The sequence below is a fragment of the Urocitellus parryii genome, chromosome 8 (genome assembly GCF_045843805.1).
Source record: "Urocitellus parryii isolate mUroPar1 chromosome 8, mUroPar1.hap1, whole genome shotgun sequence".
Lineage (NCBI taxonomy): Eukaryota > Metazoa > Chordata > Mammalia > Rodentia > Sciuridae > Urocitellus > Urocitellus parryii.
In genome coordinates this window covers 114,679,146-114,922,524 of record NC_135538.1, presented here as the reverse complement: position 1 = coordinate 114,922,524, position 243,379 = coordinate 114,679,146, and the positions used below count along the sequence as shown (strand labels likewise).

The window sequence follows — 243,379 nt, the reverse complement described above, 5'->3', positions numbered from 1 at the left end:
TATTTCTCTTAAAAAAAAAAAAAAAAGAACAAGGGCTGGGGCTGGGGCTCAGTGGGAGGGCGCTCACCTACCACGTGTGAGGCCCTGGGTTCCAGCCTCAGCACCACAGAAAAATAAATAAATAAAATAAAGGTACTGTGTCCAAATACAACTAAAAAAATAAAAATAAGAACAAGGATTTGCAAGTATATAATATATGATTTCCAGAAGCACGTGTATGATTGTGCCTATATTGGGGTGTAAACCTAATTTTTTTTTTTCTGATAGGGGACATGTCTTTCTTAGAGAGTTGGAGTCCAGGGATAGTATTGGTGAGATTAATGTCGTGGGAGAGGTTTGGTTAAGTGCGGAGAAAGCTGAGGAGGGGCCCAATCAAAGGTCCCAGAAATTTTCTGAAGACTAATTAAAAAGGGGGGGGCGGGGAGGGCTGGGATTGTGGCTCAGTGGTGCAGCACTTGCCTGGAGTGCGAGGCCCTGGGTTCGAGCCTCAGCACCACATAAAAATAAATAAACAAAATAAAGGGATTTTTTAAAAGTATAAAGTATATATTTTTAAAACATCGACCAGGAAAGGGTACAGCAAGACACAGACTGTGTCTATATGACTGAGGAATAACTGTGTGTGCTTAAAGGTGTAGGTAGCCATAGGGGGAGGCAGCCATCTCAGGCATGGGTAAGTGCTGAGCCCAAGCTCTGAGCCCTGCCCCTGAAAAGCTGAGCATCCTTGGGTGAGATACTTGGCTTCCCTGAGTCTCCATTTCCTCCTTTGTAAGTGGATTTTCTAGTACCAGCCTGGTAGTGAAATTGTGTAGATAAGGTGAAATAACAGGTGGAAAGCTGCATACAGTAAGCATTCAATAATTGGTGCGTGCAGAGCACTTCTACTTCATCTCTATCTCATAGCATATATCACACAACTTGACCAGGGCTCAATATTTTAATGAGTGTCTTCTTTTGTTCATGTGATTCTCATGGGAGTCCTGTGAGGTGGGTAGGGTAGAAATGATCCTGGTGGAGACCCTGAGGCTCAGGGAGGTGAACTGTGCTCAGTGTCAGCTAGAGAGTTAGGTTGCTGGATTTGAATGGATCCTAATCTAGATCTGTGTCCTGTGGGAGCTTTTGCTTCTAACCCGTGCATATAATCACAGGGATCAGAGATGGATTTTGAATGAAAAGCTGATGCTTTTTCACTTCTTAGTTCACTTGATTTGCCTCATCTTTCTAAGATACTACTTCTTCCTTTGATTCCTTTTCTTTATAATTATAATTATTATTATTTTTAAGGTGGACACAATGCCTTCATTTTATTTATTTATTTTTTTATTTATTTATTTTTTTTTGTTTTTTAGTTATAAAATTTTATTATTTTAGCAACAATAATGTGTATTCATTTTAGGAATATGGAAAATACAAACAAGCAGAAGATTGTATTCATAATCTCATCACTGAAACTGAACTTTTTTTTTTTTTTTTTTTTTTGCAGCACTGAGAATTTAACAAAGGAGTTCAATTCTCCACTAAGCTACATCCCCAGCCTTTTTTATTTTATGGCCAGGGTCTTGCTAAGTTGCAGAAGCGGGTGTTGAACTTGTGGTCCTCCTCTCCTGCCTCAGCCTCACAAATTGCTAGGATTATAGGCCTGTGCCACCATGCCCAGCTTGCCTTAACTTTTTTGTCTCTTATTCTTCCCAAGTTTTAATGAGCATATATGTAATATACAAATGTACTTTTACCTTATTCAAAAATATGATATTCACATATTATTTAGTAACCTTCCCCCCATTTTATATGCTAACAGGAACCTCTTTTTTACAGTGAGTAAATCTTTCTTATTCAAAGACAGAGACTTGTAGATAGGTTCAAAATACAATAAACAATGAGATGCAGATAACAAGAGCTATATCTAAAACCACTAATAGCAACTGGTTAAAAGTAGAAAGATGGGCAAAGATATATCAGGAAAAATGCTAATAAAACGAAAGCTACATAGCAATGTTAATGTCAGATAAAACAGAAATCAAGGTAAACTACATCAAATAAGGGTAAGGATGGTTTCTATTGACCTTCCAACGCATCACTATAAGTTTGTTTCTTACTCTCCTTATCTCATCTACTTCATCCACTTCCCTAAACATATCCTCATTGCTCAAATGCCTGTTATGTATATCTTCTTTAAAATCCTGGAGAGATTGAATCAGCCTTTCTCTAAAAGTTTCTTCTGCGTTTTCCTCCTCCTCTGGTTCATCCTCTTCCTCTGGCTTTTCCTCAGGCTTTGGCTCTTCCTCCAGCTTTGGTTCATTCTCATTGTCTGGTTTTTCTTCAATTTTCTGACAGGGTTTCATCTTGTGCCTCTTTTTCTTCTTTCCTGCTTATTCCTCTTTGAATGCAATTACTGGTATTGATCCGGTCTGCTGCTTTCTCCTACTTTTATAGCCTCGGAAGGTTCTAACAGACCTGCAAAATTCCAGCAAGTTGAATCCTTCCACTGGCCTCCGGCGCTGCCGCCAGCACTGCCGAAGGGAGCTGGTACCCAGACGGGAACAAGGACCAGACTACCCTTCATTTTATTTTTATGTGGTGCTGAGGATCAAACCTGCTACCACTTGAGCCACATCCCCAGGCCCATTGATTCCTTTTCTTAAAATCATTCTTTGGCTTCCTACTTCCCAAGGACCAAATTTAAATGTGTTTAAGTGACATTCAGGACTCTTCCAGAGCTCACGTCACTCCCTTTTTAAATTTCTATTTTGAGACAAAGTCTTGCTAATCGACTGAGGCTGGCCTTGAACTTGTGATCTTCCTGCCTCAGCTCCCAAGTCGCTGGGATCATAGGGTTGCACCACTGTGCCCAGCTCTCATTCTGCCTTTCTGACTCCCTGGATATTCCCCCACCCTACTCTTGATCCAGACTCACAGTTTTCTTACTGCCTTGGCATTTACTCTCCTCCATGGCTTTGTGCCGCTGTCCCCTCCTGGAATGCCCACCTGTGACATGAACCCAATCTGACACTAAACAACCTCCAATCCCCTCCTCCAGGAGTCCTGTCTTCATCTACTTCTGGATATATAATAATAATAGCATTAATTGACCACCTATTATGTCTCAGGACCCTTGCTCCCCACCTCTCTTCAACTTCACAGTAATATTTATGAGGAGAACATTAATAATCCGATGTTAAAGGTAAGGAAACTTGTATCTGAAAGTCAGTCAACATGTATTTCCTGAGCACTTACTTTGTTCTCTATGACAAGCAGTGGGTCATATAATGATGAACTAAAGAATTCAGTCCCTGTCCTCATGGAGCTTATAATCATGTGAGAAAAACAGGAAGTAAAGGCATAAACATACAAATAGATTATAATGATCTCATCATTATTTATTTGTTTTGTTTATTTTTGCAGCTTTGAGGGATTGAACCTAGGAGTTATCTACCTCTGAGCTATATGCTTTTTAAATTTTTTTATTTTGGGCTGGGGATGTGGCTCAAGGGGTAGCGCGATCGCCTGGCATGTGTGCGGCCCGGGTTCGATCCCCAGCACCACATACCAACAAAGATGTTGTGTCCGCCGAGAACTAAAAAATAAATATTAAAAATTCTCTCTCCCCTCTCTCACTCTCTCTTAAAAAAAAAAAAAATTTATTTTGAAGCCTGAGGTGATGGCACAGGCCTGTAATCCCAGTGACTCAGGAGGCTGAGACAGAAGGACTGTAAGATCAAAGCCAGCCTCAGCAATTTAAGGAAGCTCTAAGCAACTTAGCGAGACCCTGACTCTTAAAAAAAAAAAAAAAAAAAAAAAAAAAAAAAAGGCTGGGGATGTGGCTTAGTGGTTAAGTGCCCCTGGGTTCAATATCCAGTACCAAAAAAAAAATTGAGACAAATTCTGGCTGAGTTGTCCGGGTTGGCCTTGAACTTATTGTCTTCCTCAGGCTCCCTAGTGGCTGGGTTACAGGTGTGTGCCACTATACCTAGCCCATCATGCCAACAAGTGGAAAGAATTACATTTCAGGAGAACAGCAGGTAGAATCCTGTCTGGATTTAGACAGGGCTCTCTGAAGAGGGCATTTTCAAAATGGGCCCTGGGAGATTTCTTTTTTTTTTTTTTTAATGTACTTCTTTATTTTTATTTTTTAAAAAGAAAGAGAGAGAGAGAGAGAGAGAGAGAGAGAGAGAATTTTAATATTTAGTCATTTATTTTTTAGTTATTGGTGGACACAACATCTTTGTTGGTATGTGGTGCTGAGGATCAAACCCGGGCCGCACGCATGCCAGGCGAGCGCGCTACCGCTTGAGCCACATCCCCAGCTCCCCTGAAGGATTTCAAAGACTAGCAAAGAGAATGCTCAAGGCACAAGGCACAGCAAGTGTGGACTGTTTGCAGGCAGCAAGAAACTTGGTGCCTTGGAGCAGTACCTTCCTGAACACAGCAAGAGCAGCCCTGCCTGAGACCCACCCTTCAGAGAGCTCCTGAGGAAATCAAATTCCAAGCAAGTTATTTGTAGGAGCTCTGCTTTATCTGTTATTTCACTTTCTGTGGTTGCAGTCAACCAACATCAACTGCAGTCCAAAATATTAAGTAGAAAATTCCAGAAACAATTCATAAGTTTAAAATTGCACACGGTTCCGAGATTTCCGATAAAATCCCACCTGGGATGAGAACTAGCCCTTTGTCCGGTGTGTCCACACTGTGTATGCTACTTGGCATTTAGTCCCTTACTGTCTCAGTTATCACATCACCTGTTACAGAATCACAAAGCTTGTGTTCAACTATGGTCACATGGTAGCCTCCTGCTGTGTCACAGGGCCCACATCCTTTACCTCATCCCTCTTATCCCCTAGGCATTACATCATCTCACACCATCAACAAAAGGCTGAGCAAGTACAAGGTATTTCAAGAGCCAGGCCCCAACCACAGAACTTCTATGACAGACTATTGTTATAATTGTTTTCTTATGAGTTATTGTTCGTGTCTGACTGTGTCTAATTTATCAATTAAACTTTATCATAGGTATGTACATACAGGAAAACAGTGTAGGTAGGATATGGTTCTATCGGAAGCTTCAAGCCTTCACTGGGGGTCTTGGAATGTATCCCCTGTAAAGAAGAGGAGCTACTCTCCTAAGCACCACAGGGCATGTGTCTCACTAGGGGCTGGGGCTCAGCACTGTCTGCAGGACTGTAAACCCCAATATTCATGTTCTGACACGGCTCGGACCTCAGGGACCCTCCTTCTCCCCATCTCTAGCCTCCTGTTCTCAAAACCAATAGGGCCTGCACCCAAATCTGGGACGGCTGTTGGGCTGAGCTGTGCCCCAATGTCAGAGATGGAAACTACTTGGGAATGCGGGGAGAGTGAGCAGCAGATCTTAGATGAAAGGAAAGATAATTTCTCAGATCTTTCCTCTCAGTATCAGGGCTGTGGTAGGGATGTGGCTCAAGCTTGCGTGCGGCCAGGGTTCGATCCTCAGCACCACATACAAACAAAGACGTTATGTCCGCCAAAAACTGAAAAATAGATATTAATAATAATAATATTAATAATAATAATAATAATAATAATAATAAATGTTGGGAGGTTGCACGTGGCAGCCAAGGAACATCCCACTTTACCGTTGAATTTGTATATATGTAGGTCTATTTATTTATTTTTGGTACTAGGGATTTAACCCAGGGGTATTTTACCACTGAGCTACCCCCCAGGCCTTTTTATGTTTTATTTTGAGACAGGGTCTCACTAAGTTGCTTAGCTCCTCCCTAAATTGCTGAGGCTGCCTTGAACTTGTGCTCCTTCTGCCTTGGGCTCCCCAGTTGCTGATATTACAGGCATGCTCCACTGCACCTGGCTGTATGTAGGTGTCCATATAATATGTGGAGCGTGGTAACAAAATTATTATTATTTTTTTGAGATAGGGTCTCACTATGTTGCCCAGGTTGGTCTTCAGCTCCCAGGTTCAAGGAATCCTCCTGCTTCTGCCTCCTAAGTAGTTGGGACTATAGGCACATGGCTTGTAATTCTTTATATCAGCAACTAGTAGGACATTAAATGCTATTTTGCAAACAGTTCTGTATATAATAAGATAGAATTAAAATTTTAGAAAGTTGCATGTGTTTGATTACTTTTTTTTTCTCAGTTCTGGGGGTGAAACCAGGGTCACATATGCTAGGTAAGCAAAATCTACCACTGAGCTACACCCCAGCCTATGTGTAATTAATTTTTTTTGAGAGAATTTTTTAATATTTATTTTTTAGTTTTCGGCAGACCCAACATCTTTGTTTGTATGTGGTGCTGAGGATCGAACCCGGGCCCCACAAATGCCAGGCGAGCGCGCTACTGCTTGAGCCACATCCCCAGCCCCTAATTAAATTTTTAAATATTTTTTCATTACTCATTTTTGTCTTTTAATTTTTAAATTATTTTTTAGTTGTAGTTGGACATAATACCTTTATGTTATTCATTTATTTTTATGTGGTGCTGAGGATCAAACCCAGCACCACACGTGCAAGCAAGCGCTCTACCGCTGAGCCACAACCCCAGCCCCTTGTCTTTTAATTTAATTAATTAATTAATTAATTTGTTTATTGCTACTGGGGATTGAACTCAGGGCCACTCGACCACTGAGCCACATCCCCAACCCTATTTTGTATTATATTTAGAGACAGGGTCTCACTGAGTTGCTTAGCGCCTCCGTTTTGCTGAGGATGACTTTGAACTCGTGATCCTCCTGCCTCAGCCTCCCAAGCCGCTGGAATTACAGGCAGGCGACTTTTTAATTTAAAACATAATTTTGAATATTTTAGAAGTGACTTTTGAAAATGTGACAATAATTTTAATTTTCTATACTTAAAACCTTTGTATTCATCACTTTTGAAAAGAATGTCTTTGAATTTTGTATGCTCTTGAATGCAATTCCTTTTATTTCCATCCCTTGAGAATTCTTGTGGGTCTAGAGCAGGACAGAAACAGAAATTTCCAATAAATAAGTAAAACCCCAGAAATTTCCACAGTGGAACTCCGACAGGAATAAAGAGAAACTTGAGAGTGGTGGTGAGGCTGGAGTGACAAGAGAGGTCAGGGGCAGTAAAAATGTTCAGATTTGGGTCAAGGGCAATTTTGGGATCAGGAGTCAAGATTTTGGTTAAAATGTGAGTTCAGTTTAGGGATAAGATTCAGATCAGGAGCATAGATAATCTCTCAGGACCTTTTGATCTGACTCCTGCACTCCAGGCTTCAAGAAAAACAGGCTCCAGGCCCTATAATTACACCTTGTTTTGGACTAAAAATGACATTTCTCAACTTGATCACTGGCATGAGTCACCAGGACTCAATTCCACACGAATTTAGCTTCTTCCTAAAATTAAGTTCACTTTCAGAAGACGAAGCTTTGCTACCAGCAATAAAGATAATGCTGATAAATAATGGGTCCTACCCTGAACCCCAGTTTTTTTGGTACCTGGGATTGAGCCCAGGGGTATTTAACCACTGAACCACATCTCCAGCCCCTCCCCTTTTAAAAATATATTTTATTTAGAGACAGGGTATCATCAAGTTGCTTAGGGCCTTGCTAAGTTGCTGCAGCTGGCTTTGGACTAGAAATCCTCCTGCCTCAGCCTCCCCAGCCACTGGGATTACACGCCTTTGCCACCTCCCTGGCCCCCATGCTCTTAATTCATCCCCACAACATACTCTCCTGTCTGTGGCTCAGAAGTTAAGGAACTTGCTCAAGGTCACACAGCTGGTGCTTAGTGGAGCTACACCATGAATGAAGCACCTACTATGTGCCTGGTTATTACTTGTGTTATTTCTAGTTTCTATGGAAACTTTGAAAGAATGTGGACACTTGACTTTGCCTCTCTGCACCTGTTTTCCAGTGCTGTAAAGTGGTTACCGTGATTGCACCGGTCTTTCCAGAAGTTGTGAGAATGAGATGGTTTGATACAAGCGCAGTGCTTGGCACGACGCCGGCCACAAAGCAAGTTAGTGGCTAGGTTTACCTTCCTTTCCTAGATAAGGCAACTGAGGACTCCAGATCATGCCTCACTGACTCGGCCCACGTGACCTGGAGGTGGAGGACGGGGCTGCAAGTCTGCTGCTCCATGTCCCCACTGGGTGACAAGCGCCCGTCTGCCGGAGCCTCCCCTCTGAACAGCAGTTTCTTAACCCGGCAAGTTCCACTCGCCCTGGGAAAGCGCGGCTGCTGAGCTTCAGCCCTCGGTGTGGCTGGAGGGGCAGCCGGGCCCTGCTGAGATGCCCTCCAGGTCTGCGCCTGGAAGAGTCCCATTTCTGGGCCTCCATCTTATTGAGTCTGTGCTGTCGAATGGCATGGCCCCCGGCAGACGGTCTGAACCCCAGGCTCCAGTGCAGGGCCCTGACCTCAGCCTCTCCTCTCAGGGAGGTTAAGTCACTGTGCCCACTCTCAGGAGACCCAGGCCTGGCTCTTATTCCGTGGGCCTGGCCTCGGCCCCGCAGTGGCCCACAGGGGGCTTCTCCGTGGCTGGTGGAACAGAGCCCTGGGCAGCTGCGGGGTGCTGGTTTTGGGGGATCATTCCGTTTTTGTCCCCCCTGGAGCTCAGCCTGGGAGATGAGAGCTGGTTATGGGTGTTCAGAGGACAAAACAATGACATTCACCCTCCTCTAGAGACTAGTCACAGGTGCTGCTGCTGGGGACTCCATGACTTTTCACAGAAAGGGGGTGGATCTGAGCCGGCCTCCAGCAGCCAGGTCCCCCTTAGGCAGGAGGCCCGCCTCTGCCCACACTTGTCCAGGCACCGGCCACTCACGACCTTCTGAAGTCATCATGCTACACACAGACAGTGGCAAGGGGAGCCCCTCTGCACAAGAGGCCACTCCTGTGGTCCATGGGGCCCTCGGCAGGGGGACAAGCACAGCCTCAGTTGACCCAGAGTGGCCTCTACCCCCCAAGTTCCCAAGGATCCGGGGTTGGAAAGAACAGCCCCCTCCAGGGCCCTAGCTCCAACACCTGGGTCCAGGACAAGGGAGTGGGGACCAGAGCTGTTTCTATCCAGTTACCTGGAGAGGGACACAGGGGTACCTGAGGGCTGGAGCCAGAGGAGCCACGGGCGGGGCAGGCAGGCTGAGAGGCCCCCAGGAAGGCGGCCAGGTACTTCCAGGCACCTAACGCACAGCCAGGACCAGAGTGGACTAAAGTCCCTGACCTCGTGCCACTCTCATTCTAAGTGACCAGGCAGTTTGTTAAGAGGTGATAACATCTATGCAGAAAATAAACGCAGTGAAGAATGAACCAGTTTCAGGTATGAGAAGGGAGAAGGTTGCGTGCTGCAACAGGGAACGGAACGGCCTCCCTGTGACCCGATATTTCTGCTAGGATCTGAAGAGGTGAGGGGTGAGCTGCATCAGTATCTCGGGGAGGAACATTCCAGGCAGAGAGAACAAGTGCAAAGGCCCTGAGGCAGGAGTGCTCTCCGCCACAGTTATTTAAGGTCTAGCCTGGGGCCAGCGCAGCAGAGTTCGGAGGGGAGGGTCAGGCAAGGTCAGAGAGGGAAGAGGTCTGACCAGGGCTGGACACAGGGGCTGGTGAGAGCTGGGAACACTGGAGGTTCCCCCTCCCCATATTTTTAAATTGGTGCATCATCATTTTAAATGACAGTGGGATTCAGGCACACAATATAACAATGTACTTTGCCCAGTATCATTCCCAAGTATTTTCTCTTCCCCTCTGCCTGCCACTGGTCCCTTTCCTCTATGCCACTGATTTCCTTGCAGGACTTTGAGCAGAGATAGGACGTAGCAAGTTCTAACAAGATCACCCAGAATCCTATGTGGAACACAGATCCACAGCAGCAGGGGAGGCAGGGAGGCCTGGGAGGAGGCTATGGTGGTCCTCCGGGCAGTAGCTGGGTGAGGAGGTGGTGAGATAGCAGGTTCTGCAGGGCCTGGGGTGTGGGGGCAGTCTGGGGGACACCAGGGTCCTGGTCTGAGTACCTGCAGGCATGACGGTTACATCAAGGGAATGGGAGGCCTGAGGAGTGAGGCAGGGGTCAGGAGTCTAGTGCAGGGCATGGCAGTTTGAAGTACCGAGGGGACTCCGTGTGGAGATGTCGCATGGACACTTGGACATAAGGAGTTATAGAGTTAGGAGAGAGCAGCCCCCCAATAGTTGTGAAAACCCAATACCTGACTGAAATCTGGTGGGAATGAATGAAGTGGGAGCAGAGGAGGCAAGGACGGGTCTAGAGTTAGGGGTCCTGGGAGACAGGGAAGGAGCAACCCGGGAGGTAGGAAGAGGCCCAGAGTGCAGGAGTGGGCAGCAGTCAGCTGCTGGAAGACGGGATGGTGGCACAGTTATCCAAACCCTGCACCTGTCGGCTCTTGTGGTTTGTTTTTTTTTTTTTTGTACCAGGGATTGAACTCAGGGTCACTTAACCACTGGGCCACATCCCCATGCCTTTTTATTTATTTATTTTTTATTTTGAGACAGGATCTTGCTAAGTTGTTTAGGGCCTTCCTTAGTTGCTGAGGCTGGCCTGGAACTTGTGATCCTCCTGCCTCAGCCTCCCTAGTTGCTGGGGTTACAGGAAGGCGTCACCACGTCCAGCCCCTGCTGGCTCTTCTGATGGGATGGGCCCAGTTAGAGGAGCCAGGAAGTTGGTTGCTGGCTCAGTACCACAGAGGCCACTGGTGACACAGATATGAGCAGGTTTTGGAGGAGTGGGGTAGTGGTGACACCCGTGTGGAGTGAGTCAGGAGAGCAGGGAAGGAGAGGAATGTGGAGGAGCAGAGTGGACCCAAGGTGTCCTGCTCCGGGGAGTGCAGAGAGAGGAAGGGCTTTGAGTTTTGTTTCTGTTTTTATAAGTTGGGAAAAATAACAAAGGGGCAGGGAAAGACAGATCAGTTGGGCTGGGGATGTGGCTCAAGTGGTAGCGCGCTCGCCTGGCATGCGTGCGGCCCGGGTTCGATCCTCAGCACCACATACCAACAAAGATGTTGTGTCCGCCGAGAACTAAAACATAAATATTAAAAATTAAAAAAAAAAAAGAAAGACAGATCAGTGGACGTCATTGCTGGGGAGGGTGGAGGGGGTGGGAGCTGGGGAGGGAGAGAATGAGTCAGAAAGAGAGGTGGCCAGAGCCTGGGAGGGATGAATCGGACCTTCTGGGGGTCAGTTATAAAACAAGTCATGCTGAAAGCTAGTGACAGAGGGGAGGTGGGGGACGTGAGGACACAGAGAGAGAGGCGGCCAAGGAACTGAGGTGCCGGTGCTGGGAAGGGTTACTAGGACATGGAAATCACCGGAAGTTACGCTAGGGATGAGTAGAGCATGAAGGAGGGTGCCCAGAGCAGCAGCAGCAGAGCACCTGGGAATATGAAGAACTGTGTCTCCCTGGGAGCTCTGGGCGGCCAGCTGCAGCACGTTAGCATATCCTCCAGGCGTTCTGCAAACCCCTGCAGGAAACCATGGTCTCCAGGGGCCCCCAGGCCCAAAGACCCCGGGGGTAGTTCTCAGCTCCTCTGAAGGATGGAGCTATGTCCTGTCCCATGAGCTGGGGATGGAGAGTGGCAGGAGGACAGGGACGTTGTGCCTCCTGTTCGTAAATGTATCTCCAGGGCCTGGCCCTGCTGGTGACACAGAGACAGAGAATGAGAGAGGGCAAGAGAAGGGGAGAGAGGGGAGGACAGATAACTTTATCAGGTCCTCATATCACCCTATTTCAGCCCCCCCCCCCGAATGTGACGGCCTGCCTCTTCACCCAGTGCTAGGTGCAGAAGACAGGGACTCTGCCAAAGTGAATTTGGGGGCCTCCCCTGTGAATGTGGGGGGGTGAAGACACAGTCAAGTTACTAGATTGTGTTTCTTTTTGCTTTTTATCTTCAAACACTTTACTTTCATATTGACACATACGTTGCAAGAACAGAACTCTGGAATTTTTCAAACTGCCCCACAGTGTCCTACAGGGACAGGACCAGCTTGGCATTGGTTTCTGTCCCCCTGGTCCCTTCCCATGAGGGTCGGTCAAGGCTGATGTTTTCACTCACGGCCAGTTAAGGTCATTGGCACACTGCCTGCAGCACCCAGCCTCTAGGTCAGTAGCTGCTCTCTGGGCATCATCTCTGCTGAATCCACAGTGGCCCTGGGGAAGCAGGCCTGACACTGCTGATGGCAGGTGACAGAAGTCCAGTGCAAACTAGCAGAAGCTCAAGAGGGAGCTGATTGGCCCTTCCCTCCGATGGCTAGAAGCCTTCTCACCCCAGCTATAGCTGTACACCCGGGCTCAAAATATGCACCTCAGCATCTCTGCTTTCTTCTGCGTTGGTCACCCCTGTCGATCCCCCCAAGAGGGGCCTGGCTGGATTTATTTGGGTCACTCAGAGGGGTCTTTGGCCAAGGGTATTCCAGAATTCCTTTTACTATTCTTGCAACTTATGTAACAGTTTGAAAGTGTTTTAAAACAACTGGGAGCAGTGGTCCATGCCTGTAATCCCAGCTATGTTAGAAGCTGAGGTAGGAAGATCCCAAGTTCAAGGTCAACATTGGAAATTTAGGAAGATCCTGTCTCAAAATAAGAAAAGAAAAAGGGTTGGGACATAGCCCATGGTAGAGAGCACCTGCATTCAGTCCCCAGTACTGCAAAGAAGAAAAAATCTTATAAATTGTCTATTAAAATCTTGTGCAGTGCCTGTCAGGTAGTGTCCCCACCACCACAGTCACATTGGGGGCCCACAGATGCACTTGGAACAGTGCCAGGGGCTGATGCTCTTGTGGTGGAATGAGTTCCTATCTTTTCCACTCATCTAGGTGCAGAGGGTGGTTTTGTGGGTTTAGGACGTGAGTATAGGATACTCTGATGGGCCAGCCTGGGTCACGTGTCCCATTCTATAGGAGAGTGGGGTTCTAAAAGGGAAAGAGGGATTTTTTCTGAGAGTCTGCTAGTAGTCCAGGTGGGGAGTGGCTGACAGCATCCAGAGTAGTCTCAGCCGGAACTGATGCTAACAGTGAATGTAACTTTGTAACATTTATGGAGAGCTTGCTGGTTCCGGCACTCAGCGCTCTATCTGTATTAGCGCCCTTAATACCCAACAGGTGCGGTCACTTAGCCGAGGCCCCGAAGCCAGGATGCAGCGCAATCCAGGTTTCCACGCCGGGGGGTGCCCCTGCTGGGGAGTAATGCTCGCCCTCGGGTACAGCTCAAGGGACAGGGTGGACGGCCTCAGCCGGATCAGGTTGTTATCACGCCCAGTTCATAGGGCAGAGCCCCAAGGGACAGGAAACAGGACCAGCAAGTTCACAGCAGGGGTTCTCACCCTGAGCGCCCATTAGAGGCCCTTTCGAAACCCCTGGATTGGTTCATCGGAGTCTCTGGGTGGGGCCCAGGCATCAGGATTCCTTTGGGCTCCCCAGGTGAATTCTGTCCATCTAAAGTGGAAACTACCGGGACAGAGGCCTATGGCTTGGAAGAGCTAGATCCACCTAGGTGGGAGACTTGCCTCCATCATTCCAAGATGAGTGACTTGGTGCAGGTTACCTAACTTCTCTGAGGTTCCAGATTTAGGTGAGTGAGAGTCTATAAAAGAGTCTATAAAAGGCCCCAGCACAGAGCTGACACGGGGTCCAGCCAGATCAAACCAGGGCCCCAGGGTGGAATCTAGCAGAGCTACCCAGGGAGGCCCAGCGGCGCCAACTCGCCATCTTTGGGATGCGGCAGTAGAATGTAGGCTGCTAGGATCCCCAGGCACCAGGCCTTCCCACTCTGGGCTTCTGCCCTCTTCAGGGGCTGAAGCCTCTCGGAGGGCCCAGGCTTGAGGCGGGATAGGCAGAGACGATGTGGGTGCACCGACCCAGCCTCACCACCAGGTGGCGGCACCAACCCACCTACGAGGAGGACCCCGGCCTGGCCCGGGGAGAGGGCAGGGTATAGAGCGCTCCTTCCAGTCCTCCCTTCCTTCTGGCACTAGGTGTGTGCTAAAGTCTTATTTTCTTTCATTTCTATTTATTTCATGCAACAGCCCAAGGGGGCCCGTCCCCCTTTGGTGGTGAAGACACTGGGTCGGTGTTGATAACTGGAAACTACAGTGAGCCAGTCTGAGGCTGTTAACCACCAAGGTCACAGAAGGTCAGAGCTGGAAGCCCTGTGATCCCTCAACCTGTTAGGTGATAAAAGTCAGCCGGGTGCCAGGCCAGGCGCTGAATTAGAATCATCTAGGAAATGGGGCCTGGGGATGTGTGTAGTTGCCAAGAGCCCATTTTAGAAACCTGGGTCGGTTCCCAAAGAGGGAATGTGACCAGCTTAAGGACCCACAGCTAATACCCTCCAAGCTCCTAATAATTCTCTGATTCAAGAGCCAGGCCATGGTGACGCAGTGGCATACGCCTGTAATGACAGCGGCTTGGGAGGCTGAAGCAGGAGGATCAGGAGTTCAAAGCCAGCCTCAGCAAAAGCAAGGCACTAACAAACTCAATGAGACTCTGTCTCTAAATGAAATACAAAATAAGGCTGGGGATGTGGCTCAGTGGTCGAGTGCCCCTGAGTTCTATCATCCCTACCCTCACCCCCAGAAAAAAAAAGACAGGCTATTCTCAACCATAGGACCAGAGGTTCCACTCCTGAGTCCATATCTGAAGTTGAAAGTGGGGTCTTGAAGAGATATTTATCCACTTGATGTTCATAGCAGCTTCATCCCCAATAGCCTAAATGTGGAAGCAACCTGTGTGCATTGAAAGATGAATGGAGGGTTGGGGATGTGGCTCAAGCAGTAGCGCGATCGCCTGGCATGCGTGCACCCCGGGTTCGATCCTCAACACTACATACAAAGAAAGATGTTGTGTCCGCTGAAAACTAAAAAATAAATATTAAAAAAGAAAGAAAGAAAGATGAATTGATACACAAAATGTGATATATACACACGATGTAACATTCAGTTTTTAAAATTTTATTTATTTATTTATTTATTCATTCTAATTAGGTATATATGACAGCAGAATGCATTTCCATTTACTGTACACAATTGCAACACAACTTCATTTCTCTGTACACTATATAGCAATGTAGCATTGCATCACATGTGCAGTCATATATGTACTTAGGGTAATGATGTCCATCTCATTCCACCATTCCTGCCCCCATACCCTCTCCTCCCTTCCTTTTGCCCAATCAAATTTTCTCCATGCCCCACCCCCATTATGGGTTAGCATCCACTTATCAGAGAAAACATTTGGCCTTTGTGTTTTTGGGATTGGCTTACTTTGGTTAGTATGATATTCTCCAGCTCCATCCATTTACCTGCAAATGCCATAATTTTATTCTTTTTAAAAAAATATTTTTTAGTTATAGATGGATGCAATATCTTTATTTTGTTCATTCATTTTTATGTGGTGCTGAGGATCGAAGCCACTGAGCCAGAACCCCAGCCCCAATTTTATTCTCTTTAATGCTGAGAATATTCCATTGTGTGTATATACCACAGTTTCATTATCTAAGGGCATCTAGGTTGCTTCCACAGTTTAGCTACTGTGAATTGAGCTGCTGTAAACATTGGTGTGGCTGTGTCCTTGAAGTATGCTGATTTTAAGTCCCTTAGGTATAGACTGAGGAGTGGGATAGCTGAGTCAAATGATGGTTCCATTCGAAGCTTTCTAAGGAATCTCTATACTGCTTTCCAGATTGGTTGCACCAATTTGCAGTCCCACCAGCAATGTAAGAGTGTGCCTTTCCCCCCACATCCTCGTATTCAGTTTTAAGAGGGAAATTCTAACACGTGCTACAACACAGATGAACCTTGAGGACATTAGGCTAAGTGAAATCAGCTGGTCGGAAAAAGACAAATACTACCCACCTCACTTACATGAAGCACATAATCAAATTCATGGGGATGGACAGTAGAATGGTGGCTTCCAGGGACTGAGGAGGCAGGCATGGAGATTGTTTAGTGGATGCAGAGTTTCAGTTCTGCAAGATGAAAAGATTTCTGGAGGTAGAAGGTGGTGACTGTTGCACAGCAATGTAAGTGAACTTGAACTGCACTCCACTGAACCGCACTTAAAGGTGATTAAGGAGGTAAATTTCATGTTATTATGTAGTTGAGTACAAGAAAAAGAATGGAAGGAAGGAAGGAAGGAAGGAAGAGAGGGAGGGAGGGAGGGAGGGAAGAAGGAAGGGAGGGAGGGAAGGAGAGAAGGAGGGAAGGAGGGAGGGAGGGAGGAAGGAAGGAAGGAAGGAAGGACGGACAGGCACATCTGCACCCAGTTGGAGGATGGTAGGTGAGAAATAAGGAATATGTTTTTTTTTTTCCTTTTCAATGATGAATATTGCTTTCATCTCTCCTCCCAGGAAGGATTGTCCTAATAATGCATGAATATACCTTTTTCCCAATAACTTCACCAGCTTTGTGTTTTATTATTTTACTTTCCCCCTATTTAATGGGTGAGAGATAGTTCTTCATTACTGATGAATTTGCCTTAACACTTCTGAGATCTAATGTGGAAGAACTGGATTTTACTAATGGCACTGGCAGCCTCAGAATGATTTCCCCAAAATGTTAATTCCCAATTTATGACACTAAATAGCATGAATCCACAGTATTGTTAACGGAGCTACCAGCCCTGTTAGTGAAGGAGGAAATAACTTCTGCCTCCACTGTTCCTCTTTGGTCAGCATGTTCCACTTCTCAAATGGAGATCTCAAGACAAGGTGATGGTGTTGGGGACCACATCTGTAAACATTGAGACCAGCCCCTGGTCTCCCTGGTGACTGGTATTATGCCACTCCTAGGTCACCCTCCTTCTACAAAGACAAAAATAGTCCAGGACAGGCCAGGCAGACTGCCCCCTGCTTCTGGGCCCACTGGAGTCCCATAACCGTTAGTCCAATTTCCCCTCCATCTCTCTTCCCTTCCTAAGGACGACTGAGTCTCTCGTATAGAAAAAGTGGACACATGGAGGTGGGTCTGGAAGTGGGAATGGTTTAAATTGGTGCATTATAGTTATCCCAAATAGTGGGATTTATTGTGACATACATGTACCTGCACATAACATAATTTGTTCAGTTTCATTTCTTAGCATCTACGCTTTCCTTCTCCTCTTATATAAACCCAGCATAAATTAAAAAGATCATAAGCCAAAATTCACTTAAGACACTACCCTAGTGGACATCACAGCTTGTCTGCACAGTCCCCTGGAGCACTGGTTGTTCACAGGATCTGGTAGCTGTGGGTTCGCAGCCTGGGAAAGACCAAAATTCAAAATGCCAAGCACAGGTTCTACGGAATGCACATTCCTTTCATACCACATTCTAAGTAGGGGACCATCTGTGTGTGACTCCCTTTAAAGTCCTTTGAGAGGTGTGGCTCAGGAAGGAACTTGCTTCTCCTTACTTTAGACTGCCTCCTTGTATTTCTTGAGTCAGATTCTATTCTGAGGCTGAGTCCCGTGGTCTGAGCTTATTAGGACTCCACCCTAATGAAGACCTGGCACGTGGCTCTCCAGCCTTCAGCACCTTGGTGTCCTGGCTTCTTGACAACCTAGCCACCCACTGCCCTGGCCTCGCCCTGGACCCTGTCATCATCCGAAACTGCTCCACCTCTGAGATTACACTTCACCACCCCATTCAGGGCAGCCTCGCCCCTCCGCCTTACTCCAGCTCCTCCCCCGCGCCTCTCCCTTCACCCATCTCGACTTCCCATCCACTGGTCCCAGGGCGGCCCATGCAACTGTCGCTTCCCTCCCGTAAGGGCACCCACTTTTTCCCCTGAGAAGAATTCATTTTTCCTCCATGCAGACAATACATACAATGAGGCTGCGGCCAACTCCATCCTCCCCAGCTCCAGACCGTGACCCAGATCTAGTCAATCATATTTTGGGCTCCTGCCAAAGCAATTGGTCAAGGATGGGATGCTGTCAGTTTTGGGAGAGCCACCTCTAGGACCATTTTCTTTCTGCTCCGATGCCTCTGGTGGCTCTGGTGTCCCTGGTGGAAGGACGTAGCCTGGCCTCCTGGGGACCTGTAGGTCAATGAGAAAAGCTGAGCAGAGACAAGAAGGAGATTCCTGCTATCCTGTTGGAGTCTCTGGATTCAGCCTGCTATGGCTTGGACGTGTTTTGCCCCCAAGCCCCAGCCAGAGGGTTATATGTTGGAGGCTTGGTTCTCTGTGTGAGAGCATTGAGGCAGTGGGCCCTTTAAGAGGTGGGGCTTAGTGAGAGGTCTTTAGGTTACCAGCAGCACTACCCTTGGAAGAGATGATGGGGTTCCCTCTCTCTGGCTTCCTGTCTGGCCTAAGGTCTTTTCCTTCTTTGTGTGTTCCTGCCATGGTGTCATCACCAAAGGCCCAACCAATGGGGCTGCCTGATATCAGACATTCAGCCTCTAAAACTGAGCAAAATAAATCCTTTTTCTTTATAAAGTTACCTAGTTGCAAGTATTTTGTTGTGGTAATGAAAACAGACTAATCCTCAGCCATTTCTGAAACAACCCTGGGATTTTCAAATGTATGAATCAGTATTTGAGATTCATGAGACAGAATTAGTTTCTGTCACTTGAAAAAGACCTGTGACAGTATCTGTCCCTAAAATGTGGGTACTCCTCGGAATCAAGTGAGAAGTCTTTTTGTTTTGTTTTGTTTTTAAAACCTTTATGTAGCCAGGCACCTTGGCACATGCGTATAATCCCAGAGTCTCGGGAGGCTGAGGCAGAAGGATAAAAAATTCCAGACCAGCCTCACAACTCAGTGAGACCCTGTTTCAAAATAAAAGATAAGAAGAGCTGCGGATATAGCTCCATGGTAGAGTTCCCCTGCAGTCAATCCCCAGGACAGACAAAACAAACAGACAAAACAAAACAGAAACCTTTATGTGAAGTATAGCATTCATACAAAAAGTTCACAGAACATAAATGTACAAATGAATGCCTTTGATACAGCCAACTCCCACATAACCTTTAGATCATGGAATGGAGCATTGTGAGACTAAAGATGTGTCCCCCTCCTCCCCTTCACAGGGACACTATCCTGATATCTGTTGCTCTTTTTCTTCCTTACTTTCTTTGATACTTTGCTTGCCTAAATCTTTGGATTCATTTTGCCTGTTTTGGAGTGTTATGTAAATGAAATTATGTATTAATCTCTCTCTCTCTTTTCCTTTGGACTTTTCTTTACTTTTTTTTTTTTTTAATGTACTAGGATTGAACCCTAGTACATTGCTTTACCACTGAACTACATTTCCAGCCCCTTTTATTTATTGATTGATTTTTAAATTTTTGTAGCTGTAGATGGACAGCATGTCTTTATTTCATTTGTTTGATTTTTATGTGGTGCTAAAGATCAAACCCAGTGCCTCACATGTGCTAGGCAAGCACGCCACTGAGTTACAACCCTAGCCTCTTTTTATTTTTTATTTTGAGGCAGGGTCTCACTAAGTTTCCAGGCTGACCTTGAACTTGGAATCCTCCTGCCTCAGCCTCCCAAGTAGCTGGCATTAGGGCATTCACCTCCCACCAGCTTGTATTAATCTTTTTTTTTTTTTTGTCAGGGGACGGGTTACCAGGGATTGAACTCAGGGGTACTTGACTACTGAGCCACATCTCCAGTCTTATTTTGTATTTTATTTAGAGACAGGGTCTCACTGAGTTGCTTAGCACCTCGCTTTTTCTGAGGCTGGCTTTGAACTTGTGATCCTCCAGCCTCAGCCTCCTGAACCTCTGGGATTACAGGCGTGTGCCAGGGCACCAATGAGACTTTTCATTTTTAAAGTTAGTGCTTTGGGTCATGAAAAGAAATCTTCCACCAGCTTTAGGTCTTTTATTCTTATTTTTTTTTCACTTGCTTTTTTTATTTTTTAATAAGCTTTATTGTTCTATCTTCAGATTCAGGACTTAGCGAGACCTGTCTCACCTTTAAGCCACTTCATCTGCTGGTGCGATGGTCGGCTCCACTTCTCTCCTATATGAACACTAAATTCAATTATTGAAAATGGCTGTACTTTCCCTGTGCTCTTTAGCGCCACTTAGATTATAACCCCTGTCCACAGCGCCTTCAGTTTGTCCCACACTCTCTACTGCGTTTGACTGTCTTGCGCAAAAAGAGCCCAGCTCTCTGAGCTTTCCGGGCTCCCTGGGCTGGTGGCCTTTCCCCATGCTGTTCAGCTCCCCTCGCTCTCAAAGCTTCTCCCCTAAGCCTGTGCGCAGGCTTGTGTTGAAATGAACCTTCCCACGCCCGTCCACATCCTTCCACCTCCTTTCTCTCCCATTCACAGTCACACTTTTAAGGGGATGTGCATACCTGTGATTTCGAATGTTTATGCTTGCGTACTCCTTTATTTTATTTTAAAAATTTCTTTTTTGTGATGCTGGAGATTAAACCCAAGGGTCTTCAACCACTGGGCTACATCCTCAGCCCTTTTATTTAGATACTGGATCTCTCTAAGTTGCTGAGGCTGGCTTTGGCCTGGGATCCTCCTGCCTCAGCCTCCCCGGGTGCTGCGATTTCAGGCATGCGCCCCCGCGCTTCTTTAAATAAATGAAGACCCTTGCAGCCCCTCAGATGTTTTAAATGACATCTGACTCAAACCATCCTTGCCACCCTGTGTCCTCTGGCCTAGCACACACGCTCTTTGCCCCACATTGTAGACCCCAAGTCTTTGCAAAATATGTCACTAAATAGCGGGGACCTTTTGGTTTTGGCCTCTCCTTCGGCATTGAAGGCTCTTGCCCTCCGGAGGTCCTCTCCCTGGGTGCCCATGACGTCACACTCTCCTGGGCCCCACCTGACATGCTACTCAGGGACTGTGATGAGCAGGTGAAGGAGCAAACAGGGGAAGGGTGGTGGCTGTGGGGATGCAGAGCGCTTGGCGCTCTCTTTGGCCCCACCGTCCTCTCCGTAGTGACCACATCCCGGGACCCACACTCAGGCCCTCCTCACTTTGCACACAACGGGGGGGGGGCGGGGAGGGAAGCCCATCACTGTAAAAATTTAAGCATGTTGAAAAGAAGATGAAGGAAAAGGAAAACACCCCCTGGTTTTCCAGTTTGGTTTGTTCTGCTTTTGGCCACCGTGACTCCTGCAGCAGTGAACGCTGTCACAACTCTCCATCCTCACGTGCTCTTGCTTGGATTTTTGTGGGGACTGATTCTCAGGTGTGATTAAAGGATGTGTATTTCAATTTCAGGAGCTATTTCCAAAAAGGCTGTCAGAAAAGAGATTTTCTTTCTTTTGTACTGGGAATTGAACTCAGGCATGCTTTACCACTGAGCTAAGTCCCCAGTCCTTTTTTCACTTTTTATTTGGCCACAGGGTCTCGATAAACTGCTGAGGCTGGCCTCGAACTTGTGATCCTCCAGCCTTAGCCTCCTGAGTCCCTGGGATTGCAGGCATTCACCACGGCGCCCGGCATGAAATGCATTTTGCCAGCAATAAATGAGATTGGCACAATTTCTGCAGCCCCCACGATGCAAGCAGCAGGTTTCATTTACGTTTTTATTTTTTGTTGATCTCTGGGTGCTTCGTGATAGCACACAACTACTTTAGTTTACATTTTCCTTATAACTAGTAAGGCCTTGTCAGGTTGCTGAGGCTGACTTTGTACTTGAGGTCTATTCAAAAGCTTAATACTTAGCTTTGCTCATCTGTGAACTCTTTCCTCTTTCTTTCTCCCCCCCCCCCAGGAATTGTCTTTTTCTTGTCAATTTGTAGGAGCTCTTTATATAATATAGATATTAACTTGTCATCTGTCACATGAATTTCAAATGGTTTCCCATTTTGTTAATTCCTTTTTGATTTTGATTTAAGCGTCTTTTGCCATATACAATTTAAACTTTTTTTTTTTAAGAGAAAGTGAGAGACAGAGAGAGAGAGAGAGAGAGAATTTTTAATCTTTACTTTTTAGTTTTCCGCGAGCACAACATCTTTGTTGGTATGTGGTGCTGAGGATCGAACCCGGGCCGCACGCATGCCAGGCAAGCGCGCTACCGCTTGAGCCACATCCCCAGCCCCCAATTTAAACTTTTTTAAAAAAAATTTATTCTTAAGTTATAGGTGGACACAATATCTTCATTTTACATTTATATGGTGCTGAGGATCGAACCCGGGCCGCACGCATGCCATGCCAGGCGAGCGCGCTACCGCTTGAGCCACATCCCCAGCCCCTTTATTTTTTATTTAGAGACAATGTCTTGCTAAGTTGCTTGGGGCCTTGTCAAGTTGCTGAGGCTGACTTTGTACTTGAGATCCTCCTACATCAGCCTGGCTAAGATTGTCTACACCCATGTGTTCTCCATGGCTATGGTGAGAAGCAGGGGTTCTACTTCATGTTCCTCCTGGGGGGATCCCTAGCTAGGTCCCCAGCACGTACTAGATAAAGCGCTCTCCTTCTCTGACCAAACGGAAGCCCCCCCCTTGTTACACACTACATCAAGTCTGCACTGAGGCTGTTCCTGGATTCTTTCCTGTTTCAGTGGCTTCTTTGTCATTTTTTCTGACCCTTCGTGGAAAAATGTTGGCAGAGGTCAGAGTTCTAGAAAAGTCCATCCCTCCTCAGTCCTTGGGCTGGATTTGAAGGGTGGGCAGCTCAGATGACGGGATGCCCCTGGAAAGACCCCCTCCTGCACCCAGGGATTGTTTCTGCATCTCATGGGCATAGCCGCCTCCTGGCACCCTGTGTCGCCCTGTGTCACCCTGCCAGCCCTCAGCTCACCAAGGCTCTGCTGCAGACACCAGGACTAATCTCATTACACCCTTCATCCCTGCTTACACAGGTTACTATAAGAAGCCCACACTCCTTCTGCCTGCAACCTAATCCCCATCTGGCCTCTCTCCTCCCCTCCCCCAACCCCTGGTACCCTGCATCACACCCCAAGAGCTCAGACATGGAAGGACCCTAGGACTTGTCTTTCTGGAACATGTTGGCTGTCCAGCTCTCCCAGGGACCCTACCTCCTTTACAGCTAGTTCAGGCGGTGGCTGTTATTTCTTCTTCCCTCCTCCTGCCACCAGACCAAGAGGTGGGGGCTGCGCCTTCCTTGCTCCACCTCTAGAACATGACTTTCCCTATTCTCCCCAGACTCCTGGCTTTGAATCGTGCTATTTGACAAAATTGTCACTGCCGACACATGATGACCCCTGGCCGACTCCTCATCAGCCCCGACTCCTGCCCTTCCCCCAACATCACTGCTGCCAAAATTCCCCACGTGCTCAGGGTCCACAGAGGTGCCCCTCCCTTTCCCAGGTCCTCAGGCCCTTGACTTCTCTCCACTGGTGGCCTTGCCTGATCCTGACCTTGGACTCTTCCTGTGGTCAGACCTGAGGATTTGCTGGGGCTCCTATAGGCCCCTCACCCTTGGGACTGCTCTGCTGGCTCACCCAAGATCCCAGCTGCAGGTGTCCTTTCCCGCTGATGCCCCTCATCATTTCTTGGTCTCCATTGCTCTGGGCACCGGCTTCACCCATTTTGTACCTTGGAGTTTCAGCTATCTCCAGATTTCATTCAAATGGCCTTTCCGTTATTGTACTAGGTCACAGTCAAGCGCTCTTCTGCTAGGGCCAAGGGAGATGCTCCAGTTATCTCTTGCTCTATAGCTCGGTGGCATAAATGACCACCATTTTATTTGCTTGTGATTCTGTGGTTCATTATTTGGCTTGGCCCAGTTGGGCAATGGCTCTGCTGATCTTATGTCACTTATGTGGTGGCATCAGCTGGTAGCTGGACTGGGGCTGGATGAATGGGGTGGTCTCTCATCCTGCGGTCAGCCCAGGCCTCCTTGCCTGCAGTTCTTAGGACATCAAGAGCCTGAGAGTGGAAGCTGACGGGCCATGGGGCTCAGGCTCAGAATGCTCTCAGAGTCACTTCTGCCAGGTTCTGTGGGTCACAGCTTGTCTGTCACCAGGTCAACCTGGATTCAAGTCCGTGGAGAAGCAAGACCTCACCGACCTCACCTGTCGATGGCAGGGGCAGCAAGTCACAGTGCGCAGGGACATGCAAGGAGAGGGGAGGGGTCCTGGCCATCTTCTCTTGTCTTCCATCATCACAGTGTGTGAGTTTGTCCAGCAGGGAGAGGACCGAGAGGTTGGCTTGGCCGGTTGACTATAAGTTGAATCTAAGAATGGCCTGCATGCAGCCAAGTTGAGATGGCAGCCCTCCCCTGGGATAATGTAGAAGAAGGGATCCAAAAGTGCAGGAAGAGAGAAATGTGAAGTGGATTTGTCACCTGCACATTCCCTGCTCGTGGTACACCCACACTCTAGTGTTAGGAGTATGAGTGGAGGGACAGCATTATTACGCACCTGTGCTGCCAGGTGTAATGGGGGAGATGCTCACCATCGAGATGGGCTCCCATGTATTACAGGGAAGAAAGCTGGAGTCCTGGAGTGTCCACCTTAAGTCACGAGAGACATCAGGGGCCTTGGAAGAATGGTAATTGGAATATTTTGTCCTGCATGGATTTGACTGTGGCTAATTGACCATGATATCCCTAGGAATCAAATAGAAGGCAGCCCACCAAAATATTATGTGATCTATAGAACAGAAAAACTCCAGGTCTGGTGGCCAGAAACCTGACTTGGTTCTCACAATAATGGTCACAGACTCTCACCCACTTTGGCGACCTAAAGCAGTTCATAGAGCTCTTTGATTGAATTGTGGCCAAGGTTCCTTTGAGGCAGAATCTTGCAAAATTTCATAAGTAAGTACTAGAAACCTTCTCCAAAGCTTCCTCAAAGGTCCCTGCAGCCATTTACCTGTGCCCTGGGGGAAGAAACATTCTCAGATCTTCTGGAGATTACTAGATAATAACAAGAACTTTAGATTCCTTAGGCCCAAGCAAGTCAGAGGATGGGGGATGCTGGTCCATCTCAATTAACACAACATTCTAGAGCAACAGACTCATCATTATTGGGGTAGAGAGCTCTGCTGGGCCGATGGAGTCATTCTGCCCCAGAGCAGGGCTGGCCACATTATCGTCCTTGGGCCAAATTGGGCTTGCCAGCTGCTTTTTCTTTCTTTTACTTTTAACTTACTGAATGGGTATTAGGGTATTATGTTATGGTCTACATATGTGGTGTCCCCAAAAAAACTCATATGTGAGGGCTGGGGATGTGGCTCAAGTGGTAGAGCGCTCGCCTCACATACGTGAGACACTGGGTTCGATACTCAGCACCACATAAAAATAAATAAGTGAAGTAAAGGCATGCTGTCCATCTACAACTAAAAAACAAATATAAAAAACCTCATCTGTGGGACAGTGCAAGAATATTCAGAGGTGAAATGATTACATTATGAGAGCTGTAGCCTTATCGTGGATGAATCCTCTGGTATGAATTAACTGGGTGTTGACTATAGCAGGTAGAGTGTGGCTAGAGGAAGTAGGTCCCTGGGGATGTGCCTTTGGGGTGTATATTTGGTCCCTGGTGAGCAGAGCTCTCTCTTGGCTTCCTGGTTGCTGTGTCCTCAGCAGCTTTCCTCCACCATGTCCTTCCACCATGATGTTTTGCCTCACCTCGGGCCCAGAGCTATGGGGTGGGCCAACCGTGAACTAAACTTCTGAAACCATGAACCTAAATACTGCAAGATTTTTAACCATTGAGCCTCATCCCCCATCTTTTATTTTATTTTATTTTTATTTTTCACTTAGAGACAGGGTCTTGTATAGGTCCTCACTAAGTTGCTGAGGTTAGCTTTGAACTTGTAATCCTCCTGCCTCAGCTTCCTATGCTGCTGGGATTACAGGCATGCACCATCACCAGCCAGCTGAGAGGAGGTTTTAACAGTTTAGAGATGCAAACTGGAAAAGCCTTAGAATGTTGTAAGCAGAGCTTAAGGGGCAATTTTGGTGGGAGCTTAGAAGACCAGAATGCTGACAGGACTGCAGACAATAAAGACTGGGCTCAGAGGAACCCAATTGGACTAGAGGCCATTTGTGTTATACTTTGGCAAAGAAGTTTTCTCCATGCCCTGAGACTTTCTGTGAGGCTGAATTTAAAAGTGATGGATTAATTAATCCAACAAGAAATTTCAAGACAGTATAGCATTCAAGTGGTGGCATGAATACTGCTGGCAGTTTTTAGCCAAATTTAATGCCATAATCTGAAGGAGAAAACAGCAGAAAAAATGTGAAAACTTACAATTTGTCCAGAAAAGTGCAAGTAAAACTGGGGCTAAGAAGGTGTGGTTGCCTAAGAGATTATCAACACTAAAGAGGTGCCAAATACTTTCCCCAGAAACAAGAGGAAAGATGGGTGCATATCAGGAATTGGCAAGACCACACCCATCTCAGGCTTAAGGATGTGAAATAAAAATTCCTTTGAAAGAGACCATGGGGCACGTTGCTTGCACAGGGGGATCTAGGAAGTGGTTTCACTGTGTTCAGCCACCCAGACACTCAGGGGCTGCTGCATTCTTGGTCCCAGGAGGATTGAGAGGGTGCTTGAGAGGGTGGCACACCTTGGCATCAGCCACATGGTGATGATTCTGTAGGAATGCAGCGTGCTGGAGTTGGGGGGTCATGGAGGTTTCCACTAAGATTTCAAAGAAAGGCCTGGGAGGTAGGCAAGGCAAAGCAGGGTTGGAATCCCTGCAGGCTGCCTCTGAGAGGGTGATGCGTGAAGATGTGAAAAGGGAGCCACAGCTGCAGTGGAGACCCTCAAAATTAAGGATGCCAGTAATGTGGGACACATGCTGAGGAAAGCTGGCGAAACTGAGCAGAGACAGGCCAAAGGTGAGGTCATGTGGGCTGCAACCAGCAGTGCCATAGAGGTGGCGCTACACAACAACATGATGCCATGTGATCCAGATGCTAGACATGGAGCTACAGGATTTGTTTGCTCAGCTAGATTTCAGTCTTGTTTTGGTCTCCTCCCTTACTCTTATGCCCCTATTTATTTCTCCTTTATTTTATTTTTTGAACCAGAGCTTGAACCAAGGGATGCTTAACCACTAAGCCACATCCCCAGCCCTTTTTATTTTTTATTTTGAGACAAGGTCTTGCTAAGTTGATTAGGGCCTTGCTAAGTTGCTGAGTCTGGCCTCCAACTTGCAATCCTCCTGCCTCAGCCTCCCAAGTCTCTGTGACTACGCACATGTGCCACCATGCCTGACTCCTATTTCTCCCTTTTGGAGTGGAAAATTTTTTTTTTTTTTTGCAAGGGGGCATTATCAGGGATTGAACTCAACTCAGGGCACTCAACCACTGAGCCACATACCCAGCCCTTTTTATTTTTTATTTTGAGACAGGGTCTTGCTAGGTTGCTGAGTCTGGCCTCCAATTTGCAATCCTCCTGCCTCAGCCTCCCAAGTCTCTGTGACAACACGCAGGTGCCACCAGGCCTGACTCCTATTTCTCCCTTTTGGAATGGATTTTTTTTTCCAAGGGGGAGTACCAGGGATTGAACTCAGTGGCACTCAACCACTGAGCCACATCTCCAGTCCTAGAAAAAATCGTTTGTATTTTATTAGCTTTGAATTCATGATCCTCCTGTCTCAGCCCCCAGGGCCACTGGAATTACAGGCATGTGGCACTGCACCCTTCTATATTGAATATATGTAATTTGCTTTTGATCTTTACATGGGAAAAGAGCTAAGAATTTGCTTTGAGTCTCAGAAGAGATTTGGACTTAATGTTTAAGACCATGGGGACTCTTGGAAAATAGACTAAATATATTTTGAATTGTGAGATTGGTATGAACCAAGTTGGGGGCCAGGGGAGGGATGCTATACTTTGCATGTGTGGTGTCCCCCAAAAGCATATGTGAGACAATGCAAGAACATTCAGAGGTGAAGATTAGATTATGAGAGCTGTAACCTAACAGCAGGTTAATACACTGATATGCATTAACTAAGTGCTGATTCTAGGTGGGTAGGGTGTAGCTAGAGGAGGTAGGTCACTGGGGGTGTGCCTTTGGGGTATACATTTGTCCCTGGTGAGCAGAGCTGTTCTTTGTTGCTTCCCTCCACATGCCCTTCCACCATGATGTTCTGCTCATCTTAGGCCAAAGCTATAAAGTAGGCCAACCATGGACTGAACCTCTGAAATCATGAGCCAAAATAAACTTTTTCTCCTCTATGTTGTTCTTGTCAGGTCTTTTAGTCGCAGTGACAAAAAGTTCACTAAAACTTTATATGCACACAGTAGAACTCTCAAAAAATAAAAATGAATATGCAGTTGAAGGTAACTCCTTCTTCCCAACCCCTAGCTACCCAGCGCTCCTCCTCAGATGTACCCACTCTCAACAGATTCTTGTTTCCTTCCCGAGATGCTGAGATTCTCTCCAGGGAGTGTGCTTCTTGCCTAATTCGGGGTCATGAAGATTTCCTCCTATGAGTTCCTTCTAAATAACATAGTAGTTTTAGGCCTCACATTTATGTCTCTGATCCATTTGGAGTCAATATCGCACGTGATGTGAAATAGGCATTCATGTTTGTTCTTTTTGCCTGGGGACACCCAGTCATTCCAGCACTCTTTTTGGTAAAGATTATTCTTTTCCCCATTGAGAATGGTCTTGGAATTCTTATCAAGTTCAGTTGGCCTCAGATATATAGGTTTGTTTCTGGACTCTGTTCTATTTGATTGATATATCTATTCTTTTTTTGAAGAGAGAGAGAGAGAGAGAGAGAGAGAATTTTAAAAAAATATTTATTTTCTTTTTAGTTCTCGGCGGACACAACATCTTTGTTGGTATGTGGTGCTGAGGATCGAACCCGGGCCGCACGCATGACAGGTGAGCGCGCTACCGCTTGAGCCACATCCCCAGCCCCAATATATCTATTCTTATATCAGCACCATAGTCAGGATTACTGTAGTTTTATAAGTTTTTTTTTTTTTTTTTTGACCAGGGAGTTAGTTCTGGGGCACTCAACCACTGAGTCACATCCCCAGCCCTTTTGGATTTTATTTAGAGACAAGATATCATTGAGTTCCTTAGATTCTCCCTAAGTTGCTGAGGCTGGCTTTGAACTCATGATCCTCCTTCCTCAGCCTCCTAAACTGCTGGGATTACAGGCATGAGCCACCATGCTTGGCACTGTCGACCCTTTTTATTTTGAGACAGCCTTACCAAGTTGTCCAGGCTGGCCTCAGACTTGTAATCCTCCTGCCTCATCCTCAGTTTCTGGGATTAAGGCTTGCACCACTGTGCCCTGCCACTTTGTAAGTTTTGAAAGTAGAAGTTTGATTTCTGCAACTTTGTTTTTCATTTTACATGATTGTTTTGGCTATTCTGGGTCCTTGTGTTTTCACGTAAATTTTAGGATCAGCTTATTCATTTCTATACACAAAAAAAGCAGTTGATATTTTGATAGCCATCACATTGAATAGTAGACTAATTTGGAGAGTATTAATATTATTAATATTAACATTAACATGAATATTAATGTTAAGTAATATTATTAACATTGTTTTCTAGAAGGTGCCATTTATTTATTTCCATTTATTTAGGTTTTCTAAATAAATGGATGACATTTTATAGTTTTCAGTGCACATTCTTATTCTTCTTTGTTAAACCTGTTCCTATTTTATCCTTTTGATGCTATTGTGAATGGAAGTTTTTTCCTTAATTTTTCACTTCGAATTGTCCATTGCTAGTGTGTAGAAATGCAACCGAATTTTTGTAGATTGATCTTTCCAGCAACTTTGCTGAACTTATTTATTAACCCTTGTTGTTTGCTTGTTTTTGTGACTTTTGATAGGCACACGGCTTCTCATGGTATAGACTACCCTCCTAGCTTCCCTTGCAACTTAGTATAACCAAAGGGTTAAGTTCTGGCCACTGAATGTGAACGGAAGCCATAGGACAAATCCGATTTGTGCTGGCCCCATTCTCCTTTTCCCTCTCCCTTTTGACTGGAATAGAGTCAGCCGTCGTCTTGATTTGTCTTGCCAAGACCTGCCATCTGTTTTTGTGGATAACTTTAGTGCAATATAGACAGACACATTCACTGACGTGCTGTCTGTGGATGCTTTCACGCTACGATGCTGAGTGCGGAGTAATTGCAACAGAGACCCTCTTAGGCCTGCACAGCTTGAAATATTCACCACTCGGCTTTTTATAGGAGAATATTTGCTGACTCCTAGCTCAGAGGACCTTTCTGCAGGAGCATTTCATGATCCTGTCTTTCCTGGAATGGGTTTTACAGGGCCTGGTGTTTGAAGCATCACCATCTTAGGTTTCATCTGGTTAGCTTTTGTCCAAGGTTGGCGGCAGTAACAGCCCACCTTTGGCCATGGACTCTCAGGTCATGAAGAACAATCTAGGTTTTATTCAACTGACTTTGCTCTCCTCCTCCTGCAATTCATCTTTCTGAGCTAAAATTCTCTGTTTAGTTTTTTTTTTCTTTTCTTGTTTCCTCTGCAGCTCAGAGTTTCTGCTGTCTGCTCTCTTTGACTCATTCATCTCTCTCTTTTCTAGTATTGGGGATGGAATCCAGGGGTGCTGTGTGAGTTGGATACAATAAAACATACGGAGATTAAGTGTTCCATCTGATGACTGACAGTCAGATAATCTGGGTAATCACTGCTCCAAACAAGGGAGAAAGCTTTTCCATCTCATGATCTTCCCAGCTACTTCCCACCTCCACACCCCAGAGGCAAGGGCTCCTGTGATGTCACCATCAGGTTACGCCCCTGCTCACTTCACGCCACCCGAATCACCCAGAATGGACCATTCTTCTGCCTGTTCTTTTCTACTCAGCAATGTTTTCTGAGGTGTGTACTTGATGCCTGTAGCAGATCGTTCTTTGTAATTGTGGGTGGATGTTGCACAGCTTGGTTACCCGTCTCCTGTTAATGGACTTATTTTTCCCCTGTCAAATATATATATATACATACATATATAGATAATTCCCCAGGTCATATGTGTATAAAACATATCATACCTATGTATTATCATATATACATATATGATATATACACAGGTATGTTATATGTTTACATATAGTATGTAATATATATTACATATATCTATGTATATAGTAAAAAATATATATTACATATATCTATATTACACATATATTACATATATCTATGTATATAGTAAAACTTTTAAGTGTGTTTGTGTGTATATGTATATATATATATATATATATAATTATTATTATTATTATTTAACCAGAATTTTGTTCATGAGCCTTTTTGTTTGTATTCTGGTGCTGAGGAGTAAACCGAGGGGCACTCTACCACTGAGCTACATCCCCAGTCCTTTTTTGGTGGGGTACTGGGATTCAACTCAGGGGCACTCGACCACTGAGCAGCGTCCCCAGCCCCACTTTGCATGTTATTTAGAGACAGGGTGTCACTGAGTTGCCTAGAGCCTTACAGTTGCTGAGGTTGGCTTTGAACTCAGGATCCTCCTGCTTCAGCCTCCAGAGCCACTGGGATTCCAGGCGTGCACCACTGCGCCCAGGTCCCCAGTCCTTTTTATTTTTTATTTATTTATTTTTTAAATTTTTATTTTTTTTAAATCAACTGATTAGAAAACTTTATTTTAAAGCCAGATTGTCTTGGGGTTCACCTCCTTGTTCTGATTTTATTTTTATTTTTTATTATAAGACAGGGTCTGGCCAAGTTGCCCAGGTTGACCTCACACTCGCCATCCTCTTGACCCTGCCCATGCACCCTGCCCAGTGAGATTTTTTTTTCTTTTCCCCTTCCCTTTCTTTCCCTCCTTCTTTCCTCTCCCTCCTTCTCTTTCAGATGTCAATCCTAGCTGTGCATTAGAATTGGGGAGTGGGCTGGGGTTGTGGCTCACTGGTAGAACTCTTGCCTTGCATGTGTGAAGCACTGGGTTTGATCTTCAGCACCACATAAAAATAAATTAATTAAATAAAGGTACCGTGTCTGTGTACAACTAAAAAAAACAAACAAACAAAAAAAAAAAACTGGGGAGCTTTCACACTGCCAGCTATCGGGCTACACCTCTACCTTAGATGTAGACCTCTGGGTGGGGCCTGGCATCAGTGGTTTTTAAGGGTCCCAGGGCTGCCAGCATGTGCCCAGGGAGGCAAGCCAGAGATCCCACAGGAAGTCTTCTGGAGACGCAGGGAGGCTTCTGACTTGTTCCCGTAGTAACTTAAGTCTGGTATTTTTTGTTCTCTTGGGTCCTCTGCCTACTTGGTTTTGTTTTATTACGGACTTTTCCTTTTTTCAAGTTTTATTAAATCTATTACACTTATCATCTTCTCATAAAGTACCAGTTTTCCACATCTTTCCATTCTTTCTTAATTCCCCCAAATCACATGTGGATTTGATTCAAATCCTTCTGATTGAATTTCTTCAGAAGATTGAATTTCTTCCTTTGGTAGGTTGGTTTCTTCAAGATAAATCATAGCCACTTTGCTCTTCTGTTCATAAACTGACATCTTTTAGATAACTTATTTTATTATTTAGAAAAAGATTTCTGCACAGCCTGTTGTTCAATCACATGAGAACTTCTCTTTTGGGGAAGGACAGGTCCCTGGAAGAAAATGGTAAACGTACCAACCCCCAGCAAGGTGCAATCATGCCAGGTTCCCAGGGTGCCCCAGGAGAGCCAGGGGTGATGTCCACAGTAGCCGGGCCACCCTTGGCTGTCAGGCCAGAGCTCCCGGGTTCTCTCAGCTACCTTCTGAAGCACTGACGTCCCGCAGTGACAGGAAACCCGCATCGCAGCAGGTGGGATCTCTCCATCCTTGTCCATCGAAGGTCTGCTTCTTCTAGTGGCCTCTTGTCATTTCCCTGCTGGGTCATGACCCTTATGTCCTCATTCATGGTTGTCTTCAGTTCCTGTGTCTTCTGGGCTTTGTTGCTTGTTCCTGGGTGGTTCTCAGGTTGGCCTATGAGAGTGTAGGTTGGTGTTTGTCTGGTTGGTACCTGACCTGGAGGGTATGACTTTCAAGAAGATGTGCCCATGTGAACTGTCACCTAAAGAACTGGAGTGGTAATACTAGTGTCAGAAAAATAGATTTTTTTTTCTAAAGAGAGAGTGAGAGAGAGAGAGAGGGGGACAGAGAGAGAGAGAATTTTAACATTTATTTATTTATTTATTCTTAGTTCTCGGCGGACACAACATCTTCATTTGTATATGGTGCTGAGGATCGAACCTGGGCCGCACGCACGCTAGGCGAGCGCGCTACCGCTTGAGCCACATTCCCAGCCCAGAAAAATAGATTTTAAGATAAGTATTTACTACATAAGACAAAGAAGGGCATTTCATAATGATAAAAAGGATCAACCCATCAGAAATAATTAAAAGTATATACAACTATATAAAAATTATAGATCCAAAATATAGGAAACAAAAACTGACAGAATTGAAGGGAGAAATAGATAATTCAACAATAATAGTTGGAGACATCAAAGATCACATATTCAATGTTGAATAGAAAGATAGAAGATCGGGGCTGGGGTTGTGGCTCAGGGGTAGAGCATTCACCTAGCACGGGAGAGGCCCTGTGTTTGACCCTCAGCACCACATAAAAACAAGTAAATAAAATAAAGGTAATCTGTCCAACTACAACTAAAAAATAAATATTAAAGAAAAAAAGAAAAGACAGAAGATCAACGACAACAATAACAAAATAAACTTGAACAACACTATAAACCCAGACCTCACCAGGCACAGTGGCACATGCTTGTAATCCCAGTGGCTTGGGAGGCTGAGGCATGAGGAAGGATTAGGAGTTCAAAGCCAGCTTCAGCCACTTAGTGAGGCCCTAAGAAACTCAGCAAGACCCTGTCTCTAAATAAAATATAAAAAAGGGCTGGAGATGTGGCTCAGTGTTAAGTGTCCTTGGGTTCAATCCCCGACAAAGATAAATAAATAAACCCCGTAGACAAAACTCCACCCAAGGGCTGGGGTTGTGGCTCAGTGGTAGAGCACTTGCCTAGCATGTGTGAGGCACTGGGTTCAACTCACAGCACTGCACATAAATATATAAAATCAAGTCCATTGACAACTAAGAAATTTTTAAGAAGGCAAAAGTTTAAAAAACAAAAAACTCCACTAACAACAGCGTGCATGTATTCTTCTTAAGAGCACATGGAACATTTTCCAGTGTAGACCATATGTTAGACCATAAAACTCTGAAAATATTTAAAAGGGCTTATATCATGCAAAGAATCGTACAAAATATGTTCTCCAACCACAATGGAATGAAATCAGAAATTAATAACAGAAGGGAGGAAATTTGGAAAGTTTACAAATATGTGGAAATTAAACAACACACTCCTAAATAACCCTATGGGTCAAAGAAGAAATCCCAGAGAAATTAGAAAATACTTTGAGATGAATGAAGGCAAAAATGCATAATCCCCCCAATGCAGGGTGGGGTGGGGTCAGGGCAGTGCTGACAGGGGAGTTCAGGGTGCTGAGCGCCTGTGTTAAAGAAGAAAAATCTCAAATCTACAACTTCAAGAAACTAAAGCCAAGGCAAGCGAAAGGAATGAAATAATAAAGATTAGAGTGGACATAAATAGAGAGTGGAAAATCAACAGCAAAAACCAAGGAAACCAAAATGTGCGTTTTGAAAGTCAATGAAGTTGATGATTCAGAACTCCTCCTCTCCCATCACAGCAGGGTCTGGTTTCTGGAATATGGTTTCCCAATAAACCACCCCAAAACTTAGTGGCTTGACACAGCAGGTAGCCACTTATTTGCTCAAAATTCTATATTTTACGCAGGGCCCAGTGAGCTATAACTCAACTCTGCCCCACCTGGTGGCGCCTGGGATTTAGACATGGAAACTGCCCCAAGAAGGGAATGGATGTGGCTGGGAATGTGGCTCCGTGGTGGAGACCTGGCCTCGCAGGTGCGAGGACTGGGTTCAATCCCCAGCCCGGCAATAAGGATATCAGAAAAGAAAGGAACGAAAGAACTCCCACCCTTGAATAGGATGAGCAGTTAAAATAAAGCAACTCATATATCCATTTGAATCTAAAAAATGAAAATGTTAAATTACAAAAGCATGTAACAAAATCTCTCCTTTCAGTGGTTCTGGACAGTGACAGTGGAGGCTGACTCTGGTCCTATGGCCTCTGCCACCTGGAAGCTCTTTTCACAACTGCTCCTGCCTGGGGCAGCTCCTGCTTCTGGGCAATGCCAAGTTAGGGGGAGAAGATCTGGTTGGCAGAGTTGAGGTCACGTGCCTGTCCCCGGTGGGAAGGGCAGGTGGGAAACTCTGTGGTAGAATGGGGCTCTATAGGCGCAGTGACGCACACCTGTGATCCCAGCGGCTCAGGAGGCTGAGGCAGGAGGATGATGAGCTCTAAGCCAGCCTCAGCAATTTAGCAAGACTTTAAGCAACTCAGCAAGATCCTCCTGCTAAATAAAATATAAAAAAGAGCTGGTTAAGCATCCCTGATTCAATCCCCAACACACACACACACACACACAAAAAAAAAAAAGGTAGGGGGAGGGACTCTAGACACTGAGCAAAGGAATGGCAAATGGCTACATAGCTATCATTTTTGTAAAACTTAAAAATACCCAAAGCAATAGATAGTTGTGGTTAAATATCCAGGTAATAAAAGCACAAAATCATTCATGAGTATGATACCCACTAATTCCAGGAAAGTGGGTACCTCTGAGGAGGAAGGGTAGAGGAGACTTGGACTTCAGCTGTATCTGTAACATTTTTATTTTAAATTGAAACCTCTGAAGCAAAAATGGCAAACACGTTAACACCTTCTTATGCTTGCTGGTGGGCACGTGAGTATCATTATTTTCTAAGCTTCTCTCTTCCTATATCTGCGTATTAGAACCATTTCCCAATTTCAGAGGAGATGGAGGAGGAGGAGGAGAAAAAGAAGAAAACCACTTCAACAAATCAAAAGTATGTGCCAGGTAATTCAGGTCTCTGCAAGCGTTGCCTTAAATAACTATTGAAATGTAACTCAATCCGGTGCCCTCAAAGGGAAATGGAGAGCTTTGCTTGCTAGCACCACTTCTCTTTCCAACCTTTTCCAATTGTGTGCAGTCTCTGTCTCCATCAACTGAAGAGTTGGCAAGAGCCTTCGGCTGAAATTGCGTCTGAGTAACACTTGGCTTGGTGTTGCTTCCTGGGAAGGGGTGATTCATTTCATTACTGAAATCCTAAGCCCCTTAATATGCCTCCCAAGAAGTTATCTGGCTTGGAAAATCAGAGACAAAAACTGGAGAACACGAAACTCAGAATAAGTGGGAAAGATTTTGTCTGTCAGAAGGTTTTGTTCAGACATTGACTCACTCACTGTGGACAATAGAAGTGAATTAGTGAGTCTGTTTCTCTCTATTTTAATAACAGGAAATCAGTTTCTCCCTGTCCACTCCCATCCTATAAATGTGTAGTAAATATTTAAAAAGGTCGGGTGTGAAGGGCTACCAAACTATCAATTTATCAGGTGTATTGCATGTCTCAGTTTGATTCTGAGCATGCTTTCTGGGATACAATGTAAGTTGAAAAGATCCTAGCTATTATTACTCAGTGACAAAAAGAAGAAGATGGGTAAAGGACTTGAATTGACATTTCTCCAGAAATGATACACAGTTAACAAGCATTTAAAAAGATGCTCAATAGCCCCACATGGTGGCGCACACGTGTAATCCCAGAGGCTCAGGAGGCTGAGGCAGGAGGATCTCGAGTTCAGTCAGCCTCAGCAAAAGCAAGGGGCTAAGCAACTCAGTGAGATCCTATCTTTAAATCAAATACAAAAAAATAGGGCTGGAGATGTGGCTCAGTGGTTAAGAGCCCCTGGGTTCAATCCCCGGTACCAAGAAAAAAAAAAAAAAAACAGAATCATGTGATCCAGCAATTTCACTTGTGTGTGTATGTCCAAAATATCTGAGAAGGGGACCTTGAAGAGATATTTGTACACTTATGTTCACACAGCTTTTATTCACAGTAGCTAAAAGGTGGAAGCAACCCAAGTATCCAACAACAGATGAATGTATAAACAAAATTTGATATATACAACAGATTATTCGGCCTTAAAAAGGAAATCCTGACACATGCTATATAATATGAAACCTCAAGGGCATTATGCTAAGAGAAACAATCCAGTCACAAAAAGACAAATACTGTACGATTCCACTTAATTCAAGGTGTCTACAGTAGTTAAATTCATGGAGACGTAGCATGGTGGTTACCAGCAGCTGGTGGGAGGGGGAGTGAGGAGTTGTTGTTCAAGGAGTCTAGTTTCAGTTTTGCAAGATGAAAAAATTTTGGAGATTGGTTGCACAAAATGTCAATATATTTAATACTGCGTTATACATATAAAAATGAAATTAACATGAACCTGGTGCAATAGTGTGCGCCTGTAGTTCCATCTCTTTGGGAGACTGAGATGGAGGATCACTCAAGTCCATGAGTTTGAGGCCAGCCTGGACAACATAGTGATTCCTTCCCTCAAAAAAAAAAAAAAAAAAAAGTAAGATGGTACAAAAAATTTTCTTTACACAATTAAAAATTTACTGCCCGGGTGCAGTGGCGCACAACCATAATCCCAGTGTTAGGGAGGCTGAGGCAGGAGGATCATGAGTTCAAAGTCAGCCTCAGCAATGGGTGAGGTGCTAAGCAACTCAGTGAGACCCTGTCTTGAAATAAAATACAAAAATGGGCTTGGGATGTGGCTCAGTGGTCGAGTGCCCCTGAGTTCAATCCCTGGTACAATATATATATATATGAACTCTACTATTTTTTTATAGGTGAAGAAACTGAAGTTCAAGAGGAAGTGATTTGACCAAAACCACTTCCTATAAACACAGAATTGGACTTGATCTAGTGCTCATGCCAAACATCAGAGGCTTTTGGGGTCCTCTGAGGAACCCCTGGAGGACCTTCTGAGGGCCCCATTTTGGAGATGGCACCAGAAAGTCACACTACAGAAATGTGGAGTGCTGACTTTGGCAAGTCTGCTCTTGACCATCTCTAGCCAACTCAGGTTGTCCCACAGTAACTTGGTTCAGAGGCTCAGACTCCCAGCCTGAAAGTGGCAGTTTGTTGATCTATTCTCAAGTTTGATAACTGAAAGGTGCCAACCGGTGCAGTCTTATTACCACCTGCCCCTTGTCAACAGATACAGCTGGGTTCAGAGAGAGCTCAGAAACCCAGCACGACTGTGTGTCTCCACACTTGTGTGTGTGTGTGTGTGTGTCAGATGTCAGAGAGAGAGAGAGAGAGAGAGAGAGAGAGAGAGAGAGAGAGAGAGAGAGAGAAAGGGGAGAGGGAGAGGTGTGGGAGAGAACACTGACTAGCCCACTCAGCTGTTTTTTACTGCATGTGGGAGAGTAAATAGTCAGGAAGTGACACTTTTCTAAGGGAGGTTGTTCTAATTAAGACATGAAAAACATTTCTTTGAAACTCGATACTTCCCAGTGACCCTGTGATCAACAGCATTGGGCTTGATGTACCTGCTATTTGCTTTGTAATTAAAGGAAATGATATTTTCAGTGGCCATCCACTGGCCAGATAAGTGAAAAATGGACTTGAGGGAGTGGCTCCCTGTGTCCCAGACTTCTGCTTGGGTTGCCTTGGAAGAGCAGGCTCTGTTCCAAGGACATTAAGATTTTGCAACTAGGAGAAACCACCCAGGCTGGGTCCAGGGTAAGAGGCTCGAGATAGGGCTGGGAGTATTTCACATCAGGGCACCTTTTGCAGCCCAGATGCCAGGAGGGAGTATGGAGTGGGAGGTGTCACGGGGGCTGGCAGGGCATGCTCTGGATAGGCTGGCACAGCATAGCCCATCTGGAGTGAGCTGTGGGTGGGTTCTGGCTGCAGTAAGACTGAATGAGCAGGAAAACTGGAGAGGCTGAAGTGAGTTTCTTGCTCTGGTCCCTAATTTTGTAGGTATCACTAGCAGATGGCAGATGCTCCAGGGCACAGCCCTCTGCACACCTCATTGTTTACTATTTGTGATCTCAAGCACAAGAGGCCCTAGCCTTAACCTCGTAAAACAGTGCCTACTTCACAACAGATGGGCTATAACATGTTTGGGGACTAGCTGGCTAGGTTGCTGAGACCAAGGAAAACACCCAGCGATTGTGAACAAAACATGAACTTTATTGAAAAAATGCTTACGGGGAAGGTCCAGTGGCAACAACTCCACCCCTCACAATGCCACACCTCTCCTGGCAGCTGGATGACTGGCACTTTCCTCCCTACAAAGTCCTCAGTTCTGCTCCAGTTACCACGGGGAGAAGGACTTATAAGTTAGGCTACAGAAGCAGTGACATTAGGTCCTTTTGTCTCACTGTATGACAACATCCCAAGGAACTTGGTGTGCATGCAAAGCAGCTTTCTAGAGATAACACGAACTTGCCCTAATTCCCATCATGCATGAGAGAGCCTGTGTCCTTTGAGATAATATTTATCTGGACATTCTGGCCCAGACTTGCTCTCACTGTTCCCTTAGCTTGGCTAGGTTCTCAAAAACAGAGGAGCGTTTCAGGGACATGATAAACACCATGTGAAATACTGTCATCCTTTTCTCCAAAGATGACACAACTCTCCACTTTATATTTGATCTGCTTAGTCTTATAAACTGTTATCAGTTGTGCCTGGAAATAGATTTAAGATCCATGTAGCCCGAAGACCATGGGCACATTTTGTAGTTACGGTTCTCCCAAAGTCAAGTTGCTATGGGTATATTACTTGGAAAGGAATTCAAGACACAAAATCAGGCTGCAGGGACAACTAGAATATGCTGTGATTCTGACCTCCACATCTCAAGAAAAGTGATAGTAATGAAGGGCCACTGAAAGACAAGAGGCTACCTTATCAGGAAGCCAAGTCACTGAGTATCTACTAGATTAGGATGGTGAGGGGGTGAGTTGGGCGCTGGGGATGGCGATGAGTGAAGCAATGAATGAATTCCTGGATCCCTCAGGGAGGTGAGTCACATTTTATTAACTACATGCACAGGCTAGTGTCTTCTTTGGGAAGACATTGGTACCTACAGAGTATACATGTAGGTTTAACTTTTTAGACTGAAAACCAAAAAATCAGGAGTCCTCAGGGTGAAAACATGGTTGTGAGCAGATAATACAAGATCATCAAATCAGTTGGCAAGATTAAAAATAAATAAAATAAATCTATCATGTCCATCTACAACTTAAAAAAAATCCAAAACTTATTTATTTTTTAAAGACAGAGTCTTGCTATATTGCCCAGGCTGGCCTCAAACTTGTGATCTTCCTGCCTCAGCTTCCCAAGTAGCTAGGATCACAGGTGTGCACCATGCTTGGCTATGGGAAATAACAAGGAGTTATCTTAGGAAAACACAGACTCAGGCCAGAAATATTTAATGCCTCAAGGAAAGCTTAGATGATTGGTACATTTGTAATGTAGAAACTTAGCTAAGTTGGAAAGACATCCCCCAGAATTCCTTCCCCGCAGAGTTAATGTTAGGATAACTCATGCCCTTGTGTGAGACTCAGAAACTATGAAATGACACAGCAGCCACATTCTTAATATTTGGAAGGTCATTGGAAAGAGGATTTAAATACCTGGCACACAGGAGACATCAGTAAGTGGCAGTTATGACCAGTTTGTATGTGGCCACCTGGTGGCTTTTCTTATCAAAGAGCTGGCTGGGAGGTCCTGGTAGGGGCGTGCTACTTGCCACCCATATACCCTTGACTGAAGAAGGTTCTTCCTCTATCAGGGAAGATCATTCTCATTGACCAAGTGCACATCTTTGGTTGGGATGCACATGGAGCAGTGAGGAAGGGGACACCTGCTTAGCCAGCCAGATCAGCCAAACCAACCCTGGGGATCAACTGGTGACAGATATTGCCGTCATGTCACCCTCATGTCCCTATGCACTTCTCTTAGTAAATGACCTGCCATACCCTGGTCATCATTAAGTGGCACAGTACCGAGCGCTTAAGTTCTTACTACTCACCACCATGCCTGGCTCCTAAGACTCTTTTTCCCAGAGAAATCTCTTACTACTTGCCCCTGAATTTAAGAAAAAGTGAGTTCCCTCCAAGAATGAACATTTAACTGCCTGCTTAAAATTTGCAGAGAGCAGAGGAAAACTTTGTCTCTTTTTGCTCTTCCCAGGTTCCAAGGTGGTGGGTGATAGGATCAAAAGAGCAAAGGGTCTAAAGATAAGCACCCACACACCCATGTTCTGTAACTCAACACAGATCCTGCTCTAAGAAGCAGGGAAGATGTCTCTTCTTAACACACGGCTGAGTTCCTCACTTCAGCTTTATTCCAAAGTAGAATGGGGCTTCTGGCTTTGCTTCACTCCATGTCCACCAAATGCCTGTGAATTCTGAGAGTGCCATAGACATATAAACCCTGACCATATAAAGGACAGGTGATCTGACTGTGGGCTGCTTGCATCACTACTTCAGGTCCCAGGTCAACCTCCCTTTTCTTGGGTAGAGGGGCTCTACCACTGAGCTACATCCCCAGCCCTCCATGTTTTATTCTGAAATAAAATAAAGGGTCTTGCTAAATTCCCGAGGCTGGCCTCGAATTTGTGATCCTCCTGCTGCAGTTTCCTGAGTCACTGGGATTACAGAAGCGCATCACTGTGCTGTGCCTGGCCTACCCTTTCTTGATTCCCTCATTCCAAGACAAATACTCTCTTGGGCTATGCTCAAGTTGTCCCATTGGCAGTTACCTGCAATAGGATGCTATCAAAGATCTTTTTAGGAACTATATTCTGTGATGTCCCTTTCTTGCAGAATATTATTAAGGTTACATATATAGGTTATCAGCAATTCTAGACTGACAGAGAATTTGTGCAAATAGCTGTGTCCACATTGTTTCTCTTCTCTTTATTTTTGGTACCCTGGATCAAACTCAGGGGTGCTTAACCCCTGAGCCACATCCCTGTCCCTTTTTAAAGTTTTGAACAGGGTCTTACTAACTTACCTATGACCTCACTAAATTGCCGAGGTTGGCCTTGGATTTACAATCCTCCTGTCTCAGCCTCTGGAGCTAATCTGCTGAGATTACAAGTGTGCGCCACCATGCCTGGCTCTTTATATCTTTCTTCCACTTCCCACAGAAGTCTATCAGACCTGCAAGGATAAAAAACATGAAGGGAAGCTCTGAGGGCCTCCTGAGCCTTTTCAAGTCAGGATATTGACTAATGGTTCAATTTCAATGCATTCTGTCACCAATGTTGGTGACAATCTTAAGAAAATACAGGGTCTAATAATGTACCACCCTAAAAGGGAGTTCAAAGTGCTAAGGTGGCCAAGAAACTTTGGTCAAAACTCTTCACTTACTCCTCATGCTTTGGAGGTTGTGTACGGGCTGCTTCTGAATAACTTTGGTCACAAATTTAGAGAGGAAACTTGCTCTGGCTCATGCTGAAGATCTTAGTATGGATTATTTGCATAGGGAACAAATCATGCAGATAAAGGAAATTGTTTCATTATCAAATAATTTGACATCAACTGGGAGGAGTATAATACAAATCTGGAGATAAGGCAAATAATTCAAGAGAGAATAAAGGGTGCCTGGAGCCTGCCTTGGCCTTGAAGTTCCTACTGCTACCCCAGCACCACACCACCTTCTGCAGGAGTACACCACCAGCTCTTTAAGCCTTCAGAGTATGTAAGGATGAGTACCCAACACAATTTGCTACTTGAGAAAGGAAAAACATGCTCAACAGAGACCACCCTAGTATGTTTCACATATTTATTAAAGGTCACAATTAAATTTCATTTTTCCAAATGGAACCTACTGTAAAAATCAGTTAAAAGGTGGAATAGCCAATAGTTAATGGAAAAAAAAACTGTTATTTTTCCAATTACTTGGTTCATTTTAACAAGGATGCATTATTTCACTGCCTTCAGTCCAATGTTATTTCAGGTGAGAGGACACAGCAATATTGTCTCTGAAGTCTCGTTTCTTCAAGTTGGCCCCCACCATAGTTTCCAACCAGAGTTTTCCCTGAAGACTAAGTAAAACTAAGAACAATGGGAAACATTTTTAAAAATTTATTTAAGGAACACAAAAGTGCATCTAAGTAATTTTTAAAATACTTTTATTTTATTTATTGTATGTGGTGCTAAGAATTGAACCCAGGGCCTTGCATGTGCTAGGCAAGCACTCTACCACTGAGCCACAAACCCAGCCCTCTAAGTAATTTTTTAAAAAGCCAATTTTAAAAATTCATCCTATGCAGCCTCACCATTCCAGATACAGTCTGAAAGGTGATTGATTCCAAGACATCTTCTGGTTTCTACACACTTTAAGGTTACTGAGTTTGATACAAGAATACGTGAAGTCTCACACAGCCCCTTGTCATCTAATTGGAACTATCTGTGCCCCACCTCTCTCTCCACACACTGGCCAGTTCCCCTGCTGGCACACAGCACAATGGGGACACAGCTGGCTGGGGTCATCTGAGTTTTGGAGTAGTTTTCTTATTTGTTACCTATAAAAAGCTAGGCTCAAATTTTAGTCTTGGCCTCATTAATTTCATGCTCTAGTCAACAGAGCTACAAATATTAAGCAGTTAAGCAAATACACAAAATTGACTTTTGCTTTTCATATTTCCTAGGTAAGACTGGGGCTTTTAAAAGAAATATTACATAAAAAAAGACAAAAGCCTAAATGAGGAATTAGAGGGGTTTTACTTACTATTAAAAGCAAAACCTCACAATTTATTTCTATTTGTTTCAGGGAAAATAAAAGAAAATGACCTGATTTTTTAGGTCTTAAGGTCCTAACCTAATAATGAAAGTGTTAAAACCAGCATAAAAAGAATAACTAATTCAAAATGTAACTAACAGCCAGTGTTCTTTAAGATTTAAGGAAGTGAGATGTTCTAGATTTAGGCAAATGATTCTTTAGGTTGCCAAATGCATTCCCATGAGTGTTTATTTATTTACCCAAAAGAACTAAAATGCTACTACATGTATATATTTGTCTTAAGACTTGCTCTAATTTAATGCCCAAGTACTGGAGATTTAGGCTAGATGTACCTCTTAGTGGGAAGCTGTTCAACTCTTTTACAGCTTACACCAGAAGGAAGAAGCTACCAGTGCAGGAGGATAGAAGCATCTGCCTGGTGAACCTGCCAGTAAAACCCTTAATGTAGAAGAGCAACAACTACTTATTTTTTTCAACCCCATAATTTTTTTTTTTTAAATTAAGGTACTAAGTAGTAAAAAGTCAACTTTTTTTTTTTTTGCATAATAGGAGTGTAAAGTTTCATAAGCCAGTATACATATGTTTATGAGCAATTAAAAAAAAAGACAAAAAAGCTGCATTATACTGAATGGATATGTAAAAAAATCCACTCCAGGTCAAGCTATTACAAGTATTAAATTCTTAATGGCAAGGCTTTGAAAGGGAACAGAAGCTGAATGTTAGTAATGCTGCAGAAAGTAAGGTGTACTAACAATGTTTCCTCAAAGGAATGGGGAGGGAAAAAAAAGCACAATTTTGATGGCTTTTTTCACATTTCAGCATCTCAAAAACTTCATCCAAAACAGGGAAAGCAAATCCAGAAGCTTCTGTCTGCTCATTATCATTGATGAAGGGTGTTGTGGGAATGAATGACAAAATGACTCGCCCAGGGCAGGCTGGGTGTGGCAGAAAGCCACACTCACATGAGGCTGGCAGAGGAAGGAGCTTGGGAAGCTGCAAAGTCAGCAAAGCTCATAGCCTCCCAGGTTCTTGCTCTCAAGTATGTGATGCTGCTCTAGAACTGAAGGATTCCAGACCTCTTGCCTTTGGGTTCTGTTGGTTACAAATGCAATAGGTTGTATTTGCAGCACTTTAGTCATTTAAAAAAAAAAAAAAAAAAAAAAAAAAAACCAGCTCACCCTCCTTCCCTCGACCTACCCACCTATAGGAAAGGAGAAATTGATTAAGCATATTTAAAAAGGTTTCTGCAGTGCTATTAAAATTCAAATGTAAAATCTAACAGCCCCAAATCATTAGGATTATCTTCAGGGACCCTGTGATGGATATGAAGGTTGACAAACTGAAACGAGATGGACTCAGCTGTTGGCTCAATCTCTTGGCGACAACAGCCTTTCTGTTCTGTTCTACCTGGAGTGGTCCCACGCCACCCACTCAATGACCCACTGGGCAGCAGCAGGGTGGTTGTTTTGGGGGAAGCTACTGGTTTTGCCATTTGCTTCCAGAATCACATAGACTATAACAAACTTTACACTAAACACTGTTTAGTCCTGAGCTGGGTAAAAGCCCAATGAGGAGGGGCTGAGTTCATTAGGACTCTCTTCCCTCCTTGGCGTGGCGTCATACATGGCCTTCAGTTTTTTCTTCTTCCATTGCTTGATTTTCTGTTCCTTTTTCATTGGTGACGCCCTCTAAAGTCTTCTTGTTTATTGCTTTACTGGCCTCTTCCTGAGGAAGAAGTAAGAAATCATGAGGGTTAGAGAATAAAGAAATGTAAATTTCTGGCTCCTCTGGACTGCTCACCAGGTCCACAGTAAGAGTGTATTATAATGACTTTATTTAGTTGCCCAGTTGAGTAAGTCAGGGTTCTGCTACCAACAGCTGGAGTTGGAGCTTTCCCTTTTCTTTCACTGAGTAGGCTGCTGCAGGTAGCAGTTCTTGATAATTTAGCTCATGTGGTGGTGGTGGGGCTGGGGAGCGGAAGATGAAATTAAGAGAATAACTATGGTGTAGGGGAGGCAAACCTCTCTCCCAATAGATCTATAATAACCATTTCCTCTGAACATTGGAAGTCTCAGCAAGGAAGTGTTACTTGGGGGAAAAAAAACCTGATGGGTTTTTAGTATGTCTCAAGGGAATTTATTTTCCTCATTTCTTGCATGAAATGAGGGTATGGATATGCCAAGAACCTCACAATCATTGCCTTTGGTGAGCGGAATAGTCCTCCTTGCCTCTGGATACAAACCAGCCTCAGATCAGAATGGAAGTAATTTCTCCTCTCCGTGTGCTTCCCAGGTAGGCTATCTGAACCTGTCCCTTACACTTAAGCTTCTTAGAAGAAAATCCAAAGGGGCAAGGTCAGTTCTTGATGTACTTGAAGGCAAGTGGGTTCTGCACACACCTTTGCATCCTGCTCTGCAAACTTCTTGAACATGTTGGCGTATATCCTACGGTCCCGCTCGTTGTGCTCCTTTGCTTTTTTCTGACACATGGAGATCTGCAGTCTTGCAGCCTTGTTCTGGGGATTTACTTCCAACACTTTCTCAAAATCACCCTTTGCTGACTCAAACTCATTCATAAGCAGCTGGGCTTCACCCCTCCTGTATAAGCCTTTCTCATTGGTACTGTCAAGTCCAAGGGCCTAGAAACAGATGGTCTATATTTTAGAATGGATGAATGTAACCCTTCTTACTTGTGGGGATTTTAAGAAGAAGAAATTCAATAAATAGCTTACTAAAGCCCTCTGATCAAGGGAAATGGAAAAGGTATACTGAAAAAATGGAGCTCAAGACAATTATAGAATGATCAAATTAATATACTACTCAAATTAATTTCTGTATTTAATGTAATTTCTAGAATTATCCCAAGGACATTTGGGAAGAGGCCCTGGAAAAGTTAATTTTAAGGTCATTAGAATATATGAATGTCCAAGAAGGGCTGAAAAACTTTTGGGGAAAAAAGAAAATAAAAATGACTTATCTGACAAGCAGAAAGGATATACTATAAAACTACTGAAATTAAAAATTTGGGGCAGGCCATGCTGGGCGCAGTGGCACATGCCTGTAATTCCAGCGGATTGGGAGGCTGAGGCACTAAGCAATTTAGTGAGACTCTGTCTCTAAATAAAATAAAAAATAGGGCTGGAGATGTGGCTCAGTGGTTGAGTGACCCGAGTTCAATTCCCAGTACCAAAAAAAAAAAAAAAAAAAAAGTTTGGTTATTAGTACATGGACAAAGTGTTCAGTGAAACATAACAAAGCATTTAAAAAACAGATTCATTTAAAAATGATATATATCAATGAGGAAAGGATTAACTTTATAATGAGTGGGGGTGGGACAGTGGCCACCTACATAGAAAAGAATTAAATACTTACCTTACATCATGAACCCCCAAATTAATCCCAGAACAATTATATTTACATACAAAAAACCCACATAAAAATGAGCTACTTTTATAATGTTAAGGTGGGGAAGACTATCTCCCTAGAAAGGAAATGATAGATTTGATTGTGTAAGTATTAAAACTTTATAAAACTATAATTAACAAAATTATAAGACAAGTGAGAACAAAGCGTTAACAGTGTTACTCAGTGATACTACTCAATTGCTTCAATCAAGATTGCTTCAAAGGGGCTAGGGGCTGGGGATGTGGCTCAAGCAGTAACGCGCTCACCTGGCATGTTCGGGGCCCTGGGTTCGATCCTCAGCACCACATAAAAAAAATAAAATGTTGGGGCTGGGGATGTGGCTCAAGCAGTAGCGCGCTTGCCTGGCATGGGTGTGGCCTGGGTTTGATCCTCAGCACCACATACAAACAAAGATGTTGTGTCTGCCGAAAACTAAAATGTAAATAAAATATTAAAAAAAAAAAAGATTGCTTCAGAAAATCTAGTCAAAAGACATGAATGGTGGGCTGGGGTTGTGGCTCAGCGGTAGAGCGCTCGCCTAGGGTGTGCGAGACCCTGGGTTTGATCCTCAGTACCACATGAAAAAATAAATAAAATTAAAGGTATTGACAACTAAAAAAAAAAAAAAATGAATGGGCAACTCCCAGAAGAAATACAAATGGCCAATAAATAAAATTTTTGTTGCCACTAATATTGACAAAAAACAATTATGCAAAGAGAAGCTGTATAATTTATATCAAAAACCTGGAAATCTTCCAAAGGGGATTGGTTAAATAAACTATGATGGACATACAACATATCTTTAAAAGATCCATTTTTGATATTAAAAATAATAAGGGAGAGCTCTATGATGGACTAACTAAATATAGAAAGATGTTTTTGTTTCATAAAACTATGTCTCAATCTGAAGTATGTCATGCTAAGTGAAATAAGCCAATTCCCAAACACTAAAGGTTCAAATCTTCTCTTTGATATGCAGATGCTAACTCACAATAAGGGGGGTGGGTAGAGAATGATAGTTAGAATAATAGAATAATAGATAATAATAATAATAATTAGAATAATAGTTTGGAATAGACAAAGGAGAATGAAGGGAAGGGAGGGGGAATGGGAATAGGAAAGATAGTAGAAGAAATCAGGTATTGCTATCCTATGTGCATACATAATTATATGACCAATGTTATTCTACATCTTCTTTCAGAAGACCATGTACAGACACAGAGAAAAAGAACTGGACTATCTAAAGTCCATCTCACAGACACCTTACCTTGTCACAGCACTCCACAACTTTGGCGTATTCTCTAAGTTTCAGGTAGCACATAGCCAGGTTCAGAAATGCAGCGAGCAGAAATGACTCAGAAGCTTTTGATTCCTTTTCTGATAGACCGTATTCCATCTCTAACCAGGATACTATCTTTCCATACTGAATCACTGCTTGCATGTACTTGCCTCCCTAAGAGAAAAAAGCAAGTGATTACTTGTATTTCATTCTGGAGAGGATACAAAGGAGGTGTGAGCACAATCCTGCCTCAGAGAGCCAAACCCTCGCAGCAGAACCACTTACACCTGAACCCTGGTCTTCTTTTCTTAGGTACCTTCCCACTCCTGTGGAAGCCCAGCAACCTTCAAGGTGGCCCAGACACGGCACTAGCACGATGCAGTGCTGTTTTCCTGGTATTTGATCCATCCTGTCAGAAGATGGCATCCCAGTTTCTGGGTTATATTCTTTGGTGCTAATATTCATCAGTCTTTCAAAGGACAGTGAGCGGTTTAGTTTACTGAAAGGGAAATTACTTTTCCATTTTCTCCTGACATTTTGCAGTGCATAGTAAATACTGCAATATGGTAAGTACTGGTCCAAACACAGCAAATCTAAGCTACTTAAACCAGACATTATTGTAAATACTCAATGCTGTCACCTGTAGTGCCAAAGCAGTTCTTTACATTTACATTACAACATATATGTAAATGGATGGGTCAAGTCCTAGTAAAATTTTACTAATACAGGAAATGGTCAGAGCTGGCCCATAGCTGGCTCTAGTTGTTGCTGGCAATGGGCCTATAGGCTAGCAGCCTCCAGTATAAATAACTATAAAACAACATAGGTGTCAACTATGTGAGAAAAATCTCCTACTAATTTTTGCTCTTATTTGATAAGAATTCTAATAACTGTAAATAATCAAAACAAAAGAGTGGAAAAATACATATGTATATTCTCTATGCAAGAAACTGAGGGTATGAGTCAGTGGGTGTGAGATTGTGCTTACTGTCACTGTAAGACAAATGAAATGGAATGCTAGCTGGTAAATACACAAATGAAAATCAGTATAGGTAAGGGCTCTCCTTTTGCAGGAGATGATTATAAGCTTGGAAACAGATGAGGGCTGGGGATGTGGCTCAAGCGGTAGCGCGCTCGCCTGGCATGCGTGCAGCCCGGGTTCGATCCTCAGCACCACATACCAACAAAGATGTTGTGTCCGCCGAGAACCAAAAATTAAATGTTAAAAATTCTCTCTCTCTCTCTCTCCTCTCTCACTCTCTCTTTAAAAACAACAACAACAACAACAACAACAAAAAAAAACAGATGATATATCCTATCAGATGTTGGAAGAGCAGCCAGATTCATTAGGACATTAAATCCAATGAACAGTGTGAAGACTTTCACCAGGACCCACCACACTTTAAAGCAGCAAGTTGTCTCTCCCCATATGTACTCTAACCTTCAACTAAAGACTAAGAAGAGGAAAATGACAAAGCAGGTCTAAGAGAATGTTCCTGTTATAAAGGACTTCAAGTGTGTGGCATAAGAAAGGAGCTCACCTTAGAAAGGAACGCTTGATGTTGATTTTCTGGTGATGATGATGAGGTAGACCAGTTCCACCTGAGGGGCCTGGGTCTGAATGGGGACTCTGCTACATTCCACAAACACCTCCCACTAGTCACTTATTTAGAAAAGGAAAAACTCAGAGCTCATCAGTTTTACTGTAAGATGACCATGCAAAAGGATGCTGAGATACTAGGCAGGAGAAGGGCACAGAAATCAGTCTGTTATTCTCTCTGCTGTGATGCAGTTTATTTATATGAATAAAATATTTATATGAAACCAAATTTTTTTCATGGTAAGTGCTGAAGTTCTTGATATGAAATTACACCTGATATGGACTAAACTGTGTTTCCCACTCCAAGTTCACAGTGTGATGGTGTTTGGAGATGGGGACTCTGGGAAATAATTAGGCTTGAAGAGGTCTTGAGGGTGGGGCCCCCCAGAATGGGATTAGTGCCCTCTGAAGAAGAGACAGAATTCACATCCTCCCTCTTCCCACCCATACACAGGTGAGGAAAGGCTATGCGAAGACACAGCAAGGAGGAGGTCATTAGCAATCCAAGAAAGGGCCCTCACCACTGACCCTGGCGGCACCTTGATCTTGGGCTCCCAGTCTCCACAACTGGGAGAAGTAAATTTCTGTTGTTTAGCCATCTAAGCTATGCTATTTTGTTATGGCAATCAAGTTAAGACAATATTTATCTTTTGTCATAGCCTTAGGCCTCCTACTTTTTTGGGCAATACAAACACAATAATATGAATGAGAATAAAGCTCTCACTAGTCTCAGTGATTGGCTTTTTTTTTTTTTTTTCTTTTCTTTTCTGGCACAGCCTTTTCTCTTGCTGGGTTATGAGCTCTTTGAGGACAGGCAGCATGTGTCCTATCTTTTTTGGAATATCCAGAGTTTAGCACAAAAAGGCCCTTTATAAAGGTTTACTGAGTATACTTTAAAGTCAAAGAAATATAACTGAAAAACTTTTTCTATCATTGGGAGCAAAAATGGTGGTATGAGTAGAAAAGAAAGCTGTCATTTCATCCAGGTTAGTGAGGCTAGACATTTCCTTGTCATGCCTGGTTTCTTCTTCCTCCTTCATCTTTACTATACTTACTAACTTTTTGATTATTTCCTAATATATTATTATAGGAAAGAAAGCCAAGAAGGACAAACACATCAATCTTATCACTTCAATAGGTTCTGAATCATCAGAATGGTGGAAGTTATGGTTTCTATAAAAACAAACAATACTTTTTTTTTTTTTTAAAGAGAGAGTGAGAGAATTTTTTAATATTTATTTTTTAGTTCTTGGCGGACTCAACATCTTTGTATGTGGTGCTGAGGATCAAACCCGGGCTGCACGCATGCCAGGCGAGCGAGCTACTGCTTGAGCCACATCCCCAGCCCCAAACAATACTTTTTTAAAAAAAATCTTTTTAACTGGCAGCCATTATGAAGTCGAACAACAATAAGTGCTGGCGAGGTTGTGGGGAAAAGGGTACACTTGTACATTGTTGGTGGGACTGCAAATTGGTGCAGCCAATTTGGAAAGCGGTATGGAGATTTCTTGGAAAGCTGGGAATGGAACCACCATTTGACCCAGCCATTCCCCTTCTCGGTCTATTCCCTAAAGACCTAAAAAGAGCATGCTACAGGGACACTGCTACATCGATGTTCATAGCAGCACAATTCACAATAGCAAGACTGTGGAATCAACCTAGATGCCCTTCAATAGACGAATGGATAAAAAAAATGTGGCATTTATACACAATGGAGTATTACTCTGCAGTAAAAAATGACAAAATCATAGAATTTGGTGGGAAATGGATGGCATTAGAGCAGATTATGCTAAGCGAAGCTAGCCAAGCCCTAAAAAACAAATGCCAAATGTCTCCTTTGATATAAGGAGAGTAACTAAGAACAGACTAGGGAAGAGGAGCACGAGAAGAAGACCAACATTAAACAAGGATGAGAGGTGGGAGGGAAAGGGAGAGAGAAGGGAAATTGCATGGAAATGGAAGGAGACCCTCAGGGTTATACAAAATTACATACAAGAGGAAGTGAGGGGAAAGGGAAAAACAGTACAAGGGGGAGGAATGAATTACAGTAGTGGGGGTAGAGAGAGAAGAGGGGAGGGGAGGGGAGGGGAGGGGGGATAGTAGAGGATAGGAAAGGCAGCAGAATACAACAGACATGAGTTTATCAATATGTAAAGCAATGAAGTGTAACTGATGTGATTCTGCAAGCTGTATACGGGGTAAAATGGGAGCTCATAACCCGCTTGAATCAAAATGTGAAATATGATATATCAAGAACTATGTAATGTTTTGAACAACCAACATTAAAAAAATAAATTAAAAAAAATCTTTTTAGTCAGATAATAGAGTTCTTACTAGTTCCTTTACATTTAGAGCTTTTAAAGTTTTTGGAACCTCTTTCATATATTCAACTTCTAATTAGTCTAGTCTTTGTTTTACAGAATTCCTCCTCCCAAGGTACTATAATATGGTTCTTCACTGGGGGTGATTTTTGCCTCCCTCCCCCCTTTTACATCTGCGGATGTCTGGAGATATATTAGTTGTCACAACTTCATGGTGGGGGGGATGCCTTTGGCATTGAGTGGGCAGAGGCCAGAGAGGATGTTCAACATCCTAGAATGTACAGGACAGCCCCTGCCCCAAAGAAAGGTTTTGGGGTTGGAATTATCCAACCCAAAGTATCAACAGTGATGAGGTTTAAAAATCCTGCACTAATTGGGGCTGGGGTTTTGGCTCAGAGGTAGATCACTTGCCTAGCACATGTGGGACCCTGGGTTCAATCCTCAGCACTGCATATAAATCAATAAAATAAAGGTACTGTGTCCAACTACTATATATATATATATAAAATTAAATCTTGCACTAAGAGTTAAGGAGACAAACTCAGTAAGGGTGGTCAAAAGCTAGCAGAGTTTTGTTTGCCTGAAAAAGGTTCACAAGTTGAATAGTGATCCTTTATTAGTTTGCTTTAGAAATGCTTTCTTCTCAAGGCTCACAAGAGGGCGCAAGAACCCCATGTCACTGCAATGTCCTCAAACTTCTTACTCTGCCACCAAGTTAGAAAAATACTAAGCAGGTAAGACAGTTAATGCTCTTTCTTGTCCAACAGTTACTGTCATCTATGAGAACAAAATCATGTTTGTTGAACTGGCTTGCATGATGTCTGGCAAAATCATGTTATCTATGCTTAATAATTATTTTCAGAGCCAAATGAAGAGCCCTCCCCTTTTTCTTTTCATTACTGTTCACAGGTTGAAATGAGATTCTACAATATAATTAGCACGATCATTCCCATTTAAAAGCTGGAAACAGTTCAACCCTACTAAGTTATAAACCAACTGTTTCCAGCTTTTAAATGGGAATGATTTACCCTCTAAGTTATAAACCAAACTGACAGGTCAATGGAAACAGAGCTCCAATGTGCAGAGGGCATGAAATTCAGAGCCCATCTCTGCTCAAACCCACACATCTGATCTCTGCATGTACACAAAACATGCCAAGTTGAATACCCTGGTAAGATGAGACCCAGGAGGGCAGTATGGCAGACTGAAACCTGCCCTGAAACTTGAAAAGGAAAGGGATTGTATACAGGAAACTATCTACCAACAATTTTGAAGCCTTACAACTAAAACTAGAGTCACTACTGGGATCTTTACCTATAATTAAGAAGGTGCCTTCAGGGAAGTTTCTAGTGGTACAAAATGTTCAGAGACATTCTGGGAGAAAAGTCTTAGGTCAGTGGTTTTGAATCTTTCATTAATGTTTCCCTAATGGACTAATGTTTTGAAAGATCTTGTCTATCAAAGTGCATGTTAAAAGTAATATGTTCCATATGTGTGACTGCTGATCCAGATTTTATCCAAAGATCAGTAATTTTAAGAAGGTTCATAATATTATGAAACATAAATATATATACAGTTGTAGTTGTGATGCTCCCAAGCAGCAGATTTAAATAATCATACAGATACTTAAGTACTGCTTTCTACTACTGATCATGAATTTTAGCCATCCCCTATATATATTCAGGTTAAAGTTATATGACACATGACTTCATGACATCATTTTATTACCAAAAATGTTGTTCCAAGTTATCTGTCATCAGCAACCAATTAGAGCTTCTGATTACTATGCTTAGTAATATATTACTAAGCTGTTTACTATGCTGGTAGATATAATTCTAGTCAAATGCCCAAAGCCTCAAAGCTCTTGGATTATTAGAAGTTTGGAAAAATACATAAAATTCAGCCAAACACACTTAATGATGGGGATACATTCTGAGAAATGAGTGATCAGGTCATTTCATCACTGAGAGAACATCACAGAATATACTATATAAAACCTATGTGGTATAGCCCACCATGCACTAGGCTATATGGCATGCCACTGTATTGGATACCACAGGCAACTGTGACATGATGGTAGTAAGCATTTCTGTATCTAAACACACAAAAGATACAGTAAAAATACAATATAAAAGATTAAAAAATGGCACATCTGTATCGGGCCTATCACATGAGTGAAGCTTACAGAACTGAAAGTTGCTCTGAGTGAGTGGAGTAAATATGCAGGCTGAAGACATTTTACTATCAACTACTGCAGACTTTATCAGTATGGTACACTTGCTATACTAAATTTATTAAAAATGTTTTTCTTTCTTCATTAATAAATTAACCTTAGCTTACTGTAACATTTTTTACTTTATAAACTTAAAACATTGACTCTTTTGAAATAACACTTAGCTTAAAACACAAAAAGATTGAAAAGATACACAAAAATATTTTGCCTTAATCTTTAAGGTTTTTCCTATTAAAACAATATTTTTTTTTAACTTTTAAAACTTTTTGTTAAAATGATTTGAAGTCAAAAGGGGCTGGGGTTGTAGTTTACTGGTAGAGTACTTGCCTAGCATGTGTAAGGCACTAGGTTCAATCCTCAGCACCACATAAAAATAAATAAGTAAAATAAAATTATTGTATAAAACAAATAAAACAAACAAAACTGAAGTCACAAATGCAGATGTTAGCTTAGTCCTACATACAGTCAGGATTATCAGTATCACTGTCTTCCATCTTGTCATCTTGTCCCACTGAAAGGTATTCAGGGGCAATGACATGCATGGAGCTGTCATATCCTATGATAGATAACAAAGCTTTTGGAATCTCTCCAGAGGGACCTGCCAAGGCTGTTCTATAGTTAACTTTTTTTTTTTCTTTTTAAATATGTGAAAGCAGTACTCTCTAAAATAATGATAATAAATATATAGACAAAGAACATAGTCATTTATTATCAAGACTTATATACTGTACATAATTGTGTGTGCTATACTTTACTTTCATACCCCTGGTAGAGCAGATTTGTTTACACCAGTATCACCACAAACACATGGGTAATGTGTGGGCTATGATGTTATGACAGCTATGACATAAATAGGCAATAGGAACTTTTTAGCTCCATTATAATCTTATGGGACCATTATCATAAGCAATTTGTCATTAACTGAAATGATATGTGGTACAGGACTGCATAATAAGGACTTTTATGGACTCTAGAATATAGGAATCACCACCCAGGTCTTAAGGGATTTTATAGAAATCTTTCTATTTTACTCTTGTATATTATCTATTTGGGTATAAAATAATCCATTTGGAATCTTGGTTGAATAATGTACAAGTAGCTGATATTCCTCAATCAGAAATAAAAAAAAAACTCACTCTCATGAATTTTAAAATAAAACCCACAAAAATTCATACTGGAGGGCTGGGGTTGTAGCTCAGCGGTATAGTACTCGCCTAGCACACGCAAGGCCTTGGGTTTGATCCTCAGCACCACATAAAATAAATAAAATAAAGGTATCATGTCCAACTACAATTAAAAAATAAATATTTTTTAAAAACTTACACAACTGGAAAGAAACTTGGGGATTAAATAATGTTCCTCCCTCATTTTTCACGTGCAAATAAAATCTCTTTGGACCTTAAATGACTTTAAATCATTTGAAGAACAATAAAGCCTAGTTTTCCAAATTTCCAGTTCAGATCTCATTCCACCACATACCAATGCTTTCTGGTGATCCATGCATCATTTTAGTATATGTAGTAATTATAAGTAAATATATGTATTATTTAAATATCTGGACTTCAAATTTGATTACATCCCACAGTAAGAACTGTTTTATATTACAACCCACTGGCCACTTAAAAAAATAAGTTTCATGTAATGAATCTTAAATTCTGTTGTACCTTTCTACTAAGTTGATTTCATAACCCAAGCTCAAAGTTTGAAAAACAGAAACAATACATGTTGCCTTCTGACTGTTTTTCTTTTGTGTTGATTGTACATTCTTAGAAAATTCTGTTTCATTTGGTTTAACATTGACTCTATTATCTTCAGAGAAGGTTATAAACCTAATAGCATGTCTTTTTGAGAGAGAGAATTTTTTAAATATTTATTTATTTATTTTTTTAGTTATCGGCGGACACAACATCTTTGTTTGTATGTGGTGCTGAGGATCGAACCCGGGCCAAGTATTATTACATAAAGTCAAGTATTATTACATAAAATAAGAACACTGAGAAAAAAAAATCTATGCATGTTCTTTTTCCTTTCCTTTTGTCTTATGTTCTAATTACTTTATTAAGAGAGGAAAAAGGAAAATGACAAAATTCACTCCTGTGAATTCTATTCATTATGGAAGGTTATAATCTAATTATGATGTGTACAAGAGTTGGGTTTTTTTTTTCCATATTAATTCATTATTTTTCACCATTCTTTATACTGAAAATGGCAGACTTGTGAAAATTCAGGCTTATTCTTACCAAGAAGGATGTTGAAAGAATTCATAGTAGGAAATATCAACACAACTCAATGATTCTTGAGTGAATTCTTTGACCTAGAAAGGATAGTACAGAAGCTCACACACCTTGAAGTATACCGTTCCCTTCTCTTTGACAATGGCAGCCTGCTCCAGTTTTTCTTTGGTGTCCATCTCCCAGGATTCTTTGGCCTGTGTATAGATTTGTGGCAGTGGTTAGAAGAGTATAGGAGGAAAAGCATCAGCTGATGCCCTGAAGAACAATCAGCAGCTACTTCTAGAGGATACCCAAACTCAAAATACGCTGGCTGTTAAAGTTGCGTGCCATTGCCAGTTCACTGTGAGGCTAGTGCTCTCTTTGTGTTGCTTTAAGAACTCACTTTCCATGAGGATCAGATTGTGGCTTAACGCATGTTGCTCAAGAGGGTCGAGCAGGCAAAACACAGGAACATAAATTGCTGAGCACTGTGAGAGAATGCACATTTAGAATGATAAGGTGAGGCCATCCAATAAAGGCGAGGGCTCCTTATATTCCTCCTATAAACATTTCCTCTAAACTGTTATAATTTTTTCAAGTTGTTTCCCTCAAGTCTTAGTTTTTCATCTCTAAAATGGGAATTAAGTCAGAGTAGTATATTCATACTGAATTTTCAAAATTCCAGGGCAAGCAGTTTTCTCGTCATTGTAAAATAAAATAACCAGATATACAACAGCCTCCAAAGTTATATATCTAGCTTGTAAATATATAGTTGGGGAATTTCAAGAAAACATAACTGGGAGGGTAAAGCTCACACAAAAAAATCACTTCAGAGCACATGAGTTCATCATCTGCTAGTTTATATTGTGTGTATCCTTTACTCTCCACCATTAAGACACAAATCAAGAAACCACTTTCCAAACCAACAACTGGATTTAGGCTCATAAAAGTCACTAGAAAAGTTGTTGGGATCTTTAAGGGAAATTGGTAATAGAAGTGTTATTTAGCGCATATGAATTGTGAAGTTTAAGTGGCTAACTGTAAAATTCTATTTAAAAGATAATTAATGTGTTCCTGGTGTCACAGCTGCTCCCTGTTCCTACTTTAAGTGAATGAGAGGGATACTAATTTTTTTGGCAACTCATGTTGCCTCCCAATCGTTTAGCTGTTATTTAAAAGCCTCATTAACAAGGGTCCTGTGCATTTTTCATATTGGCTTCAGTTTTTATGGAGTATAAATACAGCCTTAACACAAGGCAGAGAATGAAATCACATTACTCCCAACAGCACCAAATGCCTTCCTGTGTGTCAATACACCTGGCAATGTTGCACAAATACACTGAAGGAGTACAGAGAGCAGAGGTTCTTTGTGGCAGGCCACAGTAAGAAGGTTCCAAATAAGCACAGGAGGGAAGAGGAATGGGCTTCCTCTATAAAAAGGGAAATAGGAAAGCTGAAGGTCTAAATGACCATGTGTGAAAGGTTATTTTCTCCTTCCTTAACAAAAACCACAAGGTGATATGGGACAGCACTGGAAGATCAGTGCTGAGTTAGCAGGCCTTCCAAAAATGCTACTCAATAAATGATGGTGTGACAAGAGCATGTGTTTGTTTTGAGGAAAACAAAATAGGAGGGGCATGATTAGGGACATCACTGATAGGGGAGAAACCCAAACCAGTCCTCCCCTTACTTTCCTAGCCCAAAGTTATAGGCCCACAGGACAATTTCCTTTCCAAGTCTGATAAATTACAAATAGTCACATTTCTAGCTCAAAGCTTAATGTATAGAAAAAGGAGGTGGTGGTACTGTGGGTGAATAAGCCAAGAATACAAAGGCAGTCCCTGAGGAGCTCCAGGAAGGGTGGGGCACTGGTCACATGGGGGTGTGGGGTGTGGGGGGGTGCACACTGCTGAGAATGACAACACACCTAGCTTAGGTATGACTTTGTCTGTTCTGTTAATATGCTGCTAAAGAGCCTCCTAGGTTGGAAATTATGTCAAACAAGACACACCTTTCTGGAATCCAAGGCAATTGACAAATACTCTCATTTCTACTTTGACAGATATGAAAAAAGGGTCTAGGGTTAGCAGGTTTCTTTCCTGTGTCTGGTCAGACAGACAGATGGCCCCCAAGGCCTGGTAATTGGGATAATAACTTAGAGTGACAGTCAGGTCTATTTGTGACTCCTGTGAAAGGTACAATTCTTTCAGCCCTGGAAAGCTGCACCCATACCTCTAAGGAGCTTCTTGGCAGTACGTGAAACTTTTTGTCCTCAACCCAAGAAAAAAGTACAAAAAGAACAAGTCTAGGAACAAATAAAGGAACAAGTCTTGGATTCTACCCAAAAAAGTTTAAAAAAAAGGCTGACACATAGAACAAAATAAGAACACTGAGGTCCTTGGTTGTATATCAGCTGTGCTATGTCAGATGTCCCACACTCTAGTAGCAGTGTGGGAGACGAGACAAACTTGAAAATGAACAGCACAACACAGAAATAAACACCAGCTATCTATACCACCTAGTAATAAAGTAAATAAAAAGTGGATGGAGAAGAAATTTATGGTGATTTTAGAGAAATTGGTATTTTCTCACCTTTTCGAAGCTCTTAAGCGTAACTTCATATATAAGCTCAGCATTAGGTTCAATGCCAAATTTAGGCTTCCCTGCCTCTCCAAAACCATATCTGAAATGGAGAGTAAAAAATAAAACTTTAAAAGAATTGGTGTATTTCCAGACACTTTCTTTGGTACTTTGAGGTATCATATTAGCATAGTGCTATCATTTGCAAGTTACACACAGTGACCCTGAAGACAAAAGATGTTGATCAGAAGATATAGTGCCAAATATCCCTACTGTAGTTTTCTTAGAAACTGGGCTAGATTCAGCTTTCTTCTGCTTTGCATACACATGTAATGCAACATCTATACTACTTGGGACAGCTTGCTTAATGTGATTGCAAATGTTATTGCCTTTTTTTCCCTACTTGTTTTTACAATTAGCTTTCTGGCATTAGGCTCTTCTCCTTAAGCTTTATCAGCAGGAAAGACAAAGGAGATATAGTCACTGTAATTGTTGTAGTGGTGCTTTTTAAAGTTTTAATGAGCTTTGAGTTTTAAAGTGTTATTGTCAAATAGTTCTGGGAACATCTACCCTGACTTTCTGATAGTACCACTTCTAGTCAGATAAATGAGGGGAAAGACTCACATATTAGGAAAGAAATATGTTCTCTCAGTATTTAATATTTTTAAAAAGAATACTAGGAAATACACATAATATACACATAAATTAAAAGTAGCAGCTCTAGCACCTCATAGAGACACTCTCTTACAGTTTTGTAACTATCCTATTATAAAATGCTATACCTTTTAGCCAAATCTTACTGAATAAAAAGGTGGGGATATGTAAATTTGTATTTAGAATCATTTAAGATCTTTAACAAATTAAACATATTCAAGAAGCACGCAACTGCTAGAATGGAAGTTCTAGTGGAGCTGTCTGGCTGGTTCAGTTGGTACCCAACATTTAGAACAAGGTCAAGCATATCAAGACAGTATTCAATGGAATATACTCTCTTCCCATAAGCCAAGCTATTCTTGGTACATGAAATGGTATTATAAAAAACTTAGTAAACTCAAACTTTCAGGTTATAGGTTGAAAGATGTCAAAATGGGGTTGATAATACCTCTAGTTTCCTTCAGGACTGAAGAAGTACAATGGGCCTGTCCTATGATCTTTACCCCTTGCCTGAATTTTCCAGGAAAAAAAAAAAAAAACTGCTTACTCACTCACCTCCATGGTTACACAAGAAGGTGCAACCGGAACAGAGAGAGGCATAGACATACAATGAGAGCTGGTAGGATGGGGGTGTGGTGGCTTTAACAGCAGGGCAAAGGGTATCTTCAGCAAAGAAATAAAAAGAATGTAATTATCAGTAGCCAATTTTAGGGAGTGGTGCCCACTTTTCTAACTTGCTGGGAATGAGGTAAACAGGGGAATACTTACTGAAAGCCTATTTACTGAGAGCATGTTATGATCGAGTCCTGTGCTAATACTCGGGGACAAATGCAACAGATGATCTGGCATTTGCCTTAGACTGATGGCCCTTAATTTTAATCCTCCCTTTCCCAGGGCAAAGTCTAGAAATATTCTGAGGTTTTTACAACTGGAGGGGTGCTGCTGGTTTCTCTTATGCAGAGGTCAGGAACGCTGCTGAACATTCGACAATGCTCAGGACAGCTTCTATAACAAAGAATTATCTGGCCAAAAATGTCAATAGAGCTGAGGGTAAGAAAACCTACCTCAGAGGAACTCACAAATAGGGTCCATGTGGTGGGAAGTATGAGGACTGGGTAGAGGGAGGCATCAGAGAATCCTGCCTATTATCAAAGGGGTTAAAGAAGACTAAAGAAGGAGATTATTTCTATAACTCTCTCTTGGCTTAAAATGAAATGATTCTATCAAGTGTAGGTAGAGCACAGCAACCTGAAGAGGCAGAAGCTCACACCAAATAGTTCTGGGAACATCTACCCTGACGCCTGTATTATATAGAAATTTGGCTGATTATGCTAGTTCAGTCCAAGCAAAGAAGGACCCAGGGCATACAATTCATCTGACTGAAAATTAAAATACCACAAATGGAATTCCAGGACTTAAACAAAAAATAAGGTGAGCTACAGTAACAGAAGGAATTCATTATTCCTGTCCTTGGATTAATGGTTGCTTCCAGAGAGCAGAGATATAAATGACTTCTAGTGACTATTAGGCTTTTGTACACATACAAGAACTACTCACATTACCCTTGTTACCAACTGCTTCTTTTTCTTTTTAAGGTCTATTTTGGTTCACTTTTTTAAAAGTTGTCAATGGACCATTTATCTATCTATCTATCTATTTATATTTGGTGCCGAGAATCAAACCCAATGCCTCACACATGCTAGGCAAGCTTTCTACCACCGAGCCACAACCCCAACCCCTGCATCCTTTTTATAGATGAAGAAACTGAGGCTCAAAGAGAAGTGCTTTTTGAGTGGTCTCAAAGAGGCAGTGGAAGAGCCAGGATTTAAGTGTGGCCTGAAGAAACTTTAGTTTTTTGACCCATGCAGCCTCATTATTGGACTATAACTCTTGGCAGCCTGTGTTTTTGTTTGGGATTGTTTTAAGACAAAAACATAAGGAAAGGAAGGAAAGAGAAAAAGTTAAAAATTATTCACACTTGGACCTAAAATAAGAGGAAAAAATGGGTTCTTTGGAAGTGTTTCATGAATTTCTTATTATGAAAATATTTTGCCAAGAAGTCTATCAAAGTCAAAGAGAAAGGGTGCCTTGGATATTTTATGGAGATTAAAATAGAAATGACATTAAGAGCATAAATTTGCAACAGCCATATTTACGACACTCAGTATAATGTTATATAAGTGGGAATCTGAATAAGACAAGTAAATTTGTTACATGCAAACAGAACAGGTTTGGTGTGTAAGGATTTTCTACATACATGAATAGTATTATGCAATGCATATGCAGAGATTACACTTTGCACACCATCACTTTGAACAGAAAATAACATTTTCCTTCCAATTATGCAAATCATAGCCATAAAACATATAAAAAAAACTTTTTAAAAAAATTTGTTCTAATTAGTTATACATGACAGTGCATTTTGACACGCTGCATACAAATGGAGCACAATTTCTCATTCCTCTAGCTACACATGGTAAAGAGTCACACCAGTAGTATAATCATACATGTAATGAAAAAACTTTTATACCAAAAAATTTATGAAAAACTTGTCTGCTACTTTTATGCCTGAAAACATCAGGAAAACCTACCACGTGTTAAAACAGAATCTCCTTTTTCTGGTGGCCTAAGGGTAAAATGGAAGAGAAAGCCACCACAAAAGTAGTGACAGCTGATACACCAAGGGTTTGAATGTGCCAGGCAATTTGCTAAGTGCTGTATCTGCCTGACTTCATTTAGTCCTTTGCAACTTTATAAGGTAGACACGGTTATCCCTACTTATAGAAGGGGAGATAAGTGACTTGTTCAAGTGCACATAGTTGGTAAGCTGCAGAGCAGGGTTTAACAATTAATGATATATACAGCAAACAGTTTAAACCTGCAAGGAACTATTTGCATTTATAAATAAAGACAATTTCCTTTTCTTTTTGCCACTAATCAGCTAGGTTAAAATGTAATGAACTGATTCATATATTATATGCTCACAATATATATAGAACTTATCCTCAAGGAGCTTAAATATGTAAACATACATTAAATATAAATCCTATCTTCTAGCGAGTTTACTATAATTTTGGAATACTAGATTAAAAGTAATTAGAGCCAGGCATGGTATTATACATCTGTAACCCCAGCAATTTGGGAGGTTGAGACAGGAGGATCACAAGTTCAAGGCCAGCCTTGGTATTTTAGTGAGGCCCTTGGCAAGTTAGTGAGACACTATCTCAAAATAAAAAATAAAATGGGCTGAGGATGTGGCTCAGTGGTAACATGTCCCTGGATTTAATTCCTACTACAAAAAAAAAAAAGTAATAAAGAATTATTACTGCCTCAATAAAGGCTTTGAAGAGTTCATGGTGGAACATCTTGGAAGGATTCTCAAGTGGGTAGTGCCATGACCAAAACATCACCTGAGAAATATGATTATGGATCAAGTGCTAGGACAAAGGTAAATAAGCCACTGTGTTACTACAGAGGCTACACAAAGGCAACAGTACAAAAGGCATGATATTACCTATTGGCAGGGGAGGTCATCAAGAGTCTTATTAACTCAAAATCCTACCAATGAAAGTCCTTGGAGCCCAGGGAAAACACATTATTAGATAAGCAGATGCACTTTCATGTAAACAGAATCAAAACACACTGGTTTCTCTCAGGGGTTCATTTCTCAAGATAGAAGGCTTGGATTCATGGTATAATTTTCGATCTAAAAATAATACCAAACATGTTTTCACAAGAGAGACTGTCAGTGTCTGATAGTTCTAAGCTTGGAAGTGCTAATGGATATCCTTATAATGGGAAAAATTTAGGCAAAAATGAGTCATCTCCTCTGTCTTTAGATCCAGGAAGAACAGGCTTTTTTTTTTTGGAAGGGGGGGGTAGAGGAGAAGATGCCTCTATAAGAACATGTGGCACAAATTCAAGTGGTAATAAATCATCCAAATGCTTCAACTCCCAATGCCTTCTGCCCAATTTAGAGAAAAAGAGAACAGGGGCAAGAGAATTACATATGAGGACTGATAACTGCCTGACTTGGCTACATGGCTGGTAATACTATCCTTAACATGCATCAACCAAATAAACATACTTGCAAACCTTTGTATACTATAAGGCCCATTAATTTACTTGATGACTAACTATGACCTGACTCAATGAATGTTTCCACTGTTGTATTAACATCACTGAAAATATCAAAATGCTGAATGAAAAAGTAAGCATATCCCTGTTCTTTGGATACCTTCTCAGTGTGCTGAACTGGTATGCTGCTTACCGTGGTCCAAGATACAAAATACATTGTTCTTCCCGCTGCATTTTCTCCAGGGCTTTGTCAATTCCAATTGGAATGTCATGGTCTTCTCCTTCACCAACAGTGAATACCACATCTCTGCAATCAAACATCCTTCCACCACAGCAGCCTTCCAGGTGGACTGAGGGTGAGACAGGACAATCAACAAACTGGCTCCTTAGGACTCAGTAATTCAGTGAAGTGAAGAGTGAGTGGCCACCAATGTAGCAAATACCATTTCCCCTCTCTCATTTCATTAAGAAACATAGTGCTACATCTCATCTCAGTTTCGCCTACCCAGCAATCATATTTCTGTTTTAAGCTAAACATAAAATTGCTGATAACCTTATCAATAAGAGGCTTAGTGGGTAATAAAACCAACTAGAAGCTGGGCTCAGTGGTGCATGCCTGAAATCCCAGCAGCTTAGAAGGCTGAGACAGGAGGATCACAAGTTCAAAGTGAGACCCTGTCTGAAAACTAAAATTTAAAACATAGGACTGGGGATGTGGCTTGATGTTTAAATACCCCTGGGTTCAATCCTTGACACAAACAAACAAAACCCCCAAAACCAAAAAACAAACCCCCCCCAAACGAAAAATCCAACTAGAACATAGGTTTAATCTAAGCCTATGACCGTTTCCTTACTTGTAACACAGGGTCAAGACAGATTACATAAAAGATAATTATTAAAATGCCACAAACTTAATATCAAATATATAATGACCTTCTATAACTGTATCTTGACTTCAGATTCTTGGGCAAGAACCCAACTGAGTGGTTATTTCCTTAATAATATACCAAGGTTAACTGAAGCTCTTTCCTCTTTAAGGGTCCTAATCACATTCACAAATATATATGAATAAAAATGAAAAATCCAAAGGAAACACATAAGTAACTAAGCTGTTTTCCTTAGTGGAAGTAATAAATTTTAAGTGTGAAGGAATCAATAGTATTACTATAACTTTACAAGTTAAATTATTATTAACAACCTCTTTTGAAATGTAAAGTGAAAAGGTCAATTTCTTGGGATCTAAGTCCCCAGGCCACCCAAATTCATTGAGCTTATTCCTAGGGTTATTTCATATTAGATAAGAGGCTTTCATATTAATACAAAATAGAAAAAATACATATACACATTGTTTTTCCTTGATAGGTTAGATTCATTTTTCTAGGAAAAACAATTCTCTGAAACCTTCTAACTACTGTTAACATTACGAATATTTATGCCTTCCAGTCTTTGACTCAGTAAGAAAAACAGATGGCTTATAAGCTAGGGTAACATTCACCAGGGAATATAATAATTTGTCTTTCATGAGAAAATTCGTTATTCTTACTTCTGTAATATAATAGCCTATATTCAAATCTATGGCAGTTTCCTAAAACACTTCTTTTCTAATACTGGATAATCAACTTTGGATCAATAACTTGCTTTAGAGAAACTAAAAATCACTCTTCTCTTAAACATATCCCACATTATAAGATAACTATTATTTTCCAAAATAGTTGTGATTTTCAATTACAACTTACTATACATTTGAACTACATGACCTCAAATGTCCCTCAAAGCTCTAAAATTCTATGATTCCATGACCCAGAGAATTGAATAATATAACTCAACATAGGCCTGAAACCAGCTTCAAAGCTAACTACTATAGCTAGTCATTTGATGGGTTTATCTTTAGCTTAGGCCTGAGAAATGAGATAAAGTATGAAGAGTAAACAGTGGTGGTTAGTATACATACTAAAAACCCAAATATTGCCTGGATATATACGCTTTAAAGCTCTCTACCCTTTTTTAACTCACTAGGATTAATACAGGTAGTATTAATGATTTGCTCCCATTGCAAATATACGATGGAATCCAAAAAGCTTGGAGTAAACTAGAGAGGCCTGGATCTTGAGTCAGTTCCTTCAAGTGACAGCAGGAGCTAGACTGGCTTTCAGGATGGGGTTGGTATATGGTATTTTTTTTTTATATCCCATACTCATAAATGCAATGTTTCCCTGTAAATTATATTCATTTTTGGAATGCTCTAGATAAAACATTCAACCTGCAACAAATTGAAGGTCATTCTGAATTGGAATTATTTAAAAAATAAATTCAATTTACTATTTTCAATTCCATCCAAATTAGGTTCTGCAGGAGGGAGTCTAAGGCTTAAGATATTTTTACTGGAGTAAAAGTTGATTTTCTAAAGGGGTTGAGAGTTCTTAGAAGTTTGCATACCTAAATTTCCTTAAATCTTCCCAAGAAATTTAATTTACACTAATGAATGATACTTTCATGAAAAAGATTGCTGAGCAAAATGAATTTTAGCTCATGTATTATGTAATGCTTCAAGTATTGGGATGTTAACAGATTTTTTTGGTCTGAGGGTTATTGTTAAAAGTATTACCTCCCCCTATCCCCATCCCAAAAGGATAGCACATTTAGTAGGGGAGGAAATTATCAGTATATTTGTTGTGGCTTTTGGTTGATCAAGTTTGAATGTGTTTTCAAAACAGGAAACCCAGACCCTGCAAAGGATTTCTGCCTGTGTGTCAGTTTCCTAGCCTGGCTTTCAGCTTGTATGTACTTGAAATCATACAAATAATTTCAGGGTTCTCTTTACATGTGATAACCCATCATTAGAGGGATAAAAAGACTGCCTACTAATAAACATGTTGGGAAAGATAAGTGAAGTAAGCAAAACAAACAAAAAATAAAAAACAAAGCTAAGTAAAACTATAAAAAAAGGCATAATTAAGAAAACAAAACATTCATTGTAACTAGTCTGTCTGAAAGAGACAATAAATGATGGAACCAGTAGTGTCTGTAACTGTCTAATATGAAGGGAAACTTTTTTATGCTTGCTCCCATAAATACTTATTATCTTATATACAGGCTACTTTTTTTTCTTCTGGTATATCTAATTCTTCAAAATTAGACCTGAACAGTCACTACCTATTAGAGTACCATAAAATCTTATTCTGATACAGACCCACACATGAACAGCAGTTTATATTTGTATACATAAAACTACCACCATGTAATATTGATGTTATCTGCAATATCAGACCAAGAGGCGGTATCATTGCCTCAGGGATATACAGTCCATTGATTCTTTATATCTACAAGTAGCAAAGGCTATCTTTGCTGGGTTAACTGGTTTCTAAACTTGGAATATGAGTGACAAGTTCTATAAGATTGCTAACAATAATTCACATACCACTTGGAGCACAGGAAGATTGCCATTGCCATAATGAGGGCTCCCCTCTCTAGGTGATAGATACAGATGATATGCCTAGTTCCTACAGATCCAGTTATTTTCTTGTATATTGTCTTAACAACTGCTACCAAAGAAAACCATGGCAGCTCTGGCTGTGGAAGACCTGTGGTTGCTTTTGACCTTATATCTCTTAGTGCAAATACTCACTTAATAAATATTTAATAAAAAGCAGCATGACTCACTTGGGAGCTTAGTCTCTAGGGCTCAAGATGTCTGTCGCTAATCTCAACCAAGATGATTTATGGGAAGTAAACGATCTATGATGTTCCAAAGAGAATAAAAGTACATACAGGATGCTTCTACTTAAGGCTTTTTTGGTAGAGAAAGAAATAAACAAGTTAAAAAGAGACAATATTTTCTCTTGACTCAAAGTCTACATAACTTAAAGGGAGGAAGGTCCTCTAAGTCCCACAAAGTTAAACCAAACCAAATTATCCAAGCTTAGCTGCGCAATCCGAGTGTAACCACATCAAGTGAGCCCAGTCTGCTGCAAAACATCATTTAAACTGGAGCTCTGACTTATTGTTCTCTTACTGCCCTAGAGCAATTTTGTTTTGAAGAGCACAGAACACCCTGTTCTGAATGTGGCTGGCACATGAACTCGATGTGCTGACAGCAATTTGTACTTCGATTAAAATAGGGGGAAAAAGGAAAGAGAGAGTGCACAGCAGTAACAAAAACTGGAATGCAAGAACCCCTAAACTGTACAATTGGTATTTTAGGAAGTGAAATTGAGAAAGAGGCTTCATAACTTTAAAAAATAAAAAAAAAAAAGGCACTGTAAACACTCCAGCCTAAAGACTTTAGCTCTGGTAAGTGTCTGTTTTCTCCTTTTCGTTTTCTCCTTTTCTAATTATAGTAGTTGGTGTCTGATAGCTTTGCACTCATTCCCAAAACAATTGCTGGGTCATGGGGATCTGAATGGGAATATAATGGCATTACTACTAACTAAACAAGACTGGTCATTTGGCCAGAGAAAATCAGGTTGTGACAGGTTACTCCCACTCAGCAAGGGTTTTCTCTGCTGCCTAATTCATACCAAATGAGTTTCTCCTGCCTAACAGAGCAGGGCATCTGACAGAGTGGAATCTTAATAATTGCTCTATAAAGGCAAGCAGAGATGAATTTTTAAAAGACATATTAATCACTGATTACAAGGAAATGGCTTTCATCAGGCATAGTGGTCAAATTTCCCCTAACTGCCTCCCGCCCCCCATACCGTTCTGTATTATTTGAGGTGAATGAACACTATTGGGAGATTGCTTATGGAACTCAGGACAGATACTAACAGAGGGCAGGCATGGGACCTGGCCACTGCAATGATGTTACATTTATGCAAATGATTTCTTCTTCCTTAGGCTAAATAGGAAGCATACACCCAGCAAATAACTTAATCAACACAAACTCGACACTCTTCATTCCATACCAGTAGAGCACTGAGCCAGACCTGGATGCCAGTGCCATTTTGCAACTTAACAATTGTGGTTTGGGAACACAATTTAAATTATTGGGACCTCAGTCTTTTCATCTATAGAATAGGGATAATAATACTAGTTAACTCATAGATGCTAAGAATTAAATTAGGTATTGAATTAAAGCTTTAGCACAGTACCTGGTATTCATTAATTCATACACTGTGGTGTCTACCATGTGAAGACAGTATTACATTTGAATATAGAGATGAACTCAATGAATGCTAGCTGTCATTATTTTCCTATAATTAGTCATAAATTACACCAGATTAAATATGTCTTAGAAATCTGTATATGAAAATTTTAATGGAGCCACAGACAGCTGTCCAAGTATAAGTCAAGTAAAATTCCTAATAGGCAAATGCACTGTATTATACTTCTTTTGTATTTCAGCACACAGTTCAGGGCCAGGAAGTAAATGTTTATTTAATGACTAATCTGAAAATGGGCATTAAGAAAAGGATGGTAATTTTCACTAATTAATAGAAATTTTCTTTTTGAATCCATTAGTCACTACTCCTATTTTAATAAATTCTAGGAGGCTATTCAAATTTATTAACAATATGGAGTTTTTGTTTTGTAATTACTCTAAAATAAATGATCCATTGGTTGGTTGGGTCTTTTTTTTTTTAACCAATAAAAGAATATTTTCTACTATGATTATATACTACCTGAAGACTTGGAGATAGAATACAAATCCAAAACTTCTGACAGAATTAACACTGTTCACTTTAGACCAAGATACACTATGTTATTTTGTGAAAACATAATAAAATAGTTTCAAGAACTTGCTTTCTCTTAGACTTATTTTCCAGGACATTCATAAGTACTTCAAAAGCATGTGAACAATGACCATCACCACCAAAACAAAAAGCCTCAGCTCTACAAGATCTCAACATGGTCTATTTAAAACAACAACAACAACAAAAACCAATTTGGGGTGGGGGAGGTACCAGAGATTGAACCCAGGGGTGCTATACCATTGAAGTACATTCCCAGTTCTTTTTGTTTTATTATTATTGAGACGGGGTCTCACTAGTTTTCTTAGGGTCTAAATTACTGAGGATGGCCTCCAATTTGTAATCCTCCTGCCTCAGCCTCCCAAGTCAGTGGGATTATAGGCATGCACTATCATGCCCAGTTTATCTTCAATTTTTGGTGCCTTGTTTTTGTGATTTCAGTTATAAATAACAGATAGATTTTGTTATAACTGTCACATCTTCACTTTATGAGGCTTTCTATCTTTAATAGGAGACTTTAACTCATCCATATTTTTTGCAATCACTGATGAGCAGTTTTATTCTTATTTTAGATTTCTTATACAACAGTTTCCTTATTATTTTTGCTGAATTGATTTTTTTTTTTTTTGGTTCCTCTAGTTCCCCACTCCGACTGGATGCTTTGGTAGTTCTAAGTGCTATTTTTACTAATACTTTCCATTAAATTTTTCACAAATTGTATAAATCAGCACAGGCCAGGCGCAGAGGTATAAGCCTATAATCCCAGATACTCCAGAGGCTAAGGCAGGAGGATCTGCAAGTTTGAGGTCAGCTAAATTTTCACAATTTAGCAAAACTCTGTTACAAAATAGAAAAGGCTTATCTCAAAATAAAAGAGGTTGGAGATGTAGCTCAGTGGTAAGGCACTTGCCTAGCATGTGCAAGGCTCCAGGTTCAATCCCCAGTACTGCCAAAGACCACAAAACAGCATGATTTTCTCTGGAATAAGAAAATTATTTTGGACAATTGGGCCTCCTGTCTCCATTTCTTCCACATACCACACTGTTAAAATGACCCAGAACAGACAGGATGTGGAGAAAAAGAAATAACTTTTACCCTGTTGGTAGGTTAATAATTTAGTACAACCACTATGGTAATCAGTATGAAGATTCCTCAAAGACTACACATGGAACCACCATGTGACCAAAATATACTACTTCTAGGTATTTATCTTGAAGAATTAAAGTCATTATGCTACAGTGATACATACATATCCTCGTGTCCATCAACGAATGAATGGATAAAGAAACCATTAAACACACACAATGGAGTTTTTTTCAGCCATAAAGAAAAATGAGGTGCTGGGGATAGAGCTCAGTTGGTAGAGTGCTTGCCTTGCATGCACAAGGCCCTGGGTTCAATCCCCAGCACCACACACACACACAAAAAGTAAAACTCAGAAGGTCAAGAGTCATATTTTTGTATGCAGAAGCTAGTGGAAAAAGGAAAAGAAAGGTGGGAACGAATTTCAAGAAAATCAGAGGGAGAGGCTTGTAGCTCAGTGATGGAGCACTTGACTGGCACCTATGAGGCACTGGGTTCCATCCTCAGTACCACATAAAAAGTAAATTTAAAAAAGTTATTATGTCCATCCACAACTTAAAAAAAAAAAATCAAAGAGAGCTCAAGAAAGGATGAAAGGGTAGGAAGGGGGCAGGGAGAAGGGAAATGCTGATGAGTGATATTGACCAAATTATATTGTTATATCATATGCATGTAAGAATATGTTAATAACAAATCCCATCATTATGTACAACTACAATGCATGAATTAAAAAAATGTGTGTGTGTAGGGAAAGACCCAGAACCTCAGTTTAGATTGTTTATTTTTTTTTAATTTATTATTTTTTAGTTGTAGGTGGACACAATACTTTCGTTTGACTTATTTATTTTTATTGGTGCTGAGGATCGAACCCAGGGCCTCACATATGCTGGGCAAGCACTCTGCCTCTGAGCTACAATCCTAGCCCCTTGGTTCAGATTGTTAAACTTAAATTATCAATATTACTTTTAATATTATAGCTCTACCATTTCAAGGCTCTTTCCAGGTAAAAAAATATTCAATACAAAAATTGTTGTTTTGTTCACTAGTATTTTATTCCTTGTTATTTCTTTTTATGTTTTACCACAACCTACAGTATTTGTTTGAAAAAGGGTATCAATCTGCATATTCTAAAGTTAATTTTGTTCTCCTACTTAAATGATAGATTGTGGACAGAATTCTAGATTCAAAATTCAGAAAATAATAATGGTCAAAGCTCCCATCTTTGTATTTAGTATCACCAATAAGACCCCCCTCGTTCCTTTGCACATACCTTGTTCCTCTCTGGAAGAATTCAGAACTTTCTTTTAAGCTAGGGAATTCAGAAATTTCACTAGGCTATATCTAGATGAAAACAGTGGAAAACTTCTTTTTCTTGTCTGCCTGTCAACTGACCCTGATATTCTTAAGACTCTTTCCTTCCTCCTCTAGGAAATTTTCTATTACATGTCTGATTAGATGCTCATTGTCTCTCCTGGATTTTTCATCTATTTTTTGTTCACCTTTTATACATCTTTTCCTGTGTTTTGAGATATCCTTGACTATGATTCAGATCACCAATTCAGATTTCAGGGACCATTTGTTTCGCTCTTTGTCCTTCCTCGAGTTTCAATTTTGATAAACATACTCTTAATTTTCAGAAACTTTCTTGTCTTCCCTTTCCTTCAGAAAACTTGGTTTTTTGACTTATGAACCTAATATCTTTTCAACTATCTCTGAAGATAGTAATCAGTATTTTAAAGTTCTATTTCTTCTGTTAGTTTACCTTGGTGCTCCCCGCCCCTGTGATATTTGCTGATGCTGCTGCTGTCTGGTCAATTTTATAAAAAAAAAAAAAGGAATTCAGAATGATCAAATGATCTGGCACTGTTTTTCTAAGCAGTCGAATGTATTTTCATGGCAATGTATTTTCCCAAAAGGGTAAGCTGATTTGGGGGCAGGGGGGTTATGGATGACAATTTCACAAACACTTACTGAGCAGTAACTTTTGGTATATGGTACTGGAGATTGAACCCAGGAGTGTTTTACCGCTGAACTAAAATCTCCAGTTCTTTTTATTTTTTTAGACAGGATCTTGCTAACTTGCTGAGGTTGTCTTAACTTGTAATCCTCCTGCATCAGCCTCCAGAATAGCTGGGATTACAGATGTGTGCCACCATGCCCAGATTTTATTGAGCAGTTACTACAGGCTGAGCGTGTGTGCAGAGTAAGGTTGGAAACACCATTTCCCATTGCTGATGTTATGGAAAAGATTTACTCCAGAAGTGGAACTCTGAAATTATTTGCTATTATAGCAAGCTGCCTTTTCAGTTTTTTTCCCCCTTTAAGTCTATTTTAAAACTTCAAAGACACTTTATAGTCTCTTTCTCTAGTTCAAGATTAACACCTGCAGTCTTCTGAGGCAGATTGCCAGTTTACTTTAGAACCTGGCCGTAACCTTGGATTTAGCTTTGGAGCAAAAGCCACAGTCAGACAGACCCTAAGGTAATAGTTTTCAGCTCTTGGCTACAAACTAGAATTACTTATTGGGTTTTTAAAAATAATTGTTCCATTCTTTGGGATTTTCATTTAATTGGTCTAAGGCACAGGCATCAGGATTTTTAAAGGACCACCAGAGAATTCTAAATTCAGCCAAAGCTAGGAACTACTGCAGAAGAGGTTACTAGCCCAGCTGTTCCATATTGTTTTATAACAATCCTGATGATTGCCCCATAGCCTGTTCTGGCTTCCTAGCACCAACTGATTGTGAGCTTGGAGTTCTGCCCTAGCCTGTTGAGAAGAACAGTATGTACCTCTGCAGAGGTCTTCTCTACACCTGTTTTGGGTTGAATTTGCTGAATCTAGTTTCCACCAGTCCAATTTCATCTGCTTTACATATTCCAACACTTCTTCATAATTTCTGGCCCACTTTTTATATTCTGCTATTTTCCAGTACCGTTATTATTTTTTTCTTTTTTGAAAGTCTCTCCCCAACCCACCCACTTATCATTTCAGTGGCTAAAGGGGGCATTCTAACAACTTGAACCTACAGATCACTTTGTCAAAATGTTCTCATTTGGAAATACTGCCGATTGTGCATTTTCTGCATTCAAATGTGACTGAAAGTACTGAGGCAAGAGACCCGACACTAGGCCAGCCTTTTGATGAGCCTGCTCCAACCACTGAAATTGAAATATCAGAAGATGTGAGAGACTAGGAGTTGAGGGAAGAGGAACTGGAAATATTTAGAGCCTTGTCAGTTACACTGGATTTTTTAAAAAAATATTTATTTATTTTTTAGGTGTAGATGGACACAACATAATGCCTTTATTTTTATGTGATGCTGAGGACGGAACCCGGGTCCCGCCCGTGCTAGGTGAGCACTCTACCGCTGAGCCACAATCCCAACTCCTACACTGGATTTTCTAGGAAAGCAAAGCTTAAAAGTGGCGATATAACCACTACTGTCAATTTAACTAAAATAAATGACTAAAGTATCAGTCTTAATCATATCAATTAGGGTACCTTTTTTTTTTATAATGGAAAAATTACAAGACAGTCATCTTAACTGACACAAGAAAAAGCACAGGGGCTGGGGATGTGGCTCAAGCGGTAGCACGCTCGCCTGGTATGCGTGTGACCAGGGTTCGATCCTCAGCACCACATACCAACAAAGATGTTGTGTCCGCCGAGAACTAAAAAATAAATATTAAAAATTCTCTCTCTCTCTCTCTCCTCTCTCACTCTCTCTTTAAAAAAAAAAAAAAGAAAAAGAAAAAGCACAGTGGAACAGATCCAAAAATTGGTTTGCTAACATTAGGATCCCGACATAGAGTAAAAACAAAAAATTCTTTGAGAAAGAATAAATCTTGTCAAACTAACATAAGCTCTCTCTTCCACGTAGAGACAAATTATGAAAAGGAAGCAAAAGATTACAATTCAGAAAGACTTAAAAAAAAAAATGAACCTGGAATACCATCCTCAAAGTGGAACCAGGTCATGTTATTTATTTTATTTTATTTTATTTTGTTCTTTCCCTAAGTTGCTGAGGCTGGCCTTGAACTTGTGATCCTCCTGCCTCAGCCTTCCAAGTTGCCAGAACTACAGGCATGCAGCCTTGTGCCCGGTGCCAAGGATAACTTTTATTTTATTTTATTTTTTAGTTTTTTGTTTTAGGTGGAAACAACATCTTTATTTTTTTATTTTTATGTGGTGCTGAGAATCGAACCCAGTGCCTCATGCAAGCTAGGTGAGCATGCTACCACTTGAGCCACACCCCAGCCCCATGTTATTTATTTAAAAAAATTTTTTTTTTATTTTAGTTGTGAATGAACAAAATGCCTCTATTTGTTTATTTTTACATGGTGCTAAGGATTGAACCCTGTGCCTCACAAATGCTAGGCAAGCAGTCTGCCACTGAATGCCTCTCTGCTCCAGCCCGTCCGTAAAAGCCTTTTGATTTGGTCCACATTACTCTTCAAAAGAAAAAAATTCTACAGAAATATGATACATATCTGATAACTATTAAAAAGATATAAAATTAATTTACTGTTACTAGAGACAAATTAACCATGAGTTCTAGGTCAACCCTGGCATAGCCTAAAGGATTTGCTAATGGACTAGATGTAAGAAATAAGGGAAATCAAGGGTTTCTTTCCATAAGTCATTTTTTTTTTGTAGTTGTAATTGGATAGAATGCCTTTTATTCTATTTGTTTATGTGGTGCTGAAGATTGAACCCAGTGCTTCACACATGCCAGGCAAGTGCTCTGCCACTAAGCTATAGCCCTAGCCCTCCATAAATTCATTTGAAGGAAACAAAACAAATTATATAAAGGGTATATATAAGATTGGAAAAAAGAAATTAAGTATCCATCATATGCTAGATTATCTTTCTTCATAACTATCACAATAAACTGTAGGAGTAAACAATTATTCCCATTTTCTAGCCGATAAACCTGGATACCTGAGGTGGGTAAGTAATTTATTTAAAGTCCTAAAAATATCAAGTAATACTCCCAACACTCAAAACTCAAGTCCATGACTTCAAATTGTGTGTGTCCCCTATGCAGAACTACTTTATTGGATCTTTATGCAAAATTACAGAAACTTAATAACTCTTACATAACAACATAAGGTAATGGGTGAGTGATCATGGTCTATTCTTTCACTGTAGAGATAGCTTTAGTTCTAGGATTTATAACTGGGTTTGAAACTCAAAGTTTGGGTGATGCTATAAAGAAAAGGCAAACCAGTAAGAACTGAGAAGACTTCAAAAGGAACAAGGTAATCCTGGTTTGAAACAGAGACCACATTTAAGGCAATCTCTGTTTTCGCCCTTACGTGGCTAATGTGCTTAAAAAAGGCAGGCAGGCCAGGCATAGTAGTGCATGCCTGTAATCCCAAGGACTCCAGCAGCTGAGGCAGGAGGACCACAAGTTCAAGGTCAACCTCAGAAAATTAGCAAGGCCCTGTCTCAAAATAAAAATTAAAAAAAAAAAATTGGGGGGGATGTAGCTCAGGGTAAAAGCATTCCTGGGGTTAATCCCCAGAACAACAAGAGAGAGAGAGAGAGAGAGAGAGAGAGAGAGAGAGAGAGAGAGAGAGAGAGAGAGAGAGAGAGAAGAAAAATAAACAAAAACACCGGGCAGAAAGTAAAAAACGATTTACTCAAATTTCCCAGGGAAGTACCTTCTAATAAGATGAGAAACAAAAGATTAGTCATTGCCTTTACTCTTAAAATATTTGGAAACAGGAAAAAGTAATAGGATTATTCATAAAAAATTCTTCAAAAAAAAAGTTCTATCCATAGTATTCTATACTATACTTTATGGAAAAAATAAGGGGGTATATGAAAAAAACAAACATGCATCTGCTCATCTCTGCAAAAGAAATATGGGAACCAAACTGTACTACAAATGAATAAAAACTACACTAAAGGGAGTGAGAAAGAAAAAATTTTCCTAAATTAAAAACCCTAGATAAGGTCTGGGGTTGTGGCTCAGCAGTAGAATGCTGGCTTCACATGTGTGAGACCCTGGGTTTGATCCTCAGCACCACATAAAAATTAACAAGTGAAATAAAGGTATTGTGTCCAACTACAACTAAAAAACAAATATAAAAAAAAATTAAAACCCTAGATAATTATTTCCTGCTTAGGAAATGTGTTTTTCATGGGGCCATGGGTTAGTAATGCTAAGACTACTTCATAAACATTCTAGGGTAGCACAGATAAGAAAAAAGTTTCAAATGAGCAAAGGGAGAACAAATCTGTGGCAGTGAACTGAAACTGTCAGCATGTACTCAAGAGTTTTTTTTTTTTTTTTTAAGAGAGAGAGAAGAGGGCTGGGGATGTGGCTCAAGCGGTAGCGCGCTCGCCTGCCATGCGTGCGGCCCGGGTTGGATCCTCAGCACCATGTACAAACAAAGATGTTGTGTCCACTGAAAACTAAAAAAATAAATAAATAAATATTTAAAAAAAATTTAAAAAAAAAAAGAGAGAGAGAAGAGAGAGAATTTTTAAATATTTATTTTTCAGTTTTTGGTGGACACAATATCTTTATTTTATTTTATATGGTGCTGAGGATCGAACCCAGCGCCCCGCACATGCCAGGCAAGCGTGTTACCGCTTGAGCCACATCCCCAGCCCCTCAGAGTTCTTTTAATTGTTTTTGGTACCAGGGATTGAACCCAGGGGCACTTAATCACTGAACCACATTCCCAGCCCTCTTTATATTTTATTTATAGACAGGTTCTTTTTGATTTGCTTAGGACCTTACTAAATTGCTGAGGCTAGCTTTGAACTCACAATCCACCTGCTTCAGACTCCGAAGCTACTGTGATTACAGGCATATGCCACCATGCCCAGTTTACTCATGATTCTTAATACATATGAAGATTGAAAAAGAAATACATAGAGCGCACACACACACACACACACACACACACACACACATTTCCTGCCTCTGTCTGCTAAGACATTCTAGAAGCAGTCCTACAGTGCAAGCACACCTAGCACCCAGATCTTGGTTTCTAAATACCTCTCTCTAATAAAAGTGGTCTTTGGAGGCAAGGCTGATTCTAGGCCTGGAGCAAAGAAATTTTAAGATGAGCCTAGAGCATCAGAAAATAGGGAAGTGCAAAAACAAAAACAATGCCCCCAAATAAAACAAAACAAAAAACCCAATGGGATATGTTGAAAAAATAAAAAAGCCAACTTAAAGAAGTTTTCAATGGCCAAATCTGGAATAATCTGAGCAACAAAATAAGAATAGCAATGAAAAATGACTAAGAGAAGAAAATAAATACCCACAGATACATAATGATATAAACAATATATACATATGGGAGAAAAGGCTGCTTTTCCTGACAGTAGAATTTCAGTTAATAAATTTGGAAAGAACAATGGAAATAGAAAAATTGACATTAGTCAAATACCACAGTAATCATTATTTTATCCAAAAATCATTAATCATTAATGGATGAGCATATGATAATGCTAATCATTAATGATAATAAGCATATTAAGGTGTGATGTGAACCAACTTGCACAGTGTCAGCATTTTTCTTAATGAAATACTTAGTAATTACAAAGTGCAAAATAGTAACTTTAATAGAAGAGAAACAAGGCAGATTCCACCTTAAATAAGAGATCTAAGTTATCAGCAGTAATGAGACATCAAAACCATGTACCTCTTGATAATGATGAACCCACAAGGGCACAACATCACTCTTTTTTTTTTTTTTTTAAATATTTATTTTTTAGTTTTCAGCGGACACAACATCTTTGTTGGTATGTGGTGCTGAGGATCGAACCTGGGCCGCACGCATGCCAGGCGAGCGCGCTACCGCTTGATCCACATCCCCAGCCCACAACATCACTCTTATGATATTTTTCAAAAATGCATAACCTCAACATCAGAGGAAACTAAACTGAAAGATATTCTACACAAAGGCCAGTCATCTTCAAAAGTGCCAGAGTCATGAAAAACAAAGCCTGAAGACCTATCACACTGGAGGGGAATTATAGGGACATGACAACTAAATATACTACTAGATCCTGAATTTGATCCTAGATCAGAAAGGGACATTATTGTGGTAATTGGTTAGATTAAAGTAAGATCTGTAGACAGTTAACAGTATTGTTATCAACGTTAATTTCCTGATTTTGATAAATGTCCTGTGGTTAGGTAAGATCTTAACATTAGGGGAAGCTGGGTGAAGCACATAAGGGAACTTTTTGTAAGAGTTTTGCAACTTTTCTGTAAGTCTAAAATTATTTCAAAACAGTTAAATATGACTCCCATTGAAAGTATTACCAAAAATAAGATCTAATTTCGACTATTCCAAAGTCATCTCTATAGTGGCAGTTTTGTGATCTTGTCTATAATTGTCTGACAAAAATCTACAGTTTAAAAACACATTATGAGTTCAACAACTCATAATGTGTTTTTAATCTGAGGAGTTTCTGTATCATAGGAAAAAAGCTGTTGTATATGCATTTGAAACTTTTTATAATAAAAAATTAAACAAATGATATAAATAAATTTAAGTGTCTATTAAAATAGTGAAGACAATTTTTGATCATTCCCATAGCTTTCATAAACCTTTAGAATTCTATCACAGATTTTTAGGACTGGTAGAACCTTAGAAACCAGAGGTCCAACCCCTACTTCAATGTCTAAAAAGGAGTCAAAAGACCAGAAGTGAGGTCTAGCTACACCTGGAACCCTACCTCCTGATTTCTGGCCTGGGTTCTTTCTCTGACATACATCTGATGACCTCTTCATTTAGTGTAAAACTTACCACAAATGACAATGTTCTAAACACTTCAACTACAATATTTCGTTGAATATTTACAACTCCTTTCAATAAAAAGACAACTAAATTTGATGTAACATAGACTTCGGAAATGAAATACAGTTCCAAAGTAGTATCTACACTATTAAAAATAAGAACATCGGGGCTGGAGTTGTGGCTCAGTGGTAGGGCACTTGCCTAGCATGTGTGACGCACTGGGTTCAATTCTCAGCACCACATACAAATGAATAAAATAAAGGTCCATAACAACTAAAAATGTTTAAAAAAAAAACAAGAACATCAACTATTTTGGTTAACTGTTTTAAATAATAGGGATTGAACCCAGGGCACTCAACCACTGAGCCACATCCCCAGCTCTTTTTTTAAAATGTATTTAGAGACAGGGTCTCGCTATATTGCTTAGAGCAGGTGGATTGCAAATTCAAAGCTAGCCTCTGCCTCCCAAATCATTGGGATTACAGGCTGTAATCCCAGCGTGTGTGACTGTGCCCAGCTCCTGCCTTTTAAAAAAATTTTTGAGACAGGGTCTAGCTAAGTTATCCAGACTTCAGTGCCTTGAATTTATGATCCTCTTGCCTCAGCCTTCCAAGTTGTTGAGATTGCCAATACATTTGGTAACTCTTTATTTTAAATAACCCTTTTATACTAATAGTTCATGTTATTTAGTGATTTGGGTTTTTTCTTTTTCATTTTTTAAAATGTTATTTATTTATTCTAATTTGTTATACACGACAGAACGCATTTCAATTCAAAGTACACATATAGAGCACAATGAGCTATGTTGCTCAGGTTGGTCTTGAACTGTCAGACTCCAGAAATTCTCCTGTCTCAGATTGCCAAGTAGTCAGGACTACAGGTGCATACCACTGCACCTGGCTTTTGAAATTTTCTTTTTCTTTCTTTTTTAAATATTTATTTATTTTTAGTTGTTGGTGGACCTTTAGGCTTTTGAATTTTCCTTTTTCTTTCTTTTTAAATATTTATTTATTTATTTATTCTTAGTTGTTGGTGGACCTTTATTTTATTTATTTGTATGTGGTGCTGAGAATCGAACCCAGTGCCTCACAGATGCTAGGCAAGAGCACTACCACTGACCCACAACCCCAGCCTTGAGTTTTTTTTAATGCAAGTATTTCTTTATGTTTCTCTTTTGAAGGATTCAAATCAATAATGGTATGTTTTAAACATTTATACATGTAGAAAGTTTTACTAAATACCAAATATGTGAAGCAAATGCTGAAAATAAAAAGATAAAGAAAGATGCTCGTTTTCAAATGCTCACTAAATACTTGGGGAAAGAGGCAAATACTCATTGTAATATAAAGTGATGTCCTGGGCTGGGGATGTGGCTCAAGTGGTAGCGCGCTTGCCTGGCATGCGCAGGGCACTGGGTTCGATCCTCAGCACCACATAAAAATAAAATAATGATATTGTGTCCACCTAAAACTAAAAAATAAATATTGAAATATTGAAAGAAAGAAAGATAGAAAGATGTCCTACACAGGGTGGTATATACAATGTGTTCTGGGAGGGAAGAAGAATAATCAGTTATCATAGGGAGATGGGTTTGAGAGTCCTAAAAGGGATTACAATCCAGTGTTCTGTTTAGTAACTTTGTAAGCTTGGGCAATTTTTATACATCCCTGAACTCACTTTTTTCTCCTGGGGATAATAAATCTTATCTCATAAGGTTATTGTGAGACACAAATTAATAAATATGTGAGATTATTAATATGTTGTTGGGACCCCCAAAGAGTCCTGACTGAGAATTCCTTGATGGATGGAATTGCCTTTTATTCATTTTGGAGTTTGTAGAGACTGGCAGGGTGCCTGGCATGCACACGTTAAATTAATACTTACTAAATGAAGTCATTTAAATAAATGTTGAATCTAAAACTATTCTTGAGGTATATTAAATGTTTATTTCTATAAATAGAGTTTTTAAAACAATTTCCATTTCATCCACTAAATAGAACCCAAGTTTTATACTTACTTTCTACAGTTGCTCCTTCATTTGGGTTTGAATATCCCTCTCCTTTCCGTTTGATTCTCCTGATAATGCCTGCATCTTCAAATAAATCCTCTCCTTTGAAATCCAGGAGCTCAATCTAGAAAGGAAAAAAGATTTAGCTGAGAAAGGATCAAACAAAGCCAATTTAACATATGTAAAGGCAACTGATTTTTCTTTCATTTTACAAATAAAACTTTTAAAAAACTTTGTTATTGGAAAAATAGGGGAAAAAAAACACACTGTACTTTTCAATACTTGGAAAGAACTTTGTGTAATGATAATGTCTAGGACTATATCCTGTGGGGCTGCAGTGCAAAGACAGACAGGAAATACTAGGAAAACTGCCTTGTGGGCAAAAAGCCAGAGTGACAAGGTGCTGGCACAGAACTTGATGTCTGACTCTGAGGCCACCACTTTTCTACCCCAAAGTTATGAAGTTCCATTTTCAAAATATAAGAATAAATCCTAGGAATCTGGCCTACAACTGACTGAAAGTGTATATCACCCAGTTAGGACAGTTCTTAATATTAGGTTTTTACAAACATGTATAGTTAATTCAAAATAGGAAAAACAGCATATCACAACCTGCTGCTTCTAATAAAGAGAGATCTATGACATTTATAAAACTTTATGATGTGAAAATAACTTAAAACTGGGTATAGGGATATTTCAACATTTATCTCCACCACTTTCATCCTTGTACTTCTAAGTATGTCAGACTTACACTTCTGTCCAGAACCTTTATTTTTAAGTCTAGTGTCTTTTGTTTATTTGGATATGCCCTTTCTGTGCCAGAGACACGTTTCTAAGAAAGCACTGGCACACATCCCTATAGTTTGTGGGAAATAATTCAAGAAGCCAAGCTCCAAAATAAATAAGTTGGATCTGATTCTCAATAGCAAGCTCAGCTCCTTGTTCCATTCATTGACTGCTGCTTCAAAGGCAACCCTATAGCAGAACAGATGTTGACAAGGCTCAGAGATATACTTGCCTCAAAAAAAAGAGTAGCATTCGAGGGAATTTTAGGGAGGCTGCCTGCTGAGCCATACGCATATTCTGGTTTGCAAAGCAAATGGCAGATCTCTCCTTTCTTCATGGTAGCCACCCCAATGTCCCATGCCTTGATAACTTGGCCTAAGAGAAAAGAAAAGGTATAGGTCATATTTAAAAAGATGTGACTTTCACAAAACAAGAGCTCAAACAAATTTCCAATTTTTCACACTGTGTACTTGGCTAGAAATTATGGGTTGTAAGACAGAACTAAGTAAAAGCTACATGCAAAGAAATAAATTATGATTTTTTTGGAAGACTATCAGAGAAGATTCCCTGCTGAGGAGGATGAAAGTGGTATCAAAGATCAAGTCTTTGAAAAGTAGTGGTAACATAATCCATGAAATGTGGCTGTGCTGCAACTGTTCCTTTCAGCCATAATAATAAGTGCATGTTTTCTAGGCAGAGATGGAACAAAAATAGTATGGAAAAAGGAGTTTGTCCTAAGGAAGCTTATAATTTAGTTGGGGAGAAAAAAAACAAAATCACAAAACAACTAAAAAAGTATAAATTGTATAAAAGGGTCCAAGAAACAAATTTTTCTAAAAATTTAGAATCAGAAAAAACTGTTTCTTCAGACAAAAAAGTGTGTGTCCTCTTATCAAATAATAATAATTCATAATACTGCTGGGTATGCTGGCAAACGCCTGTAATCCCAGCAGTGTGGGAGGCTGAAGCAGGAAGATCACAAGTTCAAAGCTAGTCTCAGCAAACTTAGCAAGGCCCTAAACAACTAAGCAAGACCCTGTCTCTAAATAAAATATAAAAAAGGGCTGAGGATATGGCTCAGTGGTTAAATGCCCCTGGGCCTCAATCCCTAGTAGTATACATGCATACAAACACACACACAAAAATCAAAATCCTTTACTTTTTTGCAATTTCAGGAAACTTAAAAGTTAAATGTAGAACTCTGCTAAGACTACATAATTGTAATCTCAATATTTACAGTTTTATCATGTACATTTATAACTATCTTACTGTAAGCAGTCTCAAACTCTTTGGGGAAAATGAAAGTAATTTAAAAGAATAAAAATTTATACTTGTGCTATGTGAATCAAACACTCAAAGTAGGATAAGATAAGCTATGAACTGCAGAAGTGAATTTGGAAGTTAACTGTTATCTTGGATTGAGAGCTGAAGGTAGGTCATTAGAATAAGGAGAACCCAACATAAAGTTATGTAAGTAGGAATGAACAAAGCACTTATTGGTTGATTTCAGCTTAGTCTTCATTAAATACTAGAATTTTTTGAAATGTTACCTCCACTTACTTTAGTTAAAATTTTACATAAGTAATACATATCTGCTATCAAAACACAAAAGAAAAAAATACATATATTGGTAAAAGGTCATTTATCTCTTCTTGTAAAAAGCTTCTGTTGTGTTTACTTCCAGTGTGTGCTATCACTTTTTTAAAAATTAAAAACATATGATAGTATACTATACATTCAATACTGAACTGCTTTTCTCCCTCCCCATCCTAAACTGCTTTTCACTTAATATATTCTTCTCCATCAGTAGAGTGGACAACATGCATTTTAGCGATTAAAAGTGCTAGACTGAATATCAGGTCTGCCCTTTACTAGCTGTTGTGCAAGTTATTTAATCTCTGTGGGGTCAGTTTCCTCATTTGCAAAACAGGTGACCGTTTCTTCCATATGGTTGTAATAAGAATTACTAGATAAAACATGTCAAATGAATGGCACACAGCCTGGCATATGATGCTTATTTTTATTTCTGTTCTTGTTAGAGATAGAATCTTGCTATGTTGTCAAGGCTAGTTTTGAACTCGGGCTCAAGTGATCCTCCTGCCTCAGCCTCTCGTAGCTGGGACTATAGGTGCACACCACCACAACTGGCTATAATATGTATTTTAATAAAGAAAAGCCAGGGTCGTCATCGTTTTCACCCCCATCACAGATATAATCTCATTTGCTAATATTCTGTGTAACATTACAATCTCCTACTCAGAAACATATTACAAACAATAGCCTCTAATGAGTATTGCCCATGACTATTTATGAAAAGTGTATTTAGAGGCTAAATTCCTACAAATGCAAAGGTGACATGCATTTTATATTTGACAGATATTGCTCAAGTGCCTTTCCAAAATAGCCACATCAATTTATATGCTCACCACATGTAGTTCTGTTGTGAAAACAATCCACAATCCTCAGAAGAAACTCAAAGTCTGCTGTTGATAGGCTGCTTTCCTTTCACTGATACTCTTCACTGTGCTGTGGTTTAGCACTGAAAACCTCTGCTCTTCTAAATTATAACTGATATGTTAAGACAAATTCCTTATATGCTCCTTCGGGAAATTTGCACATTGGAGGAGGTACTATTGTGTATTTGCTCAAGACACTTGGCCAATTACTGAGAAGCAAAGGTCTGTGTTTTGTACTAAGAATACAAAGATAGGTCATTCCCTTCTTCCTTTCAGGGAACATGCAATGTAGTATGGCTGGGGTGGGGGGAAGATACATATGTGCATTGTTTTTTTGGTTTTTGTTTTTTAACAAAACATGGAAAGCACTAAAATAAGAGTATTAACACAGGCACAGAGAAGGGGTGATTAATTCTGCCTGGTCAGGTGAGGGCAGGCAAAAAAGGCCTTATCCATATTAGACCTTAGAAGTTTGAAACACCAGCCTGTCAATTAAACCCAAAGGAGCCCCACACTAAAGAAATCATGCCAGTACTTTTTGCTCTTCTTCTTTGGAACATTAAAGAACACTGGCAACCTTAATAGTTCTTTTACACAAAGCTTCAGAAATGGACGAAACACACTGAGCAAAGAGTCAGACTCATAGTAACACAAGTACATTTCTAAAACCCACAAACAGGGGCTGGGGATGTGGCTCAAGCGGTAGCGCGCTCGCCTGGCATGCGTGCGGCCCGGGTTCGATCCTCAGCACCACATACCAACAAAGATGTTGTGTCCGCAGAGAACTAACTAAATAAATAAATATTAAAAAAAAAACTAAAAAAAATAAATAAAAAAAACCCACAAACATTGGGGCTCTTAAAGAACATTTCCCCCTGGTTTTTGAAAAATAATACATACTTACAGACTATCAGGAAAGCACAGAAGATACAATTAAAAACCCTCTGAAATTCTAGCATCTGGGGAAACTTCTATCAATTCCTGGATTCATTTCCTTTTAATTATATATGTATACTTTGCATATTAAATATTTAGATGCCCATTCTTAAAGCTGCAGTCATAATTTTACATGGTTTTATAGCCCACTCTTCATATTTCAGATTATATGAGCATTTTTCTTATAATAAATATCTAAAAACACGACTTAATAACTATATACTATTCTATCTTTTGAAAATACCATATTGTCTTTATCTTTAACAATTATCAAATTCCAATGAAAATTTTACACCTAAATTGCTACATAAATTTCTTTGTATAGTAAAAGCCTCTGACTTGACACAATCAGGAATGGTTGTAGGTTAATTTAAAATATTGCTTTAAGCAAGGAACCATACAAACTTTTAAAATTTAAAACATATAAAGTGGATCAATTCATGTGTATGTTAAAGGCCAAGGATGTCTTTAAGGCTCTTTAAGAACAAGAGTTCCATATCATCTTTTTTTTTTTTTTAACTTTTCTTTTTTTAATTATAGAGGGACACAATATCTTTTTATTTATTTTTATGTGGTGTTGAGGATTGAACCCAGTGTCTCACATGTGCAAGGTAAGTCCTCTACCACTGAGCCAGAACCCCAGCCCCCATATCATCTTTACTATATAAATCACACTTATAATATATCACTTGCAATTTAAAATTTAAGTTTCTTTAATATCCCAATTATTTACCTGCTTTTTATCCTGAAGAAGAAAAAAAATAATCTAAGGAGAATAAAGATTTTGTTTTGATTGGTCTCAGATGCCTTTCTTTTTGTACTGTATTTTGGATTGAATTAAAACTTGGGAAGTGAATAAATTTCACTTGTTACAATGCGAGTTTCTCTAAGGTGAAGCAAGACTCAGAAGATAGTATGTCTGGGGCTGGGGATGTGGCTCAAGCGGTAGCGCGCTCGCCTGGCATGCGTGGGCCCGGGTTCGATCCTCAGCACCACATACAAACAAAGATGTTGTGTCCCCCGAAAACTAAACAATAAATATTTAAAAAATTCTCTCTCTCTCTTAAAAAAAAAAAAAAAGAAGATAGTATGTAAAGTAATCGACATGTAGGATCCGTCTGGTTAACAACAAATTCTGAAAGGCCATTTTGCCTGCCCATCCCTAATTCAACAGCCATTTAAAAAAACACTTTTAGCATTTTTTAACATGTATTTCTAGCTGTTGGTAGGCTTTATTTTATTCATTTATTTATATGTAGTGCTGAAAATCGAACCTAGTGCTTCACACATGCTGGGCAAACACCCTAACACTGAGCCAAAACCCCAGCCCCACACTTTTAGCATTTTGCCTTACTAAATCTTTCTAAAACATTCAACCTGGTTTTTGTAGATAATTCTTTTCTTTTTATAATAATTCCAGTGTTCTATATACTATTTAATGAAACTATATAAATTACTGAAAGTACTATAGGTATAAACAGATTTCAAGTGATTCTTAATGAGTCTGAGAAGGCAAAAAAGCAGTCCCTGACATCTGGAAACTGCTCAGACATCCAGCTGTAGGCCTTAGTATTATTCAAAGCTGGCATGGGAGGCCGTATTACTCTCCTATTGGACATGAACAATGTGACAAAACATCACTATCAGACAAGTTCACTCAGATACAAAGGTAAATTGAGACAAAACACTTCTAAACTTTGTCTAAGCCCGGACAAAAAAAAATAAGGTCACCCTGCACCCTACAAAATGCCAAACACCCCCCTCTCCTGGCTAATATGAGTGACTGCTGTTTCTTTACCAGTCAGAATTTTAAGCTTTCCTCTACTCCAGCCCAACCTCTTTTAATAAAATTTATTAAGACACTTAAACATAGAATCATCCTATATCCTAACAGTGTCCAATACAAAACAAAGCCCTGCTTCCTTAGAATTCCCCAAACTTTTTAAAAATTTCTTTTCTTCATACTTAGACATGCTGCTGTTTCCCATGGTATACTGTCCTCCCTGGTAAGTAATGAACTAAACTTGTTCAACTACGATGTGGCTGCAGGGCATGGACAAGGTCCACACAACTGGTGGGAGCAGAATGTGGGACCACACCGCAGAGTGGGTAACCAGCTGTATTACTCAGGATATTTGCAAAATAATGAAAGCATTAGTAAGTGTGGAGTTGATTAAGCAGCTTCTACTATATTACCTAGGCTAAACTCTTAGAAACAGAATTGCCAGGACAGAAGCATAAACCTTTTGAAGATTTTTATCTTTAGGATTTAGCTGTTGGTAAAATACACCAAAAATACACAAACACAATTTATTCTTACAATTGATCTGGACTTCAATTTTACTAGCTCAAACACAATTTACTTTATCAATTTTAAAAGTCCTATTCCATTTGTAAAAGAATATGAAATAGGCCCAGGTCGTGGCTCAAGTGGTAGCGCACTCGCCTGGCATGTGTGCTGCCTGGGTTCGATCCTCAGTACCACATACAAACAAAGATGTTGTGTCCGCCAAAAACTAAAAAATAAATATTAAATATTCTCTCTCTCTCTCTCTCTTAAAAAAAAAAAGAGAGTCTTTATTTGAAAAAAAAAGAATATGAAATAAGATACATAAATGTAAAATGTAGCTATCCCCTAAGTTTACATACTTTTTAATGTCTATATAACTACTGACAATTTAAAAAGTTTAAAAGTTGTCAGTGGATTGGTACATTCCTGTAACCCTGAATAATGCAGGATTTCAAATTCAAAGCCTGCCCAGGCAACTTAACTATCTCAAAAAATTATATCTTAAAATGCTTTGGGTGTGACTTTACTTCATGCACAACCAGAAGTGAAAAATTCTGCTCCATTTGTATACAATGAATCGAAGAGCTTTCTACTGTCAAGTGTAGCCGATTAGAACTAGTAAATTAATTAATTTTTAAAAAACCGTTTTGGGCATATAGCTCAACAGCCCCTGGGTTCAATCCCCAGTACCAGGAGTGGGCGGGGGGGTGGGGAAGCAGGGGAGTTTAAAAGTACACAAAATGCAGTATAAAAGCAATGCACTAGACGGGCACAGTGGTACACACCTGTAATCCCAGTGGCTTGGGAGGTGGAGGCAGGAAGATGAAGAGTTCAAAGCCAACATCGGCACCACCGAGGCACTAAGCAACTCAGTGAGACCTTGTCTCTAAATACAAATTAGGGCTGGGGATGTGGCTCAGTGGTTGAGCACACCTGAGTTTACTTCCCGATCTCACTCACTCCCCACAAAAAAAGCAATGCACTAGGGGCTGGGGATATAGCTTAGCTGATAAGAGTGCTTGCCTCACATGTACAAGGCCCTGGGTTCAATCCCCAGCACCATTATTAAAAAAAAAAAAAAGCAATCCACTATATTTTTGCTTTCTTCTACAGTACTGTATAATATATTCCATTAGCCTGGTATTCTAATATAGTCCATTATATATTCTGATTTTAAAAAATCATACCCCTCCAAACATTTTAATTTAATCACCCAACACTTTCACTCATAATAAAGACCAGAGTGACTAGGACATTTTGACTATATAACTATTTTCTTTATTGACTAAAAAAGGTTTAATCATGATAAAAATTTATTATCCTAATCTGAAAAGTTTTTCCCCAGTGGATGCTTATTAGTTATTTTTAGTTATGGATCTTTTTTTTTTTTTTTTTTTTGTACTGGGGATTGAACCCAGGGCACTTAACCATTTAGCCACATCCCCAACCCTTTTTTATTTATTAATTATTATATTACTATTGGTACAAGGAATTGAACCTAGAGGGGCTTAACCACTGAGTCACATCCCCGGCCCTTTTTATTTTAAGACAGGGTCTCATTAAGTTGCTCAAGGATTCACAAAGTTGTTGAGGTTGGCACTGAATTGTGATCCTCCTGCCTCAGCCTCTGGAGTTGCTGGGATTACAGGTATGCACCAGTGCACCCAGCTCCACATTAGTATTCATTTTGACATAATTATAAAAGCATGAAACATAATTTGGTATAATTCAGTCCATAGTACTTCCCCTTTCCCTCCCTTCCTTGTTTTCTTTACAGTTCTGCTATTTACTTATTTTTAGTTGTAGTTTTTTAAAAAAATCAGTACCTTGTAGATATATATAAAGGAGAGATTAACTGTGGTATATTCATATATGTCTATAGGAAAGTTAGATCAGGTTCATTTCACTGTTCTTCCCTTAACCTGTCCCCCTATATTCCCTTCCTCTACTCCACTGATCTTTCTTCTATTTTCATGGAATTCCTCCCTGCTCTTTTCTTTTCTCTTTATTTTGGATTGGCTTCCACATATTAAAAAAATTTTTTTTTGACCTTTGACTTTCTGAGTCTGGCTTATTTTCAATAGCATGATGGTCTCCAGATCCATTAATTTACTGGCAAATGCCATAATTTTTTTTATGGCTGAGTAATACTCCATTGGGTATACAGACCATATTTTCTTTATCCATTTAGCTGTTGACAGACATGAAGTTGGTTCCATAGCTTGGTTATCGTGAATTATCTTGCTATAAACACGAATGTGGCTGCATCCCTATAGTATGCTGATTCTATCTTTTAAATACATAACAAGGAGTGGTATAGTTAGGTTTTAGGGTAACCACCTACATTTCTTTTTTTTTCTTTCTTTCTTTTTTTAGGAATCTCCATACTGCTTTCTAGAGTGGTTGCACTAATTTGCAATCCCACCAACAATGTATGAGTGTATCTTTTCTCCCACATCCTTTCCAACATTTATTACTTATATTCTTGATAACTGCCATTCTGACGGGAGAGAGATGAAATCTATGTAGTTTTTTTTAAATTTTTCTTAATTATAGATGGACACAATACCTTTATTTTATTTATTTCTATGTAATGCTGAGGAGTGAACCCAGTGCCTCACACATACAAGTGTGCTGCCACTGAGCTACAACACCAGCCCTCTGTGTAACGTGATTTGCATTTCCCTAATTGCTAGTGACGTTGAACGTTTTTTTTTATATGTGTTGGCCATTTGTATTTCTTCTTTTGAGAAGTATCTGTTTAGCTATTTCCCCATTTATTAAATGGGTAATTAGGGTTTTTTGTTTTTATGTTAAGTTTTGAGTCCTTTATATTTTCTGGATATGAATGCTCTGAGAAGCAGGAGGCAAAGATCTGCTCCCATTCAGTAGGCTCTCTCTTTATGATCTTGTTTCCTTTGCTGTGCAGACACTTTTATTTGATCCCATACCACTTATAAGCAAATTCGAAATTTTATACCCATTAAACAATTCCCCATTTCCTCCTTCCATTAATCATTGGCAATCACCATTATATTTTCTGTTTTTATGAATCTGACTACTCTAGATACCTCATATAAATGGAATCACAGTATTTGTCTTTTGTGTCTGGCTTATTATTTCACTTGCCCTAATGTCCACGAGATTCATCCATGCTGTTGCATGTGTCACTATCTCCTATTTTAAGACTGAATAATATTACATGTATGTATATATCATATTTTGTCCATCCATTCATCTGACAATGGACACTTGAGTTGCTTCCACCTTTTAACTGTTGTGAATAATGCTACCGTGAACATAAGTGTACAAATATCTCTTCAAGACCCTATTTTTAATTTTTTTGTGTGTGTGGGGGGAGAAATGCTGCACTATTTTTCATAGAGGCTGTACTCTTTTTACATTTCCAACAACAGTGTAGAAAGGTTTAAAGGATTCTATTTCTCCATATCCTTACCAGCTTTCATTTATTTATTAGTTTATTCATTCATTCACTTACCCTTATACTTACTTTAGTATCCATCCTAATAAGATTTGCATTGTGATTGTACTAAATTTCCCTTATGATGGTGAATCTTTTGAATAACCCTTTTGGAGAAATGTCTACTCTATTCCTTTGTCCATGTTTTTAGTGTTTATTTAAATTCTTTTTTTTTTTGAGGGGCGGGGTTACTGAAGATTGAACCTTGGGCCTTAAAACATGCTAGGTAAGCATTTTATCACTGAGAAGTATCCCAATACTTTTCATTTTTTATTTTCAGATAGGGTCTCACTAAGTTGGCTAGACTGGCCTCAAACTTTCCATCCTCCTGCCTCAGCCTTTTAAAGTAGCTAGGACTACAATTGTGTGCCACTGCACCCAGCTAACCATTTTTTTAATTAAAAAAAAAATGAGTTGTAAAACTTCTTCATGTATTTTGGATATTAACCCCTTATCAGATATATGGTTTATAAACATTTCTCTCCCATTCTGTAGGTTGCCTTTCATTCTGTTGTATTCTTTGACACACAGAAATTTAAAATTCTAAAGTAGCCCAATTTATCTATTTTAAAACAGATTTTTGTTGTTTCTGCTTTTGTTGTCATTTCCAAGAAACTACTGCTAAATCCAATATCATAAAGCTTTCCCTGTTTTCTTTTGGGAGTTTTATACTTCTAGGTCTTACACTTGGTCTTTGAACCATTTTTAGTTAATTTTTGCATATCAAGTAAGGTAGGGATCAAATCATTCTTCTTTGATTGTAAAGAATCAGGTAAAACCAATGAAAATACTTTTTTAAGGTTTACTATCTGACTTAAACTTTTTTTTAAATATTTATTTTTTGTAGTTGGACACAATACTTTATTTATTTATTTTTATGTAGTATTGAAGACTGAACCCAGCACTAGGTGAGCATTCTACCACTGAGCCACAACTACCACCTTACACTTTTGAGGAGGGTTAGAAAAGTTAAATATAAGTTAAATTAAGTTTCCTCTGCATCATTTGTTGAAAAGACTGTCCTTTCTCCCAAAATGGTCCTGGCACCCTTGTTGAAAAGTATGGATTATTAAACATATGTTTACACTTGAAATATAAGAAAATTTAAAACACTGTATAATGAAAATTATATAGTATTAAACAGAGAAAAGTTTAATTTTTCATAAAGGGTTAGAAAAGGAGAACAGGAAAGAAATATTTTTATTATAAAATATTTTCTATCAAAAAACAAAAGTTGGTAAACTCAAAGTTAATTCTTAGTAAGTTTCAAGTAATTAAAAATGCTAGTTAGGAGACCTGCGATGTAGCTCAGTGGCGGAGCGCTCGCCTAGCATGTACGAGGCCCTGAGTTCGATCCTCAGCACCACATAGAAATAAATAAATAAAGGTATTGTGTCCAACGACGACTAAAAAATAAATATTTAAAAAAAAATGCTAGTCAGGTGTTGTGGCACACGCCTGTAATCCCAGCAGCTCAGGAGGCTAGGCAGGACGAGCTCAAAGCCAGTTTCAGCAACTTAGCAAGGCTCTAAGCAACTCAGTGAGACCCTGTCTCTCAATAAAATACAAAATAGGGCTAGGGATGAGGCTCAGTGGTCAAGTGCCCCTGAGTTCAATTCCCAGTATCCCCCCACCAAAAGCATCTGATTCATTCCTGCTTCTCTTTCACTGATGGATTTCTAGGACTGAGCATCAACATCAGATTTCTATTTTAACTATCTGTGTATTTTACTAGTATTTTGTACATTGAAAACAGAAAATTTTGGATCACCGATAAAATTGACATTGTCTTTTTTCTGTTTGCAATAAATAAAGCAAATTATTTTTTCCTGTATATTTTTCCTCTTATAAATTTTATTTGGTCTTCTTCTAAAATAGCAAAGGATTCTGACAATCATCCCCATTCCCTACCAAAAGTACCCGATCACAAATTGAACAAATTAATTTATGAACACTTTTAAAGTGCTCATAATTTCTAATACCACATCCTATTTTTGCCATTTCTCTAATTCTAAGAAACTGATCACAGGATGACTTCTCTCTATCCTCACAGCTTATAATTTAAAACAAACAGGGGAAAAAAATGTATATGATGGCATTATCTGTTCCAGGACAGCCATAGCATCAACTCTGCCAGGGTGAACTATTAAATGCTTGCTTGAAGGCAAAGGTCCTATTTTGATCACTTTTATTTCCCAAAGAACTACAACACAAGATTGTACACAATAAAGAAATGTAATCATGATGCAATACTGAACGTAAATAGAGTTAGAAGTTTCCTTAGCTTCTCTCAGTCTACTAGTTCTGTCTGCTTAATTTGGCTTTTCCCTGGTATCAACTTAGCAACAGAAATAGGAATCATGCTTCCTCAAAGTGTAAAGTACCAGGTAAAACCAAAGAAAGTAATTTTTTTAAGTATATTATCTTTTTCTGGTTCAAATTTTTTTTGGGGTTAGAAAAATTAAATATTTTTCCTTAAAATCTTTCCTTACAAATCCTGCATTTCCCTAAACTGAATGTAAAGTCAATTTATTAAGAATATTTTTATGTGGGAGTAAGAATAGCAATGGAAACTTAAAGGGAGCACCTGGCTGAACCACAAATAACTCAGTGTGGGGTTAGCCTCATGGTTATTCATTACTAATACATGAATTTTCATAGTTGTATAATGTTATCAAGACTTAAAAGTATATGAGAAAAAAAATACTTCAGCTGGTGCAGTGATGCATGTCTGTAATCCTAGCTACTAGGAGCCTGAGGCAGGAAGATCACAAGTTTGAGACAATCCTGGTCAATTTAGCAAAACTTTTTAAAGGAGAGGGCCAGTGCTGGGAATATATCTTAGAGGCAGAGCTCTCCTGGGTTCAATCCCTAGTACCACAAAAACTAAAAACAAAGCTTTAATTATAAATAAAACTTTAAGATAGGAATTAGGCCCATAATATCAAGCATACTACAGCACTAATTTTGCTTTTGATAAACTTCATTAACTATGATGTATCATTCTTATAAAATGTCTGGTATATAGCAGCCACTTAGCACATTCTGTTGACTAGGACCTCCTTTGTTCTTGAACCTGGCTTGGCTTATATTTTAAATCTTAAGATCTAATATAATTTCAGAGAAACTGGGTTTGAATCCTGGCTTTGACGCTGTCTCTCTATGGGCAAATTCCTTAACACCTCTGTATATCAGTCTTCTCATATATAAACAAAAACCCAGAAGAAACCAAAACAAAAATGGTTGTAGTAGGTACCCAAACAATAAAAGAAAAAATTTGACAAGCTAGACTTCATCCAAATAACTACTGTTTCTTGAAAAACCAATTAAGAAAAAGAGAAGGCTGAAAAGAGACCAAGAGAATATGCTTGCCAAATACATATCTGTCAAAGTTCTTGTCTTGTTAGTACAACTCAGTAGGACAAACAACTGATTCTTTTAAATAGGGCAAAAGTTTGGATAAACATTTCAGAAAAGAAAATATACAAACATTTACAAGAAAAGATACCTTCTAATTACCAAGGAAATGTGAACAAGAAACAAATGAAATATCACTTCATACCTACTAAAATGGCTAAAATTAAAAAGAACTGACAATACTAAGTGCGATGAGGATGTAAAAAACTGAAATTCACGCATTCTGGTTATGATAGTCACTTTGAAAATTAACATGTCAGTGTCTCATAAAAACACACACTTATTATATGACCAGCAAGGCTACTCCCAGATATTTATTTACCCAAATAAATGAAAATATAAATCTACACAAAGATACACATGTGAATGTTCATAACATTATTTATAATAGCCCCAAACTGGAAACAAACAAAATGTCCAACTTTTGAATGGATACACAGTGACATTTCTTTACTGTGAAACACGACTTAGCAATTCAACATGAATGAATCTTAAAATCATTGTTAAAGAAGTCAAATACCAACAACAACATATAATTCTATTTATGTTAAATTCTACAAAATGCAAAATTATAACAGAAATCAGATTACTGATTGCCTAGGGTCTAAGGTTAAGGAAGTCAAATGACTGCAAAAGGATATAAGAACATGTTTAGTGTTGAAGAAATTGATTATGGTGGTAGTTATAGATTAACAAAATTCAGTAATTGCTTAAAAAGATAAATTTTAACATCTATAAATAATGTCAATAAAATATTTCAAAGAGGCTTAAACACAAATGCTAATATAACTGTCACCTAAACTACATTAGATAAGTTGAATAGAGAATCTAAAAAAATAACAGAATTAGAACAAGGATTAAATGAAATAATACATGTATGTATAAGGCCTTTGGCCTATACTGCAAGTACTTAAAAAAAATATTTACTTCATTTTGGTTTAATCTCAATAATAAAAGGGAACTATAGGTATGTGAAAAATCTAAAATTGTTGGTTTATTTCTTTTAGTTCTCAGATCTGAGTGGAAAATATAATTTTTTTAATAATTTTCTTTTTTAGTTGTAGATGGACACAATACCTTTATTTTATTTATTTTTATGTTGTACTGAGGCTGGAACCCAGTACCTCAAACACGCTAAGCAAGTGCTCTACCACTGAGCTACAACCCCAATCCCCATAACAGGATTTTTATCTTCACGTTAGTCATATAACAAAAGCATAAAAAACAACTTCAATGAAGCAGCTATCAGAAGAGAATCTATTTTTCAGCTAGAGATTTAGGTCAGTTGGTAAAGTGCTTGTTTCATATACACAAGGCCCTGGGTTCCATCCCCAGCACCCCCCCCAAAAAAAAATAAAGCAATACTATTAGAAATAGAATCCATTTTTTCCACACCTTTTTAGGGGTGAGCACGGAGGCAGTAAGACTTTAGTGTTCCTGGATTTATTTATAAAGAATATGAATAGAATAACTCATCTCCAAAATCTATCTATCTCCTTCATTTTAATGAAATTTTTCTGGCAAGAGGGGGGAGGATGGGAGAAAACAAAACTCCTTTTTTAGAAGTACATATGAAAACCTAGGCCATTTTAACTTTTTTTTTTCTTGGTACGGGATTGAACCAGGGGCACTTTAACTACAGAGTTACATCCCTAGCTGTCCCCCATCCCAGCCCTTTTAAATGTTTTTCATTTTTATTTGAGACAAGGTCTTGCTAAGTTGCTGAGGCTGGCTTTGAATTTGCAATCATCCTGACTCAGCCTCCCAAGCCTCTGGGATTACAGTCATGCACCACTACACCCAGCTCATTTTAACTCCTTTTTAACTGAATTATGGATATAGTTCAAGGAATTCACAACATGTAAAATTCAGTCAAGAAAACTCAGTGATCCATCTCCTCACCTTAATCTCTGTAACATATTCCTTGGTAATAATATCCAGTTCATTTTTTTATCTTTCCTAATGTTCTGGGAGTAAAAAAGCTGGCTAAGCATTGTTTCAAAATGCCTGTATGCATGCATAATAAATAGAGTTAGGACCCAAACTGCTATAACACAGTTCTTACCAGTCAAGAACCCAAACAGTGACAATATTAATAAATACCTGAGTGCTTACTTACTATGTGTTAGGCTGAATGCTAAGCAATGATATGTATTATCTTACTTAATCTCAACATCATAAGGTAACATTATATTTAATAGTATGTAATAACAGTATACACAATTATTATCCTCACTTTAGATGAGGAAAATAAAAGTTTAAAAGATGTTACAGAAAAAGTAACAGAAATGTACTATGTGTCAGTATAGCTCAGATTTGTGTATCGACCTATAATGGTGTGGATCTGGAACACCTTCTAAAGACTCATGTGTAGGCTTGTTCCTCAATGCAGTAGTGTTCAGAGGTAGGGTTTTGGGGAAGTGACTGGATCATGAGGGCTCTTATCTATTAATGGATTCATTAATAGATTCATCTAGTAATGGATTAGAAGGTAGGTCCTGGAAGAGTATTTCTATTTCTTATCCTTGGTACATGCACACTCCTCCCCTCCCCTGCCCAGTTTCCCAGCCACCATGAGGTGAACAGCTTTTCTCTGCCATGCCCTCCTGCCATAATGCTTTGCCTCATCTCAGGCTCAAAGCAGTGGAGTCAGCCAACCATAAATTAAACGTTCTGAAACTATGAGTCAAAACAAGTTTTCCTTTAAGTTGTTTATGTCAGGCATTTTGGTCACAGTAACAAACAGCTGATTAGCACAGTACCTTATCTTTTTTTTTCATTTTTTTTAAATTATTTTTTAGTTTTAATTAGACCCAATACATTTATTTTAATATGGTGTTAAGGATCGAACCCAGGGCCCCACACGTGCCAGGCGAGCACTCTACCGATGAGCCACAACCCCAGCCCCTTTTTTCATTTTTTAAAAAAAATTTTGTGGGCTGGGAATGTGGCTCAGGCGGTAGCGCGCTCGCCTGGCATGCGTGCAGCCCGGGTTTGATCCTCAGCACCACATACCAACAAAGATGTTGTGTCCGCCGAGAACTAAAAAATAAATATTAAAAATTCTCTCCCTCTCTCTCTCTCTCTCTCTCTCTCTCTCTCTCTCTCTCCTCTCTCTCACTCTCTCTTTAAAAAAAATAAAAAATAAAAAAATAAATAAAAATAAAAAAATTTTTGTTAGCTGTATAAAACAAGTTTTTAAAAATTATGTTATTTTTTATTTTTATGTGGTGCTGAGGACCAAACCCAGTGCCTCACACATGCTAGGCAAGCACTTTACCACTGAACTACAGCCTCAGCCCCTGATATGTATTTTTCTTAAATGTGACTTTTACAGACCGGCTCTTATAATTCTATTTAAAACACTGAAGTCATACAGAATCCCAAAATTATCATAGAACAGCTTCTGAAATATTTTTTTATGTATTTCTTTTGGAGATGTAAACTACAAGGGGTCAAGAGAATTCAATAGACAGTATTTATGCTATATTCTATATTATTTTTTCATTTTGTTTAAGTGGCTACTGGTACATGTGTGAATTAAACTACCTAACTAATGCTTGTTGTTTTTTTTTTTTAAACTATTTTATCTTTTAAAAAAAATATTTTTTTAGTTGTAGATAGACACATGTGGTGCTAAGGATGGAACCCAATGCCTTACACATGCTAGGCAAGTGCTCTACCACTGAGCCAAAACCCCAGACCCTGCTTGTTGTTTTATAGACAAACACATTGTGTTACAAAGGGTTTAGGATATACATTGTTCTTTCCTAATATTTCTAATTAGGATAGATAGGCCACTTTACAGTTGTCTTTAAAGGTCTGTTACTGTGTTGGTGTTTGTCTTTATGACTTTGTACCTGCATTCTTTACAAAAGCTGTTGGAATGGAACTCTTAAAATGCTCTACAGATTCTTATTTATAGGAGCAGGGAAGGTTAGGTGGTTTACTCATGCTTGCTACCACAGGAAACAAAGAAGACAGGAACCCCAACTTCCTAACACCCAGCTCTATGTTCCTCCCATAAAACCATACTGTCTCTACACAGGTGTATCATAGGTACGAAATCAACTGAAAGTTGCCTATTTTTTTCTTTCAACTTGTATTTTTAAAAAAGAACTCAGGAAATCTTTTCATTCTGTTCAAAATTCTAGGAAACATCAAAGACTCATTCTCTAAAGTATTTTACTGAGAAAATCTGGACAGAGATGGTGGCAGCATAAATTCTCAGCAATTCTTAACTCTACTTGCCAAGACAACTGCTGAGAGATGACCTGTTATCTTAAATCTTCAATTTCCTCAAGACAGAAATTTTAAAGGTAGAGTAATCATTTGGGGGACAGTAAGAACAAGGAGATCTAATGAGGCTGGTCACTCTGAGATTATCCAAATTAAATAATGATGCCATAGCCATTCTGGTAGCACAGAAGGGTTCACTTCTCTAAATCATCAAAAGAAAAGAAAAAAAAAAACCTAAAAAATAACTGTCATAATTATCTGCTATGTCAGAGAAAGACCATTTTTTATTTTGATTGCTATCTTATTCAAACACAAATTATTATCACAGCCATTAACTCACTAAAGACCTAAAGGAGAAGGGGGATAGTGGCACAGCTAGCACAAAAGCCTGGAAAGAGCACAGGTGGGCAGGAAACACATGTCACCATGACACACGAACACATGTCACCAGGGAAGGCGGAATGATAGTGATGTACAAAGACTTTATTGCTTACTGGTTCCTTTTCCAGATCTATGTTTGGTTAGCAATTCAACTATCAACAGAATCAGAAAGAGAAAGGAATTATAGTCAACCCTGAACCATGGATGGTAGATAGGGGGAATTAATAGTTTTAACATCTCACACTTAATCTAGAAATGAATTAGACCTGCCTATAGCAAACAAAAAGACAAGACATTATAATTCAGCCACTAGCATCCAACAAGTCAAATGGTCCACAAAATTAAATTTTATGTATAAACTCTTATTCTTACAAGATTAAAGGAAATAAGAATACCAAAACAAATGACATTTTAAAATACTTGAAAAGAAATAGGTAAAAAAATCATATTTAACTCTTAAAAACAGAAGTTCTCAACCTTTTCTTCCTCATATTGAAAACTGAGAATTACTACTGGGGTGGCAGGTATAATAGCTCAGTAGTAGAAATGTAGAAGGGCCCTAGATTCTATCCCTATACTAAAATAAATAAATAGATAAGTTAAGGACTAAAAAGAGCTTTTATTTACATGGTACATCCATTGATTAATATTAAAACTAAAAGTTATTTAATAATTCATTGTAAAACAACCCCATATTAACGTAAATCACTTAATTTTATAAAAATAACTATTTTCCAAAACAAAAAAAGAAAAGAATAGCATTGTTTTCTAACTTTACAAATGTAAAATGTATCTGACTTAAGAACTGAATTCTCATATCTACTTCTGTATTCATCTGTTCTAATTTTAGTTGAAGTACATGAAAAAAAGTTCAAACCTACAAAGAGATAGTTGAAAAGGTAGAAGTACTTTAATAGCAGATAACTGTGAATATAACCATCTGACACTGTGTCAAAAGTATATTAATGGTTAGTCACATTGTGAAATCTAAAAGCATACCAGTGAACTTTTCATATTGTCTTACATCAAAATCCACTGGTTTAGCTTGTACTTTAAATCAATTATTTATCTACACATGACCTTATACATCCTGCATTGATCACTGAGAAAATTTTAATGAGTTATATATACATAATTCTTTCAAATTATAATACATTTCATTGTATAAAGTAAAAAATATCATATTCATGAACACTCACTGATCTCATCAGAACTGTCTTAAATTTTGGGAAGCTATTAAGCTCACAATAGTAAACACAAATTTTTCAAAACAATAATTCAATGGCAACAAGCATTGTCAGTTCTTTTCCTCGAAGTGACAGGCTCACTTCATTCATTTTCAGGAAAATATCTGCCAAAATACTGAATAATCAAGTTTGAATAACCACAGTATGCCCTTTCAAGTAAAAATGATATTTCATAAAAGTCAGTTAGCGGGGCTGAGGCTGTAGCTCAGTGGTGGAGTACTTATCCTAGCACGTGTGAGGCACTGGGTTGGATCCTCAGCACCACATAAAAATAAACAAATAAAATAAATGTATGCTGTCTATCTACAACTACAAAAATTTAAAAAAAAAAAGTCAGCTGGGGGTGCTGCGGTTGTGGCTCAGTGATAGAGGGCTTGCCTAGCAAATGTGAGAAGCTGGGTTCAATCCTCAACATCACATAAAAAATAAACAAGGGGGCATTGGGTTATAAATGATGGTGGAATGTGATGATGATTATTATCCAAAGTACACGAATTGGTATGAATATACTTTGTATAAAAAAAAAATCAAAAAAAAAAACAACAAACAACAAATAAAATAAAGATATTGGGGCTGGAGTTGTGGCTTAGCAGTAGTCACCCAGCACATGCGAGGCCCGAGTTCAATTCTCAATACCACATAAAAGTAAACAAGCAAAATAAAGGTATTGTGTCCAACTACAACTAAAAACTAAATACTGAAAAAAAAATTTAAATAAAGGTATTGTGTCCATTTATAAAAAAAAAAAAAAGTTCAGAAAGCTCACAAGTGCTCTTCTTTTAGACCATGAGAGTCTTCAATGGCAGCAGTGCTCTGTGCTTCTTCCCTATCACAGAGTAGTAAACCAAGAGAAGCCCCTTGAATTTTAGAAAAATTAGTAATTCTTCCTGATTTATCAAAGACATTCCAATATTGAAAATTAGCTTTTTTTCCACTATGTAAATGGTGAATGAGAGGTAGTAAAAATACCATAATTATTGCCAATCCCTCGATTCACATTAAGACACCAGCAATCTTTACCACTGCAGTGCATATGTCAACACATTTAAAAGGCAAATAACATTTTAGCATTGTTATGAAAATAATCATCATTATGTAATAACCCCTGAAAAGGACCTCAGAGACAATCAGAAATCCATGGGTAATATTACTATTCTAAAGTATCTTCTTTTGGCAAGGACAGGTTCCACTGCTCCTATTTAGTACAAACAGTAATAAATCTAACCAAAATACAACTTAGAAAACACCATCTTACCTTTGCCAAGACTAAAAACAAATGGTTCATTTCTATCATGACTGGAATCAAACTTCTTTCCATTGGACAATTTTCCTTTGTAGTGGACATAAACTTTGTCACCAATCATTGGTGTTTCCTCACTATTCCCCACTCTTTTGACAATCTAGGGGAAAAAAAGAAAATTGAGAAACAGAAAGATTTTACTTATAATTAGAGAATTAAAAAGGTAACAATCTACTCCAAGCCACTCAGGCATATTTATAAATCTACTCTATCTGTTCAGCGTTCTTTCAATAACTGTCCCTATTAGAAAACTATCTTTTGTAAGGACATGATCTTTTATGTAATATTCTATTTTATTGCTGATTACACTATTTATTTCTTCAAAAGAATTAACCAATAAATCTTGCTTAAAGCCCTATACTGTTTACCTTTAAATCTCTTAAAACATTAGATAGTCCATATACAAACTAAATTAGACCAAAATGACTCAAAAACAATCAATAAAAAGTCTAAAACAAAGATTCAAAGGTGTGATTTCATTTACTTTCCTCTTTGGCTAAAAACATTAGCTTCTTATTAGATTCTGTTAGTTTGGTTTAATTTCAGAAAGCCCAACATCCTGATGTAACAGGCTACACTTCTCATTATTTGAAAAGTATTTAGGGCTGGGGATGTGGCTCAAGCGGTAGGGCGCTCGCCTGGCATGCGTGCATCCCGGGTTCGATACTCAGCACCACATACAAACAAAGATGTTGTGTCTGCCGAAAACTAAAAAATAAATATTAAAAAAACTCTCTCTCTCTTTAAAAAAAAAAAAGAAAAATATTTAATCTGTAAAAAACATCAGTTATCATTGCACAGTTTGACATGATACTGAATAATTTGTTTTCTAGTAAGGGAAATGCCAAAAAAAGCTCCAAGATAAAAAATATTTAGTTATCATAAAATCCAGTATATTTATTTTGTTATTGTCAGAGCAACCTCCTAATGCAGTTGGTCAGATCTTGGAAAGGGAAATCTTATTTTATTTAGGCAAGTGGTGGTGTAATTTATTCTGTCAATCATCTAGATAAATTAACCATTTTTAGGAGATAACAGAGGCTAATAGCTAACAATACATAAACATCTTTTGTAGAAGAGTTTTTGTTTACCGAACTATATTATTTGCTTTTAAATTGTTTGAGGTGTATCCTCTGAACCCTGCCCCACATAAACACTGTGAACTTCTTTTCTATAACTTTTCTTAGCTCAAATGTCCAAACAGTCTTTAAAGGAAAAAAAAAAAAAATACTGCCCTTCTAGGACTTCGAAAGAAAAAAAAAGTTTAAAAAAATTGATCTAAAAGAAACCACATGATATTCTTAAAGTACTCATGTTCATGAACTGCATATGGAATCTAGGAGCCTACAATCAGTTATCAGTTGGAATTTACATTCAAAGGACTAAAAAGAAACAACTGGGCATATGGGATGAATGCCTACCAGGGAGGCAGATGGTCATTCTTACTGACAAGTGATACTACGGTCTCACTTTAGGTTTCTGCAGCCAACTAAACTTGTGCCTAAGTCTGGAGTTAAATTCATGTAAAAAAAAAAATGTAAACCTAATTTTTATCTTCCAGACGGTTGCTGACTTTCTAAATTTGCCCTGGTACTTTATTTGAAATCATATAATAATAAGAAAGATTACTATAAAAGCTAAGTGTTTTTCCTTATCCTGATAACTCTACAAGATTGGTGGTATTATTCAGAAGTCTCATAGTGAACCTGAGGCTGTGACAAGTAACACAATTTATGGAATTCCCAATCACAAATATTTCTTAAAAACTTTAAAATCCTGTTATTAGATTTATTCCCCAGAACAAAGCATGTTTGAATATGATTTGTCCTCTCTGAAATTTGTAATTGTAGTGATATTGGGGTGTGGGACCTTCAAAAGGCAATTAGGTAGTTCAGTGGAATTAATGCCTTTCTTGTGTAAATTCTAGATCTAGAGGGACTGGATTAATTATAGCAAGTCCACCCCTTGTGCTGTCTTTTTCACATGTGCCTACCTACCCTTCTGCTATCTACTGTGAAGTGAGCTTGCTAGATGCCAAGCAGATGCAGATACCATGTTCTTTGACTTCCCAGACTCTAGAACTGTGAGCCAAAATAAATCTCTACACTTTACAAATTACCCAATCTCAGGTATTGGGTTATAACAAGAAAAAACACAGTAAGACCCAGAGTCTCAGGCAAGTTGGGGACTCTGGAAATGAGGACTAAATAGATGAGGTAGAAGATTCTGCTGAGGACAGCCTAAAGAATCTCCACTAGGGGCTGGGGATGTGGCTCAAGCGGTAGCGTGCTGGCCTGGCATGCACGCGGCCCGGTTCGATCCTCAGCACCACATACAAACAAAGATGTTGTGTCCGCCGAGAACTAAAAAATAAATATTAAAAAAATTCTCTCTCTCTAAAAAATAAAAAAAAAATTAAAAAAAATAAAGCCCTTATTCCACAGGTGCCAATTCCCCAAATTTGGCTTGGCACAAAGCAACCTAATAGGAATATGTGTATATTCTGAAGAGACCTAGGCATAGAAGAAAGGCTTTCACATATTCAAGATTAAACAACCTCAAAAATTCTGATTTGCTACTGCAGACATGAGAGGGTTTTAAAATTTCAGTGTAGTAGTAATAATTAGAATGTGTTAAATAATCTTTTTTGGAAAAAAACGAAAACTATACAAAACCTATATGTATTACCAGTGTACAAGAAATAACTACTTGATTAAAGCCATCTGATTTCTCTCAGCTTCAGTTAATTGACTTATAAAATGAAAAAATCAAGAGGTGCTGATTTTCTCACACCATTGTAAAATATAAATGTAAAAATGATTAACTCTAGAGTGATATTCACATATATTATTTTATTAAGTAGGAAAGCTAATTCAAAAGTTAAGATATATTCTCTGATAAAACTCCCCCCAAAAATCTTCATTGTACCCAGAAACATTTTCATGTTAAAAATAAATCTTGAGAATGCTAGCAACTAGGGAGGCTGAGACAGGAGGACTGCAAGTTTGAGGCCAGTCTGAGCAACTTAGAAAGACTCTGTCTCAAAAAATGGAAAGATCTGGGAATACAGTTGTGGTAGAGCATCCCTTTGTTCACACACACATTTTGAAGTACCCCCTCCTTTCTCTCTCTCTCTCTCTCTCTCTCTCTCTCTCTCTCTCTCACACACACACACACACACACACACACACACACACACACTCTGAAGTTAAGGGGACATAGCATTTTGGTATCTGATATAACTTGGAGCTGAACCCCAGGATCTCCAGGATATTGAGGCAAGTTAATTTACCTACCTGGGCCTCAGTTTCACCATATACAATCTGAGATTAAAAATAAAAATCTCAGAGTTATGAAGATGAAATAAGAATCTATTTAAGTTGTAGGTGGATACAATATCTTTATTTCATTTTTATGTGGTGCTGAGGATCGAACCCAGTGCCTCACGTGTGCGAGGCGAGCACTCTACCACTTAGTCACAACCTCAGCCCCCCCCAAAAAAGGTTTTATAAACAATCTTTCCAGATAGCAGATTTCCCTGTGTTACTCATCTTTGTAGCCTCACCTTTAATACTCCTCTGTCTTTTTTGGAGGTAATATCTTCTCCTTGTTCTGCAACAGTGGATGCTGGGCTTTCTCCATTGTTCTTGGCACCTTCATCAGTAGTCATATTGTCTTTTGTAAGCAGGAACCCTGCCAAGAAGAAATATATTTTAGATAGGGGAAAAATTACTTCTTTATGCATCTTAAATGTCCCTGGGAACTGAGACTTAGTAGACTTAAGGTTTACTTAGGGCCAATAAGTAAATCTTAAGTCTACTAAGATTTTCCCCGCTACTTGTGTAATTAGATTTAAAATATTCACTTTCATAGGGTGACCTGAATTAGTGATGACAAAAACAAAAACATTTGCTATCAGCATGTATTGCTGTCAAAAACATGGAAATAAAACATCATCCAATTCTTTAATTTCCCATCTAGCTCTGGTCCCAAATTAAAGAGTGGTACAAATCAGGTTTGGTGGTGATTATATATATTCTCAGAATTTTGAAAATATTCTTTTCCTACAGCTACATTATTGACAGAAAATTAAGAACTTCTCTGGTGATTTGATAAAAGAAGTGACAATGTACTAAGGTGGCAAACAGAATAGGCTTTACAATCTGATAGAGTTTTAATGCAGCTCCAGCTGTTGACACTTGTAATATACTTAATCCTGCTGAGTCCCTAGTTTCCCATCTGTAAAATGGAGACAGTACACAGTTTTGGGTGTTAAAATAAATTTTAAAAAAGGTACATCTTGGTCCGGGGATGTGGCTCAAGCAGTAGCGCGCTTGCCTGGCATGCCCCGTTCGATCCTCAGCACCATATACAAAACAAAGATGTTGTGTCCGCCGAAAACTAAAAAAATAATAAATATTAAAAAATTCTCTCTCTTAAAAAAAAGGTACATAAATAACTAAAAAAATATTTTTTTTAAAAAAGTGTAAGCATTTATCATCATTATGGGGTCTTTTATAGGGCATTTTCCCTCTCCTGCTCAAACTACCTACAGAATTAAGTTTTCCCTGTGGCACTCAAAGCACTTCACAATCCAACCCTAATGTATCTTTCAAGTCTAGCATTCACTACTTTCATACAACTCATGCTTTAGTCAAACTAGACCAATTCCTCTCCTATAATAAGTCCTGTGTGCTTCCACATCCATGTTTTTGTTACTTTCTTTTTCCCCATCAAATGCTACCTCCATCATACCAACCTTGACTAAGTGGGGGTCATTTTTTCCTTTTCTATACTTCCTTACTCTTCCCATGCCTTACTGTTTATATTTATTAGAGGATACATCTGCTGGATTTAAAAGGTTCTTGAGAGCAAAAGTCATGCTTTGTTCACATTTAGATTCCCTAGAATGCCTTACCTTTTAGAATGATAAAAGCAAGGAACTTGTTTTCTTCCTGTTTCTTACAAACAGGTATATATTGACTACTTTAACTTTTCTAAGCCTTTCCCCACTACTTGTATAATTAGATTTAAAATATTCACTTTCATAGGGTGACCTGAATTAGTGGTGTATTTACACTTTTAAAATATACCATTTGCCGGGCATGGTGGCACATGCCTGAAATCCCAGCAACTCAGGAGACTGAGATAGGAAGACTACGAGGTCAGCCTTGGCAATTTAGGGAGGACTTCAGCAACCTAGTGAGACCCTGTCTCAAAAAACATAAAAAGAGCTGGGGGTGTCGCTTAGTGATTAAGTGCCTCTGGGTTCAATCCCCAGTACCAAAGGAAAAAAAAAGAAATATACTACTCAAATATCACCTGGTGGACAATTTTTTCACGCAAGGCAAACCAATGTTACCAATCAGCTAATCAATAGGCTAAACAAAACTCACCTGGCCACTCCCATGATTAATTCCACACTGCTCCCTGGTTACCAAATCAAGAATCAAAGACTTCTGAATCTATTCCACATTATGCTAATGATAGGCTTAAGGGTCCTTTAAGTCACCTCTTAGACCCTTGTCTACACAATCAAAAAGAGCTATTTTACCTTGTGAAAAATATCTTACTGGTATAATATAACTAAAACATGTATTGTAATGTTTTAACTCATTTCCAAATGATCTAAGTTTACTTCAGTGACAACAAAGACACAAATCATATTGCTATGCCCAAAAATCTTCAAAGAGAACACCAAAATCCAGGGGCTAAGGCCCTTTGCTTTATTTTTTAGCACAGTTTATACCAAACATAAAAGATCCAAATGTTTGGCTCAGGATAAGTAAAAGGCTAGAACAAATCGTTCTCAAACAAACAACCAAAATTAAGTACCTAGCTCTATATAATGCTGGGCTGGATAATCAGAAAAATGAGATGAACAGGGTTGCTTCTCAGTTTCCAGAAATCCACTGTTTATAACACTTTTTCTAATGTCTAAACTTATAGAAGGCACCTCAACAACAGAAGGAAAAGAACTTCTAAATATTTCAAAGTTCATGCCTGTATCCCTGAGAAAATACATGCATGTAAAAAAAGTTCCTAGGGTCTTATAGATACAGTGACATCCATCAGTAGACCCCCGGGAAGCCATGGTTTAAAGTATTGAACAAATTAAAAACACCAGGTGAAAATTTATTGGAAAAAGAGCCACACAGTCTCAAAGTGTCAATCCACGGATTACTTATTTAAAAAAGGAAAAAGACCTTTCTGTAAAGTGATTTGCATCATAACCAAACTCTACAACACTAATAGTGAAATAAGCTCATATTAATGTGACTGTTGATATGATGCAGTAGGAAATATATATCACCTAGGTGGTGTTCTATCAAAATATTAAACTCAAAACTAATCAAGAAGAAAAGACAAGAGTTTGGGTTTTGGATCAGCGGTAGAATGCTTGCCTAGCATGTGGGAGGCCCTGGGTTCAATCCTTAGCACCACATAAAAATAAATTAATAAAGATATTGTATCCAACTAAAAAATAAATATTAAAAAAAGAAGAAAGGACAAAATCAGATTGTGAAGCATTCTACAAGACAAGTGGACTAGACTCCTAAAAAATGTTAATATCATAAAGGACCACCATTATCATCCCACTGCCAAAGAAAGACAGATAGAAGGCTTGTTCTAAACTAAAGGAGATGACAGAGCTATGACAGCCAAGTGTAATAGGTAATCATTAACTGGATCCTAGATTAGGGGGACAAAAGGATATTTTGGGGAGAATCTGAAAAATTTGGAAAACCACAGTGAACTTCTTAGGGGTGTAAGATGTTAATTTTCTAGGATATGCAATAGTATTGCGATTTCATTTAGAATAATATTCTTGTTCTTAGGAGACACATGCTTAAGTATTTAGGGGTGAGTTGTCATCACATCTGCCACTTTTTAAAATTCATTTTTTAACTGATACATAAAATTGTTGTTCTGAGAATCACTGAAAGAGAGAGAAAGCTCCAAAGTACAAATGTTGCCAAAAAAAAGTATAATAAAACATTAAGTAAGGATGACTACAACACATCCAAACAACGCAATGCTTTCTTCTGAATGCTCATCATTTGGAGTTCAGCAAAAACTATGAATGAAAATACTGTCAGTCAAGAAACATTTTCTTAATCTGACATGCCTGTAACCCCAGCAACTCTGGAGACTAAAGTAAGAGGACTGCAAGTTCAAGGCCAGCCTTAGCAACTTAGCAGGAACCTCAGCAATTTTTTAAGACCCTGACTCAAAATTTAAAAAATAAAAAATAAAAAGGACTTGGGGTATATCTCAGTGGTAAAGTGCCCCTAAATTCAATTCCGATTACCCCCCACCCCAGAGAGCAAAAAAATAAGAAACAAACTAACTAACTAAACCAAATAGTTTCTTTTGGCTCTAGCCTTGCTTTCTTGGAAACAATGGTTTACTTAAATTCAAATAAAAAGTATTTCCCCTTAATTCCAGTTAGGCCATTAGTAGTATAGATTTTCATAAGCCAAAAATAAATAGATTCTTTTTTACTTTATCGAGTTATTATCTGAAAAAGGACAGACAATCCCCCCCCCCCAAAAAAAAAAACTTTAGGACAGTTTTACTGTATTTACAATACAGACTTTTCTTCCTTTCCCCCATCCTAGGTTTATTCTGGATTAAAAATCACTATGTAGCTATGGATATTAATCTATGATAAAGCCTACTGTGCTGAACTGTTCAAAGGGGGGAAATTGCTACCCAGAACACCAGAAAGGGAACACACAGTTCGTTCTGTTATGGACATGCCAGATAAGCATGCACTCTCCAAAGCGCTAGTCAGCAAACACCTGGGACATAGCAGAAAAATGAGAATACGCTTAATATTTCATCAACAGTGTACTGGAAACTTCACTTAACACAAATAATTATTAGAGGCCCCCAAATAAGATTTTTATTTTTAAAGCCTTTCCCACTAATTTCCCACGTATATTACTTACTGCTGTTGTTCTCTTTGATAAAATATAGATATCTTGTATCAGACCATTGTACTGTGTAACAGGAATGTGCAGAAAGACAAAAAAGAATATAGGAACTGGCTACTTTGATAGAAGTACTCAAAATTATAGCAGCATTCTTTCTAAGCACTACAGATGTCTAGGTCATACTGGCTTTCAGCTTCCTATAGCTAAAACATTAAATAAAGAAAAGACACAGGAAGGAGGTATAGCCAGGACTTGTAACAGAATGCAACATAAGTGGATCTTAATTTTAAAAATTTCTATGAAGATGGACTAACAAGCAATCAAGCAAATTCAACCTCAGCACTTTCTCAAAACACTCTACTCCAATAAACAGGAGTTTATTATCTATTTGTAGACAAGACATACATCTAAAAAAGAAACAAGATCATAAATAGACTATATATCTACATGAAACTGTATATCTATATGTACTTTCCCTCAGGAAATTTCTTTCCTCCACATTGGTGTGGGGTCAGGGAAATGAATACTAATATTCCTATGCATATTCATACACGTTTCTTTCCCTCCCTCCCCTCTCTCTCTCTCTCTCTCTCTCTCTCTCTCTCTCTCTCTCTCTCTCTCTCTCTCTCTCTCTCGAGCTGGAGATCGAACCCAGGCCTTCCATATGCCAGACAAGTGCTCCTCCACTGAGCTACATCCTCAGCCTACATTTTTCTTTTTTAAAAAAGTAAACTGTAATAAGATATATAATATCCAGTAAGCAAATAAGATGCTTACCTTCATTAGTGACTGGGGAAATGCAAAAACCACAATGAAATAATATTTCATACCCATTAGTATGGCTGTTATTAAAAGGGGGGCAATGAGGAATAAAATATTTGGTGATGATAAAGAAAAATGGAAACCCCTGTACATTGCTGGTAGAAATGTAAAATGGTATAGCCTCTGTGGAAAACAGTTTGGTCATTTCTCAAAGTGATAAATTCAGAATTACCATTCAATCCAACAATTTTACTCCCAGGCATACATATACTCAGAACTGAAAGCAGGGACCTAAACAGATGCTTGTACACCACTATTCATAGCATCACTATTCCCAACAACCAAAAGGTGAAAACAACTCAAGTAACCATTATCAGATAGATGGATTTAAAAAATATGTGTATTAAAAAATATATATGTATGTGCCTATGTGCTTATGTTACATAATATTATCTAGCCATAAAAAGGAAATTCTGATACATGTTGCAACACAGAATCTTGAAAACATTATCCTGAAAGTGAAATAAGCCACAAACAAATGAACAAGGGAGCTTAGAATAGCCAAATTTGGAGTCGGAAGGTAGAATAAAGATTTCCAGAACCTGCAAGAAGGAGGGAATGGGGAGTTGTTTAAAGAGAACTTTCTGTTTGGGATGATGCAAAAGTTCTGGAAATGGATAGTGGTGATGGTTGTTCAACATTATGAATGTACTTAATGACACTAAATTGTACACTTAAGATGGTTAAAATAATAGATTTTATGTATATTTTATGCAAATTTAAAAAGAAACAAACCTGTGGTCAGAACAAAAATAACAGAAAGTCAGAATTAATTTCTCCTTCCTTTTTCTCTTCCTTTTTTTGGGGGTGGTGTTGGGGATTGAATCCAGGGCCTTTTGCGTGCAAGGCAAGCACTCTACCAACTGAGTTATATCTCCAGCCCTTCCTTTTTCTCTTCTTAATCCTCCTTTCTCTCACCTATCTAGTAAGTACTTTCCCAAGCCGTAAATCAGACTTCTGTCTGTGATTACAACATCAGTTCTTCATGGGCCAAAACCTCTGAGATGTTCAGTCAGGAAGACAGGTGAGAAAAAAGAGAATCCTAAATGGAAGCTGTATCTACAACTACAAATTATTTCTCCCTTTATTTTATGTCTTAAATACATAAGGAGGGAAAGAAATGCTTTGGTAAACTTACTTTTCTCACTACCAGTAATTATTGCTTTGTCTTTGACCGCTTAGTTGGATGAATTATCATTTTTAAATAAGTAGGAGGCAAAGGATATTAATAGGAAAAAAAACTAGAAAATATTAGAATATCCAAATGTAAATAGTATACAATAAAGAATGAACAAGAGGAAAAATGATCTAATTCCTGTTTAGAGTGTAGAACAGTGACTGGAACATGATAACCACCTGATAATGTTATTGGTTGTTGTTGTTATTAGTAGTAGTAGTATTCCTTTGCTGGTAGGCTTAGGAAAGACTCCATTCAAAAATAAAATAAAGTTCATCTGAATTTTTAAAAAGAAAAAAAAATTAACCAGAATACAATATTTTCCCTCTTAATTTGGTTGTGCCCAATTTAGCCTCAAAAAGATTAAAAGACAAGTCCTCAACTTTCTCTCTCCAAGATGGATACTGAAAAAAGTTTTTGAAGTTTACAGAACTCTCAGATGAAAAACAAAACTATGTATGACTGCACTAGAACTTTGGGGAAATTCCTAGAAGCTAGAAAGCATGAGATCAGATTGAAGGAGAGAAGAGAAGCAAGTTGTCTTCCCAACAGCAAGAGCAGCTCTTTCCAAGGGATCCTGGAGAAGCTCTGGGTCTGGAGTTGGCACCATAAAGCACAGAAGTAGGCTGAAGAGTTCAGTGGAGAACATCTGGTAATGAGAGCAGGAGCTGGATTTGGATCAGGGAGCCAGTCAGGTTTCTTTCCCTCTAGAACTCAGTGTATCTCATTTTTTCCCCCTCTAGAAGACATAATAATGTTCTTTATTCTTGGAGTTCAAGTATATCACAGGGATATGTCTAGGTATTTGTCTTTCTCTTTCATTTCTGCAGAGGTCTTAATATCCTGGCCCTTTGCTAAAGACAAGTTTTGGGGAATCTCCAGAAAATTTTCTACTATTCTTTCTTTTCCTTCAGTGTCTCTGTCCTCTACTTTTAGAAGTCATTTTAGACAGACTTTGGACACTTTGGGTCTTCAGGTTTCTTAAGCATCTTTCTAAATCTGGGCTAAACATTAGAATCATCTGTGAAGCTTTAAAAAGCCACTGATATTGTACTCCATCCCCAAAGGGTCTGGATTTAATTGGCCTATGGTGGGGCAAGGGCAAAAGTGTTTCAAACAGCATGTAAGAATATTCTACTATGCAGCCAGATATGGCTGAGAATCATTGGGCTTTTTTCTGGTTTTTCATCTTTGACTTTCTGTTTTATATTGTAAGATATTTTTTCCTGATGGAAACTTTAGATTACAATCAGTTATGTTCATTATTTTGTTTAGTTCACTATTTTGTTCAAGGAATTTTTTTAAAATTGGTAATGATGTATTTCATTTCTACACACTCATTGTTTTTATTATTAGATTATTTCTTAGCACTTTATGTGTTCGTGAATGTAATTTTCACTCAGTCTTTCTAAGGATACTACACAGAATAAAATGGGATGTTTTCTTTGAATAAGTATTTAACTAAAATTTTTTTAGTTTGTTTTTTAAGGGAAAAAATGCCAGTTTTGTGTATTTCCTAGCACTTCCCTAGGGCCCTAGACAATGGTAAAGGTTGAGAAAGTAATCACTGGAAATATGAGAAAAGTAGTATGTTTTGAGTATAAAAGTTAAGCAGAAGGAGGATATATAAAGATGCAAAAATGAGAAGTGAGACATCTGATACTAGCACCAGGGAAAAAGGGGTAAAATGAAATGCTTTGGGTTGACAGGGACGTGGAGAGCAAAGGTTTAAGAGCAAAGAACTAGACATGCTTTAAGTAAGGGAAAGAGTCCAGGTTGGAAACAAAACAAAAAAAAAGTAGTGATTCAAGAAAAGGAAAAGCATAGTCATAGATTTGCTCATCAATGAAACTTGATTGCTTAAGTTAAAGCTGAATTAACTGTTATGACTAAACAAAAGTATTTCAAAGTTTTTCCTCAAGAGGATGATCGTGAGAATTTTGAAATAAAATTGGGCAAATGCATAATTTAAAAAGACTATGTGGTCTTTGAAAAGGGTAAGTTTAGAATCATTTAGCTAAGAGCCTAAGCATTAAAAAAATCCAAACAACTGAATTGGGAAAGAATTTTATAAATGTTCATTCATTAAAAAAGAATGATTGTAATAAATGAAGTGTGTTATTATGGTGCATGTTGCCCAGTCATAATTTGGTCTTCTAGAGCAATTAAAAAAAAAAATGTCGGGCTGGGGATGTGGCTCAAGCGGTAGCGCGCTAGCCTGGCATGCGTGCGGCCCGGGTTCGATCCTCAGCACCACATACCAACAAAGATGTTGTGTCCGCCAAGAACTAAGGAAAAAATAAATAAATGTTAAAATTCTCTCTCTCTCTCTGTCCCCCTCACTCTCTCTAAAAATAAATAAATAAATAAATAAATAAATAAATAAATTTTTAAAAAAATGTCAATTGATGTCAATGGGATTATATATTCAATACAAACAGCATGGTATATTTTAAATTTTTGCAGAAAACAACCATGATTCTCAGATGTTTGTAGATTTCAGTGGGTGTAATCATTTTAGAGCACTGAATTACAATTATACAATATTACATATCATATGCCAAAATGTCTTTTTCATCATTCGTGTCCCTCGGAGTTAAGACAGCTAAACTATGAAAATTGATGAATACAGAACAAGTTAGGCCTTAGCCATTCCAAATAAATAATCATCTAACACTGACATGAATGAAATGGAAAGATATCCAAGATTTACTATTAAGTGAATGATAAGCTGTAGAATAATTTGTAATATGATCCTATTTTAGAAGGTAAGATGCATATGTGTATACATATTTGCCTATATGTAGTACAAGAAATTTGCAAAGATACTTATCAAATGCCCACTATCAAAATGGTGTTTCCTTTGGATAATGAGATTTGTGAAGAGTAGGGATAAGAGGGAAATTTCACTTCTTCAATTTTATTTTTGTATTATTTAAATGGTTTAACACTGCTCTATTACTTTCATGATCTTTTCAAACTTAGAGGAAAAAGATGAAACACTTCACTTAAGTCATTCATTAGGTCTTTTTACTTTTCTCTCTTTAGTTCCACATTTTGGACTGCTTTCTAAGGAAAGCAAGAGAACTCTAGCTGGAGCCTGTGGTACAAGGGGTCCTTGCAAGATGTCCAGAAGGCAATCAAAGAGGGGGCCAAGCTTAAGAGGGAAGATTGGGTGATAGTGATATACTGGGGTGTCAGAAGATTCTACATAATAATAATCAAGATAAAAGTATTGTTTGCTATTACTACTAAGCAAACGAACCAAAGGCTCACAAACCTTTAATGTACAAGTCTCACTTCTGATTACTAGTTCTTTGGCAGCACAGCTGAATAGTTTTAAAATTCAAACTCTGTCACGAAAGAAGTTAGCAACATTACCATGTTAGATTAAAAAGATTATAGCAATTTGGAAAGCAACTGAAGTCACCGCACTATTCCTCTCATTGTCCTTCAATACCATACCATGGTTCAAATAAAACTCTTTCCTGCTTTTCTACCTCCTGAGGCAACAATCTGAACCTTCTCTGGTATTTTTCTTATCTCTCAAAAGCTGTATAAGGCTAAGTCATGAAACAGCTTGGCTCAAAGGTACATCTGACAGACATCACTATTAAAGTTGTGACAGAGGCAGCTAGAAATTTTCAATATTCCTTTCTCTAACTCCCTTAATAATAAAACATCCACTTTTTAAAAATATTTATTTTTTAGTTGCAGTTGGACACAATACCTTTATTTTATTTAATTTTTATGTGGTGCTGAGGATCAAACCCAGGGCAAGCGCTCTACCACTGAGCCACAACCCCAGCCCCCCCCCCCCAAACATCTACTTTTTAACTGAATAGAAAGCTCTCCAAAATAAAGCCCCAGTTTCCTCCCCTGCAGCAAAATGTAGCCATGTGACAAAATTCTGGACAATGGGATGTAAGCCAAAAAATATCCTTAAGGGAGGAAGTGGCCATCTCAGGAAAAAGAAGACTCTAAGAAGGGACACAAACAAAAGCGGAGGATAAGTAGGGACCATTCACCTATTTACTCAACAAATACCCAAGGGGCACCTACTCCTCTATTCGAGAGGAGATATAAACAACAGAAAATTTTCTGTCTCCATGGAACTTATTTTGGTAAGAGTAAATAACCAAACTAACTCCTGTATTCTTCTATTATTTGTCCATGCTTTTGATAGAAAAATCAAAATTTCTACCTATGCCACAGTGGTAGACTAACTTGAGCTGATTTCTTAAGGCCAGTTTAGTTCCAAATATGCTGGTGATTTCTAGTAACAGGCCAACAAGGTAACATATGACAAGTCTGCCACACTATACAGTGGAGAATGTGTCCTATTCATTTTTTGCTTCCACCATCTAGTTTAAGCAAATGGCATATAAGCAGCACTCAATAAAAGGTGAAATTAACTGTGATTTTCAAAAGTATTCAAAGCAAAGTTGGTAAGACAGCAGCTGGTAAGAGTTCATGCCGAAATATCATTGAATTGATTATATTATTTTTCTAAATTTTAATCTGAAGAATCTAATGAATAAAATTACACTGTGTGTCAACTATAAAAGTAAAAATAGGGCTGGGATGTGGCTCAAGCGGTAGCGCGCTGGCCTGGCATGCGTGCAGCCCAGGTTCGATCCTCAACACCACATACAAACAAAGATGTTGTGTCCGCCGAAAACTAAAAAATAAGTATTAAAATTCTTTCTCTCTCTCTAAAAATAAATAAATAAATAAGGTGAAAATAATATTGGGTTCTAATCAAGAATGCTAAGAAATCCAAGCATAATTAAAATCTATCGCTGTCTATGCATATAACAACAACACATATTTATTTTATTTTATTTTGCTAGTTTGTTGTAAACATGGATAATCAAGAACAGAGGATCACATCTTACCGTCAATCTGAGTATATACTAACTAGCAACAGGAAGAAAAGATGTTTGAGAGAGTTGAGATGCAGTGGGAAGAACTCTAGGATAAAAGTATATATAACATTGTATCCTCTTATAACAGTATTTTCTCGGGGCTGGGGATGTGGCTCAAGCGGTAGCGCGCTCGCCTGGCATGTGTGCGACCCGGGTTCGATCCTCAGCACCACATACCAACAAAGATGTTGTGTCCGCCGAGAACTAAAAAATAAATATTAAAAATTCTCTCTCTCTCTCTCTCTCCCCCCGCCTCAAAAAAAAAACAGTATTTTCTCATTAAAGCACTACAATACATATTAAGCAGGTTTAAAATATGACTTTGCTAGTGGTAAGTGCCTGCAGTCCCAGCTACAGGGGAGTCTGAGGCAGCAGGATCACTTGAGTCCAGAATTCAAGACCATAAAAACAAAAACAAGGCCGGCGTGGTAGTATACACCTGTAGTCCCAGTGGCTAGAAAGGTTAGGGCAGAAGGATCTCAAGTTCAAAGCCAGCCTCAGCAACTCAGTGAGGCCCCAAGCAACTCAGTGAGACCCTGTCTCTAATAAAGTATAGAAAAGGGGCTGGAGATGTGGCGTGGTGGTTAAGCGTCCCTGGGTTCAATTCCTGGTACCAAAAAACAACACAGAACTTCATTATATGTTTCCCAAAGCCCATTGGGGGAAAAAAAAAACTATACAAGGATAGTATTTGTAACAAAAAGAGTTGAAGACACAGAATAATCATTTCCTTAAAGCATTTAAAAATATATTAAAGATTAACTTTTGAGGGCTATGGATATAGCTCACTGGTAAATCACTTGCCTGGCATGCACAAGATCCTGTTCTCATCCCCTAGTATCATACTAGTAATAATAATTAAAAATTTTAATTATTTCTAAAAATAAACTTCCTGTACTTAAAGCAAAAACTAATGTGTAACATCTGTTTGTGGTTGTATACCTTTGTAATTCTGGATCTGGAATGATTTGAAGGTTTGTGAGCACATGGAATCAATCAATATAAATGAAAAAATATCATCTTAGTCTGTGAACAAATCCTTACGTACAAAGAACAAAACTATGGCCACCTTAAATCCCCACCATTAAAGTGTGGAAGTGCCAGGAAACTCAGATCTACTGGTAACTAGTTGTGGAATCTTTGATTCCTGCTCAGTTTCTCTATCTGTAAATTTCAGAGGGTTAGACTAAAATGATACTTCAGTTCTAATATTTTCTATTTAGAATTACTTTTCAATAAATAAACACATGCTTTACTTTATGGGACAATGAGGTTTGACAGGTGGCAGGGAAAATAAGTTCTAAAGAATGGAAAAACTTATTTCAGTATTACAAAGTTAGCATTCCACTGCAACTCCCCCTGGGAGTAGGAGGCGGATATTAATTCTGAGCTTTACCCCCCTTACATACATCAGTTTTCTGTGACTGACATAACAAATTACCACAAATTTAGGGGCTGAAACAATACAAATTTATTATCCTATTATTCTGTAATAATGATTCCCAATGGGCTAAAATCAAGGGTTAGCAGGGCTGCATTCCTTCTGGAGGCCCTAGGAGGGAACCCAGTTCCTGGCCTTTTCCAAGATTTCAGAGCCTGTTCACATTTCTTGGCTGGTGTTCCCTTTCTCCATCATCAAAGTCAACAATGTTGCAATTCTTCAATCATTCTTTTGCAGTCACCTCTCCCCTTAATCACAACAGGAAAAGTTTCTCCATTTTAGGAGAACCCTTGTGATTAAATCAGACCCACCCATCTGAATAATCCAGGATAATCTCTCACTTCAAAGTCTTAAATCTGCAAAGTCTCTTCTTCCCTGTAAGATGACAGATTTACAAATTCCATGTATTAGAATAGAGGCATTTTGGGGGGGGTCATTATTCTACCTATGGTAGGTACCTACCAAATTCTCAAGGTCATGAGAATTTCTCCCAAATCTAGTAGAAATCTATTGACTTCCTCCATTTTGTACTTAAGGCTCTTATAACATTCTTTCTCTTTATATTTATCATTCAGTAGGGTAACAATGTTTTAATCTGACGGTAAAATAAAATCTAACATTTGATATTATTCTGAAAATTCCTTCAGAATTTCAGAAAACACAAATTGGATCACTGGCTTCTCAATTTTGTAGTAAGTTAAAATTATGTTTGACCACCATATCAAGTTCAATTATTAATTTTATTTATTTTTATTTTTTTAAGAGAGAGAGAATTTTTTTTAATATTTATTTTTTAGTTTTCGGCCGACACAACATCTTTGTATGTGGTGCTGAGGATCGAACCCGGGCCGCACGCATGCCAGGCAAGCGCACTACCGCTTGAGCCACATCCCCAGCCCTACTAATTATATTTAAAATTAGTGAGTCCCTTATGTACTTCTGAAATTTCAGTAGCATGCTATAAATGTTGAAGAAGTATCTTTTTATAGATTTCATCAGAAATAATTAACTTACAATAATTTGTATGTATTTAAGTAAGTTCTAAAATATGTATGCATAATAATGAAGCCATCACCACAATCAAGATAAGGAACATATATGTCACCAACAAAAATTTCCTTGTCTCTTTAAAATTCATCTCTCTCTGGCACAGTTCTCCAGGCAATCTCTGATCCACTATCCAAATATTTGTATTTTACAGAACTTTATATACATGGAATATGTAATGTTGATTTCATTTTTTTCCGGCTTTGTTCTCTTACCACAATTATACTGAGAATCAATTATGTTGTGTATATCAATAGATCAATCCTTTTTGTTGCTGAATAGTATCCCTTTGTATGACTGTACCACACACATTTGTCTGTTGATACACAATTATGAAGACAGCTGATTTGTGTACAAATCTCTATATGGTCATGTGCATTAATTTTTCTTGGATAAATGCCTGCAGGTGGAATGGCTAGGTCACATAAGAGGTATGTTTTAAGTCCTTAAGAAAATGCTGTTTTCCAAAGTTGTACCACTTTGACATTCTCACCAAAAATATATTGGAGATTCAGCTGCTCCTCATCCTCACCAATACTCGGTTCTGCTGGTCTTTTTGCACTGAAGATATCTAACACGCATGTAGTGGTATCTTCTTGTGATGTTACAATTTTCCTAGTGACTAATAATGTTGATCATATTTTCATGTGCTTATTTGCCACCAATCTATCTTCTTTGATGAAGCTGTTCAAAACTTCTGCCTGTTTTTTACTAGGTTATTTTCTTATTACTGAGTTTTGAGAGTTTTTTACATATTCTGAAAACAAGACTTTATCAGATAAGCAAGTTGCAAATATTTTCTCCCAGTCTGTGGCTTGTCCTTTCATTATCTTAAAAGTTGCTTTTGAAGAGTCTGAATACTGATAAGTCCAATTTATAAAATTTTTGTTTTGTAAGTCATGCTTTTTGCATTGGACCTTAAAACCTTTTTACCAAATTCTAAATCACAAAAGATTTTCTCCCACCATTTTTAAAGATTTGGGCTTTACTTTTAGGTCTCAGGTCAATTTTGAGTTAACTTTAATTAAGTATGATGTAAGGTATGGATCAAGTTGTTATTTAAAAATCAAGATCAAGTTGCTTCAAAACTTCTAAGATTTTTTTTGAAAAATCTTTTTTTCTATTTAGCTTTCTTTTTTTTTTAATATACTAAAATGGACAGTTACATAGGAAAGGTCTGAAGAAAATTCACAGGATCAACTAAACTTTAGGTAAGATTTCCTTATATTACTAATTTTTTTTAAAGCGAGACAGAGACAGAGAGAAAGACAGAAAGGGTGGGGGAGGTTTATTTATTTATTTATTTTTTAGTTCTTGGCGGACACAACATCTTTGTATGTGGTGCTGAGGATCAAACCCGGGCTGCACGCATGGCAAGCGAGCGTGCTACCGCTTGAGCCACATCCCTAGCCCTATTTAGCTTTTTTGGCATGATCAAAAATTGATATTTTTTTCTGAACTTTTCCTATTTCATGAAACTATTATCTTTGTACCAATTAACATCAATACCATATTTTGATTACTGTAGCTATAATACATTCTGAAAATCTGTTAACTCCTTTTCTTTATTCTTCTTTATCAAAATTATTTTGGCTTTTATTCTAGGTCCTTTGCATTTCCATATAATTTTTTAAAATGTTTTTAGTTGTTGATGGACCTTTATTTTATTCATTTATTTATATGCAGTGCTGAGAACAGAACCCACTGCCTCACACATGCTAAAGTAAGCACTCTACCACTGAGCCACAACCGCAGCCCTCCATATAAATTTTAAAATCGGTTTGTCACTTTCTACAAACTGCCTGCTAAGATTTTTTTTTTAATTAGGATAACAATGAATCTCTATCTTTGAGGAAAACTAACAATATCGAGTCTTCTAATCCTTGAACACAGTATCTTTCCACTTTATTTAGGTCTTCTTTAATTTCTCTCAGCAGTGTTTTATAACTTTCAGTGTAGTAGTCTATCTTTTATGAAATCCATCCTTAAACCCTTGATATTTTTATTTACTGTAAGTAGTATTTCTTTTTAAATTTCCACTTGATGGTTCATTTGTTAGTATCTATAAAATAAAATTGACTTTTCCACATCAATCTTGTATCCTGCAATTTTGCTAAGCACACTTAATTGTTTTAGTAGTATTTTTGTAGAAATCGTAAGCAATCATGTCATCTGTGAATCAGGAGAGCTTTATTTTTTCTTTCCCAATCTGAATGACTTATTTTTCTTGTCTTAGTACACTGCCAGAACCTCCAGTATAATGCTGAATAGAAATGGTGACAGTGTATATCTTGTTTTGTTCTTGATCTTGGAAAGCAACTGGTTTTTCAGCAGTAAGTATAATTTCACATATTGGTTTCTTATAGATGCTCTTTATCAGATTGAAGTTCCCTTCTTATTCTAGTTTGCCGAGTTTTTATCAAGAAGTCATGTTATATTTTATATGCTTCTCGTATATCTACTGAATTGAATGGTTCTCTCTTCTACTTTGTTAACGAGGCACATGGCATTGGCTTTCAATCTTGCATCTCTGGGATAAGCCACATTTGTTTATCACATCTATCATTTTACTTACTAGATTCAATTTGCTAAAAGAAAATTTTAAGAATTTTGCAACTACATTTATAAGGGATACTGCCCTGTAATTTTCTTTCCTTGCAATGCATTTTTCTGGTTTTTGTATCAGGGTGATACCAGTGTCAAAGAATGAGTTAAAAAATATATTCCCTCCTCATTAATTTTATAGGAAATATGTGTAGAACTAATGTCATGACTTCCTAAAACATTTCATAGATCTTCAGGGAAACTATGCAGACCTAGAATTTTATTTGAGGGAATTCAATTTCTTCGACAAAGTACTTTTCAGGTTATTCATTTCTTCTCCAGAGAGTTTGGTATTTTGTAATCTTTCAAGAAATTTGCCTATGTTATCCAGGTTTTCAGTACATTAACATAAAGTAACTCAAATTATTCTTATTTACCCTCCCCCACTTTTTTTAGTACTAGAGATTGAACCAGTGGTGCTTCACCACTGAGCCACATCCCCAGTGCTTTTTATTTTGAGACAGGGTCTCACTAAGTTGCTTAGGGTATAAGTTGTTGAGGCTGGCCTTGATTCTGAGATCCTCTTGCCTCAGGTTCCTGAGTTGCTAGGATTACACACATGCACCACTACATCCAGCCTTTTGTCCTTTTAATAATTATGGGATCTGTAGCTATGTTACCTCTTTCATTCCCGATAGTTTTTCTCTTTTATTTTCCTGCACAGACAGGCCAGAGACTTATCAATTTTACTGGACTTCTCAAAGAGCCAGCTTTTTATTCCATTGACATTCTCTACTGTTTTTGTTTTCTATTTCATTGACATAGTTTTTAACTTTACCCTATTTCTTCTGTTTACTTTGGGTTTGATTTTTTTCTTCTTTTTCTGGTTTCTTAAGGTGGAAGCTGGAAACACTGATTTGTAACTTCTTTTCCAATACAGGCATTTGTTGCTATGAATTTTACTTTGAGCACTGCATTAACTACAACCCACAAATTTCAATGTGATTTTCATTAACAAAATACTTTCCAAATTCATTTTTTTCCTTTAGCCCAAGGGTTTCTTAGAAATGTGTTAACTTATAAATATTTAGGATTTTTCCAGATATCTGTCATTGATTTTTAATTTATTTCCCTTTCATCAAAGCATATTCTTTATAATTCAAGTCACTTTACTGACAGTTTTTTACTGGCCAAAATTTGGTCTACCTTAGTAAATGTCCTATGTGCAACTGAAATAATGTGTATTTGGCTTGTATCGGGTAGAGTATTATATAAATATCAATTAGTTCAGTTGGTTGATAGTATTGTTCAAGTCTTTTAAATCATTTATGGATTTTTGTTTTGTCTATTTGTTCTATCAAAAACTTAAAGGTAAGATATTGCAGTTTCCCACTATCATTGTAAAATCTATTTCTCTTTTCAGTCTTATCATTTCTGATTTATGCATTTTTAAGCTGTTATTAGGTGCTTTATCTATTTAGTACTATTAGTTACACCTGATTAACTGACACCTTTAACCTACACTAGCTATTCCAGCTTTCTTTTGATTAGTATCTAGTATGGCCTATCCTTTCACGAACTTTCACTTTAACCTACTTTTATCTTTATGTGTATAGCAGGTTTCTTATAGGCAGTATTCAGTGGGTCTTGATTTTCTATCCAACTTACTATGTACTTTGTTTTTTCTTTTTTGGTACCAGGGATTGAACCCAGGGACGTTCAACCACTGAGCCACACTCCCAGTCCTTTTTGTTTTGTTTTGTTTTTTATTTTGAGATAGGGTCTCACTAAATTGCATAGGGCCTCCAATTTAGTGGAGGCTGACTTTGAATTAGTGATCCTCCTTCTCAGCTTCTTGAGCTACTAGGATTACAGGCATATGCCACCGCCTTATGCTCTGGTTTTTAATTGGGATCTTAGACCATCTACATTTAATGTGATTACTGATATGGGAGTATGTAAATCTGGCATCTTGGTAATTGTTTTCTATTAATTACATCTGTTCTTCATTCCTTTTTCCCTTGTTTTCTTGGATTGCTGGGTTCGGATTTATAATTAATAAAATTTAGAAATGTCTTGACTATTTTTTCTTCAAAAGTTTTTTTTCCAGGGGCTGGTATTATGGCTCAGCAGTAGAGTGCTTACCTAGCAAGTGCAAGGTCCTGGGTTCAATCCTCAGCACCACATAAAAATAAATAAATTAAATAAAGGTATTTTTTTAAATTTTTTTTTTCCATGCTGGGCATAGTTACACACACCTGTAATTCCAGTAACTTGGGAGGGTGGGACAAAATCACAAGTTCAAGGTCAGCCTCAGCAACTAAGAAAGGCCCTAAGCAACTTAGCAAGACCCTATCTCAAAATAGAAAATAAACAAGGCTAGGGATGTGGCTTAGTGGTTAAATGTTCCTGGGTTTAATCTCTAGTTCCAAAAAAATATTTTTTCTGTAACCCCTCTATTATCATATATATGTGTATATATATGGATGTGTGTACATTCACATACATACATATATATATAAATTGTGTGCATGTGTGTGTGTGTGTGTATATATATATTTACCTTCATACATATAATTTGTAAAAAACTGAAGTCCCACAGCTCACTGATTCTTATTCATTTTTTTCCAGGCTTCCATAACCTGTATACTGTAACTCTGTCCTGGCAGTATGCTAGTGTAATTGCAGGCCTTACCTGTTTATTTTCCGCATTCTCAAAACGCAGAATGTCTTGTGCTCCCTGTGGTTCAGGATTTTAAACTGTTACTTCATATATTTTGTCTGGAGTCTTTGTTTGTTTGTTTTGTGATTATGGCCAGAAGGGTAAATCTAACTTCTGTTCACTCCATCTTGGCCAGAAGCATAAGTTCATGAGTATATTTTAAGCCTCAAAAAGGGAGACACAATAGGGCCAGGATTGTGGCTCAGCAGTAGAGCACTCGCTTAGCACTTGTGAGGCCCTGGGTTAGAGCCTCAGTACCACATTAAAAATAAATAAATAAAATACAGGTACTGTGTCCAATTACAACTAAAAAACATTTTTTTTAAAGGGAAACAATAAAAAGTAAAAAACAAATGAAGTTTCAATAGGGAAAAAAATTACCTTTTAAAATAAACACTGCACAAAATTTGACAGTCTGAAATTTGAAGGGTACAGTTTTTCCATGATGGTACAGAAGTCAAAGGCTGTGAATTATAATAAAAATTCTCCTAAAATGACAGGTATTCTGCTGGGGTTATAGCTCAGTGGTAGAGCACTTGCCTAGCACATGTGAGGAACTGGGTTAGGTCTCTCAGCATCACATAAAAATTAATAAAACAAAGGTATTGTGTCCATCTACTAAAAAAAGTTTTGAAAAAAAATGTCAAGTATTCTAAAGTACCAGTCAAAATTATGGTTTTGTGCATATTTCTGGAAATTTTGATATCTGTAACATCATATATTTCTTCTTTAATTTACATAAGAAATGGTGATTTTAAACTTGGAAAGAATAATGAAATTTGTGATTTTATATCCCAAAAGATCGTAAATAATGACTATCAATTTAAAAGTCTACATGTGATCTTAATCAAAAGGTTGAAAAGTGATTCAATTAAAAAATCTGAATTAAAAATCTTTTTTCACTTTCTTTTAATTAATTCAACTGAAAAGACAGATTTGATTGTTTTTGTTTTAAATGGTACTAGGGATTGAACCTGGGGCTTCCTTCATTGGCAAGCACTTTACCAATGAAATACACCCTGACTTTTTTTTAAAAGACAGTTCCTCACTAAGGCACTCAGGCTGGCCTCAAACATGCAATCCTCCTGCCTCAGTCTCCTAAGCAGCTGAGATTACAGGAGTAAGCCAAACACCTGGCAAAACTCATCCTAATACTTCAAAGTCATGCTGCTGCTGCTCCAAACGTTGGCTTTGGTTGATGTTGGTATTAATAGACTTTAGCAGGTCTTTAATTTTTTTTGTTTGGAAACTAACCTCAAATGTTCACCCATTAAACGTAAAATCTATAGAGCATTTCAATATGAGATTTTTAACAATCTCTCAACTAGAAAGAAAGCCTCCAAACTATCTACAACATACCCTGAAGTGGCCCAATTAATGACAGTCTGTCACAAAGATTGCTTCTCTGTGTACCTAACTTTTAACCAGGCATAGCACCATATGCAGGCCTCTGCCCTTAAGAAACACATAACTTCATAAGAAAACAATATATACAAATGCAAAGAAACTGACAGGATTTACATACAGGCAGAGAAGGCAACAAAGAACTCCACTTGGATGACTCTCTTTCCCCTTCTCAAAATCACTTTCCATCACAAGCAGCTTCTGTGGCTCAAACTATGTTGTCTGGCTCCTTGCTTCAAACTCCTCTGCCACCATTCATTCTACTTAGCAATGGCAATTATACAAACTAGCCAGATTCCTAAAGTTTCATATAAAGGCCCTGAGGAAGTCCTAAGCTAGGGTCTGAAGTAGAGGTTTTTTATGGAGAATGAGAAGGCAGAGATGAAACTAATTAGACAAAGAAAGGAGAAATCAAGAAGCTGAGTGTTAAATCTGAGACTGTCTCATTTTAACCATACCCTGTATCCTAACCTCCTTACTTTCATACATTCCTCCTGGAAAGTTTGGTAATTATGGTTTATCTACAGAGATATAGGTTGCATCTTGAGTTAAGAAATTATCCTATTAGCCAAAATTTATAGAAATAATTTTTAGAGCATTTTAGGTTCACAGCAAAAATAAGCAGAGTAACAGAAAACTCCCAAATACCTGATGTTTGACTCCTGAGCACCAGAGTGGTAAGATGAACCTTCACCAACAATCATTACAATCAATGCACCTACATCATTATCATCCAAAGTCCACAGTTTACATTGGCATTCACTCTTAGTGTTTGTTGTACCAATGTACAACATGGGTTTGGGCAAATGTATGATGATGTGTATCTACCTTTATAGCAGCATATACCAAGTAATTTTGCTGACCTAAAAATCCTCAGTGCTCTGCTGAGGATAAATACTCTCATCCAACCACTCTTTTCACTGTCTACATAGTTTTTCCTTTTCCAGAATGTCACATCATATGCCATACAGCATGTAATCTTTCAGATAGTTTCTTTCACTTAGTAATATGCATTTTTTCCTCCATGTTTTTTGATGACTTCGTAGCTCATTTTTTTTTAGCACTGAATTTAATGTCTGCATTTCATTGTCTAGATATACCATAGCTTAATTATCCCTTAACCTGTTGATGGAGATATTGGTTGCTTCTAAGTTTTGGCACTTATCCTCCCATTATAAACATCTGTGTGTATTTTTTGTGTAGATATGCGTTTTCAATTCATCTGGATAAATACCAAGGAGCATGGCTGCTGGATTATATGGCAAGAGCATGTTTAGTTTTATAAGAAACTGCTGAACTATCTTCAAAAGTGTCTATATCATTTTGTATTTTTACCAGAAACAATTAAAGATCCTACTGATTCACATCCTCATCAGCATTGATATTGTTTTTAGACTTTAGCCATTCTATTAAGTGTGTAGTGGTATCTCTGTTTTAATTTGCAATTTCCTAATGGCATATATCATTGAGAATCTTTTCATATGCCTGTTTGCCATCTATACATCATCTTTGGTGAGGTGTGTGCTCAGATTTTTTAACCCATGTTCAATTGGTTTATGTTCTTATTGCTGAATTTTAAGAGTTATTTGTATATTTTGGATAATATTCCTTGTCTTCTGTAAATACTCCCTCCAAGTCTGGTTTATCTTCTCATTCTCTCGATAAGAATTCTTTTTTGACAGAATTTTTTCCAATGTATCTTTCATACAGATGGGATCATAGTATACAAATTTTATATTGTTTCTTCTAACTTAACATTATGTTTTTTTCAAATGTTTCTGTTGTCCTCATAACTATAGTTTCAAATTATTATATTCTATTGAATGCTCCGCAAACTGACCAATGAAATCCCTGCCAAAAGTTGAACTTACTTTGTTACAGAAATTAACAACTGATCCTAAAATTCATATGGATATTATGGGACTCAAAATAGCCAAAGCTACCTTCTAAAGAACAAAATTGTAGGACTTACAGTTCATGGTTTCAAAACTTACTACACAACTACAGTAATCAAGAGTGTGTGATACCAGCACACACAGAGAAACAGATAAGATGGAATAGACCCAAGAGTCAAGAAATAAACTCTTGGGCTGGAAATGTGGCTCAGCGGTAGCGCGCTCGCCTGGCATGCGTGCGGCCCGGGTTCGATCCTCAGCACCACATACCAACAAAGATGTTGTGTCCGCCGAGAACTAAAAAATTAAAAAAAAAAAAAAAGAAAAGAAACTCTTGGGGGCTAGGGCTGTTGCTCAGTGGCAGAGCGCTTGCCTAGGCATGCGTGAAGCACTGGATTTAATCCTCAGCACCACATAAAAATAAACAAGTAAAATAAAGGGATTCTGTCATCTATAACTACAATTAAAAAAAAAAAGAAAGAAACTCTTGGACTGGGGCTGTAGCTCTGTGGTAGAGCACTTGCTTAGCACATATGTGAGGCACTGGGTTTGATCCTCAGCACCACATAAAAGTAAATAAATAAAATAAAGGTATTGTGTCCTTCTACAACTAAAATAAATAAATAAACTCTTATATTTATACTCAACTAATTTTCAAAAAGTGTGCCGGGATAACTGAAGGGGGGAAAGAATAGTCTTTTTCAACAAATGGTGCTAGGACAACTAGATCTCCAATTGTAAAACATTATAATACTGGATACCCTGCCTCACATCATATACAAAAAAAAAAATAATAACTCAAAGTGGATCAAAGACCTAAATATAAAATACAGGACTATAAAATTCTTAGAAGAAAACACAGAGTAAATCTTTGCTATTCTTGATTTAGATAATGAATTCTTATGGGAAACTGAAGGCACAAGCAATAAAAGAAACAATTTATAAATTGAATTTCCTCAGAATTAAAACTTGAATACTATCAAGAAACTGAAAAGAAAGCTCATGTGGTGGCATGCACTTGTAATCCCAGGCTGAGGAAGGAAGGCCATTTGAATTCAGCAGTTTGAGGCCAGCCTGGGCAACATAGTAAGACAGGAAGAAAGGAAGGGAGGGAAAGATAAGAGTATAAATGAAAGAAATTTTTATAAATTATACATCTGGTAATGGAATTTATACCTAGAATATATTAAGAACTCCTGGAATTCAATAAAAAGACAAATAATGCAGTTTTTAAAATAGGTGGTGGAATGTGATGGACATTATTATCCACACATTATTATATGTATGAAGACACGAATTGGTGTGAATATACTCTGCATACAACCAGAGATATGAAAAATTGTGCTCTATATGTGTAAGAAGAATTGTAATGCATTCCACTGTCATATATAAATTTTAAAAATTAATTAAAAAATAAAAATAATAGGCAAGGATTTAAACAGACATTTATTCAAACATGTAGAGTCATAAACCCATGTCATAAACCCATGAAAAGATGCTTAAAATCATTAATCATTAAAGAAATGCAAATCAAAGTCAAAATAAGATACCACCCACCACACAACTACTAGGGTAGCTATTATTTAAAAAGGCAGTAATGTCTTAACAAAAATGTAGACATGGTAGAACTCTCATTCATTGCTAGTGGGAATGTAAAATGGCCCAAGTACTTTAAATAACAGCCTGACACTTCTTCAAAAATCCAACTTAGTTACCATTTGATGCAACAATTTCACTCCTTGGTAGGTGCCCAAGAAAAATGAAATCATGTCCACAAAGAAACCTATACATAATGTTCATAAGAACATTACAGTCAAAGAGTGGAAACCATTCAAATTTGCCTCAACTGATAAATGGATATACCAAATATATCTATACAGTGGAATATTATTCAGCAATAGTACTAATAACATGAGTGAATCTTGAAAACATTATGCAAAGGAAAGAAGTCAGTCATGAAAAGCCACATATTATACAAGTTCATTCATATGAAAGGCCCAGAATAAGCAAATCTAGAGATAGCAGATTAGGAATTGTCTAGGATTGGGGAGGGAGGCAGGAGAGGAAATGAAGAGTGATTGCTGATGGGTAAAGTGTTCTTTTGGGGCTAATAAAATGTTCTGAGCTGGGATATAAATGATAGTTGCACGTTACTGTGAATATATTAGCAATCTCTGAATTATACACTTTTAAAAGGGTGAATATTATGATATAGAAATTTTATCTCAATAAAATAAAGTCATTATAAAAATTATCACATTGAATGGATGGACCATAATTCATGATATACACTGATCCCTATTTATTTATTACAAAACACTGCTGTGCCTATGTTTTTATCATATTATGTGAGAGTTCCTGTCTGTGTGTTAATCTGAGCTCGACAACATAGCACTGTTTGACCTTGAACAAGTCACTCAACTACTTTTTGCTTCAGTTTCTCCAACTAGAACATGAGATTTAACATTATTAACATCTCTTGGGATGCTGAAAAGATAAAATAAGTAATAAATAAAGAGCTTTGCATGGTGTCTCTCACACAGTAAGCTTTCAACATTTAGTAGTAGCTTTACAATTGTCATTTGAATTTGTATTACTTTCTTTATATGACTTCAGAAGTGATAAGATTGGCTCATAATACTGTTATGATTTGGATCTTAAACATCTCCCAAAGACCCACACATTAAAGGCTTGGCCTCTAGACCGTGTTGCTATAGGGAGGTATGGAACCTTCAGAAAGTGAGACCTAGTGGAAGGAAGCTGGGTCGATATGGTGTGTCCTTGAAAGAGATATTGGGATCCAGTCTCTTCCTCTCCTCTCTCTTTGCTTTCCAGCTGCCACAAGAAAGCAGTTTCCCCTTCTCCATGTTCCCTGCCATGATGTTCTGCTTCATCACAAGCCCAAAAGCAATGGAGTCAACTGATCATGTACTGAAACCTCTGAAGCTGTGAGCTAAAACAAAGTTTTTCTTCTCATAAGTTGATTATCTCTGGTTCTTTGTCACAGCATCAGAAAGCTAATACAAATATTTGTGTCTGAATACATACATTTCACCAACCTACATCTCAAAATGGGTACACTAATTTCTGGTACTAAGTATATGAAAGAGTGAACAAAACCATGCCATCAACGTTATGTACAGTAAATTTGTTGTGTTAATATAATAGCATCCATTTTGCTTATTCATTTTTACTGCTTTTAGCATTGAATTCCAAATAATGTCTTAATTAATTTTCCGTTGATCCTGCACAACATGAATACCTACTGAATGTGAAATGTGCACAAGACTGTATATGGGGCTACAAAGGAAACTGAAATAAGTTAAGCAAGAGTTTTTTTTGTGAAATAAGGCAAACACTTTAATTTAAAATAACTATAATGAGATATAAGGGAGCTATGAAGTGTTTATAAGGGTCCAAATGAGGATGAAAATGGCAGCGTCCAAGTTGGTATTTTGAAGACAGGCACAATTTAAACTAGCAAAGTATGGCAAGAGTAAAATCAAGAGTGGTAAAAGAACAGCACATTCCAAGACTGTGACATGGGAGGGAATGGCAAGAGAATAAAAGAACAGAGAAGACCCTCTAAAACTGAGCCGGTGATCATGTCAGCTAAATGGGAAGGTTTCTCACAGGATAAACAATGTGCAGAAAGACATGAAGACATGAATCACCATGACCCATCCAGGAAACTGCTTGTGTTCCAATTTGGCTACAGTGAAGGGTACATGTGGGAAAGAGTCAGATGATGCTAAATAAAAAGGCCTGTCAGTGAAGGACCTTGTATACCAGAATAAAGCATCTGAACTTTATTCCAAAGAAATTAAGGAACTGAAACATTAAAAAAAAAAAAAGTGACAATCAGACTGACTTAAAAAAAAATTACTTTGGCAATACTCCAATGGCTTCCCATCTACCACTTCCCATCTACAAAGTCGTCCTCATGCTTAAAGTCTACATGCTGATCACAGGCCATCTCTGAAATGGTTTATCACTATCCATTCACTCTCTCTGCTTTAGCTACACTGGCATTTTTACTATACCCTCCAACATGGTCCTTCTCAGGGCCTTTGCACTTACTATTCTACCTGAAACCGTTCCCAATAGCTGCACAGCTTGTTCCCTAGTTCCTTTTGGATCTCTCTGTTCTAATACTTTCCCTATTATTTGATATAAAAAAAATCAAAAAGCTAATATAATCAGCCCTATCATTTTCCCTCTACTCACCAACTGGCACAGGTATTTATATATTGCCTCTCTCCATGCTAGAATATAGGCTCCCTGATGGATTCTCTCAATACCTTTACAACACTGGAAGTGTTAATGTCACTTCCAGAGTGTGAAACTAAGGATTAGAGAATGTCAGTGATTTGCTAGTAAACAGTGGAACCAATAGACTCCTAAGTTTGCACTCCAACCATTTCACATACTGACTCTCTAGCTACTGCTATCACAAGTCCCCGACTCTATTGACAAAATAATAAGTGTTATGTGGTTATCGGAAAATAACACTTCATATCCTTGGTGGAAGTAAAAATCAGTATATTTTCAAAGGTCAGTATCTATAAAAAGTTTAAATTGCCAATATCTATGAAAAGTTTAAATTCCTTTAGCCCTGAAACACCACTTCCAGAAAATTACCTGTAGATATTCTCATGGAAGCAAGCAAAAAATATACAGTAAAGGCTAATAAACACAACCCTTTCATAACTGAAAGAAAAAGTGGGAAATTTCCTTAGAGGACTATTATGACATATATTTAAAAGAAATATTATGCAGCAATTAAAAATAAAGAAGCAGCTGTACATGAATTGATATGGGAAAATACTTAATAGCATGAAGGTAAACAAAGCTATTTATTGAACATAATGTAAATAATTCTACCTGTATAATGAATGCATATGCATTTGAAAATGTAGAGAAAATGTCTAAAGAAATACATTAAACCATTAATTCTGGTGCATAGCAGTTGGGAAAAGAAGGGATTTTTACTTTCTGTTTTGTGTTGTATAATACACACCTTTTCAAAATAATCGGCTTATTAAATTTTCGTTAATAAAAAAAAGGCTGAACACAGACACTTAATATAAGATGAACATAACTGATCCTGATTATCCACAGTGCAGGAAATATGAGGTACTAAAAGTACTTTTATGAGAAACTGGTCCATTCATTCAGCAACTATTTAGAGAACACTTACTATGTGTCAAGCATTGTGCTTAATAATACTAACATAATAGAGAACAGGAAAGACCTAGTCCCTGTTCCCAAAGAGCTTACAGAAAAGCCTTTTGGTTTCCATTTTTCCTGTTTCCCTTATAGGAACCACTTGAACTTATTAGTCTATTTTCATTATGCCAATTATACCTATGGCACCTCATAAAATAGATACCAATGAACAGAATCATATCAAACAAAAAAGGCTTTAAAAAATAACCCCTACTTCTTTCATAATTAATTTTTTAAAGTATTAGAAGCATATTGTAGGGCTGAGGATGTGGCTCAAGCGGTAGCATGCTGGCCTGGCATGTGTGCAGCCCAGGTTCAATCCTCAGCACCACATACAAAGATGTTGTGTTCGCCAAAAACTAAAAATAAATATTAAAATTCTTTCTCTCTCTCTAAAAAAAAAAGAAAAGAAAAAGAAAAGAAGAAGCATATTGTAGCAAAAAAAAAAAATCAATAAGCACCCTTTCAAATAAATGAAAAAGGAGATAACCTAGATGCTAAATAAAGTTTAAGGGAAATCAGGTAAGAACATTCAAAAAGGAACAAGAAAGTTATAGGAAAACTTTACTTTTTTCACTGATTTATGCTGCCTAAAATTTTCTATACTAAACATAAGAAAGCAAGAGAGGGGCTGGGGCTAGGGCTCAGCGATAAGAGTGCTCACCTCGCATGTGCGAAACCCTGAGTTTGATCCTCAGCACCCCATAAAAAAAAATAAATAAAAAACAAGTGAAATAAGTTGTGTCCAACTACAACTAAAAAATTAAAATTAAAAAAAAGAAAGCAAGAGTTACTTTTAAAATAGCTAATATTTTAAAACATTATATTCATACATGGTATCTAGGTTCCTTTTGACATAACTACATACAAGGAATCTCATTTCAATCCCCATTCACTTACCCCCTCTCATTTCAATCCCCATTCACTTACCCCCTCTTTACCTCCCCCTTTTCTAATTTTTTAAAAATATTTATTTTTTAGTTGTAGTTGGACACAATACCTTTTATTTCACTTATTTATTTATTTTTAATGTGGTGCTGAGGATGGAACACAGGGTTCCGCACAGGCGAGGTGGGAGCTCTACCGCTGAGCCACAACCCCAGCCCCGCCCCCTTTTCAAATTTACTGATCTCCATTTCACACTTTTATTCATTTATTCCTGGTTGCTACTTTCTACATATAAAGGAGAAATTCCCTTTGGTACATTTATATACATATATAACATGACTCTGTTAGATTCATACCACATTTCTTTCCTTACCCCTTCTTTCCTCCCTCCTCATTATCCTATTTCTGCTCCATAAATCTTCCCTATATCTTTGTGATATCTGATCCCCTCCATACTTTCTTCTTTCTCGTAATACTGCTTTAGCTTCCACATATGAGAGAAAACACTGACCCTTGATTTTCTCAGTCTGGCTTATTTCACCTAGCATGATTTTCTCCATTTCTTGGAGAGACTTCCACTGCAAAAACAGCATGACAAAAAGTCCAAGATTTCTGCTATACCAGCTCCCTTCTGGTCTGTACTTGTTGAGATTCCCTGCCCTTGTCAACCAGAGTCCATGTCCGTTTCTTCTGGGAAACCAGTGTTCTTAATCTCCTGGGCTGGGACCAGTCTTTGCCAGTCAGGGCCCTGGCTACTTTAACAGTTCAGAGATGAACACATGACCCTAAGAGATCCAAACCAAAATCAACCTTGATAACAGACTAATGAAATTATTTAAATTATCATAATTACTAACATATAATATAGATAAAATTCCTAAAAAGAACTTTGTAATAAGGAGACTTTTCAGTTAATGTGGTCCCTAAATATTTTATGCAATTAAAATTTTAAATCACAAAACCTGCACTTATATAGTCACAAATTACTTCTTTTTGTTAAAATATACAACAATGAAACAGCAACAAAATATGTAATATTGGAAATTTTCCATTTCAAAGAAGCTGATAAAACTTCATGTTTGTCTCGAAGAATAGGAATGTTAAATCCATATAAATCATATCCTATTAAAATAGTTAAGTATAGAAATAATAAGAAAATACAAGTCTGGTAGGCATATACATTCATCACATTTTCTTTAATAGAAATTATTTTATAACTTCAAGAATAAAGACTCCTATAGGTAGTTTCTTATGAGGTTTCTAAAATGCTATAACACCTAAGAAAATATGTGAGATACATTTAACTTTTTAAAATAATTTTGATCAATTAATAATTCTCTTAAAGAAAATTACAGAGCATATTAATAAATCGCAACAAAAGTTCAATTCAACATAAGAAAACAAAATTTAACTACCAGAATTTTCTAAGAATGAAATGGACTACCTTGTAAGACATGGACCTCCCCATCTTTGGAACTAAACTAAAACTCTCTAATTCTCTGAAAATAAAACATCCTTGAAGAATTCCACTGATGTGCTAGCTGTTTTACTTCTTGAAAGAGTATAGTGAAACATATAATAATCTGTTGCATCTTTTTTTCTAGCATTGCACAATGTCCCTGGCCTACAATGCACATACTGTATCTATTATCATATTTAAACATCTGACAGCATTGTTACAAGAATCCTTAATATTCCTCTCTAAATATACAAATAAAATTCTCAGTCTTGAAACGCTCATGATTTCAGTAGTTAAGTATCATATATGTTTTTTTTCCACACAGTCAAAATACATTTCCTGAACTTTTAGCTTTCAGTTTCCTGTTCGTCAATGGCTACAACTCTAGAGGCAATGCATAAACACACCCCAGTCATGGTATTTCCACTTTTGACAACAGTGGATGTGAACTTAATATGACCAAATATAATTACAGTGCATATAATAGCACAAAGCAGCTAAAACAGCAACAGCAGAAATTAATAATTTATCAAAATGGAAATTATTCTTATATAAGAATTCACATAATAGGGGCTGAGGCTGCAGCTCAGTGGTAAAGTGCTTGCCTCGTACGTGTGAGGCACTGGGTTCAATCCTCAGCACCACATAAAAATAAAGATACTGTGTGTTCTTCTACAACTAAATAAATATTTTTAAAAAAGAATTCACACAACAAATTTCTTGTATAACTCAGGATTCAGAAAAATTTTTTCTTTTGTGAAAATGATAAGCTTTCTTTATCAGACAATAACTATGAATCCCATCCTGTTTCCTTTTTTCTCTTGCTTGCCAGGAAGCTCGGAGCTAAATTTAATGTTCAAACACAGAAATTATCTTACCTCAGATTATTGGTGTAAAGATTTCTTCCCTCTCCCTCATCCTGCTCATTATTTCTCAAGTGGCTTATGTTTGTTTTCTGACTTTTTAATGGTTCTTATGTTCTGTTTTAATTATAAATTATGAAAATCTTCCCAATGAATAGGCTAATATAAATCATAAATTAGAAGAAATGTATTATAACAAATTAATATTTCCAAATCACTACATAACATTTTAGTGCAATTTGTATAAATCATAGGTTCTTTTTTTTTTTTTTTTTAGATCTTTATTTTATTTATTTATATGTGGTGCTGAGACTGGAACCCAGTGCCTCACACATGCCAGGAGAGTGCGCTACCGCTGAGCCCCAGCCCCAACCCCTAAAATATAGGTTCTAAAATGAAAATTATCTCTTCCTAATTTTTCACAAAATTATGATTCACTTTTGTAAAAGCCGGTGACAATATTTTCAAAATAAAATAATAATAAAATGACAAAAGGACCATAACTTAAATTACTAAACTGGGGACACTAGATTAAGAGGATTAGAAAATTTACAAATAAAATTGCTCTGGCAAAGTTGAACTTTTGTAAAAAGTTAACTCTTATAAAGTGTATTTATTTCTCACATACTGTTATCAACATCTTCAGGTGCAAAATAGACAAAATAGTGGCTCAGCGGTAGCGCGCTCGCCTGGCATGCGTGCGGCCCGGGTTCGATCCTCAGCACCACATACCAACGAAGATGTTGTGTCCGCCGAGAACTAAAAAAATAAATATTAAAAATTCTCTCTCTCTCTCTCTCTCTCTCTCTCTCTCTCTCATTAAAAAAAAAGGGGGGGGGAAACTCAATTACACTAATTTAGAAATTATAAACATATATATGACGATGTTTAGTATATTAAAATGCAAAACAGTTTGTTAAATGGATATGTGAAATATTAATGAACAACAACAACAAAAAAAGGAAAATAATCCAAACTGACAAATCTAGCCAAAAACTAAATAAAAATGTATCGTGAATTAAATAAAGAAGATCTAGAATAAAGTCATTTAAAAATGTAAAAGAGAAATGAAAACATTTTATAACAGACAATAGTCTATAAGAATGTATAACAGGCTGGGGGGTATAGCCCAGAGCTGGAGTGCCAGCCTAACATGTATAATACCTGGGTTTGATTCCCAACACCACACACATAAAAGAAGAATGCATAACATAATGTTAAATTTTCCCACTTTTAAAAGATACAAATAAAAACTAGAAAATCATAAATAATGAGAGGTGCCAGGTAGCAAAATAATATATATAAAATGAAAATGAGAAGTACAGGGTTAATACCTAAAGAGGTTAAATTATAAGAAATAATATTCTAAGAATGAAATCAACAATTTATTACTATATAAATTTAGAAGGAAAGCCTAGCAACCACCTATATATAGTGGTTTATCCAAACAATAAAATAGTATAGCAAAGAAAACATTTTTTTTTAATTTTTTTACTATTTATTTTTCAGTTTTCGGGGGACACAACATCTTTGTTGGTATGTGGTGCTGAGGATCGAACCCGGGCCGCACGCATGCCAGGCGAGCGTGCTACCGCTTGAGCCACATCCCCAGCCCCAAGAAAACATTTTAAAAACAGAGTTCCTATATATTAAATGAAGGGGCGAAGAGAAGCCTACACACATCCACACATTCAGACCTCAAAAAAACCCAAAATCTAATTTTGAAGTATATATCTTCTCTTGTACTAGATCAAAAGATAAAATATGTAATAAAGGATAATCATCTAAATACAAAACAAGTCACAAGTCAGAAGAAAAAAAAAAACCCTCTCCCTACAAAAAAATGAAGAAAAAGAAACCAAACCATGGGAAATATAAATAAGTGATCTGATACAAAGCATAAAGACATGGAATTTTATATATGTGTGTGTGTGTGTGTGTGTGTGTGTGTGTGTGTGTGTATAAACTGTATACAATTCGACCTCACACTGCTTAAAAATTAATCTTTTAAAAATTAGTTATTTCAGGGCTGGGGTTGTGGCTCAATGGTAGAGCACTCGCCTAGCACGTGCGAGGCCCTGGGTTCAATCCTCAGCACCACATAAAAAAAATAAATAAATAAAATAAAGGTATTGTGTGTATCTACAACTAAAAAATAAATATTAAAATAAAAATCAGTATTTCAGTAGAAATGAATCTAGCCCAGAAGCCTGCTTTTTGGGGAAGAAATGTGGCAGATTTTGCAGGTCAAGAGCATCTTTATGTAATCCAGGCCACTTTTTATTTCTTTAATCATGAGAAAGAATACAGAACATGAAAAGATTACCAACTGCAAAATAGTTTCAAGATAAAATTATGCTTAATGATAAAATTATGCTTAGTGACTAAAAAGTATTTATATAGTGTACAATTTTTCAAAATGCAGAGAGAGTGTCTTGTCACAGTTAAAACAATACATTTTAAGGGAAGAAAAGGAAGTGATGTGATAGTGCACTGATGATTAGGAACTGACATTATTTACATTTAAGAAAAAATGACCTGCTTTATAAAAACGGAAGAGAATATTTATTAACTGGTGTGACCAGACACTAAGCTTTAGGCTTTATATATATTCCATCATATTGCATCTCGGTAAAAACAATGTACAAAAAAAAAAAAAAAAAATGCTGAACTGCATGTGGTGGCACATGCCAGTAATCCCAGAAACTCCGGAGGCTGAGACAGGAGGATCACAAGTTTGAAGCCAACCTGGGCAACTTAGCAAGACCCTGTCTCCAAAGAAAAAACTGATAGGGGATGTAGCTCAGTGGTAAAGCGCCCCTGGGTTCAATCCCCTGTACTGAAAAACAGACAAAACACAGTGCTTAGTAAGATTCCCACAATTATGCATAGCATGTAACAAAAGGTAAGAAATGAATACCCTTGTTGTAAACTTAGAGACTACAGCAACAGTACAAGTACAGGGTCAGGGGCTGTGAAGTAAAAACACAGTTAATTAACTTTTCATTTTACTACCAACCTATCAACAGCTCTATAAAAGAATGGTTATTCTACCATTGTAGAAAAATACTTTTTTATGAGAAGACCTTTTATGTTTAAAACACTATTGTATTTATAATTCACAACACTAAAATAGAAAGAAATCCTTTTCTTCTCAAAGCTGATTTTGGAGTCTTGATTTTAAACATTACTTTTAAGAACAGTGATGCTCAAAAATGTAGAAATGAGCTTCTCCTTATTAAGGGTGAATTATTATCTTATTGTTCCTGGCAGTAAAATTATTTTTTATCTTGGTGTTTCATAGTTAGACAAAAAAAATTATTGATACTATAATTTCTATCAGATGGAAGAGAATCATATAGGGATGACAGTTAAAGATTTATATATCTCCCTAGGTTAGCCCTGAAGAATGCAGACCTGATCAAAAATTAGCTGTGGATCTTGAGCATGTGACTTTACTTCCTCTGGACCTCAATTTCCTTGTCTATAAAACAAGATGGCTAGGGCTGGGGATGTGGCTCAAGCAGTAGCGTGCTTGCCTGGCATGCGCGGGGTGCTGGGTTCCATCCTCAGCACCACATAAAAATAAAATAAAGATGTTGTGTCCACCAAAAACTAACAATAAATAAATAAATAAATATTTTTTTAAAAAATTTAAACAAGATGGCTAGAACAGAGTGTTATTTCCTTTCTTCATCTCTTCTTTGTGGCTTTATGAAATAGGGTTTACACTGTAGTCTAGAAAACAAAAAGGCAAGCAGCAACAAAAATCTATTAGATTGTGGAGAAAAGGAGTAAGGATTATGTAAATAACTAGGACACGAAGAAAAAAAAGCTAGACACAAACATGGGGTTGTGGCTCAGTGACAGAGCACTTGCCTCACTGGGTTCGATCTCAGCACCATATAAATAAATAAAATAAAGGTATTGTGTCCATCTGTAACTAATTAAAAAAAAAAAAGAAACGAGGACAGATTAAAAAAAGGCATTATGGGGGCTGGGGATGTGGCTCAAGCGGTAGTGCGCTTGCCTGGCATGCGTGCGGCCCGGGTTCAATCCTCCAGCACCACATACAAAACAAAGATGTTATGTCCGCCAATAACTAATAAATAAATATTTTTAAAAAAAGGCATTATGGTGCAGGATACAGAATCATGAGCATCACTGTCAAAATTAATTTGAATATAAGTCATTTGTTTATCCAGAAAGACAGTGAGAAATGCTAGAGATGCAGATTTAGAAGTGTGATCTATAACATACAAGGGGCCTTGCTAAATTACCTAAGAAATCTTTTCAAGTTTCCTCTGTATATATGGAGAGAGATATCACACTCCCTGGCCTAATTATTCATAATTCTGCTCCAACATAATCACCCACTATTTTCCAATAGATTATCCGTCTAGCCAATTTGGCTTCCTCATTTCAAAGGAACTTAGATTATCTCCCCTATCATTCAATGTTCGATCTGAAACACATATTCCCTTCTCAACCTAATAATTCATCAAGTTCTAATAAGGTATTGTTCTAAATATTTTACATGCATTAACTAATTTAATTCTCTCAATAATCCTAGGAGGGAGGTTAAATAACTTGTTTAAAATTACATGGTAACAGAGCTAGGACTGACACAGTCTGGCTCCAAGTAGCCTGTCAACTTGCTAATTAGTCTTCAACACTCAGGTCAAGTTCTGTCACCTTCTTGAAATTCTCATCTACTTGGCAATTATTCTTGCCTCTTAGGCCATTAAGTAAACCACTCACTTGTCATTTACCATGGGATCCAGTTTATTTATCTTTGTGCATACGTTCTTTTTTTTTTTTAATATTTATTTTTTAGTTCTCGGCGGACACAACATCTTTGTTGGTATGTGGTGCTGAGGATCGAACCCGGGCCGCACGCATGCCAGGCGAGCGCGCTACCGCTGAGCCACATCTCCAGCCCCTACGTTCTATCTTTTCTTATTTATTTTATAATACTATTGTAAACCTAACAGAACTTAGTATCTGGAACACAGCAGTGCTTATTAATAAAACTAAATAGTACTTAATAGTTATTGAAAACACACACGAGATACTGAGCTAAGTGACAGGTATTATTCTTGACCCTTCTCCATATAGAGGATAAGGAAGCTGAAGCTTAAAGAAACTATCTTGTCTAGTGTCACCATGGTAATGATAAGATTCAAATTCCAAAAGTACAACATAACAGTCTACACCATACTCTTAAATCTCCAGTCTACCATAAATCTTGAAAATAACCATTCAACTTAAATTTACTCAGCAGCAGTACTTTAGCTGTACTTAATACAGGATTCATAGTTACTGCCTCCAAGAAACTCACACTCCATCAAGACTTCAGGACCAAACTGATAACACTAGCAGAGTCACCATCATTAAAACTTAAGATTTGGGGGCTGGGGTTATGGCTCAGAGGTCGAGTGCTCGCCTAGCAGGCGTGAGGCACTAGGTTCAATCCTCAGCACCACATAAAAATAAAATAAATATATGTGTCCACCTAAAACTAAAAAATAAATATTAAAAAAAAACTTCAGATTTTAACTTACAGTTTAGGGGCAAATTTTTTTTTAGTTCTTAGAAATTCTCTTCTATACCACTCCTCCCTCCAGGATTACCCACTCCCTCTACCCTAGAACTCATCTTTCTATTTGTTGTATTATAGAGTAGAAGGACTCTTGTTAATCCTATCAACTACTGGGCCATCTGAATTTAAATTAGCAATAACTTGGACTCAAGGTTCTCTCTGATGAATTCCATGCAAATAATAAAATATGAATAATGAAGGACAGTTATTTAAAAAAAAAGCAATACCAAGAAGAAGCAGAGAAAAGGAATACTGGAAAGTCACACTGCAGAGCAAAGATAAGAAGAAAAGCAGGAATATAGACACAAATAGAAGGTGCAATTAAGAGTGCAGAATAAATTCAGTGAAGAAATACAAATAAAAACAATTAAAGCTAATCCATTTTATGAATGCTGATTGCTTTCTTTTCCTAACCTCTAATGGAAACAAAAAACTGTATGTGAAATGTTAACTGAAAAATCATTAGCTACGAACAACAGCTACATTAGGAAGAGTTGTTTTTTTTTCCCCCCTCAGTAAACTATTCAGAATAGCAGAGCTGCAAAAGGACCTTGAGACACTATTTAATCCAACCCACTCATTTTATAGTTAAAAGTAAAGCCCAGAAAGGCTAGGTAACTTTAATCCCAAGATCATACAGCTACTTCATAGCAACACATCTTGAATCTCATTCCAGTATCTATTCCTAACTCACCAGACTTCCTAGAAATGGTATTTTTTCTTCCTTTTCCACCCTAATAACCATAAATTTCTACATATGCATTTCAGAATCCCCACATAATTTATAGTTACCTTGGATGACAATTACCAGATATTCTGTGTTATCAAGAACAAGACATGTAACTTTTTATTTTCACATCTCCAAAGTCAGTAATCTTAAATTGGGTCTTATTTCCTACCAGGAAGAAATTCAAATACTTTACTGAAGAGCAGAAGGAAGACAGATCTCCATAAACACCAAATTCAAGCCAGCTGATAAACTACAATCTATACAGAAAGAAGGAGCCTAAGAACCCAGGATGTTGGACAGCTACAGGTGGGAAATATAATGATATCATTTATTTTCTCTTTTTTTTTTTTTTTGGTACCAGGGATTGAACTCAGGGGCACTTGACTACTGAGCCACATCCCCAGCCCTATTTTGTACTTTATTTAGAGACAGGGTCTCACTGAGTTGCTTAGCGCCTTACTTTTGCTGAGGCAGCTTTGAACTTGCAATCCTCCTGCCTCAGTCTCCTAAACTGCTGGATTGCAGGCATGCGCCACAGAGCCTGGCATCTCCTTTCTATTTTGAGTGGGCAAAAGGAGGGGACACTAAGGATTAAACCCAGAGATGCTTTACCACTGAGCTATATCCTCAGTCCTTTTTATTTTGAGATAGGATCTCTATAAGGGTCTCTATAAGTTGCCCAGACTGGCCTCAAATTTGAGATTCTTCTGTCTCAGCCTCCTGAGTACCTGGGATTACAGGTATGTACAACTAGACCTGACCCACTTCTGACTAACCTCAGGCTCCCATCTTTCTAACAAACTTCAATTCCAGAAACTATAGAGAAGGCGAGGTAAAGAAATTGAGTATCGTGTCACTTTTAACACAAGTAGATTTTTAGTGTCTTGGCCAGGATATATGGAACAAAGAGAAGAGACATCAGGTAGGCCAACAAACCTGTACTTTTTGCCATAAAAACACTAGAAAGTTCTGAAAATATGTTATATACATTCAATTCAGAATTTCTCCCACTGCAAAGCCCTTGTAGATATTTGAGGCTAGAAGGTAGTCATCATGGACCACACCTGTGGTCTAAGATAGTTTGGTGCTCAAAACCCTGATAAACTGTAGGACCTGTTAGCCACCATTCACCAGGTCATTTGACATGAGTAATTTGGCATTCTTCCTTATCACCTTGGTATAAATATAATTATTATCTCAGCTTTAAAAATTCTATGTCTGCCTATAAGGCTAACTGAAGCTTTTTCTGGAAGGGAAAAAAAATGTCTTATTTTACTTCAGGAACATACCTTAATTTTGATATGTATGAAGTTCACTGTAAATTAGGGATAACTTCCTATTAAAACATGTTAATCAAATTAGGACAAGTATAGTGAAAATGAAAGGGACAAAAGGATTCAAAAGGAACAAATTTAATTACTCACTGAGTTTGAGAAGTAAAGGAAGGGTAAAAAATGACCAGTAAGAATAATGAAGTTAGGGCTGGAGTTGTTATTCAGTGGTAGAGAGCTTGCCCAGCATGTGTGAGGTTCTGGGTTTAATCCTCAGCACCACATAAAAATAAATAAATAAAATAAAGTTGTCCATCTACAGCTAAAAAAAATTTTTTTAAAGAATAATGAAGTTGTTAATAGCTAAAGAGGGAAAAGGAGGAAAGAGAGGTGTTTGGGCTGGAGAAAGGGGAAAGGATGATTCGGTATACAGCTGCTGGAGAGATGGTATTTAAATATTTTCTTTCAAGAAGTACGTGAAAATTTAGACCTCAAGTTTAGACAACAATATAGATTTGGGACCTAAAAGGGGTGTTAGAGCACTCTGATGATTGAGGTTGTAGAGAAAGAAAGATTAAAGAAGAACATTTAGACAACTACATTCCTCAGACAGTACATCAGAAATAACTTGCCAGGTGAGCAGTACTCTATTCTACAGATAGTGCATTTGGACCAATTTATTGTAATGAGAAGCTTAATTTTTTTTTCAGGTTATGAATTAACAGAAACAAGCTAAAGTAGGTTCATAATTACTATTTGTCTGAAGTCAAATCTCTGAACTAGAACACGATTTTTAAATTTATCTATAATAAAAGGGAAGGGGAAAAAAAACAGAAAAATCTGGTATTCTCATACTACCACTATTTTATAATATTTGTGAAAATTTAACCATTATTTTTTAGTTGTAGATGGACACAATACCTTTATTTTATTTGTTTATTTTTATGTAATGCTGAGGATCAAACCCAGGCTCCACACATGCTAGGCAAGTGCTCTACCACTGAGCCACAACCCCAGCCCCAACAGAATTTAACCATTTTAAAAAGTACTTCAGGGAGGGCTGGAATTGTGGCTCAGCGGTAGAGCGCTCGCCTAGCAAGGGCGGGACCTGGGTTCAATCCTCAGCACCACACAAAAATAAAGGCATTGTGTTGTGTCCATCTACACCTAAAAAATAAATAAAATTTTTTTTTTTTTTAAAGTACTTCAGGGGCTGTGGTGTGGCTCAGTGGTGGAGCCCTTGCCTAGGATGTTTGAGGCACTGGGTTTGATCCTCAGCACCACATAAAAATAAATAGATACTCTGTGTTCATTTATAACTAAATAAATATTTGAGGAGAAAATTAATCAATTAATTAAAGGTTAAAAAAAAGCACTTCATGGGCTGGGGATGTGGCTCAAGCGGTAGCGCGCTCGCCTGGCATGCGTGCGGCCCGGGTTCGATCCTCAGCACCACATACCAACAAAGATGTTGTGTCCGCCGAGAACTAAAAAATAAATATTAAAAATTCTCTCTCTCTCTCTCTCTCTCCTCTCTCACTCTCTCTTTAAAAAAAAAATTCTCTCTCTCTCTCTCCTCTCTCTTTAAAAAAAAAAAAAAAAAAAGCACTTCAACTAAAATATCCAGAATTAATGAATCTGGGGAATGGGTACATGAAGGTTCACGAATGAATCTGGAGAGCAGGAACATAGAGGTTCTTTATACTCTTTTCTCCAGTTTTGTACATATGGGAAACTATCATAATAAAAGCACTGACTACATACAAATATTTTCAAAATTCTATCAACAGGTAAGTCTGACAATCAAAAATAAAATTCTAGTAGACAATAAATACTTTTCAAACAATGCTTGCTTCATTCTTGATAAACCAATAAAATTTACTGTGTATAGAATGGAGAAAAGACCTAGTCTATCACTTCAGAGGAACAAGAATATGTTCATTAAATGGAAAAGGTCCTTTTATTCATGTTGATTGATTTTAGACATGTCATTTTTTTTCTTCATTAAACTTAAGTCTTTGCTAAAGTATGTATAGGCTGTGTGTGTGTGGTTCTGATTAAGAAGGTCAAAATATTTACCTTCAATATCAATTCTTACATCTTGAAGCATTCAGTTAGCCCTCCAGTTACTTCAAACATCTACCGCTCTAATAAATAATCTGATACAGATGCAAAAAAGTTAGATTTTTAAAAAGCAAACCTATCCATAAATTATACCTAATCCTAAATTGTAATGAACATATATTTAAAATCATACAAAATAATAAGTAGAGGGGAAAAGTTCATTTTTAAAATAATTATCATTGCTTAAATTATGATTTAAATAGACTTTAATACTAGGAGAGAGCAGCAGATTCACCACTCATCAATGATCATGAATGGTTTCTAGGGTTTGAGGCACCAACATTTCCTATGATAAATAGCACCACCCAAAAATGACAACCAGATTTGTCTGCCTCCTCTTCTTGACTAATAAGCTCCAGAACAGTAAAAAGGATATATATCTACGCAAAACCTAGCACACTGCAAGTGTGCCACTCTTAAACCGCAATAATCACCATCTTTGATTCCCAGAAAGCTACTGCTAAGTATCAGTCTCATTCCCTAGGTGAGGTGCATAAAATAACAAAGCAGGGTTTCCTCACTGGCAGTTCTACTTAAATCATATTCAGAATCCTGTTTCTTCCAACAGAAACAAGTTGTCATAAAACTTGAGTGAAAAGCAGTATAAAAACATGTATGCACAGACACTCAAATGATTCTTTTGTTTCATCATTATTAAGCAACTGGCTAATTCCTAATTGAGGTATTCCACTTTTTTCAGACATTAAAATATTTCTCCTAATCTTCAATAGTTTTTAGCTTTTTCCCTTTTTATTAAAGACTTACATATCATAAAATGCACAGATCTTAAAAATTCAGCTTAATAACTGAACAAATTTATATAATTGGTGAATATGGATAAAAGTTTGCAGAAGTTCCTTATACTAGTCTTATACTTTCCACAGATTAAAAATGATATAATAGGGCTGGGGATGTGGCTCAAGTGGTAGCGCGCTCGCCTGGCATGCGTGCGGCCCGGGTTCCATCCTCCAGCACCACATACAAACAAAGATGTTGTGTCCGCCAATAACTAATAAATAAATAAATATTTTGAAAAAATAAAAAATAAAAATAAAAATGATATAATAAGTTGCCCAAAAATATACACATGAATTTCTATCACCCATGTCATTCTAAAGTACATTTCTATCACTCCAGAAAGCTCCCTTGTGTCCCTTTCCAGTCAATCACAGCTCCTACCCAGAGGCAACCACTATTCTGATTTCCATCGTACCTTAGTTTTGTCTGTTCTTGTATTTTTCATAAACAGTATCATACAGTATACACTCATCTATGTCTGAACTAGTTTGTGTTCTCTTGCTATGAACAATATTTCTGACATTGCTCTATTTATTGTGTGAATCAGTAGTTCATTCCTATTGTGAAAAAGCTGCTATGAACATTTTGTACATGTCCTTTTTTAAAATTACATTTGTTTTAGTTGTAAATGGACCTTTATTTATTTATATGTGGTGCTGAGATTCGAACCCAGGGCCTCACACGTGCTAGGCAACTGCTCTACCATTGAGCCACAACCCCAAACCTTGTACCGGTCTTTTTGTAAACATATACTTTATTGCTTCTGGTATAGCAATATTCCATTGAAAAGGGAAAAAAAAAGAAGTTTCACATACAAATAAGCCTGGGAAATAAAGCAGTATGGATAGATAGTTATAAATACAACTATACATATAGCAACTATAATGTGTGTTTATATGTAAATATTAGTTATAGATGATGCAAAAATAGACATTTGATATTTACACACACGTGTGTATATAACATGAACTTGAATAATTCTGAGAAGTCCATCTAAGACCAACGAAGATTTTAAAAGAAATTAAAATTAAGTTCATAGTAAAAATTAATCAAAGATGTTAAGTATTTCTTAATAAGTTTATGTTTTACCTAAGAATAATTCAAAAGAGAAACAAACTTCTCTCCATGTAAATTAGCCTGTTAAATTCAATGAAACAGTATTTCTTATAACAAATATCTCTTCCCAAACTCAAAACCTCCCATGTTACCATCCATTACACAATAATTTTTTCATGCTGAGGACAAAACTCAAAATACATGTTACAGTTACAAGACTTGGGGCTGGGGTTGTAACGGCTCAGTGGCAGAGCTCTTACCTAGCATGTGTGAGGCACTGGGTTCAATCCTCAGCACCACATATAAATAAATAAAAAATAAAGTTACATCAACAACTGAAAAAAAATTAAGAAAAAAGATTACAAGACTTTATTGTCTTGCTTTTTCAAAAAGTTAAACATGCAAATAATTTCACTAGTTAATATTTAACATGGGTTAAGAACATCCCACACGCATTCAGAATATATTCTGATAAAGACTTAATCTCTAGGATGTTTTCTCTATTCCAAATAGTAATTTACTTCAGCACTGTCTGTGATAGCAACATTCTGACTCTCAATTCTACTGTGTAATTTTCAGCTGACAAGATAAATTTCTTTAATTCGCCAGAGATAAGAACAGTAATAAATATACACAAATCTGATTTTTTAAAGATCAATTTGAAATTTGCAACCCTGTTTTTGATAATCAGATGCCCATGTTCAGCGGCTCATTTAATATAATCTATCAATTGCCAAAATTGACTACTACAAACAATTCTAGAAATTTACCATTGCCTTAAAAAGGAATCTGAAACTACAAATGGGATAAAACAATCCTCTTCTAGTCTTTGATCTTTCTTCATCTTTTATTCCTCGTTCCAAAAAAAAAATGAGTAATTTAAAAAACATAAAATTCAAATGTACTACATTTTTAATCTGAAAAAAAAAATACTCAGAATTTGGATGTTCCCTAGCTTTCACAGATGTGTGACTGTTTACTTAAAAATCCATTATTTCACTCTGAAAATACACCATTTTCATTTTTCTAATAACTGTACCTTTCTTTAAAAGAAGAAAAATAGCCTTGATTAAGCTTTGACTTTTATAACAACTCCTATTGGCTTAATTCCCCAACTTTCAATATGGTTTGCCTGATTGTACTAGAGAACTAAAATAAAATTTTATGGTTGTTTTTAAAATGTTTTGCTTTCACACCAAGGATGAAAAACAAATACACCAAATGTGCAGACCCCACACTCCCTCTGGTGGTCCTTCACTCTCATTAACCAAATCCAAAAGACTATAAGGAAGTATGCACAAAATGCAAGTCAGTTCTCATAACAAATTGTAAGACATACAACTTATTTTGAGTACTGAAATTTTAGTGTTCTAAATGTTGCTAAACTACCTTTAGAGCCAGGCATGGTGGTCCACACCTATAATTTCAGCAACTCAGAAGGCTGAGGCAAGAGGATCACAAGTTTGAGACCAGCCTCAGCTACTTAGCCTGACCTTGTCTCAAAATAAAAAATAAAAAGAGCTGAGATGCAGCTCGGTGATAAAAAGTACTTGGGTTCAATCTCCAGTATGGGAAAATAAAATAAAATAAATAGAATATAGTAATCTATTAGCTACAATCTGTTGATAAACTGTTAAAATACATGGCCCTACAATCAATCATTTTTACCTGTCTCATTTGCAGAACTGCTTTTTACACAGTAAATAAATATCTTATTTGCAAATTAAATCACACTTAAGGGGCCGTTTTAAATCAGTAGTTTGTGATCTGCATATCATTGTTGACTCAGTCTTTGATGCATGCGTATTTAATTTTCTTTACATATTTCAGGAAAATATCAGAATTTTAAAATGCAGTAGGGCTGGGGGACATAGCACACTGGTAGAACACTTTCCTAATTTGTGTGAGGCCTTGGGTTAGATACACCCTCCCCCCCAAAAAATAAAACTACAGTTATTTTTTAAATTAAAAAAATAAAAATGCACAAAAGTGCAGTTGGGTAGAGCATTTGCCTAGCATGCACAAGGCCCTGGGTTCAATTCTCAGAACCACAAACCACAAAGCAATCACTAAACCAAACTGTAGAAAAATTTGGAAATATCAATACCAAAAATCTAATTACTAGTCAGCTAAGTTGGAATGTTGAAATAGTTCCAGATTATAAAATGTAGATATTTAATTGTTCAGCATAAATTAATTATAGACAATTTTTTTTTTTGCTGTACTGGAGATTAAACCCTGGGGGCGCTGTACCACAGAGTTCTGTATTCTCCCTCCTTTTTATTTTTTGAAATAAGGTCTGGCTAAAATGCCTAGGATGGCCTCAAACTTGTGATCCTCTTGCCTCAGCTTTTCCAAGCTGGGATTACAGGTATGCACCACCAGAAACTGCTAGAAGATATTCTTTTTTTTTTTTTTTTTTTTGTACCAGGGATTGAACCCAAGGGTGCTTAAAGGTGCTTAACATCCCCAGCCATTTTTTTTAAATAGGGTCTCACTAGGTTACTTAAAGCCTCACTAAATTGCCAGAACTGCCTTCAAATTTGCAAATCTTCCTACCTCAGCCTCCAGAGCCACTGGGATTACTGGCATGCGCCATCATACCTGACTAGAGGATATTCCTAATGCTAAGTACAACAAGCATATTACTGTTATGTAAAGGAGTTTTAATATCTATAACAGTGTCATTTGATCTATTCTTGAATTTAAAGTCCTTGTTTTTTGTAGTTCAGTGGTAGTGTTTGACTACCATACATAATGGCCCAAGAGTCAATCCACAGGGAAAGAAAATTTACTACCACAACAGCCCCCCGAACTCAAAATGAGCCATATCTGAAGGTATATGCTTTAAAATGGTGCCAGTTTTTTCTTTTATATATGTGATAATCAACTTATGCTTAATTTTAAAATTAAAATATGGTTGATAATTTTTTAAACACTTATTTATTTATTTATACGTGGTGCTGAGAATCAAACCCAGTGCCTCAAAAGTGCTAGGCAAGCACTCTACCATTGAGCTAAAGCCAGAAGCCCAATTGATAATTTTATGATATGGTCTACCACAAGTTAAAATGAACAAAAATAAATAAAAATTTAATTCTAAACTGGGCTTTTAAGTGAAAGCACTTTTCTATCTAAAAACTTAAAATATGCTTTTTTGTAACTAAGTATATGAACTATAACTTTATAATGTGGCATACTCAAGCATCATCATCACAGGAAAAAGATTATGAACCCTCTGTTTACATACAATAATTTAAATTAATGTTAAATCATGGAATCAATTAAATCATCCCAAACAATGAAAGCCCCAGTCTTATAAGTTCCCTCCAGATACTTATGTAGAATAAACCCATTCAACATGAAGGAAAAAGTTATCTTCAACCAAATTGCTCTCATCAACCATCCAAAAGCCAACTCAGCCTAACTAACTAACCTCTTCTATAGGTACTCCAAAAGGATGCTCATTCTTTGGACTAATTCATCCTAATCTGAGAAAACTTTGGGAAACTAAAAAATCCAAAATACGCATTCTTTTCCAATCTAAATATAAACAGAAAATTGAAGATTTAATTAGTCATCTAACCCAATAGTCTTAAGATTTTCATGTTCAACTGATTAAAATTATGTTCTAAAAGAAATCCACCCCAAATTCCCATAACTAAAAAAATTAAAGACTAAAAAACGGGACTGGGGTTGTAATTTAGTGGTAGAACACTTACCTAGCACATGTGTGAGGCACTGGGTTTGATCCTCAGCACCACATAAAAATAAACATATTGTGTTCAACTACAATTAAAAAAAATTAATTAAAAAAAAAGATTAAAAAACATTTGTTAATGTTGGAATGGCAAAGACCTCATAACATAAAAGTTTGTTGTTTTAGAGAAATAAAACAATTTACAAAGACTGTCTTAGATTTTTTAAATCTCAAATAATGAAAACTAACTATTAGCTAATTCTACATGGTAAAAAGGTAAAATTACCATTCGATTAAATCTGAATAAATTAGCATGGTTAAATATTAACTTTGTTCTTAGAGAAGTTAACTTCTCTGAAGTATAAATCATTTGCAATATGGTTACAAATAACACATTAGAAAGAAAAATGGAGTAAATTAAATCAAGTATTTCTCACAAATGACAACTATAAGCCTCCTTTTAAAAGTAATTTTCAAAATATACTATTTCTACAGAATCACTTAATTAGGGCCATAATTGTAGATTGTTAGGCACAGGTCAGTTGGGAGAGAGACAAACAGAAAATGGTAAGTGAAAGCATGACAGAACAAGAACTTCCCACCAGAATAAGAATTTTTTTTCAAGTCAATTATTGAATTTTGATTCAGATACCATGAAAGGCTGCTACTATATTCTCTAAAAACCCTAATGCAGAAGGGGGGCAGAACTCCCACACACTATTAAAAAATCCTTAACCAAATTATGCCTTAACTTTTCCCTTTTCTACAACCTAAGAAAATGGAAAAACAATGAAAATAAACACACCCGTCTACTCTCAGGCAAAGAAAGCTCCCATTCAATGCTAAGCTTTATTCCACTGGAAACGTACTCCTAAAAAGTAAATCCAAAACCAGGAGCACAAAATGCTTCATGCAGAATTTACTGAATGGCGGCCAATCGCTGTACACGCTGTCCTGAGCCACACTGAAGGATATCTAGAGCTCTGCGTTCTCCTCTTACAACTTGTACCTTACAGTCCATTCGCCAACACTGCAGAACCCGATTTTTAAAATGCGACTAAAATGTTCCTCCTGGCCCATCAATAGGAAAAAAAAAGCAATCTACACCCTGATCGTCAAAAAAACATTGGCAGCACTGGTTTTTAGGCGATACACTATCGTCAGCACACCTTTTTAGACGATAGACAGGGCAGGAGTTACAACGTCCTTGGGCTGAAGTGAGTAAGCACCCCTAACACAACTTTTAACTGGCTTTCTGCTAGCACTAGGCTAATGCAGATCACCTGTTAGAACGACTCACATGCACACCCTCAACAAGTGGCGAAGAGCGGCGATGCGGTTCCCTGTCACTTGTCCTAAGGCGGCAGGTGAAGGCGGTGAACGCCCATCCACACCCATCGGCCGGCCACGGCAGAGGCAGCAAACAGCCCCGGGACGCTCCGTTATCCTCACCCTCCCGGGCCCGCCAGGTGAGCAGGGCTCCATCGCCCGCGGCGTCCGGCGCTGGGCTCAGCCGGGCTCGACTTCTCGGGCCGTCCGGGTCCCGGAAGGCGAAGTTTCACTCCCGCCCGCGGCGTGGCTGCTCAGGCGCCGCCCGGTTCTCAGAGGGTCCGGCCGCCCGCTCGGAGCCGCTGCGGTCACTGCCCGCCGGGCCTGGAGCGAGTCCTGGGCCGCCAACCAGAGCCGGAGCGAGACCTGTCACCCGGGCGGGAAACAAAAGCCGAGGACTAGCGGACGCGACCGGCCTCGCCTCGGTGAGGGGGAGCGCGGCGGGGGCGGGGAGCGGCTCCGGCGGCCGCCCCGCTCCGCGCCTCCGGGAGAGAGCCCCGGCCCCGAGGCCCCTGAGGCGCGGCACGGACCCCGCAGTGCGGCTGGGCCTCCCGCGCGCTCACCTCGAGGCTTCCCGGGCCCGGTTCGCCCCTACACGCTGCTCGGGTTGGGGAGAAGCGCGAGGGGGCGGGGAAGAGAGCGACCGCGACGGGACCGGGAAGGAGGGAATTCGGTTTTTGGGGGTGCCACGGCCGCCCGCCCCACCCCTGCAGCCATGGCTCCTGTACCTGTCGCCGCGGTGGCTCGCCGGCTCCGTCCCTCTTTGCCTAGCCCGCGCCCCACTCACCCCTCAGCCCGCCCAGCAGGCCGCCCGCGCGCCGGACAACGCCGCCTGAGACTGGCAGCGCCCGCGAGCCGGCCCGAATCCCCCGGGCAGCGCCCGGCGCCGTCCCGCCCCCGCCGGCCGCAGGACCCGCCTTCCATAGGGCCCTAGGGCTGTCAGTCCGCCCCCAAAAGGCGCGCGGGCTGCCGCTCCGCCTGTCCGGATTGGTGGCCTAGCACCATCCATGCAAATGAGACCCCGCCCATGTTCATTTGCATCTCCTCCTCCCCACATCAGCCACGTGTCTGGCCCTTGCCCTTTGTGGGGGCCGCAGAAAAGGGATGCAGGAAGCTGACCAACACCCCCTCACATCATCCCTTACCTCCAGAGAAACTAATGTCTAAACAAGCTACTTGACTTCATATCTGCAAGGTCTCCCTGAAGGCTCAGCCCCTCCCTTCGATTCACCAGGCCTGCCCTGGGGCTGGAGCCTCTGGCCAGTCTTCCCCCAGGAAACAACTCCATGATGCTCAGTGGGGTCAGGGGAAATCCCACCGTGGTAATCACTTTAACTCATAGTACCTCCCTCTGGGCACCAGTGACCTTGAAGACCATACTTTCCCAAGGCTCTCTACTTGTCAAACATGATATCCCAGGCGGCTAAGACAGCAGTGGGCCTTAAAATGGCTGTGTTCTTCCCCCAACCCAACTCCAAAGGGTAGGCTGCTGAGCTCAGCTTCAAGATGACCACCCCCTTAGATGGCCTTAGGGAATCTAGTTCGACCCCCAGGAAACAGAAACCTAAAGTTCCATAGCTAGTCACTTATGGAACACGCTAGTTATCTGTGAAAACCTAATATTTCATGGCCAGGTTAGAAACCATGTCTCCTGCTGCCGTGTGTTTTTTTTTTTGTGTGTGTGTGTGTGTGTGTGTTTGTGTGTGTGTGTGTGTGTGTGTGTGTGTCTCGGGATTGAACCCAGGACCTTGTGCATGCAAAGCAAGCACTCTACCAACTGAGCTATAGCCCCAGCCCCGGAAATCTGCTCTTTTTGCGCAGTCACACTCAAGAATTTGAGAAGAGTCTCTTCTACAAGTCACCATACTAGGTGGTACTGTAATCATTCATTCCCTGCTTGTAGGAGGTGATGTATACAAAAAAAAAAAAAAAAAAAAGAAGTCAACGCTGAAACATCCTCATGGGCAGGTCCTGTTTCAGTCATTTGTCTATCCTTAGTGCCTAAAAGCTTTCCTTTTACAATCTGCAAGGGAGAGTAATTGGAACAATTTATTTGTGCATTAATTCAGCAACACAACGTTGATCATAAGTGATCTACTATGCTTACTAAGAGCAAGTATTAAGCATTGTGCTGTGCAGGGTATACGGAAGTGAGAAGACACTGTAACAGTTTTCCATGGCTTCAGCCTAAGAGGGATATCCGCATCACATTTCAGTGCTCCTTGTGTTACAGGGGTTTTGACATGTCTGCACAGGGCACAGTGGAGGGCTGCATGGAGGGAGGAATCGCAGGGAGGGCTTCACTAAAGAGGTGACACTAGAGTCAGCTCTTAAAAGGTGAAGTAGATATTTGCCCATCAGAGGGTGTGGGTGGTTTAGGAAAGGGACTCCCAGCAGGGAAGGATAGCTTGAGCAAAAAGCATGCAGACCCGGAAAAGCCTAGTAATTGAAGGAACATTGAGGAGCATTGTGGGCAAATCTGCAGGGTTGTGTGGACATGTTACATGCTCTAGGACCAGGCTCTTCCAGGAGGAAGACAGAAAAGCCCAGGAGGCTGCCAGGCTGTGTTGTAACATACCTTAGCAAACAACAACAGGCCCAGCTGCAACCTTTCTCCCCCCCCCCTCCCCAGGCCAGAGTCTTTGGGGAACAGTCAGTTCTACAGTTTTGATGTCTGTTCTACAGCCTGGCTAGCTCCACCCACTCCCCCAGAAAACTACCCTGACCACGATACTTGCCCTTCTCAGCATTTGGAAGTATGTGTGCTTGAATTTTCCCTAAACATCACTGCCTTTCAGAATTCAGAAATGACATGGGCTATGGCTGCAGACACCTGGATGTGGGATGAGCAGTTCTTTCCTAATGCATGGAGCAGTTCTTTGCGGGGCCTGTCACCAAGGCTGGCTTCATGGGTATGTGACCTTTGCACTGACACAAAGCCCCAGTTTTGGAGGGGTCCTGTTTGGGATTTAATTCTCTACTCTTGCCATCTTGAAATACTTAGTAATTTTTTCAAGAAGGGGCCCTGAAAATTATATAGTCCTGTCTGTCATTTACTACCCCGGGCATGCTTGTGATATCACTCAAACCACATCTCATTTTTAAAGCACTTGGCATTCACTAGGTTTGTTCACATGCCTTGTGCTACTTGATTCTCAAAATGGTGATGTGGGATGGGCTGGCATTACTTTTTATTCTTATTTATTAAATGAGAAAACTGAAGTTTGGCAACTCTCTCCAGATGGCCCAACTAGAAAGAGGCAGAGCTTATGCTGAACTCAGCACACCCAAGTCCTATTTCACACACTATGGAGCTACCTCTATCTTGGTTTCAGAATCCTTTCAACAGCAGCTTTGCAGCCTAAGGATATACCGTTTTAAGAGTCAGAACACAAGCTGGGTGCAGTGACTCACACCTGTAGTCCCAGTGGTTTGGGAAGCTGAAGCAGGAGGATCACAAGTTCAAAGCCAGCCTCAGTGATGGTGAGGCACTAAGCAACTCAAAATAAAATAAAGATGTTGTGTCTACTGAAAAATAAATGTTAAAAAAGTTCTCTCTCTCTCTCTTCCCTCTCTCTCTCTTAAAAAAAAAAAGAGAGAACACGTGTTAAAGTAGATAACTGTAATATCACAACTATTACCTTTTTAATATTTTTCATCGGTTTTGAATAATTTCAGCCATTATATGTTTAAATACTGTTTCTGTCCCTTTTTCTCTTTCTGTGTCTCCAATTGAAACACATAGTTGACCTTCTTATTTTACCACTTTATTCTGCATCTTCTATCTTTTGTCCTTCATGATTTGTTCTAAGCATCTTCTATTTTTCAGTTCACAAATTCTCTTTTTCAGTTTTGTTTTTTAATATCCTCTTAAATCCACTCATTAACTCCATTTGGTTATTCTGTTTTAGTTCTAGAATTTCTGTTTGGTCCTTTTGTTAATATTTATTTTTTAGTTTTAAGTGGACACAATATCTTTATTTTACATTTATGTGGTGCTGAGGATCGAACTCAGTGCCTCAAGTATGCTAGGGGAACACTCTACCACTGAGCCACAACCCCAGGGCTGCCACTGCCCCCCGCCCCCCGTGGTTCTTTTTTTAATATATATATTTTTATTTGTTGATGGACCTTTATTTTATATATTTATTTATATGCAGTGCTGAGGATTGAACCCAGTGCCTCACACATGCCAGGCAAGCTCTCTACCATGGAGCCACAACCCTAGCCCTGTTTGGTTCTTTTTTATATCTGCTATGCCACTTATGATATTTTAAAACTTAGTTTTTCTCTTCTTAAACATAGTAAACATGGTTGTTTCATGGTCTACATCTGATTCTCCACTGTCCATTTTGTTTTGGTTTGGTTTTGGTTTGGTTTTGGTACTGGGAATTGAACCCAGGGGACCCACTGAGCTACATCCTCAATCCTTTTTAAAAGGTTTTTATTTTGAGACAGGGTCTTGCAAAATTGCAGAGGCTGGCCTCAAATTTGTGATCCTTCTGCTCCAGCCTCCTGAGTCACTGGGATCACCAGCATGTACCACCATGCCTAACCATTGTCAGTTTTTTTTGTTGTTGTTGTTGTTGTTGTTTTTGAGAGAGAGAGAGAGAGAGAGAGAGAGAGAGAGAGAGAGAGAATTTTAATATTTATTTTTAGTTATCAGCGAACACAACATCTTTGTATGTGGTGCTGAGGATTGAACCCAGGCCACACGCATGACAGGTGAGTGTGCTACCGCTTGAGCCACATCCCCAGCCCCAACATTGTCAATTTTAACCACTGGTTCTTCCTTGTGTTTTTTCTCCTTGTGTACCTTGGTTCTGTTTTGGGTATTGTATTTGAAAAAAAAAAAATTCAAAGCAATGATATCTTCCTCTGGAAAAGATTTCCTTTGTTTCTGCCTGGCATCTGAAGGCACTAGCAGAGATCACCTTAACTCAATTTCAGGCCTCCAGATTTTCTGAGTCACCCAGAAGACTTGAAGCTGGGTTAGGGTCTATGGGACTTTTTGTTTATTTATATTTACCACTTACTTAGTGGTACAGCTTTTTAGGGTCCCAACTTAAGATTGAGAGTTGTTTTAGTTATGAGTTTCTCCATAGCAAACTCTTCATAAATTTAGTGGTTTAAAAACAGATGTCAGCAGACTTTTTCTTAAAAAGCCAGATAGGACATATTTTAAGCTTACAAGCCAAATCACCTCTGTCACATTTACTCAACATTGGCATTATAGCACAAAGCAGCCATTAGTATTCATAAATGAATGGCATGGCTGGGTTCCAATAAAACTTTATTAATAAAAAAAAATAGGCAGCCATCCTCAGCCTTAGGGCATCTGTGGAAAACCCACAGCTACCATCATGCTTAATCATGAAAGGCTGATGCCAGGAAACAAGACAAGGACAAAATTAAGTATGTCCACTTTATGAAGAAGAAGGAGGAGGAGGAGGAGGAGGAGATGCCCACCTTAAAAAAAAAATATGCCCACTCTGACCACTTCTATTTAATATTACACTAGAGGATCTAACCAAGGCAATTGGGCAATATATACAAATAAAAGGTACACAAACTGAAAAGAAAGAAGTAAAACTGTCTCTCCTCAGACATATGATCTTGTGTATAGAAAAGCCTAAGGAATCTATTAACCCACTATTAGAACTAAAAAGCAAATTCAACAAGACTACAAGATATAAGCTTAATAACATAAGTCAAATGCATTTCTGCATACTTAACAATGAATAATCAAGGAATGAAATTAAAAGAACAATTTCTTTTATAACATCCACAAGAATAAAATATTTAAGAATACAAGGGCTGGGATTGTGGCTCAGTGGTGGAGCACTCTCCTACAATGTGTGAGGCACTGGGTTTGATCCTTAGCACCACATAAAAATAAATAAATAAAGGTATTGTGGGGCTGGGGTTGTGGCTCAGTGGTAGAGCGCTTGCCTAGCATGTGTGAGGCACTGGGTTCGATTCTCAGCACCACATATAAACAAATCAATAAATAAAGGTCCATCAATAATAATAAAAATTTTTAAAAAAGGTATTGTGCCCACCTACAACTAAAAAAATATTTTAAAAAGAATATATTTGGGGCTGGGGATGTGGCTCAAGCGGTAGCGCGCTCACCTGGCATGCGTGCGGCCCGGGTTCGATCCTCAGCACCACATACCAACAAAGATGTTGTGTCTGCCGAGAACTAAAAAATAAATATTAAAAATTCTCTCTCTCTCTCTCTCTCTCTCTCTCTCTCTCTCTCTCTCCTCTCTCACTCTCTCTCTAAAAAAAAAAAAAAAAAAAAAAAAAGAATATATTTGGGCTGGGTTTGTGGCTCAGTGGTAGAATGCTTGCCTAGCATGCATGAGGCACTGAGTTCAATCCCCAGCACCACATAAAAGAATATATTTAACAAAAGAAGTGCAAAATTATACTGAGAAAACTACAAAACATTGCTAAAATAATTAAGAGCTAAATAATTGGAAAAATAGCCTATGTCTATGCATTGACAGTCTTAGCATTGTTAGGACAACAATACTCTCCAGATTAACCTTCAGATTCGATGCAATCTCCATCACAATCTCAGATGACTTCTTCTTTTTTTTTTTTTTAAAGATCTCATGTCTGATAGGAGCTGAGAGAGAGAGAAAGGATATGTGAGGTCCCATGGTCCCTTTTTTTTAAAATATTTTATTTTTTTTAGTTTTCAGCGGACACGACACCTTTGTTTGTATGTGGTGCTGAGGATCAAACCCGGGCTGCACGCATGCCAGGCGAGCGCGCTACCGCTGAGCCACATCCCCAGACCTCAGATGATTTCTTAAATAGAAATTGACAGGTGATTTTTAAATTCATATAGAATTACAAGGGACAAAAAAAAAGCCAAAACAACCTTTTAAAAGAAAAACAAAATAGGAGGATGTATTTGTCAGCTTTCTGTTACCACAACAAATACTTGAGACAATTGGCTTCAAAAAGGTTTATTTTAGTGCACAGTTTTAGAGGTTCAGTTGACCCCATTGCTTTAGGCCTGGGTGGCACACCATGGCAGAATGGCAGGAGCTCATGGACAAAACTAGTCATCTCATGACCAAGAAGCAAAAAGGGGGGTGGGGGGTGGAGTCTCACAATCCCCATCAAGGGCCCTCAGTGAGCTAAAACCTCCCAATAGGTATCATTTCCTGAAGACTCCACCATGTCCCAATAGCAGCACCCTGGGGAGAAACCTATACCACATGGACATTTGGGGAGAACTTAAGATCCAAACTATAGCAGAGGACCCCCCCACACACACACACACACATACATGTAAATGGAATAGAACTGAGACTTCAGAAATGATGCCACATATGTATGGTCAACTGATTTTCAACAAGGGTGACTAGTGAAGGTACACATATAGAGAAATTGATGGAAGGCGAGTGGGAACTTAAAATTCTCATCCATTGCTGGTGGGAACATAAAACAGCATGGCCTCTACCGAAAGTAGTTGGGTAGTTCCAAAATGTTAAGTATAGAATTACCATAATCCCAGCATTTTCACTGCTAGGTATATTTCGAAGAATTTAATACAGGGACTCAACAGATTCTTACACACCATACACACACACACACACACACCTCAGCATTATTCGTAACAATAGGCTAGAAAAAAACTAAATATCCATCAACTGGCTAATAGATAAGATATGTTATATACACACAATGGAACATTATTCAGACATGAAAAAGAATGAAGTGCTAATAGATGATACAATATGGATGAACCTTGAAAATATTACACCAAATGGAAGAAGTCAGTCACTAAAGACTATATATTTTATGACTACATTTTAGTGAAATGTATACAATGGGAAATAGGACATAGGACTGGAGATGTGGGAGAAAGGGGACAGGAAGGTGACAGGTAAAGGATACCAAATTTTTTTTTTTTTTTTAGAGAGAGTGAGAGAGGAGAGAGAGAGAGAGAGAGAGAGAGAGAGAATTCTTTCAATATTTATTTTTTTTTAGTTCTCGGCGGACACAACATCTTTGTTGGTATGTGGTGCTGAGGATCGAACCCGGGCTGCACGCATGCCAGGCGAGCGCGCTACCGCTGAGCCACATCTCCAGCCCCCAAATTATTTTTAAGTTGGTTAAAATGCTATCGAGTTGACTGTGGTAATGGTTGCACATAACAGTCAATATACCAAAACTCATTGAATTTTTGTATACTTTAAGTACATAAATTGTATAGCATATGAATTGTATTGGGATGCTGCTGAAAAAATAAAAGCAGCCAGCCATGGGCCATACTTTGCTTACTGCTGGCTTAAGAAAACAGTTACTGTATTTATTTGCTTCATGGTTTTGCAATTTGGACAGAATACAATGGAGACAGCTGATCTCTATGTGGCATCAGTTGGATGGCTTGAACAGAGCTGAACAATTCTCTCCCAAGATAGCCTTACTCACATGGAAGGCGAGTGGAAACTCAAGCTATGATGTTGGCCACTGTCCTCAGTTCTTCTCACATGGTCTCTCCATGAGGCAAAGTTGGCTTTCTCAGAGAATGATTGACCAGCTTCTCCCAAATGGCAAATATGGAACCTTCCAGGTCCTCTTAAGGTTTAGGCCTGTAACTGACATAGCATCATTTCTACCAGGTTCTGTTGGTTAAAGCAGGTCACAGCCCAGTCTAGGTTCAAAGGAAGGGAACTACAGTGGTGTGATTGACTCAAATACATGATTCATTAGGGGCCACAAAGTAGCTATCTGGGCTGGGGCTGTAGCTCAGGGGTAGAGCCCTTGAGGCACTGGGTTCAATCCTCAGCACCACATACAAATAATGACAAAAAGATACTGTATCCATTTACAACTAAAAAAATTAAAAAGTAACCATCTGTTATAATCCCCCACTCAGTCCCCTAATGACTCACTTGCTTTCACAAGCAAACTGTGCTCCCTGACTCTTAAGACCCCTAAAGGCTCTCCCCATAACTATACCATGATTGAACTTGAAGTCCATAATCTCCTCCACTAATCCAATGCAGGTACAAATGAGTATCTCTAGTGATATGACTCTCAATCTGAAGACATTTTAGACTGAAGAGTCAAGATATCTGCTCACCACACACAATAGTGAGGCAGGGAAATAGATACCCCTATTAAAAAGGAAAAAAATGGGTGACAGAGTATGTAACTCAGTGGTAGAGTGCTTTCCTAGCATGCACAAGGCCCTAAGTTCTATCCCCAGCACTAGAAAAGATAGTAATAAGTAAAAGGAGGAAATGACAGTTACATGGCAGCCACTGATCCATAGCAATTCTGAAATCCACTTGGGCACAGGACACCAACTCCTTAGGTCCCAGTTCCCAGGCAAATCAGTTGGCCTTCTCACATGGCAATTGGTTTTCCCCAGAGCCAAACTGCAGGAGCAGTCTTCTTCAGGCTCAAGCAGAAATGGTAGGATATCACTTCCACTACAGTCTATTAATTAAAGCAGGTTAAAGCCAAGGGGAGGACACAGGGCAAGAATTCCTACAGCCCATGACTCACTGGGGCCATGAAGTTAACAGCCTACCCCAGAGGTGGTTTATCAAGGTCTCCAACCTTGAAGGCCCTGAACTCTAATTTTGTAGCCTTAATCCCAAGATTAAGATTTCAGAAGCACAGCTCAGTCTCTCTGGTTGCCCCTTCAGGTTGGCAAATGTCCTCTGGCAAAAGTGAATATCTAAGTGCTGGGCTCACCTCTGTGGTAAAGTTGCCAGATTTAACAAATAAAAATAGGGATATCCAGTTAATTTGAATTTCACATAAGCAACACATAATTTCTTAGTAGAATATCCCAAAAGTACCATGATCATATATATGCTTAAAAAAATGAGTTGTTTCTTTGAAATTTAATTTTTTTTATGTGTGTGTGATACTAGGGGTTGAATCCAGGGGTACTCTACCACTGAGCTATACCCAAGCCCTTTCTAATTTTTAAAAAATATTTATTTATTTACTTTAGTTTTAGATAGACACAATATCTTCATTTTATTTTTATGTGGTGCTGAGGATTGAACCTAGTGCCTCACACATGCTAGGTGAATGCTCTACCTCTGAGCCACAACCCCAGCCCTTTAATTTTTATTTTGAGACAGAATCTCACCTAGTTGGGATTCCTAAATCCTCTTGCCTCAGCCTTGGTAATTGTTGGGATGACAGGCATGTACCACCATGCCCACCATTGAAATTCAAATATAACTGGGACATAATATATTAAATAAAATATTATTTTTACTGGCTCATCTGAAATACAGCTAAGAATTTAACTGGAAATACTGCATTTTTTTTTTCCTGGAAACTCTAACCTCTCTGGACTCTCGCCCATCCTTGTATCTTGGTCCAATTATTCCCTACTCTCTCATTAGGTTTTTGAAGCTTTTTTTTTTTTTAATATTTTTAGTTGTCAATGGACCTTTATTTATTTTATGTGGTGCTGAGAAACCAACCCAGGGCCTCACACATGCTAGGTAAGCGCTCTACCACTGAGCCACACCCCCAGCCCCTAGGTTTTTGAAGCTTTGAAGGCTTAAAAAGATTTATCTAATGTATATAGTTGTGGTTGACAGAAAGACCAGTCCAAATTCTAAATGGCTATTCTATACTAGTGAAAATTCCCTGCTTAGGAGTTTTGCCCCTCTACTTAGAAGTCAGAACTCAAATTTCCAGCCTTTCTTGTAGCTAGGACATACACATGTGTCCAGGCTTTACCAATCACATAATCCAAAGGAGACTTCAGTTCAGAAGAGCAAAACAAGAAGCTTGATGGTCACAATGGCAACAAGAGGTATTTTTTCGGGGAATATAAGGTCAAGTTTCTGAAGCAGAATTTGATTTTGATGCTTAAGGCAGGAGTGGCTGCTCTATTGTCAAGTTCTCGGCACTAGTTTTCAGCAATGGCACTAGCAGCCATTTTCTCTGCAGTACAGGTTTTAGCCATTGCCCCTGGATTCTTAGCCTGTGGTCTGTTTCTTTTATCCTTTCCATGAGCTTGTGTGTTACCTAATAACTGGAAATAAGCCTCCTTTCAGCCCAGTCTAGTCATAAAGGATTCTATTGTTTGCAACTAAGATATGCTAATGATACAGCTGGGTTCTGGGTTCTAATCTTCCATTAAATAACTAGGCAAACTTGGTAGAGACAGGGACGGTCCAGAAAAGGTTCTCCAGGCTTGCAGAGTCTGAAGTTCAAGGACCAGTGATTGTAGGCTCAACAGGCCACTGTGGTTTCCCAGGTGACGGCTAGGTCTAAGCCACTTGTTCCTCTTCCTCACATGCTCAACTTCAGTGTAGCACAAGCTGCCTTCACTTACTTGGTTGTATTATTATTGACCATCCAGGAGTAACCCAAGAAGAAAGAATGATTTTTCACCCTTATTGCCCCCAAATCTAGCAGCATAGTTGAGCAGCTGGATTTCACTCCTGAGACAACCTCCCAATTGAAGAAGCTGCTTTGAGTTACCAAAAATCATTGAGAGCCTCAGGAGGGGGGCCCGGAGCTTGTCAGCATGTTTCAGGGATTTATAGATCTCATATGTCATTTCTAAGCCTTATTTAGAAAATGCTATATTTTTTTTATAGATTGAAGCTTGAAAATATCTACTGCTTAAAATCCCAAGGCAATATGAGTTTTTTTTTGTGTGTGTGTGTGTGTTTTTGTTTGTTTGTTTTTGTTTTTGTGGTTTTTCTTTGCCTTGACAAAAATCATTCTAAAATGCATTTGGAAAAATTAGCATGCAAAGATTAGAGGAAAACTGAAAAAGAAGAGCAATGTAGATCTACCAGATATTAAAACATACTACAAAGTTACTATCACTAAAATAGTTTAACTGGCATATGAAATATAGTAAATATGTTTTAATGAAATTGGATAAATGAAATAACATCAAATAGAGAAATAGGACTGACTTCCTACAGTCTTTTCAGAACAGTGTCAAAACATTTGAATACTCATTAACTTATATTGGGAAAATTGATTTTAGGAACTGGGGGAGGGAAGGATCCTTACCTCCTTTTTTATGCTAAATGAATGAAAGACCTAAAAGTAAAAGATTAAACTATAAAGACAACACAAGAAAACATAGGTGAGTTTACTTGTAAAGGTTTATAGTAGGAAAGGCTTTCATGAGCAAGACATCAGGAGTCATAGAGGAAAAGATTGATAAATTTGGCTTCTAAAAATATAATATACCATAAATAAAATCAAAAGACAAATTAGTTATAACCTTAGAAATATAATAAATATGATGACAAAGGGTCAAGTTCCTTAATATACAAAGTGCTCTCACAAATCAATTAGAAGAGTTGGGGCTGTGGCTCAGTGGCAGTGTGCTTGCCTAGCACATGTGAAGCACTGGGTTTGATTCTCAGCACCACATAAAAATACATAAAGGTATACGTCTATCTACAACTAAAATATTTCTTAAAAATCAATTAGAAAAGACCAACAACTCAAAGGAAAATGAGGATAAATGTGAATAGGCAGTTCCTACAAAGAAAAATAGGTGGTTTTAAAAATATAAAGGGAATCAGGCACAGTGGCGCATGCCTGTAATCCCAGCAGTTTGGGAGGCTGAGGCAGGAGGATAACAAGTTCAAAGCTAGTCTCAGCAATTTAGTGAGGCCCTAAGCAACTTGGCAAGACCTGTCTCTAAATAAAATACAAAAAAGGACAGGGGATATGGCTCAGTGGTTAAGTGCCCGTGGATTCAATCCCCAGTACAAAATATGTGTGTGTGTGTGTGTGTGTGTGTGTGTGTGTGTGTGTGTGTAAGTGTGTGTGTAATATCCTGGGTTCAATCCCTGGTACTGCAAAAACAAAAACAAAAACAAAAATAATAATAACAACAACAACAAAAATAAAGTGTACTTAACTGTCCTGGTTAAAAAAAAAACAACTGTGATTTAATACAATGATACACCATTTTATTTTTCTTTTCTATTTTTAACGAGAGAGAGAGAGAGAGAATTTTTATTTTTTCAATTTTCGGCGGACACAACATCTTTGTATGTGGTGCTGAGGATCGAACCTGGGCCACATGCATACCAGGCGAGCACGCTACCGCTTGAGCCACATCCCCAGCCCTGATACACCATCTTCATCTACTGATTATTTGAAAGTTCGATATTACACAGTGCAGATGAGAATATGGGAAATAAGACAGTCGTTTTTATTTGTGGCAGTAAAGATCCTATAACCTCTTTAACAGGCAAATTATTATTTTATTTCATTTTTTGAAGTACTGGGAGGCACTCTGCCACTGAGTTACACCCCCAGCCCTTTTCTTTTTTTCTTTTTTGGAGGAGTATCAGGGATTGAACTCCCTTTTTTTTTTCTTTTTTGGGGGAGTACCAGGGATTGAACTCAGGGGCACTCAACCACTGATCCAGATCCCCAGCCCTATTTCAAATCTTAGTGCCTCACCGAGGCTGAGGCTGGCTTTGAACTTTCGATCCTCCCATGTCAGCCTCCTGTGCTGTTGGGATTACTGGCGTGTACCACTGCACCCTGTCCTTTTTAGTTTTTATTTTGAGACAAGGACTAAGTTGCCCAGGCTGACCTCAAACTTGCAAACCTCTTGCCTTGCCTCCCAAGTAGCTGGGACTATAAGCATGTACTGCCATGTCCAGCTTTGGGCAGACAATTTAGCAGTGTTTATCAAATTTAAAATCCCAGGTGCTGGGGTTGTGGCTCAGTGGCAGAGTGCTTGCCCAGCACATGGGAGGCACTGGGTTGGATTCCCAGCACCACAAAAAAATAAAGAAAGGTATTGTATCCATCTACAATACCTTTCTTTTATTTATTTTTATGCATGCTGGGGTTCTAACCCAGTGCCTCGCCCTGCTAAGTAAACACTCTGCTACTGAATCACAACCCCAGCCCTACAACTAAAACTTTTTAAAAAATAAATAAAAATTAAAACCCACATACTCAATGACCCAATAATCCACTTTAGTTTAGTTTAGTTTAGTTTTGGTGGTGCTGGGAATTGAACCCAGAGGCACTTATCCACTGAGTCACATCCCCAGCCCCTTTTTGCATTTTATTAGAGTTAGGTCTTGCTGAGTTGCTTGGAGCCTCACTAAATTGCTGAGGCTGTGTTTGAATTCTCAATCCTCCTGCCTCAGCCTCCTGAGCCACTGGGATTACAGGTGTGCCCCAGTGTGTCTGGCCAATAGACCCCTTTATTTTATTTATTTTTTTAAATATTTATTTTTTAGCTTTAGGTGGACACAGTATCTTTATTTTATTTTTATGTGGTGCTGAGGATTGAACCCAGTGCCTCAAGCATGGCAGGCGAGCGCACTACTACTTGAGCCATATCCCCAGCCCCAGCTGTATCCCCAACCCCCATTTTATTTTTTTAAATTTTTTTTTAAAGAGAGAGTGAGAGAGGGGAGAGAGAGAGAGAGAGAGAGAGAGAGAGAGAGAGAGAGAATTTTTTAATATTTATTTTTTAGTTCTCGGCGGACACAACATCTTTGTTGGTATGTGGTGCTGAGGATCGAACCCGGGCTGCACGCATGCCAGGCGAGCGTGCTACCGTTTGAGCCATATCCCCAGCCCCATTTTATTTTTTTTTAATATTTATTCTTAAGTTTTAGGTGGACACAATATCTTTATTTTACATTTATGTGTTGCTGAGGATCGAACCCAGAGCCTCGTGTATGCTAGGCGAGCGCTCCTACCACTGAGCCACAAACCCAGCCCCAATAGACCACTTTATATCCTAGGAATTTATTCTGTGACTACACTCCTACATATTGGCAAATATATATGTGTACACACATATATTTATATTGATAAATATATATTGTTCTTTATATGTAGCTATATATCCATATATATACCAGTATATATATATATATGTGTGTGTGTGTGTATGTGTGTGTGTATATAACAGTATTGTCTTTAAAATTATGATTTTACTTATATGCAACTATTTAAAAGAATAAACTATATCTCTATGTGCTGACATGGAAAATACACAAAATATATTGGATGAAAAAGCAACTGGGCATGTAGCTTAGTGGTAGAGCATTTGCTTAAAATGCATGAGGTCTTGGCTCCATCTCCATCACTGCAAAGAAAAAATTATATATAAGCCAGGTACAGTGGCTTGTTTCTATAATCCCAGTGACCTGAAAGAGGCTGAGGCAGGAGGATCATAAATCTGAGGCCAGCCTCAGCAACTTAAGAAGATCCTTCTCAAAAAAAAAAAAAAAAAAAAAAAAGAGTAAAAATAAAAGAGATGATGGGAGATGTAGCTCAGTGGTAAAGCACCCCAGGTTCAATTCCCAGTACTAAATAAATAAATATACAATTTGAAATTACATATGTATATATATAAGTGGAAATTTATGGAAAGATATCTAAGAAAGTCTGGTTTTCTTTTCCAATATTGGTGATTGAGTACAGAGGTTCTCTACCACTGAGCTATACCATCAGGCTGATCTCAAACTTGTGATCCTTCTGCTTCAGCCTTCTGAGTATCTGTAATTAAAGGCATGCACCACTACACCTATGTAATATTTCAGTTTTGATGATATGTATGCTCTTTAATTCCCAGGACCCCAAAAAGCAATACACTGAATGTACCCTTTGGATTTGCATTCAATGTATATTGAGCACCTACCATCTATTCAGGCACTACTCTAGGTAAGCAAAACAGAGAAGATGATTTTGTTCATGGAGCTGATCCTTGTGGGGCAGACAAGATAATGTGATAAAAGGGTTGAAGATGCCATTAAAGATGGTACTGAGGGGAGACCACTGAAGTGGTGCCACTTGCACGGAGCTCTGAATGAAGAGAATTCCAGGAAATGATGTCAGAGAATAAGGACACTGAGGGACGGTCAGAGGGGTTGGAGAAAGGTGTGGGGAAGGGAGAGTAACCCCAGAAACGTTGAAGGCAGACACAACATCTTTGTTTATATGTGGTGCTGAGGATCGAACCCGGGCCACACACATGCCAGGCGAGCGCACTACCGCTTGAGCCACATCCCCAGCCCTAAGAAAATCCTTAATCTGCTGACAGTTCAGGAGATCCAAAGCGTGGCAAGGGCACCCTGGTTGTGCCACGATGTGGCAGAGAAGAGAACTAGCCACATGTAGAGAATGCAGTACCTATAATGGCCTACCTGTGTAACAACCTGCTCTTAAGGGAACTAACTCAGTCCTGGGAGAATTACATAAATCCCTTCAGAAGGCTGAGCCCCCCACCCCACGACCTAATGACCTACCACTAGTCCCCACCCACTTCTTAAAGTTTCCACCCCCTCAACACAGCAGCACTGGGGATCAGGCTTCTAGCACATGAACCCTAGGGGGACAGGCTCAAACCACACTATTTTTGGAACAAATAACCAGGTGTTTTGCAAGCCCTAACCAAAAGTGCTAAAAATAAAAAGACCAAAATACCAAGAACTGGCCAAGATGTGGAACAATCTTATAACTTTGCTCTTGGGCCCTATAGAGAGCCACTTTGGAACATAGTTTGGCAGGTTCTTTTGAAATAAAGCTTACATACAGTTACCACACTTCTCAGCAATTCTTCTCTCAAGAGAAATAAAAATGTGTCTACCAAAAGGCTTGTGCTAAAACACTCATCAGTACTTTTTCATAATAGTCCCAAGTGACAAACAACCACAATGTCCCTCAACAGGAGAACGGATAAACAAATTGGCACACAGCCATACAGTAGGAAAAAAATTCAGCAATAGAATGAACAAGCTACTAATAAGCACAAAAACACGGACACATCTTGAAAACATTATGTTGAGCAAAAGAAGACAGGTACAAAAGAATCTGTCCTGTGTGATCCCATTAATCTGAAATTTTATTTTTTATTTTTTATGTATTTGTTGTGTTGGTTGTTGTTTTGGTACTGGGGATCTAGCCAAGGGGTGTTTTACCCCTGAGCCACATCCCCAGCCTTTTTTTATTATTTATTTTGAGATAAGTTCTCTTTAAGTTGCTGAGGGTTTCATGAAGTTGCTGAGGCTGGTTTTGAACTTTTCATCTTCCTGCCTTGGCCTCCCAAGCCTCTGGGATTACAGACATGGGCCACCCCTCCAGGCAATCTGAAAATTTTAGAAATGCAGATCCAATCCATGGTGACAGAAAGTAGATTAGTGGTTGCTTGGGTCAAGTAAGAATTTATTGTAAAATGAATAAGGAAATTTTTGGAGTGAAGTAATGAATCTATGTTGTGGTAGAGGTTACATAGCAACATATTCATAAAAACTCATCAAAATGTACTCTTAGATGGAGGCTCTATATTCTATGTAAATTATGCCTGTGAGTTTACCAGCTTGTCTGGTACAGTATCTTTCCGCTTTTCTCTGTATTTTCTACAAAGTACCTTGTAAATAATCCTTTCTTTCTGTTTCGGTGGTGGGTACCAGAGATTGAATTTAGGGGCCTTGACCACTGAGCCACACCCCCAGCCTATTTTGTTATTTTCTTTGGAGCCAGAGTCTCACTGAGTTGTTTAGTACCTCGCTTTTGCTGAGGCTGGCTTTAAACTCAAGATCCTCCTTCCTCAGTCTCCCGAGTCGCTGGGATTACGGGCATGCCAGCCTTAGCAATTTAGCTAGACCCTAACTCAATAAAAAGGGACTGGGGGTGTAGCTAGTGGTAAAGCACCTGGCGGGGTGGGGGGGTCAATTCCAAGTAACAACAACAACAACAAAAAGACCATCTTACCTCCTCCCTTTTTTCTCCACTTTGTCCCTACCCCAAAGTAAATTAAGCCTTCTGCCCAGAGTTTAACTTGTTAAGCTGACTCCATCATCTCAGCTCTACCATAGAGATGTTTATCTTCATGTTCCAGGGATCTAAGAGAAGGCTGTGCAGGATGGGGATGTTAGGAGAAAGCCCCAGAAATGAATGAGAATGGCTAGATAGGGTGGGGGTAAATCTGGTTGTTGAAAGGGAATCATCCCAATCCTCACTGTTTCCTAGGAGCAGCTCATTGGGCCAGGCTCTGCGGTTTTGTTTTGTTTTTTTTAAGAGAGAGAGAGAGAATTTTAATATTTACTTTTAGTTTTCGGCAGACACAACATCTTTGTTGGTATGTGGTGCTGAGGATCGAACCCGGGCCGCACGCATGCCAGACGAGCGCGCTACCACTTGAGCCACATCCCCAGCCCTGCTCTGTGTTTTTTGAAATGGGGTCTTACTCTATTGCCAAGACTGGCCCCAAACTCAGGGGACCAGGCCATCCTCCTGCCCCAGCCTCCTGAGTAGCTGGGACTGTAAGTGCACACCACCACACCCAGCTCCCGGTTCTGTTTTATAAGCCACCGCCCCCTCCACCTGCCCCTTTACTGCAGGAGGCCCTATCTGTTCTACCCCAGTATAGTTTGTAGCCATCTTGAAGCTTGCCATTGCATGGCCAGATGCTGAATTGCAACCAACAGGTATTTCCCAAGCTTGGCAACATGCAGGGGTGTAAGCTGCCCCCAGGGAGCTGCAGAGGCACCAGTGCCAGTCTTCTGGGACTCAGTTCTGGTGTCAACAACCTGGTTGTCTTCACACTGCACTGGCTGTGTGCCCTGTGCTCTCCCCAACACTGTTTGGTCAGACTTCCATGTTGCTTGGCTTTCCTGTCCAGGCCCTGTGGGCACAGAGCAAAAGATCTTACCCCAGGAAGCCATTATCAATACAGAGGGGCCCATGGAGAGGGTGGCTGACTCAGGGAATTTGGTGAGCAAGAAGGTCACTCAGGTCACTTGTTGAGGGACTCTGAGACTAAGAGAGGGACAGTGGCAACAATATAATCCTGTGGCCTAGAAGTAGGAGAGTCCCATGAAATTTTGCCTTGGTTTGAAGACCTTTGGGGACAGTGACAGGGTTTGCTCATATCTCCTAGGTCTAACTAGAAGTTAGACCATGTTCTAGATGTTTTAACTGCCTTAATGAATTTAATCTTCAGCAATGAACTCATGTGGGAAATGGAGGCCCAGAGAGGTTAAATGACATACCTAGCTAGCAAGCGCCAGAGCTGAGACACATTCTCCAAGCGACACCAGCTGGCAGAAGGGAGCGCAGGTTGGCAGGTGGGGTGAGGAGCCCAGCCTCTTGGGTTGAAGAGTCAACCCAAGCTCTCCCAGGCTCAAGTACTCCGTTTACAAAAAAGGTAGCAGAGAAGGTGAAATGTCAGCCACTGTCCAAAGCTCTGTGGCTACCCAGGGTGGAAGTTCAGGAGATTTTAGTCCCTGACGCTTCACTGTGTGACTGTTCCCTGTCCCCCGGCCTCACAGGCCCTCACATCATCCCTCTGTCTTCTGCCTTCCCGCACTGCCCTTCCTACTACCAAATATTTAGGGGTGCAAACACTTTCTGAACTTGCCTGAAAACTTCCCTTCGGTGATTCAGATCTTTTAAGATTTGGTTCACCCCCTCCAGACAGCCCTCACAGGCATCCCTGGTTGAAATGACTCTGTCCCCAGCTCAGGAACTGAGATGTGATGCTCTTTTGCGACATCTTTCACAATTCATCTTGCATTAGGTCACTTCTCGGTGGGTCTGTCTCCCTGGGGGTGGATCCACAGCTATGCTCAGTGCATAGCTGACATCTGCCCCAGGGTAAGCAAGTCATTAGGGGGTCATGGGGATGACTCTCTTGACTAACTAGAAAAAACATAGGCTTGGAGATTCTAGGAATTCCATTTTAAAAGACAGAAGATGCATGGGATTTTACTCTCAGGTCTTGTTTTCCCTAAATAGTCTTGTTGGAGTGGGTACTGGGAATTAAACTCAGATGCCCTCTACCACTGAGCTACATCCCCAGCCCTTTTTTATTTTTTGAGACAGAGTCTGGATAAATTGTGAAGGCTGACCTCAAACTTGCCTGCCTCAGTCCCCCAAAATCACTGGGATTACAGGTTTAAAATATTCTATGTTCTATTAAAAAATAAAATGGCTTTGGTATGACAGACATCTTACATAAATGAAGATGAGACTTATTTCTTCATCCGATTAAATTTTTTAAAAATACATTTATTTAATGTATTTATTTTTATGTGCTGAGGATCGAACCCAGTGCCTCCCACATGCTAGGCAAGCGCTCTACCACTGAGCTACAACCCCAGCCCCCATTAAATGTTAATGAATTTGTTCATTCATCACCTCAGTGGATGTTGGTTGCTCAAAGCTATTCAAGTTGGCAATCTACCCCTAACAGTGAATGAAGAGGCACAGCACGGTGCTGGGTTTAACTGCATAGATCCTTCTGCAGAACTGGCTGTGGAGAGATCCCACTTTATCACTTACTTGGCATGTCCCTCTAGGTAGTCATTTAAACTCTCTGTGTATCAGTTTTCCCATCTACAAGATGGAGACAGTAATGATAGTACCTATTAAGGTTGTTATAAGGATTAAATAAGTTGATCTATATGTATACACACACACACACAGAGCATCACAACAGTAGAATGGTGTCTGGTGTGTGCCTGTAGAAACACTGGCTTGTAAATAATGATGGTAAGCATTATTAGAAAATGTGCTCTCACAGAGGCCAAGAAGGACCTCTTCAATCTGGAGAGATGAGAAGGTCCTTGCTAGGTCACTGAGGGAAGGCAGCCTGGGAATAGCACACACAAGGCTTGGGGATGAACACCAGCATGGTGAGCTGTAATATAACATGAGTCGGGGACAGGCTGAGAGTTGCTTGTTCTGCATATGGCTGGCTGTGCCATGCCAGGAATCCGGGCCTCCATTTGAGCCAGTGAAGGATCCTAAGTTGCAGATGAGCTGTGTGTTTGAGGCCGACCATTCTGGCAGCTGCGTGGAGGATGCAGGAGCACGGGATAAGCCTGGGGGATTTCCTGCCCTCCCTCTGCCATTAGAAGCCCTGGGAGGGAGGTTCTGACCCACAGGAAGGCAGTGATAATGAGGCCTGAGGAGGGTCTAGATGGGACAAGAAAACCCCATGGGACATGAGGTCTGGTAGGATGGTATAGGAGAGGGAAGAATCTGCAGTGGCCCCCAGGTATCTGCCCCCAGCCACCATACCACCTGGTGTTAGTGACCAAAACAGGGCACACAGCAAGAAGATCAGACAGGTAGTACTCCTCTGTCCGTGGGGTATTCCCCAGGCTCCACCCAAGATTCACGCAGGGCACTCTCAGGAGTCACTGTGTCTTACTCCTTTCTGAACGCACCCTCGCCCTCCCTGCCCAGCCCAGCACCACCCCAGGCACCAGCTCCAGGCTCAGGGACCTTAGATGGAAGGAATTTAATGGAGTCTAAGCTTCCTCTTTGCTCAAACTTGGATGGCCCTCAACCTGGCTGGCCTCTGGGTTACTGCTATGCTGCCATGGGGGAGTCTGAGAGAAGTCACCCTTCCATTTGAGGGTGGCTCTGCTGTCAGCCCCAGAGCTGCCACTTCAACCTTGGGACTGGGCCCTCTTCAAACCTTCCCACCTCCCCACAGCAGAGAACCTTGGGGAAAGTGGGTGGGACCTGGTGAGGAGTGTGGCAGGGACAGCAAAGCGGCCAGCCTCGGGTTACGGGTCCCACAAAACCACAGCACCACGGAGACATCCATGCACAAAAACGATGCAACACTTATCAGAATTCCCCTTCCCATCTCCCATTCCTGTCAGTCACCCAAGCAGGGCTGCCCCGGAGTGAACCCACAGCTCTTGAGGCCTTCTCTAATTCCCACAGGGCCACCAGAAAGGACAGTTAATACAAAAGATCCCAGTTTGACATAAATCCAGAGACGGTCAGAAGCCAGCAAACTGAGCACCCAGAAGGTGGCCCTCTCCCTTGGAGCAAGCTCAACTTAACAGGTATGAGCTGGGATGCCCTGAGAGCTGGGGGGAGGAGCCCACATGGTGTGTAGAGTGTGCATGCATGTGTAATCGTGTGTGTACCCGAGTGTCCGTGTGCCCATCTGGGTAAGCGTGTGCTCAGTGTGCATGTGTGTGGGGGGGCTGCATGCTCATACTTGAAAGCAGATGCTTATATTCCACGTCTGTGCTGCCCATTATGTGTGTCTGTGTGTGTCCCTGAGTATCTGTGCAACACATGCACATGTGTGGGTGAGGCCCATCTACGGGAAGGGTAAGGTTGTCGGGGTACATTTTTGCAAACTTGCTGGTCTGTTTGTGGGCAGGCAGGTGGGAATGGGCTTGAGTCTGGTGGGGGCGGAAGCCCTGTACTTGTTGAGGGATTTCTGTCCAGGTGTTCAAGAATGAGGACAGGACAGGTGAGGTGGGGCAGCCATCTTTCTGTCTACGGCCCTGCCTGTCTTTCTTGTCCTTTCTGGGGTCAACTCCCAAGGCAGTTACTTGTGCCCAAAGCACTGCAGTCTGACACTCAGGCCTGGGCTGGCCTGCCCAGCACGAAGGCATAGTGTCCTTGGAGGCCCTGAGGAAGGATGAGATCAATTTCTTGAAGTTGAAAAGGGGCCTGTGGAAGTGTGGGGTGGGAGCAGGAATTCACTTCAGTTGTTCCAACAGTGACTGACACAACTGGGAAGGCCGCGCACAGCGAGGAGGCTCTGTTCTGGGAGTGGGGATCTGGATGACACACTCACAGATCCCTAAAGGCTGGGGGTCTCTAGGAGCAGCACCTTAACTAGGTCATACGTGATGAAGAGACTGTCAGAAGAAGGAAGTGGGAAGGAAGGGGCTTTCAGTGGCAGAAATGACCTGAGCAAAGGCACTGAGGCAGAAAAATGCAGGGTACACTCAGGTAAGGCAGAGTTGGAAGAACCCTTTGAAGGCCTCTGGAGACGGCCTTCTTTATGTTCACGGGAAAAGACTGGGGCCCAGAAAGAGGAAGTGCTTCTAAGACCTAGAAGCAGAAATGAGGTCTTCTGACTTCGGGTCAGTGCTCTTTCCACTGCCCCAGAAAATCTGCAAGGGAGAAAGCCCAGAGAAGGACATAGGTTTTATTTCCTTTGCTTTCTTATTCCTGGCTAGGGTTGAATCAGGGGGCACCATTCTTTGCCTCCCTGTTCCAACAGATTGTTGTTCCTGAATAAGTCACCTGTTTGGGCCATCATCTCCACCATGAAGGAGGTAGAGGCCTTGCCTCACCTGGAGCCAATTCTGACTCCTTAGCGAGCTAAAACATGTCTGTCATTCTCCCATCCCCAGCAGCTGGCAGGAGCTGCCATACAATGTAGGCGCTCAAATTAGTGTTTTGGAAAAAAGGCAGGCAGGCAGAACTCTGTCTCTCTCCTTCTAAGTCCCTTTGAGAGCCTCAGCCTCTCCCCTCCCCAGGCAGGACTAAGTGTGAAGGAGGCACAAAATCAGACAGACCTTGAAAGGGAAGGCAGGAAAGACAAATAACCTAACTGCCCAGGGGCCCTAACTTCTCCCTGTCTCTGGGCAGATGCCCTTGAGAGCGTCCTTCCTCCTGGCCTTGGCCTTGCTCAAAACTCAGGCAGTTGCTGGGCAGGGGAGGAACCTTTTATCAGAACACAGAGGAGCCTGGCTGGTCATCTTCCCCACCCCACGCCACTCACGGCCTCTGCTCCAAGAAGTGTCCCAAGCCCTCTGTCCCAATGCTAAGGCATTGGGTTGGCTCCAAAACCTCCTGTTTCTCTGGCCAATGATTCCTTAGGTTTTTGTTTTGTTTTGGTTTTAGTTCAAATAACCTTCTTTGTACAGTAAGAATTTTTTGTCCACTTCCTCCTTCTATGGTAGGAGATGTATTTCTTTTAAATTTGTAAAGCTCATATGCATGCTCAGGAAACTAACCTATGGTGACAGAAATCAGTACCATGGTCGCCTCTGGGGTGGGGACTGACTGTGAGGGAGCCCAAGGGAATTTAGGGCTGGTGGAAATATCTGAAATCTTGCTCTAGGTGATGGTTACTGGGATCTATAATCTATACATTGGTCAAAATTCTTCATTCTGTACAATTAATATTTGTGGATCTGACTATATATAGAATGTATGCTTATATCTCAATAAAAACTTCTAGCATCTAGCCAGGCATGATGGTCCATGCCTGTAATCCCAATGGTTTGGGAGGCTGAGATGGGAGGATCAAAAGTTCAAGGCCAGCCTCAGCAACTTAATGAGGCTCTGAGCCATTCAAGGAGACCTTGTCTCAAAAGTAAAAAAAAAAAAAAAAAAAAATTAGCTTCTAAAAAACACATATACAGAAAAAAATGTATAGTCCAGACAGGCAGTTTAATGAATTAACAAGCCAGCATCTGTGAGAACCCCTCCCCCACAAGCCGGGCACTGCATGCAATCTATAGTGCCTGGCTGTAACCACCGGCTGCCCCAGGACCCCAACACCCGCAGCCTGGGCGACCTGCCTTTAGACACAACGTACCTCTTGCTCCTCAAATTTGTAGCGACACAGAGACCAGGGATGGCGGGGGAAACCATGGGCTTTGGAACCTAGAATTTCCCATCAGAGCGGCCCCTAGCTTGACTTCGAGGCCTGATGAATTGAAAGAACAGAAAACCCACCATTTCCCCTTCCTGGGAGGGGGGTTTCCGAACCTGCCTCCCCAGGCGAGTCTTGGCTGGGGGGTGGGGGTTGTCCCTGGTGACAGTCAAGGAGAAATGTGCCTTCCTCGCATCCCTGCTAAAAATAACCCTCCGGCAGCGCTGCTGCCACTGAGCAGCAGGAAAGACAGTCATGTTTTGCTTTAAACCTCCAAGCAGCTCAGCAGTAGGGGGCGAGGATGGGGGGAGGCTGTGGATCTGAGGACCTGGCAGCACTCAGTGCACCCCCCAGCCGCAGCTGGTCCTCTCAGGGGTGCCTGGGAGGGGCGCGTGTGTCAGAGTGCGTGCTCGCGCATGTGTGGTGACAGGGCCTCCCAGCAGCCAGAGCAGGAAGCAGGGGAAGGCTGGGGACGCGTGGGGAGGGGTCTCTGTCCTGGTAACTGGAGCGTGCAGCCAGAGGGGCAGGAGTCACGTACTCCACGGGGGCTCCTCCTCCTCCTTCTCGTTTGAGAAGCACTCTGTCCCTGCAGCCCACTCCAGGCTCCTGAGTGTTGGGGGGCAGCTAACCTCCTGCAGCATGGGCCCCTGCCTCTGGGGGCTCCTGGCACACACAGGGCTGGGATTGTCGCCTTGGAGTCCGGTCTCTGTCTGGCTTCCGCTCTGCCCAGAGAGCTCGGGAGGTCCTCAAGAGCGGGTGTGGTCCAGCGGGTGAGGAATTTCCCTGGAAACGGGAAGTACAAGATGTGTCAGTGTGGGATCCCAGCAGAGGCGAGTGAGGGGAAAGGAAGAGGCCATTGTGGCTGCCCTCTCCTCCACCACTCTCCCCCGGTCTCCCAACTCAGAGGCCCCACAATAGTTCTTTCTCTCTCTCTCCAGGCCTTGGGTCCCCAGCTTCCTGAGGGCAGGACCATTCTGCAGTTGACCTCCATTTTCCAAAGTCACAAGAAGCACTATTAATTGGATGGTGCACCAGTGTTCCCAGCATTCGGCCTCACACCAACGATGTCCTTTCACCTCCCAGCCAGAAGATGATATGGAAACTGTTACTTTCCCCATTTACAGATGAGAAAACTGAGGCTTACAAGGGTGAAGTGATAGTCTGTGCTTGCATTGGTAGTGCATGACAAAGACAGGGTTCAAGGTCATGGTTTGGAACAGAGAGAATGTCCAAGATGACTGTCCAGGGGAAAATGAGAAAGGATTTTAGAAACTGGAACTTCCTGGATAATTTGGGACACAAGGTTGCTGAACTCGAAATTTGGTAGGAAAAAAAAGAGCAGTGGCTTTGGAGTAAAAATTTGTACTATCAGTTGTGATTTGGGCCAAGGAACTTTACCATTTTGAGCCTCAGTTTCCATCTCTCTAAAATGGATCTGATAATCCTTGCATAGCATTGCTGGGAACTGACAGATTTGACCCAGCCATTTTTTCTAAACCTGAAAAAACCCCAAGCTCCTTCATGCCTTGGGGCACATGTCTTGCAAGTGATTTTCCTGTACCTGGAACCCTCTGCCTTCAGATGTTCACAGGAAGGCTTGTTTTGTGTCCTCTAAGTCTGAGCTCAAACATGGCTTTTCTCAGGGCAACCTTCTCTACCACCTAGGAGACCTAGCTTCTCTGGGGGCATCACTATTTGATTTTTCTCCTTTGCATTTATCGTGATCTGAAATTATCTTAATAATTTGTTTCACTTGTTTATTTATGGCCTGTCCCCTGCCCCCAGCTACTGAGGATGCAAGTTTCTTGAGAGATGGGACTTTGTGGGGCTTACTGACCGGTCCTGGTTCTCGGAGCAGCACCTGGCAGGCATCAGAGCCTGCTAAACATTTATGAATGAATGAATGACTGTGCTTTGGAAATAGCAGTATATTTAAGTGACTCTCCCACAGACTTTTCAAAGCCAAAGGGCAATAAAATGTGCATTAATGGAGGCTCGGAGAACACTTTGGGTCTGGCCCACGCCCAGCCCTGGAGCTCCCCGGCTGCAGGGAGCCATGAGGCTGCCTGGGCTTCCGGCTGCTCCAGGATAAAGGTCAATCCTTTTGCTGGAACACGAGGTACTGCACCATCTGGGCCTGCCTGCCTCTGGCCTCATCTCCCTGGGCTCCCAACCTGCACTCCATGTCCAGCCAGACCAAACAATTCTGAGTGCCCGCCGGAGAACATGGGGCTGCTTCACGCCTGTGTGCCTTTATACACACTGTTCCTGCTACCTGGAACACTGTGCACCCTTGCTCTGCCTGGCTAGCTCCCCTCAGACACGAAGAAGACTCTTCTACTCACAGGAGCCTTTCACACTGGTCCCCAACTTCCCAAAACATTCCCCAAATCAAAAGGTTTTTTTTATTATTATTATTTTTATTTTTAGTTGTCAATGGACCTTTATTTTACTAATTTATATATGGTGCTGAGAATCAAACCCAGTGCCTCACACATGCTAGGTAAGCGCACTACCATTGGGCCACAACCCCAACCCTACAAAATCTGTTTTTATGCATTTTCCCAAGTAGTCCAGGGGTCTTGAATGTAGCAACCAGTTTTTAAGTCTTTAGGTTAAAGCACAATGCCCTCTGCACAAACACAGTAGGTGCTTAATTAAATGCACAGGCATAGCTTTTGAACTTTGGATCCTAGGGCATGAACAAAATTCCTGAGGCACACAGTAGATACTCGATAAGTGTCTACTGAATACATGATCCTGAACAATCTGATGTTAGCAATAGTTTGGGGCAAGGTGTGGTGTTGGGGGTGGAGTACGAATGGAAATTACTTCCTGGGAAACAAGATGGTGGCAGAGGAACGAAGAGGAAGAGACCTTGGGAAACTTCTCAGGAGACTAGAAATACAAAAAGCAAAAATAAAAGTAAACACAGTTGGATGGAGGCATGTAAACAGAATTCGGAGAAAGGAGGAAGAATAAAAGAGGAAGAAGTACTCAGAGGAAGAAGCAGCAGCTCAGAGAGGACACAGTGTGCCCAGGAAAGCAATTGAGGACCGGAAGCCAGTGCTCAGGACAGGCTGACCAAATACAGGATGTCTGGTGTCAGCCCCAGGGTAGAGGATGGTGGCATGGGCAGTGGGGTGCTATGGTCCCCTCCTTGGTGATAGAGCTGGGCAAAAGGCCAGTCACTTCAGGACATCTTGGGAAATTCTTCCTCTCCCAACTCAGAAGAGGCCCTGTGGCAGGAAGCAAAGCACCCAGACAGCAATCACAAACCTAGTTTCTTGCCCTTGGGTGAGCACCTTAGCTGCTCTGAACTCAGTTTTCCCAGCAAGAGAGTGGGGTGCTAGTTCCCTTACTTTAGAGGAACACTAGGCTCACCCTGAGTTAGGACAGGGAAATGAAAAGTCTAATACACAATCTAATACAAATGGCAGGGATTGACATCAGGTTGATTATCCCCAAACTCGGCCATTTTAAGTCCCAAGAAACGTCATGTAAGTGTGCCTTGTTACCACCGACAGAACTGACTTCACAGCCTGGGATCCAGTCTCAGTTTCTAGTTTTTGGATCTCAGTGCTAAATCAATACAACCAGACAGTTTACCTCTGGGTAGAAGGTGAGGGGCAGCAGGCAGGCCAGCTGGCCAAGAATCAAGCTGAGCCCATGAAGAGCAATCCTGACCATCCAACTCCACTGCTGAGAGTGTGTTCCAGGGTCTTGCTAGCCTCCAGGTTTCAGGCTGTCAAATGGGTGAATAATATCACATTATTCCTCTAGGAGGAAGGCCAGATCAAAAATGCATTATCTCTGAATATCCAAGCCACTTTGAAGAGACAAACTGATCACAACTCAGACAATCAGTAAGAAATCACCAAGTGTCACCAGGTACCATGGTGTACACCTGTAATCCTAGTGACTTGGGAGGGTGAGGGTGGAGGATCACAAGTTTGAGGCCAGCCTCAACAAATTAGGGAGGCCCTAAACAACTTAGTGAGATCTTGTCTCAAAATAAAAATTAAAAAGGGCTAAAGATGGGCTGGGGATATAGCTCAGTTGCTAGAGTGCTTGCCTTGAATTCACAAGGCCCTGGGTTCAATCCCTACCACCACACACACACACACACACACACACACACACCAAAAAAAAAAAAAAAGGGAGGGGGGGGCAAAAAGGGCCAAAGATGTATTTCCATAGTAATGCACTTCTGGGTTCAATCCCCAGTACCAAAAAAAAAAAAAAAAAAAAAAAGGAAGAGAAAGAAATCCCCTAGTGTCAAATTCCATTTTGTTACAGGGTGTAGTGGTGTCCCAGCTATTTGAAAGACTAAAGCAGGAGGATTGCTATTGTCCAGAAGGTGGAGGACCAGCCTGAGCAACATGGCTTGACTCCAGTCTCAAAAAAGAGAAGAAAAGAAAAAAATTGCAATTTATTTTAGGAATATGTGACTCCTGGAGGTAAGAGGGTAGGATATTCCTGGCCAGTGCCAGGCCTCCACTCTGCCCCTGTGTTCTCTTGACTGGTGGGGGAGATTCAGTGATTACCAGGTTTGGGGAGGCACCTGATATAGACACATCCAGCTGGACCCAGGAATATTGCTGAAGTGCCAGGGAAACCAGGGTGGCAAGGAGAAGAGGACCCACCTCAGAGAGATTCCTGTGGTGGGAGAAAGAAAGGAAACTGGGGCTTTGCCCTTCTGGAGTCCGACTTCCCCTCTGCAAGGTTCTTTCTGCATCCTAACTTCCCATCCCCCCATGAACCGTGGGGGCAGGAGACTCACTTCGTGATCCTTGGTGGGTAACTCAGGGGAGGTGGGCAGATGAGAGCAGGGTTGATGGACAGCAGGATGCCCCAGCTGGAGAAGGAAGTGTAAACATAAAGTGACCAGTGTAGGACTGGACAGAGGCCATATGAAACACACGGTACATTCCGGCCCCAGTGTAACAAACTGTACCAGCCTTTTTGAGAGCTGGGAGCACTGAGGAGGGGAGGGAAGAGAGTAGAAGTTCCTTGGAGGTTGGCCCTGCCTCCTCCTCCTCCCCCACTTCTCCCACAGCCTGGGTACAGCAGGGAAAGTCCCGCTGTTCCTTTTGCAACCACAGGAAACCTACCATCCCTTCTCACACTCTGTACCCAGTGTTCCTCTCAGCAGCTCCAGACTGGGAGGGAGCAAAGTATGTGTGCATGGTGGCGGCGGGGAGGGCAGGCACCACAGCAGCCCAGGTAACATCAGGGGAGGTGGCAAGCATCACTTGGACACTGACTCACAAAGCCACAGCCTGTTAAGGGCTGCAAAGGAGGGACAGATGACAGGTGAGGAAGTGCCTTACCCAAGGTCACACAGCCATTTGTTCACCAGGGCAGGACCAGAGTGCATCCATCCAGAACTGGGCAGTGCCGGGTGCTCTTGGGTGTAGTATGTAGGAGTGGCAGGCCAGGGAACAGGCAGTGCCCAGGGACTGAGGGCGGGGAGCCCACATTCAAGGTTGCTCCTACACTTTCACTGGCTCTGGGCAGGCCAGGATTGGGCACTATCCCTTACAACCCTCCCAAACCCCTCCCCCATCCTTAAATTTGAAAGATAATGCATGTAAAGTGCCTAGCACGAAGACTGTTTTGTGGTGATGTCAACCAGAATGAGTCACCTCCACTCCACCCTCCCCTCTCCTCCTCCTCCTACACACACACACACACACACACACACACACACACACACTCAGGGCTCAAGATCTAGAACCTCTTAGGAGCTTTCTCCCATATCACTATCTTCTTGCTTTGAGTCCCTTTATCTGTTATGCACATTTGGTACTTACCACCTGCTGGCTTCAGTTATTATTTAACCTCACACACCGGGTGTTTGTCTCTTCAACTGGCCTACAAACTGCCCAAGGGCAGGAAATCATTTCAATACACCCAGTATTTATTGAACACCACCTCCCGTGCCAGGCAGGGCCTGCGAAGGATGAGTTGGGGGGATGGGGGAGGCTTCAAAGAACCAGATTTAGTTTCTGCCTCAAGGACTTTCTAATCTGGTTAGAACAGGATTAGTAAACAGATCACTAGAACAGGAGACAGGCCGCTGGCCACGCTGTGGGAAAGGTACAAACCAAGTGTGTTGGGCTTGGGGAAGAGGATTCAGATTTGGTTGGTGGCCCCTATGAGCTGAAGCCAAGGGATGGCTAGACACGGAGGACAAGCACTCCTGTCAGGGACATGGCACAGCAAATGTGGATGTAGGAAGGAGGAAGAATAAAGGATTTTAGGAATTGTGTCAAACTTTTCATGACATCCTTAGCAGGACCCAACACAGAACTTTCCTCAGGTAGGTGCGCAGCATATAAACCCTTTGTCCCCTCGTCAGTTCGGAGGGAGTGGAATCTTCTGGACCAGCAGTCAGCACTCAGTTGTCTTTCTGCAGAAACATGAGTAAGGAGAAATCCCGGTTCTGAATAAACCAGGATTTGGAACTGGACAAACGGAAGGGTCAGGCTTCAGGGCCAGTTTGGGGTCTTCGTGCTAATCCCTGCCATTCCTCCACCATTCCCACCCTATAGGGTCTGGGCTCTCCCGACTCCCAGAGCCCTGCCAGGGAGTTCCCAAGCTGTCCCAAAGGGCCAGGCTTGGTTTGCCAGTGCCGGGAACCCCAGGACTCTCCGTGCTCCCGGCTTGTGTGGAGGATCAGGGAAGTGTGGGCGAGGGAAGGGGAGGCTCTTCCTGGGGATCGCTTGAATTGGCCCCCTCAACACAGGCTTCCGTTGTCACGTGACTGCATCCCAGGTCTGACAAGCCTGGGGCTGGCGTGCTCCCAGCTGTCCTCCAGACTGCTGGACCGAGCGCTTGGGGGGCATGGGCGGCAGCTCCTGGGGCCCCTCTCCGGTGGACTTTCCAACACCTGCCCCCCGACTATGCTAACCCAGAGCCCTCACAAGCCTAGGCATCCGACCCGCGGGGCAGTTGGGCATGGAGATGTCTGGGTGCTCTGGGGCTGGTGAGTGCGCGGGGCTGCGGGGCCCACCCGGCGGGGGCGCACGTCCCAGAGGTTGCGCGCCAGCCCTGGCCCCAGCGCGCGCTCCCAGGGCCGCCGCGGCCGGGAGGCTGTGACCGCGGCGGGAATGCGCGCCGAGCGTAAGCCGCGAGCACAAACAAGGCGAGGAGGCTGGTGTGAGCGCCTGGGCCCGCTGCCAGCGCGCCGGGGCTGGAACACAATGTCCCGAGCCGGCGGGCGGGCGGGCGAGCGGGAGCGAGAACAGCCTGACTCAGCAGCTGGGTAAGTGGGTGTGCTCGCTCACCAGATCAACCGCTCCTGCAGCCTGCGGTCAGCGGCCGCGACACCCGGCGGCTCCCGCGAGCGGGAGTGGCGAGCGCACCCCCCCGCTCCCCGCCGCGCGCCCCAGCCCCCCGCGGCCGGCCTCCACGTGGCCCGTTTGCGCTGCCCTCTGCCTTCTCGCCCCTCCAGGACAGCGTCTCCCCGTGCCCCGCCCGAGCACCGCAGGGTCTATCCACCTGGGAGGGGCGCTCTCCTCTCCGCATCCAACAGGTGTGGCTCGGCACACAGCGGCTGATAAACGTCCCGTTGGGTACGTGTCCCGTTTCCCTTAGTTGTAGACAGAGATATGAGTTTGTTCTGGGGTGATGGTGGGTAGGAAGCAGAGGAAGAGAATCCTGGAAGAAATAAGATATAGGGCAAGCGCTCTTTGTCCTCAGTTGACCCAGAGTTCAGAGTCTCTTCCTGTCCCCTCCCCTCAAAACCACTAGGCCCCTGAAGGTTTCCTCCTGGGAGGGAGGGAGAAGCAGGTGGTGTGATGCTCTGAAGCCTGTGACTCTGCTTTTCTGCCATCCCCACCCTTCCATCTGAAGCCACAGCAAAGACCCAGGAAGCCAAAAAATTCTTCCTTCTTCCCCTGTGCCTGCCTGCTGTCTCTTCTGGCCTGGTGGGGACATTGGGAGAATGGCAGCATCCCAGGGCAAAGGCTCTTGGAAAGGGGGGCTGTCTCAGCTCCAGCCTCCTGGGGTGTCTGTAAGGTGCCTAGAGGGACACCCTGTGCCTGGAGAGTGCCAGGGCAGGCAGGGAGGGGCTCTGTCCTCTGCTGGGTTCCAGGAAAGACCTTGGCAGGCAGTACAGGCCTGAGCTCCAGGGCCTTTGAGGGTGGGGTTAGGGGAGGGACCCTAAGCTGCAGAAGTGCCTCACCTGGGCCTCGTGCCCCCAGGCCCATCTCATGGAATCACTGGCTAGTTCTTTAGCCAGAAATTAACAGATGGATGCCAACATGGTCCTGAGCCATATGGACCACCTTCCAACACATACAACACACTTCCCACACATGCTGTCACCCAGCCAGCACTCACCAACCCCCCTAGAAGGGAGGCAGCTTTGCTGTCATCTATTCCAAACTTCAACTTGATGCAACTTGATGCATGAATCTGTCCATGGCATCCCAGGACTGGGGCACTGCCCCAGTCCCACTCCCCTTCTGGATTTTCCCATCTCCAAATCCAGTCATATATGGGTCACTTGCCTTTTTTTTTTTTTTTAAAGAGAGAATGAGAGAGGGGAGAGAGAGAGAGAGAATTTTTAATATTTATTTTTTAGTTCTCGGCGGACACAACATCTTTGTTGGTATGTGGTGCTGAGGATCGAACCCGGGCCGCACGCATGACAGGTGAGCGCGCTACCGCTTGAGCCACATCCCCAGCCCGGTCACTTGCCTTAATATGGCCTAGAAGTGACTAAACTCACTCATGCCCCTTGCACCAACTCCTCCCATTGTCCCTTGTGACACTCCTAGTCCCCCAAAATCATTGTGAAGGTGGGTTGATGTTTAACTGCCTTCTCTCCTTCACCATCCTATGGCTGATCTGTTACCAGATTCTGCTTTCTTCTTTTTGTTGCTGTCATTTTAAAATGCATCCTTTAGTCATTACCTTTCTCATTCACTCCTTCCTCTCCAGCCCTATAGATATCACCTTTGATCCAAAGTGCTGCAGTCTTTCTGATCCAGGTTGTTTCTTACTCCTACACACCCTGCTGGAATAATCTTTCTCAAACACCATTTGTCGTATCTGTTATCAGCGTGGACGTCTCAGCCAAGCATACTGGGTGTGCCAGCTGCTATGTGATCTGTATGTGTTCAGATTCATTCATGGCCTTTCCAGATCACTGAAGTGGAATCTACCTAGCATAGTGCCTGCTGCACAGTGAGAGGGCAGCAAGTATTTTTCAATTGTCCAATTCATTTATTCGTACCACCTTCTCATCCCTCTACCTCTCTCTCCTGACTCCATCTCCCCATTCTCAGCAAGCTTATTGGCTTCCTGAGGCAAACTCAGGTTCATTTCCCCCAAATCTTCAGAGGGGGATCTGAAAGGGAGAAGCTGATATCCAAAGTCACATCAGGGAATTTGTGCCAAATACCAAATGTAGAGACCTTGGGTTTAAAGTAGAATGGGCGCAGCTGCCAGCTGGGAGTATCTGCTCCCATATGAGACAAGGCCACAGAGAGAGCAGAAGGCAGAACACAGAAGTAAACACCAAAGGCTTTGGGGTTTACAGAGAGATCTTGCCATTGAGAGATTTTAGCCCACTTGACTCTGGGTCCCTGCTCTGATTCTCATAGTCTTTCTGTTTCTTGGAACCACATCTCATACACACCTCTAGTGATTCCACCTATGGATGCAACTCAAAATCCATCTCCCACAGGAAGTCTCTGATAGTGTCCACACCATTTTGATTGGTTTGTCATCAACTTCAACTTTCCTCTGAGCCTTATGAGCAGTCTTCTATATTTTATTGTTTAATTCTGTCCTGTAATATTTTCAGCCCTTTCCTCCAAATGTTATAAACTCCTTCATGAAAAGGACAAGTATCTTTTTGTTCATTGTATATGATCCATTTATTTTAAGAAAGAAGCAGGAGGTCGGGCACTCAGGTCCACATAGAGTTGTTGGGCCTTGAGTAAGACCTCTCTGAGTCAGTTTCTTCATCTGTAAAAGGCACGAGGGATGCCTGCCCTGTAGAATGAGGGACAAAACTCACAGAGATTATAAAATGCCAGGAAAGTGATTGTTGAATGGTGAGCATACAAAAGTTTGTCTTCCTTCTTTCTCAGCATGGTTGAAACTTTCCCTTAATCAGGGGACCAAGTCTTCCTTAACCCTTACCCATTCCTGGATACTTTACACGTAAAAAGGGACATTATTAATAATTACACTGGTTCCAGGGACACAGCCTGGGATGCACGGCCGCCATAATCGGTGAGGGCAGGCTTCGGATGGAGTGCAATATCCCAGTGCTTAAGCATCGCACCTAGCATGTTTGTTGAACGAAAGTGGGGGGGGAAACATAGCTGTGCCTCACTTAGTTTCTCCGACAACAAGGAGCGAAGCTGCAAAGATTGAAAAGCCCGCCCCTGCCGCGCCCCCACCTCTACCCACAACCCCGCCCTGTCCCAAAGCCTCGATTCCCTGAGGTCTGCCCTCCTCTAGTCTGCCCCGGTTGCCTAGGAAGCAGTGACGTAACTCGAGGGGCGTGGCCTATCTCCATCCTCTTCTGCCACCCTTGGTCGCTGCTTGGCGGTTCCTTTGGGGAGGATGGGGTCATTAGAGTCCTTAGACCCTCTCCCCCCGCGCCCGGCCCCAGCTGTCTACGCCCACTCCCACTCCGCGGTCCCTTCCGACGCGCCGCTAGCTCGGGGCGCGCACCCCACCTAAACCTGGCGAGCTCCAGGGGATTCCAGGGAGTGCCGGCCCCTGTCCTTGGAGGCCTTTCCACCTTTCACCCAGGACTGGCCAGAGGAGCCTGAAAGAGGGGCCAGGCGCTCAGCTCAGCGTTGCTGGGCCTGCCACGGGGCGGGCGGGAAGGTCGGACTGCTACCCGGCCCTCGGACGCCCCAGAGCCCGGGAGAGAAGGAGTTAAGCAAGGTGCCGGCGCCGGGCGCGGCGGGAGTGGAGGAGGGGAGCGGAGAGAAAGTGAGAGCGGGGGCGGGGAGGGGGGAGGACGGGAGCGAAAGAACATCCTGTGCCCGCTGCCGGATGCGCTCGGGGGAGGAGGGAGTCGGGGGAGGGAGAGCGAGGTGGGGGGGAGGCCTGGGTGGAGGAGGCGCGGCCTCCGCCCCCACCCGGTCCTCCTCCTCCGGGGGCGCCGCCCCCAACTTCTGCTTTTGCCGATTTCTCCGGGGTCTCCATGCCTTTGCCGGAGTTCCACGACTCTAGCTTTAGCTGGGGAGGGGATGGTCTCGGAGAGTGGCATCCAGGAAGGGCACGGGCGCCCCCATCCTTGTGCCAGGAAGCTGGGCGTATTGAGCGTCGCCTGTGCACCGAGAGGAGCCGCACGTTCTCTCGGTCGGTCCCGATGGCAGCACTTCCAGGTAGTAAATTCCTCTAGAGGAGGAAACTAAGACTCAGATGATGGGATACGTCCAAATCCCACACAGCTGGGATTTGAACCCATGACAATCGGACTCCAAAGGGTTTTTCCTTGGAGTGTGGAGCAGACCAATCTTCTCTTAAGTGCACAAGTGCTGGGTCTCCACAAGGTAAAAAGGTCACCCTCGGTAATGACCTAGGACTGACTTTCCTAATAGGCCCCCCAATAGCACCTGGAGCATTATAGTTTAGGAGGATTGCAAGAGCATCGTGAAGAGCATGAGGCAGTGGCCTTAGGGGTGGATGGCTTAGGAACAAAGTGGTTAGGGGAATGGACTGGGGGCTACCGCTTCTAAATTGGGGATTTGTGGGCTTCAAAGAGGACTCCGAAGTGGCTCAAGGTAGTTAAATAGTTTTCATGAGTTGAGATTGATCAGCCTTAAGAAGACCACTGCAATCAGGGCGAGTGGCAGAGGCTGAAGGGGCGAGTAGTGGACTTTTTCAGGGCGGGACGCCAATAGGCTTGCTTTGGGCCTTACCACACTCAAACATTTTGTCCAGGTGAAACCTCATAATTATTATAGTCAACATTGGTTGAACTCTGTGTGCAGGGCAGTGTTCCAAGTACTTTACTTAATCCTCACAAACAAGTCCATGAAGTAGGTCAGATTAGTCCCGTTTTACAGGCCAGGAAAATGAGGCACAAAGATCCCAGAGCTACCTCTGTGGCTGCATTGGTTTGGAGCCATGGCAGTCTGGCTACAGCCCATTCCCATCCCCTACAGGAAGCTGCACTGAACACGTGGGAACATCGGCCCTGGAGGTGAAGAGCTGGTAGCAACGGCACAGAGGTGCAAGCCAAGGCAGCCTGTGTCTTTTTCTTGGTGAAGGCAGGTAAGGAGCTCATGTCTGCCTCTGTTTATATTGACTCTTAGACTTCTTTCTGGCCACCTATTCCAGATGTGACATTCTAGATGTGATGGAAAAACAAAACAAGAAAATAAACCAAGCCAAGTTCCCAGAAGGAGTCGCAGCTTTTAATACATTTCCTAAGAACATTTAAAACACACCTACCACCTGGTGCAGTGGCACACGCTTTTGATCCCAGCAACTCAGGAGGCTGAGGTAGGAGAATCTCAAGTTCAAAGCCAGACTCAGCAATTTAAGGAGACCCTGTTTCTACATAAAATATAAAAAAGGGTTGGGGATGTGGCTCAGTGGTTAGGTGCCCCTGGGTTGAACCCCCAGTACCACACACACACACACACACACACACAAAAAAAAAAATTATAAAAAAAAAAATTTAAAAAAGGGGGCTGGGATTGTGGCTTAGTGGTAGAGCACTTGCCTAGCATTTGTGAAGCACTGAGTTTGATTCCCAGCACCGCATATACAATAAAATAAAACAAAGGTCCCTCAACAACTAAAAATAATAATAATAATTAAAAAAAATTTAAAAACCATCTACCATCTATTATCTCCATTTCATTAAAGAAAATGTGTATGAATTATCCCTAAAAAATCAAAACCAGACACTCTTTCCGGGCACCCATGGTCACAGCTACTCAGGAGATTTGAGGCAGGAGGGCGACTTGAGGTTAGTTGAGACCAGCCTAGGCCATATAGCAAAACCCCATCCCTGAAAAAAAAAAATAAATAACAAAAATCTACCAGTCATTCATTCCCAAGAAAGGAGTCATTGACTTTACACTGACTAATAGATGCTCCTCTGTCTTTATTTTTTTCATTGTACTGGGGACTAGTGAAAATGTCACCCTGGGTATGACTCTGCCTCTCTGCTCCCTCTGAATCATTTGAGGGCAGAACCAGAAGAAATGGTCTTTAGTATGGCAGGAGGGAATCAGGTTACAACCAAGAAAGAACCCTTTTGGGAGGTCTTTAAAGAACAGATGACAAATCTGCTTCAGATGTGTGAGCTGCAGAATCAGCTCCATAGCACTGAGGGGACAGCAACTGTGAGCAGAGCAGGGACCTTGTTCTGAAGGATCTGTTCAGATCCACTAAGGGAGCCTTGGAACCAGAAATGACAGTTGCCTATCAGGCAGCTATTTCCTGCCTGCAGATTATGGGGTGTGATGGGTAGTTCCCTAGCGGTGAGCCTGTGCTCACCCACCCCTCATTGCGGACTGTCCATGTAGTCACCCACCTTGGGGCAAAGTGCTAGGAATGACCCTAGAGGAAAGGTGGGGATAAAAGAGAGGATAGGAAGAGATGACTGCCTAGGAGTGTGGCTTGTTTCCTGCCTGCAGCCTGGGGTGTGATGGGCAGAGGTTCTGAGTGGCCACGCCTGGCCGGCTGCAGCCCAGGACCCAGAGCCTTCTGCCCCAGTTCTCCTGGGATGAGGTGGGTAAAACCCTATTGTGGTACAACCATGCTCAACACTGGCTTTGGGTCTGACCCTAACTGGGAGCTTGTCATCTCCCTGTTCTGTACCAGAGAGAGGCCAGAAGGTGTAGGGAGACTGATGAAGAGAAGGATGTGTTTGCACATGGCCCATCTAGTGGTAGAGATCAAAGCCTGTAAAAATGGCTCCCATCCTCTGGGGTGGTAGAATTTTCTGTCTACAGGTCTCAAGCCTCATCCCCTATGTGGAGAGGCTGGAGCGGGGGTCACACCACCCACCGTTTCATGGCTGAAAGGCACAGATCTGCTCACATTGTAATCCTGGAGTTTTAGAATGGAAGATCTGGGATCCGCTTGGGTTTTAAGTGCAGAAACAGATCCAGGAAAGGATGGCTCCTTCCCCCTCCAGGGTCACTCAAGTTAGATGGGCCTGGAACCACACTTTCCAGACTCTCTGTCATTATTCTGTCCCCAAACTTTCAAAGAGTGATGAGGCATGACAGGTACCTGTGAAGTGCAGAAATCTATGCTGGGTGCTGGGATGCAAAGATGGTTGTCCTCACAAGCTTTCCTCACACTCCAGGTCCACGTGCAGAAGCTGGAAAATGACGGCTGTACCCAAGGCTGCAAAACTTGATAAGATGTCCACTTCATTTCACCTTCCAGGGTTGAGGAAGCTCTGTCCGAAGAAACACACCAAAGTCCAGGGATAGATCTACCTTAGAAAGATCAAAGACAGGAGGGAAGCAAAAGAAGGGGGTCAATGGGCACACCCCAGATTCCCAGAAATGCCCAAAGGCCCCAGCCAGAAATGGGTGTCTGCTGCCCTCTAGTGGAAGAAAGGGCAGCCCCTGGAGCCACCTGCGGGGCCCCTCCAACCTGGCTCCCCTCAAGACAAGGAGATGCCTATCTGTCCCTGCCTCCTTGCATTTCTTTTTCTTTCTTTTTTCTTCCTTTCCTTTCCTTTTAAAATTTCCTTTACTTTCTCCTCTCTTTCTCCCTCCCTCCCTTTCCGATGCTGGGCATGGAACCCAGGGCCTGACCTGTGCTAGCTTTAGTGCTCTACCACTGAGCTACCCCGCCACTAGCCCCAGAGTCTCCAGCTTCTTCTCTGCAGCCTTGAAAGCTGAACCTTCTCTCTCCTTTCAAGCACCCCTGGTCACGCCACTTCCCAACTCAGACCCTCCATCCCATCATCTCCCTATTTACCTTTGTTGCCTAGGTTTCAATTCTGGTACCCTGGTTCCTGGCCCTGCCAGAGTTCTGGTTCCGGAAGGCCTTTCCCAGGTGCCTTGGGCATAGCTCCCACCCGGGTACAAGGCAGCGCTAAAGATATGGGCAAGAGCATCCCCGAGTACCTGGGGCAACTGGACATCCGCAAAAGTATAGTGGGCCTGGCCACAGGTGCCACAGCCATCTACCTGCTCTACAAGGCCATCAGGGCTGGCCTAAAATGCCAGCCACCTCTCTGCTCCAATTCGCCCATCTGCATCGCCCGTGAGTGTCCAGTCCCTGGGGAGAGGGCTCTGCCCCAGGAGGCACCTGCTTCTGAGGCCTCCCCTGTAGAAAGGCCCAAAGGTGACTCCTTCAAGTTCCTCTCTCCTTCCTCTTTCTCCTCTTCATCTTTCTCAGGAGCCCCGTAGCACCTTAGGCAAGGCCCTGCTAGAGATGTTAGTGTGGGGACTCTGGGTAGCAGATCTCACCAAGGTGTGTCCCCAGGACTAATCTGGTAGGTCTCCAAATCCTACATTCACTTTGGCTTCCAGGCGTACACTTCTTGGAAACTTGCCATCAGCAGCTCCCCCCATTACTTTCTTGTCTAGGAACTTGAGGCTTCAAGGAAAGGGAAAATCGGGGCACCTCCATGCCCAGAGTTTCCACCAGCCTGTATGGCACTTTTGTGCAAAGTCAGAAAAGAGGCACTTTCTGTGAGATCCCTTAATTGCCACCTGCTGGAATATCATTGCCATATGTTGATTACAATGAATCATTACTTGTTACTGCCACATGCCAAAAAATTAGGTAGTCAATACACAAATATGTGAGATAATGACATAGACAGTACAGCATCAGGTAGGGTGCCCTTGTGCAGTACACTCCCTGTTCAGCTGTACATGGTAGTCCTGCATATAGAAAGAAGGCTCTTCTAAAGAAGCAAGGCAGCTTTGTCCCCAGGTCCTTCTCCTCTGTGTCCCCATTCTTTCATTACTACCGAGTCCACATCCTAAACCGGGCTGGGTGGCTGTCTAGGCCTGGCCATCGAGCGAGAGCGCCATGGGCGGGACTCAGGTGAGCTCCGGAGACTCCTCAACTCTTTGGAGTGCAAGCACGATGAGTACACCAGGAGCATGATCCTGCACAGCATCACTCGCTGTGTGTACTTGCTGGAGGCTGAGGTGAGGAAAGGGAGGCAGGAGGTCCCTCCTACGCAACCTGACTGCTAGGGTTATGCTCTCCCTGCCCTTTGACCTGCCAGAGGGCCTCTTGGGACCAGCGTCTACATGATTGTGGGAGGGGTGTGCTGGGAGGGTGATCTTTGGTGACATGGGGGGGGGGCAGTGGGCCCTGGACACCTGCTTCTCCTGCCTCTTCCGTCTCTCCCCACACACTCCAGGCCTCTGCTTGTACTAATGATGATATCAAGTTGGTGGCTGACATGCTGGAAGACAAGGACACCAGTGTCAAAATCCAAGCTCTGAACACACTTAAAGCTTTTTCGGGCATCCGGAAATTCAGGCTTAAAATCCAGGTGAGGGGCTGGGGTGGTGGCTCAGCAGTAGAGCGCTCGCCGAGCATGCACAAGGCTCTGGGTTCGATCCTCAGCACCATGCACAAATAAATAAATAAATAAATAAAGGTATTGTGTCCAACTACAACTAAAAGATAAATATTTTTAAAAAGATAGCCAGGTGAGCCCAGGGGCAGGTAGTGAGATAGCGTACAGCGGAGGCTCATGGTTGCCGGGTCCTTTCATTGGCATGAGATAAATGGTCACGTTCCAGAAGTTTGTTTGGATCTGAGTTGTAACCCAGAAGTGGTCATGTTCCCAGCAGGATATGAAAGTCTTCCAATCTCAGGATGAAACCATACAGAAGCACTAGAGGTATCTCTGAACCTCAAAATAGCAGAATGCCCCCTGAGATTCTTTGACTCCAGCCAATTCTCCAGTCACCAGCTGGGTATCCCACAATTCCATTAAAGTCTGACTAATGCAAAATTATTAGCACAGACTCCACAAATGAAGGGTTCAGCCCCATTCACATAAGTCTGACTTCTGATCAGCAATTTGGCTATGAATTTGGAATTTCGCACAATCCCCTTTTCATCCTTGAAAATTTGCTAAAATGACTTGCAGAACTTGGGAATAGCATTATTGAAAAATGCATAACTCTGGAAAAGCCAAATGAGAGAAATAAGGCAGGATGGAGGCGTGGGGAGGAGCTCCTTGTCCTCTCTGGGCAGCCCTACCTCCACCCCAGCACTACCATAAATTCAGCATACTGGAAGCTCTCCGTTAGGAGTTTTGCTGAAAGTTCATTATGGGGTTGTGATTAAACACTGGCCATTGGCAGTTGAACTCAACCTCCAACCCTGGAACCCAGTGTGGGGCTGGAAATCCCAGGTGACTAAGCTGATTTGTTCTTTATGGTGACCAGCCCCATCCTGAAGGACTCATGGTGGTAGAAGCCAAGGCGATGAACTCTAATCCTTCCCATCTTTTTTTTTTTTAATATATAAGTATATACTTATTTTAATTTTTTTTGCATTACAATTCTTAATAGACATATACCACAATTTTTCATATCTCTGTACACAAAGTATGTTGACACCCAATTCGTGTCTTCATACATGTACTTTGGATAATGATGTCCATCACATTCTACCACCCTTGCTAATCCTCTGCCCCCTCCCTTTCCCTGCCACCCCTCTTCCCTATCTGGAATTAATCTATTCCTCCCATGCTTCCCCTCCCTACCCCACTATGAGTCAACCTCCTTTCAACCTCCTTATATAAGATAAAACATTCAGCATTTGTTTTTTTTTTTTTTTTTTTTTTTTTTGCGACTGGCTAACTTCACTTCTCCAATGCCATCCATTTACCTGCAAATGCCATGATTTTTTTTTTATTGCTGAGTAAAATTCCATTGTGTATATATGCCACATTTTTTAATCCATTCATCCACTGAAGGGCATCTAGGTTGGCTCCACAGTTTAGCTATTGTGACTTGTGCTGCTATAAACATTGATGTGGCTGGGTCCCTGCAATATGCTGTTTTTAAGTCCTTTGGGTTGAGTCTTAGGAGAGGAATAGCTGGGTCAAACGGTGGTTCCATTCCCAGATATCCAAGGAATCTCCATACTGTTTTCCATATTGGCTGTACTAATTTGCAGTCCTACCAGCAATGTATGAATGTGCCTTTTTCCCCACATCCTTGCCAACACTTGTTGTTCAATCTTTCCCATCTTAAAAAGCAAAACCAGAGCTGAGATTGTGGCTTAGTGGTAGAGCACTCACCTAGCATGTGTGAGGCATTGGGTTCCATCCTCAGCAGCACATAAAAATAAATTTTAAAAAATTTGTGTCCATCTACAACTAAAAAAAACAATTAAAATAAAGTAAAATAAAAAACTCTCCTTTCATCTTCAAATCTCCCTCTAGCAAAAGGTCTCTTCCCCCTCCTCTCAAATTAAAAATTAATTAAATTGAATATTTAAAACTTAAAAAGATTTATGGGATTCATGATTGCTTTTTCTGTTTCTATCAGGAATGTCATTGGGATTTTGATTGGGATTGCATTGAATCTGTATAGTGCTTTTGGTAGTATGGCCATTTGGACAATATTAATTCTGTCTATCCAAGAACAAGGTAGATTTTGCCATCTTCTAAGTTTTTCTTTAGTTTCTTTTTTTAGCATGCTGTAGTTTTCATTGTAGAGGTCTTTCACCTCTTTGGTTAAGTTTAATTTTTTCTCTTTTTTTTTTTTTTTTTTTGATGGTGCTGGGGATTGAACCCAAGACCTTGTGCATGCAAGACAAGCACTCTACCAACTGAGCTGTGTCCCCAGCCCTTCATTAAGTTTATTCCCAAGTATTTTATTTTTTTGAGGCTATTGTAAATGGGGTGGTTTTCCTAGTTTCTCTTTCAGAGGATTTTTCACTGATGTACAGAAATGTCTTTGATTTATGGATGTTGATTTTATATCCAGCTACTTTGCTGAATTCATTTATTAGTTCTAAGAGATTTCTGGTGGAATGTTTTGTGTCTTCTAGGTATAAAATCATATCATCTGCAAATAGTGATAATTTGAGTTCTTCTTTTCCTATCCATATCCTTTTAATTTCTTTCATCTGTCTGATTTTTCTGGCTAGAATTTTAAGAACTGCGTTAAATAGAAGTGGTACAAGAGGGTATCCTTGTCTTGTTCCAGTTTTTAAAGGGAATGCTTTCAATTTTTCTCCATTTAGAATGATGTTGACCTGGGGCTTTTACAATGTTGAGGTATATTCCTGGTAATCCCTAGTTTTCATCTAGAAAATTAAGAGACCCAGAATAGCTAAAGCAATCCTTAGCCAGAAGAGTGAAGTTGGTGGCATTACTATTCCAGACTTTAAACTATACTACAGAGCAATAGTAACAAAAACAACATGGTATGGGCACCAAAATAGCCCTGTAGACCAATGGTACAGAATAGAGGATACAGAGACTAACCTACATAACTACAGTTATCTTATATTAGACAAAGGCTCCAAAAATGTACATTGGAGAAAAAATAGCCTCTTCAACAAATGGTGCTGGGAAAACTAGAAATCTACCTGTAACAAAATGAAATTAAACCCCTATCTCTCACCATGGACAAAACTCAACTCAAAGTGGATCAAGGACCTAGGAATTAAACCAGAGACCTTGTACCTAATGGAAGAAAAAGTAGGCCCAAATCATGTGGGTTTAGGCCCCAACTTCCTTAATATGACTCCTAAAGCATAAGAATTAAAACCAAGAATCAATAAATGGGATGGATTCAAACTAAAAAGCTTCTTAGCAAAAGAAACAATCAGTGAGGTGAATAGGGAGCCTACAGAATGGGAGCAAATTTTAACCCCTCACTCATCAGATAGAGCACTAATCTCTAGGATATTTAAAGCACTCAAAAACCTTAACACCAAAAAATGGGCCAATCAATAAATGGGCCAAGGAACTGAACAGACACTGTTCAGAAATCTCAGAAGAGGATATACAAATGTTGAAAAAAATGCTCAACATCTCTAGCAATTAGAGAAATGAAAATCAAAACTACTGTAAGATTTCATCTCACTCCAGTCAGAATGGCAGCTTTCAAGAATACAAACAACAATAAGTGTTGGTGAGGATGTGGGGAAAAAGGCACAGTCATACATTGCTGGTGGAACTGCAAATTGGTGCAGCCAATATGAAAAGAAGTATGGAGATTTCTTGGAAAACTGAGAATGGAACCACTATTTGACCCAGCTATCCCACTCCTCGGTTTATACCCAAAGGACTTAAAAACAGCCATATCAATGTTTTATAGCAGCACAATTTACAATAGTGAAATTGTGGAACCAACCTAGATGTCCTTCAGTAGATGGATAAAGAAAATGTAGTATATATACACAGTGGAATATTACTCAGCAATAAAAGAGAATAAAATCATGGCATTTGCAGGTAAATGGATGGAGTTGAAGAATATCATGCTAAGTGAAGTTAGCCAATCCCAAAAAACCAAAGGCCGGGTGTTTTCTTTGATATGAGGATGCTGATCCATAATGGGGATGTTGGGGAGCATGGGAGGAATGGAGGAACTTAAGATAGGGCAAAAGGAATGAAGGGGAAGGGAGAGGGACAGGGGGTAGGAATGATGGTGGAATGAGTTAGACATCATTACCCTAAGTACACATATGAAGACACAAATGGTGTGAAAATACTTTGTGTACAATCAGTGACTCGAAAAATTGTGCTCTATATGTGTAATATGAAATAAATTGCATTATGCCATCATGTATTATAATTTAGAATAAATATATAATTTAATTTAAATAAAAGGGGGAAAAAGATTTATGGGTAAGGTAGAACGAATGATAATATCATCAGGAGTGGTGGCACATGCCTATAATCCCAATAGCTTGGGAGTCTGAGACAGGAGGATTGCAAGTTCAAGGCCAGCCTCAGTAATTTAGCAAACCCTAAGCAACCCAGGGGCTGGGGTTGTGGCTCAGTGGTAGAGCGCTCGCCTAGCATGCCTGAGGCCCTGGGTTCAATCCTCAGCAGCACATAAATGTAAAATAAAGATATTGTGTCCACCTAAAACTAAAAAATAAACATTAAAAAAAAAAAACCCAGACCTAGGCCAAGAATTAAAACATGACCACCACGGCGCTCTCCCCCCTCCCTGCCCCCACCTGCCTGGCTGAGCCCCCGTGGCCTTGCCCTGCATTTTATCAATTTCAGGATTTTCTTCATAGTTTGATCACACATGCACATGGCCCTGCATATCTGCCTACAAGGCAAGGCAGAGAAATTGGTAAAGCACAGCTTGGGATGTTGTTGCGCTTTATGTTTGTGGAAATATATGGTGTGTATTCTTCTGTTTTGCCCCCAATGAACACTGAAAGATTTAAACTCATTGAGCAGCCTCATTTCCCTCTTTAAGTAGTGGGAAACTGTTTCCTCTTTTTTTTTTTTTTTTTTTTTTTTTTTTAGTGCTGGGGATTGGACTCAGTCAAGCCCTCTACCACAGAGCCATAGCCCTGTCCTTTGTTTCCCTTTTCTCTGCTGTGTAGTATTCTGTTTTGTGAATACCCTACTATTTACCCATTGGTAGGCATTGGTTCCCAGGTGTTTGCACCCATGCTTGTCATGAGCCTGCTGGTTCCCTTCCCTTGCGTCCCTGGGGGCATTTCCCTAAGTGTGTATGCAGGAGTGGAAGGGCTTGGATAGAAGGTGTGCCCAACCTTTCCAGAAGGGTTGTATGAATGTACACCTCCACCAGCCCCACCCAAGCATCCCGGTTGTGTTATAATTTCATCAACATTTGATGATTTCTCACTTGTCAATTGTGTGCATCAAACATTTTTTGGGGAAAAATTAGGTCTCCACTTTCTGGCTGCCCCTCCTTCATCCCCCAGTCTCTTTGTTTCCTAAAGTGGTGATTCTCAAGCACATTAGAATCCTCTGGAAACCTGGTGAAAAGCAGATGTTTTGGGGCCCCATACCTAGAGCACAGTTCCGCAGAAGAGCTGTGCTTCTCTCAAGCCCTGGGAAGTGCCTGGGGCAGGTGAGGACCTGTCCCTCCTTCCCTGGCATCTGGGATCTGAAGACCTGACTCCTCTCCTCTCTGCAGGTGACAATAGTTATTCCCTGGTCTCATTTTCCATCTAGATGTGTTCTCCTGGGGCCCTGCAGCCTGGGGGCTCCCTGAGTGCTTCCTCGTGGCCAGCTGCTACTGGACATGCCCACTTAGATGTCCCCAAGGCCCTCTAATCCAACACATCCAATGTCCCCCATCCTCTCAGTCAGACCACCCTCTACATACAGATGGGTTGTATCCAGTCAGCCCCGCCCTCCCTTTGGTCTTCCTCCAAGCTCTCAGCACAAAGTGCACCATTGGTGATGGGCTCCACATCCTTGTCCCCACCCCAGCCATTTACACCATAGACTCACTCCATGCTTTCCCACTCCCTGGCCCTTGCACCTGCTGGTCCCTCTTTCTGAACGCTTCCCCCAGACTTTCTAACTCCTACCTGTCCTTCAGGTCTCAGCGGAGAGTGACGGTGGGGCAAGGGAAGAGCAGGGTGCAAAGGGAATTCTTGCTTCCGTTTCAGGGTTCTCATTCCCTCTCCAAGGCTCAGCCTCAGTGCCTGGGGCTACTGTCTTTGGTACTCCCTCTCCATCCAAGCTTCTTGCTTCTCAGAACCCAAGATCTCTCCTCCTCCTCCTCTTCCTCCTCCTCCTCCTCCTCCTCCTCCTCCTCCTCCTCCTCCTCCTCCTTCTTCATTCAACAAATGTCTACGGAGCCCTTACTTTGTGCCAAGCCACTGCTGCAGGCGCTGGAGATAAAGCAGTGAACAGAACAGGAAAGGTCCCTGTCCTTATATTCCAACAGGCACATCAAATACAGAGTGCTTCTTGTGATAAGTGCCCAGGAGGAAAATTAAAAGGTGGGGCAGGGGATAAGGAAGGATGGGGGTGGTGTTGCAATTTGGAGGGAGGAAATCTTTCAGGGTCAGTGGGGTAAAGAATCCATGAGACCAAAAACACCATCCATAAGAGAAAAAATTGGCAAGTCAAGACTTCATTAAAACAAAAAACATTGGTTCTGTGAAAGACCTATTTTTTTTAACATTTATTTTTTAGCTGGACACAATAGTTTTATTTCATTTATTTTTATGTGGTGCTGAGGATCGAACCCAGGTCCTCGAACGTGCTAGGCGAGCGCTCTACCGCCAAGCCACAATCCCAGCCCCATGAGAGACCTATTAAATAGATGAAAAGACAAATGGCAGACTGGGAGAAAATATTGGCAAACCACATAGCCCACAAAGGACTCATCTCAAAACTCAATCTTTAAAAAAGGACAAGAATCCAGCTAGAAAATGTGCAGAAGATTTGAAGACAGACGTCATTGAAGGGCTTTATGATTTGCAAATAAGCACATGGAAAGATGTTTTAGTCCGCTTTTTTTGTTTCTGTGACCTAAATACCCAACAAGAACAGCTTAGAGGAGGAGAAGTTTGTTTGAGGCTCACAGTTTCAGAGGTCTCAGTCCATAGATGGTGACTCCATTGTTCGGGGCCCAAGGGGAGGCAGTAGGTCGTGGGGGAAGAGTGTGGAGGATGAAAGCAGCTTGGGACAGAGCAATCAGGAAGCAGGGACAGAGAGAGTGCCACCAACCAGGGGCAAAATATAAACCCCAGGGCCTGGGGTTGTGGCTCAGTGGTAGAGCACTTGCCTTGCGTGAGACACTGGTTTCGATTCTCAGCACCACTTATAAACAAATAAATAAATAAAGGTCCATCAGTAACTAAAATATATAATAAAAACCCCAAAGGCACACACCCAGTGACCCACCTCCTCCGGCCTAACCCCACCTGCCCACAGTTACCACTCTGTTCAGCCACATCAGGGGTTAAGGCTCTCACAGGCAAATCATTTCACCTCTGAAGTTTCTGACATTGTCTAACACAGGAGCTTTTGGTGGACAGACACCTCAGATCTAAACCATAATACTAGCCCATGGGAAATGCAAATTAAGACCATGGTGAGGGCTGGGGCTGGGGCTCAGTGGCAGAGGGCTTGCCTCGCATGTGTGAGGCCCTGGGTTCAATCCTCAGCACCACATAAAAATAAATAAAATAAAGGCATTGTGTCCACCCACAACTAAAAAAAAAATATTTTTTAAAAAAGACAGTGGTGAGATGTTAATATATTAGAAGATCTAAAATCAAGATTAGTGACAATTCCAAATGATGATAAAAACATAAAGAAACTGGATTTCTCGTATACTGCTGATAGGAATGTAAAGTGAAATATGTACCAGGTGTGGTGACACATGCCTGTAATTCTAGTGACTCAGGAAGCTGAGGCAGGAGGATCTCAAGTTTGAAGCCAGCCTCAGCAACTCAGTAAGACCCTGTCTCAAAAAATAAAAAGGACTGGGGCTGTAGCTTGGGGATAAAGCATCTCTGGGATCAGTCTCAGCATTAAAAAAGAAAACTAGGGCTGGAGATATGGCTCGGTTGGTAGAGTGCTTGCCTCACATGCACAAGGCCCTGGGTTCAATCCCCAGCGCATGCACACACACACACACAAAAGTGCATTTTTCCAACCACTGGTTACATTATTCCTGGGCTTATATCTTAGAGGAATGAAAGCTTTTTTTTTTTTTTTTTTAAAGAGTGAGAGAGAGAGAGAATTTTTTGATATTTATTTTTTTTTAGTTTTCGGTGGACACACATCTTTGTTTGTATGTGGTGCTACCGCTTGAGCCACATCCCCAGCCCCGGAATGAAAGCTTATATCTGCAGAAAAGCCTACATACGTGCAGTTATTCATGGCAGCTTTATTTGGGTTTTTTCTTTTTTTAATTCATATATGACAGCAGAATACATTATAATTCTTATTACACACATAGAGCACAATTTTTCATATCTCTGGTTGTATACAAAGTATATTCACAGGAATTCATGTCTTCATACATGTACTTTGGATAATAATGACCACCATATTCCACCATCATTTATAACCCCATGCCCCCTCCCTTCCTCTCCAACCCCTCTGCCCTATCTAGAGTTCGTCTGTTCCTCCCATGCTCTCCCTCCCTACCTCACTATGATTCAGCCTCTTTATATTAAGAAAACATTTGACCTTTGGTTTTTCAGAATTGGTTAACTTCACTTGGCATTATCTTCTCTAACTCCATCCATTTACCTGCAGATGCCATGATTTTATTCTCTTTTATTGCTGAGTAATATTCCATTGTGTATGTATGCCACACTTTTTTTATCCATTCATCTATTATAAGGGCATCTAGGTTGGTTCCACAGTTTAGCTATTGTGAATTCTGCTGCTATAAACATTGAAGTGGGTGTGTCCCTATAGTATGCTGTTTTTAATTCCTTTGAGTATAGACCAAGGAGAGGAATAGCTAGGTCAAATGGTGGTTTCATTCCCAATTTTCCAAGAAATCTCCATATTTCTTTCCATATTGACTGCATCAATTTTCAGTCCTACCCACAGTATATGAATGTATGAGTGTACCTTTCCCCGACATCCTCGTCAACACTTATTGTTGTTTGTATGCATAATAGCTGCCATTCTGACTGGAGTGAGATGAAATCTTACAGTAGTTTTGATTTGCATTTCTCTAGTTGCTAGTGATGATGAACATTTTTTCATATATTTGTTGATTGATTTTGTATAATCTTCTGAGAAGTGTCTGTTCAGGTCCTTGGCCCATTTATTGATTGGGTTATTTGGGTTTTTTTTCGTGCTTAGCTTTTTGAGTTCTTTATATACCCTAGAGATTAGTGCTCTATCTGATGTGTGAGGGGTAAAGATTAACTCTCAAGATGTAGGCTCTTTATTCACCTCACAGATTGTTTCTTTTGCTGAAAGGAAACTTTTTAGTTTGAGTTCATGCCATTTATTGATTCTTGATTTTAATTCTTGTGCCAGAGGAGTCTTATTAAGGAAGTTGGGGCCTAATCCCACATGATGGAGATTAGGGTCTACTTTTTCTTCTATTAGATGCAGGGTCTCTGATTTTTTTCCTAAGTCCTTGATCCATTTTGAGTTTTTTGTTTGTTTGTTTGTTTTTGTGCATGGTGAGAGATAGGGGTTTAATTTCATTTTGTTTCATATGGATTCCCCATTTTCCCGGCACCATTTGTTGAAGATGCTGTCTTTTTTCTCCAATGCATGTTTTTGGCACCTTTGTCTGATATAAGATAATTGTAATTTTGTGGGTTAGTCTCTGTGTCCTCTGATCTGTACCATTGGTCTACCAGTCTGTTTTGGTGACAATACCATGCTGTTTTGCATTAAATCTGTATAGTGCTTCCGGAAGTATGATCATTTTGATAGTATTAATTCTGCCTATCCAAGAGCAAGGTAGATATTTCCATTTTCTAAGGTCTTCTTTGACTTCTTTCTTTAGGGTTCTGTAATTTTCATTATATAGATCTTTCACCTCTTTCATTAAGTTAATTCTCAAGTATTTTTTTTGAGACTATTTTAAATGGGGTAGTTTTCCTCATTTTCCTTTCTGAGGATTTGTCACTGATGTACAGAAATGCCTTTGATTTATGGGTGTTGATTTTATATTCTGCTACTTTGCTGAATTCATTTACTAGTTCTAGAAGTTTTCTGGTGGAACTTTTAGGGTCTTCTAGGTATAGAATCATACTGTCAGCAAATAGTGCTAATTTAAGTTCATCTTTTCCTATACATATCCCTTTAATTTCTTTCATCTGTCTAATTGCTCTGGCCAGTGTTTCAATAATCATGTTAAATAGGAGTGGTAAAAGAGGCCATCCCTGTCTTATTCCAGTTTTTAGAGGAATGCTTTCAATTTTTTCTTCATTTAGACTGATGTTGCCTGAGGCTTAATATAGATAGCCTTTATGATGTTGAGATATGTTCCTGGTATCCCTAGTTTTTCTAGTTGTTTTGAACATAAAGTCATGCTGTATTTTGTCAGATGCTTTTTCTGCATCTACTGAGATGATCATATGATTTTTATCTTTAAGTTTTTATCTTTAAGTTTATTGATGTGATGATTATTGATTTCCGTATGTTGAACCAAGCTTGCATCCCTGGGATGAATCCCACTTGATCATGGTGCACAATCTTTTTGATATGTTTTTGTATTCTATTTGCCAGAATATTATTGAGAATCTTTGCATCTATGTTCATTAGAGATATTGGTCTGAAGTTTTCTTTTTTTTTTTTTTTTTTTTTGATGTGTCTTTGCCTGGTTTTGGAATCAGAGTGATACTGGCCTCATAGGATGAGTTTGGAAGTGCATAGCAGGTTTATTTGTAATAGCCCCAATCTAAAAGCAGATAAATGTGTTGAGTAGTTGAATGGCTAAACAAACCGATTTATCCATACCATGGAATACTACTCAGTAAATGTAAAGGAATGAACTACTGCTACACAGAAATTGGGTAGATCTCAGGGCATTATACTGATTGAAACAGGGTCCATTTCAAAAGGTCACATACAGTAAGATTCCATTTATACAATCTCAAAATAGTTGTAGAGATGGAAAACAGATTAGTGTTTGCCAGGGGTTTGGAATGGGAAAGTGGGTGACAGTGGGCCCCATGAGGCCAGCATGGTGGTGACAGGATGGTTCTGACGGGATAATCTGTGGGCCACAGGTGGATATCACACAGATGTGTTCATGTGATAAAATGACACAGAGCTAAGCAGGCACATTAGACCAATACCAATTTCCTAGTTCTATGGGGCACTAGCATTGTGTGAGATAGAACCGTCGAGAGACCTGGTGAGGAGCACAGGAGTCCTCTCGTTATTTTGAAATAGTTCTTAATTATAAATAACTTGGAATTATTTAAGAATAAGAAATGTATTACATATGATTATGTGATGGAGAAAAATGAAGACGGAGGGTGAGGGAAGGCGGGATGGGGGTGGTCAGTTCATCTCCTTGAGAAGGTGACATTTAAGCAGAGTCTTGAAGGAGGGAGGAGCATGAGTTCTGAGTGGCTAGGAGGAAGCTTTCTAAGCAGAGGGAAGAGTGTCTGCAAATACCCTCAGAAAGGTGTGTAGCTGGCACATCCGAGGAATAGCCAAGAGGTCATTATGGTGGGAACTGCGGGAGCCAAGGAGAAAAAGGAAGGTGAAGTCAAAGAAATAATGGGGAGAGAAGAGCAGATCGCATGGGACTGCATGTCTCCGTGAGGGCTTTAGCTTTTGCCCTGAATGAATGGGGGCTCTTTTTTTTTTTTTTTTTTTTTTTGGTACCAGGGATTAAATCTAGGAGTGCTTAGCCACTGAGCCACACCCCCAGCCCTTTTTTACATTTTATTTAGAGACAGGGTCTCACTGAGTTGCTTAGGGCCTCACTAAGTTGCTGAGGGATCCTCCTGCCTCAGCCTCCCAAACCACTGGGATTATAGGCATGCACCAGAGTGTCCAGTGAAATGGGGACTCTTGAGGAGCGAAGAGACGTCTGTAACATGCCTGCTGCTCTGAAAACAGATGCAGGGGTGCAGGGATGGAAGTAGGGAGAGGAGAAGCTATTGCAGAAATCCAGGTGACAGAGGATGGTGGCTTGGGGGGGTGGTAGAAATGGGGGTGGTAAGTGGTTTGGTTTTTGACAGATTCTGAAAGTAGATTCCCCAGGATTTTCTGAAGGATTGGAAAAGGGGTGTGAGAGAGAAAGAAGTCAAGGGTTGATCTGCTGGAAAACGCAGCCAGGTGTTGACTCAGAGAGGTCTGCTAGTCATCCAGGGAGAAAAGGGAAATTGGCAGCTGGGTGTGTGTCTGGACCTCAGGTGAAAGGTCTGAGCTGCAGGTGTGACCTTGACCTTGGAAGTCACCGGCTGCACTGAATACTGAGCCTGGATGATTTCACTGAGCGCGGGACAGAGCTAGAAGAGAGGAGATGGAGCAGAAGAACTAGGAACGAAGAGTGAAATAAAGCCAGATGAAAAGAGAGTTCCAAGGGGGCGAGAGTGTTCAACTAAGTCAACTGAAGTTTGGGGGTGAAATGGGAGAGAGAATCGACTGTTTGGTTTGGCGCAGGGGTCCTGGTTGGGAGCAGTGATAAATGAAGTCGAGCTGGGGTGGCGGTGGGAGGCACCAGGTATAAGCAGATCCATTTCTTCCCTCCCATTTCAGGAACACTCCATCAAAGTGCTAGAACTGGTCTCTACCATCTGGGACTCGGAGCTTCACATTTCTGGCCTCAGACTCCTCAACAACCTTCCGCTGCCTGACTATGTGCATCCCCAGCTGCGGCGGGTGATGCCTGCCCTGATGGAAATCCTGCAGTCAGACTGCAACATGGCACAGGTGCCTGCGGATCATGACTGAGGCCCTGCCCTCTTGACCAGCACCTAGAGGGAAGAGCAGAGCTTTAGGTCTTCCCTCCCGAGGCCCAGACTCATCCCCCTTCTTGTGCTTTACTCTTTTCTTTATTCAGGTACAAGCCCTGCGACTGATGAGCTACCTGGCACAGAAGAATGACCTTCTCTATGACATTCTCAACTGCCAGGTGACAAAAGCAACTGAAGAGGGAGGGGCTGATGGATGCCAGCTCAGGTAGAAGGGAGGGAACAATTACACTCTCCAGACAAACAGCCCTGATGAATTGTCTTGTCCCTCTTCCTGCCTCTGCACCAGAGGCACTAAAAACTTGCTCCTTTTGTGTTCCCCCAATAGAATGAGAATCCATCCTATTGAGAAGGGTGTTCTCCTTTGAGGGGTTTTCTTTTCGTTTTTTTTTCCTTTTCTCTTTTTGGAACTGAGGATCAAACCCAGGGCTTTGCAAATGCGAGACAAATGCTTTGTCACTGAGCTACATCCCAGCCCCTTTGAGGGGTTTTCTAAACTCTGTGAGGAACACAGAAAACAAAAATTAATGTAGATATCTTAATATCTACATTAATTATTTATGGAAAAAAGCATCATTAAGGATAGAAAGGGGTTACTACATAATAATCAGTGGTTCCGTTCACCAGAAGGATGAAGTAATTCTAAACTTGTATGCACCTAATAACATAATCTCAAAATATATATGGCAAAACTAGATGGAATTCTAAGGAGAAGTTAATAAGTCTACCATCACAGTGAGAGATTTGGAAGATTTTAACAACTCTATCAGTAATCAGTAGATAAAAAACTAAATCAAGAGGCTGAGATTGTGGCTCAGAGAGAGAGCACTCGCCTAGCATGCATGAGGCACTGGGTTTGATCCTCATCCCCACATAAAAATAAAATAAAGATTTTAAAAAAACTAAAGCAAGTAAAGATATACTTATGTGAATAACACAAATAAGTTTAAGCCATTAGACACACCTAGAACTCTACAGTTATGAACTCTACACTCCTCTCAAGCATACAAAAATATTTAGGAAAATTAACCACATACTAAGCCTTAAAATTTTTCTGAACAAATTTCCTAGAATCCATATTATCATCATATCATTCATGTTTTATGACCACAATATAGTTAAATTAGAAGATGATAATTAAAGAAAAACTAAAAAATTCTTTTACAGTTGAGTCTAGGTATATTGGAGAGTTGAGATGATAGGAGGATGGAAGAATAAGAATTTTAGAATTTGCCTGAGATTTCACTCATCCTCTCTCCATTCCCATGTCACAGGTGCACTCCGACTTCCTGAACCTGTTCCAGTCCACACAGCCAGGAAATCTGCTGTTTGAGGTACTGGTGTTCGCTGAGCGGCTGAGTGAGGGCCGGAATGCATCCCACTACCGAGCTGTGAAATGGCATTACAATGAACAGTCCCTGCATGAAGCCCTCTTTGGGGATGAGTCACGACTGGCAGACCGGCTGCTTTCCCTGGTCATCCACCCTGAGGAAGAGGTTCAGATCCAGGCCTGCAAGGTCATAGTCAGCCTGCAGTGTCCCCAGGACGTGGCAGCCCGGCCCTCCTCCTTTCATCCCAGTCATTCCTTCTCTAAAAGTGGGGAATAAAATTAAGGAGAATCAATAAATGAGTATGGGAGAGAAGCTTGGGGGCTTCTTGGAGCTTGATTTTCTGTCTGTGGACTTCCGGGGCTGGGTGGAGATTTCACTCAGTGTGACCTCTGCTCCAGAGGATGGTACGACCTGGGCATATCTCTCCAAACACAGCTCCGCCATGTTTAGGAGACTGACTCTTGCTGCTTTTCAAATCTGAATATGGAACCAAGTACTTTCAGGAAGTTGGGAGAAGGTGGGTGCTATGATTTGGGTTCATATGTTGGAGTTGGATCCAGAGTGATGGTATTGGGAGATGGTGTGGACCTTAAGGACATGGGATCTTATGGGAGGTTCTCAGGTCATTGAAGGTATGCCCTCAGAGGGGTTGGAGGACCCCAGTCTCTGTCTTCTTGTTTGGCAACGTGATACTTCCTTACACATGTGCTTCCGCCATGATGTGACCCCCATCTGTTGTTAGATCCTCCTCAGAGGCTGAATCAGGGGGACCTGACTTGATTTTGGACTTTGAATCTCTAAAACTGTGAGCTAATAAATCTCTTTTCTTCATAATGACTACCTTCAGGTATTTTATTTTGATAGTAAAAATCTGACTAATACAGCAGGCTGCAGGGCTAAGACCAAAGATAATCAACAGGAGACAATCTACAGAGCTCTAAATTGGTCAAGATGGATGAGGCTACGCCACAATAACAACCTCCAAATGTTTTTTATTCATCACAGGCCAGCTGGGGACAGAAGGCAGGGATCTGCTCCACATCACCATTACTTAGGAATACAGCTGAGGGAGACTCCTTTGTGTACTTCTACAAATGTTAAAGAAGGAAAAAGGAATGTAGTGGTAGTATCTGACTCAGAAATTCCACTAGAAATGATGCTTAGCACTTCTGCTCATCTGATTGGCCAAAATGGGCAGGGAAGATCAGTCTTACCACATGCCCAAGAAAGAACTGAAAATATTTGGTGACAACACTAATAACAGTGAACCTCAGGCATACTGGGTAAATGTGAGTTCTGGAATCAGACTGCTAGGTTTCAATTTGACTCTGTCCCTTACTGTGTGACCTGTTAACCCTATTTGAACCTCATTCCCTCATCTGTAAAATGAACAGGAAAACAGTGCCTATCTCATGAGGCTGTTGGGAGGAGATTATGTGAGTTACTGTAAGGCACAGTATTCTTTTTTTTTAATATTTATTTTTTAGTTTTTGGTGGGCACAACATCTTTGTTGGTATGTGGTGCTGAGGATCGAACCCGGGCCGTATGCATGCCAGGCGAGTGCTCTACCACTTGAGCCACATCCCCAGCCCAAGGCACAGTATTCTGCACACAAGTCCCAAAGACTGACTCTGAGGAGCTATGACATCATCACTGAGAAAATGAAAGATTAGCCCTGAAGCATGCTGGGTAGGCTGAGTTTCTCTCCTCTCTCCAGGTTACAGGCACTGGTGGGCAAGGGGATAGGCCTCTTAGAGCTCTTTAGGAACATCCCGAAATGCCCCTGGAACTTTGCCTTGTGAACCAGAGCAACAGTGTGAATAGTATAAAAACCGTCAGCATGACGCCTCCAGAAACAAGATTGTCCAACCAAGTGTCGTCCCCCGTCTTCAGGTGGCCCCGTTTGGTTGCGTTTCCCACGTGTTCACTCACAGGGTTATCTGTGAGTCCTTGCTGGGTTGCTACTGTTTAAGAAACTGTTACAGGAGAAAAACCTAGAATTGAAGCTATTCGCTGTCTGCTATTACTCAGTTTAGGAAGCAGAACATGGAATCCCCCGATGTTCTGCAGAAGCAGGATTTAAAAACTACAACCTCGTCCAGGACCCACCATGGCATTTTACTGAGAGGAAAACAAATGCAAAGAGAGAGAGAGAGAGTGACTTGCTCTAGGTCACGTTCAGGTCTGGGGCAGAAATAAGGACTAGAACCTTCTATGGGCTTCTTGCCTTCCATATTCTTTGACCTGAGCCCCATGAGTATGGATCATGGATTCTAAACCAGGAGAAGGGGGGACCTTGATATCTCTGATTTTTAGGGGTCACTTTAAGATTGAACTGTATAAGGAAATTTGTCCCCACTTAACCCCTGACCCAGGCCCACATCCCCTGGGTGGGCGGGCTGAGGTGAGGGAGATGGTGGTGGTTGATGAGAACGGCTGGTCGGAGAGCCAGTTCCTGCAGAAGAGCCAGCCTGGTCACCATCTCCCAAAGTTTGACTTGTCCTGAGTGGAAAGATCAGAATCAGCGTCCCCATGAGTTCAGGCCTGAGGCTGCAACTTCCTGCTACTAGGACACACTGTGGTCACCCCCTTGGAACTTGTCAAAAACCAGCTTCATCCTAGCCACCCCTCAGCCAGCTCCCTAAGTGCCTGTGTCACAGGTGAGCAATTGGGCATCATCTGCAAATTCTCCTCCCCACCTCAGCCACCCAGTTTGCTCACATCCACGCCACTGCCCTGTCCCCCACAATGGACTCTCCTCCTTTTGGTCTCCATTCTCTCCAGCCCTCATCCTCCAGGCTGACCCTAGAATCCCATGTCTCATCCATCCTCCAAAACCTTCAGGGGCTGTTAATAGGCAGTGAATCTTTCCTTAACCTTAAGGTAATGTCACTTGATCTGACGGACATGTACTCTCTTGGGCTGCAGGTACAACTCAGTGGTGTTTGGCTAGCATGCATGAGGCCCTGGGTTGGACCCCTTTCTTATATGATAGAGTCAAATGAATTAGCTTTGCAGTTAAGGCCTTTCATGATATAGTCCTTTTTTCCCACCCTATACTGGGGATTGAGCCCAGGGGTGCTTTACCACTGAGCTACAGCCCCTGTCCTTTAAATTTTTTTTTTTTAATATTTATTTTGAGACAAAGCATCCTTAAGTTGCCCAGGTTGGCCTTGAATTTACAATCCTCCTGCCTCAGCCTCCTGAATGGCTGGGATTACAGGTGTGTGCCACTGTGCCCAGCCAATCTGATCCTCTTGCCTGCTCCAGACTTCTATGTCCAATCTCTGCTCCAGCTAAACTGGAATGAACTAGTCATTGCTCTGCTACTTGTACCAAATGTAGTCTTGCCTCCAAACTTCCAATGCAACCTTCCCCTGCCTCAAGTGACCTCCCCTCTCCTTTCCACTGTACAGTGTCTTCTGGTTTCATCAGTTGAACCCGTCCTCCTGCACCTAGATCTTTCTTCCATTACACCAGCCTTTGGTGCTTCCTACAGTTCTTTTCATCTCATTTGACATTTGCCAAATTAAAACTTGGACCTTATAAACCATGATTTTTTCTTTCTTTCTTTTCTTTTTTCTTTTTTCTTTTTTTTTTGTGACAGGGCATATGTGACTTCTTATTGAAGTCTCAAAGGAAGGGCCTGCAGTCACAACAAGATAGCAAAACAGGTTACACAAGTGTATATGGTAGTGCTGCAGCCCGGGCTGTGGACATGAGGCACATACCACATATGGTGTGTATTGCTTGATAATGATAATAAACAACTACTTATTGTTATGTATTAACTATACTTTTTTTCTGTACTAGAGATTAAACCCAGGGGCACTTTACCACTGAGCCACACCCCCAGATATTTTTTATATTTTAGAGATAGGGTCTCGCTAAGTTGCTTAGGGCCTCACTAAGTTGCTGAGGCTGGCTTTGAACTTTCCATCCTCCTGCTTCAGCCTCCCCACGTCATTGAGATTACAGGTGCACACCCCCCCCCCAGCTTATACTATGGTTTTTATCGTTATTTTAAAGTGTACTCCTTCCAAAGTTAACTATAGAACAGCCTTGGCAGGTCCTTCAGGAGGGATTCCGGAGGCCTTGTTATCAGAGTTATGACAGCTCCGTGCCCATCATTGCCCTGAAGACCTTCCAGTGGGACAAGATGTGGGGACGGAACAGTGATCCTGGTGATCCTGACCCTGTGTGGGCCTAAGCCACCGACTGGGTTCGAGTCTGTTTTTAACAAAAAATGTTAAAAAAGAAAAACAATTTAGTTATAAAATATAGAAAAGTTGAAAGAATAAGGATATAAAAAGTAAAATATTTTTATAGCTATACAATGTCTTTGTTTTATGCTAAAAGTTATTATTATAAAAGTAAAAAAAAATTAAAAATGTAAACATTTGTAAAGCAAAAAATTTTAGTCAGCTAAGGTGAATTAATTATTGAAAAAAGAAAAAGATACTTTATAAATATAGTGTAGCCTATGGGTACCAAATCTTTTTGAAGTATATTTTTTAGTTGTTGATGGATCTGTAATTTATTTGCGTGTTTGTTTGTTTATATGCAGTGCTGAGATTTGAACCCAGTGCCTCACACATTCTAGCTGGGCCAAGTACTCTACCACTGAGCCACACCCCTAGCCCCATGTGTACCATATTTATAAAGTCTCTGGTAGTGGGCAGTCATGCCCTAGGCCTGTGCATTCACTCACTGACTCACCCCAAGAAATTTCCAAACCTGCACACTCCATTCCTGGTAAGTGCTTGATTTAGTCAGCTTTTTCACTGCTGTGACTAAAGGACCCAACCAGAACAACTGTAGAGGAGGAAAAGTCTGTTTTGCTATCTTGTTGTGACTGCAGACCCTTCCTTTGAGACTTCAATAAGCAGTCACATATGCCATGCTGCAAAAAAAAAAAAAAAAAAAAGCATGATTTATAAGATCCAAGCTTTAATTTGTCAGATGTCAAATGAATTATGAATTGAGATGAAAAGAACTGCAAGAAGCACCAAAGGCTGGTGTAATGGAAGAAAGATCTAGGCACAGGAGGACGGGTTCAACTGATGAAACCAGAAGACACTGTCCAGTGGAAAGGAGAGGGGAGGTCACTTGAGGCAGGGGAAAGGCTGTATTGGAAGTTTGGAGGCAAGACTACATATGGTACAAGTAGCAGAGCAATGACTAGTTCATTCCAGTTTAGCTGGAGCAAAGATTGGACATAGAAGGCTGGGGCAGGCAATAGGGGTGGTGGTGTACACCTGTAATCTAGTGGCTTGGGAGTCGAAGGTAGGAGGATCAAAAGTTCAAAGCCAGCCTCAGCAACTCAGTGAGGCTCTCAGCAACTCATGGTTTCAGGGTCTTAGTTCTTGCAATCTTCCTGCCTCAGCCTTCTAAGTCTCTGGTATTATAGGCATGCACCCCATTTCTCTGCATTTTGAGGGTGCTGCCAAACACACATGTAAAGAGGATGAAAAAGGTGTTCACTGAATTCATGGTTGTTGGTTAGAAGATAAAGAGGACTATTGAGTCAGAAGGAGAAAGGCCACAAGCTGGACCAGGAAGACTTGGTAGGTACTGACAATGCAGTACATGGCCTAGTTCTCCCATGACACAGATCACACCTGGGCTTCCAAATGTGGCTTGGATTTGCTGATCATCTTCACTGCCTAAGACCTAATCTGAATGGACTTATGGGTGGGCAGAGATATTTGTGGGAGATTAACTTTTTTATTGGCCAGGGATACCAGAGAGAGCAGACACAAGCAATCATTTTGGTGGCAGCTTCCAGATCCCAAGATCACAGCCCAGGTTTATGTTCCTGGAACCAATGGGTACAGTGACAGCTTCTGACTTCACGCCTTCCTGTTGGTGGCTCCCCTGGCAGCTAGTTTCGGAAGTCATTCCTGGAGGAGTCTGGATTCCACCCCTCCAGCCTTGCCAGTGACGTCATAAGCCCCTGTTATGGGCATTGCATTCCTTTCTGCTTAAAATAGGTCTGTACCTGAAAATGAACTCGGATAACATGCCTGACAAAGGGCTGGGGCGCTAAATTTGTTAAGTTAAAGACTGATGAATGAATAGCAGGACTCAATAGTACAGTACTGATGGACCGTAAGGGGGCAGCAACATCAATTTGGGGGATCCTAACCAGCTTTTGAAAAAGATGAAAGAGGACAGAAGAGGAAATCCCAGGCAGATCACACATGGTAAATCTAAATATTGCTCAGTGAAACTTAAGTTCCACACATCTATGTGCACATTCTATGTGTATCCATGCACACACATGCATGCACGAGTTAACAGTGGCGATAATCAAAATATTCAACTAGTGAGCCACAGACACCAAAGGACTGAATCAGGGTCAACAATAAGTACTGATACAATGTATCTTTTGCTGTTGGTTGTTGTAGAAAAGTGACTGAGTTAATAGCCTTACAATAAACAGAGCTGTTCTAATGCAATAAGAAAGAGCTACATTTTTTTTAGTGAGCTGGGCTAAGGAGGCGCAGGGGGCGCCACAGCCACTACCATGGCTGCTGCCGGCCGGCCCGCCCCCGCGGACGCCTGCCGCCGCGGCCCCGTATTCCATGCGCCCCCGGAGGGTGGCAGCATCGGATTTGAGGGGCACTTTCTTTCATCAGGAGGCTTTTGACAAAATGGAAGTCAGGATGGCTAAAGGTGATCCCAAGAAACCAAAGGGCAAGATGTCTGCTTATGCCTTCTTTGTGCAGACTTGCAGAGAAGAACATAAGAAGAAAAATCCAGAAGTCCCTGTCAATTTTGCAGAATTTTCCAAGAAGTGCTCTGAGAGGTGGAAGACAATGTCTGGGAAAGAGAAATCTAAATTTGATGAAATGGCAAAGGCAGATAAAGCACGCTATGTGGGGCTGGGGATGTGGCTCAAGCGGTAGCGCGCTCGCCTGGCATGCGTGCGGCCCGGGTTCGATCCCCAGTTCGATCCCCAGCACCACATACCAACAAAGATGTTGTGTCCACCGAGAACTAAGAAATAAATATTAAAAAATTTCTCTCTCCCCTCTCTCACTCTCTCTTTTTAAAAAAAATAAAGTACGCTATGATCGGGAAATGAAGGACTATGGACCAGCTAAGGGAGGCAAGAAGAAAAAGGACCCTAATGCCCCCAAAAGACCACCGTCTGGATTCTTCTTGTTCTGTTCAGAATTCTGCCCCAAGATCAAGTCCACAAATCCTGAGATGTGGCAAAAAAGCTGGGTGAGATGTGGAATAACTTAAGTGACAGTGAAAAGCAGCCATACATCACGAAGGCTGCAAAGCTGAAGGAGAAATACAAGAAGGATGTTGCTGACTATAAGTCTAAAGGAAGGAAAGTTTGATGGCACAAAGGGTCCTGCTAAAGTTGCCCCGAAAAAAGTGGAAGAGGAAGACGAAGAAGAGGAGGAAGAAGAAGAGGAGGAGGAGGAGAAGGAGGATGAATAAAAAACTGTTTATCCGTCTTCTTGTGAATACCTTAGAGCAGGGGAGCGCCATGATTGACACATCTTATTTGAGATGTGTCTGTTACTCTCATTAGGTTTAATTTCAGAATTTGATCACGATCATATTGTAGTCTCTCAAAATGCTCTAGAAATTGTCAGTGGTTTACATGAAGTGGCCCTGGGTGTCCAGAGCACCCTAAAACTGTATCAAAGTTGTACATATTTCCAAACATTTTTAAAATGAAAAGGCACTCTCGTGTTCTCCTCACTCTGTGCACTTTGCTGTTGGTGTGACAAGGCATTTGAAGATGTCTCTGGCATTTTTTTTTTTTTAATTTGTAAGGTGGTGTTAACTATATGGTTATTGGCTAGAAATCCTCAGTTATCAACTGTACATATCTATAGTCTGTAAAAAGAACAAAACAACCGAGACAAACTCTTGATGCTCCTTGCTTGGCGTTGAGGCTGTGGGAGGAAGATGCCTTTTGGAGGGGCCATAGCTCAGGGCGTGCACTGTGAGGCTGGACCTGTTGACACTGCGGTGGGCATCCATTTAGCTTCAGGTTGTCTTGTTTTTGTATATAGTGATATAGCATTCTGCTGCCTTTCTTAGTTGTGGAAAAAGGGGGGTCAGCTGGCATGAAAAGTGTTTGAATTTTTTTTTTAGTTAAGTACGGTAGATTTTAAACTTTGTTTTCAAACAAACTGTAGAACTCTTCATTGTCAGCAAAGCAAAGAGCTACTGCATCAATGAAAGTTCAAGAACTTTCTGTACTTAAATGCAATTTGCAACGTTATGTTTTTTGTATGTTTAGAATGCTGAAATGTTTTTGAAGTTAAACAAACAGTATTACATTTTTAAAACTGTTCCTCCCTATAAATCTGGCAACTTCTATTTTACTCACATGGTCAGCTTAGGACTGAGATGAAGGAGGGGGCTACTTGAAGTTACTGCATGATTTATTGTATCTGAATGGCATTAAGGTGAAGTGTAGACCAGTGAATGTAGTGACATAGGCAAGGGCCAGCAGCCTTCAGTAGTGTTCAGGAAGGCAGGCAGGCGGGATGGGGGCCAGCTAACTCCAGATTTTACTTTTTACCTTCGGCTCTACATCTCCTTTTGGTGTCAAATGCATTGCTAAACAGTAAGAATGTCTTCCAGAGTGTATAGGGTGTAAAACTTCAGACCTTATTTATTCTCACTCCTCTCTGACTCCTGCATATGTAATGGGATGCATAGTTATTTCTTGTGCTCAACATTTGAGGAGGCCTTAAATTGCTGCTTGTTTCCTAGACCCCAGTAAGGGGGGATGGGGTGGGGTAGGGGACATTATCCATATTTTGGCCCTGTTTTCCTCATTCAAAAAATCAGACATTCCAAGAAAGTTATGTAAGTTCCATCTTGGGTCACTTCAGCAGGCCGATAGGATCAACATTTCTAAGCAGTAAATGTATCATAAGATAGAGAGTGGCCTACCTGTGATTTGAGCTTATTCACCAGAAATGGAGATTATTGTTCAATGTTCTTAAACTAAAGAAGCTTGGTTTGTGTTTCAGTGGTTGTATTAGTAAATGGTGTTAACATTTTGCCCAGGTTAGGATGGGGGGTGGTTGCTACAGTAGCAAATGGTGATACTAAATATCAGTGGATGGCTTATCTGTACTTCACTGAAGTAACAAATGATAATACTGTTGTGGGTGAGTGTCAGCATCGCCTAGCATTAACACTTGGATATAGAAATTTTTTTCTTTTTTCTTTTTTTTTTTTGTGTGTATGATATTTTATAAGAAAGCAGCTTTTTCTTAAAAGTTCACTCTTCGGAACCTTGCTTGTCTAAGGAGCTGTCTTTACTGTGTCAGGTCCTAGATGAGTGCAAGTCATGGTCACAGCCTGATCTTCATTCATAACCATTCCCTCTCCATCAGAACTGTTGGTCCTAAATATTTTTTTTTAAATTCTTCCACTAATTTAAAAACCCTTGGTCATTAGGTTTGCCCAGAGGCACTTGTTCCAGGATTGTTCATCCTGCTTTAGCCATGCCCTTGTCACTTGGCATTCTAAACTGAAACTGCTACTACTGCACAATGCACAATGTACAGGCCAACCTCATCAGATATGGAAGAGATGCTCAACCAGTAGTTTTCTAACTATGGGTGGGGGTGGATTTTATGCTCCCTCAGTAGCCAGATAGAAGTGGGGGGTAGGTATTTAGCTAAATGATGTTTGATTAAGCAGACTTTTGGTTATAGAGAGACTCCAGTTGCTTGTTACAAGACCACTACTCTTAAGGTTTACACACTGCCACTAGATGCCCCAGTAGAATGTTGTTCTCTAGCTTCTCTGAGATGCTTTAAGTGGCATGATGTTACCACAAAAGGTTATGCTTAGCTTGATTTCTGGACCAATCCTCTTGCAATGCCAACCTGTTATTAAGTCAAAAGGACAGTACTTTTTTCTCTTAAACACTCTCTTCCAACCCCCTTACCCTGTTCTTGAGTAATGTTTTATCTTTTGGAAAGAACAAGGCTGTAATGTAGCAACTATTGTCTGTGTCTCCCTTGAGTCTGTTTTTGTCACAAATGTACTTGGGGACGTTGGATGCATTCGTTTTCTGTAAAAAAGTTTCTTAATCAGTCTTCCCAAAAAGTAAAAAAAAAAAAAAGAAAGAAAGAAAGAAAGAGTTACATATTTATATAAATGTGGGACATGTCTTTAGAATTGTTTAATCTTATTAATTGCCTCTCCTTAAATTGCACATTAAAAATGTTGTAACTAGAGTAACATTTCTAAGCTTATCAATGTGCTTTTTTTGCTTAATGGTTCTGTTCTTAATTACTCTGATATTATCTTAATCTGCCTATGAAATCCATCTGTGGTAGCTGAAGGGGAAGGAGGAGGAGCCCATAGAGTGGTGTGGGAGGGGGTCATGTGGACAGATAGACTTTTTACTGTAAGGAGTTAATATTTTACTTCTGGTATCCAAAATAGAGTTTTATAGCATCTCTATCTCTTTCATGAGTTTTATATTTTCTATTATATATTTCTATATTTTCCAAATTTTTCCTATAAAAAGCATATAAACTAAAATTACCTTTTTATAAAAGCATGCATAGCTTTGAAATAAAAAATAAATATATTTTTTAAAAAGTGACTGAAGTCCATTGGCCTGCGGAATGTAGCAAGTTTCCAAGGACCCTTCCTTTAGTGTCGTCCTAGCACCCCTGGCTAAGGGATCACATCCATGACATGCTTTTGCCCTAGGAAACTGTTCTAGTTTTTTTTTTTTTTCCTGCTGTGACCAAGAGATCTGACAAGAACAATTTTAGAGGAGGGAAAGTTTATTTGAGACTCACGGTTTCAGAGATCTCAATTCATGGACAGCTGGCTCCATTGCTTTGAACCCAAGGTGAGGCAGGACATCAGGGCAGAGGGTGTGACAGAGGAAAGCAACTCAGAACATGGCAGTCAGGAAATAGAGACTCCACTCATCAGGGACAAAATATAAACCCTGAGGGCATGCCCCCAATGACCCAGCTCTACCAGTCACATCTTCCCTGCCTATAGTCACCACCCAGTTAATCCTTCAAATGGATGAATGAATGCATTGATTATGTTAAAGCTTTCATAACCCAATTATTTCACCTCTAACCTTCCTTGCATTATCTTACACATGAGCTTTTGGGGGACACTTCATTCCTAAACCATAATAGGAACTGTTCCTGAAACCAGGTACTATTTAAACAGTATGGTGACAGGGTATGGTGACTTGGGATGTTATGGACACCTGTAATTCTGCCACTTCTCAGTCCTCAGGAGCCAATGATCCCTATCTCTCCTACCTTTGGAAACCCACCCTGTGCAAGCTCCATAAAATTCTGCCAATAAAAGTCCCAGGATCCCATGTTCTTGTAGGGTTTTCTTTTGTGCTGAAGGGTGGGGGTGCCGCAGTCTGGCTGGGCAAATAACCGGGAGGTGACAAGCAACTTGTGAAGGTTGAAACAGCGGGAGCCGCTTTATTACGGGACAGCAGAGGTATATATACCCAACTAATTACACACAGCTTAACTTAATTAACATCATCTAGATATAGCAGTCAGTCATTAAGGAATCCTCATCATCTTAATGGCTCGCTGGCGTTACTTCACAAACCACTCCTCCTGGCAAACTGCCAGGCACCATCTTGACTTGGTTGTGGCCCTCAACATGAGGGTGTTTCTATGCAACTTTAGCCCTACCCCTGTCCCATTCACAGAAAACCAGTCTCCCTGCCAGAGAGGAAAGGAGGCCTCCAGGAAGGCCAAAGTTGAGGAGAAGGATCCCCCAATGACAGTGTGTCCCTGGCCTCACATAGCTACTGACACAGTATTGTTCCTTTTAGGGATTCATTTATTTATTGTGATGCTGGGGATTGAACCTAGGGCTTCACTAGGTAAGCCTAGGGCTTGCTAGGTAAGCACTCTACCACTGACACCCCTAGTCCCTTGGGTTTTAATTTTTTTTTTAAATAAATCAGTTTGGGTTGGTTTCTTTCACTTTCAGCTACAGAAGTGGAGATTATCTCACAGCTCCTTGAGGTGAGCAAGAGGCCTTCATTGCCAAAGTGACTGGGCGCCAATGTGGCTCAGACTCATTGACTGAGAGAAGCTGAGACTCAGGTCACTGGTACAAGAAAATCCGTGACTCCACCCTCCAGATTGATGCCCCAGGGTCTAAAGGCCAGCCTGGTCTGAGAAGAGGTGTGACCAGCACCCTCCTCTCCCTCCAGGCAGGCTTCCTCCTGAACTGAGCTGAGAGCCTCTCTCCAGAGCCATCACATTCTGGGAGGAGGTGAGGTGACAGCTGTGTGTCCTGAGCCTTGTCCCCAGATCAGGTGTCTGTGGGTGGGTGGGTGAGGGTGACTGAAAGTTGGCATGCTCTCCCTACTCAGGACACTCTTGTCCTCAAGACAGAGCAAGGCAACCCCATCCTCACCCTGGACCCCTGACTCAGCACTGCCACTGCCGGCCTTCCCTGAGGAGTCAACTCAACTGGGGATCCTCTCATGGCCCCCGCCAAGTTCCCCAGAGCAATAACTGCCCTGGGTCCCCATTCATCCCTGTGAGCAGACACCTCACCTTGTTCTTCTGTCCACATGCTCTGCCCATTTCTACCCCAAGCCTTTGCTCATCCTGCTTTGTGCCCTGCCTGGAAGCCTTGGTCTCTACTTACCCAGATTCCAGGTCCCTTCAAGGAATGGCAAGAGGGTGCCACCACTCCTGCTGGGACCCGAGACTGTGGTGAGCACACTACCCAGAGGATTGGTGCCTCCACCCTTCACCTCCAAGCACTTCCCTTCCTTTCCACTAGGTCAGTTTTCCCCAGAAGTTTATTTTGGGTTTTGTAGACTGAGAAAACCTCCCAAACATTTTGAACTGACCGAATTCACATAAAAAATACTTACAATGAAACAAAACTGCTCTATTATTGCCATTATTTCACAAGAACTCATTATAAATAACACTGAAAAGTAGGACAGGTGATTTCAGTTAAATACATTTATTTCTAGCAAAATAAAGTATATTAACCCTACATTTTTCATCTTGCCATAGACCATTTGTTATGCTTTGCATGTGAGGTGTCCCCCAAAGGCTCATGTGTGAGACAATGTAAGAAAGGTTAGAGGAGAAATGATCGGGTCATGACAGCCTTAATCCCATCAGTGCATTAACGGCCCAATGGGATTAGCTGGGTGGGAACTGAAGGCGGGTAGGATGTGGCTGGAGGAGGAGGGTCCTTGAGGACACACATTTGGAATATATATCTTGTATCTGGAGAGTGGAGTCTTTCTCTCTGCTTTCTGATCATCATGTGAGCTGCTTCCCTCCCCTACACTCTTCCGCCACGATGTTCAGCGCCCCCTTGAGCCCTGGAGCCTGCTGTCTATGGATTGAGACCTTTGAAACTGTAAGCCCCCAAATAAACTCTTCCTCCTCTAAAAAAGTTCTTGTCCAGTCTTTTAGTCACAGCAGCAAACTAAATACCACCGACTAAACACCACTGATAACATTGTCATGGAAGGCACTGCTTATGCCCCCAGAAAGATGTAGGAAAGCAGAAGAGAGATGCTTGAGGACAGGGGAGGAGGGAAGTGAGGGGAGGGAAGGAGAAGGGGCCGAGTGTTGATGGAGGCTGAGTTAACTGTGGAGTGGTCCTCAGCCCTTGGATGTCATGACTAAGATCTGAGCAATTTCCCCTGTGCAGGAACAGAGGTAGAGCAAGACAGGGATGGTAATTATAGCAAGAGAAAGAGAGATACACCTCAGGGAGAGGGGCAAGAAAATCAGCCAGGGGGACAAAATGCTTAGGCTCTACCTTGTTAGGCAGGGGTAGGAGCTTCCAGTGGCAGGTGGCCACACCTCTTCAGGCCTGGCGCTTGCACGGCCTCTGCCTGTTTGGGGAAGTCAGATTCCTGCACGGCCTGAAAACTCAGGACATGTGCCTGCATGCTTGGGTCACTTTGTCCTCCCTTGCCTAATGCCACTCTTGGAAGGTCATATAACAGTAAACTGACCCTCAGAGAAGCTTGTGGGAGTGTGTGAACATAATATGTGCTCATAAATCTATGGGAGAGCATGCTGGGCCTCCTGTGACTGGCAGTGTCATTTGATGGCTCTGAGTAGTGTGTCTACCTTCCTAAGATGAGCATAGCACCACCCACACACGGGAGGTGGGATTCATGCTCCTATGGTGATGGCTGTGAGTCCTCTGGGACAGTTGCTGGTCAAAGGCCCTTTCACAGCTGCCACCTCCCTTGTTTTCCTCTTCTGCCATTCCTGCTCACCCCCAGCTACCTACCTAACACAAAGATCATCAGCTCGGTGCTCCCCTACTTGGAACTGACCCCCATCTTCCTTTTGGAAGTCCAAGGGGGCCAACTTTGGGCCTTGGACAAAGAGCAGAGCTGTGGTCACACTCAATGGTTAGGTGGTCTGGGATCCCCTGGCCCCGGAGACCCTGGTGATCTAGCTCCCCCCCCCCCCCCACCACAGACCCTGTACAGACCTCCTCCCAGGGACCTGTGACCAGTGCTGATGGGATTCTGGAGACAGGACATTGGTTCAGGAGAATGAATACAGGACTTGAATTGTGAGTCTGGGGTCTAGGCCTGGCCCCGCTACTGACTGGCTGAGTCACCTGTGGTAGTCTCTTCCTCTCTGGACCTCAGTGCCTCCCCATAAGATGAAGGCTCTGAACCAGTAATTTCTGAGGAAAAGTTCAGCTCTCTGGCTTAAAGAGAGAGAGAGAGAGAGAGAGAGAGAGAGAGAGAGAGAGAGAGAGAGAGACAGAGAGAGAGAGAGAGAATAAAAAAAGACACAGGACTTTGCATAGACTTCAGGAGCTTCTCATCCTACCCTAGGCCTTTGCTGGACTTCCCAGGGTCCCTGGTTCCCACAGCAAGAACTCTAACTGCCACACAGCTGCTGGCTCACACTCACATGTGTCACTTTCTAAGCAGCCAACGATTTCCCCTAGCTCCCTGGCTTGGGCCAGGGAAGGCGGCAAAACAATTAACGATGAACCCCAGGGCTCCTCTCCAGTTCACAGGGGAGCAGGGAGTCAGGCTGGGCTGCTTAGACAGGAAACTAGCCAGAGAAGGGGGCAGGCCACTTACCTAGAGAGTTTAGACCATGACCTCAGGAAGCAGGGACTACAGTAATGACAGCACTCCCTTTACTGGGACAAATGCTTAGGCTTCTGACCACCCATGGCAGTACAGAACAGTGCTAGGAGCTTGGAATCAGCAGCTAGAATGCTCTGGATTTATGTCTGACTGCTGTTTAATCACGTTACTTGGGCAAAATACCCTGTGTCTTCAGGTTCTCATCTGTGAAATAGAGATAAGAGTTACACAGCAGAAACAGTGATGCACAATAAATATTCCAAGATTCCCTTGAATTTCCTAGCCTCCCTGGCAGAAGTCTGGGGTCACTTCTGTCCAATGGTCCACGAGTGGACAAGGCAGATGTCACACCTGGCAGAGATAGTAATGTGTCTAGGTGCTTCCTCCATACAGCAATCTCTCTCTCTCTCTCTCTCTCTCTCTCTCTCTCTCTCTCTCTCTCTCTCTCTCTCTCTCTCACTAGAGATTTACCCCAGGCACTTTACCACAGAACTATATCCCCGGCCTTTTTGGGGTTTTGCTTTTATTTAGAGACAGAGTCTCACTAAGTTGCTGAGACTGGCTTTTGAACTTGTGATTCTCCTGCCTCAGCCTCCCAAGTTGCTGGGATGAGGCGTGCTCCCATCTCCTTTAGTGACCTTAGGGTCAGTCCTCCAGGTGGCCTGGCTACAGGGTGGGAGAAGAGTCTACTGCCCCCAAACAGACTTTATACAAGTGGTAAATAAATCATTGTCGTGCAAAGTCACTGTGTAATATTTTTTAAAATTAAGTTTAAATTTAAAGTTAAATTTAAGTTTTGTTTTGCCATTTAAAGTCTTGTTTGGGTACAGCGCGACGGAGGCCCTCCTCTGCAGTCCCGCCTGTCCAGGGCTGGCCCCTTCTCCCCTCCGCGCCTTCCACCGGCTTCTAGCAGCGGGACAGGGCTGAGAGGGGAGGCCAGCGTCGCCTCCGGTGGGACAGCCTGTGACCATGACCGCCCCGCCCCCTCGGCTGCCGCGCGCACCCGGCGCGGGTCACGAGGTGGCTTTATCCCCGGGCCCCGGGGTCCCGCCCACTCCGCCGCCACCGGGCCATGGCCGCCGCCGTCGCACTCCTGGTGGCCCTTCTGCTTTCTTGCTGGGGCAGGTTCCACGGGCATAAAAAGGTGAGCCCAGCGAGCGTCCCCAACCTGCCGCTGTGACGTGGGGAAGTGGGGTCAGTGGGCCCGATGACCCGCGTCCCCGAACCCCCTCGGGCTGTCTCAGCCCTGGTCTCACTTCCCCTCCCCACCTGGCTTCTCCCTCTCTCCGATGCTCAGTGGCCCTTCTAGGCACAGTGGCTTTCCCCCCTGCCTCCTCCTCCTCTCCCCTGTGATCTGGGAGTGTCCGTCCCTCCCCAGCACCCAGCGCCTTTGGGAGCCACGGAAGTGTGGGGGAGGGGTCAGGAAAGGAGAGGAGGGAGACTCCCACCCCCCACTCTCCATCTCCCCCTCCCCTGAGTTCTGCAGGGGAGCTGGTGCCTTGGGGCGTGGGACCTGGGGGTGACCACCTCATCGCTTCTCCTCGTGCATCCCTGGGTTCTTTGACAGTGTGGGGACTCTCCCTGATCCTCCCACACAGCCAAAGAGCTAGTGGCTAAGGGACTGTCCCCAGCCTGGCAGACATCCTGCCTGTCCCCACAGATCAGCGGGGACAGGTGTTCTCATCACTCTGAATGCTTCAGTGACTGCTGCCTCATGGATTTAACCGCTGGAGGAGCTTTCTGTGCTCCCAAGGCCAGAAAAGCCATGGCGTGCCTGCCCCAGGTGAGGCTCTGGGTTGAGGCAGCTCCTTTTGGCAAGTAGGGAAAGGGGTGGGAGAGGTTTCAAAACCTGTGTGGCTTTTGCACCCCGTCTTCTTGGAGCACCCTTCTTTCTTCTCCACTTGGCACACTCCCTCTCATCCTGCAAAACAAGGTTCTGAGAAGCTGTCCCTTTTCCGAGCACCCATGCCCTGGACTCATATCCTGGGCACAGCAGGCATCTCCCTGATTTGCCCTGGCTTCAATGGTGAGAGCACATAAGGGCAAAGATTGTGTCATTCTTCTTAGGAGCCATAACTCTGAGCTTAGTGCCTTTCCATAGTAGATGCTCAACAAACATTTGTTGGATGAATGAATATCTCTGCCCTAACATCCCTGAGGCAAGGTGGGCAGGAAGAGTCCTCTCCTGACCTATCCCCATCTCCCTGCCACAGTGACCTAGTTTCTAGAGACATGCAGGTTGCTACAGGGGCTGGTCTTCAGCTTTAGAGTTGAACCTAAATTTAAATCCTAATTTTTCCAGTCTTGTTTTTGTGACCTCAAACAGATTACCTCTGCTTTCCGAGGCCCAATGTCTTCTTTTCCGGAATCCCTGAGTTCTTTGATAATTCTGGGACCTCTTCCCAATCCTCACCATAGCCAAAGAGCTAGTGAATAAAGTCCCTTCCCCATGTGGTTGTTGAGAAGAGTCCTGGCTAGAGCAGTGCGTAGTCAAGCATGGTTGTCATTTGCTAGTGGAAACATAGGCAGCAGAGTGCCTTGTTCCTGGTCATCTGGCCCCAGGCCCAAACCTCTCTAGGGAGGATGGGCCTGGCCTCCATGAACCCATCTGGGAAGCTCCCAGTGCTGACCAGGCCTCTACTGTGGCCTGACCTTAGAGCTGAAGGGGCCAGAGGGTCTTTTTATTAGGGTCACCTGACAGATTTTATGTCCCTTAATTCTTACAATGACCCTATCAGATGGGCTGCTCTTATTTTCCCCACTTGACAGATGAAGGAACTGAGCCACAGGGGCTCCTTACCTTGTCCCGGGTGGCACAGTCATGAGCTGTTGAGCCATTGACCCCGGGCCCTCTCACTCCTGCCCTTGTGCCCTTGCTCCTGAGAGTTTAAGCACCTTCCTTCCTGCATCCCAGCGACTGCAGCTCTCCTACCTGCTCCCCACAGACCAAGGGAGCCATGAACATCATCTGCCCCTGCAAAAGGGGCTTGAGTTGCTCATCCAAGGACGTGATGTGTCCCCGCCGGTGCCACTTGATTTAGAGGAGGATACAGGCTGGTCAATTTCTTGGGGCCAGAGGCCCTGGCCACCCCCAACTTACTCCAAATCCAGCTCCTGAGACATTAAAATCACTTTCTGGCTCTGGTTTCTGTCTGCACTTTTTGGGGGAGGGCCCCTATGGGGACAGTCCCAGTCTGGGGGAGGCAAAAGGAGACTCTGTGGCTATGAAAGAATATTTACTGGGGCTCAGGGACAGGGAGAGTAGGTAAGAGAGGGGACTGCATCCAGTAAAGGACCCAGCTCTTGAGATGAAGAGCTTCATGGGGGGGGCAGGTTGAAGGATGTGCCTAGAGAGCATATCCTGGGGTACCTCTGGATGGAGGTGTGTGGGGAGGGATGGAGAGGGAGTGCCTGCATATTCTATAGAGAGGAGCAACAGGGTGGAGGTCATTGAGAAAATGCCTGTGAGAACACATGAGAAATACAAATGCAAAACTGTGCATGCCTAGGGGGCTGAGGAGCCTGGTGCATTGATGTCTCCACCCTGTCAGATATTATCAGCTCCCTGATATGGAGAAAGAAATTGAGGCTCATGGGGAGCTACATGAATTGCTTGAGGTCATATCATTAGGATATCAAGGTGGATTTTTTTCTGCTGCAAGTATGTCATTTGAAAAACCAACCCAAATTGGGTTGATGATGAGGGTTTAATTGGTGGTCAGAAATGAAAGTCCCATGTTAAGGTAGGCCTCAGGCTGAATCCAGCAGCTCCATCCCCAGTAGCTTAGCAATGGCAGAAGTTCCAGGTTTCACCTTAGTGTGTTCCCAACCACTGTACCACCACCACCTTCTCCTTCTCCTCCTCCTCCTCCTCCTCCTCCTCCTCCTCCTCCTCCTCCTTCTCCTTCTCCTTCTCCTTCTCCTCCTTTTCCTTCTCCTCCTCCTCCTCCTCCTTCTCCTCCTCCTCCTTCTCCTCCTTCTTTCTTTCTTCTTCTTCGTATAGGGGATTGAACCCAGAGGCACTTAACAAATGAGCCTTATCCCCAGCCCTTTTAAATATTTTATTTAGAGACAGGCTGTTGTTGAATTGCTTAGAACCTTGCCAATTTGCTGAAGCTGGCTGTGAACTTGGTGATTTTCCTGAGCCACTGGGATTACAGGTGGGCACCACTGCACCCTGCTTGCCTACTGCACTTTGATAACTGTATTAATTCATCTTATTGTCACAACAAGGTTATATGTAGTAAATACTATAATTATCTCTATTTTATAGATAGGGTGTTGAGTCTCCCAAAGTAAAGGGTAGAGCTGGGTCCTGAACCCAGACAGTCTTGCTCCAGAGACCAGGCTCCTAACCCCATCTCCACCTCATTCATCCATCCTTTCAGAGAAAGAAAAAAATCTGTTCCCAATTCTCAGCAAACATCCTAAGATTGATCCTGATCGGACTGACTTAGTCCACCTTGACTACTCATCGTCTTGGCATTTGCTGATTGGCTTAGCCTGGGTTATATGCAGGATGGGTGGATGCACGTTTTACCTGGTGTTTCCACAGCCAGGAAGGCACCAACCTGGTCAGGACTCAGTCCTCCACCTGCTTTCATGGCCAGATCCTGATGAAGAGCCCTGACCCCCGTGCTCATGTCTGCACTCACTCTCCTGGGCCAATGAAGTGCCCCTACTTCACCTGAAAAACTGTCTGCTCTGGGAGCACTGTGCTCTGGACCCACTTGCCACCTTGGTTTGTTCTGTTTTTGTATAACAGAATACCCCACACTGGGTAATTTACCATAGGAAAGAGATTTACCTGGTTTGCCAAGCACAAGGGCACACAACTATAATCCCAGCGACTTGGGAGGACTGCAAGTGCAAAGCCAGCTTCAGCAACTTAGGGTCCTAAGCAACTTAGGGAGACTCTGTCTCAAAACAAAAAATAAAAAGTGCAGGTATGTGGATCAATGGTTAATCCCTGGGTTCAATCCCCAGTACCAAAGGGGGAAAAAAGAAGATGAAGAAAAAAAGAAAGAAAAGAGGTTTACCTGATTTGTGGTTCTGGAGCCTGGGAAGTCCAAGGGCATGGTCCTGACATTTTCTTGACATCCGGTGAGGGCTTCTTTCCTGTATCATCCCATGGTGGAAGGCAGAAGGGCAAGAGAGTTCCTGTGAGGATGGGACCAAGAGGGCTGAACCTACTTCCCCTGAGTTTTTTTCAAACAAGCTAAACAGTTCTCTATCTTTACAACAAACCCACTCTCAGTAACTGTTGCATTAGTATATTAGTCAGGTTTCTCCAGGGGATCAGAATCAATAAGAGGTAAGATTATAAAAAGGGGATTTATTAGATTGGCTTACATGATCAGAAGCTAGATAGTCCACAATGGCTGTCTGCAGGCTGGAGAGCTGGAAGAACCAGTAGCTGCATAGTCCAAGAGGCCAAAGCCTCAGAACAAGAGGGATCAATGGTGCTACCCTAGTCTTGAGACCGAAGGCTTCTGGAAACTCCCTGGAGAATCACTGGCAGAGTCACTTTGGAAGAGTGAAGACATGAGAGAATGATATCCACAGGAGATTGCAGCAGCAATCAGGAACTCATTTGAGAAGACTGGAGATTGCATCTGCTGCTGATTCCTTGTTCTTCCAACTTTTATTCCCTCTAAACTGCCCATGCTTGCAGAGGGTGTCCAGTTCACTATCCCACATGCCAGTCATTCCTAGACACACCCTCACTGAACACCCTCAAGCTTCTTTAATCATTGGCATTTCTCTCTCTCTCTTTTTTTTTTTAAAGAGAGAGTGAGAGAGGAGGAGGAGAGAGAGAGAGAGAGAGAGAGAGAGAGAATTTTTAATAATTATTTTTTAGTTCTCTGCGGACACAACATCTTTGTTGGTATGTGGTGCTGAGGATCGAACCTGGGCTGCACGCATACCAGGCGAGCGCGCTACCGCTTGAGCCACATCCCCAGCCCCTCTCTCTTTTTTTTAAGATTCATTTTTCTATACCTTTATTTTCTTTTTATTTCATTTTTACGTGGCACCAAGGATCTAACCTAGTGCCTTGCATATGCTAGGGGTGCACTGTACCACTGAGCCACAACCATAGCCCCTCATTGGCATCTCTTAATCCAATCAAGTTGACAATTCAAGTTAATCATTACAATTAGGGAGTAAGTTTCCAATACACTTTGGGGGTCCCATTCAAAGGCTAGCACCACCCTCATTTGATATAATCACCTTTGCCTCATACAGAAGTGAGGACTTGCTTTTTCTCCTGTTATTGTATCTTTTTTAAAAATTGTAGTCCTTTGTGTGTGTGTGTGTGTGTGTGGTGCTAGGGATTAAACCCAGGGTCTTATACATATGAGGCAAGTACTCTACCAACTGAGCTATATCCCCAGCCCTGTAGTCTATTTTTTAATATGTACATATTTTAGATAGTAGAATGAAACAGATGTTATTACTTTATGTATGTGACTGTATGACCGATGTGATTCTACAATATGTATGCTTAGAAAAGTGAGAAATTATATCCCATCTATGTATGATATATCAAAGTATGTAAGTGCATTCTACTGTCATGTATAACTAATTAAAACAAATAAAAATTTTTTTTTAAAAATTTATATTTTTAGTTGTTGATGGACCTTTATTTTATTTATTTATTTTTAAGTGTTGCTGAGAATCGAACTCAGTGCCTCACACACGCTAGGCACGTGCTCTGCCACTGAGCCACCACCCCCACCTGCTGTTATATCTTGATCATTTTCCCCATGGTATCAGAGTCTTTTCAAAAACATGAATTACTGCCTTAAATTTTTTTATCCAGATGGACTATATTTTACTTCACTATTTCCCTGTGGATAGACATGAAGATCATTTCCAAACCCAAACCTGTGTGTTTCAAGATACAAATTTATAGCTGCAGAAACAAACACACACTCAAATGAGGGCTGAAGTGAGTTCAAGAACTGTCCTGAGGAGGCTCTGCAGGGTCAGTGTGGCTCTTCTCCCACCTCCTTCCATTGTCATGCTTGGCCCCCTGCTGAGCCCCCCCCACCCTGACCACATGATGATATAGATGCTCCTTGAGGTAGGATGGGGTCACATTCCAATAAACCCATTGTACATGGAAAGTCTCATAAGTTGAAAATTCACTTAATACACTTAACCTAGAGAACATTCTAGCTAATTCTACTTTAAATGTGCTCAGAATACTGGCACTGACCTACAGTTCTGCACAAAATCATCTCCTTTTTCCTGTTTTTGTGGTACTGAGTGTAAAATATGGAAAATGACAAACCCCAGAATAGTGTGGCCTGTCCCTGTTCTCCAGATAACCTCTTCCAGTGACAGGACAATCCCTGGGAAGGTGATACCCATCAAGCCTAGAGTGACAATCTCTGGGAGGAAGCCAAAGCATTGATCCTTCTCTAGATAGATTTTTATCCAGGGACAGTACAATGGGACCCTGAAGGGAAAGAGACATGCACTGAACACTGACCCCCAGACCCCCTGTTCTTTCCCAAGTAAAAGCATTGCCAGTCAAAACAAATTTCAAGTTCTCACAAACCTGTTTCCTAAGTGTCCAAACTGACACACTCTGTCAATAATTAAGTCACCTCTCAATGTAACGTGTATAAGCACAGATTCCTCCTTTGGCCAGAGACTCATTTCCCAGCAAGAAAGTGTGTCCACCAGATGCATGACTCCACCGCTGAATAAAGGCTTGCTGATCCGTGTAGTCTGCACCCAGCTCAGTCATTTTGTGCTAACCCTGAGGATTGAACCCTGGGCCTTGTACATGCTAGGCAAGCACTCTACCACTGAGCTATCTGTGCAAGTTGTTGGTACAAAATGGAGTAACTTATGTCAAACTCTAACAAAATGGGGCTGGGGGGCCACGAAGGCCTCACACATGTATTCCTATAATAGGAACTGCCATGAAAGTCTTTCCCAAGCCAGAAATTTCTAGTTAAGCCTCTTTTATGAAGACCCTCTCCTAGCAAAAGCTAGTACCACCAATGAACGAAAGCCACCTTCTGTGATAAGCTCCCACAACCAGTGGTTTCTGTTTCAGCTTGTGTCTCATTTCTGCAGGTAAAAACTTCCCACTGTTGCGGCCACATATCCTGAATTGATTCTTTGTGATTCCTGTATACACTCTTTGGAGAGTTGCTCTGTCATTCATTTTAGATTGACATCCCAAACCCCCTATAAAAAAAAAAAAAAAAAAAAAAAACCAGCAAACACACACACACACACACACACACACACACACACTCACCCCACCCTGAGAGGCAGACTTACTCCGTGGGAGAAGGACAGAAGCTGGACGAGATGGAAAACTGGCAACTCCTGGCCTATGGTGTTGGGAAGAAAGGTGTGCTGGGCGACTGCCTCTTCACTGCCTCTTCATCCTCTGCCTGCTCTGCCTTTTTCTTTTTTTTTTGGTTGGTGATAGTGGGGATCAAACCCAGGGCCATGTCCATGCCCGGTAAGTGCTCTACCACTGCACTACACCCCGGCTCTTTTTATTTTTTATTTTGAGACAGGATCTGGCTAAGTCACCAAGGCCAGTCTTGAACTTGCTCTCCCCCTGCCCCAACTTCTCAGGGAGTTGGGATTACAGGCCTGTACACACTCTCTACTCTGCTCTTTCCCCTCAGGAACTACATTTCCCAGTCTTCTTTGCGCCTGGGCTTCTAGGACTGGCTGAGGATCAAAGGCACAAGGGGTGACTGTGGGATAGTTCTCCCCCTCCCTGCCCTATACTTCAAGTGATGTCACTGGCCTTGAGCTCCTTGGCTTCTCTGTCAGCATAGTCCCTCCTCTGCCCACCACCTGACTCCATTCATGTTGTCTACCACAGGGTTCCCTGTCACAGGGCCTCTGGTGTCTTCCCTCTGTTGTTCACCTTCAAGTCACTTCACCATCCTGCTTGGTTTCTCAGTGACTCCATCACCTGTGCGGCCATTTCCTTATGTTAAATTCTCTCTGCTTCAAACACCTAGAGTACTTTCTGTTTTCCTGACTGGACATTGACTGGTAGAGAAGGAAACCTTCCAAGTGTAGGCAAACCTGACTCTAAAACACTGAGCCCTCCTTGAGTGGATAGAATTCATTTGAAACATAGTTGCATTAGAAAGAGAGCTGAAGTAGGTAGTGAATTATAAAAGATCTTACCCATACATTTATAAAATTTAAAATCAATGAAGCCTGAAGCCGGGAGCTGTGGCTCATGCCTGTAATCCCATTGGCTTGGGAGGCTGAGGCAGGAGGATTGTGAGTTCAAAGCCAGCCTCAGCAATTTGGCAAAGCTCTAAGCAACTCAGTGAGACCCTGTCTCTGAATAAAATACAAAAACAGGCTGGGGATGTGGCTCAGTGGCAGAATGCTTCTGGGTTCAATCCCCAGTACAAAAGAAATAAAGACATGAAGTAAAAGTTGTGCTGTGAACATTTTTCTTTTTCTTTTTTTTTTTAAAGAGAGAGAGAGAAGAGAGAGAAAGAGAGAATTTTTTAATATTTATTTTTCAGTTTTTGGTGGACACAACATCTTTATTTTATTTTTATGTGGTGCTGAGGATCGAACCCAGTGCCCCGCGCATGTCAGGGGAGCGTGCTACCGCTTGAGCCACATCCCCAGCCCCTGTGAACATTTTTCATTGCTTTAAATTAGATACAGTGCTTATTTCCCTATACATTCCCATTTGCCATATCATCTAATGATTTTGCATCCCCAAGATCCATCATTGCTCCCTTCCTCTTCAGGATACTGATTTTTTTTTTTTTTTAAGGAAACTACTCTCTCTCTTTTTTAAATTTAGGTAAAATTTTTTTTTTCAATAAAAACGTAGAGATATTTTAATTTACATATTCCAGTAAATCAATGTGAAGTCAGAATTCACAATTACACAATCCTAAAAATCCCAAACATCTTCCCCAGAAAAATTGGTTTCTGTACAGATTCAGATTCTGTGCAATGCAGGTAGTTTTCCCTGTGTGTGCTACACAGGTTAGAGGTTCTGCTGGAATGTTCCCCAAGTCAAGTGCAGAATCTGTCTCTTCATCGATTTCTCCAATGACTGCAACATTGTCACCTCTTACAATGTCAAGCCCTAGTACTGCTTGTTCTATTCCCTGTGAAGAGCTGAACACTCCTTCCTGGATTTCATCCAGAGTCGAATTAATGGTCTGGTCAAAATCTTTCAGTGTTCCCACAATCATTCTCCCATCAGAAGTAATAACAGCGACAGTGGAGTTGACGGACTTCTCCAAAGTGGAGTCAGGTTCCCTCCCTGGAGGTCCTGGGCAACAAAGTGGTGCAGGTGACTGAAACCACTCTCTTGACTGAGCCGAGCTTCACCTACATCCCATCACAGAGTCCTCTAGATAGAAGTTGGTTCTGTGGGTAGCCGTAGGTTCAGTGGGGACACATAGCCCAGTTTGTTCAATCAAAACAAAGCCTAGGACTTTTTTTTTTTTTTTATAAGAGTTACAAAGATAAGATACTCTTTCTTCCACTAGACTTGAACGTGGGAGAACATGGGTCTATGGTTATTGGCAGCCATTTTTTTCACCGTTTGGATTCAGGAGGAAGCTAAAAAAGAGCAGAGGAGAAGCAGGTTCTAATATCTTTCTTCTGGAACAAGCCGTACCTTGAACCAGATAGCTTGACCCTTGGACTTTTTAAAGTTACATGAGCCAATAAATTTCATGTTTTTTCCTCAACCAGTTTGGGTTGGGGTTCTATGACCTGCAAACAACAAAGTTCTCATTGATCCTCAGTCCCTTGACGGTTGATTTCACCCTCAGCCAGGAACCCAGAAGATTTGTGATTCTCCAATTTTATCCCCTTACCATGGCCAGGGAACTAGAAGGTGAGAGGCCTGGATTATGGAACAGCTTCCCTGGACTCACAGCAGACATTTTTTGTGTGCTTAGCCTGTGCCATTTCTGGGTAGTTTGTCTCTGCAGCATTATCTCACTTGCCCTGACTAATGTACATCAAATGTCTCTTGTTGTTCCTCCCTTGGTATCACCGTCTGTTCCTGTTCCCAAGACTCAGTGCACTTTGTCCTGATCATCTGCCAGCACAACCCACTCACTGTGCATTCTGGGTGTATAATTCTTGGGCTGGTCACAAAGACCTACAGAAGTACTGGATTTTCTGCAGAGAGGCAGTTCCTGAAATTCTTTTTTTTTTTTTAAATATTTTTTAGTTGTTGATGGACTTTATTGTCTTTATTTTTATGTGGTGGTGAGAATCGAACCCAGTGCCTCATGCATGCTAGGCGAGCACACTACCACTAAGCCACAACCTCAGCCCCAAGTTCCTGAAATTCTAACTGAAGGATCTAGGGGAAGGGAACAGAAAGATGAAAGATAGAATCTAATCTTCTGTAATTTAATAATAGTTTTGTGGCTTTGATGAACGTCTTGCAACTTTTGTTGAGCAGCTGCACAGCCAGTGAGCAGCTGAGATAGGATTTGAACCCATAACTGCTAGCGCTAAAGCCCAAGGGCACAGATTAGAGGACTCTTCTGGCAGCTAGGCGAGCACAGCAAAGGGTCCAGGATGCCATTGCCAATCTAGGGGAGCTACCGTCTCATGCCCATTGCTTGTTCCTCGTTGGTTTGGGCTGGGGGCCAGAGCTCCTTTCTCTCCCATTAATCTTAGGACGGGGCATTCACCCCTCAGGCCCTGAGGGCTGTCATACAGCAGGTGCTGAGTACTTAGCTGGGCTTTAGAAAAGCCACTGTTACCTCGAGGTTATGATGCCACTGCCACAGCTGCTATTCTTCCTCTCCTTCCTCCTCCTTGTCAACAGGAGCTCATTTTCCCTGGCACCAAAACCACTTTTGGTAAGCAGACTGGAAGGCGCCACTCCTTTGCCACTATCCTAAGGCCTGGGAGGTTTGTGTTTGAGAAGGGGGAGGGGTGTCCCGGAGGAAAAAGAAAACACCCTGGTCCAAGGAGCTGAGCTGTGGTGGTGCCTGGGAGCTGCCGCCTCAGAGGTAGATGTGATGCAGTGCCCTGCCCCCTGTTCAGGTAACCCAACACATTTTATTGAATACCTACTAGATGTAAAAAAAAAAAAAAAAAATAGGAGAGAGCTGTGAACAAGACAGTTAAACACCTTACTCTTGTGGAGCTGTGCAGGGAAGACTTTCCTAACAAAGTGGAATTTAAGCAAAGACGGACAGGAAGTGCAGGTTTCCAAGGCAGGAGCAAGGCAGCGATCTGCAGCATTCCAGGTGGAGGAACATGCCTCTGCATTCAAGGAATGGCCAAAGGTGGCAGTGGACACCACAATGAAAGCAGAGAAATAGAAAGACCAAAGTAGCAGTGTCCTCCTGTGTCCTCAGCTATTATGTGTGAGGAGTTTAGTCCTAGGGGGGAAGAGCAGAGAACAGGAAGCTCAAAGAGTGAGACCCTCTCTCCTGGAGCTGAGGTTCTAGCAGAAGATGAGAGTTTTGTTTTGTTTGTACTGGGGATTTAACCCAGGGCTGCTCTACCACTGGGCCACGTCCCCAGCCCTTTTTATATTTTATTTTGAGTCAGATTCTTGCTGAGTTGCTTAGGGCCTTACAAAATTGCTGAAGCTGGCCTCAAACTTTCACTCCTCCTGCCTCAGCCTCCAGAGTTGCTGGGATTACAGGATTACAGGTGTGCATCATGGCTGGCTTAATTTGCTCTTTTTTTTTTTTTTTTGGTACTGGAGATTGAACCAAGGGGTGTTTGACCACTGAGTCACATCACCACCCCTTTTTATGTTTTTATTTAGAGACAGGGTCTCACTAAGTTGCTTAGGGCCTCACTAAATTGCTGAGGCTTTGAACTTGTGATCCTCCTCCTCAGCCTCCTGAGCTGCTGGGATGACAGGCGTGCACCACGGTGTCTGACTAATGTTTGTTCTCTGAATGACCACTGGAATTTTCCAACAGAGAGATGAAGGGTGGTGATGATAGATGATGTCATGTGCTAAGGCCCAGCACTGGGGGTCACTAATGTTGGGAGGGGGTGTGAAGGTGACAGTCAAGCTCAGATGGAAGGGTAAGTAGTTCACAGGACAGAAGGCTCCTGCCTATGCAGGAGTAAGCAGTGCCTGAGCATAGGCAGGAAAGTCTGATTCCCGTGGTGTGTGTGTGTGTGTGTGTGTGTGTGTGTGTGTGTGTGAGAGAGAGAGAGAGAGAGAGAGAGAGAGAGAGAGAAGCAACCTATTTTGAATATTTAAATATTTTAAAACCTGTGTAGTCCCCTACAGGGACAGGCCTGGCCTGCAGTGTCCTTCTGTTCCCAGCTAGACAGATAACCCCCTCCCCTCTGACCCAGCGAGACCCCAAGGTGCCTGGCACAGTGGGCGGTGGGGGAGCCGGGATGGGCTGTGGGGAGCTGCTTGCGGGCTGGGACCTAAGGGGGCTGGTCTCCCCGCAGGAGAACGGAAACATCTGCTTTCGGAACCAGGCCTGTAAGAGCCGGTGCTGCCGCAAGGCAGATGACTACTGCGAGTCGCACTGCACCATGTTGGGGTCTGAGGGCAGCAAGTGTCAAACGCAGGTGGGTGTCGGCCCCTAGAGGGCGTGAGGAGGGTGCAGAGGAGGGAACCCGGGAGGACCGAATTCCTGGGAAGGGGGCAGAGGAGGTGGCAGCAATGACCCGGGCCAGGAATTCTCCTCATGGGCCATAAGTACAAGCTGTCTGGGGACCTGTGGACCCACCTGAGGTGGAAGCTCACCCCAGAGGCTGGGGTCCCGGATGCGGGAAACGGAAGGCATGCCTCAGTCTCCAGCTGTGTTCCTGTCCCCAAGGGTAGCGCAATAGAGGCGGGCTGTTGGTGGGTCTTATGCCCTGATCCCCTCCCGGGTCCAGGACCTGCTCTGGCCCCAGGTGTTCCTGATTGGAGATGGGCTGAGGCGGCCTCCCAGCTGGGTGTGCAGAGAGGGGCTGATTTGTCCATGAAGGGATTTAAGAAGACATGAGGGCCTCACTTGGGGTTCATGGACTTAGGAAGGTGAGTTGACAAGCAAGGCTTTGCCTGGGTCCAGCTTGTGGGCCCTGGGCGACTCCAGGATCACCCCCGAGAGGGCAACTTAGGACTCTGAACAGCGGGGTGAGGAGCCCTAGGGGTCCTTTATCCCCAGGTTTCTTGCCCTGGCCAACCAGCTGGACCTGGGAGCAGAGCTGGAGTGGGCTAGGGGATCCCCCTCCCCAGGAAGGAGAGGAGAAGCAACGTCAAGGTTAAGGTCAAAGTCCTGCTTTTTCCAGATTTTCTTCGGCCTGTATAAGGAGTGTCCCTGCCAATCAAACCTGACTTGTATATTCCCGAAGAATCAGAAAACATTTAAACTCATCTACGGCAGTTGTGAGAAATATGTAAATCAGAAGACTCTTGAGAAAACATGGTTCTAATGCTGTCCTCCTCTGCGGCCCACCCTCCTGCCTACCCAGAACTCTGTGTTCCTGCCTCCGGCCCCAGAGCCTTGCTGGCAGGGGACAGGAGGGACAATGATGTCCCACTGCTGAAATAAAGAATGTTCAGTGTTGGCTGCCTGCTGAGCTGGGCAGGGGTGGTACAGGTTGTTGGGGGGTTAGAAGAGGATGAGGGGGCGAAGCAAGAAGAAATACTCTTGGGCTTGGGGTCTTTCTCCAGTTGGGGCATGCATCAAATCTCCCCCAGAGGAGAGCTATGATCCCCTCCAACCCCAACCCCATCCCATAATCTAGCTTCTGAAAGCCCAGGTTATTCTTGGTCTCTTGGTTCCCTTGACTTGAAATTTCAAAAATGTGAAAGACAGTAATGAAATATACACGTGTACAAAGACCAGCCACGGTTTCCTGAGTACTTGGGCTGCGGGCAGGTCGCTCTTCTAACCCTACCACACACCTCTGAGAAGGCTGTGCTCCACCACCCCTCTTTGACCTGTGGGGAAACCCACATGCTCAGGGTCACACAATTTGAAACTCATGAACCTGAACCTTCTGGGAGGCAGGATGAGAAAGGAGAGCCAAGGAAAGAGAATGAGAAAAGAAAGATTGACACACCAACTGCAGAGCATGGGGTGGGACAGAAGGAGTCCGGAGGGGCTCAGGAAGTTTTGCTGGGTGCTCAGAGGCTTCTAGAGTCCTGTGAGAGCTTGCTTATTTATGCCAAGTGCATCCTCAGTGGAGACAGGCCTCCAGGCAGCCCTGATATATTGGGGTTACATTTTGGAGATGACAACTTTAGATAAGGTTCCATAGACAGACACACCTGATTAAATACACCCCAGAGCTGAGCCCGGCGTCCTATCTGGGATGTGGCGCTTAAGATGAGGGCTCAGAAGTTGAAGTACAAGCTGGGGTTGTACCTAGAGCACCCCTTTAAATCATGCTGTCATCGACTATGAGAGCCTTACGGAATGTACCAGATGACCTGTGGACTGTCCCAGTGCTATGTGACTCTGCCCTCCGAGGAAATCTATGAAACAATTTGGAAGGAGAAGTGGCCAGCTAGGAACCTAGCCTCCAAGAACATCCAAAGTCTTAACGAGTAAGAGAACCCACAAAAATGCCCAAGCCTAGAGGGCCCACTTCCACTAATTTTTCACAGGGGACAGACACATAAGATACCAGGGGGCATCATTACTCCATACATGGTGCTGGGAAAACCGGACACTTACATGCAAAAGAATGAAAGTGGAATCTTGTCTCACACCACACACAAAATCAACTACAAGTAAGACCCGAAACCCTAAAGCTGCTGGAGGAAAGCATATGGGGGAGACTACAGAATATGGGTCCCGGCAAGTGGGACGTCACCAAACTAAAACATCTATGCACAATAAAGGAAGCAATCAACAAAGTAACAAAGCAGGCTCCATAGAGATTAGGAGAAAATATGTGGACACTGTGTGTCTGATAAGGGGTTAACATGCAACTTATAGGAGCTCACCCAACTCAGAAGAAAAAAAAATTATAGGAGCTCACACAACTCAACAGAAAAAAAAAATGAATTAATGGGCAAAGGATCTGAATAGATATTTCTCCATAGAAGACATAAAAATGACAACAGGTACATAAAGAGATGCTCAATATCATTAATGATCTGTGAAAGGCAGATTCAAACTATATTGAGGACCAGGGCTGTGGCTTAGCAATAGAGCACTCTCCTAGAATGTGTGAGGCCCATCCTCAGCACCACATAAGAATAAATAAATAAAATAAAAGTATTGTGTCCATCTACAACTTAAAAAATATTTTTAAAAAGCTATAGAGATATCACCTCACTTTAGTAAGAATGGCTTTTATCAGAAAAACAGGGTTTGAGAGGGTGAAGAGAAAAGGGAATATTTGGAAACAGTTGGTGGCATGTGAATTGGTGTAGCCACTGTGGAAAACAGTAAGGAGGCCCCTAAAGGAATTAAAAATGAAACTACCATGTGATCCAGCAATTCCACTTCCGGGTATGCATCCAAAGGAAAAGCCATTACTTCTCTGGGTAGTCATATTCCCAAGGTTCATTGCAGTACTTCTCACAAAAGCCAAGCTATAGAAACAACTGATGGACAATGGATAAAGAAACCATGCTACACATATACAATGGAATATTATTCAGCCCTACAAAAAAAATATTATTCAGCCCTACCATTTGCAACAGTATGGATGAAACTGGAGGATATTATGTTTAGTGAAAGAAGTCAGACCCAGAAAGAAATACATGCTTGATCTCACGTACATGAGCAGTCTAAAAATAAATAAGTAAACACAAATAAATCCAGTACAGAAAATACAAAGCAAAACAGTGATTATAAGGAGAGTGGTGGTGTGTGAGGGGAAATGGGAAGATGGAGGCCAGAGGGTACAAAGTTGCAGCTACACAGAGTGAATAAATCCAGGAATACTCGGGTACCACATGAGGACTGCAGCTAATGATATTGTACTATATGTGGGTAATTTGCTAAGAAAGCAGATTTTAGGTACTCTTACTGTAAAATAAAAAAGAAAGGAAGAAAGAAAGGAAAGTAGGTAGGGAGGAAACTATTTAGGATGATGGCTGGGTATGTTAATTTGTTTGGCAGTAGTAATTGTTAGGTGCAGGACAGGCTGAGTAAGCTGTCTGCAGGGCATGCCAAACAAAGTTAGCTGCAGGATGACCTGGCCTCTCAAACCCTCTGTCTGGTTCTTTATCAACTATTTGCTTCAAGTCTAAACGCCCAAGCCCCCGCTCAAGGCTGAACACTCAACCCCCTGCTCAAGGTCGAACACATAACCCCCCTTGTGCCAACAAGGCAGCTTGCAGACCCAAATCATTAGATTTGGGCTATAAAAACTCCCTCCTGCCGGGCCCCTCTCTCTTGCTTTCTCTATCTCTCTTGCTATTTCTCTTGCTTTCTCTGTCTCTCTCTTTCTCTCTCTCTCTCTCTCTCTCTCTCTCTCTCTCTTCTCTCTCTCTTTTCTCCTCTGTTGCACTGCTGCAATAAAGATCTCTTGGTTGCTCTGAGTGTTGTGGTCACTTTCCTTTCAGTAATCACACCCGTGTTGTGTATAGCACGATAAGTATATCTAATCAACATGTGGTACATCTTAAGTATATACAGTTTTTTTTTTAAAATTAATTTGCCCCGGTACAGTGGTGCACACCTGTAATCTCAGTAACTTGGGAGGCTGAGGCAGGAGGATCACAAGTTCAAGGCCAGCCTCAGCAATTTAGGGAGGCCCTAAGCAACTCAATGAGACCCTGTCTCCAAATAAAATATTTTAAAAGGACTGGGGATGTGGCTCAGGTTTAAGTGCCCCTGGGTTTGATCCTGCATACCAAAATAAATAAATGCATATAAAAAGGACTACACATGTAGCTCAATGGTTACACTGGGTTTAATCCTCAATAAACCTGCTCCCCAAAAAAAATCAATTTGGGAAAATTTTAGATTTTTGCAATATTGAGTATTTTTTTTTTTAGAGAGAGAGAGAGAGAGAGAGAGAAAATTTCAATATCAATATTTATTTATTAGTTCTCGGCAGACACAACATCTTTGTTGGTATGTGGTACTGAGGATCGAACCCGGGCCGCACGCATGCCAGGCGAGCGCGCTACCACTTGAGCCACATCCCCAGCCCCCAATATTGAGTATTTTCATCCAGGGACATAATATGCCTTTTAAAAACCCTCAAGTCGTACATGTTCTTTAAAAAACGTTGTTAACTTCAGGTGACATTTTTTAAATAGGGAAAAAGGGAAAGGCATGTTTCTGACACAATGAACCCATTTCCATGTGTTGCTAAGAAAAAAAACTACTCTCGGCTTCAGAGAATGGGGCCTTGACAATTAAAAAAACAGAAGATACACTTGCAAGAGATACGGCAGGTTTTTATTCATAATGTTCATAGAAAAACGTGGCTTTAGGAGGCGGGTGGGATTTGGCTTATAGACATCTACTCGGTGATGCCCCTTCTCTGTGGTGGGTGAGAAGAAAACCTGCCCTGGTTTCCAGGAGGACCTGGGGTGGGATTGATGAGCATCCATTTCTTCGGGAAGCTCTGCTTTAGGCCAATGAGGAAGTTCAGAAGAGAGCCTACTGCCCAAAGCCTTGAGCTCAAAATATTCATGCCACTGCGGTGTATTGGGGACCCCTTCACAAACCGTGGAGATTCTGCTGCCCCCGTGGGAAGAGTGGTCCCTGGGAGAGGCCCTGCCGCCGAAGTCCAGGGACAGTTGTGGGGGGAGCTCTCTGAGCCGCGGCTGTGCCTCTCCTGGGCTGAGAAGCCGCAGCTCCGGGCGTCTCTGCAGCATTGCCCAGTGGAATAAAAAGCAGGCTATAATTTAAATTTTCTAATAGCTACATTCAAAAAATAAAAAGAAGCAAGAGGGGGCTTGGGTGTGGCTCAACTGGTAGCATGCTCGCCTAGCATGTGTGAGGCACTGGGTTCGATCCTCAGCACCACATAAAAACAAAATAAAGGTATTATATCCACCTAAAACTAAAAAAATAAATATTAAAAAAGATTTAGTATTAAAAAAAAGCAAGTGGAATCAATTTTGATACTCTATTTTTGTTTCTAAGCTAATATAAAATGTCATCATTTCAACATGATTTGAGATGTTTTACATTCTTTTTTTTTTTTTTTGGTAATAAGTCCTCCTCATCAAGTTTGTATCTTATACTTATCTCCATTCAGATGAGCCACATCTCAAGTGCTCAACAGCCACATGTGGGACCACAGGATCAGGGATTTTCTTTTCTTTTTTTATGAGCTCAAAGCTACACACACCCCTGCTTCCATAGTGAACATCTCATAGATCTAGAAAAAAGGTAACCACAAGATGAGGAGTTCCTGGGGTTAGGATAGGAAGGTGGAGAGTGTCAGTGAAAGGCTGTAGCCTGTGCGACATCTTCATGTGAATTAGAAAAGGTGGCACCTCTGGGCTCCAGGCTTGGTGAGAGGTAAGTGTGATCAGGTGTCAGCCACAATGACAAAATTCTCCCTCTCTGCCAGGCACAGCCACGGCTCAGAGAGCTTCCCCCACAAATGTCAGGTTCAGGGCAGTTAAATAAGAACCACTCCAGGTATTTTAAGTAAAAGGGATTTAACAGAGGGAAACTGAGGGCAGGGTGGCGGGTGGGGGTGGGGCAGCTTGGCCACTTGCTTCTGCAGAGCCCAATTCTTTAGTGACTCCTGGAAATCAGGGACATTTTCCTCATGTTCTCCATAGTCTAATTCACTGCTGGGCACAGTGGTCACTCTGGATCTAGGAAGAAGACGTGACTGTGGTTCTCTCCCAGAGCTGAGTCTGCGCACCAGGGAATGTGACCTGATCTTCCCCTCCTTCTAGGCCGGAGACGCCCCGTGGAGTAAGATGGTGGAAGCCCCTTTCGCTTCTCAGCCTTTCTGGCACCTAGAGGCGGTCAGGCGCCCCAGTTCTAACCTTTGCCCCATGGAGGAAAGTCTGCCTGAGGCTTTGGGGAAAGACAAGAAGGGACACCCTGAGAACCGTCCCACTCCTCAGCCCCCACCGTACCCTCCCTCTGCTCCATGCTTCCTGCCTTTGGCTACGGTGAAGGCGCACTGCCACCAAGTCGTTGGCAACTGTGAAGGGAGGGTCAAGACCTGCCAGCCACCAAACACACACACCCACATTATCACTAGACTTCTTGGTTCATGGGATATATGTCCTTTTCTATTTAAGTTATAATTACTTGGGTTTTTTACTACTTACAGCTTAGTACAGCCCTACCTCATAAATTCACGGTTAATGAAGGAAAATAACAACCCCCAAGGAGAGAGGGAGAGTACTGG

At 41.1% G+C, this 243,379-nt stretch overlaps 6 protein-coding genes and 1 pseudogene across 22 annotated transcripts; 4 read left to right on the top strand and 3 right to left on the bottom strand.

Moving 5' to 3' along the window:
- Positions 1-1,521: 1,521 nt before the first annotated feature.
- On the bottom strand, positions 1,522-2,429 carry LOC113192484 (transcription elongation factor A protein-like 9). Its single transcript, XM_077802101.1, has one exon. The coding sequence runs from the start codon at positions 2,340-2,342 to the stop codon at positions 2,028-2,030; it is 315 nt and encodes a 104-aa protein (XP_077658227.1). The 5' UTR covers positions 2,343-2,429; the 3' UTR covers positions 1,522-2,027.
- A 40,112-nt stretch (positions 2,430-42,541) lies between these two features.
- Fkbp5 (FKBP prolyl isomerase 5) lies at positions 42,542-153,795 on the bottom strand. 2 transcript variants are annotated; one of them, XM_026383654.2, is made up of 11 exons: positions 153,718-153,795; positions 105,527-105,654; positions 101,917-102,061; positions 82,447-82,589; positions 81,438-81,552; positions 64,070-64,226; positions 59,158-59,248; positions 56,697-56,780; positions 48,187-48,372; positions 45,914-46,153; positions 42,542-45,240 (listed from the first exon to the last, which is right to left on the bottom strand). In XM_026383654.2, the coding sequence occupies exons 2-11, from the start codon at positions 105,629-105,631 to the stop codon at positions 45,133-45,135; spliced, it is 1,374 nt and encodes a 457-aa protein (XP_026239439.2). In that variant the 5' UTR covers positions 105,632-105,654; positions 153,718-153,795; the 3' UTR covers positions 42,542-45,132. The 2 variants fall into 2 exon arrangements, with proteins under 2 accessions (XP_026239439.2, XP_026239438.2); XM_026383653.2 differs by having other exon boundaries at positions 153,659-153,775.
- LOC144256440 (uncharacterized) lies at positions 152,528-156,345 on the top strand. The gene is made up of 4 exons (XM_077801499.1): positions 152,528-152,543; positions 152,880-153,070; positions 155,729-155,842; positions 156,266-156,345. The coding sequence occupies exons 1-4, from the start codon at positions 152,528-152,530 to the stop codon at positions 156,293-156,295; spliced, it is 351 nt and encodes a 116-aa protein (XP_077657625.1). The 3' UTR covers positions 156,296-156,345.
- Positions 156,346-177,103: 20,758 nt separating this feature from the next.
- LOC113179197 (uncharacterized) lies at positions 177,104-184,921 on the bottom strand. Of its 8 annotated transcripts, XM_077801602.1 has the most exons (7): positions 183,144-183,232; positions 182,442-182,619; positions 182,111-182,185; positions 181,875-181,986; positions 180,937-181,072; positions 177,957-178,110; positions 177,104-177,381 (listed from the first exon to the last, which is right to left on the bottom strand). In XM_077801602.1, exons 2-7 carry the CDS (start codon positions 182,558-182,560, stop codon positions 177,339-177,341), a joined length of 639 nt encoding a protein of 212 aa, XP_077657728.1. In that variant the 5' UTR covers positions 182,561-182,619; positions 183,144-183,232; the 3' UTR covers positions 177,104-177,338. The 8 variants fall into 8 exon arrangements, 3 of the variants coding, with proteins under 3 accessions (XP_077657728.1, XP_026239444.2, XP_026239445.2); XR_003300326.2 differs by lacking the exon at positions 182,442-182,619 and adding an exon at positions 184,834-184,921 and having other exon boundaries at positions 177,104-178,110; positions 183,144-183,742; XM_026383659.2 differs by having other exon boundaries at positions 177,104-178,110.
- Armc12 (armadillo repeat containing 12) lies at positions 184,125-208,788 on the top strand. Of its 8 annotated transcripts, none has more exons than XM_077801598.1 (9): positions 184,125-184,597; positions 185,921-185,990; positions 189,477-189,585; positions 191,639-192,552; positions 193,306-193,451; positions 193,670-193,804; positions 206,441-206,614; positions 206,745-206,816; positions 207,930-208,788. In XM_077801598.1, the coding sequence occupies exons 4-9, from the start codon at positions 192,390-192,392 to the stop codon at positions 208,260-208,262; spliced, it is 1,023 nt and encodes a 340-aa protein (XP_077657724.1). In that variant the 5' UTR covers positions 184,125-184,597; positions 185,921-185,990; positions 189,477-189,585; positions 191,639-192,389; the 3' UTR covers positions 208,263-208,788. The 8 variants fall into 8 exon arrangements, 6 of the variants coding, with proteins under 6 accessions (XP_077657724.1, XP_026239465.2, XP_077657723.1 ...); XM_077801597.1 differs by lacking the exon at positions 184,125-184,597 and adding an exon at positions 184,865-184,907; XM_026383681.2 differs by lacking the exon at positions 184,125-184,597 and adding an exon at positions 184,865-184,907 and having other exon boundaries at positions 191,639-192,633.
- A 5,867-nt stretch (positions 208,789-214,655) lies between these two features.
- Positions 214,656-215,445, top strand: LOC144256684 (high mobility group protein B3-like; annotated as a pseudogene).
- An 8,683-nt stretch (positions 215,446-224,128) lies between these two features.
- Clpsl2 (colipase like 2) lies at positions 224,129-226,245 on the top strand. 2 transcript variants are annotated; one of them, XM_026383636.2, is made up of 3 exons: positions 224,129-224,249; positions 224,766-224,888; positions 226,020-226,245. In XM_026383636.2, the coding sequence occupies exons 1-3, from the start codon at positions 224,178-224,180 to the stop codon at positions 226,221-226,223; spliced, it is 399 nt and encodes a 132-aa protein (XP_026239421.2). In that variant the 5' UTR covers positions 224,129-224,177; the 3' UTR covers positions 226,224-226,245. The 2 variants fall into 2 exon arrangements, with proteins under 2 accessions (XP_026239421.2, XP_026239422.1); XM_026383637.2 differs by having other exon boundaries at positions 224,133-224,249; positions 226,051-226,245.
- Positions 226,246-243,379: the final 17,134 nt, after the last annotated feature.

What these genes read in the sequence shown, in the direction of transcription:
- LOC113192484 (XM_077802101.1), bottom strand. Translation starts at nt 2,342, where the DNA reads ATGAAACCCTGTCAGAAAATTGAAGAAAAACCAGACAATGAGAATGAA.
- Fkbp5 (XM_026383654.2), bottom strand. Translation starts at nt 105,631, where the DNA reads ATGACTACTGATGAAGGTGCCAAGAACAATGGAGAAAGCCCAGCATCC. An exon ending in AGGGAACGGTATACTTCAAG is followed by an intron (nt 48,373 to 56,696) that starts GTGTGTGAGCTT and finishes TTTTTCTCTTAG; the next exon opens with GGAGGCAAGTACATGCAAGC. An exon ending in TTGTGGAGTGCTGTGACAAG is followed by an intron (nt 46,154 to 48,186) that starts GTAAGGTGTCTG and finishes ATCTGTTTCTAG; the next exon opens with GCCCTTGGACTTGACAGTAC.
- LOC144256440 (XM_077801499.1), top strand. An exon ending in CACCCTCCCGGGCCCGCCAG is followed by an intron (nt 153,071 to 155,728) that starts GTGAGCAGGGCT and finishes ACTGCCTTTCAG; the next exon opens with AATTCAGAAATGACATGGGC. An exon ending in CACCAAGGCTGGCTTCATGG is followed by an intron (nt 155,843 to 156,265) that starts GTATGTGACCTT and finishes TCTTGGTTTCAG; the next exon opens with AATCCTTTCAACAGCAGCTT.
- LOC113179197 (XM_026383659.2), bottom strand. Translation starts at nt 182,560, where the DNA reads ATGTTACCTGGGCTGCTGTGGTGCCTGCCCTCCCCGCCGCCACCATGC. An exon ending in TACCCACCAAGGATCACGAA is followed by an intron (nt 181,987 to 182,110) that starts GTGAGTCTCCTG and finishes CTCCCACCACAG; the next exon opens with GAATCTCTCTGAGGTGGGTC. An exon ending in CAGGTGCCTCCCCAAACCTG is followed by an intron (nt 181,073 to 181,874) that starts GTAATCACTGAA and finishes CCCATTTGACAG; the next exon opens with CCTGAAACCTGGAGGCTAGC.
- Armc12 (XM_026383681.2), top strand. Translation starts at nt 192,390, where the DNA reads ATGGGCAAGAGCATCCCCGAGTACCTGGGGCAACTGGACATCCGCAAA. An exon ending in CAGACTGCAACATGGCACAG is followed by an intron (nt 206,615 to 206,744) that starts GTGCCTGCGGAT and finishes TTCTTTATTCAG; the next exon opens with GTACAAGCCCTGCGACTGAT. An exon ending in ATGACATTCTCAACTGCCAG is followed by an intron (nt 206,817 to 207,929) that starts GTGACAAAAGCA and finishes CCCATGTCACAG; the next exon opens with GTGCACTCCGACTTCCTGAA.
- Clpsl2 (XM_026383636.2), top strand. Translation starts at nt 224,178, where the DNA reads ATGGCCGCCGCCGTCGCACTCCTGGTGGCCCTTCTGCTTTCTTGCTGG. An exon ending in GGTTCCACGGGCATAAAAAG is followed by an intron (nt 224,250 to 224,765) that starts GTGAGCCCAGCG and finishes CTGTCCCCACAG; the next exon opens with ATCAGCGGGGACAGGTGTTC. An exon ending in CCATGGCGTGCCTGCCCCAG is followed by an intron (nt 224,889 to 226,019) that starts GTGAGGCTCTGG and finishes CCTGCATCCCAG; the next exon opens with CGACTGCAGCTCTCCTACCT.